This window comes from Trachurus trachurus (assembly GCF_905171665.1).
Source record: "Trachurus trachurus genome assembly, chromosome: 15".
NCBI lineage: Eukaryota > Metazoa > Chordata > Actinopteri > Carangiformes > Carangidae > Trachurus > Trachurus trachurus.
The window spans coordinates 5407014-5695371 of NC_139906.1; the positions used below are offsets into that span (position 1 = coordinate 5407014).

Below are 288358 nucleotides of genomic sequence, written 5' to 3' on the forward strand. Positions count from 1 at the left end.
AGTCTGTTTTATCCTACTGAACTCATAAATAAACAGTCAGGCAGATTTTTTTGGTGTACTCATAACTTTAGTGTTACTTTGGGAAACTACAATTTTATGTTCAGCTGTTTCCACTAAACGCTGAAACCAAATTAGCAAAGTATTTTCAACCCACTTACACAGTATGACTCACAGTTAACCTTTTTCCCTGCAGCATTCCACTACAGTTTGCAGGCAACATTACTTAACTCCCTTTTCCGTCTCTAAATACAACTCCAGCTGCCTCTTTTTTTCTTATAAATCAGCTTCATTTCGTGCAGAAGCAGTAAACCCACTGCCACTTCAGCAGAAATTGCATTGTCCACTTTTAGAGTTGTCCACGTGATGCCAAACATTATCTGTAATGATTTACAGCAGTCCGTATATATTTACAGGTGTATTTATAGTCTGGTATGTCCTTTATGTTTTCTTTCCGCTTTGATATTCCATTGACGGAGGTGAAATATTCAGGTTGTCAACAAGACAAACAGCTGTGAATTTCCCCTTTTTTTATTCAGGAAAAAATTTTACCGTGCGGGCCCAGCTGTCTTTTTGATCACATCTGGAAACTTTCCAGTAAAACCCGCTTCAGTCCAACCTGCAGATCGTTGGGCAGTTTTCCTGGAGCAGCTAGGGTGAGTGGCCTTGGTCAGTGAGTCACTGCTCCACTACAGGAAACAGTGGTCGGGGGATTCAGTTGTCACACTGAAGCCGACACCCTCCGTACTTAACCGGTGAGACGTCTCTCTCAGTCCACTGTCACATTCTTCAGATTACAAAGTACTTTAGATTACAGACCAGCATCCCAGTGTCACAGACAACTTGAAGTGTTCCCCTACTCTGTTTTTTTTTTTTTTCAAGTGGCCATATTAATTTGTTAAAGGGATAGTTCAATAATTTTGGCAAATTGGCCCATTGCCATAATCCCTATAGTTTTAGGATTGGGTTCGTTACCTTTCATTGTCGGTGCAAGCTATTTTTAGAATGGCGGAGCAGAGCCGCAAGCTGCTCAGAGCTATGCTACGGAGGCTAATGGGATTTCTTGGTTTCCCTCATCAAACTCATCAAATACACAATCCAACAACTCCAAAACGCTCTGGTGGACAAGTTGTGACCTGCACATTCACCACGCTATGAGATAATAACACAACGTTACGAGACAGAGTTGTTTTTGAGGTAAATACAGAGACTGCTTACCGAAAAACTGATCCCAACGGGAACGCGCATCAGCGGTTTTGCATGAATTTGCCTCTAAAACAACTCTGTCTGGTAACGTTCTGTTATAATCTCATAGCGTGGTGAATGTGCAGGTCACAACTTGTCCACCAGAGCGTTTTGGAGTTGTTGGATTGTGTATTTGATGAGTTTGATGAAAGAAACCAAGAAATCCCATTAGCCTCGGTAACGTAGCTCTGAGCAGCTCGCGGCTCTGCTCCGCCGATCTAAAAATAGCTTGCGCCGACAATTAAAGGTAACGAACGTACTCCTAAAACTATAGGGATTATGGCAACGGGCCAATTTGCCAAAATGTTGAACTATCCCTTTAAAACCTGGACGTCTGTTTGTTTTAGACACTGCAAAGAGAAGAGCTGCATAAACATCCAGGCCTAAAGTTAAGATAAAGGCTCAAAGGCTTCAATTGACTTCATGCGCCTTTCATGCAAATCTTCACTTCCTGTATTATCGTGTACACAGAACGATCAGTTTCAACGAATGGCAAATGTTCAGGTACATTCAACTTCATTCAAAGCAGCTTCTCTGGAGATAAGCCTCGAAACTGCAGCTATAAAATAAAAGGCTTCCCGCGAAAGAGCCATGTTACACAAAATATCTGGATGTAATCAGACGACAAACCTCTTAGACATAAACATCTTCAGCCATACTCATGGCAGACTCATACTCTCCAACTCTACATTTGACCAGGATTCACCATTAATGCCAAACTATTTCAAGACTTTTTTAAAGCGTTTTTAAAAGTTGGGATGACAACTGAGGAGGTTTTCATGGATGACGTTGACTCAGCATTTAGTACAGGTAAGATAATGGTTATTTACATAAATTATAAGTGAACAAACATGGAACATTTGAAGCCTTAAACCTGCATTAGCAAGTTGTGCTGAAATCTTATTTTGAAAGTTTTCATCTTGGCTCTATAACAAAGTCTTGCTAAAATACAGTACATCTAAATACAGATGTACTGTCAAGCCTGTAGAGCTCAGTTAGAAGCAGTGTATTTAGCTTTAAATTGGTGTATGACGTGATCGGCTACTCTTTAATTTCATGTATTTATAGATGACCATGATGTGAATTTGTGGAGGTGCATTTATTTTGGCAGGGTGAAGAAGCACCGTGTCAAAAGTGACAGGACAGTGAGGACAGTTTACAGGTGTCAGATTAAAGAGACAGACGTCACACATCAGATGTCATGGGTGACAGATAATTGAGCGCTGTGTTGTCAGGCTGTACTCAGACATGAATAATAGATGAAACCCTTGCAGTTGGGATGTGTACAGTGACTCTTTTGGTCTTTCAGTTCTGACTCTGGTCTTTTGTTTTGACTGTAACTAGGCTCACGTTGTCCTCGTAACAACCTGCTGCATCCACACCATCGGCGGAGCAGCTCGCTCTGAGGATCTGCATGGTAGTCTAAACAGCTGAACACATAAATAGCCATGGTGTGGCCTCTTATGGCCGACTGTAACGCAGTCCCCAGCAACGTCACCGGCGGCAACACCTCCATGGCTGCCACTGCGCAGGTGGCCAAGGTGATCAGCTGGGTGACCTTCAGCGTTGGGCTGCCTGTGATTGGACTGGCCCTTTACACCCTCAAGAATCTGTCCAAAGGTTTGTTCTCTGTCCAGTAACTGTAACATATACAGCAACCACCAAATCAAAATGATCCAAAAAGATCTGACAGCAATAGAATATGTAAAAAAAAAAATAATAAGACTTTATTAAGGACACAATCAGAGGTCCATAGGGACTAACAATACATAAAAGACAGACGATAAAAACATGCAACAGTTCAATGTAAAACAAACATCGATCACAAACATAGCCGTCAATAAGGGATGAGACAATGTGATTAAAACAGAACACATACCGTATCTTGTTAGACATTTGTTTCTCTTGTTTCTTGGTTTCCTGCTGGGAGCGAGTGGGGGTGGTGTTTGCTGCTTGACAACTGCTACAGTGGCATGTAAAGGTTTGGGCCCCCTGCTCGGAATTTAGATAGATAGAAAGATATATACAGTATACTTTATTGTCCCTCTGGGGGGAAATTTGGCCTTGGGCTCAATGCCGCCAGACCCTTCAACCACATACACATACATATACACATAAAAACACAATATAGAGCGCACAATAAGAATTACAAAGGACACAATAGCTTTTTAAGCTCCTGTTCAGAACAGCCACTGAAGGAGTTCTTGTATCTGTTTAGTCTGGACCGCTGGGCTCGGTTATCGCCTGCCTGATGATAAGAGCTCGTACTGTGAGTGTAAAATACGGGATGGGTCCTCCAGGATTCTCTTCACCTGTTTCAGTACACACCTTTCAAAGAGAGACTGCAGAGTCAGAGTCAGTTTATTTGCCATTTGTGGAAGGAGACCACATTGGAAAAGGGTTTGCGAGAGCTCAAAAAAACACTTAAGACAATAGAACAGTAGACAACCAATAAGCAGATAAATAAACAATCAATAAGCAGATACAATAGATAAAATAAAAATGGACAATTTGCCCCCATGGATAGGGTGACGGTCACATAGGAAAAGTACAGTACATATAAAAAATGCAGATTGTAATGAACTTGTTTGAACTAGGGGCAGTAGCTTTGATTCAGCTGAAACAGGGAGGTTCCCAAACCAAAACAGTCATACCGTATCTGATCACGCTCTCCAAAACAGCCTGGTAAAACAAAAACAGAATTTTCTGCTCAACTCCGTACAGTCACAGTCTCCTTAAAAAGTACAATCTTTGGAGAAGTCAAGAACACACACAGTTCACATGGGTGGTCCAGGTTAAAGTGCTGTCTATCTATGTGGACACCAAGGTATTTATAGGACTGGACTTGAGCAGTTGCTTGGTTGTGAATGACACCTTTGCTGTGATCACCAAATCCTTCGAGATCAGAAATAATCTCCTCTTTCTTTTTAACATTTATTGTAAGATAATTGGTATCACCACTCTACACACCACTCTATTCTGCTCTAAAAAGTACAAAGTACAACTTTTCTGTTAATGTGAACAGTTAAGCCAATGGAAGATGAAATTATATCCAAAAGACATGAAGTTACAGATGACACATTCCCTTTATATATTTTTATTTTAATCTTTTACATTTTCAAAATGACAGAAAAAGAAAAAAAAGGCCTGCAACAAAGGTTTGAGTAGCCCCGCCTTTGGCAGCTATCGCAACGTGTAAACAGTAAACAGCTTGTCTGATACTGTACCTTGAGAGCTCAAGTCTCTGGGGTTTCCCATTCTTTTGCAGGCGGCTGCTTTGTTTCCCCTTTTCACTCTAAACTGTAGAAAATGAAAATAATACACTGATATTGATTAAAATACTGCAAAAGACTGTTTTGTGTTTAACCTTTTGCCTTTTGGAGATCATTTAATCTTCCACATTAACAGACATTTTGACCAGGGGTGCTATAGTTGACCTCACAGTGACCTTAACCTAAAGTCATTTAACCTGAAATCTAATCACTTCCTCCTTAAAGCAGATATCAGTGGAATGTTTTTGTTAATATAAGTCCTAAATAGTCCTATTTTCCGTCAGCAATCACTTACATGAAGTATTTCAGCCTAAACACGAGTCTCTCCGTCACTCTGCTCTGCTGTAACCCGAGGAGAAAATTTTCCTTGTGGGATACAAGTGTTATCCAATGAGGAGAGAGAACGGCATGAAGGGCTGTGTGTGCAGCCAAGGGATGCGCGTGAATGTGGTGACGTAGCACGAGGACCAATTGATGCCTGACAAGGGCGGGGGCTGCTAACTCATGGTGCGTTCAAAGAAACTCGTACTTTGTGTTTTTCCTTCCTGTGAAGTCATACCAGTTCGATCTGGTACGAGTTCACGGGTCGGAAGTTACGAGTGGCCGTTATAGGGAACTTTCACAGACAACAGGATGGTAAAAACACGAGCTACGGGTTACCTGGAACGCTACCAAGTCGTAGTTGTGACTTGAAGCTGTAGCTTACGGTTTCAAAAGCCTGCCTTGAACGCAGCATTAGCCGAAACGGCCGTGAAGCTGATATCTGCTTTAAGTGAACATGAACCAAATTTGAAGAAGGTGTTGCTGAGACATTGTGTTCAGGACAATCATTTAGAAAACCTAATAATCATCTTAGGATAGCAATAAGAGACATGTATGTGTGCGGGAAATGAGAAATATCAGTATCAACAATTTGTCTTCCTCTGTCCTATAGGTGACGGTAAAATCCCCATGCATGTCATCTTTCTCCTGGTTTCCGACATCATCAGTTTCTTCGGTCGCCCCACCGTGGACCAGGACCAGGTCCAGGAAAGCGGATCCTTCCTCTCCACAGACGCCACCAACTTCATCTTCTATTTTGGCGTTGTCTCCAACATCACCCTCATGTTCCTCATAGCCCAGGAGCATCACGTCTTGGTGGCCTACCCGCGGTGTCTCGGCTGCTGCAGAACCGTCCGTCAGTCTGCAGCGGTTGTCTTGCTCGCCTGGGCCGCTCCGTTCGGCGTCCTGGCCCTGGCCGTGCTCAAGTACAACTTTTGGTTTGCAGTGGCGATGCTCAGCCCTTTCCCCTTCTTCCTCTTCTTCGCCATGGACTCTTGGAGAGCCTTGATGTGTTCCCGATCCAACGCCGCGACAACAGCAAGGAGGAGGACGGTGTTGGGTATCGCTGCCATCTGGGCTAACTACACCCTCCTTTATGTCCCCTTCATCCTCAGCGTCCTCCTGGAGGCTCTGTGCTTTAAGGACGCGATGCGCTACCTGGGGCTGGTGTCCCACCTGTTGCTCTACCTCAGCCCCCTTGTGGACCCCTTCCTCTATATATTCATGACCAAAGGGCCCAGAGAGGTGCTGCAGGCACTGCCCTGCTGTGGAAAGGCAAAACAGAAAGAGAGGATGAGGCCCACTGTGGAAACCGTGGCTGAAGTTGTGGAGACGAGACTTTGAGGATTGACTGATTGATTGATTCTTTTAAAGGGATAGTTCACCCAAAATTGAAATTTCACTCATTATCTACTCCCCCTCATGTGGACTAAGGGCTGGGAGAAGTTTCAGAGTCCTCCGTGGCTTCTCTGAATTACAGGGGGTCTCGGCGTAGCAGTGCATGTCCATATAACGGTTGCAAATGGATACCAACTGTCTTCATAACAAAAAGACACACCAAAAAACATCCAAATACCTCCATGCTGCTCGTATGTAATGTCTGTCCCGAAAAAAATTAAATAAGTCTATTTTTCAAGCTTGTTTGTAGCGGAAGCTCCTCTTCCCGGTTCGTCAAATTTGGACGAACCAGGGTCTGTCCTCTTCCCAGTTTGTCCAAATTTGACGAACCGGGAAGAGGAGCTTTGAGAAGCTTCCGCTACAAAACAAGCTTGAAATATAGACTTATTTGATTTTTTTCGGGACAGTTTCACATTTTGGGGCTTCAATACAAGACGGACATTACATATGAGCAGCATGGAGGTATTTGGATGTTTTTTGGTGTGTCTTTTTGTTACGAAGACAGTTGGTATCCATTTGCAACCGTTATATGGACATGCAATTTTGGGTGAACTATCCCTTTAATGACCACACAGCCAGGCTAGTGGAATTTGCTTCCAGTACTACAGCTCATTGGTACAGGTTCCAAACATATAACATATATAGACATACATGCAAACATATAATGATGCATATAGGGCAGTGTTTATTCCTCAGCGTTCAGAGTTCAAGATATTTATTGCGGTGTGAATGAAACTGTTTCTGAAGCGGGTTGTTTTGGAATAAAAGGGAGAATATGCAAAATCCCAAAATGCTCCAATTGGTCTGTTTGGGTCAACTCAGTCAGAGACCAAAGCTAATGTTGAGACAGAGACATTTGACCCTGCTGCCTTGTAGTTTCAATTATGTATAAGAAGAACTTGCTGCTGGACTTCAAGTTAAAGACTTTGAGGTTTCTTTTGGGAAGCAACATGGGTGATTCTGTATGTCAGTGCTACAGTCTTTGCTGTTGCTTCTTGTATTTACAAAGTAGACAATAAGCTTCCTGTTTACGCTCATGCACACCCAGTGTCCTTGACTGGTCATGTGACACAGGTTTCCAGGTGTGTGCTGTATCATTTCTTCTGATAATGAAGCTGCTCATCTGGACAGAGATGATTTTCGTGAACGTTGATATTTATTTTTTATAATTGCACTTTTTATGCAGACCAAGGTTGTACTGTTTTGCTTTGTCGGCCAACAACAGACAGGAAAGCATTGCTGCAACTAGTGCTTCCTACACTGATACTGTATGTGCTGCTTTTCTTCTTTTTACTCCACTACAGGCACTTTATTTAAAACATTTATCATATCCTATATTTTTCAGGGAACTTTATTGTTCAGTGTTTTTGTCTTGGCAGCAGTTTTTAAGGTGGCCCAGTTGGGACCTGCCATGAATTGACTTACATATAATCAAAGTACAGAACGTAGGGAATTCATATGGTTACATTACAGGACAGAGTCGGTGGTGTGTTTGTCATTCAGATCAAATGCTGTAGATGAAAAAGGCAAGGCAAGGCAAGGCATCTTTATTTATATAGCGCATTTCATACCAAGGCAACTCAGTGTGCTTTACATAAAGATAAAACATTTAAAAAGAACAGCATACAGTAAAACAGCATAAAAACAAACAATGTTTTAAAAATAAAAACAAATTGTGGATTAGGGTTAGCATTCTGAATGAGCTGCAGCTGTTTGATACTTTTTTGGGGGAGTCCAGTCAGAAGACCGTTACAGTAGTCGAGTCTATTGGAGATAAAAGCATGAATCATCTTCTCCTGATCAGTTTGGGACATAAAACCCTTAATTCTGGATATGTTCTTCAGTTGATTAAAGGCTGATTTGGTGATTGATTCGATATGGCTGTTGAAGGTCCAGATCTGAGTCTATCATTACACCAAGGTTTCAGACTTGGTCTTTAGTTTCTAGAGACAGTGACTCAAGGTGTTTACTGACAGCAACCCTCTTCTCTTTATTGCCAAAAACAATTACCTCAGTTTTTTCTTGATCTAACTGAAGGAAATTTTGGCTCATCCAATTATTGACTTGCTCTAAACAGTGACACAATGACTCTATTGGACTGCAGTCATCTGGAGACAGTGCAAGATATATCTGTGTGTCATCTGCATAACTATGATAGTTGACATTAGAATTCTGCATAATTTGACCCAAAGGCAACATGTGCTGAACAGAAGGGGTCCAAGGACTGACCCCTGAGGAACTCCACCTGTCATAGCCACTCAATCGGATTACCAATGGTCACAAAATAACTAGCACTGAGATCCAACAGCACCAGAACTGACACCTTGCCTGAGTCAGTGTTCAACCTTATGTCATTTAACACTCTAATAAGAGCTGTTTCTGTACTGTGGTGAGGTCGGAAGCCTGATTGAAATTTGTCGCTGAGTTGATTAAAAAAACACTTTCTCAACGATCTTGGCTATAAAGGGAAGATTTGAGATGGGTCTGTAGTTGGTTAAAGTCGAAGTATCCAGCGTTCTCTTTTTTAAGAGTGTCTTGATGGCAGCTACTTTTTAGGGGTTCAGGAAACGTGCAATAGTTTTTAAAAAGTCAGATGGCATTGTGTCAAGACAATATGTCGATGGTTTCTTCTACGGTTTTTTGGGCAACTGTATTAAATCACAGTTGATTTATTCCTAGGTGGTTTTAGGGATTGCATTATTGTATTATTTTGCTGATTTGTGTTGATATTTAGCTTTATAGATTTGATTTTTTTAATTGAAAAAGAAAGTGAATTCATCTGTGGAAGAGAGTTCTGAAACTGTCTCTTTCTGGGGAGTTGTAAGCTTATCAACTATAGCAAACAGAGCACAAGTGTTGTTGATGTTCTTATTAATCATTTCAGAAAAAGTGTTGCTGTCTAGCCTTGAGTAACACATGGTGAAAATTACAAAGACTTTGTTTATAGAGGTCATGGTGAATTGGAGGTTTTGTTTTTCTCCTTTTACTGTATACACTCTGCTTTCCTGCATTCTGTTTTCAAAGCCTTTACCATCATAGTGTTCCTCTGTGGTGTTTTCTGTCTGGTCAAGGTCTTAGTCTTAGTTTTAATAGTTGCAGTGGTATCCATGACATTTGAGATTTTCCAGTTGAAATTATCCAGGAGTTCATCAACTGCCTCTGCACTCACAGTTGGTAAAATGGCTATAGCCTCCATAAACTTAGCACTGTCTGGTATTCTCATTTATGTATTTTTATTATTATTATTTTATTATTATGTATTTAACAGACACAGAGGGTAACTGGATGTTTGGAGTTATCTGTAAGTCAAAGAACACACAGAAATGATCAGAAAAAGAGCCAAGTCCTTGACATCAATAGAAGAAATGTCAACACCTCTAGTGGCCTCGAGTGTGGGTGGGCCCTTTCACATGTTGGAAGAGGCTGTCGTGGAAAATTTGGTTCTGCCGGTGGGGAGTCAAAGAACAAGACTGGAGAGGTAGCATGCACCCACGACGTTTATTCTCTATTAGAAAAGGGAACAGAACACAGAACTACACAGCAGACAGGCCCCAGAGATTGCAGTCCCTTCTTATAATATACCCCAATCTGTGTCTCTGGTTACTTTATTACTACAAGTGATATACTGTAGCTTTCCCAGGCAATAAAACAATTCAGGATGTAATAACAGATGTCTACCCCAAAGATGGTGTTGTAGCCACCCCAGTTGTTGTTTTTCCTATAGGAATTTAGATGAGTCAGTAAACAAGGTTATATATAGTTCATCGTGTCCTTCCTCTTACCCCAGGTTTATTGTAGTCAGGACACAGTTGTTTCCTCTAATGGATTTAACAGGTTTCGGTTTTGGGAGCCTCCTGTTGGGGCTGGTGGAGACTCCTCGTGTTGTGCTGTTGGGGTTGGTGGTGATGATGTTGCAGGTTCTTTCTGAGTCTGTTGTCCTCCATGGTCAATCCTTATCTCAGCGCCCTCACCAGAGCGCCGTCTTATCTGTTGTTTGGATTGTCTTGTCTCTTGTCCTTGACAGGGACTGCTGGTGTCTGACGCAAAAAATAAAAACTATTGGAGCTTAGCAGCTGTTCTCCTGACTTGTTAAGGCAAAATCCATCTGCCTTGTGCCTTAAAGCTTACTCAAGAACTTTCAGTTTTGGTTGAGTTTGGCGGCGCCAGTGGACTAAAGCGGTAGTGTTTTGCCTGAAGGAAGACCCCATTTCCCATGAGCACCAGCGCGTAGCGTCGTAAACATCCTGATCCATGTTGATCTGCCTATTTTGTGATTTTACAATCAGTAGCCTATCTCCTCGTTCATGGTGTCAATGGGGTGAAATGATGTCTGAAAACCGTTTCTACTCTCACTGTCTAGTAGGTACTGTATGTATGTATGCATGTGTGTGTCTGTGTATGTATGTATACATGGGTATACAGTACATATTGTTTGTTTTGTTTTGGTAATTGTTTTTTTTTTTTCCTGAGCTGAGGCCTTGTATAGGCCCTTTGGGTCTCTTGTGTCGGCTTGCACCTATTATTTTTTTGTCAATGTATTTTAATGTGTCCTATTTTTGTTATTTTGTATTGGTGCGAATAAACTAAACTAAAACCGCTGACCTGTTGACTTCAGGCCGGCCTCAGCCCATTACAACATTTTCATGGTGTAGTGCGGGAAATATGATCCGCGGTAACGGTGTATTTTATTTTGAAAATTAACCGGGCGTTTTGTTTTGTATTTTGCACACGATTTCCATCTGTTTAGCATCATCAAATGGTTCAATTGTAATTTATTCAGTTTGTACTTTATTAAAAAAAAGAAAAGAAAAACATCTTTCATATTTGATTGTTTCTTGACACTTACACAGAATACAAGCACACATTTTCACCTGAGTTTTTTTTTTTTTTTTTTTGCTAACATAATTAGGCTACAGCAGCTTCATTTTCACAGTTTACAATGACAAAGGACAGTGGAGTAGTGGTAGACGTGTCGATGAGCATATTAAAAAGTCCCTGCTCTACTTGTTGGGGCACTGCTGTTGTGTGTCTGTTATGGACTTTGACCCCAGGAAAACCCCCAAAGCCTCCTCACAGTCAGAAGAGGCGGCATTGTTGCTGAAATAAAAGAAAACAATAGAGCAATTTAATTATTTTATGAGCTGAAACACTACAGACAATACAACATGGTCAGTGATGGTGTGTTCACTCAATCAAATGAATCTGAAATTAATTGTGACTTAATTTTGTTTCTAATGTATTCAATTTTCCCACTAAGAAGAAGTCAGAATGAGTTTCTATTCATGTTTCTCACTGTCATTCCCACTTCTACCACCAGGTGGCGACAAAGTTGCCAAATCTCACACACTTGTGACTTTCATGTGGTATGGGGGACTGACCTTGGCTTTTCAATGTCCTCAATAGTTTCTGGCAGCCTCGTGTTCAGTGTCTCTGGGAGCAGCAGAGCCACCAGGCCGGACACGATGGCCACAGAGCAGATGATGATCTGAGGGAGAACGGTCCACACGTCCTCCAGGAGCAGGATGAGCGGAGCCACCGACACTCCTACACGACTGACGAAGCTGGTGTAGCCCAGGCCGTTTTGTCTGGTGAGGGGAGAAAGTAAATCATTATTTCAATAAGTTCCCACAGTACATTATGTAACAATCACTATGAGACATCTAGGAAGACTTGTAAAGTGGCCCCCCATTGATTCTACCTAATAAAAGCAAAGATTCATATCAGAGTTTGATCAATGAAGTTATTACTAACTTTAATTTAAAAAATGCAAACAAACAAAATAGGAAGAAAAAAAACAGGGGAAAATGACCAAAATTAAATTCCATGATGAATACATAAGTTAAAAAAGTATTGTTTTATAGAAATTAAATTTAAATAAATATTAATAAAATAAAAGCTGGATTGAGTTTTTCCTACATCATAATTTAAAGGGAAATTGTACATTGTATTTACACAGTTTTGTCAATTTTTGTCACTTCTGAATATATACTGTAATTATTCCAAAGGGGGAAATCATTATCATTCTATGAAGTTGTTTATTTTCGTAGGATAAGCCCCTTGAGTTGTCACAACTCGTTCTATGATGCTGTAATAATATTTTAACCTCTACCATCATTGTAAACTTCAGCAGGCCAAGTAACATGAGCGGCTGGACTCTGGAGGGTTAAGTACAAACATAACTGAGGTGAGTGAGCAGCAGAACTATGACATAAGGTCGTGTCAGTGCAGCAGCACATGCACATGCAGCTGTGTGACAGCGACTGACCTGACGACTGTGGGGTAGAGCTCTGTTGTGTAGAGGTAGATAGTTGTGAAGGAAGCCTCTGAAAGGCCTTTTCCAAGAATAGCAACAACAGCACGCAGATGCCACAGACCTACAACGCAACAACACACAGTATACACAGTGCTGTGCATGAGATAAGTCCTGCAGCCTGAATGACCATATATGGTAACTTTCACAACTCAAAATGCCAAGAGCAGGTGATGACACAATGAAACAATTAATGGGAGAAGATGCTGCACCACACAAATTACCTAATACAGCAGCAAGTAATGTAATGGTATTTCATTTTTGTCATAATTATTATTAAACTTAATTTATATAATTGCACTGTTGTAGTAAATATTGCACGGCCTGGTGGATGCAAAAACAAAATATCTTGTTCTGACTCCATTAATCTTAGTGTCACAGAATCAAAAATCCTCTGTATGAGTTTGAGTCATTTCTGCTCTGAGGTGAAATCTGACCTTGAGGGATGAAGATGTTAATGGCGATGCAGATTCCTGTCAGTAACAGCGTGCCTCCTTGACATTTCCTGCGGCCGATAATGTTGATGCAGCAGTAGATCATCAGTTTGGCGGGAACTTCGATGGCTGCGTAGATGAAGTGAGTGAGGTACATGTTCAGGCCGAACCCGCTGATGTTCAGGCTGATGCCATAATACGTGGAGGCAACGCCGTACCTGCAGAGAAGAATGATAAAAAAAAAAAAATCATTTAAAGCACAAACATTAATAGAGATAATTTAAATTTCCATGACCTACACATTTTTCTGAGTTGATACCCACCATACAATCCCAGTCAGCAGACTTAAATGTCTCATCTTTGGGGTCTTGATCAGGTCGAGGTAAGTGTAATTCTTATCCTGCCTTTCCGCCATCTTTCCGGAGAGTGTCTGTACAGAGGCAGAGAAGTAATGTTTGACAATATATATAAACAAAGATCAGCCATTGGTGGAAAAGAAATGATAATAAACTAACATAATAATTTAACATATCACTTTAACAGTTATTTAACTCACCTCCAGTTTAAAGTTGGCTGACAGTTTTGTTTTTTTGTTGAACTTTGCACATTTGTCGAGATAAAATTGAGCTTTCTCCACTTTACCATTTGCTAGAAGCCATCGTGCAGACTCAGGAATCCACCTGCAGTTACATTCACATAATTAATAATGAGTGAATGCATTAAAGTGACAGGCTGATTTTGGAGCAATGCTAGTGGAGTTAGTGTTTCGAATTGGAACAATTTCATATATTGACAGATTTTGCCTCCTTATAAATATTTATGTTTATATCTGCATATAGACATACGTATGTAAATATGTATATCCATCTCAAAGACAGTCAATTCATGTTTCTATAATATGTTTAAATATAAATATAGAGGGATGTATATATATATTTAGATGTAGAATAAAATAACATACATAAACATGCAGAATTTTTATATTTTACTTAACTTATTTCACAACTTTACCTTTATATTCAATATGTTACACTATGCTCTACATTATGTTACATTACCTTACATTATGTCATTGCAGTTTTTAGTTTAAAACCATATATGTTATACATTTAGATCTTCATGTGTCCATATTATATGTACATATATATATATGATAGTAATATATTCCCTTTTTGGTGACATCGTTCTTGTTGCAGGCGCATATTTGTTATATGTTACATATTATGTGTTAGGTGCATACTCTTCACTTACCTCCAGGTCAAAATTGCAAAACCCAGAGGGGCTGTAACAGTCAGGATCAGCATCCGCCAGTCGGGCACCAGCAAGGCAAACCCAGCCAGCAGCATGTTGCCTACAGACCAGGACAGGCTGCCAATCACACCCATAGATGACCTATGATCTGTGTCGACCCACTCAATGCCTGCAAGGTGAGAAAAATGTGTCAAAATAAATTGAACTTACGTAAGAAGAATTGGATATTTAGTGATGATTAAGTTATATATGCAATTTTAATTTGTTAGCTGACTGAGAACAGTTGAAGTGATGCCGATCCCAGTCAGTCCGAAGCCAGTGAGAAATCTGAGCACTGCAAACAGGACGAAGGAGTTTGCAAAAGCACTGGAGAGGCCAAACACGGTCGCCATGACGTAGGAGACCAGGAGTGTGTTTCTCCTCCCATACCTGAGAAAAATAAAATAAAATTCATGAGTAAAGTGGAAATGTATGCATAGTACTGTATGCAAGTATGATTAATAAAATGAAAACATCATCGTGGAAAAGATACAGTTTTATATGATATATATATAAACATACTTATCGCAAAGAAATCCAAAAACTACAGCTCCAATCATCACTCCGGTGAAGAAAATGGTACCTGTGGTTTGTATCAGGCTTTTTCTATCACAGACAAGGTCCCACTGGAGAAGCAGATCACAGAGAACAAAAAGCAACTCAATATATAATGAAGGTCCCAGATTTTCTTTATGGTGGCCCAAAGATGCCAAGCACAAAATGTCATAAACAAAACAAAACAGTTTTGGCTAAAACAATCATTTATCAATTTGCATTTATTAAACGCAGTGCATCTTTATTTAGGTATATGCTTAATATTAAACATTAATTAAATATGTGCAATGTAACACTGTCAACCTGTAGAACAATCTGAGCACCTCTAAACTTAATTGGACTCTTGATTACTGAACATACCCAAAATAAGGAAATATTTTCAATTTGTCACTCAGTTTTTGAAAAAAATTTGGTAAAAGTACAAGTGAGTTTAGTTTTAAGTTGAAGTTCAGTGACACTGATTTTCTTTCATGTTCTGTCCCATTTTTTTCTGCAATCCTTCATCATCATCATCATTCTTCTTCAGTATTTTTATTCTATCTTTATAAATGCATCATACTCACTGAAATTTGAATTCATTTTCCATTTAATTCAAGAGTTACTATTATTTAACAATATACAGTATATATACATATCATTGGCTTTACTTGCCTCTGTTGCCAGGGTGGAGGTGAAGGTAGAGTTGTAATAAACCCATCCACTCTGACACTGAACCGTGGGCAGCTCCGTGCCGTTGTTGGGGCCACTGTACAAGAGATGAAACTGAGGCTCTGCAAACATCTCACAGGATCTCGGATCCCCGTCTTCACGCAGAGGAACGCTGACGGTCAGTCTCTGCTGATGGGTCAAATTTGAGAAGAGTCCTCCATCATCCAGGGTGCTGACATCGCAGCGATGAGGAGGAACGGCGGCGATGAAGTTGTTCAGCAAGAAGTGACAGGGGAGAACTATTCGAGGGCTGCAGAGCAGGACCATGATGACGATTTGGAAAGGCCCAAAACCGTTGATTTCCTCCAGGATACTCTCGAACTTCATCCTCAAAGGTAAATAAAAAATATGCTCAGAGGTGAAAAAAAAAATGTGTGTGGTGGAGGTTTTCCGTGTTCTCTTCTATTTGTTGGAGTGGTAGTGGGATCTGCGGAGGACTGACCAAAACCCTGACCTGAAAATACACATGATTGAAGTGTGTTGACAACAGGAACAACACATGACAACACTGTGAAATGTGCTGTATCTAAAATGCGTGAAAGAGCATCTGCGAAACTCGTTGTTGTCAATTGCACCATGACAACTTTATCTCCTGTATGTATCCTGTGATTTTGAGGAAATTGCAGAGGCTTCGAAGTATAAGACTGAGCTGCAGGTCAGAGAATACTAGACTGTTGTGTGGTTATGTGTTTTGTCCATCTCTATAGAGAATTCAATCTTTGTGCATTTTATCTCTTTAGTCTAGAACACATGCAATAAACACGTTCATCAATGATCAGAATCATTAAAGAGACTTTCTTACCTGTGTAGCTGCACTGTTCTCTGCAGAGGTCTACGTACCACGCTGCTTCTGTGACTGAATTTAGACTCATCTTAAACATTTATCTCTGTATCACCTTTGGACACCGTAAAAGCTGTAACATATTACAAGGGAGAAGTTAAGAAGCTTACGCATTACTACATGGTCAACAGGCTCAGCAGCAGCAGCAGCAGCTCCATCAACTCTCCTGCACCATGGGACCTGACAGAGAGCAAAATATCTTCTTATCACTTTCTTAATTTATTTGTTTGCCATGAAGACTTACAATAATCCAAAGCCATCTTGTTCATAATAACTCCAACACTCTTGATGCAAATGTATTAATTAAAGGGAACTGAGAAAATAAAATGGATCTACGAAGTAACTTTCTCCTCCCCGAGTTCACCGAGTATCGACAGAAAAAAATGTCTGCATCATGATCCCATGTTTTGCTTTGGCTTCTTAATTAAAATACATTTTTCAAAACACAGTATTTCACATCACAGAATAGCTGTCTTCTATGACTTTGCACACAGATTTGACTTGGATTTAGCCACAATTCATCAAGACATTTGTACGAAGGGATGAAGCATTTTCATTCGAACCAGTTTCCCAGATAAGCTGATAAACTCAATGGAAAGTTTCACCCCATTATAAGATAAGGAGAAAAAAAGTGTTTTAACAGCTACAGTGTATATTCCAGTCTTCTTCATTTGAGCAAACAACACCGAAAAGAAAGAATGACATTTCCATGAGAGTGCTGATGACACTGTTAATGAAACTTGTAAACCCCAACAGAGGGAAAACATTAGTGAAGATGCATCAACCATCTCAACAGCAGTTTTACTTTGACGAGAGTAGTTTGAATAGAGTTGTTGGAGTTTCAACCCTCAACAAAGGGAAACATTAACCAAAAGACAACGTTGTTCTTCCGTTAAGTGACTGGAGAGTGTCAGCTGGATGGTCCTTGACCAAACAGTGTCAGATTCATGAACAAAGAGACATAGAAGAGCATTACAGTAACTGCATGTTTTTAAGTTTCATTTTACATATTTGACCGCTATATAAATCCAGAACACACGCTTCAACCGGAAGCAGCAAAGTCTGCATCTTTACTCAAACTTTGCTTCGTTTTTGTCGTGTTTTTGTTGTATTTTGTCAACTACTGATGGATACTTCTGTGGGGAGAGGAGCTTCTTTCATTTAAAACGGTGGAAGTCGGCCTTCAGGCTGGAGGATGCCAGATGAAGATGTGTTCTCGTGGTTTGCCGTGTTGCTGTTGCTGCTGCTGCTGGTGCGAGGGTGAAGGCTTGGAAATGGAGATGTACTGTCGGTCCGTTCTGCCATCAGTCATCGTGGGAAATGTCAACTCTCTGCCCAACACGAGTGATGATCTGGAGATATTGGTGAAGACCTATAGAGAGTGAACATTCATCATATCATAACAATACTTGTCCTACATTTCACCCATGGCAATTGCTGAAGTTGTTTTCCATGAAACCGTTGCTAGTAAACAGACTTGAAACATCCCAAGGCACTTTTCATAATATCAGGAGACTTCAGTTACTGTATGTTTCCTGGAAATGGACTCACTGGGGGATGCAGCATTGGAGAGATGTGTACTGAAGATGGTAGAGGCCTTTCTGAACAACTCAGATCATCCACTTAATAACACCACGATGGACCAAAAAACAGCGGTGGTGGACGACTCCTTTCTCGCTGCAAGATGGAAAGATATAGCCTCGACTAGAGGATCCTTTGTACCTTCAGCCATCAGCTTTTTAAATTCTTCTGCAAATGGCCTAGATGAGTTGCCAGTAGGGTTGCAAAGGGGCGGAAAATTTCCAGTAAATTACCAGTAATGGAAACTTCCCATGGGAATTATGGGAATTATTGGGAATTTATGGGAATTAACTGGAAACTGGGGTAATTTAAACAAACTGTATCATATCCAAACATAAATTTAGTTTTGTCATAAGCAGACATCCATGCAAAATAATACAATTAAAAAATATGACATTTCAACAGATTTATTTGTGAGTAGAACTTTATCAGGTTTTAATTATTGTATGAATAATCAATTATTTTACTGAACAACAAAAACATGAATGTTGAGTAAAATATTACTCACCCCCCCCACTCCCAAATAAAAAAGTTAGCAGTGTGCTGTGTGCATGTGATTGAGGAATAGCATAGATATTTAAGTGTAGCCTACTTGCATTAAATCTGGTTGTTTTAGCCAAGATTATGCTACAATATATTTCCCCCTAAGTTCTCTGTTAAGGGCCAACCTTCAATTTTGTAAATTTCGGATTTATTCCTGTTTATTCCCATATATTCCTGTTAATTCCCATATATTCCCGTTAATTCCCATGGAAAGTTTCCAACTTTGAAAATTCCCAGAATTTTGCAACCCTAGTTGCCAGACACATGGATTTCGCGTTGGGGATTAATGAATTAATTCTTATCTTATAATTCTTGCATCTGACAAAATAAACTGAGGTTGCGACAGGGTGACTCTGGGTGCTCATGTTTTCATCTGAACCTGTTTTTACTTCTTCCCCGTATGAGGAAAGTTTCCACTTGTGAATATATAAACAGCTTCTGCAGTGTCTCCATCCACCTCAGTTGCACAACCCACAGCAGTGGAGTGCACCGAAGGCTCCACAGGTTGATATCTCATCCATTAGGCTACGACCCACTGAGCCACGATGACCTCTGACCTGCTCTACATTTTATTTCCATATTATTCCCTTTCTAATCTGCTGTTCGACAAGAATCAGAGTTTACTGTGTAACAAATCAAAGAGAGATTAGTTAAACTTCTGTAAAGAAAGGGTGAATTAAGTTTGTTTTATTTGTTTTTTCTGTAACTTTCCTTGGTGATAACATTTGGAGAGTGGAGAGTAAAAAGGAGGAAGACAGTTGTAGTATGGTTGTAGAAGTTTTTGTTTAAGAACAAAAATTTGAAAGTAGTGTGATGACATATTTAATGACACCACAATGGGGTATGACAATTATTTATTTATTTCATGTGCTTTTATCTATGCATCTATATTATTACATAACCAAAAAGTAAATATAGACTAATATAAAATAATATAATACGATATATTATTCACTTATCTCTAAAATAATAATAATAACATGCCAGTTAATTTATGACTCATCTGCATTGATTAGTTGTGTCTTTAGGCCTACAAAATGAAGTTAAGCTCACAAAATAAAACAATAAAAAATGTATTTATAATTTTTCTTTCATCACAGACAAAGTCAGGAAGTCACTACTGCAGTACACATTCATGTCCTCTAGATGGAGCTGTAGCTTCAACTTTAAATCGGGGAATGTAACTCCAGGTCATGGCTGGTGAAAGAGACATTAGCAGAGAAACAGTTGGGATGTTTCTCGTCCAATTTGAAACAGATTAAAGTTTTATATCAATATGTACACTACGAAGCTGTGTTTATAGAAAACAATGAAGCTTTCATGAGGAATGAAAAATCAAAATTGCAATGAATCTGTTAAAAATAGGCCTGCAGTATTTGAAAAATAAGACAATGAAAGTAAAGGTGGTAAAATGTAGGTAAAGATCCATAAATAGTGAAGTGACAGTGACGGTCATTGACTTACATTAAATGGCCTTATGCAGATGCATTTTTCCTTAATAACTTGTAACTTTTCTAAGAAAATAATTCAGATTCAGTTGACCTGTACTGTAACATGAAGCCACTTGCAATTGTTCAAAGAATTGTTTGAACAATTTAAACCATAAGAACAAAATAACTTTACCAATTTGCTTAAAGTAGCATTAAATTACATGTTACCAAATCATGGTGCAAATTACAGAACAATAAAAAACATTTGACTTATTGAACTGAGGGCGATTTTCTTCTGATTCTTAACTGTTCACATGTGTGAATACAACAACAAAGCCAGTTAGTTATCTTTACAAAGATCTGGCAGGTAGGTGGTATAGTACATGGCACCTTGAAACTATTAATTTTGGATTTGCTCGATTTCAGCTCGTGATGCTGCAGCACACCATGTTGCTTGTGTTGTGATTGGTCGGTGCTGCATTAGCTACATCTTCTCTATAAGTCTAGACAAACAAAGTTTTGAATGGGGCAGCCTAGAAAATGAAATTACTGGTGTCACTAAATTAAATTACACATACCACTGCCTTTTAGATAATATCTGTATGTCTTGTGTATGTCTACGTACCCGGAACACATGTATGCATGAACTTACATGAACACAAGTCCTTGTTTTACTACTTGTGAGGACCCGTAACTGACATGGCGCATTCCTCAGACTTTTTACCCCAGGACCAAAACCAATTTTTAGGGTTAAGGTTAAGGTCAAACAGGGTTAAGCCCTTAAGTATGGTGGGCTGCTGTTGTTCGGCCTATAGAGGAATATAGAAAAAACACACACACAAGTACAACGAGAGAGAGGGAGGGAGAGAGAGAGAGAAGCGAGAGAGAGTTAAAAACGTTCTCATGAGAAAGCTGATGTTTACCCTCCGGAAGCTATACAGCCTCCTCTGTCTGTGGCTTTCTCTTAAACACACACTGAAGGATGAAACGCCATCTCTGCCATCTGCCTGTACATATGCTTCCCCTCCACACAGGAAGTGCCCTCGAGGTCGTCGAGAGGTTAGAAAAGGCAGACAGACGTGAGGTCAAAAGGTCCCTCTGATCAGAAAGTGAAGTGGAATTAGCTACAAAGCCTGATGTGATACAACAAAATCAGATTTAAAGATTTATCTAAGGTGGAAATTCAGTCACCATTACAATTAGCTGTAACTTTTCCCTCAACTGTTCACAAAATAAAACAAGTTTATACTTCCTGTGCAGGCCGATTCCAGGTGCATTATTTAAGAGTTAAAAGACATTAAGAAAAACATGTGGTATGTTTCTACTATCAGTTATTTAACAAGTAAAGGGAAAAAAAGGTCAGTTCAGATGTTCATTGCTTATTACAACATTGCATCTGTAGAATAAATTACTACAGATTGGGAGCAGTTTTTACACTTAAATGTTAGCAAAACTCACTTTGTTTTTAACTATTTATGAAACTTGAAAGAGTCAAGACTGAAATATTTTAAGATTTTTTTTTAAAGAGAGACAAAAAAAGCTTAATTAGTGATTACATTAATGAATTCATAACAAAAAATGAACAAGAAACATGCCAGTGAAAAGAGAGGCTAAAGTGAAACAATTTGGTTACATCTTGTTATTTTCTTGAGCCAGAAATGTTGACTTTCAGACTGACTGAATGACTGAATCTTCTACCAAACTATGTAAAACCATGACCTGCTACAGTACTATTATTAATTACATAAATATGAGCATTGTGTTATTATGTGCATTAAACAAAAAACAAAAAAAAAGTCTCCTATTCATGATCATTTGTGTGAGAACATTTCGGTCCCACACTAACTCAGCACTTACGTAACTGAGGAGCAGGAACAGACAAAATAAACTTTTTGCCTCTGCACCAATAATTTCATTATTTGGGAAAGAATTTGTGTATTTGCAATCTGTGAAGGACGTCCCATCCTCTCTCTCTCTGCAGTGCTTTTCTGTTTATTGATAGTGAATAATCAACTGACCTTCTCTCCTCCTTGTCCTGTCAAAGGCTTATTTTTGGCTCTCTTCCTGATTAGCCAAACTGAGCTCTGAAGGGGTCAAACAGTGAAGAAGATTGAGTAATGATTGCATAAGCTCTTTGTCTTCACGCAGAACAATTGCTGAAAACAACAATTCTGGGCAGGGAAGGCTCGATTTGGCCAAGCACTTGTATTTCATTCTGAATGAATTCCCACAGAAAAACAAAGGACGAAAAGCAGACACGGGACAATCAGTTCGTCAATAATTATGTGATGTAAGATATCCATTGTGCTATTGTGTCGCTGCAGCAGGGCTAGTGTAGTTTGGTTACAGAGTCGCCCACATCTCAGATTCTGATAACTTGTTCATAAATGTATAAGTGGAGGAAGAACAAAACCAATCAGACGTGAAGGTGGATCACACTTCTGTCTCTATGGGTCTGTCAGTAAAAACAATGACAAAAAAACGGCATTGGGTGACCTCATGAGATAGTAGTATGGGATCATGGGAGTTGTTGTCTTTATATCACACAAGACATAGGCTATAGCTTTCCATAATTACTGACATTTATCAGACCTGCAAAAACTCAAAATCTTTCCAATAATATTTGTCAAAATGTTTCATTTCTAGTCGAATCGGATCTCTTTCCACTAAAAAAAAGACTCATCACCTAAAAATGTACTTGTTTTTAGATAATTTTACTTGTTTCAAACAAATTTTCACTTGAAATAAGTAGAAAAATCTGCCAATGAAAGCAAGTTTTTTGTGCTTGTAATAAGAAAGAAAAACTTGCTTCACTGTCAGATTTTTCTACTTATTTTAAGTGAAAATAGGCTTGAAATAAGTAAAAAGTGGTGTCTAAAAACAAGCTACCTTTTATGTGAGGAGTCTTATTTTAGGTATAATGAGATTTGTTTTGACTGGAAATGACATTTTGCCTAGAAATAGGCCAAATATTCTTGGTAAGATTTTGAGTTTTTGCAGTCTATGTGTGTCACATGACCAAGCGTCCTTGAGAAGAGAAATGGGTCCAAGGAGGGAACCCTGTGGAACCTCATTTTCCATAGTTCATCTGTTTATTCTCACTGACATATATAAGGATGGACCAAATTTGTCTCACAAAGTGGGTTTCCATCCACTCACTTGGTCTGCCACATATATAAAAGTGGGAATACAAAAGAGATGCATCCACTGAGGAGACTTACGCTCCTTAAATCAAAACATGAAATAAACACAAATGCCTCATTTACACCATGTTTTTCTCGATATTTGTTCTCTGTTTGAGGTTTGGTGCTCTTTTAACTGTGTTCTCTTGTTGCTTCCTCTTCTTTTACTGTGGTTTAATGACACCAGACTGGAGAATTAGCGCTACCAACTTCACCTTGATGTGCCAGCTCCTGCCAATTTCAGCTTCTTTAGGCTACATGATGATCTATATGCCTCAATAACCTTCATATCAGTCACATAAAAACATCATGGTATATATGATATTAAGATAAAATATCTTATATTCAATCGCTGTCATATGCTAGGATCCAAAGATTAGTCGTCTCCAATTCCAACATGGGAAACTGGATGTTTGTTTACAGCGGGATCTGTACTGCGTCAGGGGGTCAGTCCCAGTAGGTCCAGCTCGGTGTCCTGGGATTGGAACAGAATATAAACAAACTGTTCCTGGATCAGTGTATTGGACAACTGTCTTGAGACATGCTCCAGTCCCAAAGGACAGGCAGAAATACTGGAGACTTGTACTGTATGTGGACAGACAGGCAGAGGGCTGGACTGGCTTATCTCACAGTATAGGCCACAGCAGATCACTATGTGTGTGTGTGTGTGTGTGTGTGTGTGTGTGTGTGTGTGTGTGTGTGAGTGTGCGTGTGCGTGTGCGTGTGCGTGTGCGTGTGCGTGTGCGTGTGCGTGTGTGTGTGTGTGTGTGTGTGTGTGTCATCTGGCTGTGTGGTGCCTCCCAGAAGGAAATGGCAGGTGTTTTATAGTTTAGTACCATCCACAGCATTTCTCATGTTGCAACAAGAGAGGGTTTTCCGCAAATTTGGAAACATATTGTCTTAAACAATGTTGCACTGCAGAGCGTCTCCTTAACGTCAGTGATGTGAATCATCGGTTGAGAAGACAACAAACCCTAAGTCAATGTATCAAGGGGTTATCCTTCAATTAAATTTGAAAAAATAAAATAAAATACTTGCCTTAAAGAAGAATTCCGGCCATTTTTGACCCCTAAATCGTTTTCCTGATGGTTACCTAGTGTTGGGGGGAGCAAAAAACGCGACTAAAATTGATGGACCATGGCTACCCGGCGCTCGGGATAGCGACAACGCTAACCCATGGGGGCAATTCTTTCAACCACAACAAACACTCAAAAAACAATCAAATAATGGTACATGACTGGAATCCTTACGAGACACTACTGAACTCATATAGTGTACATTATAAACAGTATAAACTTTGTGTTTTTACATGTAGTCACTCACCTCAGATAGCCGAACTCTGGAACATCCTGGAAAGACATTACTATCCGATCGCAGAGCGCCTGCTCTCCCCGCCACAGAAACAAACACTTTTTCCTTGTTGGGATGATTTCTTTACTAAAATAAGCGGTCAGAGATATTATGGACATTACCACTGCACTGCTCGACCGTTTGTTTTTGTAAAGACATCATCATCAAGAATTGCCCCCATGGGTTAGTGTTGTCGCTATCCCGAGCACCGAGTAGCCATGGTGTAACTCGGTTTGCCTGCATCAATTTTAGCGTTTTTTGCTCCCCCCCAACACTAGGTGACCATCAGGAAAACGATTTAGGTATCAAAAATGGCCGGAATTCTCCTTTAATGAGTAAAGAAAGTTCACTGAGTGCAGCTGCAAGAAAAAAAAAGACACTGCCCCAGACACCAGCCAATGAATGTGCACAACTGATCAGAGACCAGCAACTTCCATGTTATAAATCTGCATAAAGGTCTAAATGAGCAGACCTACAGTAGCCTACTGTTGATGCACATGTAGAGAAAAAGAGAGAGATTCATTCAACATGTGCATCATCAGTGAGGTATGAGTTGGCACCAGAAGCTGGAAGTCTGTGACGGTCGGAGGGTTTCTTCTGTGCAGCATGACTTGCTCTGCAGCCGCCGCTGGATGAAAGCTCGTCTTGGAAACCTGACACAAGAGGAAGCAGGTTGGACCGAGACGCCGGTTCCTCCCATTCGACTCCCCACCTGAAGGAAACAGAAGGCCCCGAATCAGCTGGAACAAAGGGTTTCAAGATGTGTGTGTGTGTGTGTGTGTGTGTGGGGGGGGGGGGGGCTGCTTATACCTGCATTTCTTTCTGTGTATAAAGTTTGGGTTCTTGTCTTCCTGCAGAGGAAGGAAGACTCATACTCATGCAAAAAAAAAAAGAAAAAAGAAAAAAAAAGTTGAATGTGGATGTGTTTTTGCGATTTGGCAGAGCAACAGACAGATCAGCAGGACCTGCCAGGATTTACTGGCACAACACAACACTTTACAACAGCGTTTGCCAGCGATTTCCCATAATTACCATTGCTTTTAATGTCAAGATTATCTGAAGTGATGGAGTGTCTTTGTCTTTCAGTGGACACAGCCAAATCAATCTTTCACTGTCATGCTATCAAGTTAAAACTATGTGTATAAATGGCAACAGTGCATCATCTATAATGGTTCATAAACACATTTTTTGGAGAAAATAAATGGGCTTTTAATTGGTTGATTGATAGATTGGTTGATTGCTCAGGTGTGCCTCTCATCACTCGGCATCTTTGATCTGTTGTCTCTACAGAGGAAGTAGAGGTGAGAGCTTTATGATTTCCTGTTTATCCCCAAAAAACAGTTAATTCACCTCATAAACCTGCAAAACACAACAGTTTGCAACATCAGAACAGCATTGGAAGCTCAGACTTCTCATTTATTCTCTGTTCGTGCTGCTTATTTGAGTTCATTTTGTGTGTCCTAGGTCAAAGGCCTCAAAAAGAAAGGTGGAAATACTTCTAAAGGTTTTAAATATGAATCGTAAATCAGCCCAATTCATAATCTTGGTGCTCTGTTTGCTTGATCCTTATTACACATCATGTTTTGAGAACATCAGAATCGTCATTGACTGAGTGACAGACATAGGTAGGAGAACTGAGTGTATTTATGTGTCTCTGTGCCAGTTTTGCCCTATTTATGCCAAAATGTCTGCTCAGATCAATTTGAGGATGTGCGTCACAGGCCAAAACAAAAACATCCAAGCACAATAACAAAGGTGGAGTTGAGGCTTTGAAACGTGTTTTCCATGCAGCAGGGAAGCAGACCAGACTCTCATCAAACAGCTTTTCAGTCACTAGTGGCAAATATTTGCAGCATGAAGGAAAAATGTATTTGTTGTAATGTTTTTTTTCTTTGCTCACAACAATGGCACAATTCTTCGAGTGTTACTGAAGGCTGAACAGATTAGATCAACAATTATTGCCATGAGGACAAGGACAACAGCAGCACCGCAGATGCTTTCAGTCAATCACAGTCAACCTGTTGCAGGCATCAGGTTGAAAAGGGTCAGGGTTAGGGTTAAGGGGGGTCTTGGAACATTAGATTTATTGAATTAATTTGAAGGTTTACAAACAGCAGGCCTTTGATTTGCTAGACACAAACAATAGGAATGCTTGTGCTCATAATTACCCTTAAAGAAAAACCACATGAACTTCACATGTGATTAACATGTTTTACACATGTGCTCTACATGGTAACACATGTGATACCATGTAGAGCACATGTGTAAAATATGTTACTACATGTGAATCACATGTGAAGTTCGTGTGTTTTTTCTCATTGAGTGCCAGACCTTTTATAAAATGGTCAGTGCCAGGTGCCAGCATTTTGGGGCATTTTGAGTAATATGTCAAGACCCAGAGAGTATTTTGTACTATGACTCTGAAAACACCAAACAGCTCAAAGGAAAGAGGAGACTCTCTATTTAACTAGGGAAAAAACCATTTGTTTGTACCTTGTTCCATTCTTGATATATCTTAAGGTGAATAGAGCCTGGTTGTACCAAAAAGACCACTTTTTTTCTAGAAAGCTGAGAAAAATGCATTTTTGTGAAAGAGAGTCTCTCAAGAAAAATAGTGATTTATCCGTTTTAATTTTGGCTTCAAAAATATGTAAGACATCTGAAAATTTCATTTCACATGTTTTTTTCACCCCCCCCCCCCCCCCCCCCCCCCCCCCCCCAAAAAAAAAAAAAAAAAAAAAGACTAAACAAAAAACAAAACAACAACAACTAAAATACAACAAGTACGAGCAGTTGCTGCCTCTCCTACGCCCCCTCCCCCTCCATCCCCTCCCCTCTCCCCCCCTCCTTCTCCCCTCTTTTTTTTTTACAGTCTATGTTCTCCTCCTGCTGCATCCCCTCGTCTCTGAAGGAGGGAGGGAGACGTCATGGCGTCTTCAGCCTCTGTGCTGGACGCGGCCGCGGCAGCGACGCACCGCGCTGATCTCTCGGTTCGTCGTCACGTGGTTTAGACAGCAACTGGTGAAACTGACTCCGCGATCCGCGTCGGCATTTTGGTGCTGATCATCTATCAGTTTACTTTTCCTGCCTCCTTTGATCACTTCATGCTGGAGCTATGCTAATAGCATCCGTGGCTATTGGCTAAGCTTTCCTCCAGCTCCACGTTACACTTGTTCCAGGCTCTGCCCGTCGTTTTTCTCTAGAAATAGAAACTTTTTCCGACTTTTTTTTTTTTTATCTCTGTACCGATCGCGCTCGTCTTCTCCTTCTTCTTCACTTCTTGCTCTGATCTACAGTCTTCTTCGTTCTACACATCCCAGAAGCCCCAAAATTACTCACAGTGTGCGCGAGAGCGTCCCCATTTATACCAGCCGCAGAAAACTGCATTTGACGTCTATGGACGTCAATGGCACTCAAGCGTTGGATTTTGATTGACGTCCATAGACGTCAATGGCACTCAATGAGTTAAGGGTATGCTTTCTATATAAATAAAACTCAGGTCAGTTGGTGGTAACATGTTTTACACATGTGCTCTACATGGTATCACATGTGTTACCATGTAGACTAGAGCACATGTGTAAAACATGTTACTACATGTGGAAAATGGGTTCACATGGGAATTCACATGTGATTCACATAAAATTGGGCCAAAACCAATGCACATGTTTCCCATGTGCAAATAACATGATTCCATGTGCAAATAACATGATTCCCATCTGCAAAAGTTTTCACATGTGAATCATATGTTAAGTTCATGTGTTTTTTCTGTAAGGGTATAGCTAGATTATTAAATGAGTATCTGAGTTAACAATTACATTGTTTTTCTGCAGTGGTACGAAAGTATGAAAATGGTCAAAATGAAGATATTCAATTCAACATGTGAGTAACAAACTTGAGTAAATGTATTTTGTACAGTTGATTCGTTTTGGAATGAAATGTGGGAAACAGTAACAGAGATGTTTGTATCACTGCACCTGTGTGGATCCTCAAGTCTTGAACCTGAAACAAAACATCCTCTTTTGATGTCTAAACCTCTAAAAGTGGTGGTCCTCACAAATATAGGTGTGTGCGCGCACCCTCCCACCCACACACACACACACAAGTATTGAAAGAAATGAAATGCAGATTATAAGGGAGGAACCAAAACCACAGAACAGGCTGTTACAGAATGTTCTTCAATTAACATGTTTGAAACTGCTAAATGGTCTTGAACTGAGAAATGTACTGGCTGAAGAACAACACACAGACACACACACAGTCAAAGACAGGCTTGCATGCGAAAACATGAATCATCTTGTAAACACTTGCCTGTCAGAGGAATATTTTAAGATGGATGAAGGAAGCACAAGGTGAAAGGTGAATGAGCTGAAGAAAATGGAAAATGTGGTTCCGAGCCAGAAGTGCAAAGAAAAAAAGCAAGACATATACATATACATTTTTTTTTTTGCCAAATACATTTTTAAGATTAAGATATTTTAAGATAGAAAGATATTATTATTAAGAAATGAACTGATCCAAAGTATAACCATAAACAGTAACAACACAAATGAAAGCAATGTTTTGCAAAGGGATGCCACAGGGCTGTGTAATAGTCCCACTGTTAATTGTTACTTATCTTGGGAGAAATTAAACATTGCAAAAGTTTGTTTTTACTCTGATGATACATTTATTCATTCATGTGTTGAGAAATTTTCAGATTTATATATATGAAAGGTTTTTTTCAGATGTATAGATGAGGGAGTTTTCTCATGGAAATGTTGAAATACAAAAAGGAGTTTCACAATAAAGGCGTCACAAGACAATTTATGTAGTTCCTTGATGCTATGATAGTAATAAAAAAAATCTATGGTTTTTACAACTTATTCACAACTTCTAATGTTTCAGTCAGAACAGAAAATGTCTTGCACAATAAACTAAACTACAACAAACCACACGTGAAGCCGGTGAGGCAGGGTAAGATCAGTATGCTTTAATAATAAGATATCAGTGCAGAAACACAAACTTCTTATCGGGTTAAATCCCCCTTATAGTAATAACAATGATAACAATATATGATAATAATAAGATCAATATGATTTTTTTAAGCATAGAATGCAGAATCAGCTAATATTACTGTACTATATGACATTGACAAAAACAGAAATAGCTGAACATGGATCCCATAAGGAAAACAAAAACGCTGCTGTTACACAAGACACAACAAAATGCTGATACTGTCATTACAGAGAGAGTGTGATGAATGAACAGATTAAAACCTGAAACTTTTTGTCACTTTTGTTTTGGGGAAAACTCTTCAAGCAGCACAGTTTGATGAAGACTGGTGATGAGCCTCCTAGAGTGAAAGTAGAGGTCTGAAGCCCCGCCCATTTTTGGTTAGCATCCGTTTCACTAACATCTCACTAAATTCTCATACATTTGCATTATTCCATCTTTCTGAGTCTCTAAAATCCATTTTTGGTGTCATCTATATTCTAAGATGGACAAATATTTACTACACACTGACACAGGGCAGTAAAACTTTACAATTTCTTAATTCTGGCAACTATAAACAATGTTAGCATTTCAAACAATGCTAACAGAGGTGTACTTTTTGAACACCAACAAGAGACCTTGTTTTTTTTATCTTGGTTAAATAATTAAAGTGCATAAATTTGTACATTTCTAATACAAATTGTTAGTCTGATGCTAGTGGAGCAAAAGCTATAGCCAAAAGATGGGGAAGTGGGGCTTCTCCTCTGTCTACACTTTATATTTTTTTAAATCAACTTCCATCTAGCCAACCCTTTCCACATACAATATGCAATTTAGGATAAATCTTATCAGCGAAAAAGGCCATCTGAGGTGCTGTTCTTCTTCCATGTGCCTGTTTCAAAGCACTTAATGTAGATTTCTAAAACCCTTAAAGTTGCCATAACTTTTTAAAGTCTTGAAATACTCCTTATGATCCTACACCATCTGCAGGTGTCTCTTTACTGTCCAATTCGAGTGCCGTCTTATCTAATGCAATTGCTCATGTATCAGGAGAGAAAACAAATGAATTGATGTTGTTGAAAGAAAGTGAAGAGAGATGGAGAGTGAGAGGAGAGATGGATGAGTGATGGTGTTGAGTGGAGAGATATGCATCAGTGGGCAGGCTGAGCAGGATGTACCTCTCTTCAACTCCACATCACTCAACATGGCCTCTCAGGATATAATGTCCATCCTCATTACGACTAAAAATCACGTTTTTTTCACCCTGGGTTTAATCGTTATAGCTTTGGACTTCAATTTCATTTGTTTTTCTCTTTTTTTGCCTCTAAAAAGGTACAGTTTCAGATTTGTCTTGCATCCATTCCCAATGAGATGGTCCAAAGACTGGTAGAATACCCAAAGCTTGAAAATAAAACCCAGTTTTACTCCAGATTTTAGTTTTATCAGCATCTCTCCTGGTTTGAAGACTCTCAAATGTGTCGAACACTTTGTCAAACACTTCTGACCCCCTTTGATATAAGAGATCTCTTACTGTGCAGTCAAGTCTCATTCAACTAAACCTAAAAACCCACAAGCAGCTCCATCAACAGACAGACTGTTAGGTCGTTTTGATGAGCTGGGGAATCCATTTCCTTAAAAACCTTTAACACAAAATTTGACTCGTCATCACCAGGGGATCTACAGTGGGTTCTACTGGGGGTTTCTACTGGGATATATGAGGTTTCTACTGTATGTTCCATCACTAGGCTACAAAAGGAGCTGTGGACTACAAAACCAGAGGCTTTCATTATGAAAATCATCCCAACTGTGACGGTCGAAAGACAAAAGGTAAGCAGACTGAACAAATGCAAAGCTTCTGCTGTAATATCAGGCTTTCTTATTAGCTGGCTTTTAATTGCCAACAATCATTGGGAGATACAGTCGAATTAACGTTGCAAACAAAATGGAAATTTAAGAAATGCAACGTCAACTTACAGTAGGATCATTTTCAATAATAAAATAGCCCCTGTGCTGAAGGACGTCATCTACAGGTACAGGACTCAAACTGTGCTCTTGAAGGGTGAACTCAGATATGAGTTAAGACAACCACAAAGTCATGATAAGGCACATAATATGGATTCAAATGAACGTTAAAGAACATCTCAGCATGACATGAAGTGGAGAACGTAAAAATACAGTGTTAGTGGATCCAAGAGATGTAATAAAAGTTCTAAAAATGACATATATGTGATCTATGAAGCACCATTGCTTTTACAGTATATATAGTATATGCAACTGGAAAACTATGCAATTAATTATGTGGCAACTTCACCTTTTTTACAATATTCAAAATGCTACATATCTGAAAAGTGAAACTTAGAAAACCGATATTTATCGTTAAATCTGAACTTTTTTTTCCTGTTGTTATTCTCTTTTTTTTTTGTTTGTTTTTGTTTTATCTTCTTAAAGCAAGAACAAAAAAACAGTACTGGCCAGCCAACAGATTCAATAGATATTTTAGGATAAAACTCTGGAGGAAGAATAAAAAAAAGAAAAAAAATGCCACAACATGGAAAAACAGCACAAGAGGACACAGCACTGCGAGGGATCTACAGGGGGTAAAGGACAAAGTACCAAAACACATAAACACTAAAAACACTATCTTCAACATTAGTTTTGTCTCTTTTTTTAAAAATACGTAACGTATATGTGTACAAAGCTCTATAATTCATACTCAAAAGTGGTCACCACACAAAGACAATTACGTTGAGAAAAGAGTGAGATTAAGAAAAAATAGTTTGAAAGCACAAGAGAGGAAACTGTGAGAGAAAAATGTCGAGAACTTGTTTTCAGTGAAATAAAACTGCGGATGATGACAAAGATTCGGGTGAAAATTAAAGTATTTTTTTTACTTTGAAAATAAAAATTCAGCTCCATTCCTACTCTTTTAGTCCATCATCATTCTTTGTTTTGATATATTTCGGTGTCGAAGCTTCCTGGTATTGGCGGCCACTGTCACTGTGGAAATAGAAGGAAAAACTGGCCTTGTCCTAATCACAAAGAATAATAATAATACACATGCACTCCACCTTCAAGTCACTTCACAGGCTGCTGCTTCTGCTATGTACATGTACAGTATGTGTCATCTGAATGAGGAAGAGATTATGTAGTTGACCTCACACTGTCTGGTTTCTGCAATGGTGTGCACAGGGGTGATCTAACAGTTTACGGGGCCTAAATATAACATTAAATGGGTGATTTTTCAGGTGCAGCTCTATTTATTTATTTATTTGGCTCTGATGCCCACCTACTCATCTGGCCCTCTGATTGGCCAGATTACCTTCCTCTAGTTCAACGTTACATCATAGGTACAGTAATAGGCTGGGAATAGTCAGTCATTTGTGGACTGCTTTGAATAGCAAAGCTTGTAAAATGTAAGTTTAGCTGCTCCTGCTCTGCTCTTGCATGTGTCATATTTTGATTTATGGATAAAGTAGTAGTAATTGAACATATTTAACAATGAAAATATTTGTGTATTGTAGTCCTACAGCTTTATAATAGAAATTGTACTGTAATTCCATCTCTAATTCAAATTTATGTGAAAAGCAGACTTCATGTTTATTATTATATTTTATTTGAGAAAGGCGAGTTTCTGGTGGATTAAATTAAATTAAAAAAAAAAAAAGTGAAACTATACACTATACTTATGTAGGAAGCCTAAATAAAACCTACAGTAACTGTAGTAGAGGTCGCCCTACACCCCTTATATACTGTAACCTGTGCACACACCTGTTTTTTCCGTATTGCATGCAGAGTGTGTATGTGTATGTGTGTGTGTTTGTGTGTGTATGCCTGTGACATAAAATCGTGTGAACTCTTACAGTGTAAGTGTGCAAGCCAGATTCCTTTGTACAAGCTAGCTTTGTTGCTGACTATTAAATGAAGTAATTGCACAATAAGAACGAACCCTGTAGTCACACGAGAGTGAGAAACATGTTAAGATCGATCAAGAGAGGAGGAAAAGATAGAAAACACAAAACTTAACAATATTCAACTTAAAGTAGAGTAGCCTACATGTATTGCAATATATGTTTATTAATGTGTCTGTGAGATAGACACACAAAAAGAGAATCTGGTAGGTCGAGTAAGAACATAAAAAATAAACGAGAGCAGTATTGATACGGTAAAGTGTCCTGTCGATTTTGGATTACATAACGTGGGGAGATTTGATAAAAGTTAAAGTGTCTCAATTCAATAACAGAAGTATAGACTAATTGTAATAACTAAAATAACAATAATAATGCATAAGTAATTAAAATTGACCCAAACTGATGCACTACTCCTGTTTAACACCAGTTTAACGTTGACTTACTGCTCTACAGCTGCTGATGTTGACGAACAGTGACTGAGCTGGGACAAGAAGAGACACTTTGATTCTGCTTACTGATTATCCTGAAATTTAAATATCATTAAAGAAGACGTGAAGTGTGTAATGATGCAAAAATGCAGAAATATAGAACTTTAATGTTGTTTTTACCTCAATTTTAAATAAAACTAAACTTGTCTTAAAGACAAGAAGCAAAATAATATCATTCTGTTTTGTGCAAAATACAAGCTATATATTTTTAAGATAACTCAACTAAACACAATTTGCAAATGTTTCCATTGAGTTATGTGAATTTTGGTGGATGTTCTCAGATGCCATAATTTAAATGTGAAAAGTTAAATTTTGCAAAATATTGTTTCAAGTTCAAATTGCACTTAAAGCAGCGTCATAGAAACACACCTATTGATATATTAGAATAGAGATAAATGTGATACTTATAATAAATAAAATCTTGTTCACAAATTTCTATTAATTATTTTCCAGTCTTTGGTCTAATTTCGGCTGGTTTCATGTTATGTATTATTAATAGTTTTATCCCTTCTGGCCTCTAACGATGATTAAAATTAAATCAATCCAAGAAGAAAACAAAACAGCTACAGTACAAACTTTTACACGATTTTTAAGGAAAAAATAACAATAAAAAGTATTACCAGCGTTGTCGTGTTGCACCTTAGTTATCAGAAAGTTTGGGAATCAATGAGCAGAATCAAAGGCCGTGTTTTTGTAAAAGAATCCTCGGTTCTTAATGATTTTATTAAAAATGGCTACAAGTCAGAACCAATTCACGGTGCCCAACTCCTGCTCGACTCGAAAAGTGGTCTGGGGTCTAAACTGCTGGTCAAAATGCACTAAGTGAAAAGAACACAGTGTCTCTGTTAATGTGTAGGTAGTATAGTATCCTCTCCTCTGAGCTAAATGAGGCAGCTGGTCAGGAGAAGGTATAAGGCTGGGAACCAAGCTGCATAGAGTTCAAATCAGGGCTGTAGTTCCCCACATCCCCACATCCCCTCCCCCATCGTGGTTTCCCACTGTAGCCACGGCAGCAGGGAGCAGCTGGTAGGACGCGGTGTATGGCTGTAGGAGTTTGGGCAGAGCTTGCCGTGTCTAAAACCCCGTTTACACCAAAGACCCGGCGGCGGTGACCAGACGATTTGACAACACAGGACATCGTTTTCTACTCTCTTGGTAAATTGTCCCGTGTTAGCCTTTTTATTCCCCTCCCATCTTATCTTATACATGTTGGGGGGTTCGGGTTAGGGGTCTCTGTGTGGTCAGCTCAATCTCAATGCAGGGCAAAACTCTTGCACATCAGTGATCAACTTTGATTTGATTTAGTAGCGTAAGTGGCTTGACCCTGATGTCTCAGATTGTTTAGTTTAGATGGTACAGAACTACAGAAAGAACCAGTGTGGGGGGCCGAGTCATATCAGCTAAATAAGGCAGGATGTGGTAGTTATGAATACCATTCCCTATAGGTACTGTAGCTTAGCCTCAGGACTTTCAGAACAACTCCCAGAGGCATGAAGGTGAAGATTTAGGTTCTACAGTAAGTCTCGGGCTGCAGGTTGAGGTTGAGGTTCAGGGCCAGGGTTGAGTCCGGGTCTATGGTGGTGGGGTTTGGGGTTTGGGGTTTGGGTCTGGGGGTCTAGGAGGCTCTAGGAGACCTGGTCCAGGGCTCTCAGCAGGTCACAGCCCTGGAGGAGGTGCAGGTTTCCCTGCAGCGGGACGTTGACCTCGCAGTCGTAACGGGTCAACTCCGGCAGACAGGAGGGCTCAAAGGAAGGGCCCAGCAGACGACTAGCGATACCTGGACAACCACAAGAGGAAGAGGGTCTGTGTGAGTGATTTAACACTACAGTCTTAAGTTTGTCAAGTCATTATGGTCTGTAGAGACATAGAAATTTGATATTCCTTAAAACTAGCAAAGAGAATGTCAAATTTTGTCAATTTTTCCATTTAAAGTTAACTTCTTCAAGAAATGTAACAGTAAATATTAAAGTACACTGCAAAAACTCTCATTTCTATTCAAAACTAATCTCTTTCCACTTGAAATAAGACTCATCACCTAATTAACTTGTTTTTAGATAATTTTCACTTGTTCCAAACAAATTTTCACTAGAAAGCCAGTGAAAGCAAGTTTTTTGTGCTTGTAATAAGAAAGAAAAACTTGCTCCACTATGAGATTTTCTACTTATTTCAAGTGAAAATATGCTTGAAAGAAGTAAAAAGTGTCTAAAAACAAGCTACTTTTCAATGTGATTAGTCTTATTTTAAGTATAATGAGATTTGTTTTGACTAGAAATAACATTTTGACTAGAAATAAGACAAAGATATTTGAGTTTTTGCAGTGTATAAAGAAGAAAAACATGAAACAAGTTCAATTGTGCTGGAAAGAGGTTGAAATAATAATAATGCACTGGCACATTTGTCTCCTAAATGACCTTAACAAATCAATCACAGCATGAAATGATTCAATAAGGAGCCTGGGTAATTTAACTCTCTTGAAGTCCGTTCAGCTCACCCTCGCTCTTGTTAGAAGGCAGCATGTTGTAGTTGTTGGTGTAGTTGCAGCTCTTTTGGGGAAAGACTTTCTCGTTCAGACCGGCGATACCGTTTCCGGGATACTGAGACTTCCTGTGCTGCTGCTGCAGGGAGCTGAGACACGAGGCCATGCTGCCGGGCATCATCCTGCTCATCCCCGACTCTGAGAGAGGAGAGAGAGAAAGGTCAGGTGTGTAGCTGTGTGTGTGAAACAGAGAGAAAGAAAGAGAGAGAGATGCTGTCCTGACACTTTACTCTTACCTGTGAGTGACCCAGCGCTGAGGGAGCGATCCATGACGACACAGCCGTCGCCCCTCATCTTCTTCCATGTGTTATCTGATGGCTTATTTTCACCCTGAAAAAAGGAGGTTTTTTATACGCACATCATGCTGTCTTGAGGTGCAGGGCAATAAAAAGTATCGTAGAAAAAAGAGAGGGTTGCCCGCACACTCTTTTAGGATATCACAGTGATTTTATTTGCATTTGCACAAACGTGCTCGACCGTGTGGTCTTCTTCAGGTGCCACCTGAAGAAGACCATACGTTTGTGCAAGTGCAAATAAAATCACTGTGATATCCTAAAAGAGTGTGCTGGCAACCCTCTCTTTTTTCTACCTTATTTTCACCCTGAAACAAAGTGACACAGACACTTGACCATGAGCAGACACAGCTTTGTTTTTAAAAAAAAAAAAAAACTGAAAAACTATCCTTTCCTTTCTTCAGGGTTGAAGGAAGGAATATAGATAGATTTCAAGTCACATTACTTCCACCATTTGTATATTAATAAGCTACTTACTTTAAAAACTAAACAAATTATATATGCTTTTTTTTTTGCATCATGTTACCAGAGCATCTCACAACTCACAAAGCTATTGTGACGTCATCTACCTCATGCAATAGAAGCTGTGCAAACCTGAAGTTGCCTACTTGAATTAAAATATAATGTAATATTGTGTCAAACTTTCTCTACAACCTCTGGAGCTGTATATCTGTTTGTCTTGGTTATTGTAATGTTATTTCTCATGCACCTTATTTTGAAATTTCTTATGTTAGGGCTAATAAAAGGAACAGAAAACTTTCAGTTTCATGTAGTTTAATACTTGAATTTCTGCGTGATTGAAACTCACCACAGCCATCTGGGTGAAGGAGCGCTTGATGCTGTTGGTCATGGCCAGTCTGGCGGGACTCATGTCTCTGTAGGCCTGCACGAAGTTGTCGATGGACCTGCACATAGACACATGAGCAGAGTTAACATCTCATTTACTCTTTGAATGCTTCTGATTCTTTCTCTTTTTTTCCCCACAAGGACTTTGCTCAACGTTGCATCGTCACTAGGGAGGGAGAAAAAATCGATTCACATACGTATTGCGATATTTTTTTTGACGAATTTTAAATCGATTTTTTTTTTTTTTTTTTTAATTTGAAAGGGTTTAAGTTCACTTTATAATGGAGTAGGTTAATTTATAGGCTCCTACAGTATTTGTGTGCAGATAAATGTTAAAATGTAGCAGTTTACCTCAGTCTATATCTCATTTTGTCAGAAAGGTTTCAGAAGCCTGTTTTTCTATACTCTTTTATTTTTGCCTCTTTTATGCAGTCCAGGCTTTTGAAAAGAGAGTAAACATAGTATTTTGCTGCAGAATAAATCTTAAAAACTGATGTGATGTGTATTTTTTGGGGAAATATGGCTCCTGGAATAGTCTGTAGACAATCATAATCATTCAACTGTTCCACTGGTGTTAAAAATGCAGACTAAAAATCGAGAAAATCTGCAAAATATCGTAGAATCGCAATTTAAATCAAATCTGCATCCAAAAAATCATAGAAGAATCGAATATCGTCCAAGCCAGCCCTATAACCGTCACCTCTGTTTGTGCATGAGATGTGTCATGTTCTGTTGACAGGACGGGCGAGTCTCTCCGTGGTCCATCAGGTAGGCCTTGGCGGCTTGTGGCTGTTGCTGCTGCTGCTGCTGCTGTTGTTGGTGGTAAGTTAACAGAGGGTCCGGCGGCCACTGCAGATTCTGCCGGCCGCCCATGGAGGACAGCGGGGTGCTGGCCGGGGCCCGGTACGGGGGGTTCTGCATGTGCCCCAACATGGGGAAGGAGCCCACACGGGGGCTCATGGCTCCCGGGCCGGAGCCTCTCTTCTCCCCCGCGGCCCAGGACGCAGCCGCTTGGGTCTGGTAGAGGCCTTGGGGCTGAGGAGGAGGGGAGGACAGGGGCTGGAAGAGGCTGGTGATGTTGCTGAAGCTCTGCTGCTGGGATGCCTGGCGTGTTTTCTGCAGGATGCTGCCGTTCCCCATGGATACGCCCGGACCCGGAGGAGGACCTCCCTCCTCCAGCAGCGGCTCCGAGGACTCTGGGATGATGGGATTCAGCTGGAAGTCTTCTCCGTCCATGGGGATGTAAGGAGCCAAAGTCTCCAGGTCCAAGTCACTTAAGTCCCTCTGGGAAAGTGAAAGAAGAAGACGACATGGTTTTTGCTCAAAATGAAACAAAAAGTACTTTCGACAAGATCGGACCAAAGTTCGAAAACCCCGGGAGAGAGGAGTGATGCTCCGAGACCACCTCAGAGAAACTTTTTCTGTGGGATTATTTAGTTATTTTTTAATGTTCAGACTGGAAAGGGTAAATATGACGCTGCCAAAATACTCTTTATTACTCAGATTAAAGGGATAGTTCAACATTTTGGCAAACTGGCCCATTGCCATAATCCCTATAGTCATAACAGTAGGTTTGTTACCTTTAATTGTCGGTGCAAGCTATTTTTAGAACGCCGGAGCAGAGCCGTGAGCTGCTCAGAGCTGCGCTACGGAGGCTCATGGGATTTCTTGGTTTCCCTCATCAAATTCATCAAATACACAATCCAACAACTCCAAAACGCTCTGGTGGACAAGTTGTGACCTGCACATTCACCACGCTATGAGATAATAACACAACGTTACCAGACACAGTTGTTTTAGAGGTAAATGCAGAGACTGCTTTCTGCAAAAATGCCTCCGACGGGAACGCGCATCAGCGGTTTTGCATGAATTTACCTCTAAAACAACTCTGGTAACAAAGTCTGGTAACGTTGTGTTATTATCTCATAAAGTAGCGTGGTGAATGTGCAGGTCACAACTTGTCCATGAAAGCGTTTTGGAGTTGTTGGATTGTGTATTTGATGAGTTTGATGAGGGAAACCAAGAAATCCCATGAGCCTCTGAGCAGCTCGCGGCTCTGCTCCGCCATTCTAAAAACAGCTTGCACCGACAAATAAAGGTAACAAACCTACTGCTATGACTATAGGGATTATGGCAATGGACCAATGTGCCAAAAATGTGGAGCGATGGCACAATCAGGAAACACACCTCAGTGTTTTCAGCACTGTCGTCCTCTGTGTCCAGAGCAAACAGCTTCTCGGTCAGCTCCACCTTCAGGTCGCTCTCCACGGAGCTGTAGTAGTCACCTGGGCTGCTCGGCTGCAGAGAGGGAGGGAGGAGGGGGGGATGATGGATGGGGTTGAAGAGCAGCGGAGAGGAAGGACAAGAGAAGCACAGAGGAAATCAGAGAGAACAGAGTGCAAAGAGAAAGAAACACAGAGACAAGGAGCGAGAAGTGAGTTTTGACAAAGGCGCCATTCACTGCTAAGAGCCTGTGGCTTCCAAATATCCACCCCCGTTATTCTCACACACACTGCCCACTGTCGGTGTCCTTTACCCCCCACTCCTCCTCCTCCTCCCCCTCCCCATCCCCACTCACACTCTACTACCCCCCCCACCCCCCTCACCTCACTGAACACAGAAAGTAACAATCTATGAAACAAACACAACCGGGTCCTTCGCCCACAAAACTAATGACTCTTTTCAACATCATTGTGTCTTATATGAAAGAGTGGGTTGGTCTTCTCTCACTTCTCGTAGAGAGCAACATTGCCTCTTGTTTATTTACAAAGCACTGATCGGGAAGCTCCCAACCTACTTAATGTCTTTGTTACACTTCAGTCTACCAAGACCCACCCCGCTCAGCATCATTCATCAGACTAGACATCAGGAGGAAAGAAAGCTTTTAGCTTCTTTGCTTCTGCAAAAACTCAAAATCTTACCAAGAATATTTGTCTTATTTCTAGTCAAAATGTCATTTCTAGTCGAAACAAATCTCATTATACTTAAAATAAGACTCATCACATTAAAAAGTAGCTTGTTTTTAGACACTTTTTACTTCTTTCAAGCATATTTTCACTTGAAGTAAGTTTTTCTTTCTTATTACAAGCACAGAACACAAAATTAGTTTGAAACAAATGAAAATGATCTAAGAACAAGTTCATTTTTAGGTAATGATTCTTATTTTAAGTGAAAAGAGTTTAGTTTAGACTAGAAATTAGACATTTTGACAAGAAATAAGACAAATATTCTTGGAAAGATTTTGAGTATTTGCAGTGTGAAACAAACACAACCGGTCCTTCGCCCACAAAACGAATTACTCTTTTCAATTTACCGTGGAGCAGCTGCTGAGGCTCGGCGTGGCGCTGCTCGGCGGCGGCGGCGGCTTCTGCTGCACCGTGAATGTAGCCGCCGCCATGTTAGCCATGTCCCCTGGAGCCACGGCGGGGGCCGGGGTCTGGCCCGGTGCCGGAGGAGGAGGAGGAGCGGCGGCCTTGTGGCTCTCGCTGGCCCAGGATGGAGCTCCGGGAGGCAGCATGGCCGCGGCCGACACCTCGAACTGAGGGCGAGGAGCTGAAGGGAGACAGGGGGAAGAGTAAAAACACTGTAGAGACGCCGCAACAGCTGAGGCCAAATCTGAAGCTACGTATACAGTATATACACAGCTCTGGAAAAATTAAAGAGACCAAGTCCAAAATGTTCTTAATAAATCAGCCTTATCTCTACATATCTACATAGCAGCCATCGATTCCAGTGTCTATTGAACTCCAACACAAGCACCTCACTCTACTTAGCTGCTCACCTGAACCAACTCATATTTAATGAGGAAGAAAGATTATAAATAAATAAATAAATACAAAAACACTGCTGCGATTAAAAATTGGGATTATTCCACCAATTTTGATTTCTAAACTCTTCCTAAGTTTAAAAAGTAGTGTTGTGTTTTAAAATTAATATGAACTTGTTTTCTTTGCATTATACAAGGTATTGTTATTGTTATTTTGACCTGTTGCCATTTTCTGCAAATAAATGCTCTAAATGACAATATTTTTATTTCCAATTTTGGAGAAATTCTGACAGTAGGTTATAGAATGAAAGTCTTCATTTTACTCATCACATACCTATGAATAGTAAAACCGGAGGAACTGATCATTTTGAAGTGATCTCTTATTTTTTTTCCAGAGCTGTGTACATATATATATATATATATATATATATATATATATATATATATATATATATATATATATATATATATATATATATATATATATATATATACACATATATTTTACGTTTCCCTATATTTTACTGTCCAGGGTGTCATGGTTCACAGGGTCTCAGTGCCATACATTATCCTCCTTTCTTTGGCTTTTCACACTACGTAGGTTGTTGATTTTATGTGCACAGATATTTTATTTGGGGTGGACAGTCTGTGTATTTATTATGTTTTATTGTGTCTTTTATCTTTAGTATTTTGTCTTTTTTTGTGTTTTATGGTTTTTATTTACACTACTCACAAAAAGTTAGGGATATTTAACCGCTAACTCTCACCCTATATCCCTATATAAGGTTCATGCTACAGTGATATTCTATCATGAAAGCCTTTTAATTAGAAGGATGCAATGGTCATTTCTTTATCTCAAACAAAAGCTGCCTAACAACAGTGGTGGCTATAGCACAACAAAAATCTCAATGTCTCAATAACCTGATCAATTTGATTGATTTGTCTTGGTCTCATGATGTCAACATGTGAACATGGTGGAGAGGAGAGGGAGAGAGAAGAGGACTGTCTACAAACTGTCATTGAACCAGAACATTTAGTGGTTCAATGACAACTGAACCACTAAATCAGATGGTGCTTGTGATTTTTCTGGTTACCTTGTTAGAGAAGAGCATTTTATTTAATAAGTACTGAAACATGAACAACTGGACATGTGCATTCAAAAGTTTAGAGTTGTTAAATTAAGTTCACCTGTAAAGGTTATAGTGCATTGTAGGTGCATTCTGAAATTTAATCCAAACGCCAAACATCCCTAACTTTTTGTGAGTAGTGTACCTGTACAGCACTTTGGAAATCTTTGTGTTTGTTGGTGATGTGAGAGATCCAATCCACTCCATTTTATTTATAAAGCACAATTTTAAATAAACACGTTTACAGAAGTCGGTACAGACCGAAGTCGAGGGAGACGATGGTGTCTCCAGGCGTGGGAGCCAGCTGGGCCAAGTCCTCGGGCTCCTCTTTCAGCTTGGTGAAGAGGGTTTCTCCCGGCTCTCCGGTCACGCCTGCGCTTCCGGCGGTGAAGAAGCTGCTCATGTGACGCGGCTTGAACAGGGACTCCATCTGCTCCAAGGAGAAGATCATCGACTTGTCCTCGACGTCGCTGCAAAGTTGTGAGAAAGTGAAGTTCAGGATTGGTTGATGTGAAGATGCAGCTACTGAGTTCCTACACTGCAAAAACTCAAAATCTTTCCAAGAATATTTGCCTTATTTCTTGTCAAAATATCTAATTTCTAGTCAAAACTAATCTCTTTCCTCTTAAAATAAGACTCATTAACTAAAAATGAACTTGTTTTTAGATAATTTTTTACATGTTTCAAACGCTTTTTCACTTGAAATAAGTAGAAAAATCTGCCAGTGAAAGCAGGTTTTTTGTGCTTGTAATAAGAAAGAAAAACTTGCTCCACTATCAGATTTTTCTACTTATTTCAAGTGAAAATATACTTGAAAAGGGTAGAAAAGTGTCAAAAACAAGCTACTTTTTATGTGATGAGTGTTATTTTAAGTATAATTAGATTTGTTTTGACAAGTAATGACATTTTGACTAGAAATAAGAAAAATATTCTTTGTAAGATTTTGAGTTTTTGCAGTGTACCTCTACCTTTTTATTTCTTTCTGCTCACCTGAGGACATAGTTTATGCAGACGATGCACTGGGGCTGGGAGTTGCGGCTGTTATATATGACAGTTCCCTGCGTTTCAACCCAGATGTAGCCTCCGTTCTTCGCCAGCATTCGGTACTGACCGCTCACGGCCTGACCCTTGGTGCACACTGCAGAGAGAGAGACAGAGAGACAGAGAGAAAGGGAGAGTAGAGTGAGCTGTGAGTGCACAGTGTTTTTGGGCCACAAAAGGAGCTGTAGTATGGAACTGATCCATTTGCCCATGATCATATTCAGACTGACAGCCAGCCATAACAGGCAGTTGTGGTCTCAGCACAGAGACGGTTACTTTTATGGTTTGACGTTGCAGAAACAAATGTCGTCTTCGCTTCCTGGTCTGATCAAGTCTTTTATGATCGTAATATAATGACTGAAGTGTCTCTTTCAGGTGAACTGTCACCGGCGCCAAGCCTCAAATTAGGATGTTGTTTCCTCCTGTTCCACATAGTGAGACTCGAAGGATCTTTTTTTTTTTACTTCTCCCTCTTGGGAGAAAATCCTGAATCTGGAGTTTGGTCATTTTTAATTGGAGTTGATCAGTTAATTAAAGGCAGATCTCCATGTATTCTGATGTAAAGAAGGTCCGCAGTCCACATTCAGAGACTGATCCTTATAACGAAGAGTTAGGACTACTATTGCTCACTTGTTTTTTGTTTTTCTTTGTTTTTAATTTTTATAATGTTTCTGTTTTTTTGTATTTTTGACTGTATATTTGATACTGTTGGACCCCAGGAAGAATAGCTGTAGCTTTGCTGCAGCTAATGAGGATCCGAATAATAAACTAAACTAAACTAAACTGTGATATTTTGTGGCTAATAAAAACACTTCTTTAAGTTTTTAAGCAGTCAACGCTCCACTTAGTCTCATGAAACCCTTTAAAGGACCTTTGAAGGACGCCAAACATATTATCATTGAACTAAAACAAACTCCTTACTCACAAGTGACTCATGGGCGCTGGATTGGATTTATTGAAGTCTATCACTGTTTACTGTAATCTTGTGTAAAGTTATTAAGGCGCTTACATGTTACTGTCCAGAGCAGGAAAAGACGCTGAACAAACTCCTCAGAAGGAAACGAACTCTAAACGCTACGGACACTTTATCAGTCCGTAAATGTCGGTGACAGAGATACCGATGTTCTGTGTCTTCTTGGTTTTTCTTTGTTTGTTTCTTTGTAATAAAAATGTCTAGTCATTGGTTTATTTATTGATTAAATATCCATGTGTTTTTTGTAGCATGAGGCTCTAAAATCATCTGGAGTTTGCCGGAAAGAACAAGTGGGATGTTTGACTTAGAAGAGCTGAGAAGGAGATGTGCTGGCTCCGCTCCAAAGTTCAGCTCTGGCGTGGGAAAGGACCAGGACTGTGGTCAGTGAGTGTACATAAGGCCAGTGACTGTGTGTGTGTGTGTGTGTGTGTGTGTGTGTGTGTGTGTGTGTGTGTGTGTGTGTGTGTGTGTGTGTGTGTGTGTGTGTGTGTGTGTGTGTGTGTGCTGAGGAAGATCAGGGCAACGTTACATGATGTCGCAGAGAGAGAGAGAACACTGTTAACATGTGCTGATCGACAGGCTGGTCACGTTGGCCGTGAGACCGGGTCGTGTGTGTGTGTGCATGTGTCTGTGTGTGTGTGTGTGTGTGTCTGTGTGTGTGTCAGAAAGAGAGAGATAGATAGAGAGCTCTTTATCTCAGCATGTTTCAGCCAAGTGAAGATGCTGGACACAAACGGCTGAGACCAACAGGAAACAGAACATAACGTCCACACAGACCAGAAAAAAAGAGAAGTCCTCATTCTTGTTTTCTTTAGTTTAAAGCAGATATCAGCTTCACGGCCGTTTCGGCTAATGCTGCGTTCAAGGCAGGCTTTTGAAACCGTAAGTTACAGCTTCAAGTCACAACTACGACTTGGTAGCGTTCCAGGTAACCCGTAGCTCGTGTTTTTACCATCCTGTTGTCTGTGAAAGTTCCCTATAACGGCCACTCGTAACTTCCGACCCGTGAACTCGTACCAGATCGAACTGGTATGACTTCACAGGAAGGAAAAACACAAAGTACGAGTTTCTTTGAACGCACCATGAGTTAGCAGCCCCTGCCCTTGTCAGGCATCAATTGGTCCTCGTGCTACGTCACCACATTCACTCGCATCCCTTGGCTGCACACACAGCCCTTCATGCCGTTCTCTCTCCTCATTGGATAACACTTGTATCCCACAAGGAAAATTTTCTCCTCGGGTTACAGCAGAGCAGAGTGACGGAGAGACTCGTGTTTAGGCTGAAATACTTCATGTAAGTGATTGCTGACGGAAAATAGGACTATTTAGGACTTATATTAACAAAAACATTCCACTGATATCTGCTTTAAGTAAAATCTTTTAAATGAATCAAGTCAACATGAATCATCTTGTGCTGATTTTTTTGTCTGTTTATTGATTCTTCGATCAAAGATTTCCTGATTAAAATCAAGACTTTTGGTAAATTTCATTACTTGATTTTATTTTTCTGGGATCCTGTGTGATTATTTGTAGTAAAACAGTGTTTAAAAAATGATGTATTTGATATGTTTTTAGGAGAAACATCTCTTATTCGCAGCAAACTAAAGAAAATAAATCAAATGTGGTTTAGGTTTTCAAAGTAAGTACAGAGTACAGACGGCAGAAAAACCAGAGCGATGCAGCAGGTAAAATCTGTGTTTGTATGTTTTTTACACACACACACACAGACAAAAGCTGCTGTTACGTTGCCAAGGCTGTTGTTTTTTTTAAAGAGGTAAATTACCACTTTTGCTTTTGTTCTCTCACTGTTGTTCAGAGCCTCTAATGATGTTGTACTGTCAATGGAGAGAAAAGCCATGACACTTCAGAACACCCGCACTCGCACACACACACACACACACACACACACACACACACACACACACACACACACACACACACACACACACACACACACACACACACACAGTGTCATTAGATTGTAATAGTGGCCACCTGGTTCCCTGTCCACTATGTTTATGTTTGTGGCAGCAGATGTGCAAACCTCATCAGGCCATCAGTGGCTTCGCTTAATTTGATAAAAGACATCTTAATACCATGTCCCTGCTCTGCACACACTCACACACACTCTCACACATACATACAAAGAGAAAATCAAACACACACACACACACACACATATAGCATATAGCATATAGCACACTGTGGTGTAGAAACTTGAGACGACAAAAACACTTTGCATAAAGAATCAGACAAATATAAACTGGATTTTTGGGACTGAGCCTGTAGTGGTGTTTTGAATGTGTTTTCCTGGTTTCCTTTATCACCAGTTGACCTGTTGTTTTTTTCTGAATCTGAAAAATATATATACAGTATACCACGCTTCTTCAGTTGCTTCTACCCGACTCCTATAGCAAACACAAAATAATCCGGGCACATGGCAATACAACATGCACCTACCTACTTGCACTTTTTACATCTATTTTTATTTCTACACTTTTATTTATATACAGATTTAGATTTCTGGTCCTTTTAGAGAATTTTATGTCCTTGTCCTTCCTTTTAATCCCAGGTCCGAGTCTTTTTAAAGTGTTTTCCCACCTGACTCGGAACAACCGCAGTTTTTGACTTTGAGTAAAAATATGTGTTTTTCAGTTCTCAATGGGCGTGGCTCTGTTTTCATCCTGTTAATCGAACGACTGTGCAGTCAGTGTGTTTTCCCACTTGGATTCATGTTCATTTTAACCCCCTCAGATTGTATGGGTGTGTGTGTGCGCGTGTGCTTACAGTTGTGGTGGCTCTTGGTGACGCTGTCTGCGTCCAGGGCGTGGTAAAGGTCGTAGACTGAGCGACCCAGCAGATCCTCAGGAGTGTAACCCATCAGTTCTGTTACCCTGCAAAACACACACACACACAAACACACACTCTTAATAACACTCAGGATTTCAGGTTATTAGTTCCAACTTCTTATACACGCGATGCTCAGAAGACAGATCCTGCTCTCCATCCTGAACCTCTGCACTTCAAAAGGCTTCGCACATGATTTTTAAATCAGACCGAGGTGGACACTCGTCCAAAAATAAGAATTGTTCACATTCTCTGTCTCCACTAACTCCCTCTGCTTCTGGGAACGGATAATCTCTCTCTGTCACTCTCATCACGAGTTCACTTTGTTAATGAGGATTTTGGTGCTGGCTTTAGTTCGCTCATTTAAAAAATCCCTTTTTTTTTTCTTCCCCTTTTATTTCGCTCCAACTCCCCCTAAATACTTTAATGTGCAGGTTTAAGGAGGAAGTTACAGGATCACAGTAATCTGATCAGCAAATAAGAGACATTCAGGTGCAGCTGTGTTTAGTTGCATGGATATTTGAGCGTGGCACATTAAAAATCAACACAAAATCAAACAGGAAACGACCCTTGAACACAAGGAGTTATGGGTAATAAGGAGAGCAGCGAGGGTAATCTGGGACTAGTGACTTCTTCTGACTCCACCTGCCACCGAAATCTGTCGCTCTGGCAGGAAAAGTGTTTACCAAACTTCTCCTGAATAAATAAGCTGATTGTGAGCACTTTTTTTTAATGAAAACTACAACAACACAATACAGTAGTGCAACTTTTGTATTAAACCAAGACTGTACATGTATTTTATTCTAAACAAATTAGCAAAACAACGTGAACACTGGTGTTTTTTCAACACATTTTACATTAATAGTTGTTGAATTAAGTCTTATTATTTGGTTTATTATTAAAAGATCATTGATAGGCTATGTTTGCATTCAGTAAAAAAGTCCAGTTGCCTACGATTCAATTTGCCCAGAAAAAGAACGATGACCTGGATGAATGAGAATATCCATAGACATTCAGTAAAAAAGTACATTTTTACACCTAATTTCCAGTTCACTGCTCTGTTTATCATAGCCTACTCCAAGTCCAGTCCAGATGGAAAAAGCAACATTAGATAAGAGCAGAATCAGCACATCCATCGGCTCTGATTGACTTATTTCTAATGCTCTATGTGGTTCTGATTAAAATGATCGGGAGCAGAACTGACGACTGTTTCCACATTCCCAGAATTTTCCTGGTTAGAAATGTGAAATATGAAGATGAATAACGAGTTATCAAGTCACAGAATGATGAAGATTAATAATCTGTGGATGATGATGGAGTTGATGTGATGGAGCCAGAGAGAGAGAGAGGGAGAGAGTGAAAGAAAGAGAGAAAGAGAGAGGGGTCTGGTGGTACAGAGGCTCTTGTCCTCAGATTACATAACTCTGACAGCTGCAGACCTCAGGCTGGAGGGAGAGAGGGAGGAAGGGAGGGAGGGCAGAGAAAATGAAAGAGAGGCAAAGGGGGTGGAGAGAGGTAGATGGTGAAGTAAATTAAGGACACGGAGAAAAGAAAAATGACAGGAAGATAGAAAAGATGAGGGAGAAGAAGAAAGAAAACAAAGTTCAAATCCAAAAACGGGCGCAACTGAAATAGCATCAAATTATAATAATGATGATTGTGATGATGATGATGATGATGATGATGATGATGATGATGATGATGATGATGATGATGATTGATGCGCACACTCCTACCAACAAGCGAACCTGTGTAACCTGACCCTCGCCTTCCTTCCGTGCCGCTTTCTCCTTTTGCTAAATTTCTTTCTCGCCAGTCTCCCGCTTCCTCTTCCCTGTCGTCCATTTCCATTCCCTCGAATTTATTTTCTGATTGGTTGAATATAAATAGAGTAGATTTAAGGTAAAACACTGAGAGAAACCAAGTCCTGTCAGGTTGGAGTCACAAAGTCAGAGGAAGTCCTGACGTCTGGTTTTAAGGCTCAGTTTCTCTGTGGACTGAGGCTTTGACACTTTAAAGGGATAGTAGCAGTTTTTTTAAAGTGGGGTTGTATGATCTACAAATAGCCCCTAAGTACTTTAATTGCAGTAGCAGACTCTCTACACTCCTCCCGTTAGCAACGCCAGCCCATAGCCCTGCCCAGAGATTTAATAATTTTTTCCAGCCCCTCAAAGTGCAGGAAAAATGCAGTTTTTATTTGGACCTAACCAACTCACGTATCCCTCCGCCCAGGGTTAGCGCCCGCCGATCAGCAGTTGGTTAGCTCCAAATAAAAACTGCGTTTTTCCAGCACTTTGAGGGGCTGGAAAAAATTATATTATAGCGAACAATGGAAGTGTGTATTTTTTTACAGGTAAAACCTCTTTTAGGCCGCGAAAATAGGCCGTTTCTTTGGGTCTGTTCAGAACACTGTATGTTGTAAACCTCTGGGCAGGTGTTGCTAACGGGAGGAGTGCAGAGAGTCTTCTACTGTAATTAAAGTACTTAGGGGCTATTTGTAGATCATACAACCCCACTTTAAAAAATGATACTATCCCTTTAACAGTATTAATATAGAACCTATAGCTGATCTATAATCAAAGGGACATTTAACAGCATATTGCAAACAGACCTTTTGTCTGGTGTAAGTTGTAAGTGTACGATATTTGCAGGACTTTTCAGCAAAGTGATGAAAGGCTGCACAGATTTGGCCTCTTTCTCTCTTTCTCCACTCAATTTCCAGTTTTCCTCCTCCTCCTCCTCCTTCTCCTTCTCTCACTCTTTCTTTGTCCCTCCTTCCTTCCTTCACCCTGGTTGGACTACCACTCACTCTGCCAGACATGAGCTAAAGAAACTTTCTGTCCCCTTCCCTAATGAGTGTAAGTCTCCGCTGAGCCAGGAGGGCGAGTCGACCCACCTACAATAAACTCATTTGCGTAATTGGAGAGAAGATTTGGGCAGCTATCAAATTGCACCGAAAAGGCGAAAAAAAAAAGAAAATGGGTCCTTGTTTGTTTGTAGCACGGTCACGCACGGACGCGTGTGTGCGCGCAACACACACAAGTGCACACTCACTCTCCTCCGAAAGAAACCTTTGTCCTGCATGAGCAGCTTGATAAGATTACACAGGTTTGCGTGCATGTGATTGTGTAACTCCGAACCAGTTCTTTGGCTCCAACGTGGGTGTCCGTATCAAAGATGGAGTTGGAGCCACAAAAAGGACGAATTATTTCATATGCGATGTTGGTCGTTGTCATGGTGACACACACAATATACATACAGAATAGGCAGCTCTGAGTTGTCCCAGTGTCATGGCTGAAGTGATGTCAAATAGCAGCGTGACTGACAGCTTTGAAATACAGGAATGTGTGTGTTTTCTATGTGTGTGTGTGTGTGTGAGTCAGTTTGTCTGCTGGTGTGTGTGTGTGTGATCAGAAACACTTGGCACAGTCTAACAATGTCGTGACAGCATCGTATTAAAGTATTAATGTTTCATCTCTGGCTTACATTTCCCATGAGATCCATGCCAAGTCAAACGGAGTCAGTCAGCACACTGCAATCAGTGTGTGTGTCTGTGTGTAGGTGTGTGTTTAAGTGTGTGTAGCTTGTGTTTGTTTTATAGCTACTTTTAAGGATTGTGTTTTAACTGGCATGAGGATGCTTTCCTTTAAATGCTGGAAATGAACTTTTTATAAGATAGATCATTGACATTAGATGTGCTGTCTGTTAAAATGTAAGTGGTGTGAGTTCGGCCTTTATTGTCCCTTCAAAGTTGCTGTAGTTTGGTAAAAGTTGTCGTTGTTTTAATAGTTACTGTCAGCAATACACAGACAATGTTGCTAAAGTTGAGTTAATTCTTTAATGTGTTGTCAGTAACTGGTCGATGACTCGATGCTAACCGTTAGCATTTGAATGTATTTTTCTATAGACGTTTGCATGAAGCTAATATATCCATATATTTTTTCATTGTGTACTTGTATACCAGTGCGTAAGTGTGTTTTCTGTACACAAAAATAATGTGTATGTGCGTGTTTTCAAGTATAAAGCTCTATAACAGAAGTTTTTCATTTTTAACAAAAAAACGTCTACTTATAGCCTAGCGATAAAACTTGTCTCAATTGTTTTCCAATTTTAAAAGAAATATCCAAAAATGAACAAAAAAAAAGTTGCACTTGCACACACTGCAAAAACTCAAAATCTTTCCAAGAATATTTGTCTTATTTCTTGTCAAAATGTCTCATTTCTAGTCAAAACTAAACTCTTTTCGCTTAAAATAAGAATCATCACCTAAAAATGAACTTGTTTTTAGATCATTTTCATTTGTTTCATACAAACTTTCACTTGAAATAAGCAGAAACTTGATCCACTATCAGATTTTACTACTTATTTCAAGTGAAAATATGCTTGAAATAAGTAAAAAGTGTCTAAAAACAAGCTACTTTTTAATGTGATGAGTCATATTTTAAGTATAATGAGACTTGTTTTGACTAGAAATGACATTTTTGACTAGAAATAAGACAAATATTCCTGTTAAGATTTTGAGTTTTTGCAGTGAAAGGTTTTTGTGTTTGTGTGTATCCCACCCACCTCTCGTCGCAGTAAGTGAACTTCATGTCCATGCTGTGTCTGCTCAGGAAGGTCTTGCTGTCCAGAGGCGTGTCGATGTTGGATGGGTGCGGGATGGGCTCGCACATCAGGACCGCGCAGGTGAGCGGAGGCTCTTTGAAGCCGCACAGCACTCTGGGAGGGCAGCTGGTGTACATCTTCAAGTGTCCGGTGCAGTGCAGCACCTGAAGGGAGAAATCCCATCAAATTTGCACCCATGAATGAAATATCTACCAGCAGTATTACTGTAGCCCCTATCTCTTATCGTATGTTATTTTGTATGTAATTTTACTGTGAAACTGCTGCTAACACTTTTTCTCTTATATTTATGCAGGTAACAATGCCATTATTCTTATTTCCTATTTTTTGATGCTAATGCTGCTAGTAGTACTGCTGCTACTCCTCTTTTATATTTATGCAGTTTGCTATCTGTTCTCTTATTGTTGCAACTGCTGCTGTTACTATGTCTTCTCTTACACGTATGCAGGTAGCTTCCTATTGTTATCTCTTTGTACGGTATGTCTGTCTGTCTTTAAATGTGAGGACTACGGATGGAAATGAGCTCCTAGCTAAATCCGGTATATAGTGTATATACATGACGTGATGTGCACATCACTAATTGTTTATTAATGTGCATTGTCCTCATCAAATAAACAATAAATGAAATGAAAAAAATGAAGCTGGACCTGCACCTCTACTGACCTGATCTTAAACCTCTTACCTCTTGCAGCCTTGGACATATTTAGTTAATCCACGGCCATATTTACCAAGTTTTTTTTTAAATCTAATTTGTGCTGGTTCATTTCATTTCTTGATTCTGACGCAGATTGAAGACAAATTTCATTTCATGTGTAATCATTCACACGACAGAGGAGCAGGAAAAATTGTTAAATGATGTCCATTTTCCAAACTTTTATCAAATTTTTGCATTTTCTGGAGAATTACTGGATCACTTCCCCTCCTCATGCTTCTAAATATTATCAACATAAATCAGTTTGAGAGGAAGATATTTCTCTCTGGCTTGCTGTTCTCAATAACTGCCTCATGTCGCTTAATTGCTTCATCTCGAGCCAAAGCGCTTCAGCGGCCACAGATCTGCTCTGCAGCCACCTGGACCTGGACGCGGCGGCATCATCATCATCCGCGCAGGAATGTATCGGTGTGTTTTCTTCGTGCACAGATGTTGCAGATGTGCTGGCTCTCGCTCACCTTCCAGCTGGCCGACTTGAGGTTGACGGTGCGTCCTCTGTTGGTCACCGTGCATTTCATCCTCATGAAGAAATCTCGCTCGGTGCTCAGCTCTTTGCCTTTTTTACCAAAGCCGCTGCCTGAAAAACAAAGTCACAGGAGGGTGAATGATGATTAAACCAGTGTCACTTATGCAGAACAAAAAAAACAAACAAGGCATTTATACAGAGTCTAGCTGCTAGAAAAGCAATTACAAAGAAATGGCTCAAGCCAGACATCCCATCTATAGATGAATGGTATGATATTATTTACGATGTAATGGAAAGAATCTCTTTTTCAATGAGGCTCCAGCAATCTAAATTCAATGACATCTGGAAGCAATGGAAAGTGTACATTTCCCTGAAAAGCCCTTCTTTTGTTTCTGTTTCTTTTCTATATCAAGATGTACTTGATTGGTTAATTACTTTGCTGTAATATTGTGACAGAAAACACCCCATGTTCATTTTTTTCTATTTATTTAACCTTTATTTAACCAGGTAAAAAGACCCATTGAGATCGAGATCTCATTTTCATGGGCGACCTGGCCAAGAAGGCAGCAGCACACGTTGTCAACATACATCCATAAGATACAAATACATTACAATAAATAGGGCCACAGTACAATATAGGTTCAAACAAAGTGCAAGGAGCTAAGGGGGTTGTACATGTAGTGGCAAAAATGGTCAGCAGAGGCACCGTCCAATTGATTTTTGTTATCGGTCCTTTAGAAAACGACGGAAAACATTAAAAGATACGAGTTCATACATTTTCAGGAGATTGTTCCATGTCTTAAATTTGTTGAATTATTGTGTTCAAGTCTTAAATAATTTTAGACAGGTCTTACATTTTCTTATGCCCACCATGGGCGAGCATTTCACTCGCATTTGCCCCTAAAAAAAACAAACATGTGTGAACCGGAAAAATCACAAAAAGAAAGAGCACACGATTGGTCAAAAACTACAAATCCCACAATTATCTGGCCTCAACAATAACAGTAGTTAGTGTAAGTAAGGGAGAGTGGAGCTGTAGGTGAAAAGAGGAAACAACGCCACGTCTGGTCCTGTTCTATGTTGTTGGTTCACACCGTAACCGTTTATTCGTTACGTCCGCGGTGTAAAAGGCCGTGACGCGATTAGGCGCGAGACGCGGTAGACGCGACTTTTTTTTTTTTGCGACGCTACACCCGATTCTTTTATGGCGACGGGACCTTCGCGTCTTCGTCCTTTTCATCGTGTTTGGTGGGAAGACCCGCAAGGGGCGTCTTCGTCCTTTTCATCGTGTTTGGTGGGAAGACCCGCAAGGGGCTTCCCACCAAACACGAGGAACGCTTTTTTTTCGCTCGAGTTTATACGCGCGACCAAACGCGAGATACGCGAGAAATGCGATTTATCGCTCGTTTTGACTTTGTGTAAATTCGCGTCTTCACGAGCCCGCCCATTTTCACTACAACAACAACATTTCTGCTCTCACCAACCATGGTTGAGGTCACAACGCTGCTGTAGCTGCTCTGGAAGAGTTCCAGCTGATGAGCTACAGATACTTTAGAGTCAACGAGGAGCAGTGCGTCGCTGTGTCGGACTGTTTGGATTTAATGAAGAAGCTGCACAGAGTCAGGTGAGCAGAAGCTCAGGACAAACACTTCACTCCGGGACATAATGTAGCTACACTTCACATGTTCTTGTCTTTTACCTCAGGGAGATTAAAGTAGTGTCTGTTTCCACTTTCCCTCCGATCTCGGCAGCTTCCCTCTGCTAGTCTGTGTGTGTGAGGCTAAACTGCGTGCGTGTGGTTTGTGTACAAACTGAACACTGCCTCTGATTGGCTTAGCATGAAACCTTACTCTGCCTCAACCAATCATCATCACTTATGCGGTTGTCTCGTCCCTCCCTCCTCCCCCCTCCCCTCACCAAAGGAGAGGAGGAAAAAACAACAACAGTTTAGCAGCTTCTGTGTCTGAGATGAGATGAGCCAAGTCGGAGGACAACGGCTTCAAAGTAGTTTGTAACGCGCCTCATTTAATTGTCGGTAACGGTAACGGCGTTGTAACGGTGGAAATAGTAATTAGTTAGATTACTCGTTACTGAAAAAGATAACGCCGTTAGTAACGCCGTTTATTTTAACGCCGTTATTCCCATCACTGCCTGTAACACGCAGTGTGACCGCGGTACCTGCAGAGTGACTGACAGGCTCACTGTTACTGTGCAGAGGGACGAGATTACAGCTGTTACTGTCGTCCTGACAGTGACTCCCGACACTAAAACACGAGCTGCTTTTATTCTGAAAAACTCTGACCAGTCAAACTGTAGGATGTGTTAAGAGGACTAATTTATCTGTCTAAACATCATAACTATGACACCTGAAACTGTAAACACAGCTGATCGATCGAAAAAAATGACCGCTCCAGGGTCATTCCAGAATTGGAGGACATTTCATGTCCCACCCATTCATTTTCAATAAATCATGCATGAAATTCCAAAACTTGCATTTGTGGTGAAAATTATAATTACTCTGAGACAAAATATAAATATAGTTATACAAAAACTGGTTCCAAAATATTATTTAAAATACAAAATAACTCTAAGCACCCCCTAAAATGGCCTTTTTCTCTTGTCCCACCCTCCTAATGGCCAACATGCATGTCAAATAAAGCGGTTAAAATAAGTACAAAATTTTAATTTTTTTGTATGATTTTGTTGATTTATGTCTTTTGTAAGTGTAAAAACACTTAGTTTAATCATAAACATATTTTAAATAAAAGTAATTTTGCACTAAAGTTGTGTCCCTCAACATCCACGCAACCCTGTTACCAAAACCTTTTTAGCAGAGAAGAAGAAGAAAAAGAAGTATGAGACACATGACACAAAATAATTTGTATTATCAGTGAATAACAGTGAATTTACTTTCCGTCATTGAGAACAGGTTCTTGAATGTAACTCGGTCAAAGTGAGACGTATCCTCAAGATTTTTAGCAGCTCTGTTAGGCCCTGCATGCTTTACATGCTGGCAAAGCTAGACATGTCAGACTTGTGTGGGCTCGGAGAAAGTCGCTTCGTTACTTGCTCGTTTTTTAACTGTGGCGGCTCTGCCACTCGTCTTTTTGCCACTCAGTGGACGTTCCACAGCGACTTCCGAGTACCGTGACGTCATGTGCATACCCTCTATTCACACCATTACTCAACTTATTTCCCAAGTTTTTGGTGATAAATTCATACATTAACAAATGTGTGTGTCTTTTCTTTGCAACTTTCTCTTTTATAGTTTAATCATTTTAATTTAACTTTCCTCCAACTTGACAGCAGCTTCACGTTCCTATTAATATTCACATCCCTATAATTAAGGCAAAATGAATATATAAATAAATAAACAAGATTTGAATCCTTCTTTTATCCGTCTTTGCTCCCCTGAACAGCCACATCGATAGTCAAGGTTTAGACTCACTTGAGGCCTCTCTCCCACACACACACACACACACACACGCCTGCACCGAGGACCTGAAACGGGGCCAAGCTGTTACATCACAGGGTCAGAGTTCAGCCCCGGAGCTGCAGCCACACAGCAAAGTGGTGAAGTGTGTCTTTTGTCGAGCTGCAACACTCGCCTCCTGTGTGTCTTTATCTTAATATAGTTGCACTTAAAACAAACCGAGCGACCCACAACTTCTCTCCTCACTGAGGGAATAAAGAAAAAAAGTGTGTGCAAAAGTGTGCTGAAGAGGGAAAAAGGACTTTAAAACATAACGTATTGTTCCACTTGTGTGTGTTTTGCGGCCACTGCTGATAAGAGTCATTAACTGCAGTTTAGTAAGAGTGAGTGCGAGTGTGTGGGAATGTGTGTAAGAGAAAGAGAGGGAGAGCGAGAGAGCATGTTTTCCTATTGGTAAACCTCAGTTACACAGTTATTTCCCCGTCTTTTCTGAGTAAACTCGGCAGGAAACATGTCGTATGTGTGTCATACGTGTCTTCTTAACTCATATCTTGTGTGTGTGTGACTTTCTGCAACATACCATGTTCATTATCTCTAGCAGATAATGCCTACAGTAGTTTCTCCCCTTCTCTCTCTCTCGTTCTGTGTGTGTGTGTCTTTTCTCGTCTTCTCAGCCTTCACAGCTTCTTATCGTCTTTCCCCCTCACCAACACAGCAGCTCCCACACACACACACTCCTCTTCTATATCTTTCCTCTCTATACGATGTCCGACCCTCATGTTTGTTCTGGACACTTGTTCCATGAGATAGAATTTATTACATAACACCCAACATGCACTGTATGTTTTTTCCTGCCATGTTTTCTTTGGATTCGTTTCTGTCCCATATGCAGAAGAGTGAGCGCTGCTGCTGAGTGGTGGTGGTGGTGGTGGTGGGAAGAGCGGGGAAGGGGGGGGGTGGTCTTTAAATGAGGATGATGATTTATTTTGAGGCCCCAGGGCTTCACATCGGCCCTTGAACATGCCAAGCTTTATGGATATTTACTGCTTTAGAGAGCTGCAGACCCCTCCCTCCAGGAGGCTCAGAGGATGTGCACGAGGGCAAGAAAAGACGACCGCTGGGCCGAGTGTCATGGCGCCACGAGGATCTGGAAAGATCAGTTTCCTCCAGTGCTGCCAACGGGTCAACAGGTCTTATAATTGTAAGATTTAATAATATATAATCAAACTTAATTGATTTGTGAAGTATAAAAACAGCTGAATCTAGTCTCTTTGCCCTATTTTTATGTTTGCTCTAACTTTTCCTTATTTGTTCTGAGGATTTGTGTTCAAATTATAGTTGATTTCTAATGATAGATTTTAATAAACAGCAAGCGACCGAAGGAAATTATATGTTTTTTCTTTTTCTTTAAAGGGACAACGAGGAGTTTCTATTTGGTTATAAAAAAGTCTCACGTTAATGTGGATGAATCTCTGCTACCCACACTTGTTAATGGGCCCATTTTCGATAAATATATCGTTTTGTCTCTATCGTTATTTTGTTATTATTAGTGGTGGTGGAAATGCTGGTCGAGCCGACCAGCATTTCTTTACTTTCGGTTTCGTGGCGAGTCATTAGAATAACGCCGCCGAATCGCCGTTTATGGTCGGAACTACGACGGTATGTGATCGTCTTCAAACCTCTGACTTTAATTCTTGATGAATGAAAACATGAGTCTGTCTTGCGCCGGTCAAAGAATTTCACGGTGCGCGGAGGCTCATAAATGTAGTGTGGAAACGCTTCGCTTTTCCAAAACTCCTCGTTGTCCCTTTAATTGATTTGTGAAGCCTATGACAAGTATGAAAACAGCTGAATCTAGTCTCTTTGCCCCCCTTTGCTCTAACTTTTCCTGATTTGTTCTGAGGCTTCAAACTATAGTTGATAATATATTTTAATAAACAGCAAGAGACCAAGGGAAATTATATGTTTTTTTCTTTTTCTTTACCTTTTTTTTCTTTCTTTACATTCTATGACAAATAAACAGGAAGTGTCTTGTTTTGTCTGTGAGGCTTTCCCACTCGAGAGAGGATCTACCTGCTCTTTACCTGCAGTGTGTTTTCCTCCGACCCCATAAAACGTTGCTCATCTATGGGCAGATTTCCATGTCATTAATACTTTTTATGGTGGACACAGGCGGATTAGATTTAATCCTGTGGTTGAATTTCCAGAGTAAAATAAATAAGCTCTACGGTAGAAGAAGAAGAGTGATAATGACGTATTAACTATTTAAATGACAGTTTTTAGTTCTGTGTGGACTGACCAGCTGTCTTCAGGCTGAGGTTTTCTCTGATCTCCTCATGGTCACATGGATGAGTGAAGTCAAAGATGCTGTGACCAGTGAGCTCCACCTGAAAGATTAAAAAAAACACACAACAATAATTTAACATAAAAAAACCTTTAAAACATCCCTTTAAAACAAAAACACTATGAGTGTCAGTGTTTTCAAGTTAGACGTGCTTCGTTTTTTCACGTCTGGCAGCAACAACAGTGGACTGTTTGGGATAAACTGGAGAAAAACTGGGTTGTGAGTGTGAGGAATAACAAACAAAATCCACAACAACAACAACAATTAGAAAACAGAGTGGCCTCTGTTCTGGTATTTACTGGACATGTTCTCCTCCAAACCCACCTCTGTTGGTTTATTTTTGTAACAGTGAGTTAAAAAAAAAAAAAAAAGGGGGGCCGACCCACACATGGGTTGTTATTTCCCAGTAGGGTTTGGTTATAAAATGTGTTCTTTACCCAAAAGTGGGTAAAGCAGGTTGGAAAAATACATATATACAGTATATATCAACAACAACCCAAATTCTGCTTTATTACTGTCACTGAGATTTAAATTACTTATTCAATGTCAGTCAATTTCTACTGTTGCTGTTGATACACTGCAAAAACTCAAAATCTTTCCAAGTATATTTGTCTTATTACTTGTCAAAATGTCTCATTTGTAGTCAAAACTAATCTCTTTCCATTTAAAATAAGACTCATCACCTAAAAATGTTCACTTCAAACTAATTTTGTGCTTGTAATAAGGAAGAAAAACTTGATCCACTATCAGATTATTTTAAGTGAAAATATGCTTGAAAGAAGTAAAAACTGTCTAAAAACAAGCAACTTTTTAATGTGATGAGTCTTATTTTAAGTAGAATGAGATTTGTTTTGACTGGAAATAAGACAAATATTCTTGGTAAGATTTTGAGTTTTTGCAGTGTATTAAATCAAAGATGCACATAACCTCCCAGCCATTTTATTGCTACAACCAGAAAATGTTAAATTAGCCACGTTTAAGTTCTAATTTTCAAAATGTTCAAAATATATTTCTATTTTTTTTAACCTTAACTGCATAAAAATGAAGAATAATGAGTCGTGGTTTCTTCAACACATCGTGCTGCATGGGTCTCTTCATCATCTACCAAACCTATAATGCAGCAGCCTGGCTAATAATAAAACCGAGTGTCCGATGTCTTCATGTGCTGTATGTAAACATGTCAGCAGCCTAGTCCATCACAAACCTGAACACGCCACGGTAACTCATTAAAAAACAAATGTCTGTGTGTGTGTTCAGAGTTGAAACTGTGTGTGTGTGAGTGTGGACTGAGTGAAGACCCACTGCTGGTATGAGAGGCATTTCACACAGACTCAACAGTCTTGTCTGACTGACAGTTTACATCCCTGTCTCTGCCCGGGATCGTCCGGTGTGCAACCCTCCATCTGCTTTCCCTTCCCCTTCTCACATAAAATGCAAAATATATACAATACAGTACATACAATTACTTACATCTCATAAGACAAGGAAACAAAGAGAGAAAGAGAGAGAGAAACTCATATCTGTCACTTTTATAAATGTCTGCATGTGACTGTTGTTGTTGTTTTTTCTGTGTTTTCTTTAATGGTTGTGTACCTGTGTGAGCCCCATGAACTTGTTGATGTTCTCAGACAGGAATACAATGTCGCCGTCTGATGTTACCACGGTGACGAAGCCCTCCAGAGACTTCAGGTACAGACTGTCCATCTGTCCGTCCTCGTCGCCGTCGGTGCTGCTGCTGCTGCTGTTGCTGCTGCTGCTGTTGCTGTTGTTGTTGCAGCCTGGAGGGAAACAAAACAAGGCAGGGTTGTTTCTCTCATTCAATGCCGATTATAAAATAATATCATTGTGAATGTGTGTGAGTGTGTTTCTGTGTTTGCGTGTGTGCACAAACACACACATCAGGCTTGTTTTCCTTATTGAAGCTTTGGCTCGAGGCCAAAACAAACCAGTGCAGCTTCTTCCTGTGTCTCAGGCCACTCCTGACTGATCCCCAACCCTGACAAATTATACCCAAACTACACTACACAAGCGTTCATAATAGCTGCCCACTTTTAGAGCGCAACTTACATATTATGCAATTATGTTCAAATATGTACAGTGCAGGATCCAAACATTTACACACAGAGACTCCAGTGTGTCTCACTGCAGAGCGACCCGGCCTGGTTCAAGTGGGAATGTGTGTGTGTGTGTACTGTATGTGTGTGTGGTGGCTTCATGCTGAACAAAGCCCAGTAGTTGATCGGGGGGGTGGAGGGTGGGAAGTTTGCAATTCCTCTAGTGTGCTTCCCTCAGATAAGAGAGACTCTCAGGGCTCCCAGCGCAGCCCGGGGATGGAGTTTGGAGCGTCGACCCCCAGGGGAGCCCAGAGCTTTCTCATGCGCCCCAGGGAGCTGCGGAGACCCTCGGGGCCCCGGTCCAGAGACCAGCGGCACCTTTGGCCTAAATACTTAGCCGTGATTACCAGTCATTTGGACTGAGTTGCACTTTTCTTCTCTCTCTCTCTCTTGTTCTTTGGTTGCGTAACCGCCCTCGTTTCAAAATAATAGGGTGCAGAAAAGAGGGTTTGATAGGGACAGCACAGCTGCTGCTCTGATAATCATGTTCCTCTCTACAGTATCTTTATTTAAAGGGATAGTTCACCCAAAATTGAAATTTCACTCATTATCTACTCACCCTCATGTCGACTAAGGGCTGGGAGAAGTTTCAGAGTCATCTGTGGCTTCTCTGAGTTACAGGGGGTCTCGGCGTAGCAGTGCATGTCCATATAACGGTTGCAAATGGATACCAACTCTCTTCGTAACAAAAAGACACACCAAAAAACATCCAAATACCTCCATGCTGCTCATATGTAATGTCCGTCTTGTATTGAAGCCCGAAATGCAAAATTGTCCTGAAAAAAATTAAATAAGTCTATATTTCAAGCTTGTTTTGTAGCGGAAGCTTCCCGAAGCTCCTCTTCCCGGTTCGTCAAATTTGGACGAACTGGGAAGAGGAGCTTCGAGAAGCTTCCACTACAAACAAGCTTATTTAATTTTTTTCGAGACAATTTCACATTTCGGGGCTTCAATACAAGACGGACATTACATACGAGCAGCATGGAGGTATTTGGATGTTTTTTGGTGTGTCTTTTTTGTTATGAAGACAGTTGGTATCCATTTGCAACCGTTATATGGACATGCACTGCTACGCCGAGACCCCCTGTAACTCACAGAAGCCACGGATAACTCTGAAACTTCCCAGCCCTTAGTCGACACGAGGGCGAGTAGATAATGAGTGAAATTTCAATTTTGGGTGAACTATCCCTTTAAACTATTTTGTTCCGTTGTACTGAACAGACTGAAGAAGTGACACAGCAGCAGCAGCGTCACACACGACTCACTAACAGGTTATGACTTGGGACAGTATGTGATGTGACAGACTTCTCCTCTGGGTTTGACAGCAGCTTTTCTCTCACAACAGTTTCAAACAGAAGACTTGAAAAGACCAAATTCAGGGTGTGTAGCGCCAAACAAAACCGTCAGAGGAAACCTTGTTAACGTCATGCTGCCTCTGATCTGCGCTACAGTGACTGAGGCTCAAATGTCACGTTTTCATTCTTCAAGTTTCATAACAAAACAAAAAAAACAAGAAGAAAAAGGAAGACTTCAATGTCGCTAAATGATGTTGTGTAAAAGCCTGTCAGCTACTAATTTTTTACTAATGGGCTACAATATGGGCTGCTGAAAGCTGAATCTACTAATAATAAACATTAGTTCTCCTACAATAAGGAATCACATCAATTAAAGGAGCCATTTGTTTCTCCAATCGCTCCATAGCAAATATTAGCATTAACATAAGTATGTTTAACAGTTTAGAGGAAATGTTACAAGTTCGTGTCAAATCTCATCCTTTTATTTACCCAAAGCTGTCTCCAGTAGTGTAAAGCATCCAGCCAGCTTCAGCCCAGTAAGACTACGTTGACCTTTTCTGATACCAAGTCACTGTAGCCTAAGGAGGTGTAGATTTGGCTGTGTAGCAATAGCAAAACTTACAAACAGCTCCTTTAATATTTTAAAAACATTAAGTAGAGATGAGGTTTTAAAAAGACTTAGATCCTAAAAAAGAAAAACCAATAAAACAGTGTTTGGGAAATATATTGTTTGCCTTCTTATTCACATTAAAGCCATCTTATTTGCATATTAAATCATATTTAATATGTTTTTTAAGACTTAGCTGCACTTCCACTGTTTTAATTTTGACAGCCATGCCAGCAGTTTTAGCCTTGTTGAGACATGTAGGCTAATGAACCAGACCATGTCCGACCGTAATGCTACGATAAAGAAGATTTCTTATTCCAAACTACTTTTTAAATAACAATGTTTCTAAATTTCTACAATTGATTTTGACAAAATTGCTCAACTAAAAAGAAGCCAGATGAATTGATGAAAAGATGTGGCCGTTGTGCTAAGCTAGGCTAAAAACTGACCTAATTAGGCGGCATGTACTTTTGAATAATAAATAAAACAGCTTAAAGTGGGAAGCTTTCCTCTCTCTCTCTATGCTAAGCTATATGCTAATCACATCCTAAAATAACAAGATGCTATTTGTGCAGCTTGTGATTCATTTTTTTTTGGACTGTTGACTGTATCTAAAACATTAAAACGTTTAATTAAGCTTAACAACTTCCCTCACTTTTTTTTTTCTTTATCTTCGAGCTTATCTAGCTAAACAAACACATCACGAACTCATTGAACTCACTCATGGAGTAAATTGATATTTATCTTCAGATGTGACTCAGGATGGAAGTGTACAGTTTTTCCAAAAAAATATTTCAGAAGCCCAAACACACACACAAGTGGAGCCTAACGATATTTTTGAACTTGCTCTAATCAGGAAAGAAATACAGCCCAGTCATTTCTTGAGTGGTTCCTAATCTGTACATCAAGTGTTCTTTGGGTTTCAACCAACCAACCAACCGAGCTCATGTTATATAACGGAGGTGTTCCCTGCAGCAGCCTGCATACAGTGGGTGCATACTATACAGTGTGTGTAGTGAGTGTGTGTGTGTGTGTGTGTGTGTATGTGTGTATGTGTGTATGTGTATGTGTGTGAGTGTGCATGCCAGCATGTTTGGCGCCAAGGCAGTCGGGTGTTATGGCTAGCAGGGTTTAATGCCAGCACCAGCCGAACGATGGGCAGAGCTCTTCGCTTCCTCTCCAATCTCTCCTTCCATCACGGAGCAATCAAACCGGCCCGATAACGCTCTATCTGCTGCTGCATCTCACGGATCTCCCTGTCCTCTCCTCCTCCCTCACCCACCGCTTTCCTACCCTCATTACCTTTACTCCTCCTTCTCCTCCTCCTCCTCTTTCTCCTTTTTATGCCTCCTCTCGGCTTTCTTCTTTCCTTCTGCCTCCATCCTTCCTCATTCCTCTCCACCTCCTTCTTACTCCAAATCCCTCTTTGCTTTTGTACAAGTTTAAAATCTTGATTTTCAGGAACTTTGACCCTTTTTAATGTTGAATTTAAAGGGTCTGTTCACCCAAAATATATATTAAAAAAAACTAAAAGGGATCCCAGAAAGGTCTTTGTGATGTAATTTCTCACCACCGCCCCACAAACACACTTTAATTTACCTTCATTGTGTTGTTAGGGTGGCGTAGGTGCAGGTTTAGATATTATCTGGAAATCTTGGAACATGAAACTGAAACTATCCACATAACTACAGTAGATACCACTGGAACATTTTTTTTAACCCTTTTGCATAACACATAGTTTTTTTTATACTGTATAGTAAGAAAAAAAACTGCTGTTACACAACTGGAGCAGCAAAATATGCTTCTTTTTTAATTTAAATTAGATAATTTACAATCACAAAATATTTAGAGTAAATATTGGTGTCTATCAAGATATTCTTCAGAAACTTTCAATGTCAGTTAAATAATATCTAAATTATACATTTAATGTACAGTTTCTTCTTTGACAGTTTTGGTTTTCTAAGATTTTTAAGTATGAAAAAATAATGACATATAACGCAATATTGGTTAGATCTACTTTTTTACCATTTTAATTTTTCTGATTCTGTTGTTTAATGAAGCACTGCTTGTGGGATGTTAATTTACTTATTTGTTAAAGCAGATATCAGTGGAATGTTTTTGTTAATATAAGTCCTAAATAGTCCTATTTTCCGTCAGCAATCACTTACATGAAGTATTTCAGCCTAAACACGAGTCTCTCCGTCACTCTGCTCTGCTGTAACCCGAGGAGAAAATTTTCCTTGTGGGATACAAGTGTTATCCAATGAGGAGAGAGAACGGCATGAAGGGCTGTGTGTGCAGCCAAGGGATGCGCGTGAATGTGGTGACGTAGCACGAGGACCAATTGATGCCTGACAAGGGCGGGGGCTGCTAACTCATGGTGCGTTCAAAGAAACTCGTACTTTGTGTTTTTCCTTCCTGTGAAGTCATACCAGTTCGATCTGGTACGAGTTCACGGGTCGGAAGTTACGAGTGGCCGTTATAGGGAACTTTCACAGACAACAGGATGGTAAAAACACGAGCTACGGGTTACCTGGAACGCTACCAAGTCGTAGTTGTGACTTGAAGCTGTAACTTACGGTTTCAAAAGCCTGCCTTGAACGCAGCATTAGCCGAAACGGCCGTGAAGCTGATATCTGCTTTAAGTCAAATTTGACCTTTAAATGGAACATGACCCCGTGTTTAATGGAGTCCAGGTGTGTGAAGGCTGACGTACTTTGACTAACTGAATGTACGAACCGTTATGTAACGCTGTTAAGGAAAACTACACAGTGTTTTCCCCAGCTGCTGCGGTGTTGTTGACCACTGGCTGTTGTTGTTGCTGCTGTTGTTTAATTGTGTTGTTCTCTGATCTCGTTTCGAGACACCGAGGCCGTGGAGGAATTCAAGAACAATAGGTCCTGTCTCTTTGTGGAGCTTCCTCAGCGGCTAATTTTAAAATAAGACAAGAGGAAGGAGGAGACTCATTCACTTCAACACACGCACACTCATCTGGCCAGATATGATGTAAAGGAACTTGCACGAGGCGACCTGCCATGATTTGCATGTTTTCCTTTGATTTAAATGCACATCACTGCAGCTTGCGTGTGTGTGGTGTAGTGCGTGGTACACACCTATTGCAAGCAGCTTGCGTGTGCGCAGGAAGCTGATAGCCAGCCTCATTATGGAGGCTTTGTCCAGGTGAGAGCTGACGCTGTGGGAGAGAGGCAGCTCGTGAGCCAGCTCGTAGAAAACCTCTGTCTCTTTGCTCCGCCTGCAGCGGGCCGCATCCCGAGACTTCTCCTTACGTCGCTCTGAGCTGCTCCTGCAACAACAACAACAACAAGAGCAAAGACAGGAGGATGGTTACACCTTCAGTTTGTTCTGTCACACTGGAAAAACAGCTGCTTTGTCGACTTATAAACAGATCGTTGCGAGTTATGTTTTCAAAGTTCTTGTTGTTTTTCCTGTAAACCAGTTATTCTCACAGATAGCCCTCTCTTGGTTCACTGGCAGCAGTTTGTTGATAATCATACTTCTCAGATTTATCTGTGTCAGGCAGCCATAATTCCTGTATGAATGCACACACTGTCTGGGCTCTTTGCTACTTTGCCATTGTACAAAACCGCTGTTGGCAACTAAACAGTGCAAAGAACCCAATATCATAAATCCTCATGTGATTCGACAAGCACAAACACAGTTTGTCACAGCGAGTTTACCGAGGTTCACTCACAAGTTCAAACACAAGGCGCTCTTCACTGTTAACACAGGCAGGAGCTGTTTTTTCCCTGGAGCCTCCAAGTCACACTAATCACACAGACTGGTTAATTAAGACACAATATCACTAACAGCCTGATGGTTAACGACCTAATCCGCCCGTTTCCATGCAGGGAATTTTTTTCCAGGTACTGTCATTAATAATAATATCAATAAGAAGATATATGGCTTCATCTGTGGAGCACTTTTCAATACAAGTAACAAAACAGCCAAACGAGTCAAGGTGATATAAAAGACATCATAAAGACATCGCACAATACAAGCTCTTTTTGTAATAAAAAATGCTTCCTAAGACGAGAAGAAGATGCAAATGTATCCTGTGGTTTTTAAGTTAAACTTTAATGTTTGGATAACATATACAGTATATATAAACTTCTTTTTTTATATATATATATATATTAACCTTAATTTATTAACCCTTTTATGCACAATGATAAAAACAAGAATTATATTTAATAATACAAAGGCAAATAATTGTGCAGGAGAGGAAAAGAAGCCCAAAGAGCTTATATGAAAAATAGAAAAAGGAGGGTACAACACACAACAAACAATACATATATATATATGAAACCACTACTCCTCTGGATAATAGAGTTAAACTTGAAATGAAGATGTGCATTCAAACACAGTAACATCGTTACATGCTCACTTGTGTGTATTCCTCTCATTCAGATGTGAGGTAAGGCCACAGACGCAGCGCTCGGCGTATCACAGCACGTTGCACAAACTGCCCTGTGTTATCCAGGGAAACCAGTAATACTTGGAAATGTTCATAGGCATTTCAGAGATTTTATACTATTTTGACGTTTGTTTGGTTTGTCAGTTCATCAGTTAACCCTGATCTCACAGGTCAAAGAACCTGACAGTGACTCATCAAGTCAGGTTGGACTTCAATGAGTCACCGCGGAACAGAAAAGACAAAGTCCAAGCAGGTGAGTCAAAGGACGTCTTGTTTATCATCTGTGGGTTTCTCTGAAGGAGGGGCTCTTTCCGCCTGTGATGTAACAGGAAGTCAGTGCGATAGTGGGACTGTTTTTATAGTTTAAGTTTACTTACATCATAGAGAGAGAGAGAGAGAGAGAGAGAGAGAGAGAGAGAGAGAGAGAGAGAGAGAGAGAGAGAGAGAGGAAGAGAAGTAGAGAGAGAGAGAGATGCTTGTGAAGATGTGCCACCATTTGCTTCATTTCCTGTCTGAAGAGTTTCCGCCAACAGAGTCGAGTTAATGTCCACAAAGCTCTGACGGCTCTAAGTGTGTCTCTAAGAAACACACACACAAACACAAACACAAACATGCTTGTGTTATTGTAACTCTTGTGAGGATCCACACGTCACTAACCCTTTTACCCACAATCCTCCTGTTCTAACCTCAAAACCATCTCACAAAACTCCTAAAGAAAACCTCTAAAATCTCCTAACCTAATGAATAGAAAACAAACTTATTTATATATCAGTGTTAAAAGTAGTACATTTTTTATACATAAAAAATATATAATTTAAAGTCAAATAATCATAAAAACTGAATGAATCAAATATAAGTGACAAAAATATTGAAATCCTATAATTTACCTCTGTTAGATGTAATTTTAACAACAGGGGAAATCAAAAAAAATAATACTGAGGCGACACGTGGAGCTGAGTCGTGTGTTTGTTTGTTCATTTGGATTTGGATTGAGAAAGACCTATTGAGCAAAATGTGATGTGAACTTTGGAAACAGAGGAGGATGCTACGTGCCTGGAGCCGAGCCACCGGCGGAGGAAGGTGACCGCCGCCGCCGCCACTTCACTGCCGCCGATGAGTCGACAACATGTTTCAATGAATGACAGTTCATCTTTAAAAAGAACCTTTTATGAGTGGGTGACGGCTAAAAAAGAAGCAGAGGCCGGTGGTGATTATTATTTTCATTTCCTCAGGTTAATGCAGTTGTTGACTTGAAGATGAGACCTGATGGGTAAAAAAAAATAAAATAACCTGTGACATCTCACAGAGTTCAATCTAAAACAAAACCACTGCCCATCATCAGACCTAATCATCACACAGTGAACTGGACTCTGGGTCATTTTCCTAGAATATGGTTTTATTTTTCTGGCTTTAAGTGGCAAAAAAAATGAAACATGTCAGATTGTGAAGCTGACGGACGGACGGATGGACGGTCCAGAGGTTCAGCGTGTGATCGAACACAGCAGCACAACAAACCATATTAGGACATCACACATGGATCTGGGCTCTGTCTTACACTCATTCAGCCTCTGTGTGTGTGTGTGTGTGTGTGTGTGTGTGTGTGTGTGTGTGTGTGTGTGTGTGTGTGTGTGTGTGTGTGTGTGTGTGTGTGTGTGTGTGTGTGTGTGTGTGTGTGTGTGTGTGTGTGTGTGTGCCTGCGTGCAAAGATGTTCAGGTGGAAGCAACACACCAACACCAGAGGAGGCGTCATAAATAATAAGTCACTGGTATGATGGCAGCACTGTTATGTAACACATGCACACTGGGATGGACAATGACCAAAGTCAATATACTGCAGTGAATACTGAAGTGGTTTTAATATGTAACACAAGTCAAACAAGCATACTGATGAATAAATATTAATTCCAGCAAAAGGTTCTGTTCTGACACAATATTAATTATGTGCAAAAATATATTTTATTTCTATTTCTATTGCACTTCTATTTTTAATACAGTACACCCTTAAGTCTTGATAACGTTCTGGCAGGTGGAGTTGTGCTGTTTAAACTGATTAAAGACAATTTCTTCTTACCAATGTAAGAAAAGATAATTTACACTCATTCCAGTATATTAACCATGGGCATGCTACCAATGAAAGCTGGTTCTATACAAGGCAAAAGGGAAAATAAATGATTACTCAGCACAAGCTGCATGGGAGACACCTTTGCAACATCTGGATCTGCTCCAGGTTTCTGCCCCTTTCCACTGAGTCCAGTCTGTTGGAAAAGTGCCCTCAGATAACTGCTGCTGGGATTTAATGCCACATTATCTGACTAATAATGAATGTACAGCAAAGATAGGCAGAGCATGAGTGATTTTAATATTTTATCCGGGATATTGTCATTTCAAAGATTCATAGTATGAATATTATCTTAATATTTTTAGAAGATTTGATAAACAAATAATAATAATTCATCTTTAACTTTATGTATTGTTCATCCGTTTTGAACTCATGGGTGTGAGGAGGTGGGAGAGTGTCTGTGACTTTGCATTGAAAAGGTCGACAAGGTTTTCACTACATTATCATACGTATATGTATGACTGACACAATATCAATATCTAAATGATTATCAAAATCTCTTTATCATGACATATTTCCATGTTTCTGCCACAAGATGAACGATATGAAAGTCGAACAAAATCTTTCTCATCTTTCATCAACTTTTGATAAGTTGTAAGTAAATTGTCCTGCAGGTTGTTGCATTGAGCTCATAAAGCAGCTGTTGTAGAGTTATTTATTCCTCCCCACAGTAACAGTAACAAAAAGCTAATTATTCTGTCACCAAGTGATAAAACCAAGGACGTGTTAACAGAGTCACTTCAGGCCTCATAAAGACTCCACGAGTCTCCAGAGGAGGATTAAAGACGTTTAAACCACGGGCCCCGATGGAGCCGGAGCCACGTCAGGTCCTTCAGCCGTTCTCCGCCTCTGATCTGTCTGCAGGCCCTGTGACGACGATAACTTCAAAAAACCACAACAGACGAGGTGTGTGTCTGCCGCTGCTGAACTTTAGATACCCTCCCTCCCCTTCTGCGGTGACACAACGCGCTTTATCGCGCACAGATCGCATCTGTGCCAGACTTGCAACATGCAGGAACACACAACAAAAACAAATAAAAGAAATTCAACGGTGCAAAAGGGAGAAATGTTTGTGCAATAAAACGCAAAAAGACACAAATGAAGCAGAAATATGAACAGCCACGGCAAACACGTGAGCTCTGAGACCTAAAACCCACAAAGATAAGAAAAATAGGCTATTAAGCCAAAACTAATAATGAGCGAGCTGCACGAGTTCACAACAGATGAGTGAATCGGAGAAGAATTCAGAAAGAGCTCAGTGCTACTTCAAGTATCTTCAGGTTTAATGTTGTTATAATCTTTGTGCATGAAAAAACACAAAAAGCAAAAAAGAGAAATGTTAATTTCATTTATTAAATCACTTATGTTTAAAATCCTAAAACTATGAATCATGCCACAGATGAAATACGTTCAGTTCAGTCTGTTGCTCGATGTGTTCACACTGATTAGTGACTGTGTCAAAGTCCATTTGGACCGGAGCCAATGTACCAGCACTTTATTCACTCAATCCAACAATGCTCGGCATAACTGCCAAGAGAAACACACACACACACACACAAAGTATTATTTTGGTTCGTCTCTGGACTTTCTGGTCCCATGCAGAGCCGCGGCGGCCATGTTCTACAGGAGGACATGTTCTACCTCTTCCTCCTCCTCCTGAACAGACCTGAGCCTCCGTCTGGACCCCTCCCTTCATTTTCAGATCATTTAAGACAAACTGTCGTCCGTTAAATCATCTGCAATAAGTTTCCTGCATGTTCCTCTCAGTGCAAACCGTTCCTGTGCAGGAAACACAAACACAAACGTCTTTTAAAATCATTAAACCCAACTGAAAAACTGTTTAATCTACAGTATTACTGAGTGCAGGGTTCGGCACCTCCTTCTCACACCCTCAGGGGGCAGAAAGAAGAAGGAAAAAAAAGCTCTTATCTGTCCCAGTTTCACATCTAATCACAGCGGTAGTGTAAAAGCTGCTGGTTTATGTTTATTTAATTGACTTTATTCAATAATCTTTTGTTTTCTTTGCCTTTCTAATCACCACTGTGTCTCTTTTCCTCGTACCTTTATTGTTTGTTCCATTTTGAAAAGTCACTTGTAAAGTTACTAGTGTTTTAATTTTGTATATATATTTTAAATCCAGACATTACTCTTGCATTGCACATCTTCATCTCTTCTTCATCATAACTAAGTTTAGTAAAAACCTATTCTAAAAAAGGAGGGTGGGAGGTGGGGGTCCCTGTTAAACTGTTTCCAAATAAATGATTCACTTTGATTTGTTATATTTATTGCACAAATAAATATTATGTAATGATAAATAATTGATAAATAAAATAATAATAATAAAGATACAGCAAAGACATTTTCATATTTGCCTCTGACGTGAAATATTTTACTGCAGGCTTAATTTTTCTACCTCTTTTATTATAATAAAATTAAGCAACAAGGACTCAGTCACTGTTTAGTCAGAAACGACGGGATAAGAAAAAGACATTTTGCATCTTTTGCATCTTGTGCCACAGTTTCCAGTTCTGACATTATCACATCTTGGTGACGTGCTGAGAAAAACCTGTTTACAAGATGATTTGATGCTGAAACTTAAAATCACGCTGCAGTTAAAAAAAAAAAGTAGGTGAAACTCATTTGTTTCATCAGTGTTGGTTCAAAGTTTGGAGTCACCGCTTCCCCCTCCACACACACAGAAACACAAACTGCACAATCCAACATGCAAACGCACATTAAGGAGAGGATTGTGCACAATTAACAGGAAAGGCAGAGCACAGAAGCTCCATTATCTTATCTTATCAAGAGCTGGTCCCATCAGTGTGTCTCGCTGCTCGTCTCTCTGAGCTTTAAACTCATTAACCCGACCGACGGTGACACAAACGCTCATTACTGATGAGCCAGCGGATGGTGGAGCGGCCGGCCGCCGACCGCCTCCCCTCAAGTCAACTGGAACAGCTAACTTCTGCTATACGCTATCTGCTGGATGTGTGTGTGTGTGTGTGCGTGCATGTGTGTGTGTGTGTGTGTGTGTGTGTGTGTGTGTGTGTGTGTGTGTGTGTGTGTGTGTGTGTGTGTGTGTGTGTGTGTGTGTGTGTGTATGTGTGTGTGGGGTGCCACTCTTTGATTGTCTGGGGCCATTGTTGCTGCAGGTCCCTGCAGACTTTTTCAGGATACGAAACAATGGGAGTCGCAGCGCTTCAGCAGGGCACCGAGCCCTGTGATGTACTCAATGACCCCCCAGTCATATTCACATGTACACACACACACAGACTACAGGTCAGAGGGGAATAACACTGCAAAAACTCAAATATCTTACCAGGAGTATTTGTCTTATTTCTAGTCAAAATGTCATTTCTAGTCAAAACACATCTCATTCTACGTAAAATAAGACTCATCACATAAAAAGCAGCTTGTTTTTAGACACTTTTTACTTCTTTCAAGCAAATTTCACTTGAAATAAGTAGAAAAATCTGATAGTGGAGCAAGTTTTTCTTCCTTATTACGAGCACAAAAAACTTTCTTTCACTGGCAGATTTTTCTACTTATTTCTAGTGAAAATTTGTTTGAAACAAGTGAAAATGATCTAAAAACAAGTACATTTTAAGGTGATGAGTCTTATTTTAAGTGGAAAGAGTTTAGTTTTGATAAGAAATAAGACAAATGTTCTTGGAAAGATTTGGCAGTTTTTGCAGTGAAGTGCATTTACTCAACTACAGAGGATACAGTACGGCTGCTTCTCTTTCTCCTGCCTCCATCCTTCCCTGCATCTTTTTACGTTTTAATCCTTCTCTTCACCCCAAAATAGCAGATTTTTTTCACCCATTGCATGTTTTATCTTATGTTGAATGAAAAAGCATCCAGCATCCATTAAAATCTCCCCTCCACCAGGTCAGATCTCTAATCATTAATAGTTATTGGCTAAAAGTGATAATGATATTATCTGTAACATGAACTAATCATTCTGTTCACAGTTCATGCTGAAATTCTGGGTCAAGCAAAAAGAACAAAAAGCGCAATACGCATCACATCATGTCTTCAGCTGTCTGTGCAAAAAACAGATGACTGTGATAAGAAAAAAAAGCAGAATATAATAAATAACAGTTTCTTTGGTTTTAACCTGCTGATCTGACAAAATAAACTAAACCGTGGCCCTACAAAAGCTTTGAAGAGACCTTTTTTGACATTTTTTAAAAATAAATTGTCACTATAGGAGGAAAATAATTTATTTTAACTCTGCTGCTCCTGTCATTTAAACTAATTTCTGTATTTATTTATTTAGATCCGTTTTCAGAGCTCTGCCCGCTCGTCCCCGATCCGCTACAAGTCCGTATCACCCAGAGGTCACTGAGGTCGTCAGTGCCACCTCCAACTCGTCTTTCTGTAGAAACCCTCTGAGAAAAGACCGGTTTGGACTTGCCTTTGTTTTGCTGCGTGTGCCTGTTTTGTCTTATTGTGATGCAGTTTGTGACATGAGATTTAAAAAAAAAGGTGCTGTATAAATAAAACCTCTGCTTCTCTGGGAGTTGCCGCTCGTCGTCATCGTCGTTGCAGACACACATTCGACAAGACACAACAACAGTCTGGCTGCGGAGTTCATCGGGTTCATGCAGCCAAGCCATGTGGAAAATACTGTAACTACCCCAGTTCGGCCAATTACTGTTCCGGTCAGTCGCTCAGCTCTTCCCAATGAGAGTTGGACACTCATCAAACATCCCAACGAGGCTTCAAAAGCATCTAAGGGCCGGATTTATTTTTCTCTTATTAAAGCGTTTAAGACTTTATATTTGTGCAGAATCAGGTGATGATGGGATTTGAGGTGATGCAGCAGGGATCAGTAACGCATCTTATTATCATCACGGGAAAAATGGCTTTGATCCACTGACTGTGAGTGTTCAGGTCGCTACGGCTCCAACGAGGTGGTTTAGCTTCTTCCCGTTAACGGATCATGAAGGATAATCACATAAAAGGCACCAGAAAGAAAGTATTAGACCAGGAAACTCTTCTTTACACGAGACTAAATAGAAAAAAAAACAACTTTTCATTATTTTAGAGGAAGTTGTGTGAGAATAAAGTTTGAATATTGAGATAATTCATAATAATAATAATAAAAAACCCTAAATAATAAGGTTTTTGTCTTAATTAACTATAGAAAGTTTGAAACCTACGACAGGAAATGGGGAGGCAGAGAGAAGGGGAATGATATGGAGCAAAGGGCCTCCGGGGGATTCAAACCAGGACCGGCTGCAGCAAGGACTGTAGCCGCTGTATACGGGGCGCCTGAGCAATAAAGTATTTCTTTTAAGCTGCTGGTCACATTTCCCCAGTTTAACTTATCTAAATATCTTTTGATCTTTTCCAGTTTGTGATACGATCACAGATCATAAAAGACATTTCATTTCTTTAATTGCAAATCGGAAAATGTGTGTATGCTAAACTGTGAACATGTGCCTTTTCCTTCTGTTTCTCCAGAGTGAGATTTGAGCTCATTTCAAATCTATTGAAACTTTCTAATTTAAAGTTTCCTTCAAAACATCTGCACAACTTCTGAAGTAGAAACCCAGAAGCATGCTCCCTGACCTCTGACTTTCTGACACCTTTATCAAAATTATGAACCAAACAGGGAAAAGTCACAGCTGCCAAAAAAAAAAAGAAAAAAAAAAAAGAAAAGTCTCATGAGTCATAGCTGTGATTTGTGTGTTCTCTGCAGTAAATGATGTAAAAGCTGATATAACATTCTTTGTTCTGCTCCGATTCATTGGCACATCTCTTTTAGAGTGTGAGAATAGCAACCCAAGCCGATGCGATGCGGGCTGCCAGCTATTTTCATCACCCTGCACTCACGCAAACATCGCATGCGTAGCCCTAAAAGGATTTCTGCAGTCGACCTGCAGCACCGCCGGGACTGTTTGTGCTGCGTTTGTGCTCATAATGCTGGATTGAGTTTTGTTTTCGTAGCTTTCAAGGAGCCTGTTTCTGTGGCCAGAAGCTCAGATATGAATAATAATAGTAATAATAATAATAATAATGGGTATATGATGATGATGATGGTGGAGAGTAATTCACATTTGCTTTTTTAGGAGTGTTCACTTTTACAATGTGAGAGAGAGTGAGAAAATACATACCTGGCATTCTGAAACCTCCGTGACAGAAGTAACGCTGTCACTCTAAACCACACGAGACTCACACGAGGCAGGACACACACACACACACACACACACACACACAGTGACTCACAGTGAATGTGAAGCTGCGGTGACAGAGTTAATCTGGTCTGAAAGGTTGAAGGAGAAACTGAGAGCTGAATGGACCTTCAACCCTCTGACTGACTGACTGATGGACTGATTGATTGACAGACAGACGATCTGTGACTCGATGAGTCCACTGCCCAGCTGGCGTCTCAGGCAGTTTGTCAGTTTTCTGCTGAGTTTGTCGTAAATCGTGTCATTTTCATTCTCACAGTTTTTAAAAATGAGAAAATTAACCGAGACAGCCTCTTAAATCCGTTTTACCTTTTCCATCGCTGCCCCCTCCCTCTGGAACTCACTCCGTATCTGCACACACCTCCCAACATTCAACACCGTGCTCAAAACTCACCTTCTTAAATTAGCTTTTAATATATAATTGTGTGTGTTTTATACTGTTTTATCGCTGTTTTTAATTGTATTTCACTCTGACTTTGCTCTATTTTATAATTTTTTAAGTATAAAGTGTCTTTGAGCATCTGTAAAAGCGCTTACATACAAATAAAATCAATAAAATATGATTTATTATTATTTTATACGATAACACGCCTTGTGTGGTTGGGTTTAGGACTGATGATGACGTCACTTTGAGCTCTGGTAAATGATTGACATTTTATTGATTTAAACGTATTAATCAAGACAATAATGAGCAGATTATGAGGCTGTTATTAAAAATGACAAACATAATCTTACAGTATTTCTGTCTGTAACCCAATAAAAGCTTTAAATATATATATATATATGTTTAACTCGTGTCTCAAGAGGTATTTTCTTTCTTTCTTTCTCTCTCTGCATTTGACATTTCCACACAAGAACTGGTTGATTCTCACTGACAGCAGCTTAACACTGATCAAAAGAACGGCAAAGTAAAACCAAGTGAAATTAATTAATGAACAGCTCTCTCTTGATCTCAGCTCTTTAGTGCACATTATTCATAGGAACTAAATCTTGATGAAAGTTCATTTCTGGAGACAGGCTGAACAGATTTTGTCCCTTGGTGTCGTAAAAAGTCGTGTCAGGACTCAGACATCACTTGACAATATTTAATGTAACCTATTCACATGTTTTAAAGTAGCTGAGTGTAAATAAAGCAGCGATGCAGCCGTCAGTCAACATCATCAGTCCACCATGAGATCACAACAATGCAGCCGAGCCAACAGGTTGAAGCTCTCCTCAATTATCTTGTCATTAAAACGCATTAGTAGGTAAAGACGGCAACCTCCACACTTCTTTATTTTTTTCCTTTCTTAAGCCGCTTCTCTTTCTCTCTCTGTAATTAAACCTGTCATTCAGAGGCTGCAAAACAGCAGCCTGGGGGGTGAGATACAGAACAACACACGTGCACATTTACTCACATGCAAAAACACAGTCAGTCAGTCAGTCAGTCAGTCAGTCAGTCAGTGGGTGCCAATCTGAACGAAAACCAAGACCAAAACAATAAAGAGAGGACAGAGCTGCTGCCGCCGCTGGTTGTGTTGTGTCTGTTCCTGTCTGTGTTGGCAGTAATGAGGCCGTTAATACCAGTCTCTCTTTCTCTTTCTCCTTCTCTCTTTCCCCCCCGGCGGTCTCTGCCTGTTCGGCGCAACGTTTGTTTCACATGTTCGTGTCTGCTCTGCATGCAAGCAACGAGGAGATGAAGTGTGTGTGGTTCAGGATTAACCGAGATCGAGATCATCGGTGCTCTGCTCGTGGGGTCGACTCGCTAATGACAGGAAATTAGCCTCATGTGCAAACTGCAACATGCAAAACGACTGATATTAAAAGTAAAGTGCATTAACTTGTTGTTTCTTCTCCTGGGGTTAATGTAGTTTTAAAAAAGGACGAAACATTTACTTGAAGCATGCGATCCAACCAAACATGTTTTGACAGAGTAAATCCATTGATTCCTGAGGTTTTGGCAGCAGAGACGGTGCTGGTATAGAAATAGAGGCAGTCTGACCTCCTGCTAAAAGATGAACTAGAAGAATCAGGACAACACATTTACTGTGAAGTTATAGTTATAATAGAGGAAATATAAGAAACTAAAGTGCAAACTGCACAGAAAAACATCTAAGCGGAGATGTTTAGCACAAAATGAATCATGAAAGCACAATCTACGTCTTATTGACTCTGGAAACCTTTTTAAATAAGACTATTTAATTAGAAATTTCACTAATGCAATGAATTTTTAATCTTTTATTCTATTTTACAGTTCTGCCACCGATTTTAATATGCTTTTATCTATATTTTCATATTCTGTATTTGAGTCTATGTTTGTATATTTTTGTCAATCTGATTCAGAACAGTTTCACTATTGATTTTTTTTTAAAAGTAGGTTTAAAATGCTGTTTGAAGATTTTCTCTGCCGCCATTTGTGGTTTCTTGCTGCAGCAGGTGGTGATGATAGGAGCTTCAGCCATTGTTGTCATTAAAGGTCAAGAGGTTATGACACATCTATACTGCACCATGTCATCAGAGTTAACTGGACACTTCAGTGACCTCATTTCAGGAAAGAGTAGAAGTGATGTGAATAAAATAATCAACATATAGGCAAGAGAAAAACTCACATAAAGCACGTTCAAACAGCCATGTATTATTGATGTCAAACACTGGAATCATTTAACAGTTATTCTAATTAAACTGAGCCGTAATATTATCAGTTAACACATAAACACTGAATGAATTTTGAACGACTTCTACTGTACTTTTTTAAAATAAAGTTTTGATCATCTGATACTTGAAAAGTGCACTTATCAAGAAATCAAAGGAGGCAGCAAATCCTTCCCTGTTGCACTTTTCTCTTAATGTATGTAAACTGGATTGGGGCTATAAGGTTCACTGATGTAACAAAAACACACACACAAACACACACACACACACACACACACACACACAAACACACACACATGCACCAGATAACAGGCCCTGACATTAACTCCTGGTGTCCATGTGATTGTTGTGATAACAAGCCAAGTGGTGCTTATAGGAAACAGATCCTGTAACTGGAGCAGGTGTCAGGCTGTGTGTGTGTGTGTGTTTGTGTGTGTATGTGTGTGTGTTTTTGTGTGTGTGTATGTGTATGTGTGTGTGTTTCTGTGTGTGTGTGTGTGGGCCTGAGCGGCATCGCAGTGTGTTTTAGATTTTCCCGAATGCAGCCACTAAAAAACGCTCCAATCAGCCTCTTGTCGTTTCCATCACTCTCACCGGCGAGGACAGATTTACAGATTTCATTGAAGTTGAGTGAAGCCTGAACATCTGACCGCACCTTCACCCGATCTTAAAGGAACAGTCCGCCTGTTTGAAGATCACTATCACTTTTGTCTTAGGGAGGGACAGAGGTCTGCATGGGGCATGTTTAGCCTACCTAAGCACAAAAACTGGAAGGTGGAGCGAGGGCGAGGTGAGCTCCAACAAAAGGGAAAATACCAATTCAGAGGACAAAATTGAAAAAAAAAAAAAAAAAAACATGGGAACAAAGTGATTCAATTAAAACCAGCAGGTTCACAACATCTGAAAAATCAGGAGAACTGTTTTTGCAAATTTTCCTCTCACTCCTCTCAGGAAGTTTCTTATGACACGATCAACAACAGGATGTAGCTTATACAGAATAAGATTTAGGCAGATTTAAATGTGTGTAAACTTCTTCTTTAAGAAAAAGTCCTGCAGACTGAATTGAATCCAGAGCTGTTGGACGAATCCTTCACCTTCATGTCTGTGAATTTTCACTCTGAATAAAAAGATGTTATTTTCCACTATAAAGATGGTTGAGGGTCAAAAAAGGCTGAACAGTCTGCCCACGCCCTAAATACACACACACACACAACTGAGCAGCAGACATACATATACAGTACAGTATATGCACACACACACACACCTTTCCTTGCTTACAGTGGGTCTTCCTGTAGTTGTGGCGCCTGGCCGAACACAAACACAGAGCAACAATACAGCACAGGCTAATCTGTGATCCTGAGGAACATAGAGTTCTGGAAACACAGCCAAACACACACACACACACACACACACACACAGCCGAACAAACAGCTATCCCAGACAGGGGCCCCGACTTCAGCTCAATCAGGGGAAGAACGATGCAGGAGATTGCTGATGATTCTGATAGTCCATGAAAGAGAGGCACACACACACACACTATGCAGACACACACATTCTGGCACAAACAAACAAACCCGCCCACGCCACGCTGATGGTCGGGATAGACTGGCTGATTGAAAGAGGCACAGAGGGGATGGAGAGAGAAAGAGAGAGAAGGAGAGAGGGAAAGAGAGAGCTGCAGTCAGTGCAGAGAGAGAGAGAGAGAGAGAGACCACAGGTGGTGTGAGTCGCCCAGACCGGGACCCTCTATCAGAATACCAAACAAGACACATGGCTGAGATTTACACGGGCAGTGAGTTCAGTGTAACAGTGAAGAACTAGTATGTTAAAGCAGAAGTAAGCAGAATATTTGTGTTAATATAAGTCTTAAATAGTTATATCTTCCGACAGCAATCACTTATATAGAGTGTTTGGTCTGAAACACGGGTCTGTCAGTCACTCTGCTCTGCTGTAAGCCGAGGAGAAAACTTTCCTTGTATCCTACAACCTTTATCCAATGAGGAGAGAGAACGGCATAAAGGGGCGGTCCTCTCTGTGTGTGCAGCCAAGGGATGCGCGTGAATGTGGTGACGTAGGGACGAGGGCGGGGACTGCTAACTCCATCGGCTGACAAGAAGTTAGCCAAAACGACCGGATCGCTTACTTCTGCTTTAAAGCACTAAAGGGAGAGAAAAAAAAAAAATCTGTCGCTCTGTTCATCTGAGCTCCTGCTGAGGTTTTGAGCATTTCTGTCTCAGCTCATCATCGTGTTTCAACCACTAATAGAAAAAAAATAAAAAATCCTACAGTAACATATCTTTCCAGAACAGTTTTCATGGCGACTCCTTCCACAGAAAGAAATAGTTCCTGTGCATGTGGGTTATCAAGAATCAAATCAAATCAAATCAAATCATCATTAATATTACTTATTGAACCTGTGCAAGTAAAACTAAAAACTATCTGTATGCATTGACAATAGTGGATGTATGTGGGTGAACTGTCCCTTTAAAACAGTCACTGAACTCAGCAGTACAGTGACTGTTAGAGCAAAAAATAACAAGACCCAGCACCACTCTCATTTCTATCAGTACTGACTGCTGCATTGCTATTAATTATAAATTATAAATTACAATAAAACAATAATTAAAAAAAAAAATTTGAACCACAACAGACCTGAACTAGTTTTTTTTTAAAGAGACAAGCTGACAAAGTGTTCACAACATGTAGAGCAAAGGTGAGCAGAGCTGCAAGGTCATGGCTCAGTGGGTTTTTTAGTGGGCAGCTGTAGAAAGCACCTGATCTCATCTGACGCTGCTAAATGTCATTTGATGCAAATAAAATTATAATATGTCACAACCTTTAAAGCACTGACAAAAAAGCCTCCGACTCCTCTTTGGAAACGATATAATCTGTGGTTTTTGTTGCACCTGCACAAAGTCTCTGCAGAGGGACGTTCAGTTTCTAAGAGTGTGTTTTCTCAAAGCTCAAAGTGTTTTAGGGCGAAGCCTCAGAGACGTGATGACAGATGCGAAAGCGGAGCGGAGGAGAAAGCTGCAGCCTTTCATCAGTTCTCATGTCCTGAAATGCAAAGTGAAAACAGGAATGGTTCGGTGTAAGAAACAGGATTATAACGACTTAAAGAGGAAGGAATGCAAGTCTGTGTTTTCACTCCGTCACCACTCTCACCTCGATTACCACAGTTTACGCTCCAGTTTTCACTTTTCTGCACTGCGGCCTGTGTGTTTTTGTGAACAGCATCCTTCACTGAGGTGTCGACTCGGCTAACTGTGTGTGTTGGTGTAGAAAACAAACCCCCTCTCACAACAGCGTCACATCTGGCAGCTCTAGGTCTGGTTTCACTCGTCGTCACAGGCAACAAATTCACTTTGCGGAGAGAGAAATGATCTAAAAATGGCTGAAAATGAGGCGGCGGGAGGACGCTCTTAACACACAGGTGCCTCGGACTGAAAAACACAGATAATCATCTCTTTTATATGAGAGAGAGAGGGAGGGAGCGGGGTGGAAACTGCAGTTCAGCTCAGATTCTCCTCTCCAGACTTTATTTTCCACAACCTGAAACTACAGCATCTACATGAAAGAAACAGTCGCAGTAAATCTGAGTCTAAGTGGTTTTAAACCATTTCTGTTTTTTGTTTTGTGTTTTTTTTATGATTTCATTTGATGCAATCAGAGGTATTGAAAAAAAATCTTTGCAAAATCTTTCATGAGGAGGAAAATAAGCAACAGGTTCTGCATGGAAAACCACAAAATCCAACTTTTATCATCATTTATTCCCTGCAGAAAGACACCTGACGCCTCTGAACAACAAAACAAACAATGTTGGGAAATAAATAAATCAGTTTTATCATGTGATAAAGCTCACACATAAAAACAACGGGGTGAGATTTGAATAGAAACAATGTTTGATTATTCAATCTAAAAAAAAGAAAAACACAGATTTGAATAATTCAAATATCTATATTTGCACCAAAGAGGTTGAATAGGAGACACAACGACCTTTCGGTGCATAGAGAGGAAATCTAAGCTAATTGTATCTTACATCACTGGTATAACAACTTTATCTTGATGTTCCACCATTTTGTTGTTGTGTCTCCAAACGGGGTTGGTTTGGTTTGACCTACATTTAATTTTTTTTATGTCGGCAGACCGCCAAAGTGGTGACGCCCTCTTTTAATCACAATCAAACATTAATTTTCACATAAATTCACTTATTAAATCAAGTTCAGACTATTCAACAACACCTCTACACTGCAAAAACTCAAAATCTTTCCAAGAATATTTGTCTTATTTCTTGTCCAAATGTCTCATTTCTAGTCCAAACTAATCTCTTTCCGCTTAAAATAAGACTCATCACCTAAAAATTAACTTGTTTTTTGATAATTTTCACTTGTATCAAACAAATTTTCACTTGAAATACAGTAAGTAGAAAATCTGTGTTTTTTGTGCTTGTAATAAGGAAGAAAAACTTGCTCCACTATCAGATTTTTCTACTTATTTCAAGTGAAAATATGCTTGAAAGAAGTAAAAAAGTGTCTAAAAACAAGCTGCTTTTTATGTGATAAGTCTTATTTTAAGTATAATGAGACTTGTTTTGACTAGAAATTACATTTTGACTAGAAATGAGACAAATATACTTGGTAAGATATTTGAGTTTTTGCAGTGTGGTTTAAGGTTTATGGGCGCCTCGTGGTTTCGAAAACTGTAACCGAGCCTCAGCACTGATCCGGAGGAGCCGGACCTCCACCACCATCGGCCCTGAAGGTGAAGTGAGGGGAGAGTCTGTCTCGGACCTGGACCGGAGCCAGGTGACACACAGTGGATCCTGGAGCTCGGCCATTTTGGTAGCAGAGGAAGAGGAAGAATGGGAGCTGGCGGACGGGAAATAGGAAATGGCAAGGAGACAGAGTTCTGAAGGAGGGGAGAGAGATGGGGGAACGACGTATAGGTCCGATCAAATGACCTCAAACATGGAGCAACGGGAGAGGAGGAGGAGGAGGAGGGGGCAGCAACAACAAAGTAAGCGGTATAAACGGCTCTGGTGGGAGTGTGAGATAAATATGAGAGAATGTGATGCGAACAAAAAGATACAGAAGGAAAAAAACAAAGACGGAGAAGGAAGAGGAGGAGAAGGAGGAGGAGGAGGAGGAGGGGGGGGGGGGGGGGCTGAGAATGAATGAGATAAAAATAACAATGGAAAGATGCAGAGGTTTCCCAGTCAGACCTCCTCCTCACCCCTCCCTGCCGTTTCCCGAGCTGCTGGACCTTATAGGTATACAGTCGATCAGGGGCCTCTCGACTCAGGTTGACCCCGAGTTTGTTCAGTTGCTCTTAAAGGGATAGTTCACCCAAAATTGAAATTTCACTCATTATCTACTCACCCTCATATCGACTAAGGGCTGGGAGAAGTTTCAGAGTCCTCCGTGGCTTCTCTGAGTTACAGGGGGTCTCAGCATAGCAGTGCATGTCCATATAATGGTTGCAAATGGATACCCACTCTCTTCGTAACAAAAAGACACACCAAAAAACATCCAAATACCTCCATAGTGCTCGTATGTAATGTCCGTCTTGTATTAAAGCCCCGAAATGCGAAATTGTCCCGAAAAAAATTAAATAAGTCTATATTTCAAGCTTGTTTTGTAGCGGAAGCTTCTCGAAGCTCCTCTTCCTAGTTCGTCCAAATTTGACGAACTGGGAAGAGGAGCTTCGAGAAGCTTCCATGTACAATTTTTTATGTACATTGTAATACAATTTTGTATTTCGGGGCTTCAATACAAGACCGATATTACATACAATACGAGCAGCATGGAGGTATTTGGATGTTTTTTGGTGTGTCTTTTTGTTACGAAGACAGTTGGTATCCATTTGCAACCGTTATATGGACATGCACTGCTACGCCAAGACCCCGCTGTAACTCAGAGAAGCCACGGATAACTCTGAAACTTCTCCCAGCCCTTAGTCCACATGAGGGTGAGTAGATAATGAGTGCAATTTGAATTTTGGGTGAACTATTCTTTTAATCTTACGTGGCCTTAGAAGAACCGACTCCTGCAGATTTATATTAAAGTTTATCTTTTCTCGTTAAAATAAAAATGAGAAAATTAAATGAGGTTAAGTATCTGTTGCAAATTTTGGGATGAACAAATCGCTCCACACTCTCTTTCTCTCTTTAGTGAGTCATCAGACGCTCCTTTTGCTTTTGTCAAAGACTTGGCCTCGGTTACCGCGACTAAATGATTGAGCAATTAAGTAAACAAGCAGTGCGAGGACAGTGTGAGTGGTAATCAGCTCCCTCAGCAGGAAACCACTGATTTCTGAAGCACCATATTTTGTTCCTCTGAGAAAACACTGCTGTCGTTATCAAGCTGTGTGGAGGGAAAAGAAGAAAAAAAAACACTTCATCCTGAGTTTTGACAATGAAAAAAAAAAAAAAACTCCACAAACAATCTTCTGCCTCCTGTTGCTGGGTGTGAGACTCAACTGGAAAACCACCGCGTCAGGTTTTAAGTCTGAGCGGCTTTAAGAGCTCTCAATGTGTTAAATAGCTGATGGTCTGGATATACACAGAGCTACAGAGTAGAAAGTCCACAAGTAGCAACCGACTCAGTTAAAACTTTAAGTCGCTCTTTCACCCTGGTAACGGCCCCCGCTGCTCCTCCTCAAGAGAGCTAATCACAATAAACCGCAAAGAGTCACACAGCTGGGAAACACACTACATCTGTATCTCTATCGCTCCTCTGCTTAGTAACTCAAAGCCCGTCTCTCTCTTCACTCTCTCTCTCTCTCCATTCGCCCTACGCCGTCTAATCTCCTTTTTGTTCAGTGTCCATTGTTTGTTTGGGTCTTAGTCGGCCTCTTGGTAAAACTCTGAATAAGAGCTTTGAATCCCAAACACTCAGAGAGACTCAATCAAAACCTGACAAGTGACTTAACTACTATGACTCTAACTACATTTAAGTCTAGACTTAAGACCTTCCTTTATGACAGGGCTTTTAGTTAGGGCTGGTTCAGGTAGCTCTGAACCATTTTATAGCTACGCTGCTATAGGCTTAGACTGCTGGGGGACACATCTGGTTACTCAGAGCCCTCTCCTCTCCTCTCCTCTCCTCTCCTCTCCTCTCCTCTCCTCTCCCCTCCCCTCTCCTCAGTATATTTTTGAACTGTCATTTTCTGTTGTACTTTGTAGTTTGGCCTTGGTGTCTCGCACTCTCTCTGTGTTTCCGCAGATCCACCGGAGCTCCATCTCTCTGTACCAGCCACCGCCTGCATCGCCCCCCTCCCACCCCTTCCCCTGCTGTTAGACCGGCCTCCCCTCCCTTCCCATGGACCAGTCTGCCACCCAGTCCTCCCATCGAGCTGACCGGCTCTCCCTGCCCCCCCCTCCCCTCACTAGAGACTGCCTTCATCAACCCCTGCTAACATTTCCATATTCCGCACATTCTGTGACAAACTGTAAACTGTTTTCTTGTCTGTAACAACATCTATTGCACGTCTGTCCGTCCTGGGTGAGGGATCCCTCCTCTGTTGCTCACCCTGAGGTTTCTCCTGTTTTTCCCTGTTAAAAGGGTTTCCATGGAGTTTTTCCTCAGTCGATGTGAGGGTCTAAGGACAGAGGATGTTGTTACGATGCCATGTAAAGCCCTTTGAGACAAACTGTTTGTAAAAACGGGCTATACAAATAAAATTGCCTTGCCTTGCCTTGCCTTAACGACTTAATCAGAACATGGATATAAAGAAAGAGGTGAACACTGTTTATATATTAGAAGAATATATGTGACAAAGTTCAGTTCAGTTCAGCTCTGGGAATCAGGCTGCAACACGTTATCATCAAACACTGAGTAAAACGTCGGTGATTCGTCATGATGAAAGGAAAAGGATTTGGGAAATCCCATCATCTCCTCTACTCCTGTAACTTATATTAGTGATGATTAGGTATTATACTTGTGTTTTATTCGAAGTGCTGATCGATAAAAAATATATATATATTAGTGGGTTTTAACCATTTAAACCATCATGTACTGTAGTGTTACTGTATCTCCTCTCTCAGCAACAGCCAATCAAAAAAGAGAACCCTCTGATTGGCTGACTGTTTTCTGAGCAATCCAATAGAAATAGAAAAGATTTGAGGTTAAAGAAAAAAAATATGCAGAGAAACCAAATCCTGCAAGTGTTGGATGGTGGTAATGATTGTATACTTGTGACATCACAAAGTCACAGAAGTCCCAACAGCTCATCTGAATAAAGTACAGGTTGTGTGCATTTCTCTGAGGCTTTGATACTTTCACAGTACGAATACAGAACCTAGAGCTGATCTATAATCAAACTACACATGGACATCTACCATTAAATTATATGAGACCTTTAAATATTAGAAATACTGTATTTCATGGTGGGTATTTGAGAACCAGAACCTCAGAAAAAGACTGAAACAAAAGTTAATTCTACTTAATTGACCCACCTCCTGTCTAAATCCACTCATAGCTTCACGTTCGAGTCGTTTGGATCCCACTCTCTCTCCATCTCTCCTCACATTCCTCTGTCTTTCACAGCGCAGGTTTAGCCACTGCTATAAGTGGCGTGATGTTTGGGTAGTGCCGGGAGGGTTAGGGGGTTGGCAGAGGGTTAGCACACAAAAGAGGCATGACGGCGCCGTGCCAACCAGGCCTCGGCCTCGGCTGCAGGCTGCAGAGCGCCGCGACAGACACCATGTGAACCGCTGAGTTGACGACGGGGCCCGCGAGGTCCGACATGCCAGAGCCTGAGCGAGCCGAGCCGAGCCGCCTCTCCTCTCCTGCCCTCTACTCGTCTTTGGATTCCTCATTCCCGGTTTGTTCGTCTACATAACCTCTATGTCCGTTTGATTATCTCTCTCGTTTTGTTTTACAAACCCTCTGTCCTCCCCTTCTCCTCTCTCTGCCTCTCTCAGTCTCTCTCTGTCTCGTTTTTGGCAACTCATTTTACACCCCCTCCTCTCAAACTATGAGTTAGCACAACAACTGTTCACAATAAACAGCAGCAAAAGGAACAGAGAAGACAGAATAACAAGCTAAAGTAGGAGGAAAAAAATAAATGGTTTGGCCTGTTGTTACAGAGAAGGGATGTAAAACTACACCAAGACGGTTTCTGGTTCTTAAGAAAACCACAGATTTAACTTCTTCTGGATCAAAACTTCAGATAAAACAAAAGCAGAAGAGGGAAATATGGAGCTTCAAGGCCCTGACACTTTGTCAAAGGGTCACCGAGAAGATATTTCAAGGTGGAACTGGCTTAAAATAACTTTCTATTATATTCTTTAAAAATGAAACAGAAGATATTTGATAAGCTCCAGTAACAGGTTGATCCAGATGTGAGGTGAAGTGTTGTCATGAAGGTGACATCTGGGAGTGACAGTAGATGCAGCTGAAATTTCTGGAAATTCCAACTCAGTTCACTTTAATAATGATTTCAATGACGCTTATCACCTTCAATAACAAACACACCTCTTGTCTTGCTCAGATTAAGATCATAAAAACCAGCAGGAACAGTGTTGTTGACCGTAAATAGTTCCATATTTCTCGTAGTGACTCATTACTACAGAAGTTTGATGTGTCACATGTGAACAACGCCTACGACAGGTCCCTACACTATGTCTTTATTTGCATAAAACTTGAATAGGGAAAAAAAAAGGAGCCATGCATGCAGGTGAGGTGAGCACACAGCTATTTCAGCTCATATTGTGGGAGTATTTATAGATCCCAGAACCCCCCCACACATCCTATTGGTGGCGGCGGTGGCGGCAATAATGGTGAGATGTCTGAAGACAGAAAAAACACCCAAATGGATCCATCTCTCCACAGTCGTGTAATGTATATGTGTCTGGCTGCAGCTGCTCTGCCTGCATGGACTCTGACCTTTGGACATTGTTTCCAGTGGAACGACATGTTGAAAGAAGCGAGCCCTCGACTTGTTTCTGGCATTCGACTGACAGGAGGATGCAAGAATAAAGCTATTTAGCTGCAACAACAACAACAACAACAACAACCAGAGCTGTGGTGGTGGTGGTGCGTTCACTGACTGGCCGACGGTCGGTGGTTTCAACCCCGAGCTTTAAACAGCTGGCTTATTGCAGCTGTATATGTGAGTTTTTACTATTTGACTGTCTGATACGTGAAGACATAAAACCTGACTGGTAACTGGTGACTCAACAAATTTACTGTAAGACATAAAAGTCAAGTCTATAATTGTCCATTAGAAATTTTATTTGGTCCTATTCACATTTTTTCCGAATTTGTTATTACAGTATAACTGATAAGATAAGATGCACACATTCCTCATTTTTAGTTCAACTATAAACTAGAGCTGAAATGATTGATTAGTTATCAGCTAATAATTTGATTGGATGAGTAAAAGTTTCACAATTATTTATCACAAGCTATTTAGCTGCAACAACAAGCTGTGGTGGTGCGTTCACTGACTGGCTGATGGTCGGTGGTTTCAACCTCAAGTTTTTTTTTATCACACTCACTGCATTCAGCTTTAGACAGCTGGCTTATTGCAGCTGTATATGTGAGTTTTTACTATTTGACTGTCTGACACGTGAAGACAAATAATAAAACCTGACTGGTAACTGGTGACTCAACAAATTTACTGTAAGACATAAAAGTCAAGTCTATAATTGTCCATTAGAAATGTTATTTGGTCCTATTCACATTTTTTTTTTTTACAGAATTTGTTATTATGAAGGTTCAGATAAGACGCACACATTCCTCATTTTTAGTTCAACTATAAACTAGAGCTGATTGCATGAGTAAAAGTTTCACAATATTATCAATCACTAATCAAAAGCTATTTAGCTGCAACAACAATAACAACAGTGGTGGTGGTGCGTTCACTGACTGGCCGACGGTCGGTGGTTTCAACCTCAAGTTTTTTTTCACACTCACTGCATTCAGCTTTAAACAGCTGGCTTATTGCAGCTGTATATGTGAGTTTTTACTATTTGACTGTCTGACACGTGAAGACATAAAACCTGACTGGTTTCCCCAAGTAACAGCTGGTAACTGGTGACTCAACAAATTTACTGTAAGACATAAAAGTCAAGTCTATAATTGTCCATTAGAAATTTTATTTGATCCTATTCACATTTTTACATTTATTTTATATTATGAAGGTTCAGATAAGACGCACACATTCCTCATTTTTAGTTCAACTATAAACTAGAGCTGAAATGATTGATTACTGTAGTTATTAGCTAATAATTTGATTGCATGAGTAAAAGTTTCACAATATTATCAATCACTAATCAAATAAAATAAAGCTATTTAGCTGCAACAACAACAATAACAACAACCGGAGCTGTGGTGGTGGTGCGTTCACTGACTGGCCGACGGTCGGTGGTTTCAACCTCAAGTTTTTTTCACACTCACTGCATTCAGCTTTAAACAGCTGGCTTATTGCAGCTGTATATGTGAGTTTTTACTATTTGACTGTCTGACACGTGAAGACATAAAACCTGACTGGTTTCCCCGAGTAACAGCTGGTAACTGGTGACTCAACAAATTTACTGTAAGACATAAAATTTAGGTCTATAATTGTCCATTAGAAATTTTATTTGGTGCTATTCACATTTTTACAGAATTTGTTATTACGAAGGTTCAGATAAGACGCACACATTCCTCATTTTTAGTTCAACTATAAACTAGAGCTGAAATGATTGATTACTGTAGTTATTAGCTAATAATTTGATTGCATGAGTAAAAGTTTCACAATTATCAATCAATAATCAGTCTTCATTACATTAACTGTGATGTGATGTTATCTTTCAACAAACAAGAAAGTAAAATTGCTGCTTTTGTTTTTCAGAACCATCAATAGAAAGTAAAAACTATTCTCAGGTTTTACTTGTGGTATGAAAATTGTCAGTGGGATTGATTGAATAACAATTTACTCATTTTGGTTGTGGTCGCTATTAAAGATCCATAATTCATTGAGTTGAATGTGCCTTTAAGTAGAGAACTAGTGATAAAGCAGAGGGACTGCCACAATGACTCATCCGTGGTTTCCATTTATCAGGACGTGTCTTTGATACGGAGTCTTTGAGGTGCCAAGGTTTTTTTTGTGTGTGTGTGTTTGTTTTGTTTTTTTATTAATGTGCTTCTGGGACTTTCTTTGCTTGTGTGTTACATTTCCTCTGAGGCTAATGAGTCCTGGCAGGAAATAAAACTGAAAATAAAAAGCAAAGAAGTTGTAAATTTCTTTTTCTATAAACAGCGTGACAGGGAAGCGGACGCTCACATAAACATACCAGCGAGTTCATCCTGTCACATCAACATGAGTTAACGAGCTAACCCATTCATTCTAAATAATAAAAAGGGCATTTTTAAATAAACACAGTGTGTGTGTGTCAGTATGTGCATGTGCGTGTGTGTGTGTTTGCTGTTGTGTGTCATGAATCACACAACTTATCAGCACAATTATGACTTCCAGGCAGCAGCAGCAGCAACACTGTGCTACTGTGCAACACAAAAACAAACACACAACACAACACAACACAGGAGAGAAGAGACAAAACTAGTGAATTCTCACACACTTAAACACACACAGACACTTTTCATCTGCAGCCACACACACACACACACACCTGCAGCTCCCCTTTCCTAAAATGGCCGATGGCTCGATGAGCCGCAGGAAAACGCTTCTGGACTCGTCTCAGTTTCTCCTCCTCTTTCTTCCTAATGTCGTTTTCTCGCTCTCATCCCTGACAACAGACGACCGGCCGTGTCTGTCGTCCGTCCTAATACCTGCTCTGCTCATGATCTAATGTGTGTGTGTGTGTGTTTGTGTGTTTGTGTTTGTGAGACGAGAGCTGGGAGGGTTGAGAGGAGAGGAGAGGAGAGGAGAGGAGAGGAGAGGAGAGGAGAGGAGAGGAGAGACAAGAAGGCGTCAGACAGAAAAACCCATCTCAGCTGATTGAAATCTGTTTCTCTCCTCCTGGTGGTGTCGATGCAGAAGTTAAAAAAAAATAAAAAAGTTTCTGTGTTGCATTCAGGGTCAAAACTGAACATCTCTCTACTGTAAGATGGGATAAATTAAAAAAAAGAGCCAGTTGACTTAAGGTGAATCATGCAAGACCAGGCCCGTGACCTCACCATCACCACAACTACAACCAAAAAGACATTTGACATCTGATTCAAACATACTTCAAATATTTATAAAAATAAATGCAGTGTTGAGGCCTACAGTATGTGATTCTTTATTAATGTCCACAGGTGAATATTTTGATATTTAGAGGACAGGACACGGTGTGATACAGGACGTCAGCTGGAGAAGCAGAGGGACAATGTCCATGGCTGCTGCTGCTGCCACTGTTTGTGTGAATGTTGCCAATTAATCCACCAAATATGTGGCAGCGGTTCCTCGGAGCTGGACGAGCTCCAGGCGGTGACGGGACGGCCGTAATCAGAGGGTTTAAGGCTCCAATGATACACCTGCACTTCTGGAAACCTCTGCTGTTGCTGTAATAATAACTTTGATTGGCTATCGTCTCACACATTTGACACATAAAGGAGGTCAGAGGTCAAGATCCTGTCCTCACAGTGTCCCTTCAGTGGAAAAATCGGTATTAACTCATCACTATTTGCTTAAAACTGAACATAGACGTCTTTATTGTTATTTTTTCTATAATTTTTGTTTATTTCTAAGACTCTGCTTGTGTGCTATCTGAGTATTACACACTGTCTGCCCTGCATCCTCCTCTCTGCTGAGGTAAAATGTCTTCCGCGGCTCTGTGAACTCTTCCAGGAAACTGAAGCTTCGTGTTGAAAAAGCCACAGCTTCCACAAAGAAGAAAGACCAGATAAGTTTTGCACTTTTAGCCCCTATACTAAACCACAGTGCACATATACATATCAACTGATACCTCAAGGATGTGTATTTCCCTGTATATTAGTTTGATTTTGAATTTAGTGCATGAACATGCTGCACTTTTAAGCTCTTCTTTAAATTGCACCCTTATGCGTGTCCTGTCTATCTATCTATCTATCTATCTATCTATCTATCTATCTATCTATCTAATGCCAATTAAATAATAGATCATTCACCTGATTTTATCTTCTAATGCTGCTTCAAAGTTGCATCGCATTTTAAAAACCATACAAAAGTTGATTCATTTCTGGCTCAAACACAATCTGCCATCCAGACTAATAAGTCTAACCAATCACTTACCTTACACCAGTCTAATCACAACTACTAATCAGTGCAATGAATGCATTCAAAGGTCTGTTTAAAAGCACACACAGGGACGCACAGTGTCATTTCTATCGAGCAGCACTATCAGAGAGCATAAGAGAGATCCAGGCCGAGTCACATGCAGCGCTGCAGCAACAGGTCTCCCTCTGAGTCACAGTAGCTCCAGTGTCGAGCCGCTTCTGCCTTAAACAAACACCCGAGTTGCGCTGCCGCTTAATCAACTCACAACCGACGGGAAATTAAAGGCGGAGGAGGAACGATAAATAAATAAATCAGAGCGTCTTTCTTTCTTACCTCTTCTTCTCCTTGTCGGCCGTCATGTCTGTTTGCGGCGTAATTCCCGACAGTCTCAGTTAAGTCCAAGTTGAGTCAAAACAAGTAAAAAGTAAAAAAAAGGACAAGAAAACGAACGTGTTTGTTAGGCTACATGTGAAAGCGCAGGTCAGAGGAGCTCTGACAGCCAGGTCAGGTCATTAATGAATAAAGCTGCCAGCTGGAGGTTAGTCCATGAGCTCTGACCGTCCGGACTGGAGAGCTGCTGGTCGGTGCTGCTGCTGCTGGTTCTTCTGCTGCTGGTTCTGCTGCTGGTTCTGCTGCTGCTGGTGGTCTTAGTGGTCTTGGTGGTGCTGGTGGGGTCGCGGCCGTACAGTCTCAGAACACTGCCGAGGATTGTACAGCCTGTGGCCCGCAGGAGCAGGAGCAGGAGGAGCAGGAGGAGGAGGAGGAGAGACAGTCCAGTCCTCTCAGACGCAGGTTTCGTTCCCGACGCTCGTCACAACTTTTCTTTTCCTCACTTCGCTGATCTGAAAACTCCCAAAGCTGCTCGGTCTTTGACCTGCGGCTCAGCTGGCAGCGTGACAGCCGCTGTCCGAGTCCCCGGCAGCCCATTGGCTGGGAGCGCCGCCGGGAGCCGCCCCCCCCTCCTCCTCCTCCTCCTCCTCCCTCCTCTCTATACGCACGCGGCCCCGCCCCCTCCCGCGCGGCGCTCCGTACCTGCCTGCTGCCTGTCCGCGAGCTGCAACAGGTGGAGCGGGAATAAGCGGCGCGCGAAGGCCACAAATCTGAAGCTTATAAACATCCAGAGAGCTCATGAGAGTCTCATTATGATGATTTATCATTATGGTGATTTATGGAGGGAGTCAGACTTTTATGATTTAAAGGAATAGGCCTATTCCTCTGACCCTCGTCACGTTATTGTTTTTGGTTTGTTTTAAAGGAATAGTTTCCACATTTAGTTTAAAAGGATATAACTTTTTTTTTTTATCAACTTCTAAATTAATTGCTTTGCCTCTTGAAGTTAATAGGGAAAAGTTTTTTTTTTTATTATTATTTCCCACAAATCCGAGTTTGTTCAAAATCTAAAATGTTTCAGCTTCCAAACTCTGAACAGGAGTTATTATGAGAAACATTAAAGCAGAAGTAAGCGGAATGTTAGTGTTAATATAAGTCTTAAATAGTTATATCTTCCGACAGCAATCACTTACATAGAGTGTTTGGTCCGTCAGGTCTGTCAGTCACTCTGCTCTGCTGTAAGCTGAGGAGAAAACTTTCCTTGTATCCTACCACCTTTATCCAATGAGGAGAGAGAACGGCATGAAGGGCTATGTGTGCAGCCAAGGGATGCGCGTGAATGTGGTGACGTAGGGACGAGGACCAATAGATCCATGACAAGGGCGGGGGCTGCTAACTCCATCGGCTGACAAGGAGTTAGCCAAAACGACCGGATCGCTTACTTCTGCTTTAAAATAAAAATGATGACAGTATTTGTCTAAAAAAAGATAAATTATCATTCTTTGAGGATAATCGATCAGCTCCTCACTGCAGCTCTTTTTTAGATGATGATCACCACTTCATGGTGAATAGTCTAGTGGCTGGAGTCAGAAACTCAACAAGTGGGTCGTCGTTGAAACTGTTGCTGCTGCTGAGGGGGAGGAGGAGGAGGAGGAGAAGGAGAAGGAGGAGGAGGAGGAGGAGGAGGAGGAGGAGGAGGAGGAGGAGGAGGAGGAGAGTGGACGCACTCAGAAAACTACAGCATCTCTGCAGATGAGAGGAGTCACAGCTGTGCAGCCACAACACATGATTTCATGGCACAGAGTAAAATTTCTGTTTGACCTTGACACATTAAACTGCCAGTGTGTGTGTCATACACACACATTATGAAAACACTCTTCTTCTCTCTGCACCTCCATGTTTCTGTTTGTTTTGATTTTGGAGAAAGTGAATCTCAAACATTAGGAGCATCATCATTAGTATTTCTTATCATTAATGTTTTCATGAGGTGGATTTAAATACCTGCTCTCATCTGCTCTGACATTATGAGGTCACAGTGATGTCGACCTTCTTTATTTCATCCTATTACTCATTGCATCCTTGACCTTTGACCTGTAACCACCAATTTCTAATCAGTGCATCCTTGAGCCTGGGTGACTATAACGTGTTACTGAGATGTTGCCTTCATGAGAGTGGGATTTATGGCTATTGTACCTCGGGCTTAAAACCAGGAGTGGAGCAGCGACAGTGATGGAGCTTGAGGCGTCAGAGCTGCTGTTGATATTTGACGGTGAGGACACTGACGAGCAGGTCTCACCACATTTTTCAGTGGCTGAGAAACAGATAACAGCTCGCGGCATTCGACCGAGTCGTTCCATGTCGACCTCTCAAACATTTTAGATGAAAAGATGTGAACAGAAGAGGCCGATCAATAATAAACCTCTGTCTGCAGTCAGAGCTGCTGCCTCCACGACCTCAACTCCCCGGGTGATTTCTGTTCTTCTGCACTGTCAAAGTAACAAATAGTTTACCTCTCTTATTGATTTTAATGTTTAATCCAGATTTAACAAAAAGAAATTATAACATGAAATGAAAAAAATGTCTTACTGTTTGTTTTTACTGGAATCACAAGACTCATCTGGTATCTGAGAAATCACCAGAATGACGTACACCACACACACACACACACACACACACAACTGGCAGATTATATAATTTCCGGTTGTCCTTGAAACGTCTCACTTAGACATTATTGATAAACGGTACAATTTCCAGGTGTCCCTTAAACAACTCACATTCAGATTATTGGTGGTAATTTAAATGTTCCCTGCATGCCTAATCTATAATCTTGAGTGCACAGCATCAGGAGGATGTTGTGTTGGCTCTATGGGAGGTTTAAGGACTAAGGTATACGTGCCAATACGAGGGGCCATCAGGGGCATCAAGCATTTACCCGGTTTGTCTCCTGTGAGTTAATTAAAAGTTAATATAAGGAACTGGCTTGTTGAAAGCCAAAAATGTGAGCACTAACTATGTCGTGCATTGAGTATCTGTCATGTATTTTCCTATATGGAGTAACCAGATAATTATTACATAGTAACCAGATAGTTATAGTGATTCGTTTAATGAATCCTGTTCCTTAATGTATTGCTGATGCCCTAGGATGTGAGCACTAAGAACTGATTATATTATGAGCACTAACTACCTTGTGTCTTCGCAAATGTGTGTTATTGTTTTACAAATGTATATTTATTAATGTGTACCAAATGTGTCTTTGATATTTTACCTCATTGTTGCTCTTTTTAAAGGTTGCCCTTTACAATCAGGCAGAGGGACTGGCGATGAAAACTAGCTTCTTCTTTTTTTAGCTAACTCAGGTGCATTTACATTTGTTTTTTACAATGTTTTATTAATGTACATTGTCCCTTGTCAAATAAATTAAACTGAAACTGAACTGAAACTGAACATGTGTTTGAAATAAAGCACCAAACAAACCAAAGTTTCTTTCTGACATCATGATATTTAATTCATTTCAAAAATTAAAATACACCTTCACATCCTTTTAAAATACAGTACATTTGGCACGCAGCGCAACAGAAAAAAAAAAAAAAAGATCATAAACATGACACAAACACACATGTAAGGCATGGAAATCATTCATAAAGGAACACAACCACAGGTCAGGTGACAAAATGTACACACAAAGCTTCACAAATACAGGGACCGCAAAAACAAAACAGAAACAAAACATGTACAGTAACAATTCTGCATAATAATGACCCAAGGAAGATGAATGTTTGATACTGCAGGTGAAATCATAATACTGTCTCATGCCAGCTGCACTCATCTCCAAAACAATTACAAAAAAAAAAGCTTCCTGCATGAAGTGTATTCTCTATTTTCCAAACAGTAAACTAAAGGGATTGTCAGTGGAAAATATGGAAATAGAATTTGGCATTTAGCGTGGAGGAACTTGTGGGAGAGGACGTCCTACTCGGGCCGTGGTGGGACAAACAGTTTGACATTTTCAGATTAAGACTAAACAAGGATGAGGAGAGGAGAGATGATGGTTTCATTATAAATCTGCTCTGCTATCCATGTGTGTGTGTGTGTGTGATGAAGTGCTACTATATCAGCTGCATCTTCTGCTCCACTGCTGCTACATGTGTTGTGTTTTTCCTGCTACATGCACAGCCGTCACTCGAGTCGTTAGTCTCTGATTATAAAGACCAGTGACTCATCGTAAACGTCCTGTAGATCACATTCATACGAAATGTAAGGTTTTTGATGTGACAGCTTTGATTTTTGGATGAAAGCATCTGTTAAAAGTGACTTGAATGTAACGACGACACTGATTATTATTCCTCCAGTCTCTGTGTGACAGCTGTCTGCACATCTGTTTCCCATCAGGAGGCTTAAAAACACCTGTTGGGACATTAACAAAGCCTGTATGACTGACAGAAGGTGCCTTACTTACATTAAGACGGCATCATTGGGGGCATCTATGTGTTTTTATTGGAGGTTTAACAGGGTTTATACGTAGTTCTCAATGTAAAAACTAGTTATGTAACATAACATTCATTTCCTGTTTGGTTAAACATTATTTTATGGGACAGTAAGTTCCTGGGGTAAGATATAACCATACATTTTCACACTAATTACACTGAAATGCTGTTTTTGTTCTTGTAAAACCAAGATTTGAATTCATTATTCACAGATGTGCAGCCTGTGGACAACTTTCACTTTCTAATCAATTAAGGATTCTTTGAGTTTAGACAATTTCTGGGAATTAACTGAACTGAACTTTCCACTGAAACTTCAAGGAATTTATTTCAAATCAGCCTTGATATTTCTGTGCTGCACTTGCACTGACCGTCGCTAATAACAATAAAATAAGTAAAGGGTAAATTTAAGAATAGAAAAGAATAAATAAGCTGGAGCTTGTGTTTGCACCTGCTCCTCCGGCTCGGTGTCGATCGGCCGCTGCACAACGTGTTTAATAAAAGTCACTAAATGTTCCTGTCAACGCTGTCGTTGTTGAAACGCTGTCACTAATGCGTGACAGCTGCAAACGACTGTGTCCATGAGCGACTTGGGAAACAGGCTGATTGACTGACATGTTGCCAAATATGTGTGAATGTGTGTGTGAATGTGTATGTGTATGTGTATGTGTATGTGTGTGTGTGTGTGTGTGTGTGTGTGTGTGTTGTCCACTTTGTACCTGAACATGCTTGTGGAAGAGGCTGCAAGTGAGAAAAAGAGGAAGGAAACAAATAAAAGGAGGATGAAAATAAAGAACTCAAAAACAACAACATCATGAAACTCTTTCAGAGTATTGCACATGGACTCCTCTCCAAGATGTTTGGATTCTTTTCAGTTTCACTATGAAATCCTCAACCTTGTTTTGTTTTTTGTTTTTTTTCCTCTTTTGCTTATTTAAAGCTTATTTTCCCTCCGTGTTCAGGCTGCACGGAGGTGGTGAAGAGTCTGATCAGCTGAGTCTCGCTGCTCCAACATGAAAATACTACAGACGTCACACGTCGATGGAGAAAAAACAACCACAAAGACTTTAAATAAAAAGTAATACACAATGACGAAGAAACAGAGGGCTCTACACACATGCACACATGCACACACACATATACACACACATACACACACACGCGCACACACACTGCAGAGCCAATACATTCAGTTATATCACACATTCAGTCACATGTGCTAACACATTCACCTGTGTATGATCCACGGCTTTAATGTGGAATCATGGGAGTTTGGTTTGTCATGTCAGAGACTGTAGGTCCAGTACACCTCTACTGTACACACACACACACACACACACACACACACACACATACAAAGCATTTCAAGGATCAAGTGGTCATGAAGGGATTTAAGGAGTCGAACTGGAAACATCGGGCTCCAGAGTTTCCGTATCGACTGTCTGGTCTGTTTAAAGGGCTTCTTCCTTCACATTTCAGGCCTCAGCTCTTTATTTGGCTTTATCTCTGTGTCAAATATCCTGTTGTATGAAGAGCAGCTTGTTATCACTGTTTGCATACAACTGGCTAAAAAACAGACACACCCAGTGGTGAGCTGGTTTTGTTAACCGGCCGCTAATATGGTACCATTCGGGTTTTAATGGAGAACGGGAGCATCGAAGCTAAAACTACGGAGAGAGGAGGAAAAACGTAGCAACTGTGACTGCTGAGATAAAACAGAAGTTTTCAAAAATGTTGCTTTTGTGGTGCATCTTCTAAAAATAACATTTACTTTGCCAGTTTTTACCTCAATTTAAAACAAAGCACTGACAAAAACTGAGACTAAAACTCTAATTTCATCATGATTTCCTCTTTCTTTGATTTCTTTCATCTGCTTTTTGACATCTTTTTTTTCATAATGAGTAAAGTACTTTTCAATACATTTTTTTTTAACTTTAAATACAATCATTAGTTCAATGATTTTTTTTTTCTCCATTCACATACATGTCAAGGGAAGAAAAAACATTCTTTAAACACAGATAGACAAAGGATACAGCACACCGTGTACAGAAATGACAGTCCTACCCTTTCTGGAGGTATGCAGCTATGCATGCATGCACTCGTGTACACACATTATCTCTCTCACGCGCGTACACCAACAGCCCGTGACCTCGTCTGTGTGGCTACATCAACACACCCCGCGTCTGAAAACACAGCGTTTTGGTTGCATCGCTCCCATCAGAAACACATCCAGACCCGACTATAGGAGCATTAGGGGAGGGGGGGGGGGGGTTGGTTCTCTTACAGTGTCTGAGCTGCGCTTACATGCTGCTGGAGCGTACAGTTTGATGGCATATGCACAAATGGACAAACAACAAGAGCACAAAAACCATAATGAGAGATACAGGTGGTCTAGTATAATTCCTGGAGAGGTCAGAAGAACCGAGGGGGGAAAGTTCAGGAGGCCATGTTTCTTTAAATACTGGGTCTTTGCTTGATTTTTTTTTCTCCTTTTTTTATTTTTAGGTGTGGTGCGGTGGTGGTAGAAGTAGTAGTAGTAGTGGTGGTGGTGGTGGTGTGTCTGTATATGTAGTTAACTGCTCATGTATGTGTGTCAGTGTGTGTGTGTGTGTGTGTGTGTGTGTGTGTGTGTGTGTGTGTGTGTGTGTGTGTGTGTGTGTGTGTGTGTGTGTGTTCAGGCCACAGTCTCGTCTCCAAAGTAGGAGAATCCTTTGAACTCATCTTGATTGATCTGCTTGATGATGTTGTCCTCCACCGGCGTCAGGACCGGCTCCTCGCGGGTGAAGTCCTGGTCAAAGTTGTTCACATCCCTTTTGGTTTTCTGGGAAAAAACAAAGAGAGAGAGAGAGAGAGAGAGTTATGAACTATTTTAATATGAACCATGTCTACATATACTGTATATTTTTCATGACATTACATTACATTACATTCATTACAACTTGCAACCGCCTAATGACATCCAATCTGTGTATAACCCAATGTATAAGAGAGAGAGAGACAGCACTTCATCAGCACACACACATACACATAGGGTATATAAATGTATACAGTATATACTTTTTATTTTATTTGTATGAATTTGATTCTGTGAGTTGTATTTGTTTTATTTCATTGATTCTTTTTTTTTGTTTTGTTTTTTGGGGGGCTTTTTATTGCCTTTAATTTAATCGTATGATTGTTTTTGTTTTATCACTGCTATTTTTTTGTTGTCACTGTGTATTTTGACTGCCTGATTGTTGATTAATACTGTTTTTAATTGTTTGATGATTTGTTTAAAGCACCTTGAGATGCATTTCATGTATGAAAGGTGCTATATAAATAAAATTATTATTATTATTATTAATTGATAGCACAGTCGAGAGAGACAGGAAATGTGTGTGTGTGTGTGTGTGTGTGTGTGTGTGTGTGTGTGTGTGTGTGTGTGTGTGTGTGTGTGTGTGTGTGTGTGTGTGTGTGTGTGTGTGTGTGTGTGTGTGTGTGTGTGTGTGAACTCACAATGCGCGGTTTGAACGGTGGTCTGATCTTCCTCTGCTCCAGCAGCGTCCAGTCGATCTCTCTGAAGAACGCGTGGAGCTTGATGGCCTCCTCCAGACCCTGAGCCACCACGCAGCCCAGGCGCTTGTTGGGACTCTTAGTCATGAACTGAGCAGAGAGAGAAACAAAAGACAGGAAATACAGAATATTAAATACTTTGAAAGAGAAATTAGATTTTCTTGACCATATGCTTTTGCATTATTGCTGTCAATTTAATTTCTAATATTATTATGATAATTCAGATTTCTTTTCTATTGTGTTTGTTTTCCTTTTTTTGCTGTTTTGTTGTCTTTGTATGAAGCACTTTGGATCATCCATGCTGCATAAATAAGGTTGAGTTATGTTGAGCATCATATGCAGAGATCACAGCTGAACAAAATATATGTTTTTTTAATGAAAAATCATTGTCATTATCTTGAAATTAATTAAAGGGACAATGAGGAGTTTTGGAAAAGCGAAGCGTCTTCACACTACATTTATGAGCCTCTGCGCGCACCGTGAAATTCTTTGACCGGTGCAAGACAGACTCATGTTTTCATTCATCAAGAATTAAAGTCAGAGGTTCAAAGACGATCAGATACCGTCGTAGTTCCGACCATAAACGGCGATTCGGCGGCGTTATTCTAATGACTCGCCACGAAACCGAAAGTAAGGAAACGCTGGTCGGCTCGCCCAGCATTTCCGCCACCACTAATAATAACAAAATAACGATAGAGACAAAACGATATATTTATCGAAAATTAACAAGTGTGGGTAGCGTAGATTCATCCACATTAATATGAGACTTTTTTATTGTTGCGGAATTTTTCGTTCTGCCGATGGAGAAACTCCTCGTTGTCCCTTTAAACGTACATTTTGATACAGGTTTCCTATAGTGGACGACAGGCATTTATGTTCTTTGAAGGGGACATTGGGTTTTTCTGTCTGTTTATTTTACCTGTTTTACGACTCATACACAGAAATTTTTCACACAATCACAAGGAGACTAAAAATACATCAGATGAGGAGCGTTCACAGGCTGTTTGGAGGAAACTTCTGCTGCGTCAAAGAAAAATAAACTAAAAAAAAAATCCACTTTCAAGTTCAGAGGAGTAAATGATAACAAATAGCAGTTGAGTATGACGTAACGTTGTATGTCAAACACACATACCTACATATTTGTCTCTACTGGCTGCATCAGGATGCAGCACTGTCCCACTGTGTAATCAGTCAGTGTGTGGCACATCCTGCTGCAGACTGTCTACTCTGTACGTGTGTGTGCTGCAGGCTTCAACTGCTGCACTTCAAAGGTTCACTACAGCCCAGAGTAGAGGTTTAATACTGTTTTATCTAATGTAAATCCTCTTTAATCCCTTATCAAATGCATTTAGGCTAAAGTTCAACATGTTCAGCAAATACATTTAATGTATTAAACTGATTAGGCTTGTTAGATTTACTGTACAGTACAATCAGCTTTTGTTGTCTGATTGTGGTTTTGAGTGGAGTGGGATCACAGGGTTCCTCTGGTTGCACCGGTGCCACCAACTTTCTCAGTGGGTTGCTGCAGCACATGATTTTGTCACATGTGGGTTTTTTTTCTCCATTATCAATGATGCAGATGGAGACAATCTCACATTCTTTAGTGGAGACGTTGGTGACTCCATCCATCATAAGTGACAGGTAGCTGACGGGGGCAGTTTTTTTGTTTTTTTTTGTTCACTGGGCTATTTCTGATGTCACTGTGATAAACTGAGCAGCACAGGTTGTTTCTGCAGCCACAGTGTTCACATTCAACCTGTTCTTAATCAGTGTGATCTGGTATTTGAGTCTTGTTAATGGGAGTTCCTCTGTAGCTTTGGTATAGTTTGTGTAAAACCTCATGATCATTTTTTTTCCTCCTCTGCTTGAGCGAACACTCTGAAGAAGATGGGCGGGGGTAAATGTTTTGATTGATGTGTGATCTGTCACTGCAGGTTTTTTCTTTTTTTTTTGCTTCACACTGTGCACTTACAGAGTTCATCAGAGTTTATCAGGGTTCATCAGAGTTTATTATGTCCTGCATGACTCATTTGTTGCAGTAATTAATGGATGAAATAATGCAAAAGTACAGCTTCAGGACTCAGGTCTGCTTCGTGTCTCTGGGTTTGGTGCTCAGGTCTCAGTTTTTGGCATTCAAGCTAAAATGAGAAGCTCAACATGTTTTTGTACATGGTTATTTTCTATGAAAAAAGATTTTAATGAATTCAATTTCATATCTTTCTTTCTTTGTATTTATTTAATCACAAAGATGATATTAAAATAGAAATTCTGGGTCACAAAGTTCTTCATAATAACCCATTAACATTATATAAACAACCTCTAGAAATGTCTCCTTATAGGGAAACAATGGCGCCACTGTAGAATATCCTTTACTCTTGACTTCTATACTGAAAAAGTGTTGAATGAGCCTCTGCTCACAGAGTTCATCATGTGACTTGATGCCCTTCAGCTCCATGACACATCCAATCAGAGCCCAGGGCGCTGGTCAAGTGACCGGCTAGAGTCCAAGACATTGTCCAACATAAACACACACACACTTTCCCACAAGGCTTTGCAGTCATACCGTACCAACAGCCAAGGTAAACGCAAGGCTTGTGATGGAAAAACTGAACGGACAAATATACAAACGGACAAGTGGCATTACACACATAGACACAAACACACACAATAACACACAGGGAGAAAAAAAAGAGTCATGGAATCAAACACAGAGGGAATTATCCAATGTTCTTCCAGTGGAGGAACAGGAAACACAGATCAACATGTGACACTAAGAAAAAAAAACGCTGCATCCTCTCTCACATGTGACAGTGAGAAAAAGACAAACACAAAACTAAGAGAGAACAAGAGCGAGAGAACAGACCTCCATGACCCCCTCATGGATCCTTATTGCTACGTCAGTGATTGTATAAACTGCAGTTTTTTTTAGAAAGTACAAGTAATGAGCAGAGAAAGTAAGACTGCACATGATGTGAGGAAGACTATAGGCTCTCGAAATTTCAATAACAATGTGTGTGTTGCAATAAAAAAGAGGATTTGGCCTTCAAAAGTAAATAACTCTTGCTAACTGACCGCTTTGAGGATAGACACAGCCTCCTTGCTGAGCCAGACGGGGTAGAGGACGTCATCGTGGAGGATCGACTCAAACAGGTCGTCCTCGTTATCGGCTTCAAAAGGCGGCTGGCCGGCCATCATCTCATACATCAGCACCCCCAGAGCCCACCAGTCCACTGACGGGCCGTAATCCAGCTCCTGAAGGATCTAAACACAATACAAGCAGAAAAATAGAAAGATGAAGCGATAATGTGAAGAAAAATCTGAAGCTGCAGTCCTCAGATGGAAAGGTGTGAAGTTTGACTTGTGGTTTTAGAAAACTTAGGACATCGTGACTTGAGGGATTTGAGTAAGCTGGTTGACTGCAAGTATGTTTCATCTTAATTTAACGTCCAAATCTTCAGCAACATCCAAAACATCCCACAAACAGGCAAAAATTTAAAGCAACGTCTATTTTTGAAGCATTTAAATAAAACACAGTATCGTCCGCAAAGAGTCGAACGTGAATACAAACCAAGCTCTAAGAAAACAAAGCATTAAAAAACATACTGCTTCTGACAAACCACTCACAATCACACATCCACAAGCTTCACACTTAGTTAGTTTCAGTCCATATGTCTTAAAAAGTTATAGAGATTCAGTTCGTTTGTTTTTTTGTGGTCACCTCAGGCGCGATATAATCTGGCGTCCCACAGAAGGTGGTGGTCGTGACTCCGTTGAGGATTCCCTCCTTGCACATGCCGAAGTCCGCCAGCTTACAGTGACCCTCCGCATCCAATAATATGTTGTCCAACTTCAAGTCCCTGCAGAGAGGGAAGATTGTACAGGTAAATTATGATACAGGCAATGGAAACTTTCATTATGTGGAAATATCACAATCACATAAACACAATTCTAACATGGGAGGAAAATATTTTTATATTTACTTATTATTAAAACAACATTGGAACTCCTGTATGATACATGTTTCTCATTAAAGACCACATATTTGAGAAAAAGAACAAATTATGTATGGCAAATTGGGCCTCACATGTATCTGTACCTCAGGGGGAGGTGGGACATACAGGCAGAGGGAGAGGGAGAGGAAGGGGAACAGACCGAAAAGAGAAAAGAGAGAAAGTTGAGGGTTGAATGGGAGAAGGAGATGGAGGGGCGAGAGCGGGAGAGTCGGGGAGATAAGAGCAGCGGTGTTGAGAGATGACAGGGTTGGCCATGAATGCAGCCGCTCTGGGCTTGATGGTTGATCGCTACAAAAATGTCAACATCTTTTTGATGCAGCCACCGCAGCCATTCAGCTCGAGGAGTTTTCAAAAATACAGCCGTCCTGACAAGCCAGGGAGGGGATGGAACGTATGTGTGTGTGTGTGTGTGTGTGTGTGTGTGTGTGTGTGTGTGTGTGTGTGTGTGTGTGTGTGTGTGTGTGTGTGTGTGTGTGTGTGTGTGTTTCTAAAGTCAGGATCTTATGCAACTGTTCTGTTTTTGTAATCCCCAAAAATAAAAAACACAGGTTAACAGTCTTGTTTGAGAACTGTGCTGTGATTTGTTGATGAAAAGCTTGTTTCTTTTCTGCCCCATCATGCCAAGCTCTGGCAAGTTCTCCGCTCCACAATAGAAAGTTGTTAGAATAAAAATAAAGAGCTTGATTATGCACAAAAACCATGCATAATGCAGGTGTTTTTTGTTTTTTTGCACTCAGTGAATTTTCAATTTCCAACCATTTCAACGTACAGATCATCTAAATTGTATGCTTATTTGGAAAAAAAAATGGAGAGAAATCTAAATTTATTCATCAGCTCCACTGCAGTAAATGGCTTGGCTTCGGGCTGTGTGAGAAACTGGGATGTTTTCACATGCCCTACCCCGAATGGATTTTTTTTTTTTTTTTTCAGTGACAGTTTCCAGACTTTGGAAAATCTGACAGTTTCAGTCACACTTGCCAAAACAATTTCTACCTCTAAAATCTACTGTTAAACAAACACACATACCTCTTCTTTATATATAATATCATATCTGCTCCACTACTTATGAGTATTACTCATAATAATATCATTTACAGTCACGTTCGGTATTTTATTAAACTCCTGAACAATTTGCGGTGAAGGCAGGTTAACTGGATCGCGTGCAAAGTCAAGCCATGAATGGTATGCTAATGTGCCCTGAGTCTTGAGTAAAAATAACACGACATGTCAGATGTAGTGGGGCTTGGTATTTGGCTCTAAACCAACTTTACTAAATAGTTTGAGTGTGGTTCAGGCTCAGGTGACAAAAACCGCTGCATATTACAGTACGTCCACAACAACGATTAATGTTCCTGCATGAAATCTTTTAACTTTTAAGCTGCACTTCTCAAACTGTGCCTTACTAAAAAATAAAAAGCACATTGATGGCTTCATGTTGAGGAGGGAAAAGAGCAGCACTTGTTCTGTAATTCCCCAGATGAGGAATTAAAGCAGCGCCCCCCCGGCTGCCTGCTTGCATTTCTCACCTCCAGGCGACTCCCAGCACATCACATCTGAATTGCACGCCTGCAGCCAGGCAGGGAAATAACATAAATTTAATGCATTTGTGATTGAATTTAAATGGCCGCTGACATTAATCTTTGTATTACACATCAACCCCCCTTGCAGGAAAATTCAATATTAAGTGGCTGCAGGTGTTCAGCAGCACTAATGGAATGATATTTATTTATGTGAAGACGTTTGTTGTGGTTTTGTGGGATGAGAAGTCGAGCGAATCATCTGTGTTGCACACAAGGAAACGGGCAAAAAATAATCTTTAATCTTTCTTTCATCCTGTTATGTCCTCAATTGACTTATGGCAGAAATATTGAATCACTTTTTTTGCTCTGCGCAAAGATTTATTACCATTATATTGTGCTGTTTTAGTGTTATGAATGTTAATGAATACACAACAGTTTAAACTTAATTTATAAGGTTTCTGTGCTCTGAGCAGACGACCAGACCACAGAGATTAATAATGATCATGTTGGTTTTTCATTTCCAGGCTCAATTCTCTTTTTCTCTCTCATTTAAGATTTAAAAGAACATTTCCTATTTCATAAATTCATGATATTACCTCCTCATTATGTCCTGATGGTGTTTCAGACGGGCTTTGATATTATTCTAATCCCCTCAAAACCAAAATGAGCGTTTAACTTGGTCATAAAGATTTTAACTCAAAAGCCTCAATCTGACATTTCAGCTTTTTAGAAAAGTCAATGCTCTGTCTCTTCTCTGGGCAGACATGTGAAACCAATCAATTACATATCTTCAGCTGCTAAACCAATGCTCGTCGATATGTGGTGATACTTTGCGGACTATGAACCAGTGGTGTTTGATTCCCCCGGTGTCGTACGTGTGTGGTTGCAAGTTTAACGCTACTGGTTGGACACTGAGGGGGAGAGAAAAGCAATTTGTCGACTCGGACTGAACATGTGAGGACGGCAAACTCCAACCAACCCCCAGCACAAATGTCAGGATATTATCACGTCCGTGTGTCGGTGGGAACATGAACATCACGTACTGCTGCTCCTGCTAGTTTTACCTGAAGTCACACACTTGTTTCTACTGTTGCTTTCATCTGCAGACACCTAAAACATCAGATTTAGCTGTTTACACTTGAAGAGGCTGAAAATTGAGTGATTTAACTTGACAGTTGCTGTGACAGTTGAGAGGGACATTTTTTTTTGTTTTGTTTGATTAGGAAGCTGCAGCTGATTTGATCAGTCAGAGCGCTCCTGCAGCCGGGAAACACCTCCATGTGTTGTTTTAGAAGAAGCTTTAATATCACTGGAGAAATCCTGTCAATAAACAGGAGCTGCTCTATCAGCACTGCCAGAACACACACACACACACACACATGCATAAGGCAATCAGGCCCAATTGAGAGCATTTCCTGTGTTTCATGTTAATCTTGAGTGATTTTTCCATTACGTCGTCAGCGGCAACCCCTGTGCACTGTGACAGCTAACCTCTCTCTCTCTCTCTCAACATCCCTCCATCCTTACATCCCCCCCTCCTCTCTTCTGTGTGACTTATATGACGATCCAAACACACATCTGGTCCGAACGCACAAACATACACAAACTGCACTGCCACTGGTATATTTATCTATCCCCGATCATAATCCAGAATTAAATCACTGGATAATTAAACTAAAAACTGACTGAAACCTAATGTACAAGTGAAGTTAACTGTGTGGGATCTCCTCTGCACCGTTTACATTCTGCATCTTCTTTTAAAACAAACCATCATGTTATCCTACACTGTAAAAAAAAAAAAAAAAAAAACGGTGAAAGCACTGGCAGCAGAGTTTCCAGACGGATACCATAAAATTACAGTAAATAACTGTATAGCATAACTACAGAGAATAACTGTAAGAATACAGAGTACTGTAGATGTTACAGTCAAAATTCATTAAAATACAGTGTATTATAGTTGATAAATGCCCATTATACTATAAAATCACATACATATTTTGTCAAAAAAACATTGAAAACCAGCTACCTTTCAGGTTACGTACTTTCTGGGTTTTATTTGTTAACATTTTACTCATCAACTTAAACTTGTGAGATGTGCAGACACACAGGTAACCAAGGAAACTACAAGATAACCTTTCTGTCTTCTGTTGATAGTATTTATTCTTTAGTTTAGTTTAGTTTTTATGTTTTGTTTTTATCCTCTGTGAGGCACTTTGTGTTACTGCAACGTATGAAAAGTGCCATATAAATAAATTTGATTTGATTTGATTTGATTTGCAACTTACTTCCATTTTTAAAAAGTTCATTTTGAAAATGTTATTTCTCTTGAGGCTTGATAGATTGTGTTGATGTTCTAGTTAAGCCATGTGCACACACACAGTCATGGTGGATGCATGTGTTTATACTGTACACTACAGACATATATGTGTGGCCCTCGACCGGTCCGAACCTGTTCCTCCGCCTAAACATCACCTTATACATGATCTCACAGATATGCATTTCTGTTTTTTTGTTTTTTTCTTTTAGGGATGAGACGTTCAGAGTGTGTTAGGAGCAGAAATGAGGAGCTGATGGGGGGAAAAAAAGAAAAAAGACAAGCATCGGAGGAGTGATGGAGGAGGGAGGGGTGATGAGGGGAGGAGAGGAGAGGAAGAGGTGGGTGGGTGGGAGGGAGAGGGGGAGGAGGGGGGAAGACAGTGTAGGGACATAATGTTCCCAAAACACTTGTTGTTCATCTTCTTCTGGTCAACAAAGTGGGTCAGGGACGAGAGAAAGAGAGAGAGAGAGCGAGAGACAGTGCCTCAGTCAACTCAGCCTTCATGAATTAACACGTGAATGTGTGTGTGTGTGTGTGTGTGTGTGTGTGTGTGTGTGTGTGTGTGTGTGTGTGTGTGTGTGTGTGTGTGTGTGTGTGTGTGTGTGTGTGTGTGAGCCGTCGCTGCCAACGTCTGACACAGTAATAATGTACTATCAAAACAGCACGACTCACGAAAACAGCGCCGAAAGACGGAGGGAGCCATTAATCTTAATCTTAATGCTCCGTCCGAGTCGCTCTGCGTTTTAAACTTCAGCCGACGAGCCAACGATATCACGACACCTGTAAAATGCAACACTCCGACCGACGTTCACCCGATACGTTTCCACTCAAAAGAGACTTCCTCAACTTTAAACCCGAATCGATGCAGCTTTTATAAAACTCCCTTAGAGCTTTTTTTTTTTTTTTTTTTAATCTTCATGCTGGTTTTCTCCTCTAGAGTTCGTGGTTCTGTCAGGACGAAATATCACGACACACGTGTTCACTTTATATTCTTATAATAATAACAGTGTAGTCATAAGTGTTATAAGTCATAAGTTATGCCGAGAGGAATCGAAGGAGATTTCATTATGTAAGCATAATGACAATAAAGAATTCTTGACTCTTGACTATAGCAGGTACAGGAATCTTGAAGTTAATTTTAATACCTTTTTAAGACTTCTTCAAGACCTTCAAGAATATTTTTTAATACCTCACCGCAACTTCAAGCTGTACCCATTTACATCAGTGACACTTTTAACATACTAACAGTTTTAGTTTGTGATAAAGACTAAAGACCACTATGATACAACAGAATTCAAAATAGGCTAGGATAATAAATCAAAAACAAAACAAAAAAACATTGCTCCACTCAAAAAACAAAAACAACAATCTTCTTTTCTTTTTTATGTACCAGTTCATCTTTGGTTTTTAATAAAATGAATAAATTCACACACTTTTACAATGTTTTTTAGGACTCAAGCTCTTGGACAGCTAATTCAGAAAAAATACCTTTAAAATTTAAGACTTTATACAGTCGTGAAAATACTTTAATACTTTTTAAGGGTCTTAATTTTCCCAAAATTGATTTATCACCTTTTAATACTTTTCAAGACCCCGCGGATAAAGTCATATTTTTAAACATTTGTTTATGTTTCAGTTAGTTTTTACAACATATAATTAAAATTTCTTGTACTTTATGTGTCCGATATATAAGATGCTGTCATATTTTTCCAGTGTTTTCAAGTTCTGATATCAGACATTCATCTAAACTGTGACAATCTATCTACAGTGCCATATAAAATTAACTCAATTGCTTGATAAATATTATTCCGTATCTTATTACACAGTGATATTTCACACAGCTGAGTTTGGTTTGCATCCAGCAGCTGGATTACGGAGGATAAACAGGGCGTTGGGGTTTGACGGCGGTTGATTATAGCTAAGTTGTTATTGTTCCTCTCGGTCAGCTGATGTTGGTTATGGTGTCCGATGCCAAAACAAAGACAACACACCTGGCAATATTCAGATCAGATAAAACAAAATGAGGCTTTATTAAACCCTCAGGAGCAGATGAGTCGCTGCAGCAACAAAATAACAGGATTCACATTAAGTAAGTGTGTTTAAAGCTGTTTGAGCAACTGTTATTGTTCAGTGATTGTATTGTGTGGGTTTTTTGGAGGTTTTTGTTTGCACAGTGGGAGGAAAGTGAGTCAAACAGAGAAATCCTTGTTAGGTTTTAGGAAATAAAACTTAAACACAGAATGAACAAAAACGGCAGAATTACAATCGTGTGATTAGAGGAGTAACACACAATGCCACGAGAGGAATTTAGCATCTTCTGTCACGTTCCACTGACCTTTAATTTCTGAACACTTAACAATACACCATTCATCTCTGGTCCCTCCCCACCGCGTTTCCTCGTTCTGGTGACTGTGTGTCTGTGCGTCAGGATTTCTCAGCATTATTTTGTATAATCATGACGATTAAGGGCAGGTACATGGACAATGACTGGAGTAAACACAGACACACACACACACACACATGCACAGTTAGATGCGTCCAGCACTGGGATACACTGGGAACAAAACAACCAGCTCTCATGCCTACGTGGTATTTGTTATTGTAATGTGTCATATATGATTTCAGTTTCAAGTTCAACAAGTTTGTTTTGGTTTGGTTTTCTTCCGCAGCAACAGACACCATTCAGTAAAAGTCGAAGCAAATTAAAAGTATTTTTTGTCTGAAAAAAACCTTGTGTTAAAGGTTAATTGAACTATTAAAGGCTCATACTGTAGCTCTGGGAGACAGAATAATCTACCTGAGTACGTGCCTGTTTGTTAGCATGCATAGGTTTTACAGGTCACAGGTGTTTTTCATCTTTTGCCCTCAGGTCTGGGTCATTTTTTGGGGGAGCAAAGGTCAGCCAAGTCGAGTATTACCCGAGACGTCCGTCACGTCAAATTGTCATAATCAAGACAAACCTGACCGACCTGAACACACCGGCCACAGTCAGTCATCTGTTTTTGGTAGAGATTAAAATGTACTAATTTATCAGGAGTGTCTAAACAGAGCGACACACTCACACACACACATGTTCCTGTTTATCCGGGAACACATAAAAAGCACTGTGTCATAAATTCATGAGGTGATTATAAAGGTCAGATCTGCATGTGATTAATAATACAGAGAGGAGCAGGATCACCGCGGCGCTGAGGAGAGACGTGTCTCTGCTGTGGATGAACAGCCGAGCTGCTGCTCATCTGACACACAGTCAGACTGGCAGGGAATTAATTATTTACAGACAACAACATGCAACAAGTTGACCTGCAGTGGAGTTCGTCGTGTGAAGAATACCTGCTCAGATGGGTTGTTTATTCATTTATTTGTAACACTTTATAATAAGTACACACTCTTAAAGGTGCCATATGTAAGAATGTGGCCAAAAACAGTTACTGCTCGTTTTTTCTCCCAGTCGTAGCGGCAGCTCAGTGGACCAGACCGGAGGCTGAAATGCCAATGACGCGCCGTTACTGGGAGAGAGGGCTAGGTGGCGCAACATGCCAACACGTAAATTCAAAACATAAACATGATTTGCAGTCTGCAAAAGAAGATTTTTAATGCGAATACTCTAGTTGTGCTATTGTTGTTGGTGAGTTCATCATGTTATATGAACATTATTCCTGGGTCTCTGTGACATATTAGGAGGATTTTACGGCCAGTTGCTTTAGATTTCTTACATATTGTACCTTTAAGCATTAGTTAATACTGAATTCTTCATTTATAATGCATGAATATGTGTGTGAATTAGTATGTAGTTTATAAATAAAGTTAGTGCTTATCAATGATGAGTAAAACATTTTTAACTGTGTTTATAAACTACATACTAATGAGTATTCATGTGTTATAAATGAAGAATTCAGTATTTATTAAGGCTTAACTAATGCTTAATAGGGTGTACTTATTATAAAGTGTTACCTATTTATTATATATACAGTAATTTATCACTGAGTGCCATAAGAGAGCTTCATGCTAAACTGTAATTATTAAGAAGGGATTATTATGCAATAATGCTGCGCATGTGCAAGATGTTTTTTATTTTTCTGCACTTCTTTTGACCTAATTTACTTAGTCATTCTATGTTCGTGTCTTTTGATTCAATGAACCATTGGAGAAAATGTATTTTGCTGTACATTCTGCAATAATAAAAGATAAAGGCATTTAACTTAAATTGAATAGAATTTATTTTGGGGCATTTCAGCTTTAACATTTAACCTGAGCTGCCGTGATTAGGAAAACTGTCAAAACTGTTTAATTTATATCATTAATCTGCCAAAATTCTTATTGTCAGTGAACAGTAAACATGTCATTATGAACAACAATAGTATGTGTGGTATATTAAACAACTGTCAGTGTGCAGGAAACACATAAATAAAACCACATTACTGTAACACACAGGTTGCATGAGGAGAAAATCCAAACATGGAGTCAAACCTCAGATTGATGGAGAGAAAACACCGGAAAGAAGAAACTGACTTTTGTTCCATCCCAGTTATTTTTGGGAGCAAACAGCCTGGACCTGCACCGAGTCCACGTCCGTCACAATGGTGTTATGATTCACGCTGCGTGTTGCCTTTGTGGGACCCGCTGCGTGTTTGCCAGCGGTTGACAATGATATTATGACTGACGGGTCCACGCAGACAGATAATGGTACCTGATGATGAGGTCATCTGAAGCTGCAAGTTTAGATTTCACGACTAAAGAAAATGTCTAATCTGGAGAGAATATTCTGTTTTACGTCGTTATTGAACGCACCATAAACACCTGATGTAGGGATGTCACAATTACTTGTTTTCACAATTAATCGCGGTATTAAATGCCACAATTATTTAATCGTAAAGGTTTTAATACCGTCACTTTCAAAAAAAGATTATGTTGGAACCATGTCGGCAGATCAGCGGAACTTGCACAGAATGTAAACAAAGTTACGCAACATTATGAATGACATGAATCATCACCTGCGAAACAACCATCCTGCTTTGTACCCCAGAGTAAAGGTATATACTTAGTAACTGGGTTAAATTATGTTAATGTCAATTTACCTAACTATCACTGAACTGGTAGGAATTTAAATGTTAGTGCTTCATTTGTAAGAAAAAAAAAGATAAAAAAAAAAAAAAACTTGAAACATTTGAATACTTCAAACATTTCCTCTGAAGGATTAATAATTGGTCCTATATTAATAGATAATTTAAATAATTTGTTTATATAATTGGTAATGCAATTATATTTTGACTATATTTGATTTTACACATTCATAGTGTTGTTAATCGTAATAATCGTGATAATCGTGATTATTTCTTTGACCATTATTGTACCAAGAAAATCTATAATCGTGACATCCCTAGTCAACAAGTTTAAATTTCACGACTAAATAAAATATCTAATCTGGAAAGAATATTCTGTTTTACGTTGTTATTGAATGCACCATAAACACCTGATGGCAAACATCACCTGTCAGTTCCCTGAGCCGAAATGCAAACTTACAGATTTCACTGGTTGATGAGTTGTTTGATGAGATGTTACGTTTGTTTTACCTGTTTCTCTGGTTAGTATGTTTCATGTGGGCTGGAGGAGGATCTCAATCCACTCCCAAGTTAAGATCCTGCTTTGGTTCATTTGTTGTGGGAGAAACCAGACGGACCAGCCACAGCCACAGGATTATGGGATTAAAGCATGAATCCTAATAATCAAACCCGTTAATAAATGTTCACTAGGTCAGCAGATAATCTTCATCCCACTTTTTTCAAGTCTACTTTCTCTCAGTTCTCAATTAGGTTTAGAGGTCCACACTTTACCAATTCATTACCAATTCACCTTAGAAACTGCACAAGCATAAATTCATTTAAGAAACAAATAATTCACTTTCTATTAGCCCAGTTGAGCAATTACTGTAAATTATGTTGAATGTTTATCTTTAGGAGGACCACTTTACAAGCCCTTAGGGTTTTTTTGGTTCCTGCACATTTGCTTTATCTACTGTATATTTAGTATGTTTTTTTGTTGTTGTTGTTCCTCCACTTTTTAATATGCTGTTAGTGTTTTGTATATCTTTCATGTGCTAATAAAAAGACAAAATACAAAAATACAATACAATGTATATAATTGCAAAAACACGGTACAAATTCAAATTCAAAACTCAACGTGATCCTGAAGCTGGGTGAAAAGTTAAGGGCTTGAATATTAAATCTGCAGCCGATGGATATTTAATGAGAATCGGAAACAGAAGAAAGACCTGATTAGGAAAGAGGTGACAGGTGACCGACATCAGAAGATTAGTTTAACATAACGGAGAGACGAGGGGCCAGAGACATTTAAGGGAGTGTGGTCATGAGGTGTTCGGTGCATTAACTCACAGAGACCAGACCTGCTGTAATTACCTGAGTAAATTCATTAAACCTTTACTGGACTGTTTAAAGTGACTGTGCTGTAAGTGGATCGTTGGGGATGAACAAGTGAGTGTGACGTCTTGATGAAAGAGTGAGTTTTTGTTTTGTTATGTATTTTTATTTTTTGTTATGTATCTTTTGTATTTACTTGTTAATTTCACTCAAACCTACAAAAGTTGAAGGTTTGTCAAAGACACAAGGATTCAAGTTTGAGGAAAATTTTTGTCTGAATTAATGACAAAAAAGACCAAAGGGTAAAAATTCAAAAACTAAAAATCAATATATTCTCATTGGGGGCATGATAAGTGATATATACGCATTTTTGGTTGAAAATAAATAACCCTGATGTTGAAAAATGACAGTGTGCAAAACAAAATGCTAAGCTAATAGCATTTAACAAGTCTGTGTGTTTTCCACGGTCGCATCCAAACCAAGTGAAAAGCCGTCAGACCGGCTTCCCGCTGCAAAGATCACAAATCACACGGTCAGTTGTTCTGTGAACCCGACTCACGCACACCACAGACGCAGAAGAACCAGGACACACACATGAAAACACACACACACACACACACACACACACACACACACACACACACACACACACACACACACACACACACACACACACACACACACACACATTTAAAGTAAATGTCAGGAGAGGACAGAGGTGAGCGTCACCAACGGACTTGATGGCGGCGCGCATGAGTGCAGCGGCTCTTCGCTCTCCGAGTTGCACTTTCTGTATAGATGTTGTTGGTTATATTTATTGTTTTTTACTATTTTACTATTTATTGATTGCCCAGTGGAGTAGCAACATAATTTTGTTGTACTGATGTATAATGACAATAAAGGCTTTCAATTTCAATTTCAATTTCAATTTCAATGTTGAATGTTATGGAAGGACGAGGCCACAGCCTCCACCGCCACATTCATGCTCCACGGTTCTTCAGAGAAACAAGTTCTAATTTGCCTTTTTTTTTAATATGTTTAATATTTTTTATTTATTTTTAATATTTCTGTTCATCAATTGTGGGAATCTCAGTTGCTGGACTTTCTCTTATCCGTCCTGTAACGGAGACGCAGGCCTGTTGCCATCCTAGAGCGGAATTCGTTGCCACTTTATATTGTGTTAACAGATTCTAAAGAGAGGTATAAATTCTTGTTCAAACAGTTTCTTCTAATGTTGTAGCTGCAGTAGTTGGTACATGCTATATATAATATAGTGCCTGTTCTCTTCCTTGCCCTATGAGATTACTATTTTTGGTTTTTGTATGTTTTGCTATATTGCTTTCCCCTTGTATGTACACATATATATTTATAGATTCTTAATTGTATTGTACAAGTGGCGTATTGTGTCTTGTGTTATACGTATGTCTGCGTCTACTGGATGATTGAATCTGTGTGTTGTGACTGTATTAGTTGTTTTTGTTCTACTTTTTCCTTGATGTACCTGGAAGAATAGCCATGCTAATGTGCTGATGCTAATGGAGATCCAATAAATGAAATGAAATGAAATGCTGCTGCTCCCAGCGTCATGGTTCCTGTACCTGTAGATGACTCCGTGCCGGTGCAGGAACATCAGGGCAGATGTCACCTCGGCGGCGTAAAATCGGGAGCGCGCCTCGTCGAACTTCCTCGATCGCTGGATCTGGAACATCAGGTCTCCTCCGTTAACGTACTCCATCACGAAGAACAAACGGTCCTGGATGGAGAGAGAGAGAGAGAGAGAGAGAGATGGAGACAGGAAGTCAGCCACTCTGAGGTCTGAAACATGTTTAATACAGACTCACAGGAAAGATGTAGTAATACCACCTTAAAGGGATAGTTCACCCAAAATTCAAATTACACTCATTATCTACTCACCCTCATGTCAACTAAGGGCTGGGAGAAGTTTCAGAGTCCTCCGTGGCTTCTCTGAGTTACAGGGGGTCTCGGCGTAGCAGTGCATGTCCATATAACGGTTGCAAATGGATACCAACTGTCTTCGTAACAAAAAGACACACCAAAAAACATCCAAATACCTCCATGCTGCTCGTATGTAATGTCCGTCTTGTATTGAAGCCCCGAAATGTGAAATTGAAATAGGTGAAATAAGTCTATATTTCAAGCTTGTTTTGTAGCAGAAGCTTCTCGAAGCTCGGAAGAGGACACAATTTTTTTGTCCAAATTTGAGGAACCGGGAAAAGGAGCTTCGAGAAGCTTCCGCTGCAACAAAAGCTTGAAATATAGACTTATTTAATTTTTTTCTGGACAATTTCGCATTTCGGGGCTTCAATACAAGACGGACATTACATACGAGCAGCATGGAGGTATCTGGATGTTTTTTGGTGTGTCTTTTTGTTACGAAGACAGTTGGTATCCATTTGCAACCGTTATATGGACATGCACTGCTACGCCGAGACCCCCTGTAACTCAGAGAAGCCACGGAGGACTCTGAAACTTCTCCCAGCCCTTAGTCCACATGAGGGTGAGTAGATAATGAGTAATGAGAAATTTCAATTTTGGGTGAACTATCCCTTTAACAAGTTTCCACCATGGTGGCTCAGATATACCGAGGTGATGATGATAGTTTGTCACTTTCTAACATCTGAGCAGCTGCTGCACAGATCCTTGAATTTGGACTCGTCTTGATAAGTGGTAGGAGCGGCAAATAACCATTATTTCATTATTGATCGACCTGCTTTTCTATAGAAGGTTTAAAAAAAAATAGAGGAAGGTTTCCATCAGAGTTTCCTTCAGTCCAAGGTCTTCAAATATCTTGCTTTGTCTGGGCAACAGTTTAAGACCAAAACACAGTTCACTCCAGTTTCAGGTTGTCGACTCGTTCTAGACCTTGGCTTCAGGAAACATTTTCAATACCAACTGAGAAAAACATAATTTTCACTCATAACGATCCAACCTGGACCAAGTCTCCAGTTAGTTATTAAATATAAACTTACTCCCAGAGCTTACACACACGTGTGTGAATTAAAAAATGCTGAATTCTGTTCATGAAAATATTTTTGACATTGTTGAATTTGATTTTTCATGAAAATTAGATTTTGAATAATATAATAATAATCTGATTTGGTATAATATAATAATAATATTGCAACCTGCTGATATCAATAAAGTTTTGTACAGTTTTCATTTTGTGCCTTGAGAATAAAAAGCAACGTTTAACGACACAACATACACCGTCTCCCCTGGGTGTACGAAACACACAAATTACATGACTATGTGACAAACACTGATTGTCTGCACTCCCACTTGAACCCCTTCCTGTGACACACACACTGACAAACACACACACACACACACACACACTCCATAACGCTCCTTCCGCGCTCTATTCTCTCGGTGCTGAACGTGGGCTCTGAGGAAAAATGAACCCCTTCCTGAATTCCTGCTCTCTCTCTCTCTCTTCATATAGGAAATGAGGGTGAGAGAGAGAGAGAGAGAGAGAGAGAGAGAGAGAGAGAGAGAGAGAGAGAGAGAGAGAGAGTGTGTGTGTGTGTGTGTGTGTGTGTGTGTGTGTGTGTGTGTGTGTGTGTGTGTGTGTGTGTGTGAGGGGGAGTGTGTGTGTGTGTGTGATATAAACAGCTCCGTATATAAGAAACCAGGAGGAACTCCCTCAGAGCCATTGTTGAGCCCTCAGGGTTCACACTGCTAGAGGTAAAGGTGACAAACACTGGACCCTATATGTATCTACAGTATGTGTGTGTATATACAGCTCTGGAAAAAAAATACTATTTGTAGGTTTGTGTTTGAGTAAAATTAACATTTTTGTTTTATTCTATTCAACTACTGACAACATTTCTCCCAAAATTGAAATAAAAATATTGTCTTTTAGAGCATTTATTGGCAGAAAATGACAACTAGTCAATGATGTTTTAAGTCTTTTCAGACCTTGAGTGATAATAATAATGCAAAGAAAACATGTTCATATTCATTGCTCAGACACAACACAGATATTTTAATTTGGGAAGAGTTTATTAATCAATTTCGGTGGGAAAATGACAATGTTTAATAGTATTATCTTCTGTCTCATTAAGTCGAATGAGTTGTAAGTTTTTTTTAAATTGGAAACTTAAGAAACATTTGTGAAAGTGGTCCCTTAGTTTTTTCCAGAGCTGTATATATGTATGTATGTGTGTGTTAGATCTGAGGCCTGAGTGTGTTTACAGCAGGTTAAGGGAAGCCTCCCTGCTGTGAGCTTCACTGTGTATATATATATAACTGCACAAAGACCAGATGACACCACCTCTACTATAGATGGAAATGTAGAATTGTTGTGTTCTTTTTTATTACTCTGTATCAGTCTCTCAGTCCGATAACCAGACTGAACAATGTGTTTCTATTTATACTGTTGAACTAATCACAGAGAGATGCAGGGCTGCAGACTAACATGTTGTACTATAGGAGCACCGTGGCCCCTAAAAGTTTAGGACCACAAGCAGAAAATAAAGGGGCGTAAATCGAATTGCAAAGCAAATATTCACATTTCCTTTTCATTCATGATTCTCACACACATCGGCCTGACACCTGTAATGACAAACAACAGATTCTTCCATGTTTCACCAGTGTTAGAGGGAAAAAAGGGTTTGCATTTACTGGTTTGCACATGCGCAAGTAGATGAAAAATTGACTTGCATTGTCTCAAATTTCTTCAGCTGTTGACGTCAAATTATATCAAACATGATGGGAAATCTTTTTAAATTATAAAAGCAGATTTAAATGTAAATTTTAAATTCTGTCAGTCTGTAAAAGTTTCTGGCTGGTTTCCTAACACCTGCACGGTTCCCTCCATCTATTCCTCTGCACCTTTAAAAACAAACTTTTGTGGTGTGAACAGGTGGAGATTTTTTTTTTTTCACTTTGTTTTTCAGTCACAGATTCTGTGGAAATTTCGTGATTGTTATTGGGTCTTGACAAACAATCTCCTGCTTTTCTTGGTTTTACCATCAAAGGGGAAATAATTACCGTATTCCTGCGTTTTCTTCCTGCTATTTTCCTGGTAAAAAACAAATAAAACGGAGGTGACTAACAGTAAACAGAAACCACAGGATCTGAAAAGTCATAACCCTGGTTTCCTTCTGTCTGTTTGATGACGTTGTCACCAGATTCATCGAACAGGCAGGATTCAAAACCTCAGAGAGAAGCTGAATTCAATGTAAATTAAAATGAAAAAACAAAACAGATAAACGGATAAATTTAACAGTACAGCAAATTTCCACAGCAGATAAATAAAGTATTTCTAAATTTGAGAAATTGTGAAAAATCAATAAACGGACTATTTATGGATCCAATTAGCAGCTAGCAAACTTTTTATCAGACAAATTATTGTGCATTCTTGAATCCAAGTGAAGTTTGTTCCTAAATTGTAGAAATTCCTATTCCTATTCCTAGTAGGCTAATCTGTAATAATCAACAAATCCACTGTGAAATATTTGCATATTTTTTGATTAATGTATATTCTATTAACCCTAAAAGTGACAGCTTTCTGATTTATGTATTTATTTTAGCAACAAGATCTTAATCCACAGAATTTTTTTTCCTCTCTCCTCTTCACTCTGTTGTTCTGTGTCATAACTGCAGGTGAACTGTCAGTGTGTGATAGAGGGAGGAAGTTGTTTTTTATCCGAGGACGCTGCTTCTATTCAGACTGATCAGTTTCTTGACCTGACGGTGAATCCAGCTGTTTTCGACCGCAGCAGCTGGAGGCTCTTATAGTGTTTTTAAAGCCGACCTCGGGCTCCTTCGCTCCCCTCTGGTGTCAGTTTAAAGGGGCCTCAGGACCGACTCTTACATAAGTCGAAGGCGGTCCACCTCAGTCGCAGTTTTTTTTCTCTCTCTCTCTCCCTCTCTGCTCCTCCTGAAAGCGACTTTAAACAGGATGTCGAAATAGTTTGTTTAAATGTACCCAGAGTCCCGGCTGGTCCCACCCAATCAAACATGAATAAACATTTCCTGAGTGTAATTACAAATGTACAGATACTGGCTTCCCGCTGCACACACACACACACACACACACACACACACACACACACACACACACACACACACACACACACACACACACACACACACACACACACACACACACACACACACACACACACACACACACACACACACACACACACACACACACACACACACACACACATACATGCACCATACTGTAGACTCATTCACTCCACATTCTGTAGGCACACACCCTGATGACCCACAACCCAACACAGACAATGTCTTGATGATTATCTCACTATTGTGTACATCTAGTGTGTGTGTGTGTGTGTGTCTGTGTGTGTCTGTGTGTAATCATATGTCCTCTCCATGCCACCCTGCTGTAATGTATGTCAAACCAGTCTCAACTTGCATCTTACATAAACCCCCTAACACATTAACTCACATGTTCTGTCTTCACTGTCTAACACACACACACACACACACACACACACACACACACACACACACACACACACCCCCAAGGAAAGTGAATGTTACTGGATATATGCATTGACTTCAACATCACATAAGGAAAGAAAGAAAGAAAGAAAGAAAGAAAGAAAGAAAGAAAGAAAGAAAGAAAGAAAGAAAGAAAGAAAGAAAGAAAGAAAGAAAAGTAAATTATGACTAAATAAGGGTTAGGGATTAGGGAGGAGGTAAGGTAAGGAAGTAAAAAGGAAATAAGGACAAAGAGAAAGGAAAATGGAAGAAGTGAGGAAATTGGCAAGGACTAAAAAAAGAAAGAGGAAGCACAAAGAAAGAAAGAAAAAAGAAAGAGAGAAAGAAAGGTTAAATTATGACTAAATAAGGGTTAGGGATTAGGGAGGAGGTAAGGTAAGGAAGTAAAAAGGAAATAAGGACAAAGAGAAAGGAAAATGGAAGGAGTGAGGAAATTGGCAAGGACTAAAAAAAGAAAGAGGAAGCACAAAGAAAGAAAGAAAAAAAGAAAGAGAGAAAGAAAGAAAGAAATTATGACTAAATAAGGGTTAGGGATTAGGGAGGAGGTAAGGTACTGTAAGGTAAGGAAGTAAAATCAGTGTGGAATAAGGAAAGAGGGAAAGAGAGGAGGAAATAAGGACAAAGAGAAAGGAAAATGGGAGAAGTGAGGAAATTGGCAAAGACTAAAAAAAGAAAAAGGAAGCAGAAAGAAAGAAAGAAAGAAAGAAAGAAAGAAAGAATGAAAGAAAGAAAGAAAGAAAGAAAGAAAGAAAGAAAACCCTTCCTTTGCTATACATTTTCATGTTCTCAATTCCCTCCTTTCAAAATAAAAGCACAAGATATCTATCTATCAGTTGTGCAACCTAGAACATGTCGTTCTGCACCTCTTCACCTTTACAATATCAACTCTCTCTGTAAAAGCACTTGTCAAAACTGGGAACAAAAAAAAAAAAAACAGAAAGAAAGAAAAAGAAAAACGAAAACACACACACACACACACAACAGGAGGGGTTTGAACTTTTGTCCGTGTACAAAAACAAAAAAGTGAATTGCTGCCCTATTTTCCTCGGAACATTATGAGCCATTACCGTTTGGCTGCTAGTCATTACCACACAGAGCCGGCCCAGTAGAGATGCACTCAGTGATTTCATTCAACACAACCCGGAGAGCCTGAGTGACTCACATCTATTCTTCACACTGTCCCTTTATTGTTTTCCCCATGTGGGACCGAGGCTTCATCACATTCATGCATCGCCGACCGTCCAGAAATTAATCAATCTTTGTTTTTCCAAGTGAATTTCACCGCAGATGGACTGGACTTTGCCTTTAAGGAGGAGGGGTTTCTCTTTCTCTTCTCCATTTTTGTTTTTTTTCCTCCTCACTGGTGATGGCAGCAGGAAATGATTGTAATTGGAGGACAGAGTGTATTGTGTGTGTGGCCCTGGAATCAGATCAAGAATGTTTGTCCTTAAAAAAAAAACACACACACACAAAAAAAAAAACTTGTACCGTAACTGCCCGAAGAAACAAATCATCCAGGAACGAGATGAGGCGTCCAGAAGCTGGAGCCGATCTCAAATTAGAGGAACGCAGCAAAACGTTTATACACGGACCCAAAGTGGCTGCTCCAAAACATTCTTCCCCAAACGCAGCAGCGATGCGGGGAAATGTAATCATGCAGAAAAAACACTTTACTGCAGGGACAAAGTCACAGTCAGGCCTGCAGCCATTTAAAAGTCCAGGTTGTTTCAGGTAAACTGTGCTAAGCTAAAAGGAGTTTTCAATCGAAAGCAACTGGACTTGGTTATTTGCCTAGGAAGACGTTTTCACCTTCACCTCTCATCTCATTTCACCTCTCATCGATGAGAGGTGAAACGTCTTCCTGCAGGCTTGTGCTAAGCTAAAGCGAAAGCTAAAAGGAAAGTCAGTCTGCTCTGAAACCGCCCACATCATCACACGACAAAGCGATTTCTAAGAATGTTTCTTCTCTGATCTGCCAGGTTTACACAAGTAGTTCAGGTTCAGGGGGTAAAGAATGAAAGAATGCATCATGTCAGTGATAAAGTATAAAGTTACAAAAGTGTGAGTGAGTGTAGCTACATGCCTGAACCACATCCCAAGAACAGCAAACACATCTCCACTAATGACTGTAGTTAAAAAAAAACAAAAAAACACAGCTCTCCACTGCTCAGCACTGACACATATTTGGCTTAGCGGCCTGCATGTGCCTACAGTGTGTGTGTGTGTGTGTGTGTGTGTGTTCATTGTTCTTGCATGCAAAACTCAGCCCTCACTGTCGTTCTTCACTAAAGCTGTCAGGAGTTCGGTGCGTGAGCTGTGGGCTGCTGGCTCTTCCACAGAATATCTTCTTACTCCTGGTTCCCATGAAAACACATGAACAGAGCGCAGCTGAGTTTTTTTTTTTTTTTTTTTTTTTTACACTGGTGAAAAAAATAATAAAACAAAAATAAAACAAAAACAAAAAAGAAAGAAAGAAAAAAAAAAAACACATCTGTACAGCGAAGTGAGTAGTTTGTCTTGATTAGATTCACGAGAAGTCGACTTCCAGGAAAAAGCAGGGCCTTATAAAGACATGGTGTCTGGAGACGATGTGTGAGGCAGAACAGAGGTGAGTCGTCTATGTGTGTGTGTGTGTATGTGTGTGTGTGTACCGTCTGAACATCTTGACATGTGAGCAGGAGAGATGGATGACAGGTGGATGGAGAACAGGAGTTAAATATGAAGAGTGCACTGCAAAAACCCAAAATCTTTCCAAGAATATTTGTCTTATTTCTTGTCAAAATGTCTCATTTCTACTCAATACTAACCTCTTTCCACTTGAAATAAGACTCATCACCTAAAAATGAACTTGTTTTTAACTTGTTTTTAGATCATTTTCACTTGTTTCAAACAAATTTTCACTTAAAATAAGTCTGTAAAATAAGAAAAATCTGCGTTGTGCTTGTAATAAGAAAGAAAAACTTGCTCCACTATCAGATTTTTCTACTTATTTCAAGTGAAAATATGCTTGAAAGAAGTAAAAAGTGTCTAAAAACAAGCTACTTTTAATGTGATGAGTCTTATTTTAAGTATAATGAGATTGTTTTGACTAGAAATAAGACAAATGTGCTTGGTAAGAGTTTGAGTTTTTAATAAAGTTGTGTTTCTGAATGAGACAAAGATACACACTTTAAGTATTTACATTTGTAATCTGTGACTTTCACTTTTGTTTGAGACTCTCCAGAAAAAAAAAAAAAGTGCAGCCCTGCTTGTTTGTTCAGCTCCTTATCAACTCAATTATGTTTATGGTTTGTTTTCCTGACATGTGACCTCTTGTGGTCGAGTCAATAAAGAGCAGAACCATAAAACCACTTCAGGCTGAGGTCGGGTTGGCAACGACCCCGACATCGCTCTCTCACCGCAGTCACAGTCTGACCTGACACCTAAAACCAACACTACAAGTACACACACACACACACACACACACACACACACACACACACACACACACACACAGATACGTAACTGTGCAGTGAAGGAGGTAAACACTGAGCTCACACAGGAGTCACGAGAGCTACGTCCGAATTCAGAGCCCGTCTACGAATGTGTGGCCCTTCAAAACCTGAGTCCACATCGCTGACAACCAGAGCTTAGATTTTAAAGGGATACTTCACCCAAAATCAATAATTTGCTAATTTTCATATAATGACAGTGGATAGAGTTCACTTTTCAATCGTCCAAAACACACACTATGAAACATCCAGATACCTCCATACTGCTCATCTGTACTGACCCAAGTGTCCTGAAGCCGCCACATGAAAGATTTGTTGGGAAAAAAGGAATTTGATCTCTGTTTTTATCCTTGTTGTAGCAGTAGCTCCCAGTGGCTGAGTGAGATTTGTTGCGAGATGTTCGTTTGTCGTTGTAAACCACTGGATGTTTGATGTAAACACGGAAGAACATCTCGCATAAAATCTCACTCAGCCACTGGGAGCTACTGCTACAACAAGGATAAAAACAGAGATCAAGTTATTTTTTTCCGAACAACTTTTTCATGTGGCGGCTTCAGGACACTTGGGTCAGTACAGACAAGCAGTATGGAGGTATCTGGATGTTTCATAGTGTGTGTTTTGGACGATTCAAAAGTGAGCTCCATCCGCCGCCATTATATGAAAACCCGTTGCCAGCCGGACCCCCCCTGGAACTCCTAAAGCGTTTTGATAACTCTGAAAGTTCTCCAAACCCTTCCTTGGCATGACGGTGAGTAGATGATTGGTGAATTATCGATTTTGGGTGAAGTATCCCTTTAAGTGTCATACTCAGGATCTGTCAGGAGAAAGGAGGGGATGCATTTGAAGGAGCTTTCCAACTGGGGCGATTATGCTGGAACCGGATCTGCAGATGTGCACCAAAATAAAGGTAAATGCTCAGATACTGGTCCATTTAACTAACGTAACAATGAATTGGTAGGGATTTAAATGTTAGTGTGTCATTTGTATTAAAATAAACACACAAAATAAAACAACAAACTATTAAAATAAACGTAAACATTTGGTATAGATGACAATTTATGACCTGAATATTTCAAACACTTCCCCTGGGGGAGTAAATTGGTAATAATTGGTCATATATTATTAGATACTTGAAATATTTTGTGTAAACAATGAGTATTGTAATTATATTTTGACTGTATTTGATTTTACACATTCATAGTGTTGTGAAATTAATTAATGCATAATAATCGTGATAATCGTAACACTGATTATTTCTCTGACAATAATCGTACAAAGAAACAGAATGTAATCGTGACGTAAACGCTGCCTCCTTCCAACTGTTTTTTATCCACGTGTTAAGACTTTAAAACCTCACTGAACATCCTGAGCATCAGCAGCAGGTAACACACACACCTCAGCCTCAACACACACACACACACACAGACACACACGTGTGGCGGAGCCGGGTGCTCCAGGGTTGAAGGATAATGGCTGCCAGATGGCCCAGCAGAGAGCAGCTCTGTCAGACTAATAGAAATTAGGTATTCATGCATGTAACTTACATAATTCCTCTGCTTCTGGCCTCCAACACCTGATCCAGGACCAGCACACGGACAACACTGCTTCATACACACACATACACACACAAACGCACAAACACCAGCAAGTGATATCACACCACACAACACAACAATACAACAAACAAAAAGGGGAAGTTAAAAAACAAAACAAAACAAAACAAAACAAAACAAAACAAAACAAAACGCGCATTCACTCTTTCATTCCTGTATGAACCGTGTGTAACGCAGATGGCGTGTGTTGTGTGGATTATTTCCAGCTCATAAGGAGCAGAGCTCATTTATTTTATTTTTGAAGGTACAGTACAGACGACTTAAAGGGATAGTTCACCCAAAATTGAAATTTCACTCATTATCTACTCACTCTCATGTGGACTAAGGGCTGGGAGAAGTTTCAGAGTCCTCCGTGCCTTCTCTGAGTTACAGGGGGGTCTGCGCAGCAGTATTTGTCCATATAATGGTTGTGAATGGATACCACTTTGCTTCGTCCAAAAAGACACACCAAAAAACACCCAAATATCTGTAATGTCCCTCTTGTATTGAAGCCCTGACATGAGAAATTGTTCCGCCGGTCAGTGCAAATCACGTGAGATTTGCACTGACACAGGAAGAGCAGTGAACCGAGACACTGGGAGCTTCCGCTACAAACAAGCTTAAAATATAGACTTATTTCATTTTTTTCGGGACAATTTCTCATGTCGGGGCTTCAATACAAGACGGACATTACATACGAGCAGTATGGAGGTATTTGGATGTTTTTTGGTGTGTCTTTTTGGACAAAGAAAAGTGGTATCCATTCACAACCATTATATGGACAAATACTGCTGTGCGGACCCCCCCGTAACTCAGAGAAGGAATGGAGGACTCTGAAACTTCTCCCAGCCCTTAGTCCACATGAGGGTGAGTAAATAATGAGTGAAATTTGAATATTGGGTGAACTATCCCTTTAAGAAGATGACGATGTGTGGGAGGCCGAGAGCAGAGCAGAACGGAGCCTCCAAACTCCATCAATCTGTCAGCAAATCGTACGAATCGTTCATTTCATATATATGTAATCGGCGTCTTTTTTTTTTTTTTTTTTTTTTACTTTTGCATTTATCATCTTCTTCAGTTAACATCTGAGCCTCTCCCTGTCAGAGACACTTCTGACAGAAACATCTGGCTCTCCTCCACCTCTGCTTTCAGTCACCTGTCAGATCTGTCTCTCTCTCTGTCTCTTTGTCTCTGTCCTCGGCAGCAGAGAACAAAGCTTCATCATTAATGCACCTGTCTTGTTTCTGGCCGACTCTGTTTCCTCTGATCTTCACCAATTACAGCTCATTAAAAAAAAAAAAAAAACACAACCCTCACTGTTGGCTTTAATCTGTCCTGCTCCTTATATTACCTCACCCACAAACCCTTTCACCTTCTACTTCTTTCTTATCCTCTTTCCTTCACTCCTTCGCTCCCGGCCGCCACCTTGTTATGACAAACACAACCAGCTTTCCCTGTTCTTCTTAATTCTCATCCTCCTGCATCTCTTCTCTCTCTTTCTCTTTCTCGCTTTCCATTTCCTCGTACACCTCTCCTCCTCCCTCCTGCCTTTCACCTCTGTGCGCCGAGCAGAGCAGAGCGAGCGAGCGAAGGCCCCCGCCGCTACTGTTGTATAATGTTATTTACATTTCTCGGCGGTAATTAGGCCGATAAGGGAACACTGCTGCGATCCCACAGTCGATTAAGAAGAACGGGAGGGAGGAGGGAGGAGGGAGGAGGGGGGGAGGGAGGAGGAGGGGAGGAGGGGAGAAGGAGGGAGGAGGGGAGGAGGGGTAAGGAGGGTGTAGGTAGGACATAGGTCACACAAAGTACAAAAACTTTATTTTTGAGTATGATGATGTCACGGCCTCGGCGATAGGAAAACTAAAAAAAGAGCTCTGAGCTGATACGGTAATGACGTAAATGTGAATAATTCTAATTCTGATACACAAGAAGTTAATAAACAATGTTTATTATGTAAATAGACTAAACAACAGACACAGAGAAAAACTGTAACTATAGAATAAACTGCAGCGGCTAAAAAAATCCAGGTTAAAAACATTTCTCTTTTCATGTGCTTATAGCTGAGCTCTTTTTAAGAACTTTAAACTTGATCTATTTTCTTTTCTTTTACTTTTTTATTCTTCTTTTGCTCCTTTTAACCTTGTGTTTTTTGTTTTTATGCTGTTTTATTCTGTACTTTTTTTACTTTTTCTTTTTAAATGTTTTGTCTTTATGTAAAGCACATTGAGTTGCCTTAGTATGAAATGCGCTACAGTATATAAATAAAGATGCCTTGCCTTGCCTTAATATTACTGTATGACGTCGGTACATACAGTATAATGCATTATTTATTACTGAACAAGGATTTCTTTTTTTTTAAGAAATGTGTTTTTTAAAGTTACTTCACACACACAAGGGTTTGGCGATGAATATATGGGGGGTTATGTCAGAGTTTGTGTGTAATACAACATGTCTGGACGCAGACTTCTGCAGGTTCAGCACATGAATCATTGAGGGTTTCACATCCCGTGAAATGAAGGATCGACTGGATGACTGAGAGAAAAAAAAAAGAGACAAAGAAGCAGAGAGATGACAGATGAAAATAGACGAGATGAAAAAAAATGCAGCCGTTCAACTGCAACTAGGTGTAAAATCAGATTAGAGAGAGAAACTGATACAAAGACAAAGAGAGGAACAAACAGAAACTCAAATCTCTATCTGATTCTTATTTTCATTTCTGCACTTTTGAAAATCTCGTCTTTTACATGCAAAAGCTGAAACTGTTGTTCTGTGCAGGGGGCGAGGGTCCGGGGGGGCCGAGGGCCAATCCCAGGATTCACAGAGGTAAAAACAAGGAACATATAGGGGACACATATTTGGGAGACACACATACAGTACATTCACATACACATACAGTACGCATTCACACAATAATTTTAGAACATTGGATTTTTGAGACATCGAGGAAACGCGATCTTACCTCAATCATTTGCAATGGGGAAAACACTAGATAAAATGAAGTAAAATAGATAAAATGAGAAGAAGAGAGAAAAAAAACTAGATAAAATGAAGTAAAATAGATAAAATGAGAAAAAGAGAGAAAAAAACTAGATAAAATGAAGTAAAATAGATAAAATGAGAAGAAGAGAGAAAAAAAACTAGATAAAATGAAGTAAAATAGATAAAATGAGAAGAAGAGAGAATAAAAACTAGATAAAATGAAGTAAAATAGATAGGTGTAATAGGATAAAATAGAATAAAAAAGATAATAATAATAAATAAATTAATAAATTAATTGAATTAAATGTTTTATAACGATAAAAATAATAAGATTCAGTTAAAAGCCAGGCTAAAAAGGTAGCTCTTCAGTTTGCTTTTAAAAATGTCCAACAAACAACCTCACGCTCACGTTCACACTCACACCTGCAGCACTTCAGAGTCACCATCACCCATTAACCTCATCATGTGCATGTGTTTGGACACGGACAACACAACACGTTATAACTCCACACAGAGAGGACTCGAACCCCCTCGGGGCCGGGACTGAACCCAGAGGTGATGGAGCTATAACCACTGCTCCACCTCGCCACCGCCACTGCAACAATTAGTCAATTATTTAATCAATCAAGTGAAAGAGCAAAGAGCAGAGAGGCCGCAGCCGCTCTTTGATCAGTAATTGATTCAGAATCGGTTCAGACTTGATCCAGTTTGGCTCTGGAGGGAAGGATGGTGGTGTGTTCTCTTCCCCTCGTTAAAGGGATACGCCAACATTTTTGTTTTTTTTACGTGTCTTGCCTCACTCCCGAGTCCATGACAAGCAAATAGACACCATCCTTTTGACTGTGCGTGCAGTAACAAGGGATAAAGTCGATCTAAAAGTCAAGTCGAGCTAAAATGAAATCAGCTTCTGACTGCTGATTTTGGCTCAGGTAGGAGGCAGGCTAACACTACCCATACACTTCCAGCATTTGAGCTAAGCTAATTACGGGCGATACGGCTCTATCTCCCTTGTTACTGCACGCACAGTCGAAAGGATGGTGTCTATCTGCTGGTCAGGGACTCGGGACTGGAGTGATGCAAGATACGAAAAGAAATGTTGGCGTATCCCTTTAAAGCGAGCACTGAGCTGAATCTCAGCGACATGAAGTCTGTGATGATTCTGTATGCTATATACTGTACAGTCAGTGTGTATATGTGAGTTTGTTTACTGTGATCACATCGGTTAACTGGGCGTCTGACTGGAGCAGACTTGGAGGGAGGAGGAGGAGGAGGAGGGGGGGGGGGTGAAGGAGGGGGGAGAGGAGGGGGGGGGAGGGGGGCAGGGGATGAGGACGGGGTCACACAGCATATGGAATACACATCATGATGCTGATAAGGATCAAAGCGGTTATGTAAGGACCACAATCCCTTTGTTTTGTTCAAGAGCATGATCCCAATCACCCCTGACTGCCAGTGTGTGTGTGTGCATGTGTGTGTGTGTGCATGTACATGTGTGTGTGTATGTGCATGTTCATGTGTGTGTGTGTGTGTGTGTATGTGCATGTACATGTGTGTGTGTGTGTGTGTGTGTGTGTGTGTGTGTGTGTGTGTGTGTGTGTGTGTGTGTGTGTGTGTGTGTGCATGTACATGTGTGTGTGTGTGTGTGTGTGTGTGTGTGTGTGTGTGTGTGTGTGTGTGTGTGTGTGTGTATGTGCATGTGTGTGTGTGTATGTGTGTGCGCACTGATGGAAAGAAATGAGAATAAACGTAAGAAATCTAAATAATGAAGTTTAAAAGACGACAAAATGAAACTGTCATCAGAGAACAAAGTCTCTCTCTCTCTGTCCATCTCTCTCTCTCTCTGTCTCTCTCTCTCTCTCTCTCTCTCTCTCTCTCTCTCTCTCTCTCTCTCTCTCTCTCTCTCTCTCTCTCTCTCTCTCCATCCATCCTGCACATGTTTGTGTGTTTGCTTTGGAGGAAACTAACAGGAATAAATAAATGGAACAGGAGACGCCATCACTAGACTCGGAGCATTATGAGAAAATAAACAAAAGATGCAGCTCACAAAATGTCCTGTTCAGCCACAGTTAGCTCCTCCTCCTCCTCCTCCTCCTCCTCCTCCTCCTCCTCCTCCTCCTGTCTCTGCAGACAACATCAGCAGAACTTCGACCTTTGCATGTTTCACTAACAGCTTCCTTTAAAATCTTTGAATCCTCCTGACAGATAATCCTAAAAAACACCAACAAGACTGAAGGATGTGACTACAATTATTCAATTCTCTGCATTTCAAAATAAAACAAAATACAAAATAAAAGCTCAATCCGACTCCAACACTTTGATACTGTCGGTCGGCCTGTGGGAAGTGAAACATGACTCATGGAAACTTCTGGAAATTCTTCATCTAAAAGGGTCAAAACCTTAAACTCCACAATGTCCGTTAACGTTGGTGATCATTAAAGGGATAGTTCACCCAAAATTGAAATTTCACTCATTATCTACTCACCCTCATGTCGACTAAGAGCTGTGACAAGTTTCAGAGTCCTCCGTGGCTTCTCTGAGTTATGGGGGGGTCCGCGCAGCAGTATTTGTCCATATAATGGTTGTCAATGGATACCAACTTTCTTCGTCCAAAAAGACACACCAAAAAACATCCAAATACCTCAATACTGCTCGTCTGTAATGTCCCTCTGGTATTGAAGCCCGGACATGAGAAATTGTTCCGCCTGTCAGTGCAAATCACGCGAGATTTGCACTGACACAGGAAGAGCAGTGAACCGAGACACTGGGAGCTTCCGCTACAAACAAGCTTGAAATATAGACTTATTTAATTTTTTTCGGAACAATTTCTCATGTCGGGGCTTCAATACAAGACGGACATTACAGACGAGCAGCATGGAGGTATTTGGATGTTTTTTGGTGTGTCTTTTTGTTACGAAGAAAGTTGGTATCCATTGACAACCATTATATGGACAAATACTGCTGCACAGACCCCCCCGTAACTCAGAGAAGGGACGGAGGACTCTGAAACTTCTCACAGCTCTTAGTCCACATGAGGGTGAGTAGATAATGAGTGAAATTTCAATTTTGGGTGAACTATCCCTTTAAGAAGAAAAAAGGTCGTCAGTCACTCGGCGTCTTTAAAGACTTTAAAAGTCCTGCTGACTGACAACCTGTCTGTCGTCCAGCTCGCGCTTTGTTGTCGAGGTCGGGCTGAGGCTGATAAAAGTTCACACCTGTGCTTGTGCTGCCTTCAGGGCACCGTCAGGCTCAAGTTGCACTGAAAGGACTTGGCACAACAAGGCAACATGTGACCCGTTCCTTCAGCGAGTCGTCAAACTGGAAGAAGCGCACACACACAACCACACACACACACACACACACACACACACACATATACACGGACATAGACACACACATGTATGGTGCCTCTATACACTTCCTGGCAGGAACACTTATGCAACATAGGATAGATAGACATAACATACGGGGGTCTGGGCCCTTTGTGGGTCTGTCCGTCATCGTCCACTTACTGTATAGATGGACAAATGAGCCGAGTGGCGGCGGAGACGATGAGAGGAGAGCAGGAAGTGAAAGGCGAGCTGATGGCAGACGCTTCACTAATGACTTCAGAATAAAAAGACGTTTCACACGTTTCCTCAAAACTGTTCAGATCGTCCAGAGTTGTGTAAGATGTTTGAGGTTTGATGTGTTTATATAAATGTAAAGCATGTGTTTAACCTTTGACCTAATCACTGGTTAAAGGACGTGTTTGACCTTTTGACCTTATGTCTTTACATCTGTCGCTCTTTAAATCTAATTTCCTTATTTAATTGAATTCTTTTTGATTTAATTGTGATTTAAACCAGTGGCTTCCTGCTAGAACTGTCGACATCAAGCGTTTTTTTCCTCCACAGATTGTGTCATAAATTATTATTATTTTTTTTTTTTTAAAGTGTCCAATAAACTAAGAAAAAAGAACAAAAAGTTTATGTTTTATCTTCATCACTTGCATCCGGTGACCCGTTCGATTTATCATGTGACAACCACCGTTTTATATAACATTAAAGAAGATAACGCAAGCCTGTTTGGCGGAGCAGTAAACACCTCGTTATGTAATTTCTGAAGAATTCAGATGCACAGATGAACGCAGCTGATTTATGGATTTACAATGAAGACGATTAATGAGTAAATTTGAACTTCTCAAAATGAGTCAGGAAAGTCAGAAATGTTAGGCCTCGACAACAACTCTCCCTGACATGGACAGCTGCAGACACACAGATGTGTAGCTGTTATTTTTTCTAAGAACTTACAGGCAGATACAGGAAGTAGAAAATCAGCGTTAGAGAATAATACACAGTTTAAATTATTTGTTCTTTTCATGTTTAAATTAGAGAAAAACAAAAAAAAACAAGGACGTGACTCTGTGTCCTTAAAAACATAGAAACTCTTTACAATAGCTGAAAGGTTTATTTAATACAATAATCAAAATCTGGTTACTTTGGACTGAATTTAGTCCCTTTGATCTCTTTTTTTTGGTTTTTCTTCTCAGAACAGACTTGAACGCACCACTCAGAAGTTTTTGTTTATTTTGTTTTGTTTTTTTAAAGCTTCATGTTCAGGCCAGATGTCATTTGGTAATGTGGGTTTTAAGATTGTTGAGTGTGTGAGGTCTGTCAACTGCAGATTCAAACACAGCCTGATGCTGCCCCCTGCTGGTGCAATGTGAGCCTGCATTTGCAGAGTTCCCAAAGTCCATACATTTTCCAGACCCTAATCTCCAGACTTCTTGGTAAAAAAAATCAAAATATATGTGAAATTTAAGTAAATAGATATGCATAATATAAAAAAAAGCATGCAGTTTATCTTGTTTTCATTATTCTGAATGTGTATGCCATTATGCAACCAAATTATTTCCCGGAGATTGTAGCTAAGTGCAATAGCAGATACAAAATAGTTAACCCAAATAACTTCAGATGAGACCAAACCAAGATAAGATAAATAAAATAAATAGATTTCCATACAATAGTTTCCATTTTCCATACTTTTCCAGACCTGGAAATGTATAAAATCAAATTCTATACTTTTCCATACTTGCGTAGGAACCCTGCATTTGTATTTGTGTATTTGTATGTATGTGTGTGTGTGTGTGTTGTTCCTACTTTAGTCTGGAAGCAGCAGAAGAGCTGGGTCAGGTACGGGTGTTTTCTGGCCAGGGCCAGGATGCGTTTCTCCGTCAGGGTGCAGTCCACGTCGTCGTCCTGCAGGATCACGTCTTTCTTCAGCACCTTGACGGCGTACACCTCGTCGCTGCCCTTCAGCTCGGCCAGCATCACCTGCTCACACGACAGACGTCACAATTTTTAGAGAATTAAGAATTTACATAAAATAAAACAAAATAGAATGAATTGAAATATTCTAGTGCAAAATATATACATATACTATATACAAAAAGGAAATATGCACATACTATAAATACACATATACTATATAAAAGAATATAATAAAGATATATACAAAATACGTCCCCCTGTCCCATTCATGCGTCTTCTTTTTGACAGTTGTATTCTATTTTGCACATTTAATCAGTTTGTTTCTATGTTTATTCGTCTCTCACCCCCAGAAGTCTGATTTAAAGGTTCGAAGTCTGTGGCTCTACAGTAACTAATCTATTCTAATCTATTTTTTTCCATACCAACTTTACTCTCATCAAATATGACGACCTGTGTCCATTTTAATACTTGCGATGGTAACGAATATCTATAGACCTTGCATTGTGTTACTAAGGATTCCTTATGACCTCTTGATCTTTAATTGTCACCCACCTGTGTTTCTTTCTTATCCACTCCCATGGGTGGATCTTGGAAAACCATTTGAAGAACACCTGAAAGCAACTGCTCTAACTGACTGACCTGACGAAACGTTGTCCTTGTCCTTTTATCATGTAATCCTCTAATAAATTATTGAACATTTTGAGAGAATACAGCGTGGTGAGTTCCCTCCTTTTTGTCGCTTTACCCTCCTGGACTCAGCACCTGGCTACATTTTGGATGTGCGTGAGCTTTTTTTCTTTTTTTTTATCTAACTAATCTATGAAATATCCTCTTACATGTTTAGAAATTATGACAAATTTATCATAGAACAACGCAAACATGCGGTCCAATACTGGAAACACTCATCAACTCAAAGTCTCTAGTTTTCTCACTAGGCGCTTCTTTCAAAAAAAAAAAAAAAAAAGAAATCCTTGGTGGGGTCTGAAAAAGTCAAACAGAGCTCTGGTAGCTGATGTCACAATGTGATAAATATTTTTTTTCAGGGCAACTCAAGCTTTTCCAGGAGATTTGATGTGTTTTCCATGTCCTGGAAAATTAGTCAACCATTTTCCAGGTTTCCCAACCCTGTTTATTCCCACTCCCCCCTGAAGGTCAGGTCAGGTTTATTTATATAGCACCTTGAACCAAAGTGCTTTACAATTAAAACAATTTCAATTACAGTTTAAACATCAGATAAAAACACAATAATAAAAGTACAATAAAATAAAATAAACATCGGATAAAACATTGGATAAAAGCACAACATACAATAAAACTGTAATGATAAAACAATCGGTCAAGGGTTAAAAGCCAGGGAGAAGAGGTGGGTTTTCAATAGAGATTTAAAATGTACTAAATTTGGAGCTGTTCTGATTGAGAATGGTAGGCTATTCCAAAGTTTAGGAGCGGCGAGCGCAAAAGCTCGATCGCCTCTTGTTTGTCTGAAGGCCACTCGCTCACCTTTCCGAAGCTTCCTTTCCCCAGGACTTTGATGAACAGGAAGTTGTGCAGCTTCATCCTCTTCACCTCTGGAGCGCTGTGGACTTTGACTTCTCCGTTTGCGCGGCCGCCCTTCGCCTCTGCTTCAACGCCACCGCTACTGCCCCTGTCGCCGCCGCCTGGCCCGCCGTGGCTGTCCCCCGTTACCGCGGCAACGGAGGTGGGCGAGGACAGTGGGTGCGCGTGCGGTTTGTGCTCCTCTCCGCGGTGGTCGAAGGACATGGCCTTCCTGATGTTCTCCAGCTCCTTCACATCTAGATGAAAACACAAGGTGAGTTTTGGATTTTTCATTAAGTTTGAAAGTCTGTCTGCACTGCAAAAACACACAATCTTTCCAAGAATATTTGTCTTATTTCTTGTCAAAATGTCTCATTTCTAGTCAAAAGTAATCTCTTTCCATTCACCACCTAAAAATGTACTTGTTTTTAGATCATTTTCACTTCTTTCAAACTAATTTTCACTTGAAATAAGTAGAGAAATCTGCCAGTGAAAGCAAGTTTTTTGTGCTTATAATAAGAAAGAAAAACTTGCTCCACTATCAGATTTTTCTACTTATTTCAAGTGAAAATATGCTTGAAAGAAGTAAAAAGTGTCAAAAAACAAGCTACTTTTTATGTGATGAGTCTTATTTTAGGTATAATAAAGATTTGTTTTGACATTTTGACTAGAAATAAGACAAATATTCTTGGTAAGATTTTGAGTTTTTGCAGTGTGTGATTGGTCGGAGCGCCTCCTACCCTGGTCGCATGGGGAGGTGGGGGCCGACTTGGAGCGGTCGTCCTCTGTCTGAGGCGTCCCTGGTAACGGCTGCTGGGGGTCCGGACACGGAGGGAGCTGTTCAATCACAACAGGAATTTTAAACCATCACTGAATTTAATTCATGCTGATGTGTAGAGGATGCACAAAGTTAAAAATTATATTTGAATTTAACTTTTTAACTTTCTGTTTGCTGGACAGAGAAGAAACTTCCCGAGACACTGATCTTTTTAAAGGGGACATATTATGGAAATATCACTTTTTGAAGGCTCTTTCAAGACCCCCTCCAATGAAAATTGTGTTTTTTGTGATTTTCACATGTTCCTATGGCATTTTTCTGATGTTAGACGACATATCAGCAGAAAAGTAAGTACAAAATTGCATTTCAAGTTTTTCTGCCTTCAAATTGCTGTGAACCAATGGCAGACGCAAACTGGCAGTTTCAGACAGACTGGGGTTGATGGCGTTCTGCTGGTGCTCTGCAGAAGGAGAGCCCTGGGAAATGGCACAGGTTTTGTGATTTTGGCTAAAAACTTCATAATCACAATTTAAAGACCACAGAGAATGCTTTAAAATAACCAAAAAGGCTCATTGGAGGGGGACTTTAACATATATCTTGGTGTTTGTCTCGCCGTTTGGCCCCCAAAATGTTGGAATTGACAAAAAAATCTGTAATTTTCAGGCTCCCTAGGTTGAAATCCATTTGGCTTTACGAGCTGTTCCCTCAGATGTCTTCCAGTGATGTAACTAGTTTTCGAATTTGCATAACCCCACCCCTACCTGGTACCTGTAGAAGAGGCGGGGCAAGCAGTGGTTCATTTGCTTTTAAAGGGACAGGCACTGAAACCAACCGTTCTGAACAGGGCTGTTTTGAGACGATGAAAAGAGCTGTGATGTTTGACCTTGGGTTATTTTGACTGAAGCATGTCACAGACATGTCTTTAAGACACCTGGGAACTATTTTAATTTGTGGAAAAGGGGGCAGAATATGTCTCCTTTAAATTCTTAAACGAGGACACGTCACCTTTTTCCGTCTCTGGGCGCTGTTGGAGATCTTGTCTGGTGTGACTCCGAGGTCAGAGAGGACTTTAGCGATTCCCCTGGCGTCCACGCCGCAGTTAGGAGCTACATTACTCTCACAGCGCCTGTGTACATTCACTTTACACACTGACACACACACACACACAGAGAAGGAGTGAGACTTATGCTGCGTTCAAGACAACTCGGAAGTCGGAAAAAAACGACCTCCGAGTTGTAAAAAATGAATTGAACGGCGTCAAACTCGGAAATTACAGGTCGGAAACTCGGGTATCATATCAGAGCTCCGACTTTCCGACTTGCCTGTCACGACAACATCAAAACATGGCAGCCCTCGTCTTAAACGGTTAGAATTTAGACATTTTAAGTTCTTTGTTGAGGTTTGAATGCATATTTTGGTGTATTATTGCAGTAGCCTATATGAAATACGTTTATATTAAGCTGTGATTGTTGTATGGTGTGAAATTGTGGTCCTCGTATGTGACGGAAATAACGTTGAACTGTTATCAAGGCTGTAACATTATATGTGAACTCATCTGCGGCGTCTCCTCTCCTACAAAATAAACATAATTTACTGCTGCATTTATTTTTCGTATTCAGCTATGATCCACAATATGCCAAACTTCCTTCAGGTATCCATGTTTTTTTTTTCTTCCGAGTTCCTGCAGCGTGAACGCAATGATGTCGGAATCATTTCAGATTTCCGAGTTGGGAGTTCCGACCTCCGAGTTGTTATGAACGCAGCATTAATGCATGAGGAGGATGCGAGTTGAGCTGAACCACAGCTGAGACGGAGAGACCGTGTCCGTTCTCACCTTTACACTGCAGCCCCTGGCGCAGCAGACCCCACAGTAGAGAGCCACAGTGGTCGCAGAAGGTGAGAACTTTGAAGTTGTGGATGCTGAACTTGTGCGGCACGTTGACGCTGAACCTCTGAGACCCGACCGTCTGTAGGAGACAGAAAGGAGCAGTGAGACAAAACCTGCAGGAGACTGGACGTCCAATCTGTCCTTTAACCATCACTGTGATTCCTTTTTTGGAAACAAGTACTTCTCACGCCCATCTCCCATTTTTCCTTTTCAAGCTGTAAATATCATGTACATAGACTTTTAAAGATACATACAGCTTAAAACTTTTTTATTGTCCTCTTTCAGTCTTTGGCCAGCCTTTTTCTACCTGTATGACCTGACCTCCTGATATTTTAAATTCCCCCAAAGAGGGATGAATCTAATCTAATCATTATCCCTCTTTTTATTATGATTTTTAATGGTTCACATGTTCATTTACATAACAATTCACCATTCTCATCCATTTAGCTGTAAATTACAATTGAATCACAGAACAGTTTATTTGCGATTCAATAAATAATACAGAAATGAATGACTGGTCCTTCAACCATAATATAAGAGATGAAATCTATAAAATACAAAATACAAAATAAGATTATAAAATTCCTAAGAACAGGGATGCTGGATTGCACCTTTATGATCCTAAAAAACCTTTACAACAGGGGAAAAAGGGGGTAAAAGGGGAAAGGGACATAAAACTTAGCATTAGATATAAAAAAAAGATGGTCGTACCGGTGTGACATACATAATCCATCTTTCCCATCTTTTCAAAAACACACCTTGTTGTAGTACTATGGCAAAGGTAATTCTAAAAATGTCATAAATTATGTTGTTTTCCTTGAAATCTCTAATGACTAATATTTGTCATTAGAGACGACATTATCTAATCTTTATCTTATTCTATATGTATGACATTAAAAGGGAAAGCAATAATATGTATAAAACTAGCAGAACAGCAGACTCGATTCCAGTGCAAAAGTTATTTGTGGCTCTGCGGTTTTGTCAGATGAGCAGTTTGTGATGCAGGTGAAGCATTGAGATAAATATCTGTTAAAAATAGCCTGTGGTTGTGGGTCAGTACCTCCCCAACGGTGTCGTCCTTTTTCATCCCCGCGCACTTGGTAATGATCAGCTCATGGCAGCGCTTGTGGACCACACAGGTACACACTGCAGGAAGAGGACACACACACACACACACATTAAAAGGCAGTTTTATGTGTCTCCGCTAACAATTATTAATTATGGTAACACTTTAGATTAGGGAACACATATTCACCATTAACTAGGTGCTTATTAATATGCATATAAGTAGCTTACTAGCTCCTTATTAGTAATTATTAAGCACGTATTAACACCTTATTCTACCTCTATTACACCATGAATTAAGATTTTTCCTGATATTAACTCCTAATTATCACTTATTCATGTAAATTAATGCATTAATGCTATACTAATTCAGAGTGATAAAGGAAGAATTACTGTTCTTGTGCTACTGCCCCTGTACAAGGCCCCAAAACAACAATGCATTAATTTACAATGAATAAGCGATAATTAGGAGTTAATATCAGGAAAAATCTTAATTCATGGTGTAACAGAGGTAGAATAAGGCTATGTAGAATAAGGTGTTAATATGTGCTGCTTAATAATTACTAATAACGGGCTAGTAAGCTACTTATATGTATATTAATAAGCACCTAGTTCATGGTGAATATGTGTTCCCTATTATTTATTATTACATACTGGACTACAGGAAAGTAAAAGCAGCAAGAAGCAGTAAAAAAAAAAAGAAAACAGGCTGTCCCACCTTGACACTGGTAGCCCTGCTTTCCTAAGACGCCCCTGAGGACAGAAGATAAACAGTGGAGCGTTTCATTTATCGTCGAACACACACAAAGTTTTCCATAATAAAAAAAAAAAAATAGATTTATTTTATTTTGAAAAAAGTCACACAGTCGTCGTAGCAGTTGACCTACATAAAAGACGAACCCAAAACTGCAAACACAGTGTTTTGTGTGTGAGCTCGGGGAGCCTGAACACCAGAGGACCGACTCCATCAAACACAGTCTCCTTGTGATTCTGATTAGACATCAAACGCTGACTGGGAGCGGAGCTGAGAGCGAGCAGAGCAGAGCGTCGGGAGGCCACATGGTTTCCATGTGAGTGACGCTAACGTAGTTTGTTGGGATGGAAACAAACACAGCTGCCTTTGTTTATTACTCGGCACTTCACAGCATCCACCGTGTTTACATGTAAACAAGACGGCAGGTTTCGGGGGCAGAGCCGGAGCATCGGGCAGGAAATCAGAGAAGGCCTTTAAAAAAAAACCTGCTCACTGTAAGAAGTCTGTTTACAGCTGGGCAATAAAAAGATTATTTCCCAACCGCTATTTCTTTAATGCACCGTTTTAACAAGGCGGAGGAGGGTTTTCATGCACAGAGCAAACAGCCTTTGTTGTTCAGCCTGAACTTGCTTGAGAGTTTTAGAAACATTTCTACATCAAGAGGAAGTCAGGTTCCTTGTAGAGAAATCTAGTTGTGTGTATCTGTTAAACCAGGTTAGTTAAACCAGATTATGTTTACATTAAGTTTTATTAAATCAAGCTCCTACCCAGGGGGCAAAACCCCAGTTTTTTGGAAAACAGACACGGAGCGTTGTAAAAGGTTTGACACCAGAAATTATATCTAGGTACTTCAAGGATCACAACCTGGGTGGACAACCCGGTCAACTAGCTGCTGGAAAGCTGCAGGGGGCCAAAAAAACCCTTTTGGCGACATTTTTCTGGCGAAATTATGTATATTTAGGTACTACAATGGCATAAATAGTCATACAACTATAACATTGGGCAGAGAGTATCTTGACACATAGGGGAAGGCAGGAAAAGAAGATTATGGGGCTTGCTGTAACTCTATTTTAAGATATCACCCTCAACATCCCAAAAAAGACAAAAAAAGAAACTGTTCGCCTGACAAATTCTCATGAAGATTAATGTTTTTCAGCACTTTATGGAGAATATCTATGCCTAACATTTATATAGAAAACTTCCTTAATTCATACGCTTCCATTTGAGTCCAAGATAGCCTTTCTATCTCAAAGGCTTTACAAAGGCTGTGGCCAAAAGTCTTCTCTACATCCCAGATCGAGAATTGTACTGAAACCAGCCAGTGTTCTACCAGATAGACACTGAGAATAAAGCCCATGTGCAGGAAATAGTGTCAAAATCTCCTTAACATGAGGGATTGTGTCATTTTGTGTGTGTACTGACCAGATGAAGTCCCTGCAGTGGGAGCAGTATGTGGGCTGTCTCAGGTAGGTGGCCATGAACTTGTGTCCGTTGACCTGGTGGACTCTCCGGCGGACGGCGCCCTGACGCTTCCTGGGACGCATCCGCTGCCGAAACACACGCTCCTCATTCTCAGTGGTGGTGTCCGCGGCAACTACACACACACACACAGAAAAGAAAAAAAACAGTTATATAATATGACACACACAAATTACAACACACAATTTTTTTCAACAGCTTTATTTAAAAGGAGTTGACATGAATACAAATAATATACACAACAAGGTTATACACATTACAGAGGTCTATGGTTTTAAAAGCCTTTTCATTTGCTGATTTGGTGATTAGCTTAAAGTAAAGTTCCATTTCTTTTTGAAAAACATAAAAGCAAGGGGTTTTTCGTAGAAAATGTACTTTAATGAATATGAAATTTTGCAAGAAATAAAAACAGATTTATTCAAAAGTAACATATTCCTTCTTTCTTAGGGTAATAAATTATGGAAACCAAAAACAACATTGTCCCAAAGTAAAATAAAATCTATAGTGAGAGAGTCAATAATAAAAGTGCTAAGGTGACGGGTCTGCCCATAGTTTTTTCGTGTAAGAGCAAAGGATGTAAATTACAGAAAATATAAAGTTAATATTAATCTCCTTTTTTTTTGCATATAATGATTAGCTGGATAATATTTGTGTATCATTTTGTAAGAAACCTCCTTAACCTTATTTGTGATTAAAAACTTGTTAGGAAATTACACACAATGAATAACCATATAAAAATAAACCAAGCTCCTGCACTTCCACCCTGCAGCCACTAGATGGCGCTGACACCGTGTGACTGATAGTGAGTTGAAGAAGAAAGAGTTTGATCCTCAGTGACAAATTAAACACGTCGGTGGTGTTTCCTCTCTCACACTCGGTCGTCTCTCCTGCTCTTTTAGTGTAATTATACAGACGCTTCTCCCAGCGGAGCGGCACAGGTTTCAATTACTGTCTGACACCGTAAAGCACACACACACACACACACACACACAGACACACACACACACACAACCTGGGCTGGGAATGAAAGGATCTATTTTACAGTAACATAATGAGGGGAGGATGGATGGATGGATGAATGTAAGTTAAGACTGATCAATTGTTTAACTGTTTTGTCAATAAAACGTCGAAACATGGAGAATTAAAATGAGAAAAAATCCCAGGGTGCAAATGTGACATCTTCAAGTGTCTGTGTTTACTTTTTTTTTTTTTTTTTTAAATAAAGGAATTAATTGACTATACGTTAATTGGAAACAAAAAAAAAAACTATTTTGGGGGAGCTGGCTGAATTGATCTGTAACATTCATTTATTGTTTTTGGTGGAAAAATTAAAGAAAATTTGAAACATGAGTTTGAGTTGCAAAACTTCCAACAACGATAACTCAACAATATAACAGTGTATTGACAGATGATGGACAGATGACAGATGCACTCTGGACTTCATCGACACCTTCAAATCCCACCTCAAGACACACACCTTTTTAAGTTATCCTACTCCCTATAACACTCTGTCCCCGAACCCTTTTATCCACCTTATCTATTTTTCTAGCCACACTGTATTTTCTTTGTATGTATTTACATATTATGTGCTACTGTATTTATACCTGTTTTGTTTCTTGTTTTTGTTTTGTTTCTTACATGTAAGGTGACCTTGGGTTTTAAAAAGGCGCCAACAAATAAAATGTATTATTATTATTATTATTAGATGATGGACAGATGATAGACAGATGATGGACAGATGATGGACAGACGATGGACAGATGATGGAGAGATGATGGACAGACGATGGACAGCAGCATCGTCTCTCCATCTGCTGCTCAGGGATGAACTTGACATTTTTAGCTGCACACCTGCGGACGGACGCCTCTTGGACTTCTTGTGCATTCCTTCCTCTCCGTCCTTATAGCCTTTTGCTACGCTGTACGCCTTCACCATCACCTAGCAACTGATGACTGCTGCCTAGCAACAGTGTTAGAGACTTGGTGTGTTTTCCACAGTGAAGGGTTCAGGGGTGTGTAGGCCTACAGGGCAGGGAGGGGTTCTCCTCTGTGATCTCCTAATCACAAACTCCAAAAGTTAAAGACTTTAAACCAACAGTGAGCGATACCTAGAAGAACTAGAACCAGACTTCAAGCAGCAGCCTGTCATGTTCAGGACCCTTAAAGTATTAAAAAGGTGTAAAGTTTGCATGAACTGTGCAGTTTTTATTCTCTATGGTTTTGATTTCAATATTGCAGATTTTATAATTCATCTTATCTTAAAGCCCCAGTACGTAACTTATTTGGCTTTTATATATTAGCAAAAATCAAATAGTATGTCTTTCATAAACACGTATTTCACTGAAGTTGAATCACACCCGCATACAGATGAAAGCTTTCTCGTACCTTAGAATGAGTTGTTACAAGTCGTTACAAATATACGAGGGGCGACTCACATAACCGAGGCGGCCATGTTGCATCGCCATTTTTTACGTTGAGTGGCGGCGTGACCGTAGGTAACCACGGAAACTGAGCGGAGCTGTGGGCTCGGCCTGTTAAAACTGTCACCACTGTGTAGTGTGAGGAAGGACGGAAGCACTGGTGTTGCATTCAGGTGCAGTCGGGCAGACGGCCGTCGGCAAACCAACCGGATGTCATTTTACTCCACCAGAGAAAGACGGTAAAACGTGGGTCAGGTAAACAATACCACATCACCATGACAACATATTGTCACACCTGTATTGTTTTGCCTCGTGCTGGCGGACCACTGGTTTACATAGACGCTTGTTTATCCTGTTACATGCAGCGTCTGTTGTCTGTCTGACGTCTGCCCGATTTCAGGTGAATGCAACATCAAGAATACGTTCAGATATGCAACCGCACCGCTAGATGGGGGGAATTCCTACACATTATACCTTTAACATATTTCTTTTATGACCTTTTTTTTAGGTGAACTTGAAGGAAACTGTGCTCTGTATGGACAACAACAGTCTCTGTTACTGTCGTACACGTGTCAGATAACGACCTTGAACTTTGAACCAACCTCAGTTTGGACCAAAGTGTGAGACAGAGTGAAGTATTTTAGTTGAGGTTTAATTTATATGTTATATGACCAAGTGCAAAGTTCAGAGCAACATAAATATAAAGTGTGTATGTCGTGTTTATAGAATAAAACTCTCAGTGCTGATGACAGAGACATGTCACCTGCTTTTAGCAACGAGCAGCAGCTTATCGTCCTGTTCTGTGTGTGTGTGTGTGTGTGTGTGTGTGTGTGTGTGTGTGTGTGTGTGTGTGTGTGTGTGTGTGTGTGTGTGTTAAAGCTTAATAGGTTGATTGCAGCTCTCAGGCCCAACAGTTCATCCATGTGTTCTCTGCTATGCAAACACATTTAAGTAATGACTGCAATTTCAGTCTCTCTCTCTCACACACACAGTGATATAATGTATATCAGTGCAGCTGGAGAAAGCCGTCGAGGCACAGCGACGACGAATAATTGAATACATTTTTAAAAAAGAGAGGGAGAAAAGTGATATTTCCTGCAGAAAGTCTTGTGCTGATGATGATGACACCTCTTTGTCACTCTCTCTCTCCCTCTGTCCCCCTCTCGCTCGCTCCCTCGCTCGCTCTCTGTCGATGATGTAACTGGTCCATTAGAGAACACTCCACTTTACTAATCAATTTATCACCCCAACCCCTCCTCCCCCTCCCCTCCTCCCCCTCTCTCGACCTCCGGTTAACTCCCTCTCTGTCTTTCTCTTCTTCCATTCTGTCATGTCTCTCCAACACGTAATCTGGCGCACACACACACACACGCACACACTCAAACACACACACAGGCGCGCTCACACAAACACTAACATTTCTGGTAAATGTTGATTTTGTGTTGCGGTGGAGCCAGTGGAGTAATATCCTGAGAGGAGAGGAGGAGGTGAGAAAAGTCAGCGACATCTGGTGAAGTGCGAGGCCGATCTGTTGCTGCAGTTTGAAGTGATTCAGACTTTTGTTTCTTTTACTATCACAATCAAAAAAAAAAAAGGTAGAAAAACGCCGGCTGAGACGGAGCCGAAGGCACAAAAATGAATCCAGTTTGGGCCGAGTCTGAAACATTAGTCGCTCAGCTGCCCCTCGATTCCTTCTCATCGTATTCTTATTCAAGGTTTTGACACATTTGCTGAGCAAGAAAATTATGTACAAAGCATAATCTACATTATAACTGAGAAATTAATCCATAAATTTGTCATAAATGATGAAAAATTATGATTTGACGAATAATGAGGAGGAAAAAAGATGTAATAAAACTCCATCATTAGTGTTCATCTTTGCAGCTGATTGGACCAATGCATGAAATAGGATAAAAAAAACAAGTGTGACCATGTGTTCAGACCAGAACAGGTGGGAACATTAAAGGGATAGTTCAACATTTTGGCAAATTGGCCCATTGCCATAATCCCTATAGTCATAGCAGTAGGTTTGTTACCTTTACTTGTCGGTGCAAGCTATTTTTAGAACGGCGGAGCAGAGCCGTGAGCTGCTCAGAGCTACGCTATACGGAGGCTCATGGGATTTCTTGGTTTCCCTCATCAAACTCATCAAATACACAATCCAACAACTCCAAAACGCTCTGGTGGACAAGTTGTGACCTGCACATTCACCACACTATGAGATAATAACACAACGTTACCAGACAGAGGTGTTTTCGAGCGTTGAACTATCCCTTTAAGGTGATGAGAAGTAATTTATTTTCTATGTGAGCCGACGTCAGCAGAAAAATGTGTTGGTGTTGCATCTTGGGTTGTGTGGAACAACTTAACGGTGATGATCCAGGATGAGGAATTTCCTGCCAACTGGCTCTATAGCCTGGAAATCAGTGTTGGTGGATAAAGTGAATCATTGACGTTAATGTTTCTAATTTACATCCCAGTTGTGCAGATTGCTCCATGTTAGTAGGGTTTATGAGTGTGTTTAGTTTATTATAATGTCGATATAACACGATTCAGACATTGCAAACATGTCCTGTTATCTTAGCTTGGCCTTTGAGTTTTTTCAGTGAACATGTTCTCAAACTGATGAAGATATTTTCTGAATATGCAGCCTTTGTGTCTTTGTGTGTGTGTGTGTGTGAGCTCTCAGGGCCACCATACCTTTGACATTTTTAACATATTCTCCCTCCCTGTGTTTCAGTCTGAACGTACATTCAGCCTTTCATCTCGTTTCTTTCTTATTTTTTTTTCATTTCATCTTCACGGCCACATTTCTGAGCGAGCAGTGAAGCGACAGTGGGATTGTGTCGTGTCGTGTTGTGTTGTGTGTCTGCAGAGGCTCAGTACGACGGCAGCGCAACACAACGACAGCTACAGCAACAACGATTGATCATCATGTGCAGCGTTGTCACTCTGGAACAAATCATTACAGAGGACAGATGTGCGGCCACAGCTGTGTCGGTCCTGTCGTTCCCCCGGACCTGGAGCCGGAAAAAAACTACGTCCAACAAACTTATCTCTTTCTCAACACTACAAAGAGCCACAGAGTGTGTGTGTGTGTGTGTGTGTGTGTGTGTGTTTTTGTGTGTGTGTGCGTGTGTGTACATGCTCAGTAAGAGACAGAAACAGAGAAGGAGCCTGTTCACACGTCTGCTGCATTAACACCTCACTCTCTCTCTCTATGTTCCTTGGAAGTGTCTGACAGGTGATCTCTCTCTCTGGTTTTGTGTGTGTTAGTGTGTGTGAGTGTGTGTGTGTGTGTGTGTGCGTTTGTGTGTGCGTGAGTGCAGGCTTCCCTCACATTTCCACACCCATGCAGCTCTTCAGATCTGACTCACACGAAGCACTAGACTCACACAGACATGGCTATTGCGCATTTGTGTTCTCTCAACCTTGGTCATTGCTGTGCAGGATTCATAACTCTGGATCTTCATGCTGCTGTGAACTGACAGAACATCTGGAATTTAAAAAAAAAACTGAGGTTCACAACGTCCCATCTTAGAAATACGTAAACTATTGATCTGAAAATAAAAACCAGTAAAAAGTTGTCAAATGTTAAAGGGATAGTTCAACATTTTGGCAAATTGGCTGCCATAATCCCTATAGTTATAGCAGTAGGTTCGTTACCTTTAATTGTGCTGCTCAGAGCTACGCTTGGTTTCCCTCATCAAACGCATCAAATACACAATCCAACAACTCCACAACGCTCTGGTGGACAAGTTGTGACCTGCACATTCACCACGCTATGAGATAATAACAGAACGTGACGAGACAGAGTTGTTTTCGAGTTAAATTCATGCGAAACCTCTGATGCGCGTTGCCTTCAGGGACAGGTTTTCAGCAAGCAGCCTCTGTATTTACCTCTAAAACAACTCTGTCTGGTAACGTTCTGTTATTATCTCATAGCGTGGTGAATGTGCAGGTCACAACTTGTCCACCAGAGCGTTGTGGAGTTGTTGGATTGTGTATTTGATGAGTTTGATGAGGGAAACCAAGAAATCCCATTAGCCTCCGTAGCGTAGCTCTGAGCAGCTCGCGGCTCTGCTCCGCCGTTCAAAAAATAGCTTGCACCGACAATTAAAGGTAACAAACCTACTGCTATGACTATAGGGATTATGGCAATGGGCCAATTTGCCAAAATGTTGAACTATCCCTTTAAAGGGACTGAAGTTTCAAATATAAGATTTACATCAACTAAAGCAAAGTCGCTGTTTCCTGCAGATAGTTTATCAGGTCTGAAAACAGTGGTGAGGTTTCCATCTTTAGTCTTTGGTTGCACCAAACTACATACAGTTGCATTTTTACAATAACAGCTAATATAACAATCTCGTTACTCATTTTATTTCTTGTCAAACGCACAGTGATATGACTGTACAGTCTCAGAGCTCAACATGTGGTCAGTTGATAGATTATTATCATTATTATTATTATTAATACAGAAACAATCTAACTTATCACATCGGCTCATCACCGCTTGTGTGTTAACAGAGTGAGACTAAAGCGACTTCCTGGAGGAGACGTTCTCACAGCTTGACGCCGTCTCTCAACACAACGTCTCACATTATAAACAATGAGGTGATTCAGAGCGACGAGTCAAACACCGAAGTCTGTGCTAATGAAAAGCACCTTCCTTCTTTCTTTCTTCTCCTCTCATCCTTCATGCGTTTCATTGCGAAGCCTTCCTGTTGTTTCCAGATGATCTGATCCAAACACCGTGTTTGTTCAATTATTTGCACACTATATTTTAAACTTATTTTAATTCACCAGATTTATTTTCTTGTTTCTTCACTTTGTTGTAAAGTTTAACCTTTCATCGTTATCACTTACTGCCATCATGACATCATCACTGTATTAGATGCATATGCACTGGAAACTTTCCTGATGTAATGATGTTGATGACACACACGCCTCCAGTTACTCACACTGTGATGGAAACACACACACACACACACACACACACACACACACACACTGAGAAGCAGATATCTAAAGAAAGATGAAGACCCTTTTTTTTTTAAAACTCTGCGGCTTTTACTCAGTTTGCATTGAAGGGCAGATGGAGACAGAGCGGCTGCAGGGACGAGTTACTCTACACACAGCTTTTACTTTTACTAACCTTTTACTGCCAAACCACAAGCACTTTAGACAACACACGCACACACACACACACACACACACACACACACATACACAAAGCACATCAAAGAGAAGCCATCAGCCATCAGCCTCAGACAGAAAACAGCTGTCTATTGTAGTTAACCTATTATGTTCATTCACATATGCATTAATGCACAATACAATTTTGTTTTAATGCACAGATTTTTATGTTTTTGTGTAGTGTCATTTGTTGCACATAAAGTGTCTGCTGTGTTGTGTACGTGCTTTTTCCCCCCCAAAAAAGGAAAAAGAAAAAAAGCTTACTGATCAATCCAAATAATTTATCAGCAGTTACAGAGGTTGGTTGTCTGTGCTCACTTGTTGCTTCATGCTTCATTATTATTAATATTAATCTATATTTATTATTATTGTCCTATTCACGACACATTAACATGCTGCATGAAGCTCATACAAACTTCCTGTAGAAACCACAGAAGCTCATTAGAACTGGTTTTGACCCCCGCCTCATGTATGTTCACATTGTTTAGAGAACAAAATACATATTACCGGTATATTATTATTCATTATTGATTGTATTTATATGTCTTTTTCCCCGAACCGGATGGATGTTTAAATGCATTCATCTTTTACGACGACAACAGAAGCCTCAGGCGTCTCCTCCTCTGAAGGAAACACACACGCTTCTTTATTTCACAGTGAGTCGATGTGTGTTTTTAAAGTGTAGTGCACTTTTACCCCCCGGAGGGAAACTGAACCACTTGACAAAGACACACCATTATTATTAACCCATGCATAAAAAAAGCCACCCTTTGCCCTCAAGAATATATATTTATAAATTATAGTTCTAGATATATAATTAAAGGGTTAGGGTTAGATCATATTATACAAAGTGTGTTTTTCATCTGCAAGACATAATTATGGATCAGTCATCTAAAAAATAATCTATGATTCTTTCCTGACTTTCATTCTTTGTATTATTTGAACATATTAACAAATAATCTGCAGATTTAGTGTAAGGTTGATTTTACATAATATTCATTAATGTAAATGTGTTCTAATATATATATATATACTGTTTAATGTATTTGCTTGTTCTTGTTTTATTGCCTTAAATGTGAAGCTCTTTGATTTGTGTATGAAAAGTTATTATTATTACTATATGCTACCTTTACCTGGTCATTCACATGATGCAATTATGATCACATTTTTCATGCTTCTGCAGGATTTCTGTCGTGTTCATTGATTTAAAAATGGCAATATAATACCTTTTCATCCCCATATTTGAAATTTGAAATTCTATATATTCTGTATTTATCTATAGAGGACTTTATTCAAGTTTCTGACTTTTCAGACCTGGCACTCACCTGGTGTTAAAACAACCCGTCGAACGTACCAAAGAAAACCCACAACTTCCACATGACTTCACATGGAAGTTGTGGTTTTTATTTGTATGAATGGAGCAACATGTGGTGTAAGAAAAAAATAAGAGGAAGTCAATAGTCAGCAATTGGCTGCGATGGCCACAATGACTCAGACAAAAATACATAAAAACCTGCAGCCTCTTAATTGATAGTCCTCATCAGCAGTTAATCCACAAGTGGACCAACAAAAAAAACAAAAAAACACCAGAGATTAGACTGAAAGCTTTGGAGATGATGAGGCTGCAGCTCTGTTGTGTCATTAAGCAAAGTGTCAGCTGACCTTGACCTTATGTAAAGAAGAAAAAAAAGAAGAGTTCATACCTTCACTGGAGGATCCTAACAGGTCGATGACAACGTACACCTTCCCCTCTGGCTCCAAGTCGATCTGCACAAACACACACACACAAATCAAGAATGGACATTTTATTTAAATTGCCTTTGCACTAGGGATGTCACAATTACTTGTTTTCACAATTAATCGTGGTATTAAACGCCACAATTAATTTATCGTAAAGGTTCCTAACTACCGTCACTTTCCAAAAAAAAGATTATGTCTGAACCGTATCGGCAGATGTGGCGCCAAAGTAAAGGTAAATGCACAGATACTGATCCATTTACCTAACGTAACATTGAATTGGTAGGAGTTTAAATGCTAGAGTGTCATTTGTATTTAAAAAAAGATTAAAATAAACTCAAACATTTGGTATAGATGACGATTAATGACTTGAATATTTCAAACGCTTCCCCTGGGGGATTAATAATTGGTCATATTTTAATAGATACTTAAAATATTAATGCATTACAATCGTGATAATCGTAACACCGTGATTATTTCTCAGACAATAATCGTACCAAGAAAATCTATAATCGTGACATCCGTACTTTGCACTGATTTCATCATCCATGTGGTTTTCTATAAGATGCTCATGCTACAGTATGTATTGGTGTCAGGTCGTATATGGCGCCAGTGGCCGACCTGTGGGAACCTGCAGTGTGATTACAACATCCTGTTTGGCCAGAATTTCACACCAACGCTTGCGACACGGCAGCAATGTTGAAACGTGTAGAGGAGAGAAAGTCGGAGGGGGAAAAAAACAAAAAAAAACTATGTGGTGTGTGAATTACTGCGAACTAGAGGTTGACACATATCCTGTCACACACCCACACATCACAGATGCATATAGGCCTCACACACACACACACACGCACACATATAGTACACACACACTGAATGTGAATGTACTCTGGTCAGGGAGAAGCTCTGAGGAGTGAAGACAAATGCTGCTCTGCAATCTATTGAGTGTCTGCACATATATGAAAGTGTAAGGCAAAGAGTGTGTGTATAGTAGTGTGTGTGCATGTGTGTGTTAGGTTTTAGGTTTAGGTTTATTTATTTAGCACACATTTATATTCGATGGTGCAAGAAGGGAACGAAGCCAATTGGCTTGTACATAAGTTCCACCCCGTCACTAATTACAACAAAACTAATTTATATGGCTAACAAATAAACATAGAGAAAAAAAGGAGATCAAGTGCATAGATAATCAACGTTATATGAGCAAAATAAGTAAAAATTAGCAAAAATGAGGAGATCAAATAGAGACAATGGAAATAAGGTACAAAAAATTCATAGATTGAATCGTGTGTGTAAACCTGAGTGCTTTGGAGCTCATCTCATGAAAGCAGGTGAGCATCGGCCAGGGGCTCACTCAGCTTGTACCACCCACAGTGTCCATAATCCCCCTTTGCACACATACACACACACACACACAAATACAGACACACAAATACACAAAGACACATTTACACACACACACACACATGCAAGTGAAGACTTGGTGCAGTGAAGGCGAGCAGGCGTGGGTTCAGTATATACAAGTATACAGTCGGAGATGGAAAGCAGAGAGACGGATGAGGGGGAGGACAGAGAAAGTTTGTGAAATGTGAAAATGTAAGTGTGTGTGTGTGTGTGTGTGTGTGTGTGTGTGTGTGAAGGGGGGGAGGTAAGTGGTGGTGGGGGCTGGCGGGGGGTTGTCTTGTCATGCCTGATTTTTTTTTGGTAACACGTTGTCTTTTCATATGCAGCGCTGGCTTCTTCCAGAAAAAGCTGCTTTCTATGCTTTTGGACACAGAGGAGGAGGAGGAGGGGTTAATGGACTAAAGTTTAACAAGATAATTATCTAATTTATCTGCATCTTCTAGCAGGAACAGGAGGAAGGAAGTGATGGTGACTGATGGACATGGACAGTATTAGAGTGGCTGTGAATCTGCCGAAGGAGAGGGAGGGTGGAGGTGGTGAGGGCGGTTAATTGAACGCCACAGAAATTTGTGCTGGTAACACTTTATAATAAGTACACACTGTTAAGCATTAGTTAAGCATTAATAAATACTGAATTCTTCATTTAACGCATGAATACTAATTAGTATGTATATGTCTGGATGTAAAAAAAAATTTTTTTTTAAGTTTTTCAACGTTCATTTGTATATAATTAGTAAGTACAGTAAAGTAGATAATGAATTTGAGTACATTTTTCCCAGACAGTGCTTTAGCTAATTATCATTTCATCCATTTCCCAAATGATCTTATTTGATTATTCATTTGATTTATGAAACTGATTAATACATTAAGCATTTCAAAACCATTTAGGGAACCTGTGCACTACAGTATGAACATGTGTTTAATCTTATGGAAAATCAAATTATACATATCAGAGGAAGATAAAGTACGTTTAACCTGGTATAAGAAATCTCCAGCAGCCAAAATGTTGCAATAGTTTAAATGAATAACGGGTTTTCATTATAAACAAGTTAAGCTGGTGTTGTCATCTCCTTGGTGGGATAGAAAGAATTATATATTTAAGCATCACTCTGGGCACCATAAAGAGGCATAATTTCTAGTCAGTCAAAATTATGATTAATTTGCCAAAAAGGAAAACCAGTTTCATGCGGCCTCCCTGAGCTCTGCTGATTTACACCGGCGTTCGTTCACCCACTCTGAACCCACTTCATTAAAAGACTAATGAGATCATACATGAAGCAGGATTCATGTAATATTCATGGCAGTGGCACGGTGTCGACAATAAACCAGCTGTAATGACGATTATGACGTCGACGAGCGGAGGAAAGAAGCGAATGGGCCGTGTGGATCCCAAACATCCAAAAAACACACACACACACACACACACCACCTCCCTTCCTCTGAGGTCACAGCCCCCCATTCATCAGCTGCTTGCTGAGTGTGCTCAGACACACAGGTGCAGATGTCACTAAATATAGAGCCGGCGGAGGAAGGAAAAGGCCCCTCAGTGTGTGTGTCTGTGTGTGTGTGTGTGTGTGTGTGTGTGTGTGTGTGTCCAACCGCTGCTGTTGGCGCATGTTCGTCCTCATGCACACAGCTGATGCACGCCACCGTTTCTAAGCCCTCCTCCCTGTTTGTTGATGTGGAGCTGGTGGCCGTACGCACACGGAGGTCAAAGGCCAAAGCAGCGATCCGCTCGTTATCAGCGGAGGAAGAGGGAAGAGGTGTGTGGACGTGGTGCTGTGGATGCAGCTGTGCAGCGTGTTTTGATAACAACATCATCATTGTGCTCCGAGCTAATCACACACCGATATGTCAGAGTGTATTATAATTAATTACTACATTTTTGTTAAAGTTTTTCTTTTCTTTTTGGGGGGTTACGAAGGAGTATTAGGGCCAGCCAAAAAAAAAAGTCCGGCCAAAAAATAAATAAATAAATAAATAAATAAATAAATAAATAAATAAATAAATAAATACAGCACAAGAAAAAAACAGCCATGCAAAAAAAAAAAAAAAAAAAAGTCATACAAAAAAAAAAAAAAAATCCAGTCAATATAAAAAGAAAAAATTACAGCACAAAAAAAATCCAGGCAAAAAAATTAAAAATAAAAAAAAACGCAAAAAGAAGGAAAAATCCAGCCAAAAAAAAAAGAAATCCAGCGCAAGAAAAAAAAAAAACAGGAAAAAAAGGGGCCAAGGAATAAAAATAAGTAAATTGTGGCTATGAATGTAATCCGTGGCTGCTGTGGTTAGGACCAGGCCTACATACTGTACTACACACTCTACCAGGTGAGCCAAATGGGTGCAGCCCATAATACACTTAATTTAACCACAACACACACCTACTGGAAGTACTTGAATTGGAAGTTGCTGCCTCCACTAAGGAGATTATAGAGTCATAAGAAATACAGTATGAAGCATTGTGTGAAACTTTGTCATTATGTCATGATGTGTGAAAAGTTTCCAGACCTTAAAGAGGAACTATGCAGGATGTTTAGCTTAACTACTGTATGCTACATTTTTTTTATCCTATAGTAATTAAACAGCTTCAGAGAAATTGTGATGGTTAAATAAATGAGTTGTAACAAGTTCCAGGGAGAATGGAGGCTCTCTGCGGCACCGCCACACAAACACGCCTCGTTATCTGTAATCTCTTGTTTATGACGGATAAGACTACATAAATATATACATCGTAACATCATATATGATAAATAAACTTATCCAGCGCTCCATGGATTGTTTTCTCGTCGGATTCGTTGAAAACAAATGCACGTGGCCGGGAGGAGGGTTAGCAACACAGACAAAAAGAGACCAGACTTACATAGTTCCCCTTTAACCTTTAGTCATCCAAATCAAAACAGTTCATCCTCGAGATGAACCGTTTCAACAAATGTGAATAAATTCCCTAAAGCTGCTGCACTTTGTGAGGTCATCGTGTCCTTGACCTTTGACCTTTGACCTCCCAAATCAAATCAATTTATCCTCAGGTCCAAGTGGATATTTTATTTGTGCCAAATATGAAGCCGTTCCATTATTGATGATCATGTTCATGAGACAGTGAGATGTATATAAAACCAACATGCCTTTGGCTCTGGGAGTCAGAGGAATAAAAACTGAGGCTGCATGCAGACAAAGACACTGCAAAAGGTTAACGGCTCATCTGGATGTTAGCCAGTAGCTGACAGCGTAACAGCAGCACGAGTCGACCAGAAACCAAACAACTGGAGCAACAGAGAGAGACAGAGACAGAGAGAGAGAGAGAGAGAGAGAGGCGTCAGATTTAAAAGGCAACAGAAAACAGAAAATTCATCCATGTGGTTAGAGTGCAGCAGATCTTCACTGTGTGTGTGTGTATTAGCTGCTGCTGCTGCTGCTGCTGCTCTAACCAGGTCAGAGCGGACGGACTGAGTGATGATAATAATAACATTAATAACAAAACTAAACAAACACAGCTTTGTCCCTGCTGATTTCATTTGAAGGTGTAGCAGCTACTTCAAACATCACATGGTCCCATCATGTGACAAAATGCTAGTACAAGTGTGTGTGTGTGTGTGTGTGTGTGTGTGTGTGTGTGTGTGTGTGTGTGTGTGTGTGTGTGTGTGTGTGTGTGTGTGTGTGTGTGTGTGTGTAGTGTGTACTGTAGTAGTCTGTGTGTGTGTGTGTACATATTGTGCTGCATATTTAACATGGAATCAAATCTAATTTCTTAGATTTCTTCTTTTTTTTGAGAACATGGTCAAACTGTACACTTATTTATGGGGAACACAAACACACACACAGGGAAATTAAATTGCAGGCTTTAACTCAATTAAGCTGCACACCCCCTCGTCCCCTGGCCAGACCCACTCCCGTGAAAATCGTGTTTTTTGAGCTTTTCACATGTTCCTGTGGCATTTTTCTTGTGTTAGAGCACATAGCAGCAGAAAAGGAAGTGCAAAATTGCATTTCTGAGTTTTTCTGCCTTCAAACTGCTGTGAACCAATGGCAGACGCAAAGTGTTTCAGGGAGACTGGAGCTGATGTGTCACAGCTCCAGGGGAGGGCACTAGTGCTACAAGCTCCCGCCCCGCTCTGCATCTGGCTCAGAGGTGAACAGCTTGGCAGCTAGGTGTAGCTGTCAAGGTATAACAGGTATAGCTCACCTGGTAGAGCAGCTTGCACCGGGAGCAAGGACTATGTTCCAGTCTGGGATCGAATCCCAGTGTGGAGTTTTACGCTCAACGCGCTGAATCGGTAATTGTACAATGTCCAGCTGTCAGCGAGGGTGGGGTGCGAGGAGGTGGCTGGGCGGGTGCAGAGCAGCGCAGTCTCCGCCCACCCCCCAGAGGTGCATTGCTAATGTGCATGGCTAATGAGCTGGTTTTAAAATGGCCGAAAAGGGTCGCGGGAGTGGGACTTTAAAGGGATAGTTCAACATTTTGGCAAATTGGCCCATTGCCATAATCCCTATAGTCATAGCAGTAGGTTTGTTACCTTCATTTGTCGGTGCAAGCTGTTTTTAGAACGACGGAGCAGAGCCGTGAGCTGCTCAGAGCTACGCTACGGAGGCTCATGGGATTTCCTGGTTTCCCTCATCAAACTCATCAAATACAAAATCCAACAACTCCACAACGCTCTGGTGGACAAGTTGTGACCTGCACATTCACCACGTTATGAGATAATAACACAACGTTACCACACAGAGTTGTTTTAGAGGGAAATTCATGCAAAACCACTGATGCACGTTGCCTTCAGGGACAGTTTTTCAGCAAGCAGTCTCTGTGATTACCTCGAAAACGGCTCTGTCTCGTAGCGTTCCATTATTATCTCATAGCGTGGTGAATGTGCAGGTCACAACTTGTCCACGACAGCGTTTTGGAGTTGTTGGATTGTGTATTTGATGAGTTTGAAGAGGGAAACCAAGAAATCCCATGAGCCTCCGTAGCGTAGCTCTGAGCAGCTCATGGCTCTGCTCTGCCGTTCTAAAAATAGTTTACACCGACAAGTAAAGGTATCGAACCTACTGCTATGACTATAGGGATTATGGCAATTTGAACTATCGCTTTAATGCATCTGAACATGTCACAATCATGCAGGTAAAAGGTGACCAGTCATTCTCCATAGTGACACACTGAGATTATTTATCACCGTTATAAATGTAACTGAGGAGTAAACAACGCTCCGCTGCTCCCTGACTCTGGCTGTGTGTGTGAGTGAGTGTGTGTGTGTGTGTATGTACAAAAATAAAGGTCCTTCAACATGTGATGACTCCTGTCTACACCTGCTGGCTTGGCCCGCCACACACACACACACACACATAATAAACACACACTATGCATGCACGCACAGACACAAACAAACATACCCACAGCCTTTCAAGGTTGAAGTAAAGCACATGACATTGTTGAACTCTTGGCTCAGACTCACTCTAGACATACTGTGCAAACACACATACACACACAAGAGAAGAGAAGAAGACTACCAAAAATATAAAAAATAATGATGAGGGAGCTCGGTCTCTCCGATACTTGGAGAGAATTGAATCCGACTAAAAAAGACTTCACTTTTTATTCTCACCCACATTTGATCTATTCTAGGCTTGATTATTACCTTATGTATCAAAGGGACATGTATAGGGTTACAAATTGCAATATTGGGACTATGGATTTATCCGATCATGCACCAGTCTACTTAAAACATTAGACAGCGAAAAAAAGAGGACAGGGATTCTAGATCCATTGTGGGAACAAATAAGAACAGACATACAGTAAAGCAATATTTTGATGAAAACGACAACAGAGAAGTATCCCCACAAACTCTTTTAAAATAAAGACTACAATCTATGAAACAATATTAATCGATTTTCAGTTTTTCTCTGTCACTAAGTTAAGTTAAAGCAGAAGTAAGCGATCCGGTCGTTTTGGCTAATGCTGCGTTCCAGGCAGGCTTTTGAAACCGTAAGTTACAGCTTCAAATCACGACTTACGACTTAGTAGCGTTCCAGGCAACCCGTAACTCGTGTTTTTCCGACCTGTTGCCTGTGAAAGTCACTATAACGGCCACTCGTAACTTCCGACCCGTGAGGGACTGAGAGACCCGTGTTTCAGACCAAACACTCTATGTAAGTGATTGCTGTCTGCTGATATAACTATTTAAGGCTTATATTAACACAAAAATATCGCTTACTTCTGCTTTAAGTTCAGTTAAGTTTCCTTTATTTGTCCCACAGTGGGGAAATTTACATTTGTGCAGCAGCAAATAGCAACAGTATAAAAAAAGAGAAACAGAATAAGACAAGAAGCATATAAACATCACACAACAATAAGTTATATAAAAAAAAAAGTGTAGTATGTAATGCACTAATTTCCACATCCAAACTGGTGTCAAACATACAACAACAACAACAGACAGACACCAGCGTCCCTCTCAGACATGTTTCTGTGAAGAAATAAAAACACTGAGCTTTAAAATCTGTCGTCTGTGTTTGGATGAACTCAAACAAACAGAGAGTTTTAACCTGTTCAGATCCAGGACACTTCAGTTCAGTTCAGTCTCTGTGCCTCCGACCTCACTACTTGTTTACCAAAATAAAAGCTTGAGTCTTCTTCATGGTCTTTTATTTTGGTAAGCTACACGTGTTTGTGTCTCAGTGTTGACCAATAAAATTAAAGATGGACTGTGGTTGAGACTTAGACAGCAGTTTGGACGTGGAAAATCAAAATGCTAAAGTGAAAAATGAAAGTAAAGACTGACTGAGAGACACTGAGACAATGGGGAGAGGGAGAGAGAGAGAGAGAAAGAACAGGGAGGACATTGTGTTTTTATCTGTCCTCAGTGACAGAGCGCACACGGCCTCTGGAGTGACACAGTGCAGACCCTTCACAGACACGCTCTCACACACACACACACACACACACACACACACACACACACACACACACACACACACACACACACACACACACACACTCTCACACACTCTTGTCTGACCTGCTATGCTTGTGAGGACCCTCAGTGAAACAACTTCTCCTTAAACAACTTCTCTATCACCAGCACTGATGTCGTATCTGACGCCAAAATGATGCAAATATCAACAACTCTGAGACAACTTTTAAAACCGCACAGAGGTTTTTTTTTACACCAAGATGTAACACTGTACTGTACATCATCACACTGAGCTTGTAAAGACTCAGGGGGCCCTGTGAGAGGCAGAGGGAAAGCAGTAGGGGTGTGCCAAAAAATGCATTCACATAAGAATCACAATTTTCATTTAATACGATTCAGAATCGATATAAAATGTCCCAAAATCGATTTCAAAAAATAAAAAAAATGAAACAAATCTGCCGGCTGTCGGCCTCCGTTTCCTTAGAATTTAAAAGGCAGCGTGTTTAACTGCACTATTCTTTTAAATAAAGAGGCACTTAACAATTTTGTTACTTAAGCAATATGTGATATTGCTTTTATGCAACAGTTTCAACAATTCCATCTAAGCATAAATGGATAAATGTTTAAAACTCAATAAATGTGAAAATGACACTTTAGTCATTCTGTCTTGCAAAGCAGACTGGAGTAGATCATGAGGATCCGTTGCACACCGATAGACTGAAGCAGAAATCATTATGAATCAAATCGTTTTGAATTGAAAATCGATTTTGAATCGAATCGTATAGCCCCAAAAAATCTGAATCAAATCTAATTGTGAGATAGTAAAAGATTCCCACCCCTAGAAAGCAGTCAGGTCAAAACTGGTGCAGCAGAAGCTGAAATATTCAGATTTCAGATATAAACTGGTCAAGATCTAAAGACATTTGACCCTACACTACCCACAATGCAACTGGACAGGTCAGGTCCCTTTCCTCGGTAAACAATCCCCAACGTCCCGACACAAGTTTCTAGTTAAAAACCTGCTGTCTCCAAGTTCATAATGAGATAACCTCTGATTACATCACCATGACATCATCACAGTTACATATTCCCAGACTTGACAAAGCTGCTGCGGAGCCACAGACAGCCGACATGATGATATACATCTGCGTTCACACAGGCTGAGCGGCGCTAACGGCAGCTAATGAGTAGATGCTGCTCATGTCATGTGTCAAATCAAACCGGCGGCGCGTCGACCCTTTAACCCTTCGACCTCCGAAACCTCGTCTAAACCCTGAGACAGACTCACAAAGAGAAAAACATCCTCGCTGTCCAATCAAAGCCCCTCAGCCTGGAGGTGTAGAGGACAAACTGGTCCTCACAAATATGAAACAACAAACTGCAGCGTGAGCTCTGAAATACCCCACAGAGTCCAGCAGTAATGGCTGCAATGAAATTAATACCTTTTACAGTTGATGTGCTACAGCCTGTTTATTTAGTGTGTCCATTTGTTCATCATAAATTAATAAAAACAGGCAGGGATGCACACACAGAGACACACACACAGGCCCTGGAGTATAACTTTGTACAGCTGGACTCACTCCTGCTGCTAATGCACTAGATTTACTTCAAACAAACCAGCGCGCACACACACACTCCTGTCGGCAGCCACTCATGTCTGTCCTCCTGTTCGGTTGTGTGTCTGCTTATGCCTAATTTGTCCCTGCTGAATAAGTGATGCTGGCTGCAGCTATGGTGGGTGACACACACACATACACACACACGCACTCTTTGTTAGCCGTCATCTTTAGGATTCAACACTGGCACTGACGCTCCTCTTTGTGCGACTATAAATGAATAAAACATAAACATTCACAGACACAATATCAGAAGAAATCCCTCTTAATGATAATTACGGTTTTATCTCTTTTTAAAAATCATTCTCTTCCTCCTCCTGCTGCTGCTGCTGCCAGATGACACTCTTCAGCCATCCAATGCAAAAAAAATATGAGAAAACACAAAACATGCTTTTAATTTAATTACACTTCTGATCAGCCTCCGTTCACAAACAAACAAACAATAAATGAGGAAGTAATTATACATCTTTATATAATAACAAACAGACTCCAACTGAGAGTTCACAGGGCCGTGTGTGTGCAGACAGACAGCAGGTGGAGGCTGAGTGAAACAGATAGCGGCTGCTTCAGAGGCGTCAGGTCAGTGACGTGATGGTTGTGATACTTTAGCTGGAAGATGACGACACTGAGAAGTGTGAGGAGAGCAGGTCAGTTTACAACTACATATAAAAACCGAAGAAACAGACAAGACTGAAACTGAATGTGACCTGAACTGAGAGCAGCAACGTAAGTGAAAAATAAAAATATACTGTAGCTGTGCACAAGATTTGTAACAAGAGAGGTGAATACATGAGAGGAGGAAATCTGTTTGTTACCTGGGAACATCCAGTCAGTATCTGTGGATGGATCTATGTCACAGTGACAGAGACATCCCCAACTAAAAACTTAAAGGGATAGTTCAACATTTTGGCAAATTGGCCCATTGCCATAATCCCTATAGTCGTAGCAGTAGGTTTGTTACCTTTATTTGTCGGTGCAATATATTTTTAGAACGGTGGAGCAGAGCCGCGAGCTGCTCAGAGCTACGCTACGGAGACTCATGGGATTTCTTGGTTTCCTTCATCAAAATCATCAAATACACAATCCAACAACTCCAAAACGCTCTGGTGGACAAATTGTGACCTGCACATTCACCACGCTATGAGATAATAACACAACGTTACCAGACAGAGCTGTTTTAGAGGTAAATTCATGCAAAACCGCTGATTCGCGTTCCCGTCAGGCGCAGTTTTTCATCAAGCAGTCTCTGTATTTCCCTCTAAAACAACTCTGTCTGGTAACGTTGTGTTATTATCTCATAGTGTGGTGAATGTGCAGGTCACAACTTGTCCACCAGAGCGTTTTGGAGTTGTTGGATTGTGTATTTGATGACTTTGATGAGGGAAACCAAGAAATCCCATGAGCCTCCGTAGCGTAGCTCTGAGCAGCTCACGGCTCTGCTCCACCGTTCTAAAAATAGCTTGCACCGACAATTAAAGGTAACGAACCTACTGCTATGACTATAGGGATTATGGCAATGGGCCAATTTGCCAAAATGTTGAACTATCCCTTTAAATTTAAACTTTATTTATCTAGTATATAGCACTTTTCAAACACGACTGTTTTACATGTGCTATGTCACACATGACAGTAAAAATGATAAAAGCAACAATATTTTTTTCTGCTGTGCATTGATTTCTTTCACAGCTGCTGTCAGCTCTGCGTGCGCCCCGCTGCGCCTCACCTCCACAAAACCTGCTGGATTTAGTCGATTTAGATTTTGTAGCCGATGATCTGATTTATACTGTGCAGGATTTTTAGCTCTGTTGCACCTTGTAGTAATGGTGCCCAAACTGAGCTTTAGAGTGACCTTTCTGATGCACTGAACGACGATGGGGCAGAAATATGAGAGGTGCCTATTTTGGTAACTTAAGCCCATGACCCCACACATTCATTTAATGTCTAATCCCTAATGTATTCACCCTGTTGCACAACCTGAGATTATGTTTACCTCCGACCCAAAACCTAAACCTCTGTTTATGTGCAGTAGTCTCTGATTTTAAAAGGCAGCAGTCAATCTATTTGATTAGATCGTCCTCTGTAACCCTGAACATTAACACACACACACACACACAGCTCTGATGTCCCCCTCTGTCAATATACTATGTGTATGTACTTCAGGAGCATCTGTGCAAAATGTGACGGTTAGTGTTTCCTTGTGGTTTCACGCAGGTGGAGATAGAGATCACCGCCTGTATTAACTGAACAGTAAGAAGCAGAGATGGAGGAGGAACGTGCATTAACCTCTAACTGACTCATGGCTGATGATACATATTTGAGGGGAGGGGGAGGAAGAGGAGGAGGGGAGGTCAGAGGGAGGCTGCAGAGAAGGAGAGAGAGAGCACAGGAGAGTCAAAGACATGAACAGAGGCAGCTTTTGTGGCTGTGATGCATACTGGGGTGAGGATATAAACCCTAATAACAGCAGATTGGTGACTAAACCGTAAACATTTACCGTAAGAATTTCGTTATGTAGCGTCATCAACTCTGACTCAGATTTGTACTTTTTTTTAATGACAAATTTATCTGACATTCCTGTTCAGCTCTTTCTTGTTATTTGTTTGTCCGATGCTCAGACGCGTGATGATAAGCTAAAGGTCGGACTCTGCAGATTGAGGTCACACCGAAAAGAAAAGGGATCACAACGAAGAAGGAAATGAAAAGAAGATGAATGCCAGAGTGAAAACAGTAGAACAATGAAAAGTAGAAAAATGAGCAGACAATTAAATTAAAATACACTTTATGAATGCAGCATCAGCACAATACAGCAAAACCACATTCACACCCACTCACAATCTGCTTCCTCTAGAAACACAAACAGGGAGGTGCACACACTGTCACATGTTGTGGTGTACAGTGCAGTGCAGTGCAGTGCGCTGCTTTTGTTCACATTAAATGTCCATATTTCACACTTTTCCTGTGATTTAATCTAAGTGTTGATGCACAGGAAGACCAGAAGAGAGGAGGCCCTGGGCCTCTCCTCTGATTGGCTGACTGTTTTCCAGGGTGATCCAATGAAAACAGAGCAGATTTCAGGTAAAACACTGAGAGAAACCAAATCCTGCAGCTGATGTAGAATCAGTAAAGACATGTTGATCCTCATACAGTAACACTATATGGGATCTATAATTTAAAGTGTTTGTGGACATTAAAGGCGATAAAGTGAAAGTTGCTCATTAACCCTTTCACAGGCAGCACTGGGCTGCTCTCTATACATCTATCTCCTCCGCTCAGCTTCACTGCAGGAGAGTGGAAGAGGCCGCCCACACACCCATCTGCTTCTACTATGTGCAATCAACCACACACACACACACACACACACACACACACACACACACACACACACACACACACACACACACACACACACACACACACACACACACACACACACACACACACACAATAATATAAGATAATACAATTATACCTGATACATCCGTGTTAACATTTACACAAAAACTTGATCTCCAGTGCTATTAAACAGCAACATAAACACATAGTCCTGTGCAAGTGTACACTTACACACACACTACACGCTAACCTATATTGTGGTTTGGTCTGCTGCCAATTTCTTGTGCACTGTATCGGCTTGAACATGTTTCCATGTCTCCAAAAAATTGAGTTATCTCTCTCTCTTTCTCTCTCTCTCTCTCTCTCTCTCTCAAACACACACACACACACACACACACACACACACACACACACACACACACACACACACACACACACACACACACACACACACACACAGTGTATCATATTGTCCTCCCTTCGGCACTAACTCAAAACATACCTGAAGCATTAGTCGGCCATTAGCTCTTCTTACAGATTCAAACTGGGGCTGTTTGGCCTTCGTAAACATCAGACTGCACAGCGCAGGTGGCCTCGTACCGAGACCTTGAATGCACCACATGACCCCGGTCAGAACTGGTAAACTTAAACATCATAAAAAAACAATCTGCTCATTTAAATATCTGCATCTGATTAACCCCATATGGAGCCGACTGTACATTGTTGGATGATTAAGGCAGTTAAAGCCTTAAATGGATAGTTCAACATTTTGGTAAATTGGCCCATTGCCCCATAGTCATAGGTTTGCTACCTTTAATTGTCGGTGCAAGCTATTTTTGGAACGGCGGAGCAGAGCCGTGAGCTGCTCAGAGCTACGCTACGGAGGCTAATTTATTGGTTTTCCTCATCAAACTCATCAAATACACAATCCAACAACTCCAAAACGCTCTGGTGGACAAGTTGTGACCTGCACATTCACCACGCTATGAGATAATAACAGAACGTTACCAGACAGAGTTGTTTTAGAGGACTGGATTGTCTATTTGATGAGTTTGATGAGGGAAACCAAGAAATCCCATTAGCCTCCATAGCATAGCTCTGAGCAGCTCACGGCTCTGCTCCGCCGTTCTAAAAATAGCTTGCACCGACAATTAAAGGTAACGAACCTAAGACTATAGGGATTATGGCAATGGGCCAATTTGCCAAAATGTTTAACTAACCCTTTAAAAATCATGTCATAGAAATTACAAACCAAGGTTTTAGGCAAAATGTAAAAAAGAAAATGAAAGCAAAGACTGCAAGGAGGTTATTTTAGACAGACAGAGGAAGATAACAATCCAGAAATGTTCCACAGTGGTATAAACCCATGGATCTAATACTGGATCTTATTATATCATCTCTCCAGTACCTGAAAACACCCACCCAGCTCAGCTCAGCTCAGCCCCCCCTTGTATTTTTTTTAATGCAGCGTTTCCTTTGGGTCTGAGTCAAACTGTGCAAAGTGGGACGCCGTCCAGGTAAATTTGATTAACTGACATTTTTCAATCAGGGAGTTTGCACACACTCAAGCACAGTCTCAACCTGAGTCACTGATGAAATATCACCTCATTTTGCAAAAGGGTCTGGCTGCAAAGTTTAGCCCAAGGGTCTCTTATAAAAAAAGTAAATACAATTTAAAAAAAAGAATCCAGGCACCGAGAGTTAGAGGAGTAACCTTCAAGGAAAATCTCTGTTTGGGTTGTCACAACTTGAAGGGTGGAAATTGTTGGGTCATGGATATAAAATGGATAAAAGGGACTTTCTCCTCCGTATGCATTAAAGGGGGAAGTGTTGAGACCGTGGCCAGTCTGTTTTGACGCAGAGTTGTCTCCGCTCTTCACACGACGATGTATAGATGCTAATGACTGATGCTAAAGTCATTTAACATAATTTAGCTCTGCGGTGCGTTTAATTCAACTGCGGCGGCTGCATCGTGTGTATCAGCTGATGGGAGGGAAGGGGTTAAACAGGCGACCTGCCTCCAGTCAAGGTGCTGCAGTGAATATTCTGTTTGTTGTTTATTTTGTGCCCCAGAAAGAAAAGAAAAGAGGAGAGGAGGGTCTGTGAACATTTTGAGGCACCTTGAGGATTTTTTTTTTTTAACTCTTTTATATCTCTGACTGAGGTTAATTCAAAGATTCAATCATTAACGTCACATGTCGTCAACTGGAGCTTAATGAGTTTCATTTTAACCTAATCACACTGAGACGCATTCCTCCAGCATGCACACACACACACACACACACACACACACACACACACACACACACACACACACACACAGAGCTGTCCCAAAGCTTTTACAGTGTCACATGAGCCTTAGTCAAGCTGGAATCATGTGGCTCCATGTATCCTCACAGAGACCTACAGCTACACACACTCACTGATCCTCACACACACACACACACACTGGGGCAGAGAGGAGGATGTGAGGGCAACGTACCAGTGAGTTTGGGCAATTATCTTAGATCTTTAGCCAATAACAGAAAGAAAGATATTGTGTTCACGAGTGGTGTAGGCTACCATAAAAGTACATATCCAATATATCACTGAACCTCAACTATCATTACTACTACATTTAATATTTCACCAATGTTTTATTTCAAGTGTTGATCCATAAGAAGATGTATCTGTGGTTTTAAAGAACCAAAAACAATCTCACATCTCCTCTCACAGGCTTCTTTCTGGAGCTCTGCTAATGACAGAGTTGCTGTGACATCACAAAGTTACAGGAAGTCCTGACGGCTCATTTAGGGCTCCGTTTCTGAATACAGGCTGTGTGTGTTTCTCTGCAGACTGAGGCACTTTGACAGTATTAATAAAAGAACCTAGAGCTGGTCTATAATCAAAGAACATATGGAAAACTACCTTTATATAATGTTGACCTTTAAATGTATCAAGAAGCACAGTACTGAAGTCAGTTTTGGGATTTTTAGTCAGACAAGTCTGTTGTCATTTACTTTTTCTTTGGTCAGACGGCTCTGGATGCATTTATTTAAAATTTAAACTATTTTATTCTGATGTCTGCTCAGTATTTACATGATATTTAACTTGTTTTTTTACTTTATTGAACTAAAACACAAACTGTTAGAGTAAATAACAAATAAAAAATGTATGAGTGTGTTGTATTCAGTATTAAACCTTGTGACAGACGCCTACAGGAAAAATATGCATTGCACTCACCAGCTCACTTTATAAACCCACCATTCCTCAACATCACAGATATGTAGGTGTTTTCATTAGGGCTGCATCTAACAATCATTTTCATTATTGATCAAGCTGCTGATTATTTCCTCAACCAATCAATAAATTGCTTTGTCTTTGTCTGTTTTTGTTTTTGTGTGTAATGCATTTGTGTGTGTGTGTGCGCAGTTAGTAGAGTGACAGGGTGTTTTCTCCTCTCTCATCCTGTTTGTGAGGAAATGAAGACGGCTCCTTGCTAAGTTTAATTCTGCCGTGTGTGTGTGTGTGTGTGTGGAGCTCGCCGGTGATTTACGTGACAGACATTCCACAGATGTTTGACCTCTGCGCTTTAATTTATGCTTTATAAACTTCATTTGACTTGTTACATGAGATGTGACGCATTAATTCCCTCTGAGCTGCACGCCGGTATGTCAGTGTCAGCGCTCACTTTTTCCTTTATTCTTCTCTGGACTTTGTGCGATGCCGGCATCAAAAAAAACTTCACGCGCTCTGGTCAAAGCTGATATCACGTTAGCATCGATATTCCACGTACGTGACACTTCATCAATAACCTGTGGATGTCTCATAAGAGGGTGAAGTAACTGGTGAACAGTAACTGAATCCCATTAGGAGATGAAATAAAGCTGTGTGTCTTCTCTCATTGACCAGTTTGTCAGCTGATTAATGCAGGTTTCCCATCACTGCTGCAGATAATGAGTTCTAGGTCTGTGTGGCTAATAGATAGTATTGATTAGGAATTAATCTTATTTTTCAAGTGGATAGATTCATTGCTTTGTCCGTGAAATATCCACGGGGGAGGAAGCAGCAAATTCCCACAAGCTCGATGAATCATTTCTGTCAGTTTTTTCTTCTAAAATGATTAATCAATTACCAGAGTTGTCGAGTTTTCGATCAGGATTTTGGTCCAGAAAATTTGTTATGATCTCTTCTCAGCTTGACTCTGTGTCTGAGGTTAGTAACCAAACACCAGAGGAGTGAGAAGTCTTTATAAACTGGACAATGGTGAAGAAATCAAACATACTTCACTTTTTATTTGCTGGCAAAAATCCAAACGACAATCAAACATGACTCCTGTTGCGTAGGATAACACCGCTCACCACCTACAACAGGGGCAGAGGGTCCAATCCGGCCCTCAGGATGAATTTGTCAAGTGTGAAATTCAAAATTGCACATATTTTTATCAAGAAATTTCAGGTGGTTCATAATATGTTTTGTAAAAGGATAGTTCAGTAACTGTAAACATCTTATTAATGTATTAAAACAGAGGAAAATGTCAATATTTTAAATATATTTAAAGGTTATTATGGTATTATTTTACTGGTCCGGCCCACTTGAGATTAAATTGTGGCCCCTGAACTAAATTGAGTTTGACATCCCTGACCTACAACATCATGAATGAACCATTACTGCAGGTGACTCTTGGCTTTTGAAAATAGTTTCACTAAAACTTTTTTTTTTTTACCTCGTCTCATGAACTACAATCAAACAAACTTGATTTGATTGTGGATTGAGGCTTTTAATTTGCCAGAAAAAACAACATCTTAGGCGATTTGGACGCCTGTAATGACTACAGTACAGTACGTGGAGCTTGTGTGCTGTTTTAAATACTAAAAATGTGCCTGTTTTTAGACCACAGCCTGAAACCACTGGTCTAAATTTCCATCCATCAGTTTACAATAGAGCGCAGGCAGGGGAGACAGGAAGTAATGAGAGACAAGGCAAAAAAAACAGCAGGAGTCGTCATTAGGAAATAGACGGGGGATTCACCAAACACACGACTGTTGATGTTGATGTCCTGATGAATCACATCTCTGAATGAAATGAAACAATAACAGCTGCGGAACGACACTTTTTTCTTATCTGGTTGTTGCTGTCGCTGTGAAAAGTTGTGTTTATGCTAAAGTGCTGCTGACAGGAGCAGCAGGAAAAGCACTCGCAGCTTATTTCTCCATCTTGCATTCCTCACATAGTATCTGTGCGACCGTGCTGCTGTACTGTATTGTGCTGTAAGTTACACACTGACAGGAGGACAGTGGTGGATAAATGAATGATAACAAATGCTTCGTGGGGGGAGACATGTCTCTCTCTCTCTCTGCCTCTTCCCTTCTTTCTCTGGGAAGTAAACTTGGACAGTGAAAACAGGAAGTAGGGCCTACCGTGTGACTCAAACACACTGCCTCTATTTTTAGACTCACACACATGTACACACACACACACACACACAGCCCTGCCCCCCCACTCCCCCACTCCCACCCCGTTTCCTCCGGTCGGCAGAGTGGACACCCCTCTACTACAGCCCGTAGGGAAACAGGGTCAAGAAGAGAACAGGCCCGAGGTCTTCCTCTCCTCCTCCGCCTGTATGGGAGTTTACAGAGGCTGAAGGCAGAAAAGAGAGGAGAAGAAAATACTGAAGTGCCTTTGAGCAAGAGATTGAACGACTGACTGAGCTTTGATTATCGATACAAACAAACCGCTGCTTAGGAATACTTGATATTTGATATAAGAACAAACTTTTTAAAACATACTGTAATATGTATTACAGAGCCATTATAGGATGGAACACATTACCTAATAATATCAAAAATATTAACTCAAAACACATGTTTAAAAAGGTAGTAAAAGACTATTTAAATAAATTGAAAATTCAATGAGTAAGAAATATATAACATATAATAATTTATTATAGGAATTTGTGGGTTGAACTGTTGTGGTACTGTAATGTGATGTAATGATGTATTCTTTGTACCTAATAATATATTTTAGATTAGACTGTTTGCTGTTTGTGTATATGATGACGCGGTGTTACAGTGATCTGTAACAGCCATGAATGTGAATATGTACTATGTTCTTTTTAAAAATTGCATTGGGGACCACAGGAACAATAGCCAATGTCATGACATCGGCTAATGGGGATCCTATAAATAAACATAAACATAAATATACTTAAAGGTCCCATATTATATAAAAGGTAGATGATATCCATTTGTAGTGTGATGATTATAAAGCAGCTCTATGTCCTGTATTAATACTGTAAAAGTATCAAAACCTCAATCCACAGAGAAATACACACAGCCGGTGTTCAGAAACTGAGCCCTAAAGCGAGCTGTTGGGACTTCTGTAACTTTGTGATGTCACAACAACGTGGTGCTGCTTTCACCCAGGCCCTAAGCCCCTTTATGGATCAACACTTCACAGAAAACAAAAGCACCTATAAGGTCAAAGCACTCAAAGCAATTTGAGTCATCACATCATGCCACATTCATCCATTCACTTACACATGCGGTGTTACAAAATAACACCGCATATGACGACGGTCCTGATGGAGCGGCCATCAGGGGCGATCTCAGGTTCAGTGTCTTGTCCGAGGACACTTCACAAAACTGGGGAGAAAACGACCAACCTCTCAGCCAGTGGATAACCCCACTGCCTCCTGAGTCACGACCAGAATTTTATTTATTTATTTATTTATGTAGCAAGACGCTTTCACCACATCCAGAAAAAATGTTAAGATGTAAGTTTGTTCAGTGTCAGTCACACAACAGTGTGTAAAGCTGGGAACAGGAAATCATCAATATTTCCAAAAAGTCTTCCACTAAAATATTTCACTGATTGAGAGCATCATACAGCTTGATTGACTAATTGAAATAGTTCATATAGAATAAACAATAAAACCACTTCAGTATAAGATTGAATTTGACTGTTGATGAATTAAAGGAAACCAGATGAGAATTTTATGTTTATGGAAAATCAAATATCTGACAAATCAAGATTCACAAAAACCCAATAATAGCATAGCTGCTCTGCTCGTTGCTTTACAACAGTGACAACAGGACATCCAGATATAGTGCTATAGTAAAATCTCTCACATGGGCAAACTTATGAAAATAAGTGTGCATATCAACCATACAGTTCCTGAGTTGACTTTAATAGGCTCCCTGCTAATGGGTACCCTGAAACACTGAACAGAATAATAGAAGAAAATATTGTGCGCATACCTGGACAAATTGCACATGAAGAACCAGTCAATTAAACAGAACGATAATTTAACCCTCTCCTGCCTTACTGCATTTTAAGCAACCTTTGGCGATGCATTTATTGCGCATGTATATATTGCGATAACGATGAAAATACGATTAATCGGTCAGCCCTACTGGATACTGTATAGTAATTTCACCCATAGCAGGGGACCATTTAAGTTATTATATTAGGTTAGATGTATGTTGTTATTGGAGAGCTCCATTTACAATTTCATGTCCGTCTTTAATGATTTGTTGAAGACAGGAAACAGCACCAGTGCAAAAAATCTGCTCTTGTGCTTTGACCTTTCTGCAGCATAAGTGTCTTTGCATAAGAACAAAAGCTCAATCAGAGTCTGCAGTGCAGCAGTGGAGCGCTCCACATTCCTCAGATGACTGAACACATACAGTAACTGCTCCAGAGATGGAGAGGGGAGGGGAGAGGGGGTTGCCCCTTATTAACATGAAACTTTCAATGTGTCACAATGGTTACATCATCAGTCAACGCTGAAGTCGTGTTTTCTCTGTCTCAGCAGACTTTTTTCCTCTCCGTCTCTCCACCGACGGCTCCAGCAGCCGAACCGCCGTCGTTGACGCTTCTAACCGCAGCGCGACCACACAGCAGTCTGGCTTTGTCACAGTCACAGCATCACACTAACAACAGGGTTACAACCACAGGCGGGAACAGACTGGCACAGAGATCACTGACACTCAAAACTGCACATGCATTAAGGTCAGACGTGCACTTCAGCTGTTTGTTTAGTATATTATTGTTTTATTCTATGATATATCATCAGGGATTCACACTTACGTTGCAATAAATTGTGGCTGCAAAGTGCAAACAATAATGAATAGGCTTGAGTGGCATCCAAAATTTTATATTTTACAATAAAGTCCTGACCGGAAATCGCAATATACGATATAATCATGGAGAAGAACAGCACTTCAAAGTTTAGTTAGTCACATGATAAAGGAGAAAACGGTGAAACGAGGTCAGATTCAGCAGCAGCAGCAGCACACACGTTGCAAAGCTGCAAAACTGTAAAGAAAGAAAAAGAAAACTGCTTCTGCTTATGACTGCCTCCAGATTTGAACAAGAACAGATTTGTAATTGCAAGAACATTCTTTAAAATGACTTAAATTATGAATCAATAATAATTCGCTGTTCTCTGCCAACCTGCTACTTACAAATCAGCTTGATTAAAAATGAAAAGAAGTTTCGCTTTTTTTTAAATACAAGCATTCAAGACATTAATGTGATGTCGAAATGAAAAACCATCAGTCATAGCTCTACTTTGGAAATTAAAAATGAAACTAAATTAGACTTTAGCTACATGAGCTGAAACTGTGCCAATAAAATACTTGAGATAATAAAGGGAGGGGCTCAAACTCACAGTCATTTCCTAATGCAGCTCCACTGCCAATATCTTTTACTGTATGCAATCAAATTAAATAAAACCTTAATGAGACAAAAACAACTTCCAGGTCTCAGATCACACAACATCAAACACACAAAGAGAGATGTTCAAAACAGGTGGCGGTTCGGAAAAGTAGGGTCCTGTCCAGAGTATTATGGAACTAAGAAGTGAATCGACTGCTGATCCTGTGTAGGGATGTCATGATTACTTGTTTTCACAATTAATCGCGGTATTAAACGCCACAATTAATTAATCCTAAAGATTTCCAAATACTGTCACTTTCCAAAAAAGATTATGTTGGAAACACAGAGGCAGATGTGCACCAAAGTGAAGGTAAATGTAAGAAATACTGGTCCATTTACCTTACGTAACATACAAATGGTAGGAATTTAAATGTTAGCGAGCAATTTGTGCTAAAAAACAAACAATGATAAACTTAAAGCAGAAGTAAGTGATATATTTGTGTTAATATAAGTCTTAAATAGTTATATCTTCCGACAGCAATCACTTACATAGAGTGTTTGGACTGAAACACGGGTCTGTCAGTCACTCTGCTCTGCTCTGAGCCGAGGAGAAAACATTTATCGTATCCTACAGTTTTTATCCAATGAGGAGAGAGAACGGCATGCAGGGCTGTGTGTGCAGCCAAGGGACGCCGTGAATGTGGTGACGTAGGGACGAGGACTGTTATGGTGCGTTCAAGGAAACTCGTAGACTCGTGTTTTTCCGTCCTGTGAAGTTGTATCAGTTTGATCTGGTACGAGTTCACCGGTCGGAAGTTACGAGTGGCCGTTATAGTGACTTTCACAGGTAAAACAGGTCGGAAAAACACGAGTGGGTTGCCTGGAACGCTACAAAGTCGTAAGTTGTGACTTGAAGCTGTAATTTACGATTTCAATAGCCTGCCTGGAACGCAGCATTAGCGAAAACGACCGGATCACTCACTTCTGCTTTAAACATTTGGTATAGATGACAATTAATGACTTGAATATTTAAAACACTTCTCCTACCTGATTAATAATTGCTTAATGGTTATATATTAATAGTAGAGACTTCAAATATTTAGTGTATTGTAATTATATTTTGACTGTATTTTATTTTACACATTCATATGATGTAAATTGATTAATGCATAATAATCGTGATAATCGTAATACCGTGATTTCTCTGACAATAATCGTACAAAGAAAATCTATAATTGTGACATCCCTAGGCATGAATGATTTACACTGTCCCCTCAGAGCAAGACAGATGCACCAGTGCAGCGTCACTGATGGCATTTGTAAATGCTCCGTGACTCAGAGTCAATGTTAAGATGGTGCAACAACACTATGATTGTTTTCCCCTTTAAAAAAAACACACAATCAATCCCATGAAGGGCTGCATCTCCTCTCACCTGAGTGGGAAGTGTGTTAATGGTAAAACACTTGAGCTGAAATGATCCATGAGAAGAGAGTTGAGCAGTGACTCACAAACATCAGCAGCAGACACAACAAATGATGTCACTTCCTGTTATCTGCTCCATCTCTCCCTCCTCCGTCTACTCAGCATCTCCACTCCAACACTCGTCCACACAGCCCGAGTCCCCGGCCGCTAATTATAATCACCACCACCAGTGAGAAATGTTGACAGTTTACACACGGCGAGCAGACGGAGGAAAAACGGACACTCACACGTTTGGCTGAGTCACACAACACCACAGTTTCAGAAAAGCTGCATTTTTCTGCTCAACCAGACAACCAGGAGCAGGTTTGTTTGTTTGTTTTCTGTCTGTCTTGACTTCAGAGGTCATTCATTTCCTACAGACTTTACTCTTCTGGATTTAACCGTACACTTGCTGCACTCACAAACATGTCTCTGCCTTCAAATTTACAGAATTGGGACTTGTTTTTTGTCCCATAATGCCACCGAGTGAGCAGATCTAGGCCCACACAACATGATTTACTCCAAGGGATGCACAAACACACACACAAGACAAGATAACCATGCATATGCCATTTCCCACATAAAGAATTGGTATTTAAAATGGTATTTAAAAACACAGGATGTGTTGTTAGCATTATGCACACCTTCAAAGATTCCTACCTTAATCATATAATTTCGCAAACAATAAAATAATCAACTTCACAGAGCTCACATTCATTATCATCATCATCATAAGTTTTGGTGTTTACACAGCAATAACAATTTGTGAATTTATAAAAGGGAAATAATTGCGTTTGTGTGCCGAGTGTTTCATCATTTAACATCTGTATTGTTTCCTGTGAGTCAGTCTGTTTCATACTGTTTTAATGTTTCCTGATCACAGTTTGGAGCACTCTGGAGCTTCATTAGAAGTTGCTAGTCCTAATCAATGATATTCAGAGTGAAACAGGAGTTTACATTTGCAGTGATTGCACTAATGTGAACTGATTCTCCTCTGTGCCTGATAACCTGTGGTGGATACAGTGTCTTTTATGCAAAGTAATGGATTAAAGGAGTGTCTTCATCATCTTGTGGTTGATTGTGGAGGTGGAAATGAAGCTTGTGCATGTGCAACCAGTTTCTAAAGCAGAAACATGCGCACACACAGCTTTATAATTGTAATGAAAAGAATGCATATATATGAAGTAGCCCAGATAGCTGAATGCATCCTCATTCAAGCCTCATGGTAACAAAAAACCCTTTTGAAAAAAACTCTTTTGTAATAGTTAATGAGATTTAGATGAAGTCAGAGTCTGTGTGGCAAATCTGACAAACATCAGCGTAGACGACAGAAGTGAAGCAAGTTCAGACTGTGTCATGGAAACAGATGCAAACGTGTCTGAGCTGATGATGTAAATCTACATAAACTAGGAGTTACAGCGCGTTGCATGCAGCTACCGGCCCTTCGGCGTAAAATATGACTTATGTCTCCTTATAAAATAATTTCAAACTCATGATTCATGCTGTCATGCTGCCACAAACTACTACACACACACACCTACTGTAAGTGTAAAAAAAAGTTACAATCCCAGAATTCCTTTCACTTGTTGCTGGTGTTGCTTAGAAAACAACTTGTTTCTGAACATTCCCACGAGTACAGAAGCTTTGATCAAATTAGTGCACATTTGTAAAATCACAAACACTGCCTCCTCCTCCTCCCCTCTTTCAGCCATTCAAAACTAGACAGCTTACTTCAACACCCTCTCTGTCTTGCACTCGTCCGTCTCTCTCTCTCTCTCTCTCCCCCTTCACTCATTCGCCGCCTGTTGTGTAGTAAAATCAAACTCTTGTTTTCTCTCTCTCTCTCACTCTCTCTCTCTCTCGGTCTCTTCCCACGTCTTTCTTCAGTGACACGTTCTAACAAGGCAGCTGCCAACACTTGAAATCACTGTTCAGAGCCGGAGACACTGAGATTCCTGACAGATTTGGGGGGAATCTGATCCCAGTCTAATGGACATCAGTCACTGCGTTTTCATTTCATTCCTCTCCTCTTCTCTTCCTTCTCCTCCCCCCTTTCTCTTTCTCTCTCTCTCAATCTCAGCCTCTCAAAAAGCCCAAAAGCAGCCTGATAATTGCACTGATCTAACTGGAAATCACACAGGCTCATTAGAGCTGCTGTTTCACCTACATAGCCGACGCCAGCTGGAATGAGGCACTGTTAATCCAAAGATCAAGTCGCCCGAAAAACAAAACTAGAATTACTGCCTCGCGGTCGTCTGCCTCCACCACTCAGACTAGTTTCATTTTACATCCCTGTTTATCCAGTCATACTAAATAATATGAACGGTTTGTGCCGTGTAGGGATGTCACAATTACATGTTTTCACAATTAATCGCGGTATTAAACGCCACAATTAATTGATCGTAAAGATTCCAAAATACCGTTACTTTCCAAAAAAAAGATTATGTATGAACCGTACTGGCAGATGTGCACCAAAGTAAAGGTAAATGCACAACTACTGGCCCATATGTAACGTTGAATTGGTAGGAATTTAAATGTTAGAGTCAGTGTCATTTGTAATAATAAAAAAAAAAGATTAAAATTAACTTAAACATTTGGTATAGATGACAATTAATGACTTATATATTTCAAACACTTTAATAATTGTTCATATTTTAATAGATATTTTGTGGAAATAATTAGTAATGTAATTATATTTTGACTATATTTGATTTTACACATTAATAGTGTTTGAAATTAATTGATGCATAATAATCATGATAATCGTAATAGCGCGATTATTTCTCTGACAGTAATCGTACCTAGAAAATCTGTAATCGTGACATCCCTAGTGCCGTGTCAAGTCTATGTATGCATATGAGCATTTGTTAAAAAATGAATCACAACTTGCTGATTGAAGCACTGAAAGACCAACAACATTTCAAACCTGACCAGAGATTTCATCCTGAATGTTTCAGACACTTGATGCTACAGTTGGTATCAATAAAGGTTGAGGTTTGATACCATTGCCCTGCTAATGAATCGTCGGTACCACAGAAACAAACCGACACATGCTCCTGTGGAAAGCACTGGAGTGTTTAGGTTCAGTAGGAGTAGGAAGTGAAACTGCACTGTATTGTCAAGTGGGATAATTGCTGTGAATGTTGTAAATCTAACAAGTGTGAGCCTGTTTTAATCCTTGGGCACTGCACTGCAGTCAATGGTTAAAACAGAAGCAGCTACTTATAATATCTCATATCCTGTCAATCCACCAGTCTACTTTGAGCCTAAAAAGCATTTTCTTCAATATCGTAATATATTGTTCTTCACGCCCTCTTGAATAGTGCACGTAGTATAGTGTTTAACAAAGTGACTGACTCAGCAGGTATCACTTTTTGCTGAAGCTGATTGTTAAGAGGCCGTGTACAGACTTGCAGTGTCACTCTCACTTTTTCATTTTTTTTCTCCGTTAGCAGCAGATACTTGCCACAGCTTGGGGTTTTAAGTTTCTGTTGACACGCTGTTAACAGACATATCTGCTTCTGATCACTCCTTAGAAGAAAAAGAAAAACCAAGTGATGCTTCTGTTCCTGTTTGCTGGTGCAGAACAGATCAGTGCCACTGCCACTCGAAACCTTTTTCAGCTGCAGGACAATTTGACATCATGAGATAAGCACTTGGCAAACTGTAACGCACATTTGAAAATGTATAATAAGACTATTGTATTGTATGATCTGTTGCTTGCTGCTGGGTCGATGTGTCCAAGACTACGCAGTCTGTCTGTACTAATGGCACGGAAAAAATACATAAGAAGATTAAAGGAGTGCGGCGGACGTTATCAGATGAGAGGAGTATTAAAACAGGTGTGAAAGCACCTGTCACAGACACAAACAACACATGAGTCACTCTGGTGTGTTGGTGCTTTTACTGGGCGCCTTTTGAAATCTAAAATAATGACATTACAGCTGCAACTTATTAATTAATCCATTTACTTAAAAGATCAGCTACTTAGTCTATTAAATGCAAAAATACAAGGACAAATCCAGCGGCCAATCCAAAGCTTTCCATTTTAGGGGGTAAAAAGAAGCCTGAAGCTCTGTGTTTGTGCCTGTATCGTCCAGGTAGAGAGGAGGACAGTTAATGGATGCACACACACACACATTAGGGAAAGTATTAACAGAATTAACCGTCATGAGCGAGGTTACGTCAGTGAGAGCTTCTAAATGTTAGTTTAGATACTTTTTCAGTTAATTGCCCGGCCCCACTTAAGCCCCGTTTGTTTGAGATGGATGCACATCCAATCAATTTTAATGACATCCACCTCCTGTTCGTTTCAAATTTTAAATGCAGCACTGAAAGGCGCTTTGATAACAACTTTAATGTTATCGACTATCTCAGCACTATCTCTGTGTTTATTGGCCCTTGGTTATTCATACATTAATACATTGTCCAGAGCCTCGTTGCTGCATGACAACACAAAATGCATATGCACCATGTTGTTGTGTGACAGAGAACTTGTGCCATATTATTAATGACATATGACAAATTTAACAAAGTGAGCTGTTTTCCCTGTGGGCAGGTGTCTACAACATTTTGGAAAATTGGCCCATTGCCATAATCCCTATAGTCATAGCAGTATGATCGTTACCTTTAATTGTGCTGCTCAGAGCTACGCTACGGAGGCTAATGGGATTTCTTGGTTTACCTCATCAAACTCATCAAATACACAATCCAACAACTCCACAACGCTCTGGTGGACAAGTTGTGACCTGCACATTCACCACGCTATGAGATAATAACACAACGTTACCAGACAAAGTTGTTTTCGAGGCAAATGCAGAGACTGCTTGCTGAAAAACTGCCCCCAACGGGAACAACTCTGTCTCGTAATGTTCCATTATCTCATAGCGTGGTGAATGTGCAGGTCACAACTTTGATGAGTTTGATGAGCGAAACCAAGAAAATCCCATGAGCCTCCGTAGCGTAGCTCTGAGCAGCTCGCGGCTCTGCTCCGCCGTTCTAAAAATAGCTTGCACCAACAATTAAAGGTAACAAACCTACTGGTAAAACTATAGGGAATATGGCAATGGGCCAATTTGCCAAAAATGTTGAACTATCCCTTTAAGAATTTCCAAAAAAAAGAAAAAAAAAAAGAAAAATGTCTGTACTCAATATAATATACTCCCTCTTTTCTAAATAGTAAAACATCTGCAAACATAGCATCACTGTGTACTAAGGCATTGCCATGAAACTCTGGACCAGGCAGTGAAGGCACTCATATGATTTGCGGTCCATGTTCTTGTGACTTTATATGTAACTTGATCTTAATTCTCCTAAGCGCACAAACATATTCCTTTAAGTCTCTCAGGAGAAAAAAAAAAGAAATTCTTTTGTATGGGAACTTACCAGACACAAATCTGCAACCTAGTTTGAGCCCAAAAATAACAAATAAATCAGGCCTTGTATTCAGAAGCCCCTGTTTTACAGTCTGGTTTCAGGCCAAATGATCTTCCATCAAGCTAATGGTAAAGTTTAGTGGAAGTCTTCCTTTCATATTATCAAAGGAGCATTCCGTCAGCTCTCTTCACAACACCATCATGGACGATCTTTATTGCAGTGAGATATTCTCATATAAGAAAGCCGACATCCAAGATGGACTGAAGAGAAGAAGATAAATAATCTCTCTGTACATTTATGTGGAATATGTTTTATATTTGGAAAGAATAACTTAAAGAAAAAAAAATACATTTTTTATTTGTTGACTCTGGACTGCACATGTTGGAGATGCTTCTGAGCACATCCTACAAATCCAGAAACATTTGGCAGAGGATGAACAAACAGAGGCAAGACTCCATAGACTAGATCCATATTAAACCACGTGGTCACTTCTCTTTCTCTTTCTTACTTTCTGCTCCAACATCTCCTATTCAACCATCTGTTCAGCGAGGTAAGTGAAAGCTCACACATTATAAAAAGTTAGGCATCTTGTTGATTATAAAGCAGGTCTAGGTTCCACATACAGTAACTACAGGAAACGTATCAAAGGTGGTTGATGAACGCAGCTTGATGCGGAAACTGAGCCTCCAGGACTTCTGTGATTTTGTATTATTGCAATTTTAAACAATCACCGCCCACCATCATAAAACCATTGTTTGTTGGTTTAACTTAATTATTACCACAACTGGTAGGGGGCCTCGGGGTAGAGCCAGAACACACTGGAGAGATTATATATTTCATCCCCAGGAGGAGCTGGAAAACATGTCTGGGGAGAGGGACATCTGGACTACTTAGCTTGACCTGCTGCGACCCGAGTTCGGATAAACGGAAGAGAATGGATGGAAGGATGGAGACCGAGTGGTCGTACCACTGCTGAGCTAGCAAGCTACATAGCAGACTTCCAAGGGAGAGTAGATGATTTTAGGTTCATTTCAGAGCTGACTGACCATCTACATTTGCATAAACAAAACAAGTTCACCAAGCTACACCATTAGGCTAATGTTTCCTATCATTTTATCTTTCATTTTTGCAGGCATTTCCTCTACTGATACCTTTTTTTCTACTACTTCTAAATCTGCCTTCAACTATTTTGTATATATTCCAGCCACCAGTGCCTGAGGTCTTATAGAGTACAGGGCCTGTATTGACGTTAATGGAAGTCACTTCTCTCTGCTCAAGGCTGATATTCAAACTTTTCCAGCCCTATTCCTCACAAAAACAACTGCTTTCCACTCTGAAGTTTTGGTATTTTCCTTAAAGGGATAGTTCACCCTAGAATGATATTTCGCTCATTATCTACTCACCCTCATGTTGACTAAGGGCTGGAAGAATTATCAGAGTCTTCTTCTTCTCCTCTTCCTGGTCCGTCCAAATATCGCGTGATTCGCAGTAACCGCACTGACGCCGGCGCAAATCACGCGATATTTGGACGGACCAGGAAGAGGAGAAGAAGAAGAAGACGAGAAGCTTCCGCTACAAACAAGCTTAAAATATAGACTTATTTAATTTTTTTCGGGACAATTACGCAATTTGGGGCTTCAGCACAAGACGGACATTACATACGAGCATCATGGAGGTATTTGGATGTTTTTTTGTGTGTGTTTTTTTACGAAGAGCTCCGGTGTCCCTTTGCAACCGTTGCATTGAAATTCACTGCTACGCCGAGACCCCCTGTAACTAAGAGAAGGGACGGTGGACTCTGATAATTCTTCCAGCCCTTAGTCAACATGAGGGTGAGTAGATAATGAGCGAAATATATCATTCTAGGGTGAACTATCCCTTTAAATCTGCCAGAGTGCCAAGAGTCAGAGACATTATCTTGAAGAGCCTCAGCTACTGCTCAGGATGACAAACCCAGTGCAGAGCCGAGCTTACGTTAGCATTACTCACTGAAGAAACTTTGCAGACTGTTTGGTTCCCTCATTGTGATGTCAAGTCTCTCTTTGTCTGAGATTACGTAACGCACGATGCAGCTTCAGTCAAGACATGTTCAACCTGGAACGTCCACGGGAACGCCTTTACAACGTGCACCAACACAAGGTGCGAAGCTCGGAGGAGACTGATCAAAAAATTCCTTTCATTCCACTGAATGAATAGATATTAAATATAGTGACACCACCAGTGTAATGGTCTCTTCTTGACTTTAAAGGGATAGTTCACCCAAAATTGAAATTTCACTCATTATCTACTCACCCTCATGTCGACTAAGAGCTGGGAGAAGTTTCAGAGTTATTTGTGGCTTCTCTGAGTTACAGGGGGTCTCGGCGTAGCAGTGCATGTCCATATAACGGTTGCAAATGGATACCAACTGTCTTCGTAACAAACCACACCAAAAAACATCCAAATACCTCCATGCTGCTCGTATGTAATGTCCGTCTTGTATTGAAGCCTCGAAATGCGAAATTGTCCCGAAAAAAAAAGAGTCTATTTTTCAAGCTTGTTTGTAGTGGAAGCTCCTCTTCCCGATTCGTCAAATTTGGACGAACCGGGAAGAGGAGCTTCAAGAAGCTTCCACTACAAACAAGCTTGAAATATAGACTTATTTAATTTTTTCGGGACAATTTCGCATTTCGGGGCTTCAATACAAAACGGACATTACATACGAGCAGCATGGAGGTATTTGGATTTTGTGTCTTTTTGTTATGAAGACAGTTGGTATCCATTTGCAACCGTTATATGGACATGCACTGCTACGCTGAGACCCCCTGTAACTCAGAGAAGCCACGGAGGACTCTGAAACTTCTCCCAGCCCTTAGTCCACATGAGGGTGAGTAGATAATGAGTGTAGATAATGAAATTTCAATGAAGAAATGAAATGAAATGAAAATTTCAATTTTGGGTGAACTATCCCTTTAAACCAATTAGAAAACTCTTAAAGAAATCCAGGCGACCACCTTGTCAACCTAAAAAAAAACAACACGTTCACCTTTTCTCAGAAGAGAAGAATGAGTAGAAAGTTTCAGCAGGCTTTCTCATACTGTAGGTCGCTAGAACAGATCAGAGATATGACTTAACCTCTACTCTGGATAATTAAAGCCACCACCAGAACATCAGTGGCAACAAAGACTCACTTTCATCTTCTTCCAAAAATCTTAAGCCAAGAACTGAACCTTTACTGTCAGAGCATATGAAACATCACACAGCTCCTGCTGCAGCCCTGACCGACCGTCTCTGGCCCTGCAAGTCTTTAAAGATTTCCGCCGTGAGGAATATGCTTGGAGCTGTACTTTTCTTTCCTCCATCCTGTCCTCCTCCTGTTTCATCATCCTCCTCCTCTCTTTCATCTTGTTCTCTCTCCAGATCCCTCTCTCTTTCCCTCTTTCTCTCTTTCTCTCTGCCTCCATCTCTAATGGACCTGATGGCCTCATCAATAATACACTCAAACATTCGTCTGCTTCAGCGGCTTCAGACAACAATGAACAGATTCTTCATGCTGCTTGTGTGCGTATGTATCATGTGTGTGTGTGGCCACCCCACACACACACAGACACACACACACACACACACGCCAACTCTTGGCTCTTTTTCAGCACTGCTGTGGGTCACTGGTTCAGCTAACAAGAGCACAACAAAGGTAACAGGAGCTGTACTGTCAGTGTTTATGAGTGTGTGTGTTGTGTATCTGCAACCCTGTGTATGTGCCATATGATGTGCACGCGTCACTATAAAGTGAATGAATGTGGTAATATAAATACTATGCAACTTAACTCAGGGAGACATTAAGAATCTCAGGGAGAGTAAATGTTCAGTACTACAGCTTGAAAAATGACTCTGACCATTAATCGATTACCAAAACTGCTGATAAATCAATGGAATAATCGTTTTTTCAGATAATATATCGGGAATTGCATGGCTTTGTGTGATCTTTAACCCCAACAGACAGGACAGGAACAACAGGAACAAGAACAGTAAGAATCAAGCGATCATTTCGTCCCATTTACTGCATCTGGGAAGCATCACAAGGCCCGGACTCAGACCTGCATGGTTAGATTCATCTGCCTGCTCCCGGTGTTTGACAACTCCTGTGATGTGTTCGGTGACACTGGCCAATCGGAGCGCACAGAGGAATGATGCTGCTGCTACTGCTGTCAGGTGGAGCAAGTGAAGTCCAAGTACAAGTAAAGTGAGGCCGAGCCGGTTCGAAGAGTGAATTTACAACTTTAATCATCTAAACCTGAGACGATGAGCTAAAGTTTTCACATAGACAGTATATAATAACATTGTTTAAGACGTTTATCCATGAGACATTGGGTTCCTCCTGGATTACTAACCAGTCTGAAGGTCCTAGAGCGTGGGATTCTCCGATTTGAATTGCAATATTAAGTTAGGTGCTCTCTGCATTATTGGCTAATCTGATATTCCTGCCTAATTAGTGTAAAAAAAAACAGTTTGAAGACTTTATCTAAGGCAAGAAATTGGTGCATATACCAATTTTTCTGCCCTTTTTTCTCATCATACTCAAATGTTATGATCTTTTTTCAGGTTTACCTCAGTGCAAATATATTAATATTCATGGTTCTTAAGTGTTGGTCTCTCAGGACTGTGTTTTTTAAACATAGCCTAATTGTTCGTTGCAGCTTTAATAAAGTGGGCTACTTTTTCCACAGGCACCTTCACTGAGGTGTGTGTCTGTGTGTGTCTTACCCAGTCCTCGTAGTGCTTGGCGTTGCTGTGCAGGATGTCCTCGAACTGGATGATGCAGTTGGCCACGAAGTCGTCGTAGCCGATGGGCGCGTCGTGGAAGACGGACAGCTCGATCCTGCGGCCGTCGTGCACGTCCGTGGTGAACTCATCGTTCCACGCGGGGCTGTTGGTCTTCTGCTTGGTGCACGTCTGGCCCACGCGCGAGTCGTCCACGTTCAGCGCGATGTACGTGTCCAGGAGGAAGCTGGTCTGCGTCTTGGGGCCGACGGCGTGACGCAGGGACCAGGCGGTGGGCTTGAGGTTCAGAGCCTCGCAGATCTTGATCCTCAGCTGCCCGTTGAAGACCACCATGGCGGGGGAAACGAAACGGTTTCTCCAAAAAAAAAAAAAACACTTGATAGTTGAACTGGAACTTGTTTACACTCCCCTCCAAAAAAAAAAAAAAAAAGGAAAAACACACAGCCTACCTTTCCTCCTCCTCCTTCTCCTCCTCCACTTCACAATAACGCACCTCCTCGTGCTCTAACGGGCTGAATAACGGCTCTGTTCAACCGGTGGTCCTCGCGGGCACAGCCTGTATGTAGCAGCCTACTATCCTATATGTATCCCTTCGGTTCAGTATGACTGAGAATGAAAAAAAAACGCTAACACAGAAAACGATACACTGTGCCGCCTTTCATTTATCTTCTGTCTCTCTTGTCGAATAGCAGCCAATTTCCTTTTTTACAAAATAAAAAATAAAAAAAAATGAACCGCAGCTGCAGAGAAACGTCCTTTAACCTGGAGCAGCCTCCTTTTTAGAAGTCAGCGGAAGAAATATGAAGAGCTCCAGTAACAACAGTCAGCAGAAAAACACATGAGCAAAGAAAGGCCCCAGATGTGAGTCGGTCTGTCATGCTTTCTTTTCTTTTTTTTCTCTTTGCTTTTTTTTACCTCAGTCAGTAGCCTAAACTCCGGTGGCTGTAGCAGCAGCGGGGCACCGTGGTGGAAACACTACCGGGCTGTGTTGCAGCATTGCACCGTGTTGGGGTCGGAGGCTCCAGATGTCTGAGCTGCTGCTGCTGCTGCTGCTGCTGCTGCTGCTGCTGGGAGCCGCTGCGACCAGACAGCGGCTGGGTGGGAAGAACCGCAGCAGGAGGAGAGGAGAGGAGCAGAGAGGAGAGGAGGGGCAGATCCAGGCGGTAGGTAGGCAGACAGGCAGCTACGTAGGTAAGTAGGTAGGCGCAGGGCGGAGGGGTTAGTTAGTTAGTTAGTTAGTTCCTCCTGCTCGCTGCTGCTGCTGCTGCTGCTGCACGGCCTGGGTTGGTTCATCCACTGACTGACTGGCTGCTGTCGAGCTCAACTTCCCGTGGTGGACAACATACCTCTGGCTGGGCTGGCTGGCTGCCTCCACCGACTCTCTCTCTCTCTCTCTCTCTCTCTCTCGCTATTTCTCTCGCTCTCTGCCTCCGTCTCTTTCTCTCTTGGTGCAGGAAATGCGAAAAACACGTCAGATTTCTCGGAGCCTGGAGTGTGTGTGACAGACAGACTGGGGAGTGCGACGCAGCCCAGACTAGGGAGGTGTTTAGGGAGCTGGGGAGAGGAGAGGAGAGAGGGGGGCACGGCCGTGTGGGTGAATATACGAGTGGTGGGTGTGGATACATAAATACATTTTTTTTAAAGCATTTCATTCGGCCAAGGTGCCCTTGAGCAAGGCTCTCTGTAAACGCCCAGGTGGAGTTGAACAGCAGCACGACTGCAAACTGCTGCTGCTGTTGTTGTTGTGCATGTCCAACTGTTGAAAATGCAGTGAAACAGGTGTGCAGACCCTTTTCTCTTATGCAGAAAAATAAAGGCTGGAAATGTGGATGTGAGCCAGCTACATGCCCCCTCACCCCCCACTCCTCCTCCTCCTCCCCTTTGCTGGAAGTCCAGGTGCAGAAATATGAACATTCATCCACTCAATAAAGGCCAATTGCCAACTCCATAAAAGATGATGCCTTAGGGGGTGAATGCAGGGATATGCGAGGCATGTGTGGAATTTCAAAGAGATGATTGCATGCCATATTACTTAGCCTATTAGCCACATGACCACGCTTGGTGCAGCACTGTGCAGTTTATGCAGTAAAAACATTTACATTGCACAGAAATAACTCATTTTCTAGACAGTTTTTTTTAGTTTGTGATCTCATATGGGAAAATAATTAGATTTACAATAGATTTACACAGTTAAGCTCATAATCATCACTGGAAAAAGCATAAGCATCATTTAGAGCTGGAATTTGGATCTACTTAGGGTCAAATTCAATTGTTAGTCCTATTCAGGAAAAGGCGTTTTCTACCTCACTGCCGTGCAAGTGTGTGAGTAGAGAGTAATACTCTGCACTTGTGAGACTGTGTTGCAATTGGGGATTTTAGCAGCAGTTTCATCAATGAAAAATACTGTCAGGTCGTCATAGCTGGAATCGAAAGTGCTGCATGCAGCCTGCACCGTTTGCAAAATCATCGTTTTATTGTGTTGAATTCTCACTGGAGTAAAAACCAAATACTCCATTTGCAAGTGGCCAGGCATGTGAGCTGGCAGATACCAGAGGGATTTGATTTGCTGCTTTCTACACAAAATGCCTAGATTGCATACATGACGCTGGCTGTGTGTGTGTTTCATCAATGCCACAAGTGGAAAAATGTGATTTCCTGACTTGAAATGATATTAGATGAAGACTCTGACATCCTGTGTACAGTACCATGTGTACAGGAATGTGTCTTCGGGGCATTAAATCATTAGTGCAGGAACATACTGTATCTGGCAGATGCAGCACAAGGCCAACAGCAATTCACATTTTACACAAAGGAGCAAGTACATTTCTACTATGTGTACACAGATAGCATTTAGTCATTATCTGTGTCCAAGCAGTGTGCAACACAGGAGGATTGAGACCGGCAATTCAACAGCAAGTCACGAAGAAGACTGATCCTTTAACAAACACATTGTAAAATAAAATAAAAAAGAAAAGAGAGAAAAAAATCAGGTTGTTAAAGTCAGTGGATGTGCTCAGAAGTTATTAAAGTGAAACAGAAGGAAGTACACAAATAATTACTTATACATTAGACAAACATCCATCACCTTTGGCTCTTTATCAGTCAATAAATGACCATCTATGTGCATCTATCTCGTGATTTTGCTTTTGAACCTGAGTGGATCTTTAGAAATCTCCAGTTTTTTGTTTGAAGGGACTAGTAAAACATATTAAAGTGTGTGGACGTCTATAACCAGCTGCTCAATAGTCTTTAAAAAAACAAAAAAAACAATCTAATGTCAGCAAGTCAATTTTGGATGATGTATAAAAATAAAAAAGTGCAGAGAGCAGTCGTTGGCATGAGTGAAATGCTAAAACATAAGACAAAGATGAACAGCATGTCTCTGTCCTCATGCAGCATCCTGACCTGTAGCTGCTGTACAATCAGACACATTAAAAACCTGAATGCTGCTGACCCCTCCTGGTCAAAATTCAAAACTACATACTAAAACAAGCTAATGTTACCTGTTACCTATCCACTTTGTGTGGCACATAAGGTCTCCACAGAGCATCTCCACTTCTCCCTGTCGCCTGCCTCTGCAATGTTGCCGTCGTTATTTTGGTCCTGTCTAATACTTCTTCTGCACTAATGTGGTCTTGCCATTGGATTTTGAGGACCCTTCTTAAAACACTTGTTGTGAAACACATCGATTGTCGTGTTGTCTCCTTTGTTAATTTCCCCCCGGCACCACCAGCGTTTTGTAGCTACAGCCTCAGTTTCGTTCTTCTTGTGACGCTCTTGGAGTTCCAAATCTTTTTCAATTTGATGAATGCACCTCTTGCTTTTGAAAGTCTGCTTCACATTCCTCCTCCATCCTTACTTACTGTGGCCCCTAGGTAAGTGACCTCATCTACATCTACAATGTGCTCTCCATTGACCTCGATCATCCTGGTTTCTTGCGTATATAATGGCTTAACCATCACAAGAGCATGATGATCCTCTGTTGGGACTCTAGTGTCATTATTAATGTAGTTTGTCCAATCAGAACTCAGGTCAAAAACAAGTCAGATTACCAAACCTACTTCACTATTTGTTTTCTCAAACATTCAGTACGTCCAGATGAGAACATCAGTTCAATAATTTCATGCTCCATGTCATAACTCTCTGTTATTGCTTTCTGCCACTTTTATGCTTTTTTAATCTTTTTATGATGCTGGGACTTTTTGTAAAATAGTTTTTTTGTTTTTTTGTCTACAGACCCGATTGAAGATAATTTTCTGCAGATTCCCTCCCACATCAGCGTTGAAAACAATCGTTTAATAGGAAAATGACAAAGACCTGCTGCTGCCATTTGCTACCATCTAGTGTAAACCAGGTGCAAGTTCAGTCTCTAGTTTAAAAAAAAACAACATGTTTGTGTCTCCTGGTGCAGAACAACATAAGCTTCAAACCGTCTCTTTGTGTGATGACAGAGATAATAATCCTGTAAGTCTGCTCGGGCTAAAGGAAGGGTCATAATCTGAGAGCAACAATGCCCTTCTGTCTCATCTCTCCTACTTGTTTTCTCATTAAGCAGATCAGCCGATGTGTCTCTGAGCTCTGCAGATAGGAATCAATCACAGGCCGAGGAAATCCCCTGGACACCGGCCACGTCCTGCCCACTCCCCTCCGACTCCAGCTCACCCTAAATCAAATGAACATGGCTTGGCAGCGGCGGATGGGATCGTTCTGTAGTTGTCATCACAACTGTAACTATGGTCACACCAGGACAGTAACATCTCCGGTCTTTGCATGAAAGGAACATTTTCCCATGTTAAGTGGCTGCAGGAATGAAATGCTCTCTTTTAAAAGGGACTCCATTTTTAATGTTTGATTCCTAGAGCTGTTTTCATCGACTTTAGTTTTTAACTGTTTTGAGACTAACACTTTACAGATTTTTACTTTTAAATAAAAAATGAGGGGAATCTTCATTTTATGTCGCATTTTCTAACTAATTAAATCTATTTCCACCCAATAGTAATCTAGTCTGCATTTTCTCAAAACTCTCTCCAGTAGTGGTCAGCTTTCATTAACACAGAGGGGGGTCAAATTTTCCCAAATTTGGTCTTAATCTTTGATTCCCAACCGATGACCCAGTGCCTATACATGACCGACCATATTCACTTTCAAATGTGACACGTGTTGTCTCCTGTGACATGCATAAAATTATTAATCCTGACTGAACTTCTGACCCCGCATGGAGATCCAAATCCATCTCCAGCTTGAATTAAATCTCCCCTAAAGCTCCTCATAACATATGTAGCTTTGTTTTTTATATGTTCTATAATATAAATATACAGTGTGAACACTCATAGCTATTAATATTTAAATTACATTTCCAATTCCTATATTTTTTCTTACTCACTTCTTTCTAGATTTATTTATTCTCAAAGTCAAACCAATTATATCTTGTGACAGAAAAAATTGCACCTTGACTACTTAAGTTATCTCCTAAAGACGTCAATTAATCACATTTCCATCATTATATCCTCATAATCCTGAACAAAATCTATTCGCAAATGAAGACCAAGCGACATGACAGAAAGCTCAAACCTCGTGCTAGGATTAAAAACGGCTGTTTCCAAGGTCAAAAATGAACCTTGACATTCACAAAGTATGTTTCACTTAAACTTTATATTCCTGCATCATTTGTAGTAGCAGCTCTAAAACAGCAGGGGCCACCAAACATCAATCAAAAATGATAATCTTTTTATAATCTTTTACTAAAGCCCATTTAATTCACATTTAATTCCCCTCTTTCTGACTTCCACTGTCCATGCTCTCAGGCTCCACTGGTGTTTGTGTGTGTGTGTTTCTCTCTCTCCCTCTCTCTTTGCTTGTCTGGAAAAATGGCCGTGATGACAGGGAATATGCAGAAATAACGCACATGTTTTATGGCACATCTGCTCTGTTAAACACCACGCAGCTGGTGGTGAAAGACATGAATGCGAGCACAAAGAGGAAGACGATGAGCAGCAAAACCAATGACTTTGCATGTACTGTACCTGCTCTGCATCCTGCAATATCCTCATAATCCTCATTCATCCACTTCCCTCCGGTGCAGTTAGTTATTCCGCGGTTTAATTATAAACAAACTGTCAAAAATCAATATTAGTTTTTTTCCTTCTTCTTCTTTTTCATTTTCCTCACAGTGGGTTCTTTGTGTAAGCCAATCAATATTCCTACTTTGGCCCTTGGGAGGAGGTTAAAAACGATCTATAATAGGATTCAACTCAAGCAGCAGGAATAACAACAAGCCAAACCAATTTCCCACAGGCTAACAGCGAGGCACAGGCTAACACTGTTTACTGTCCCTTGGAGCATTAAACTAGTAGATTTGTGCAGCTCATGTTGATCAGACTGGAAACGCATTTGAAGACTGAACAGACAGGAATTTGATGACTTTTAATTGTCTGGATTAGAAAACACCAAGAAACATGACTATCCCTTAAATATGACCTCCAGAAACATCCTCCCTGCACAAACTCACAGTATATCAACACTTGTGACACCAAACTCTTACAAACAATTAATTTTCCATTTCATATCCCACCAGAAAGTTAATGAATATTGATGGGAGAAGGGTGCGTATCTCCATATCCTTGACCTTGTCATTTATTCCCCGACTTGCAAAGGAAGGCAACGTAGAACCCGGATCAGTATTCCCATCACAGGACATTTGATAAATACACTCCCTAATTTAGAGGCAAGGCAGATGGTCTCGTTGCTGGCAAAAGACCTGCAAAATTAGGACAAAGAAAAAAAAAAAGTGCACGTCAGCATTAGTAGCATCAAGGTGCACTGAGGTAGTGCTTTGTGTCCCAGGAGGAGATGTGGAAAGGAAAAGCCAGCCTGCAGTAAACCAGCTGTTTCCTCAAGAGGTGGCCGGATGCCAGATCACCGCCTGTATTCAGATAATACAGCATCTAAACAAGAGTCACCTGGAGTTACCTGAGGAGCCAAATGTGACTGTAAAGTGAGAGGAGAGCAGGGAATGACAAAGCAACCAGAGAGACTTTTGGATGGCTTCTCATGAAAAAAAAATGGGGGGGAAAAAGTGGTTAAAATATTTAAATAATATAGATTAATGTGCTGCGTATGAAGGAACAAACTCATCAAAATAAAACCTGTCTTAATCATATTTAGCAGATAAAGATGGATCTTTTACACGAACACCAGCAGTCACTGCGATACTGCCTGATTTGTTCATTTATCTTCTTCCCCAAATCATATTTTTCCCCCTTAATTAGGGATCTTACACAGAAACTTTGACTTTGACACGCAGGACGCTGCGTTTTTGGACGCAATCCACTACAGTCAGCTTTGGTTTCCATTAAAACTCGTGCCTATATATTATTTAAAACCATAATCAAATAGTTCTTGTTGTCGAAACTTAATTAATTTAACATTGATTAGATGAAAATTGGGAAATATTTATCTAATTTTTCAGTCATCTGAGTCGTGTTTAAAACTTAATTCCTGACCCTGTGTAGTTTGGAAAAAGAAAACATAAAAATGAGACAGAAATTTCTGAGAGAATCACAATGGGATTGCTGCTTCTTGGCTCAAGTCAAGCTGAACTGCTGCACAAACAGAGGTTGAAGGATGCAAACTGTGACGTAAGCAGAGAAAGGGGCTTAACATTTCTGATATTGTTTAAGGGAGTTGAAGTACACAGATAAAGATTGAGCTGCAGAGCTCTCGCAGCAAATCCAATAAAGTTTCTCACTACACTTGAAAGTTTACTGCAAAAGAACCAGCACGCAAAATGTTGTTTACATACCAAAACATAGAGCCATGCACACCAACTATGGAGACAGTGGAGACTGCGTGAGGCAACACCTGCAACATGACAACAGGCAGAACATCATCGACCCAGACAAGCAAACAACAGGACCTCTGACTGAACACCACATATTTCCAACACAATGAGGAGGTTTGATGGACAAAAGGATGTAAGGCAGTGATATGAACTCTGACACAGGAACAGGAACAACAACCGAGCCACTGGTTCAGATGTGTGGACTGGACAACAAACTACTGGGTCCAAATGAAAACACAGGAAGTGTAAAGCCTTTCACAGCAAACATCAACTCAGTGGACAAACACAGTTCACACAAGACCAAATCAACAACAGCAGCTGGCCTTTTTGGACTGTCCCATCTTGTAGCCTACACTAATCTGAAGACAGTAGCCTCCACATACTGAAAACCAGCACTACAGACCCTCATCACCCACTGGGACTCAAGATAGGAGATTTCACAACCCTGTAGTAGCACTAAGCTGCTGATATCCACAGGTACCAGGCCCAAGGTAAGGAACAGAAACACCATAGTGTGATGAAGTGGGTGAGTTGTAGGCTATCAGTAGTTGAATCCGACACTCTACCCAACATATCCTATGTAAAATCCAGGATCTTACCTTAAACATATCCACGCTTTTGCGGATGGCCCCGTCCAAAGCGGCGAGAACAAGCAGCTTTTACGCCCCATAATCCAACGTCAAATCCCGAACTATAAATCTCCATAGTCGCCGTGGTCGAGCCTGCAATCCGTGCCGTCGTCCATCTTGAAAATCTACTCGTTACACCTGCAAAGGCACCTAGTGATCTTGAGTGGTCAGATCTTTTTTTCTTCTTCTTCTTCTTTAAAAAAAAAAAAAGTAATAATAATAATAATAGTAATAATAATTTGTATTTGTTGCCAGGGATGGGTAAATTGTTTATATATATATATATATATATATATATATATATATATATATATATATATATATATATATATATATATATATATATATATATATATATATATATAGGCTATATATAGGCTATATATATAATATATAAAAAAAAAGTAACCGATCTCTGATTTTATTGTGAAAGTCACGACCGGAAGTTACAAATTGTATCCATCCGCGGTTTTGACGGTTTTTTCTTTCCTTCAATGGTTGTTAGCAGTTAGCATAATACATCTATGGCACCAATTCGTTTTGCTTTCTCAAATTTCTCATCGCCTCGGCTCTTACTGTTTGAGTATCGCTGTTATTTATGAGATGCTGCCTACAAGGAAGTGTTTCAGTCCAGTGGTGGTTGCTACAGTAACTAGCTAGCTCTGGTTAGCTCAAGACAGTTGGAGAACTGTTAGCTAGCTGCTGTTTCTTCCCGCCTTCAGTACTAGCTAATCATCACAGGTGAGCAGTTGGTGGTGTTTGCTTGTTCCCCTGTTACTTTTTCGATACCGTTGCTCATATTGAAATGACTCATATAGCAAAGTATATATATTTCAATCAGACAACTCTGGAATGAGAAGAAATCATTTATTGAGCATAAGCATAGCAAGCTGAAGCACAGCATGGATAGCATATTCTTGAGCATGGTTGCAGCAGGTTTGGCGTCAGGCTCTGACTCATATTCGTTCCCTGAATGATCTGCCTTGCCAGACATTTACAGGGAATGAAGCTGACCCCCCACAAGGGATCAAGAGACAGAGCCCACAGGTGGATGCTGGGGAGGTGGTGGGTTTGCAAAACCTCATGGGCAGCAGGGCAGCAGAAGCAGCAGCGGCGAAAGCAGAGCAGCGGCGTAGCAGCAGAAGCATAGCCAGGAGCGAGCAGGTGAGCTGGGAGATTTAAATAGCCCGCCCTATCTGGGCGAGGAGAGCATGTGACTGATCAGCTGATCAGGATGGGCGCGGCTTGAGTCGTCTGCCTGAACTAGCTTCGCAGGCTTCGCATCATATATTAAGATAGGGGTGCGCTGCAACCACTCGGATTGAATGAAGAACTCATGCCTCTCATGTTTTCTCTAATAGCCTATGTGTTTTGCATTAGGCTACTGTGTGCTTTTTGTTTTCGTTTTGTTTTGCCATGTTCGCACTTGTCCGTGTCGATTTGTAGCTAAACAAAAGTGTAAATATTGTAAATATTGATGTTTGTGTATATATATATATACCGCACCAGAACCATTTGACCCTGATGAAGACATTACACATCAAAATGTTGGTCCTTGTCTTGTTTTGAACTAAGTAAACTACTGGCATCACCAGTGACTCATGAGCTCCAGGCTCTTTTTTCCTTTCTTCAAGTTGCAGAATATATTAACTTTTCAATATAATGATAATAATACTGATACAGATACTTTATTAATCATTGGGGATCAATTCAGGTAGTAAGGCAAGGCAATTTTATTTGTATAGCCCGTTTTTACAAACAGTTTGTCTCAAAGGACTTTACATGGCATCGTAACAACATCCTCTGTCCTTAGACCCTCACATCGACTGAGGAAAAACTCCATGGAAACCCTTTCTAGTAGGCAGTTAAAGCAGATAATAAAAGCGAGAAAAGCATACAGTAGCCTAATCAGTAGAATAAAATAGTAGAATAAATAATACATATTAAAAGAACACCACAGTTGTTTACAAAAAAAAATTCCAGATTTATATTATGTTTACTTTGCCACCGTCTATAGCTGATGATATCACTGATAATAAGATGTTGAGACATAATCCTCTATGGCAGTATTACTGCTACTTGTACGCTTATCAAATAAAAGACTTGCAACATGATGACTTATTTGTAGGCTATTGTGGCCTATTATATGTGAAGTTGCCATTGTAGGATGGCAAATATGGCTCCTTTTGTTGTTGAAAGTTCATGTATTATGATAGAAAGTTGCAGCCTTGCCAGTAAATGCAGCTTGAGATGAGTTTGTTTTGTCAACTTCTGTTTTCAGGGTCAGCGATTCAGTCTTAAAAGTTTTATACCAACATGGAGGAGAAGTCAGTAAAATGGCAGCCGGGCAAAAATCCATCTGCTGCTGATGAAGACCATAAAAAATGTCCGAAAGCTCCAGATGGCTATCAAATTAACCTTCAGGTGAGCTCTTTTTTTTTGTCAGCCGTCACAAATGCCAAGCCCCAGTAGCACCTCCCAACAGTATAAGTGTAAAATAGTTGGCGTGGGATTGTTTATTTCACGATTGTGTATTTAATTAGCCTGTACAAGGAGAAACACCACATTTTTAGTTGTTGTACAGAAGTTTTGGATCATAGACCCATTTGAAGTTTCATTGTGCACAGGCTTTATGCCTAAAGTATGATGTCAACGTCAATTAGTTTATTTAAATCTGCATTAATGTATTTTTGGCCACTCGGGGGCAAAGTAACCACACAACAAGTTGACAGAGAAACAACGACACATTACAAAGCCAGCCGCAGGGATGTTGTTTCTTTTTATCTGTGTTCATTTGATCAATGAAAATGAATAGTGGTCCTGCTTCTAGCTCTGCTTTGGTCTCCACCTGCTACAGAGAGAAATTGTCCCGAGCGTTGGCTGCTGAATTTTCAACTTTCTCCACCAGCTACTTGCTAACTTCATTCCGGGAGTTGGTTTTCTCAACACAACCGCTGCTGGAAATGATTTAATTGAAAAGAAGCTCTTTTATTTTTGTTGTTGCACCCAATAGCATTTGCAATATTCATTAGAAAATTCCCCAAACTCTTCCCACCTCCCCGATCTTACTATCAGTGTTTCGTAACTGTGAACTGTAAACACAGCTGTGTAGTTTTTGAAAACAACTGTGATGTGGGAGGACATTTGGGGTGGTTTTTTTTTTTTTTTTTTTTGCAGTGTTATTGAGTAATGTAACAGTCGTAAAACTGACTTTTAAGCAACTGATTACAGATGGTTCATCGATGCAACAGTCTGTATTCACCTCTGAGTTTAACCGGGTTTATGCAGCGGATATACAGTAACTGTTGCAATCGGAAGCTCATGTTGAAAAACGCTGTGATTCTTATTTCCTTCACACTGCAGCAGTGATATCTTGCTTTAAAAGAGAGGAGTCTATCTTTCGGTTTGAGGATTATCGTCTTCTGGCTCGCTGGATGTTTTTGTGAGCCCTCGGGGAGCGCAGATGCAAATCTTGGCTTTGTTTTCCAAAAGCACCGCTTGGCTCCGAAGAATATGTCTGTGTCTTTAAAGCCTTCGGAGTGAGATAAAGTTATAAATCAGGAAGACAGTTTGGGGAATTAGGCCTCTGCTGTGTCAGTCTGGTTTTAATGTTCCTGTCATATCTGTCTCTGAATCAGCTCAAATGCATCCAGGCAAACACAGACTCCGGTCAGAGAAGAAAGAGATTAGTTTCCGATTTAAAGCATCCTTTTCCCCGTGTCAGGGAATCGTCGTCTGATGTTTAGTGATCGCTGATTGATCACTACAGCAGATGAACATGGTTGGACATCGGCGGCCAGTCCACTGCTAGGCTACAGGCAGCCACATCTTCTTCCTTCTTCTTCCAGCAGGTGATAATAACAGATAGGCGGATTGATAATAATTGAGCAGTACACCGAAGCAGACCCTGCTGTAATGGATTTGGGGGGGGGTACTGATAAGTTACTGCATGCCATCTCCACACACTCCAGTAAGAATTACCATTTTGCTGCAGCTTTATTAGCTATCATTCCCTGTGGTTAGCCTGTCTCATAACTTTATGTGTGTGTGTGTGTGAGTTAGTGTGAGTGTGGGAAAGAATTTGTGCAAACATGGAAATAATTTCTGTTGACTGGGTAACACAATCGGATTTGACGTTATTGTTGTACCTATAGTCAGCCTTGAAGAACTGACTATCTATCTATCTATCTATCTATCTATCTATCTATCTATCTATCTATCTATCTATCTATCTATCTATCTATCTAATTGAATTGAATTCCTTTATTGTCATTCATACCAAGGTATAAACAAAATTCAAATGCAAACATCCATGTGGTAAAAAACATCAGTGAAGATAAAAAGAAAGACACAATCAACAACAATAAAACAAAACTAATTATTGCACAGTTTCTAAAGTGCAGCAGTCGATTCAATTTGTAAAGTATCTATCTATCTATCTATCTATCTATCTATCTATCTATCTATCTATCTATCTATCTATCTATCTATCTATCTATCTATCTATCTATCTATCTATCTATCTATCTATCTATCTATCTATCTATCTCTTTGTGTAAAGTTTAAACCTCCACTAATAAACCATATTGACACTATGCTGTCATACTGTATGTCAGTGTCCGTGCCTGCTGCATGCGTGTCTTTGACTTTTAAAGGGGGAACTGCCCCTTTAACCGCGCACGGCCGTACTGCTCATGCTCGGGGCTTTGTGCCGGAGTTTCCCCTGTCAGAAAGCAGCGGTGGACCGGGGAGAGCGAGAGCCAGAGCAGACGGAGACGGAGCGGAGCGGAGAGAGAGAGGGGGAGAGGGATAGAAAGAGAAAGAGAGAGAGAGAGGAGAGAGAGCTGCGGCTGTGTGTCTGTCGCATCCTCCGATAACAAACCCCGGGCAGAGGGCAACGTCTTTTGTCTGGGAACGCGTCCAGCAGAGGAGAGAGAGAGAGCAGCGCACAGCACAGCACATGCAGCGATCATCTGAGCTCCTCCGGTGGTTTGGTTTGGTTTGATTTGATCTCCGGGAATCGGGATTATGTGTTGTTGTGTTTGACGTGGAGGGAGCATCATCCGGTCACGGTCGCGTGTTTACATCGGAGCTTTGACCAAGAGCAAGAAAGAAGTTATCTGGAGGAGGACTTGTAGCCACAGCAGCAGAGCGCGGAACGGAATCCTTTTTCTGTTTTCTTCTTTCTTTTTTTAATGTTTCGGATGCTCAGATCAGATGGTTGTAAATGTGTTCACCTGGCTTTTAAGGTGCGAACTGTTCCCGTTAAAGTTGCATCTCTTTGTCTCAGTCCCGCGGCTCTGACAGTGCGTAATTACTGTTTCCCTGCGCCTTTTCCAATAGGCGTCACAGGTAGGTAGGTAGGCTTATACTTGAGCTACACCGACACCGCTGCTGCTGATGACAACACATCACCTCAGAGCGTAAAGGTGACAGTTTGGCTTGGCTCTCTCTCCGTCCTGGCTGCAGACTCTCAAACAGACACTCCTCGTCCATCATCATGGATGATGCTGGGGGGATGATGATGCATCTATGCACCTGGAACAAGTCCTCCTCCGGGAAAAGCGCGCGGGACGTCTTGAAAACATACTTGGGAATATTTATCATGCTTCATCTCGTGCTCCACGCGGAATCCTCATCAGCGCCGTCCAAGTCCTGCGATAAAAACTGTTTTTCGGGGAAGTGCATGAACGGGAGCTGCGTGTGTGACCACGGATGGGTCGGGGATCAGTGCCAGCACTGTCAGGGAAGATTCAAGTAAGTTGATGATTGATGTGACGTCCTCCACGCGCCTGCATTAGTTCAAATCTTAACTGTTAGCCTATGTATAGCTATTTTGTTGAGCATTTCAGTGTCAGCAAAAGTAGCATTAGGTGTTTGAACCAGCAGTCAGTGATGGTGACCACATCTTTATCTAACATGTCTATTCACTTAACTCACCTCTATATTTTGCCTTTCATAAGTGTTTTATATGGATTTAGGAAATAAGAAAAAATTATATTCACCTGTTTCTAGTTGAAGTAAAGTTACCTGGCTCTGTATCCAGCCTGTATGAGGGGTAATTAATGCCACATCCAAACATGATTAAGCACCTTGACTTTCTGTAGTCACATTTTCTGGCAAATACATTATTTAGTAAACGCTACAGCTGCCTCTTCTTTTTTTGTCCCGGTCTAAAAGGGGATACCACATCTGTCCCTCACACACACGCACATGTGTAGATCATATCTGCGCACACATTGTAGTTAAAGTGCAAGTAACTGCCCAGCTTCGACTGTTTCAGTTCAGATATGCGTGCAAAACACTTTTCTAAATATGACAACATGTAATTTTAATGCCCAAGATTGGTCACCGCTGTCTGCTGCTGGGAGGGGAGCAGAGTGACTGGCTCTCTCACTGTCGCTTCAGAGTACTACTCACAGGCTTAAAAAGCCCGCTGCGGCTGCCTTCAAGCAGATGCTCTTTAAAAATAAATCAGGATTCGGAAATGGCATGGCTGATATCCTGCCTCTGAGATTTTCTGAGGCAAATTTTAACACATGGAACATGAGATAGTCTTTGATCAGGGAAACATGTTAAACACAGGGACAGACTCATTTGGGGCTGTCATGTTCAGAGGTGTGTGACCACTTCATTACACTGGTTGATCTTCAGCCATCCCTGCTGGGAAAGGCAGAAACCTTCCACCACTGCAGATTTTCATTTGAATTTCAGAAGTAACATGACTTTATGTTTGAGACTTGACTGTGAGTCGCTCCTTATTGTGAGATATTTTCCAGCTGCAAACAGCAACTAGTCATGATGAGCTCTGCTTGCTGTTTCCAGGGAAAAGTCACAGTGACACAGCCGCTGAGACTGTAGTTTACCACAGTGATTACTCTCTATATGGCAATGGTGCATGACACCAGACACTGTCTCCTCTCTAATTTTCAAGTTCAGTCATAAACTTGAGTGAACGGGTTTTTAAAATCCATATCATGAACTTTTTAGACACAGTATTTAAACAGTATGTAGGCTGAAGTTGGCTCTGGTTGTCTGGTGAAATTGAAATCCATTAGTGCTCTTGTGGAGACGCCGTGTAAATTTACATCATGAAATTCTATTTTTATTAAAAATATATAAAAATGTATTACTCACCAATACATCCGGACTGTTTACAATGTCAGACGCCTTTTTCTACCATCTTTGGCTGTGTCACAAACTATAAACCGTTTTCTTGTATGTAACAACATCTATTGCACGTCTGCCCGTCCTGGGTGAGGGATCCCTCCTCTGTTGCTCACCCTGAGGTTTCTCCAATTTTTCCCTGTTAAAAGGGTTTTCCATGGAGTTTTTCCTCAGTCGATGTGAGGGTCTAAGGACAGAGGATGTTGTTGTGATGCCATGTAAAGCCCTTTGAGACAAACTGTTTGTAAAAATGGGCTATACAAATAAAATTGCCTTGCCTTTTTCCCGTAAACAAACAGGGATGACCTTGACTTTATCTTTTTCTTATATGCCCACTCCGCTCCGCTGGGATGTTGTTCGTTGCCACCAAGAGACACTGGCTTCTGTTCATGTTGATATTCCCTGTGCTAAATGTACATCAAGACCTGTCAACATGGATGAGCAGTAAAGATGGAGCGTGTAAAACAGCATTTGATTTATCGGCCAGAAACAAGCTGTTTCACTTGAATGAAGTATTGCATTGGTAAAAAAAATTACGTTTTTATGTTCAGGACAGATTCTTTCTTTATGGACAAAGGCAGCAGTGTAACACCAGCTCTCACAAAGTGATGCATTGTGGGTTGTTTGGAGCTTCAGTGTTGCTGTACTACTGAGTTTCTTCATGTGCATCCCTCTGAGTTAATCCCTCGTGTAATATATGTTTTGCTGAAACCAAGGAAATAAATTCCTGATGCTTGAAAATGTGTAGAAAGGAACGACCAGGAGCAAAATTGTTCTGCAGCCAAGAATTTGGCAGCATCATTGAATGTAAAGTTTTTTTTTTCAGTTCCACTTTACAACTCACCTCTCACTCAAATCATTCAAACACCTACACACTCAAAGGCCGATACTCAAAAGCGCCCATGCAGGGTTCTGACCCCATCATTGGCAGCAATTTGTGGTTTTTAGAGTCTTGCCCAAGGATGAGTGGACATTAGGAGCTGGGAATCTAACCATCGGCCCCGCTGAGCCACAGCTGTCGAGGGTCATGATCAAAAGATCTGATAAAAGCGAGAAGCCAGAGAAAATTATTCTGACTTGCTCCATCTGCCTTACAGGAGAGTGTGTGAGTATGTGACTGCCAGACGAGGGATTAACACTCGGCTGCAGTGGGAATAGTTCATGTTTGACTGTTCACAAGAGAAATAGATTCAGAATAGGTCTTCTTATAATTGGGCAGTTCAGCACATACTGCAATTGATTTTTAGATTCCACCACCTTTCTTCTTTCTCTGGGGCATTATTCACCCCTCATACCCTCCAGGGAGGATGACTTCACCTTGTCACAATCACATACAGCCCAGTCTGCACATGTAAGGATGCAAAGATGGCAGGACTTCAGTCCGGTCTTTTCTTTCCAGAGGATTTTATTGATTACTCGGTCAATGTGATTGTTGCGAGCGCAGCAAACAGAACAGACCGACAGACAAAGAATACAACAGGGATGAGATGAGCCTTTGCTCTCAGGGCTGCTCAGTGTCGTGTTAGCCTCAATTAATACTAAATAGTCCAAATATCCACATATACTATCAGATGATATCTGATAAAGGCTGGATAGCTGACACACCTGACGTGATGTACACCTAAAATCTATATTTGGACCAGTTTTTGTTGTTGTTGTTTTGACAGGAACCGACCCACGAGATGAATCAGCTCATGTGTCAAGAAACAAACAGTTCAATACCGAGCACAGTGAGAAGGAGAAAAGGAAACATTTTGGTTTCAGACAACTCTGTTTTTAAATGTCACATTTTCTGGTGTTAGAAAATTGAAGTTGAAATTGAAAATTGAAACAGCCTGTCCACTTACCCTTATCAACAATCAGGTTTCATGCCCTCTCCAAATTTCTTCTCCTATGTTCGTTTAGCAGACAGCATCCACACTGACCTCTGATCTGTCTGACATTGGCCTTATCAAGCTGATGCTGTTACACCACTATTAACACTAATAGTGAATATGAAGATTTGACTTGAATGGGGAATAGCCGTGGGTCACGACAAGGTCAGTAGCAGCACGAATCGTTTGGGGAAAACAAAATTTGACTCAACACCAGCGGCCACAGGAAGTTCAATGTCAGTGACGAAGCCCAGCGGCGACGCTAAGCTGTGTCTTTATTTCAGGTCGTAAACATTACAGGGACAGACGATGAGCTGCAGTTTAGCTGAAGCTTGGTCACATCGCTGTTATCACCTGTCAATCAAGGGCTCTGACCGCTGCTGGGTAATCATAGATCATGGGATGTACAGTATCCAGTCTCTTCATGTTATGCAGTTTACCCCAAAACCAGGAAGGGTTTTTCTGGTCTGTAATTACCACTTTCACCACTTCATTAACAACGTTCACGTCAATATCCATTTCACTTAATCATAGGGAGGAGAAAAGGCGTACAGATGTCGACGTCTCATGTCAGGCTGTTGTTCATATGTGAACTTACTGTGCTACATTGCCTGTACAGCAGTTGTAACTCTCACATGACCTCATTTATTCGCAGGAAAGGACACAGTTGTAACCATGGGAATCTTTCCCTCGCTACCATCCATCACATAAATCACGTGGTATTTAGTTTGTCTTTCTCTGAGGTTTCACCTTAATTTGGCATCATGCTCACAAAAATAGCCTCCGACCAAGAGGACTACAGGATAGACAAGGATTGGACAATCTGTCCTTCTGATGCTATGTTGTTTTGTCAAGGGAAGACAACAATTCGTCAGGACTTTCAGAATAATGTCAGAGTGAAAACACAGTTGGGCCTTTTGAGATGAATGTCCTGGTTTTGTGTTCGGGCAACTGTACGCACAAATAGTCACGAGTTCCCCTGAATTGTGGATGAGGAATCTACCTGAAAAGATGGTGATCCGTTGGCTACATCTCCTCTTCTTGAAGGCGACTCCATCCACAGTTTGTTGCTGTTTGGTGGTGCAGTATCAGTACTGGAAAGATACCTCTGTTGGGATGTGTATGTTAGTGTCTTGTTTTCCTCCTGTGTGTTTCACGAGTCGACTATACATGGCTTTCTTTGTTTCTAAGCTCGGTTTGTTATGAATGATCCATCCAGTAATCCATCTGGAAAAACATCTACTGGAGGAGGTTGTTTTGGGGATTGCCGTTAACGCTCCATCTCGCCGTCAACAGCCAATTTTGTGGAAACACCACTGTTCAAATAATCGTCTTACCCAAAGGCTTCACTGTACTCATGGCTACATCATCGGCTGTAACCGTGGTGAGGACAGACTGGAGTGCAGTGGAGCAGTAAAACAGGCCCTGTGCTTCAATATCACTGCTGTGTCTTCAAAAAAAAATAAAAATACTGGTCATTGGATTGCAGTGGGGATGTTTAGGACACACACAAACACACACATGTGCGCACACACTGTGTTCTATATCCACAGACAGATCCAATAAAGAAGAAATAGGGACTAGATTCTGTTTGTATATTGATTTAAGGTATTGGTGCTCTGTGTAGTTTTATTAGTCCACACAGTCTCACCCTTTGTTTTCCAGTGATGCTCTCTCTCTCTCTTTCTTTCTTTCCCTCCCTCCCTCCCTTTCTCTCACTTTCCCTCTCTGGACGAGATAACATCTTTGCTTGCACTCACTTAGAAAACAAACACACACACACAAGTCGCAACAAGACACATAAAACATAACATTTGGAGATCTTGATAAGAGCAGACTTGTTGGCAGCCTTTTACACTTTAAACTATAAAATCTAATTATTATTTGCTAAACCAAAAACAAATCACTGTGTGTCTACAATCTTCTTGGCATTGATGAAGGTTTACAACATTTTGAACGCGGCCCAATGTGCTGTTCTCAGTTGGAGCCGATGTTTTAATGAAATGATGCTGTATATTTTAGTGCTTTTCTGCTGTTTTCTGCTCATTCCAGGGTATTTATGTGAGAGCTGTTTGCGCAGCTTGATGGCAAAATGTTTTTTATAGGTTTTATGTCACTGCCTCCTGAAACAGTTGACAAATATTTAACTGTTCTCTGATGTGCCCTCCCAGCAGTCGAGGTCTGGGTAAGATTAGACAGCTACAACGTTATTGAAAGGCTGTATTGATTGTTTTGTGTTATTTTTTTCAACAGGGAGCAGGAGAGCTCTCGTAATATTGACATATGCAGTTGTTAAGGCTGTGGATGTGTCATCAAAATTTGTCCTGTCACACATCCAGCAGACACACTTAGAGCAACGTTATTATTCATTTGGATTTTTTTAATTCAGCATTGTTTCAACAGTTTATTCAGGTCATTCAGCATTGCTTCAGCAATGGCGTTCAGCTTTCAGCATTCACCCGTATTTCATTAAGGAAATGCATTCTCTAGTTTTGAACTCTGGTTTGGTCGCCACCATCTCTTGAGGAGAATATCTGGCGCTGTAGCAGCTAAATGCTCCATTGTGTTCACCAGCTGGCCCCTGGTTTTATCTATCTGCTGCTTGGTGCGCTGCAGCTCGTGCATGACGACTCGATCTGAGCTTATTTGCTGAAAGCATCTGCTGGCGGCTGCAGGAAACACTGAGGAGACTGAGCTATAGAGTACACTCACTTTAAAACACTGAGAGACACTCAGATCAAAGACGGTAAAAGTGCTGGAGAGTTTTCTTTTGCAGGTCCTCCACTAAGAGCATCAAATGCTATTTCATTTAATCATATTTAAATGTATTGATTCGAGGAGCTGGAGGAAGAGACTGCGCTCATGTTTACAGGAAAGCAGAGCTGACTGATGGGATGAAGTGATATCTAAACTTTTGTGCCCATACACAGATATAACAATATATATTGAATTTCTATATATACACATGTCCAGCCCATACAAATATGTTTATGTATGAAAATATAGCAATTTCCCAGAACAGGAAGAAATACACGTTGATTCATAACAATTACAATGGTAATTGATGATAATAATGAAAATGAATAAGAAAATAAAAGGAAAAACATTTCACAGTAAATGTAAATATTGGCCATTTAAACTTATTTAAAGGGCAATAAAAGCCATTACAACTGAGCATGTTAGTTTTAATGTCGTACCTGGATCTGAATTTGTGGTAAAATGTTCTGTGGCTTCAAACACATTCACAAGTCTTTTTAAGTCAGGAGGAACAAACCATAAAAGTCAGCGCGCTGCACTGAAGTGACACTTTGAGGTAGAGGCTTTTCATCTGAGTAAATAGGTTACCTGTTTATCCTCGACTAACCTCGTGGCGGTGGCGGTGGCGGCAAGAGGAGGAGAAAACACTGGTGGACCAACAGGACGCAGGCGTCTGGCAGCGTCAAAAGCAATCAAAGTGAATCTATTTGCTTACGATTCTGCAGGAATGAACCGCTGCATTAATCTCACTTTGTCTGCGGCCACGCTAAACGCAGGCAGCCAGAAGCACTGGCGGCCACGCAACAAAACGAACTGATCAAACATTTCGAGTCATTATCGTTCAACCAAGAAGCAGTGTGGGATTCGGGAAAAGCACGTTAACGGTGATGGAGGTATTGCGTGTTGCGTACTCGCTATTGTAAGACATTGTTCGCTGTTCACCATGCAGCCACAATGGACTTTTTTTTTTTAACCTCTCAGGCAACTGGAGCCGACTGAGCTTTATTTATCACACGGGAGCCTGATAAATGGACTGAGGCGACTTCGAGTTGAGACAACGCTCTGCGAGATGGGGTTTAAAAATTTAACACCTCTTCAAGTCGGCTGGAAGAGTTACTGGCATTAAAAATAATAGTCTACCTTTCTACCCATCAAACAGGAATATATAAACACATATAATTTTTATTTTTATTTCCGAAATGGGATTAAAGTTTTAGATTAAACCTTTTCCACCTCATGTCCGATTTAATCTGTCTACTAATGCTGTGAGCGCAGTTCAGATGGTATGGTGGTACTGAAATCCTGTTACATGATGTTGGAGCCCATTAGAGTTCAACTTCAGATCTGCACATCACTTCTCTGTGTGAGAGTAGTCAGGTATTTCCCCTCTAGGTTCAATAGAAGCTTGAATGAATATTGATGAATGACTATGATTATGAAATATGAATAATATTGATTCTCTTGTGATTCTTTTTTTGATTTAAAGCATACATTTTTTAATAGGGAATACATTTTTAACCATTACTGTTTTAATGAATTAATTACATATGACTTCCTTGTAAATATTTGAGCCTTACCAAACCAGGACGTTGTCTTTTAATTGCTTTTATCATACTTTTCACCACATAGTCACACTTATTTAAAACAATGCAGCCAGGCTTTTAACTAGTACAAAAAAACGCCACATTACTCCGGTCCATTAGCCAACCTGCACTGGCTTCCTGTGACTTCAAAGTCTTCTACTCTACTCTACAAAGTCCCTCTACTTGTCTATTCACAAGTTACCGAACGTCATCTATGGTCAAAAACCGGAAGCCGGTTTTGCATTTCCGGTGGAATTTTACGTTCAGTTTCCATAGTTGTCATAGTTGCGGTTAATGCATGGATCTATTAACGCTGGCTTTTAACACGGATGTCAATTTGTGTGATATCCATTGTTAAAAGCTGGTGTGATGATCCATGTGTTTTGCAGGTTTTCATTGAAAAAAAAAAATCCATGCATTTACCGCAAAACCATGGAAACGTAAACATAAAATTCCACCGGAAGAGCAAAACCGGCACAGGTTTTTGACGTTTGGGAAAAGGTTGATAGCCTTGAATGGGACGGCACCTCTTCCATACCTAGCCAAACTTTTAACCCCTCACCAGCCACAAAGACCTCTGAGATCTGCAAGATCTGGCTGTCTACAAACAAAGTGGAGAAGCAACTTTCTCTGTCTGCACACCCAAGCTCTGGAATACCCTACCCCTCTACATCAAACAAACCAGCCGAGGTGGCTGAACATATTTTAAAAGGATCTGAAAACACTTCTTTATACCAGCCTTCTCGATTTATAATAATTGAATAATTATTGTAGCCTAGAAATCTAGACGCACCCTAGCGGCAGCAAATCTATTTGCTCCGTAGGTCAGTCTAGAGACGAGCCATAGGAACTTTTTGAGTCTCGAACACCGATTGTGTTCACCAATCATAGCGCTCTATCTGTTTAGAGAGTCGTTGGGCGGGCTTAACGCAATGACAACATACTTTTTAATTGGCTTGTCAGGCTAACGTCATCCTGCTCTTTGCTCTGATTGGTCGTAGCGCTACCCTATTGGTGCAGAGGCAGTTTGAAAGACAGCCTTCATCCCGCCCCCTGGATTGAGCCGAGGTCTACCGGTCGTTGCCAGACTATACATTTTAATGATATAGTCTGGCCTTGTCAGGCTATAATTATTGTTTATTTTATTGTCTCTAAATGTAAATGTGTTTGAATGCAGGACTTTCATATCTGCACTATGGTGTTACCATACTGTTGTTTCTGCAGAGGATGTGAATAGCTGATCCACTGGGCCACATACTGGTGCTGATAAGAAAAGGGTGCAGTTGCTGGAATGTGCTCATAAAAAGCTTCTCCGGAGCTCGGATGCTCCATCTATATTGTATCTGCTCATCACAACTACAGTATGGTAGAGTTGTTTATCTATAGGGAGAAGTGAAGTTGGGTCTCCCTTCCACCTCCTCCAGCCTCCATCTCTTCGCTCCTCTCCTCTCTATATTCTAGGAACACACCGTCCTGCACAGGCTGCAAACACCGGCTCTAACCATAAACGTGGAATCATTAAATATGAATCTAACTCCTAGAATACGAAGCATGCTGCTGTGTGTTAATCTCAACAGCACCAGAGCTGCATGTGTTCCCCATGTACTTTCATTGTATTTGCACAATTTTCATGAATTTATTGGTATTCGAGAAGTAGCACACATTCCCCTCTTAGTGTTGGCAAATCTCACCGCTCCCGTCATCTTGTAAGAATTTAATCCATCCATCAGCTACACATCGCTTCGAGGATCGCAGGGGAAGCTGGAGCCGATCCCAGCTGACTTTTTTTTTTGGGGTGGAGGGGGGTAGAGAGACGGGGTACACCGTGTGCCAGTCTATCTGACACGTAGAGACAAACAAACATCCGTGCTCAGATTCACCAGCAGTCAACCTGCACATCTCTGGACCGTGGGAGGAAGAGCGCTTGGAAAGAAACCCACGCACGTAACAGGAGAAACATGCCAACTCCACACAAGAAGGAAGAAGGTCCTGGGTGACGGAGCTAAGCAGCATCGCACCTGTGAGAATTTTAATCCAGGAAAACTTTGTTCTGGTCTTACACCGACACGCCGAAATACTGTGAAACACACTGAACCTGGAGGCTGAAGTTAGTTTCTGAGGAAAAAAAATATATAAAAAGAAGAAACTTTTTGAGCGGTGTAGAGGATGGTCTTCTATAGAGAGCCGAAGCGGAAGCAGGAAGTAACATCGCCATGGGTCCTGAATTTGGAAAAAGTCGCCATGTAAGTGAACCAGAGTCAAAGTTTTATTTCATGATCCGATTGAATTGTGCCATGAGAAAAAAAATATGACCCCTACCTGTTTAAAACATCACGTTTCATGCCAAAAAATCAGCAGTTTATCGTAAAACGGCAACGGAAGAATGTATTTTGTGTGATGACGCTCTACTGACTACAGATCTGGTGTCCCACAAAAAATACGTCAACAACTGACACGGGAAAGGGCGGTGGTGTGTGATGTCACCTACGCGACTTGTAGTCTTTCTGGTTACGGATTCTGAATAGTTTTACAACAAACTGCTGATTTCTCGGCATGAAACGTGATGTTTTAAACAGGTAGAAGTCATATTTTTTTCTCATGGCACAATTCAATCGGATCATGAAATAAAACTGGAGACTTTTTCCGAATTGAGGTCCCATGGCGACCGTTACTTCCTGCTTCCGCTTAGGCACTCTATAAACATGATATCCAAAAACACACTCATTAAGTTTACAGTAAATTACAGTCACAAATATGCACAGGCAGCCCTGAACGCTGAGGTCTAAATATAAACCCTGCTGGCTGTGTGAGGCCCGAAGCTACAGAGAAAGGAGCCATTCGAGGACAGAACAACCACATGAGTGTTTTAGTGAGAGTCGGGCTGAGTGGAGACAGAATAGAGTGCTTTTCTGACATCAGAGTCATCATCTGCTGTCACTGGCTTCAACCCATGTGTGTGTGTGTGTGTGTGTGTGTGTGAGAGAGAGAGAGAGAGAGCGAGTGTGTGTGTGTGATTATGCGTGTTTAAGCCTCAGGCAGTGTGCAGTGATGATGACACAGCTCGTGAACCGAAGTTGCCACCGTACTGTGCTGAGTCGCAGAGTGTGTGTTTGTGTTTGGTGTGTGTTTGTGTTAGGGTGTGTGTGCGTGTGGTGGGCACGTGTGTTATGTTGGGGTGTGTGTGTTGTGTTCCATGAGAAAGCATGTGAGTGTTTGGGAGGGAGGAGCATCGGACGGCCATCTGTCCAGTGTGAGTTAATCCTGCCATGATGAGAGTGAAAGCAAGGGCAACACACCCACATACACACACACACACACACACACACACATGAACACACAGTTGGATTGGTGGGTGTATTACATGAATCATAACCCCCTGTGTTTCTGCCTCAGGCTGCAACAGTTTCACAGAGATGGGGAAGGTCTGTTCTTATGACATCATCATCATGGGACTTTTGATTCCCACAGTCTCTCTGTGTCTTTTTCTGCATTAGAGTCTTAAACTCTCAAACTGATTAATTATGAGCAGATTATTTTCATTTATCACAGTAGTAGTGGTTAAATGGCACCAAAGGCAGTTAAAAATGACCATATTTACATTTAGTCCCAGTTCAAGCTTCAATGGTTAAAGAGGAACTATGCAAGTCTGGTCGCTTTTCCTCTGTGTTGCTAACCCTCATCCTGGCCATGTGCATTTCTTTACAACGAAGCCGGCGAGAAAGCAATCAATAGAGCGGTAGATAACATTATTTATCATATTCCATGTTACCATGTGTAGCCAATATTTGTGTAGTCTTATCTGTCATAGACAAGAGATTACAGGTTACGGGGCGCATTTGTGTGGCGGGGCCGCAGAGACGAGAGCTGGGACACCGGGTCAGAGGTCCTGATCTTGCAAAGTTGTTTTTCAGCCAAGAGACGCTAGGTGGAAGGCAGAGAGCCTCCATTCTCCCTGGAACAAGTAACAAGTCATTGATTTAACCATCTGTTTAATTAAGGTAAAAATGTAGCATAGTTAAGCTAAAAAATGCTGCATAGTTCCTCTTTAATTGGCACTGGAGGTAGTTTTAAAAATGACCATATTTAAATTTAGTCACAGTTCAAGCTTCACTGGTTAAATGGGACAGTTTCAAAATGAAAGTGAAATGCCTCATCACCAGTTACCAGGCAGTGTATACTATACTACACTAAATCTCTCTCAGCACTACACTACCAAACATCAGTTACACGGTTTGTTTACCCAGCCTGAGTGATGTTGACATCAGGAAAGATGGCGATGCTGTGAATATGGTCAATTCAATACGTCCTCACCATAGACTGTAAAAAGAATGGACGTAGCACCCGTGACGTCACCCATTGGTTTGGGGGAGTCTGTTTTGTGCCGCTACTACGGGGGTTTGAACCGCGCCATGTTGGATTCTACTTTCTATATTTGGAGCGGTGGGCCGTTGGCCGGCCGAGAACCCGCCCACTGGCCTCGAAGCAGCGGTCTCCGGACCTGTCACTCAACGTTTCCGCGCCCTAATTGGCCAGAATTTTAACCTAATAATAGTAAAACGGTAGAGTTTAAAAAAAAATTCACCCCCCTCAGAGTGTGTGCGGGGGTAGAACCGGTTGAGACCAAAATAATAAAATGTACCAGGCTGTAAATATGTTTTTTTAAGCTGTAAAATCGGCTATTTTAACATGGGGCTCAATTGGAGAACGTCTCTGGTTGCTCCCTTCTGGAGCCAGCCCCCAGAGGAAGCCGAGGGGATTGCAGTTTTTTGAATGCGGAAGTGAGCTTCACTTCTCAGACCGACAACTGCCCCCTTGGTCCTCACGTAAATTATCGGGTTGACCTGGGTCTGTCGTTCCCACTGCAAGCCGATCAGAGCCGAGCCGATTAAAACCCACGTCAGTTGCAGAGTGGTTTGATGCGACCCGTTCCCACTGCCGTCAGAAGCCGATTGTTTTGCTTTAAGAAGCCGATTGCTTTAGAGACATGCGGAGGAGCTGTGACATCCAGAGGGAGTTCTGCCGCTCTGAGCAGAAGCTGCTTCTGCTTCAGGTGGTTCAGGCCATCTGGTCAGGAGGCTTCCTGGGCGCCTTCCCTCCGCTGGACGTCTTCCAGATACGTCCAACTGGTATAGGAGGCCTTCAGGTAGACCCAGAACACAGCGGAGGGATTATACAGCTCATCCGGGCTGGGAACGCCCCGGGATCCCCCAGGAGGAGCTGGACAGAAAACACTGCTGGCGTGAGGGGATGTCTGCTTCCACCGAGACACGAGCTAGTCTTAAAAAATGGATGGGCAGATTTATAGATATAGATATTGGCAATTGATGTATGATATGAGCAGGTCTGCTGCTTTTATATAGCGGCCATTAAAGTTATGGTCAGAATGCGCAGTAAAACTTTGCTTTTACATGAGCTGCCAACTGTAGTATATTCATGTACATCAGGATTAATCCCTCACCTCGTCATCCTCAGGTCTGTTTGTCCAGACTGTGTCTCTATTTGACAAACATAATTCACATATATGTCGAGTTCGGGGATGTTCTCCATGGGTCAGCTCAGTGACGACCCCTCAGGCTAAACCTGCGTGCAGCTGCCAGTTAACACACACACACACACACAGACTGAGCTACAGCCGGTGTTTGTGAGGCTGCTGGACTTCCCACGGGCACCGTAAGTCAAGATGAAAGCCTTACAAATGTTTCTTTTGCTTCAAGGCTTTTATTGTGGCGAGCAACCACAGGAAGTATTGAGTGTACTGTGCATTAAGAGCTTTCTGCCATCGGTCGTGTGTTAGTGCAGGTTTGTGTTTGTCCTTGAATTTAAACTAAAACTGAAGTGAGAACACGCTCAGCAGCCGCCGCAGGAATACACGGACAGTTTTATTATCCTTGTCTTGGACGTGTATGTTGTGTGTCTGTGTGTATGTGTGGTCAGGATGGGGTTGCTGACTGTGTGTGTGTGTGTGTGTGTGTAGATGATCCTCTGGGTCTCTGCTGAGACCAGAGTTATTTTCCTGGCAGGGAGCATCACTCTGGATTCAGACCTTCCTCTCTGGCCTCCTTTCGTTTCCTTCACTCTTCCTCTTCTCATCTCTTCCATCTGTATGTGAGAGTTTCTCTGTGTGTGTATGTGTGTATATGTGTGTGTGTGTGTGTGTGTGTGTGTATCCTCTATCTGTCCCGGTGGATACACACTCACTCACACACTCACACACACAAATTCTTTTCCTTTCATCCACCCAGAAAAAGACTTATTCCCCATCTTGCTTCCAAACTGCGTTTTCACACAAATGATTTCATCACTAAAGCATGTGCGCTCTGGTTCTCTGAGTGTTTGTCTTCCTCCCTCTCTCTCTCTCTCTCTCTCTCTCTCTCTCTGTGTGTGTCTCAGTGTGTGTGTGTTTGTGTATACATCTGCACGTGGTGTGTGTGTTTACAACAAGTTCAAGGTCTGGATTGTTTGTGTTCATGTCTGCTTGTTTGCCCATGTTTCTCCCGTAACTCTCAGTCCTCCTCAATTCTGTCTTCTGTCCTCTCCCCTGACTCTGACGTGATGTTCTCGCTGCTCTCTCTCTCCGGCAGGCAGGCAGGGAGTGTGTGTGTAGGAGTGTGTGGGTGTGTGTGTGTGTATAAGCGAGCATTTTGTGATAGCGAGCCATGAACACATGTACCTGGTGAAGACACACTCCTCTGCCTGAGGGCGAGTAGCGAGCGGCGAGCGGTTATTTAGTCCTGTCACCGTGTGCCAGCTGGTCAGCGCCTCGTGTTGGTTACAGCTGCGTTCAGCGTCACCTCAGGCTGTTATTGTGCTCGGCAGCTTTTTACCACCTGTTTTTCTTTTTAGTGCCAGAAAAGAAAACATGATAACACTATTTTTTTTTTTTTCTGTTAATCCTTATTACAACTTATTGTTTAGTGTGTGTGGCTGATACCTGGGAAAGATTAAAATGCTCAGCAGCACACACACACACACCTATTGCATGTGCACTGCTCTCAGCCATATGAGACATGTGACTTGATTTATCGCAGGTTTCCAGATGTGAATGTGGCTCCGATGCTCCAAAAGCAGCGTCTTTACTAATCCAAAAGGAGAAAGGAAAAGAAAAAGGAGGAGGCAGAAAACTCCATCTTCTCATTTATGTGCTTGAAACATCACATTTCACTCATTTGACTTAAACATTTGGTGAAAGCAGCCTTTCTTGAAGAGTGGTGGCATATTTTAAATGTTTTAAATGTTTTATAAAATAACTATATAAATGTTTTAAATAATAAATCAACCCACATGTAACTTGTTGGTTGTTTTGTAGTAGGGAAGGAACGGTTTATGAAAACCTTCCAAAGCGAACGGTTCGACTGTCTCGGTTCGGTTCATAGGCATGCGCCGCTGCTTTTTCTCATTTACAAACAAGGCGAAGCAGTGTATCAGCCGGTCGGTTGTGGAAACATTTGTGAGCATGGCGAGTGAAAAAGTCGGAGCATTGTATAGGTCTGCTGTATGGGACCGGGGCGTGATGATCGCAATCGCGACCAATTAGCGATTTAGTGTTTTATTAGTGCTCCAGCCATTTTGTTAGCCTGATGCATCAGCCGCTTACTTCATTACATTTCATATAGCGTCTGAACACGAGCCATAGGGATTCGTTTGCTTCCGGGAGGCGGTTGCTTACATTTGCTTCAACTAATCGCTGCTGCTTGGTGGTCACGTGTGCTATACACCGGTTAAGCTCATAGGTTAATCTTGAGCGCTTGAGTTCAACGTCATCGCCTTCACTTACCCGTCTGTTCGCTGATTGGTCCGTCCGCTCTGGCGGACGGAGCAAACCGAAACGCATTGCTAGTGTCCTGACTACATGTTTGAGGCAAATGAAATTTGCCGGAACCAGTAGGCGGCGCTAGCCTGGCTACCATTTTGTAGCCATTTTATAAGCTATAATTTTTGTAAGAACCACAATTGATAAATGTAGGTTATATATTTCGGTGAATAAGTATTGTTCTTAGCATTTGTTAAATATAACTTTCTTTGCCCAATAAATGAAAAGCATGTTGGAACTATCAATGAGTGCCAGAATCTCACTTACTGTTAACCTCAGACTGTCACAATGATGTCAGATGTCAGACTGCCTCATTCTTTCAGTTTTAACCTACATATTTGAATTTCCCAATGATCAATGTATACCAAACTGAACCGAAAACCGTGAACTGAACCGAACCGTGGGTTTTGTGAACCGTTCCACCCCTAATTTGTAGTGATCAGATCAGAAAAAGCGACTAAAAGAGGCTTTCATTGATTGTCTGCAAAACTTTAAGAATTAAAAACTGCATCTACTGGACAGTTGTGTGTATATACAGAGGAAAGGTGGGGTGTATGACATGCAGCTTATGACTGGAGGTCCTGCAGGTTCAAACTCACTCATGTTTGATATTTGTTGTTAAGATTGTGGCGGTTTCTGAGTGAGAGAGCGACGGCTGTGACGGCTGTGACTACAGGATGTGTTGAGTGAGTGAAATTGGAAAAATGTGATGGGACAGATTTCTCTGCTTTGATATTACAGCACCTGCAAGCTGGCAGATCTAACCTGAGGTGTGTAAGCAGAGAACAAAATGGCTTCTACAAATGTAAACAACAAATACTCCTACTCATGTCCTCCACACATCCTTCTGAGTAACACCGGTGTTAATTGAAGTTCAGTCATTGAGAAGATTTCCGGGGATTTAGTCTCTGACGTTACGGAGACCTGGGCGGAAAAAATGAGGTTGCCAGGTTAGAAAATGAAGACTGTGAGTGTTTACATTCCAACGTGGTCTGTAACGTCTTAGTTAGCTGCTTTGTAAGATGAGTAATGTTTTACGTAATGCTCTTCATCATTCGCTCTGCCTCACTCAAACACACATGATGTGTGTTTGGTAGGAAAGATGGGTCAGTCTTAATCTTATTGGGGCTCAGCTCCACTTATAAAAATAAATAAATAAATAAAAGGCTTAACTTTTCTGTAAATAATTTGTGGACTCAGCATCACTATCATCATCTGGATCAGTTTTGATTTAACCATTTATTTTTTGTTTTTTTGTAAGTTTAATGTTAAATCCCCTCAGTGTTGATGTGAGGGGTTTGTTCTATCAGACACTTTGTTGGAGAGTATTCAGGGCTTAGCAAGCCTGTGTTGGGTGTGGTGTAGGGATTTTTTTGTGTGTGTGTGTGTCCATGCACGTGCGCTGAATACAGGAAACCATCCCATTATATGACTGAGAGGCTGACAACATGAAATAGTGATTGCAGTTGGCATGGCAATGGTTTGCAGCCCTGTAATGCACAATAGCTTTTTAACGCAGACCACATGTGATGGGGCTCGCCATAGGGGCAGACACACAAACACACACACACACACAGCCTACATACATGTGTGTAGCTGTGGACAAACAGTGTGGACAGAAAGAAAAAAAAAAGTTTTGATGATTAAAAGTTGCCAAGAGGAAAATGGTTTGTTTTTAAATGTGTTAAATTTGAACCTGTCAGTCCACAAGCTTAAACCCAGCATGCTCCTGATATTTCTCTGAGACCTCGGTTCCTCTGTCCTCACGTCTTTCATCTGGGTGTTGGATTTCAAAATCCACCAGGGACTGAACCCACGCCCTCCAAACTTTCCAAAACAGTCTTGTAGCATTTGGTCAGACACTTGTGCGATGTGTTTTCTCAGAGCCTTTGAGAGTTCAGTCGGTCTAATAAGTATCTAACCCACGTCCTCAAAACGTCAAAGCAGTCCTCTCTAACACCTTAAGTGAGTTGTAGAAAGAAACACACTTGATCAATATCTGTTGGTGCCTCTGAGTGTTTAGCCCAGGTGTTGGGATTCAGTACAACACCTGAGGAAGGAATCCAAGAGCTCAAACCTGACGAGTAGAGTGGTCTTCTAACACTCAGATACACCGGACTGAGATTTCTTGGAGCTTTGGCATCACAATGATTGAAGATTCATGGACTTTCCTGTCCATCCTCTGGAAGCTGTTCTCTGACCTCCAGAGAGACGGAGGCTACATCCACACAGTTTTAAGGAGCATCTCTTTTTCTATGTTCACATCTGACATTTATATTATTTCTACAACCCCTACAATAGAGACTTTTAGAAACGCTGCGGTTCTCATTTTAGTTTCCTTCCCCGATTCAGTGATTTGATGGATAACACTCCTTGCTGTATTTCCTTTGCAAAAACTCCCAATCTTTGTTTTCCACTGTGATGACTGTCTTATTTTCATGTGTTACTTTAGCCATTCTTTGTTTATGGTATATTCTCGTACGTGCATGTCCATTGTACGTGATGTGTGTTTTCAGGCCCTTTGACGGAAATTATTCTGATTGAATATCATGCGTCTATTCATCTCTTACCCCAATCAAAGGCTATTTGTTTACACAGAAACGATCTGAACAGAAAACGCAAAAGTGGCGTTGTGTTCTGCATTTAGATGAGCATTTTTTGGGGGAAATCTGCGCGCATACTGTGACGCAAAAGTTTGTGGAATTCGATGTTGTATGCATGCCATGTGGTTAGGTGGCAGTGTGACACACAATTTGATGGAGATAATTCATGTGCCTTCTCTGTTCAGTAATACTGTCTGACTCTTGCATGTTTATTAGAGCTGCTAGGGCAACTTGAAGGCCCGACGGATGGAAACAATCTGACGTGTTTGTTGTTATTTTCCTGTACTGGCGTATGCCTGTGACGTAAACGCATACGCAACGTGAGCAGATTGGAGCAGACTTTTGCGTTTTTACCCTTTAGACGGGAACGTGACGGCGGAGCATTTTTAAAGGGATAGTTCACCCAAAATTCAAATTTCATCCTCATGTCGACAAAGGGTTGGGAGAAGTTTCAGAGTCCTCTGTGCCTTTTTGGAGTTAAAGGGGGGGTCCGTGCAGCACTGCACGTCCATATGATGGAAGCGAACGGGGCTCACTTTTCTTTGTCCAAAAAGACACACCAAAAAAACATCCAAATACTTCCATACTGCTCGTCTGTAATGCCCCCCGTGAGCCCCGTGAGCCACCGTCATATGGCATTGCACTGCTGCACGGAGCCCCCCTGTAACTCCAAGAAGGCACGGATGACTCTGAAACTTCTCCCAACCCTTAGTCCACTCCACATGAGGGTGAGTTTTGGGTGAACTGTCCCTTTAAGATTTCCACTCTGGAGGGTGGTTTCACTTTTTTGCGTTTTAAGCCCCAAAATCGCCGTCGCCGTCTAAACGAAAGGCACATCCGATAATATATATTTTGTCTTTTTCACCCGCGAGGGTTGTTGTGTAAACAGGGCCAAAGTCTAGATATTCTTCTCTGACCATGTTGCATCCATCTCCATGTTTTACTGCTGTGCTCCACCTTACCTGACTCAGCACGCCGCCCACCTCCTGGTCCAGGCCACTATCGTCTCTTGCCTCTTCTCCTGTACCTTCGCACACACACACTTGTAGCTGGTCCAGAGTGTGGCAGCACATCTGGTCTTGAATCAGCCCCAGAGGGCCCATGTCCCTCCACTCACTGCTCATCAGCCTCCACCGGCCATCCGAGTCAAATCACCAGCGCTGCTTTCACCTTCAGAGGAACTTCTGGGTGGGCTTTCTGTTCTCGTCTCCTTGGACTCAATCATGCGGCCTTATCCTTGTTCTCAGCCTCTACGTTTCTTTCAGGAACGTTGTCTGGCTTTGATCCCTGCACACGAGTCAATGTCAGTCCAGAACTGTTGTGGTCTGTGGTTCCCCAACGTTGGAACAAGCCCCTGAACACATCAGAGCAGCAGCATCTCTTGTGTCTTTACAAAGCTCTTGAAGACTCCAGCAGCTCGTCTCCTGACACCTCTCCAGCACTTACTATGCACTGCTGCTTTCACCGCTCTTCTTTACCTGATCTCGCTGCGCTTATTAAATAGATGTGGTTTCCTACAGCACCGAGGCTTTAGTGATGTCCCTCACTTGAAAGTCACTTTCAATAGTGGAAGTAGTCTGGAGGTACCTGCAGTGCAAAGTGTGTATGTAAATGTAATATGAGGCTAAAAACCTTGTCTGGACAGAGATCGTTTTCCTTTTCAAACGCCGCTTTAAAATTAAAACATATTGGTGTGGATGTAGCCAGAGGCACCGAGTTATGTCAAGGAAAGTAATGAGTTGCTAACATTTTTTGCTGCAGCGTGGAGGTGGAAGAGTTTTATAAAGTGCGTAGGTCCTGGCACCGTGTCGATGCAGGCACGGGGCCCTGTGTGCTGCGTTCGGCCCTGGCTCTGTGTCACAGCAGAAAAAATTAAAGAAGTGGAAAGAAGAAAGAAGGAAAGAAAAAGGATGGGAGAGATGAAATGCAGAGGAAAGTGTGAGATGAAAGAGTCAGAGACGGGAGAGGGAAGAGAACATAACACACAGACTCACACACACACAAGCCTCCATCCTCCTCCACTATCACACACAGCGGGCTGCATATCGATGCAGACATCCATACACATGAGGTGACTTTGCTTTACCCATCTGCCTCTGCGGGATGTGAAAGTCATATTCAAATATTCTTCCCCTCATGTTTGAGCAAACGGAGCCACATGTTCCTCAGGAGGCTGAGCAGAGTCTCATCAGTCCTCAAGCTTTAACCTGAGAATACAGAGCCGTCTCCCTAATGACTCCTTACAGGAGTCAGTCTATTAACCGCTGCCCCGGGTCTATTACACCTGAAAATGTGAAAACCAAAATTCGATCATGTAACACTGCAGAGAAAAATCACATAACCACGGGTTACATTAACCCCACACCTTTCCTCTCAGGTAGGTGATACTATAGATTTGTGATTAGAATATGATCTTAATGCTGCAGCAAATGTAAAAAAAACATCAGATTTCCATTATATGAGCAGATATTGCAATGTGTGAATCCAGGTATTCATTCATTCACTACAGGATCCGTTTAGCTACAGCCTGCAGTACAGAGCACACCTTGGAGCTGGGTCAGATGGAGGTTGGGTTTCACTCCCACTACATCAAAAGCTTAAATAACACAAAGAAGTCTAATTTCTTCGCTGGTTATGAGCCTGAGAATCAAAGTCGAATGTAGATTCCCAAAGATGATGAAACATACAGTCTTAAAGGGACAACGAGGAGTTTCTCCAGCAGCAGAACGAAAAATTCCGTGACAATAAAAAAGACTTATATTAATGTGGATGAATCTACGTTACCCACACTTGTTAATGGGCCCATTTTCGATAAATATATCGTTTTGTCTCTATCGTTATTTTGTTATTATTAGTGTTGGCGGAAACGCTGGGCGAGCCGACCAGCGTTTCTTTACTTTCGTTTTTGTGGCGAGTCATGAGAATAACGGCGCCGAATCGTCTTTTATGGTTGGAACTACGACGGTATGTGATCGTCTTCGAACCTCTGAATTTAATTCTTGATGAATGAAAACATGAGTCTGTCTTGCGCCGGTCAAAGAATTTCACGGTGCGCGCTGAGGCTCATAAATGTAGTGTGAAAACCCTTCGCTTTTCCAAAACTCCTCGTTGTCCCTTTAATAACACAAAGAAGTCTAATTTCTTCGCTGGTTATGAGCCTGAGAATCAAAGTCGAATGTACTGTAGATTCCCAAAGATGATGAAACATACAGTCTTCAGTAATGCAACACAGTCTTCAGTAATGCAAATACATAAAAAGTCTCCAGGTAAATGTGAAGTTCAAATATCTTCATTCAAAACCAACATCCAATCACTGGAGAGCTCTGGTGTCAGTTTACTGTATGTGAACCCTGACATACCGAGCACTGACAGGCTGGTAAAGAGGAAACAGCCTGTAGCTTCATATCAGGCCACAGCCAAACGATGTCTTTTACCTCAGCACAGCACTTTTTTTTTTTTTTACTCAGGGAGGATTTAAATGCAGAACTTTTAGTTGTAATTGTCTGGGAGCACAGAAACTGTTCTGAAGGCTCATTACATTTACATTTTTACATTTACTCATCTGCCAGAGGCTTTTTATCCAAAGAGACTTACAAGTGAGGGACATGAGTGCAGCAGGAAGCCTTGGTGTAGATACAAAGAAGCAGTTCATCTGCGGCTCATGGCCGAACAACACCTGTTTTTGCTTTGTTTTCTTCATTTGTCAGTTGATAATGAACCGGAAATTTGTTGTCTTTTTTGTTTCCATCTTTATTTCATTCATGTTTCTTCTCTACTCACCTCTTCTTTCATTTCCTTTTAAGTCTCCTATTCTTTCCTCCTCCACTTCTCTTTCTGTTTTCCATTTTCCTTTCCTATTTTACACATTTATTTCTATCCTTTTTTTTTCTCTCCCCTAACCTCAGTCTATTTTTTCTCTCTCCTAATTTCCTCCCCCCTTTACTACAGTATTTCCTTCCTCCTCCACTTCTCTTTCTCTCCATCTTCACTTTCCTCTTCTCTTGCTTTACTTACCGTCTGGTTTTCCATTGAAATCTGCCATGTTCCCATTAGCTTTGCTTTGACCTTATTTGAGCTACGGGATCCTTATGATGTGTACGTGTGTGTGTGAGAAAGAGTGAGAGAGAGTGTGTGTGTGTGTGTGTGTGTGTGTGTGTGTGTGTGTGTGTGTGTGTGTGCGTGTGTGTGTGTATGAGAGAGAGAGAGAGAGAGGGAGAGAGATATTCGGGGGGCTGGCGATGAATGATGCGCTGGTGTGAAAGCCATTGGACCGTGACTATACCGTAGGTGATAGAGACCCAGTAACATCAATCATACACACTCACACACATACACACACACTGACACACACACTCACACTGACACACACACACACACACACACACACACACACACACACTGACACACAAACTCTCGCTCCCTGCCCTCGTTATTCCCAGTCGTAGGGGCTTTTCTTGATTTTTAATAAAGGATATCTGCAGAGAAGGTCAAGGTTATTCAATTGTTGGTCATTCATCTCCTCTTTTTGCTCTCCCCTGACGCACACACACACATGGATGAACACACACACACATACACACACATACACACCGCACGGATCTCTCAATCTTCACTAGAGGCCCCGGCTCTGGGACCCCTGCGACTTGTGCGAGTGCGTGTGTTGAGTGTGCATGCTCGTTGGTGTGAACAATGCAGCCGTCATTTTAGGGTTGTCTGGTTATCCATCACCGGCTTTATATAGTTCCTAGCCGCTGCGTTGTGTGTATTTTATCCACTGTGAGAGTTTTGCACAGCGTTTAGGAGGTGTCACCGATAATTCCTACTTCCTGTTTTTATCAGACGACAGTTTGAACTTAACACAAACGTAAAAAAACAACGTGGAAATTGGAAGCTGGATGCGCTGCGAGCAGGGAGATAATACCGCTGCCCTACATGTGAAGTAACGTATGGATCCTTGTAGCAGATAAGCTGCAGTCAGTACATGAAGCTCTGAGGTTATATTGTGAAGAGCATTTTTTTAATCTGTTTCCTCCTGGGATGAGATGCTCCAGGTTTTTGACGAATGAAATCACCGGAGCAAATATTATTTCTGATTTCTGCCTTTTGCCTTTTGTGAATCGGCCCTGAGGCGACGCCCGCTCAGACCCTCCGGTGTGATCGTACAGCGGAGGAAATATATTGATGTCACTTTTATGTGACCACCACCCCTCTCATCCCAGCTGAGTGACTTACTTAGCTCACTAGGTGCCGTGATGAATGGTCTGTATGGAACCTGAATGTCTAATGTTGAGCCCCAGAGGGAAGAAAAATTCATTAAAAATCACACTGACATAATAACACGTATTACTCTCAGACAGAGTAGCTGTTTGTAATGAAGAAAAGATACTAAAAAAAAACATCCCTGCAACATAACCTGCATAATTTAGTGTAAAAGTCAGGTAGAAGTAATCAAAAAAGCAATGTGATATTCTTGTTTATTACCAGTCTTTTACAAACACCATTTTTAACATGTTCACAACTGTGGCAGGTTACATGTCACTGGATTCATTGGCAGTGACCCCAAAGCACATACGTATGTAATGAAGGTCAGTTTAACATGGAAACAATTAATGACTGTGTTTGGATAGCTGTGTAAATGCTAACACACAAATTGTTAATTAAAATCCAGGCAGGTTCAAATTCTTATAGTACAGTAAGAGGCTGCAGTCGCTCCTCATTCATCTTACAGATATATATCGATCGTTATTCGGAGAAACTTTTTCCACGTCTTCAGAGGGATGAACAAAATGAAACTCATAAAACTCTCAGTGAGATGTTGTGCTGAGTTATTGAAGCTTGTGTTGCAGCAGAGGTGACCTCAGGACCCTGTTTGAATAGGTAGATCTGTCACAACAAACGGATAATAAAAGAATACAGACCATCAGACTCCTCATTAATCCATATGACCTTGGATGTTGAAATATTTACAGAGACTTTATTTATTTATTTATGTTTGAATAACCTGTGTGTGTGTTCAGCTGACACTATAGACTGCAATTTGTTACATGGCTATGTATTTCAAAATAAAAGGATATACTTTATTCATGGAAAAATTAGGTTTAAAGGTCCAGTGTGTAATAATTGGCAAGGTTTATTGGCAAAATCTGAATATCCTCATGAATATTTGTATAGAAGTGTATAATCGCTGTAAAAAAAAAAAAAAGAAAAGTTTTTCGTAGCCTTATAATTATTCTTTTATATATACATATAGAAAAGGTTTTGCTTTAGAGAGTGCGCCATCTTGCGCCGCCATGTTTGTATGGAAGGCCGAACGGAAAATCCAGCCATCGAGAGAGCGCGTTTCCCGAGTTTCGCGTTCATGAATAAACCAGTGAGTGCGAGTGAGCGCTGCAATCTATAATCTGAACACTAGATATCACAGTTTTACACACTGGACCTTTAATATTGTTATTTATATGCAGTATATTGTAGCTACCACCTAAAACAGCACCATGCACATCTCAAGAGGGGTTTTTACAGCACTGGTTTATCTCTATCACCATTGCCAGCCTCTTGCACCTGCAGTCGGTTCAGGTGGAATAGGTGATTTTTTTAAATGTATAATATGAACAACAACATTTCACGTTTGGCGTCTGTTCTCTGACCTTGTTGTTCTCCGCACTAGGAAAGATCAATTCAGCGGGGAGAGAGCGAGAGTGATGATATTAACCTCCACCCTGCTGTAGGAGGAGGATAGACTCAGAGTCTACAGGTAGATGCTCGGGTGGAGGAAAAGGAGTTTGATAGAAAAAGTGATGGTAGATTTTAGCTTTTAAAGGGATAGTTCAACATTTTGACAAATCCCTATAGTTTTAGCAGTAGGTTCGTTACCTTTAATTGTCGGTGCAAGCTATTCTTAGAACGGCGGAGCAGAGCCGCGAGCTGCTCAGAGCTACGCTACGGAGGCTCATGGGATTTCTTGGTTTTCCTCATCAAACTCATCAAATACACAATCCAACAACTCCAAAACGCTCTGGTGGACAAGTTGTGACCTGCACATTCACCACGCTATGAGATAATAATGGAACGTTACGAGACAGAGTTGCTTTAGAGGGAAATGCAGAGACTACTTGCCGAAAAACTGCGCCCAACGGGAATGCACATCAGCAGTTTTGCATGAATTTACCTGGAAAACAACTCCAGTTCTGTTATTATTTCATAGTGTGGTGAATTTGCAGGTCACAACTTGTCCACAAGAGCATTTTGGAGTTGTTGGATTGTTTATTTGATGAGTTTGATCCTAAAATTATAAGGATTATGGCAATGGGCCAATTTGCCGAAATGTTGAACTATCCCTTTAAAACAGACAAGCAGGAAAATAATCAGCGAAGCACTGACGGCTGTGTTGTGTTATGCTGTGTTTAAGAAAAAGCAGCAGATTGAGTTTCATGAGTGGCCACCAGGATGTAAAGTTATGTGAAATCTGCATTGCAGCTTTGTTTACATCCCATAATTTGTTTATGGCACTGCGGTCTGGTTTTATACTGTACTTGGGACAGAAAACAGGATAAACGACTAAACGAGGGAAATGAATGAGCTCTTGGGGAGGAAAGCACATATTTTAGATATGTTAGTCCTGTGAGATAGCAGTGGAGCCGCTGCTCTGCACTGGATCAAACTTTTCACTCGGCTAATTGTGATGTTACCACAGAAAAATGAACTGCAGTTCAAATCCCACTGTGGCAGGGTGTTAACTTTCTTCCACTCCGATATCTAGAGCCCCTCAAGCAAAGTTAATACACGGACAGAATTCAAATAATTCAAGCCTATTTATTAATTCACAATTTAACAGGAGAGGCCTGTCTCTCAGCCGAGCAGAGCGAAACCTTTGATCAGCCACTTCCTTTGTGCATATTTCCTCCTGTCTTCATTGAATAGATGCAAAGAGTCCGAGAAGATGAGACGTGCACAGTTTGTACTTTGTTCAAGCTGAGTCGCACCTGTTTTTATATATATATATATATATATATTGAATGTGATGGCAGATTGATTTTTAGTACAACCTTTCATTTAGCGTATTGAAGTTCATCAGGGGATATGTTCAAAAGAGAAGCAAAGTCCATACCCAGTTGCATTAGCAAGTTGGAGTGGTGCTCAAACCTTAAAAAAAAAATCGACTTTCCGATTCATATCGACCTTCATTTGAAAGATCTGATATCGATTCATAAAATCCTAAGATCCTTCTTTTAATGTACGCCATTGCACTGTGGCACTGTTTCCTTCTGGAGTTAAATAAATGTGCATTAATGTAACTGCTTTTCGGTCAATTTAATGTTAACATGAATATTGTTTTATAATGCACCAGGTTAGAGAGTTCCATCTTTGTATAATTTGCAACATTAGTTTTGTGAAAATCTCTTTCATGACCAAGCAAATTGGTATCAAAACTAAAATATCTCTAAATTAATCAATATCGAATCGAACCTTGTGAAACAGAATCAAATCAATCCAGTAAAACCAAGGTGTTCTCCTTTGAACGTTACAGTAAATGAGCTGTTTCCTCCAGTTTAAAAACATTGCAAAAGTCAAATCTCTACTATCATTCCAAGATGTAGACCAAACAGTTGGTTCAAAAAGCACCTTCCAGCCTGTTAACCAATACACAATGTAGGTCACATGTTAGACCGGCGCTGATGCAGATCTACTCTGACTGTATAGAGCGGTGAATCGATTTAAAATTCTCTAAATCACTTACAAAGCACCGACTCCAGCTCGGCTCACAGTCCTGCATGTGATTTACTGTCTCCTCTGAGTACATGGAGATCAGCGAGGTCCACTGACCCGCACGTCCTTCTTGTCAAGGTCGAGGTTAAAGACAAAAGCCTTTGTAGTCGCGCCCCCCCCCCCCCCCCCCCCTTTCCTCTGGGATCACCTTCTTCCAGCAATGAGAAATGCTGACTCAGTGTGTTAACCTTTTATCGTCGGTATGACTTTTGCTTTTATTTCTATATGTTTTTTTTTATGCTTTATGATTCAACACCCTGTAACCTCGGTTTCAGAAGGTTCTCTAGAGATAAAGCTTCACTTTCACTTACTTACTGTAGAATAAAACCCATTGAGGGTTTTGAGTCGCCGGCGGAGAGTGTGTGTTTGTGTATTGTTGTGAATTATATGGCTCCGTCGAATGAGTCACGGTCATGAGCTGCATGCGTTTCTAAATATGGTCATCTAAGACCATATAGTCAAGGAGTGGTATTATTCTTGGACCACATTCAAGGCTGTGAATTTTTATGATTATTTCTTTTCTCTTTTTTTTCAAATGTGTGTCTGTGTGTGTGTGTGTGTGTGTGTTTTTCACAAGGGAGGTTGATTCCTGCAGAGTGAAGTCATTTCTGGACGCCTCTCCTCTCCTCTCTCTCTCTCCTCTCTCCTTCTCTCTCCCAGGCTGTTTGGTTTATGGTAACGTTTAGAGGAGCCGGCCTGTAGTGGGGAAGAGTTAAAAGCTCCAGTTACTGGGTCAGGGAATGAAAACAGTGAGTGGAGGTTCCTCAAGAGTCGAGTTTAACACAAACATGTTACTCACAGATGGTGACGTCACTCTCAGCTGACTGGACGCTGTCACTGAAAGCCTTTGTGTGTGTGTGTCTCTCTGTGCGTGTGTGTGTGTGAGGCTGTGGTTGTTGTTGATGATGTGTTTCTCTGTGGTACGAGTGTGTCACCACGCCGTTGTGCAGCCCGGCGGCGGTCAGAGAGCCGGAGACAGAAGACAACCACGCCGTTCTCATGCTTCCTGACTGTGAAACGCCACTTCAGTCTGTGACGTCATTTTCCCTCTGTTGTTGTTTTTTTTTCTTTTTAAAGGAAGTGGAGAGACCGCTGCTTAACTTACGGTCTGTAATTCACTCAGAGAGAGAGAGACGGAGAAAGTGGGGGTGTCGCGCTACACCTTGTCTAAACACATCACCGCCGTTCCGCCTTAAAAGCCAAGACCAGTGTAATTTGATTTTCTTACTGGTGCCATTAAAGGGATAGTTCAACATTTTGGCAAATTGGCCCATTGCCATAATTGCTATAGTCATAGCAGTAGGTTCGTTACCTTTAATTGTAGGTGTAAGCTATTTTTAGTACAGCGGAGCGCAGCAGCAGGCTGCTCAGAGCTACGCTATGGAGGCTAAGGGAATTTCTTGGTTTCCCTCATCAAACTCATCAAATACAAAATCCCAAAACTCCACAGCGCTTTTGTAGACAAGTTGTGAGCTGCACAACCACCACGCTATGAGATAATGACGGAACGATACGAAACGGAGCCGTTTTCGAGGTAAATTCATACAAAACCGCTGATGCGCGTTGCGTTCAGGGACAGTTTTTCAGCAAGCAGTCTCCGTATTTACCCTGTATTTACCTCGAAAACGGCTCCGTTTCGTATCGTTCCGTCATTATCTCATAGCGTGGTGGTTGTGCAGGTCACAACTTGTCTACAAAAGCGCTGTGGAGTTTTGGGATGTTGAATTTGATGAGTTTAATGAGGGAAACCAAGAAATTCCATTAGCCTCCATAGCGTAGCTCTGAGCAGCCAGCTGCTGCGCTCCGCCGTACTGAAAATAGCTTACACCTACAATTAAAGGTAATGAACCTACTGCTATGACTATAGCGATTATGGCAATGGGCCAATTTGCCAAAATGTTGAACTATCCCTTTAAAGTCCATTCAATCTTCAATCTGCTGATGCATTAGCTGTGGCAAAGCCCTTCAGTGTGACAGTATAGAAAGTAGAAGTCGGGGCGTTTCTCAGCTAACTTCAAGCCTCATGGGAGCTGCAGCTTTTGAAGTCTTAGTATGATATTTTTGAATATAAGATAAAACGACACGGCTGAGAAACAGTAGAAAGACAAATGAAAAGAGTTAAAAGTTGCGGTTAAAGTGAAGCTGTAACTCAGCACAGAAAGCTTCCTGATTATTTACAGCAGCAGCGGAAGGTGAAGATAAAAAACCTGGAACCATAGTTGTGGGAAAATGAACAGGAATCTGGATACGCGTAAAGTTTTTACTGTCTTCTTCCCTCTACCTGCTGCTTCATCCTCCACTTAACACAGCTTAAACAGCCAGTGTTGTTTATTTATAGAGTCATGATGGTACGCAACACAAGTGAATGTCAGTCATGATCCAGAAAAAAAGACAAAGCAAGTAAAAGTTGAAATGTAAATGATGCTGAATGTTTGATGAAGTTTGCTAACGTAAAACTTCTGAGCTAATTAATGCAGTTAATAAGTAATCACAGTGTTTTTTTTAATTCTAGATAGAGCTGTATTATAGTGCACTGCTGTTATTATACACACAATCAACCATCCAACTAATGAAGTTGCTCCTGCAGGTGAAAGAGGTTGAATTATTTTGCGAACATTAAATTACGTTTTTTTTTTTTGTAAATTAAAAGGTTGTTCAGTAAAATATTAACGTTTTAATTGTTATCTAGGGAAGTGGGGGGTTTAACAGGGGTCTGTGCCTCCCTGAAGGTCTGATCCTGAAACAGCCCCTGGTAAAGATCAATGAATTCAATCTAACTCCAGGGAATATATATTAATGGATTTAATATAGGGAGAGAATGAACGTGTTGGTTTTTCAGCATGATATTCTGTCTGTTATTCTTGTACCATTAATCTTTTACAACCTAAAATTAGAATGAGGATCTTATTGTTTTTATAGTTTTTTATGATGTATGATGGTGTTTGCTGTAGCCGGCGCTGACACCGAGACGGAGCCAGACAGAGAAATAATAGCCGGGCTGAGTGCGGAGGGAGTGACAGAGGAACTGAAACAGGAGATTTGTACCCACACTACCTGAAGACGTGGGGCTCTATGTCTCTCTCCTCTCCCTGTGTGTCTCTATCCACCCATCGTGCACTCTTTCCATCCATTTGTCTGTCTATCCTTCATGCATCTGTCTTCTGTACCACATCAATTATTCACCCGGAGCAGATGAATATTTCACAGGGTGCCGGACTCTCTTCCTCCATACCTCATCCCCTCAGCCCTGTCTCTGTTTTATCTCTCTGCTCTCTCCTCTGTCTCCTCCTCTCTCTCATCTCTCTCTGCCTTTGTGCCGCCTCTGCCTTGGCCACCTTCACCTTCTCAGGCTTTTCCCCCATTGTGTATATATATATATATGTGTTTGTGTGTGTGTGTATTATCCCTGAATAGCCTTGTGGAATCTGTGACTTTGGCCTCAAACTCCTCAACAGTCTGTTGTCTGTGCACATATTTATTATAACCTTTGTTGGCTTTGTGTGCGTGCATGTGTGCGTGCGCTCACCTCATCCTTGCACACGTGCACCCGAGGTATGCGTGTGTTTCTTTCTGCGTCTCCTTCTCTGCCTCTCTGGCTCCTTAGTGGGGATTAATGGGCGAGGCGTTTGGACTGATGGTTTGTTGGGGCTGCAGGAGGCCACTCCAGTCAGCTCCTCATTAACTATGAATGGGATCCACCTTCCACATGTTTTCATAGACGGGCTCAGCCGCTCTGCATATTCTCCCGGCTCTCACAGAGTTCTCCACTTAACTAGGAAATCTGGGAGGAGAGCAACACCGAGGCTACGTCCCAGTTTTTTCTCCTTAACTTCAACTGTGAGGATCAAAGTGTTGGAGAAAGAATGAATAATAATCAAGTATTATTCTGACTGTTAAATAGTTATTGAATTAAAATAGCTTTAAGTATTTTTTGGATAGTAATGAGTCAAGATTTACTTTTGTTCAACAAAAAGCAAGTACCATCCTATACAGGCTCAGTGGTTTGCTCTGTTGCTTCCCTGTAGGAGGGTTTGGGGTTTAAATGATCCGCCTGGGGCCTTTCTACATGTTCTACCAGTGTCTGCAAGTTTGCAGAAGACTTAAAGGGGACATATTATGGAAATAACACTTTTTGAAGGCTCTTTAACATATATTTGGGTGTTTGTCTTGCCTTCCGGCCCCCAAATTGTGAGAATTGACTGAAAAATCTGTAATTTTCAGGCTCCCTAGATTGAAATCCATGTTGTTCTATGAGCTGTGACAGTGATGTAACTAGGTTTCGAATTTGCATAATACCACCCCTACCTGGTACCAGTAGAAGGGGCGGGGCAAGCAGTGGTTCATTGGCATTTAAAGGGACAGGCACTGAAACCAGCCGTTCTGAACAGGGCTGTTTTTAACGGATGAAAAAAGAGCTGTGATGTTTGATCCTTGGGGTATTTTGACCAAACCATGGAGGAGCTCTGTTTTTGGCTGTACTTTGTATGAAAACAGTTCAACATAGGAAGATCTAGCTGTTTGGTAATGCTGCTCAGCTGTAGCACCGTGTGTGTGCTTTATAATGGCAAAAAAACCTACTGTTGATCGTCCTCCAATCGGCACAAGCCTCTAGTCACAGACACTCAATAGAGCGTTTGAACCAAGTTTGTCCGCTTTCGCCTACCGTATTCAAAGATGGCGATGCAACATGGCAGCCCTAAGCTACGAGACAGCTTTCATTTGTATGCGATTGAGATTAGACTTAGGTAAATACGTATTTACTAAAGAAATATTAGGTTTTTGTTAATAAAAAAATCCTAATAAGTTACATACTGTCCCTTTAAGACACCTGGGAACTATTTTAATTTGTGGATAAGGGCCATAAAATGTCTCCTTTAAATTTGCTATTTTGTATGAACCTGAGAATGAAGCATGAATGTGTCAGATCTGTAATGGACTGAGGATCTGTGCTGTGTGAGGTCGTCTCTTGTTCACCTTTTAAAAGATCTTTGCAAAAGTTTTCAGACATCTTCATAATGACCTTCTCAAAATAACATGAAATATGGTCTCAAATGTCAGCATTAATAACACCACTGCTGTAATAAGACAAGACAAAAGACAATAGATCTTACGAATATCGCCCCAGAAATCTATAGTAATCAGGTTTCATCGTCAAGGAGAGAGGAAAAAAAACATTTTTCATCGTCTCATCAATATCATCATTTGAAATCAGGCATTACAGCAGCATGAGATGAATATTTTTCTTCTAATCTGGGATTAGAGCCAGAGGATCAAACTGCGATAAGCATGGAGTGATAGGAGAGACGGATAGAAGGAGGGTGAGGGAAGAAGTGAGAGATGGCTCAACGAGGAGACGCAACCACAGGGAGTCTCACGTGTCTGTGACCATATGCATTAAAAAGTGTACGTGTTGCATGTTGCTGGTGTTTTATTGGCAGGATTTTAGCATTTACTGTGCGGCCTGTGTCCGGCTGTGCTGCAATCTGTCTGCTCTGTCATTACAGAGAGGCAGCACATTTGGCTCGACACACCCTTAATCTCATGTCCTGACTGATGGCGATGACGCCGGCGGGGTGTGTTGTCCTGGGATACAGCTCTCACGGCTTCGGAAACACTCCCATTATTTTGCAATCTGGACATTTCACTGCCGATTCTAAATACACCAAATTTTCTTCTTCGACGGTCGAAAACAAGAACAGATGCACTGAAGTAGGGATGTCATGATGACTTGTTTTCACAATTAATCGCGGTATAAAACGCCAACACAATTAATTTATCGCAAAGATTCCTAAATACCATCACTTTCCAAAAAAGATTATGTCGGAACAGACGTGCGCCAAAGTGAAGGTAAATGCACAGATACTGGTCCATTTACCTAATGTAACATTGAATCGGTAGGAATTTAAACTATAAACTTAAACAATTGGAATCAATCAATCAATCAATCAATCAATCAATCAATCAATCAATCAATCAATCAGTCAATCAGTCAATCAGTCAATCAATCAATCAATGTATTATTTAAAGTGCAAAATCACAATTGTACATGGTCTCAATACACTTTCCAATAAAAACAAGTACAATAATAACAACAGATAAAAAAAAAAACATTCGAAAAAACACCAGAGGAAAAGGATAAAACAGTTAAAAGTTTGTTTACAATAATGACAGTCAATAAAACAATAGTAAAACACCAGAGGAAAATGCTAAAATAAGTTAGTTTAATCAAAGTATTGGGTAAAAAGGTACGTTTTAAGACGGGATTTAAAAATGAATGACAATTAATGACTTGAATAATTCAAACACTTCCCCTAGGGAATATAATTGGTCTTTTATTAATTTTTGTGTAAATAATTAGCATTGCAATTATTTAGACTACAGTATATTTGATTTTACACATACACATTGTTGTGAAATTAATGAATGCATAATAATCGTGATAATCGTCATACCGTGATTATTTCTCTGACAATAATTGTACCAAGGAAATCTACAATGGTGACATCCCTACACTGAAGACATTGGTTATTGTAATTACATAGAAAGGAGTGAGATCCAGTTGCTGCCGCCACCTCCACTGTTTCCAATGTAAACACAATGGGAGCGGTGCCGCGGCAACCTCGTCCTCTACAGATGACGATGCCTATGTAAACAACTAATCTGCAAAGCAAACATGTTTTTGCAGCATACTGTATAATTGTGACTGGATTAGATTTTCTGTTAATCAGGAAATCTAATGAGGAAATGTATATTTGGCAAGTCACAAATATGTTGACACAGAGTAGATCAGTAAAACAATCACAGATGATTTACTAAAGTATCTGATTGTGCAATACAATGTTCACTTGAAGCATTATCAACCATTTTTACACCGAGGTCTAGGGAAAGATCCTGGTTTTAGGTTTATGACAGAAACTGTGTTGATTTTTCTTTAAACCAAACCCAAAATTTCCCAAAAGCTGTCGTTACCTCAACCACAGACAGGACTGTGGACGCAGCCTCTGGTCTGTGCTGCGACAGTCGTGGTTACAGCGCCACCTCGATGAAACTTGGGAAAACAGTTTTACTGACCACTAATGGCAGTTTACTGGTGTATGATCAGAGTTTCTAATGAACAGGTTTAAACCACTGAGGCGGGAAGGAGAGGGGAGCTGCTTCTCTTGGGAATCTTCATGTGTAGGCTACGTGCAGTTGATGATGGCTAAACCTTTTTTTCAGTTAAATAAATAAATAAAAACTCCTGCACCATTTGGATTATCATTTTTATCTCAGTTCTGTGAAATATACCGCGTACACCTCCTCATCGGCAGAAAACAAACATATCAATGTTTCATGACTCTGATATCAGGTCTGCTCTGATGATTATGTTAGTTGGCAAAACTGGGAGTTTTACAGTAATTGTTAAAAGGCTTTTCCTCTGGAAACTGTTGTATTTGGGTAAATGATGATTTTGTTAGAGCAGATTGACTGCAGCAGAATTCAGAAATCGTGAGGATCAAAAAGAAAATATCTTGTGGTCTCTGCTATTAAAGAAAGAAAAAAAAACAGAGATTGAAATAACTTGATCAGAAACAGATCATCATGAGTAGAGTATTGCAGACCAGGCAGTGCTGCGTACTTACGGTAATTACCTCTGATGAAGTTGATTATTTTCATTGTTTTGTTCATAACCTCCAGTTGAAACCAGTGATGAGCACAACACACACAAGTATCGAGTCAAAATATCTACAGTATATCGCTTCTGGTGGTTGATACAGGTGAGAGGAGCCTGACTGACAAAGACTAAAAATGCCTTCAGTTTTGTAAGAAAACTTAAAATATCAAAACAATAATTACCAAAAACTAAAGTATTAGGCCAGAAAAAATGTGAATTTCATTTCATTTTATTTGAATGTCTGGCCCAGAGGTCTCTGTGGAGAAACGATCTGGCCCTTCAACAGATATACAGTAGTTGGTGACCTGCGTTTCATATGATGGTGAATTTCACCTGCCTCCGCCCATTCAAAACACACACTCCACCAGTGTTGTAGGTCCAGCACACACACACACACACACACACCAGTTACTCCTTTGTTGTGTGAAAGCACCTTGAGGTTGCTGATGTGCTTAGCGACATGAAGAGCTCTGTGGAGGTTACGGTGCAGAAACTCAGCTGAAATAAATGCGTATTTATTAGTTTTGGAATATGCTTTTTGTTGAAAGTCTGTTTCAATCGAAGCCACAGTGGATCAAGGAGAAGCCTTTGACAATAAGTGCAGCAACACTTAAAGTCTCAGGCGCGAGGCTGCAGGTGCATTAAGTAAGAGAAAGTGCCGAGCAGGAGACGTTCTTTTTCCTTCTTGAGAGAGAGAGAGAGACAGATAAAAAAGACGGAGTGCTGGAGACGGTGTGTATAAGTACTCTCAGAAGAGGTGGGACTCCATGTGAGTTTGAGGACAGAGGAAGGATCCTGTCGACTGAACTGAGTTACTGTAGGAAGCTCAGTCAGTTCTCAACCACCGAGGGAGAAGAGAATCAGGGCCGATGTTGCTCTGCCTCGCAGCCACTGTTGCACTAGTTGTCATTCACCCACTGATGGCTGCCAACAACACAAGGCTCCTCTCTGGTGGCTGCTGCCATGTTCACCCAGTGGACGTACAGTATGGTACGGTGGCCCGGAGGTTCAAATCACAACGGCAAATCAGAAAACACAACAACAAAAGAGAAAACACAACGGCAAATCAGAAAACACAACACAAAAGGAGAAAACACAACAGCAAAAGAGAAAACACAACGGCAAATCAGAAAACACAACAGCAAAAGACAAATTTCCACATTGTGGACAATAAAGGAAAGATTAAAAACACAACGGCAAAAGAGAAAACACAACAGCAAAAGAGAAAACACAACGACAAATTTAGGTAATTTGTTGTTGTGTTTTCTCTTTTTGTCATTGTGTTTTCTCTTTTGCCGTTGTTTTCTCTTTTGCCGTTGTGTTTTTACTCTTTCCTTTATTGTCCACAATGTGGAAATTTGTCTTTTGCCGTTGTGTTTTCTTCTCTTTTTGTCATTGTGTTTTCTCTTTTTGCCGTTGTGTTTTCTCTTTTTGCCGTTTTGTTTTCTCCTTTTTTTTTCTCTTTTCGTGTTGTGTTTTCTCTTTTGCTGTTGTGTTTTCTACTTTAGCTGTTGTGTTTTCTCTTTTGCCGTTGTGTTTTCTCTTTTGCCATTATGGACGCCATATAGGCAAACACATGGGACTAGCTGGTTGTTGTATACTGTAGGCTACGTCGCAGCCGAGTATGTCAAGTGTAAAGGAAACGTCACGCTCAGGTTGTTTACCTTGCTCATGGGCTCTGCTGCATTTTATGACTGAGTTTAATCACATTTCATCCATCAGTGTTGCTGCTCTAGTTGATCTTGTTTTATGGTTGTGCAGCATGCCAGGGCGACCACGGAGCCGACAGACACACACACAGAGTCACACTGTGTAGTCCGAGGCAGGCTGCGACGTCTTCAGTTTCCCCCTGATGTTGATGTGCTCTACTTGGTGCAACATTGTGTGCGTTCGTGTGTGTGTGTGTGCGTTTGTTTTCATTTTCTCCCATCCTCCCTCCCAGCAACAATGGATTACTTTGATTGACAGGTGTGACCGCTGTTTACCACGCACGTACAACTACGACAACAACATAGGGGTTATTACAATTGCCACATGAATATGTTATGTCGGGATCGCTATGGCAACGGTTACATTGCACCAGCGTCTTACAGTACCTTGAAATGAGTGGGATGTCATGTTTTATCTCCTCACGGGAATATTGTCACTGCCACCAGTGTTTCCTTCACACAAGGCTCAGACTGAGACACATGTTCCCCCTGCTGCCCGACAACACACAGGATTTATCAATGAGCATTTTTATAACTTTGATTTACTTATTTCTCTATCTAGAGTTGCTTTGAGTTGGTGTCATACATCAGTTTTAACTTTAAGGGCTTTATATCTGTCTGACTAGAGGAGGAAATAACCTGCATTAACCCAAAGTTAGGTAATGTAGCGATGGCTGTTTGTTACGTCAGTGGTGTGTCTGTGATGCATGAATGAGCTGCGATGTAATGCAGCAGCAGGAGCAGCAGGGAAATCCACTTAAATGTTTGAAGAGTGTATGAGTGTTTGTAAGGGTGCTCGATGTAAAGCTGCTGTGAGTCAGCTGGTAATCAGACGGTCGTGGGCAGCATGGCTGAGGCTGACGCTATGCTCACACTTCTTACTCAGGAGGAGTTGAAATGAGGTGAAGTAGAAGCAGCAGAATATCAGATATTCTGACATAATACCCGTGTATTATGATCTAATTGCTTTTATGGGACGAACATTTATCTGCTTTCTAGTGGAGACTTCGAGGAAGAAAACAGGTTTAAAGCAGAAGTGAGTGATATATTTGTGTTAATATAAGTCTTAAATAGTTATATCTTCCGACAGCAATCACTTACATAGAGTGTTTGGACTGAAACACGGGTCTCTCAGTCCCTCTGCTCTGCTCTGAGCCGAGGAGAAAACATTTATCGTATCCTACAGTTTTTATCCAATGAGGAGAGAGAACGGCATGCAGGGCTGTGTGTGCAGCCAAGGAACGCCGTGAATGTGGTGACGTAGGGACGAGGACTGTTATGGTGCGTTCAAGGAAACTCGTAACTCGTGTTTTTCCGACCTGTGTCGTATCAGTTCGATCTGGTACGAGTTCACGGGTCGGAAGTTACGAGTGGCCGTTATAGTGACTTTCACAGGTAAAACAGGTCGGAAAAACACGAGTGGGTTGCCTGGAACGCTACAAAATCGTAAGTTGTGACTTGAAGCTGTAATTTACGGTTTCAAAAGCCTGCCTGGAACGCAGCATTAGCCAAAACGACCGGATCGCTTACTTCTGCTTTAAGTGTGGCCTGTAAATCCATGTTTACCTTGCGTTGTTAAATACATACCGGTCAACTTTACAAATATGATTGATTGTCAGAATCACTTCTGAAATTTTTCTTGCGTCCAAGACACTTGTTCCTTGTGACAAAGAAACATTACAAATATAAAGACAATATAACACCAAACAACCATCAAACAAGGTATCACATCAAACAATGCACACACACACACACAAAAAAAAAGTTACGAGGTGCGTCCGTACGTGTTTGACCCAGAGTCTGACCTAGGGTTTTTATCTTCTTTGAGGAAGAAAAACATCTGCGATTTTCTGGCATCGTGGACATGTTTTGGGCAGATCCCTCGCAGTTTGGGCATCCGTCCTAATTGGATGGTAAAACCTGACGTCAGGTTTTGTGGAAATCTTGTGGAGATCTCGTTACCGAGCGTTCAGAGAGACTGGAAACCTTGTGACACCTTGTTGGTGGGTTACGGCAGGACCCCTATAGCTCATGTTGTGCAACGTTACAGAGGTTCAGCATGGACACATATGACATTATAACATTGTAAGGATGTTCTGAGATGTGGATCAGCTTTATATGTCTCCTTTAATTAACAAGCAAGGTATAAGCCATGGAGAGAAGCAGACAGGCTGTACAGAAAGATCATATGACCATCTCTTTTTGGGTAGAAATGCAAATTCACAAACTCATTTGCATTTTTTATATACTCAGATTTTATTGTGAAAATCCTGACTGGAAGTTCATATCTCTTTCTGTGGCTTTGACACTTTTCCCAGACATTTATCTGCAGGCTGCCAAATGTATCAGTCATGTGACTCATGTCACAACCAATCACACTTTTCACTTAATAATTTGGAGCTAATTGCTGGGATAGCGTTATTATTTATTCATGTGGTGTTTCATGTAAGTATTTTAATTAAAAACTATAGCTGCCCAGGGTAGTAAAGCCTCCAGGCAGGACTCAGGCCGATGTGCCATGTGTGCCATCATTAGCTGTGGTTAGCGGGCTAGCTGCCTGGTAGGCAACGAGTGAATTGAACTGTAACTTGAACTTAAAATAAAGATCTAAAAATTGTACTTTTTAATGAGGTGATATGCATGATTAATGTTAGAGTAGATCAAATGTCCAAGTAAGATCATCTGTGATATAAAATATCCCACATCTAGCCCTAGGCTGCTACGCTAGGCTAACCTAAGCTGAACAAATGAAGTAAAACGAGTGGTATTGATCCTCTAATTTTCCTCCTTGGAAAGAAATACATTTGCATATTTCACTAAAAGTCTGATTTGTCAATTTGAAGAGAAATAATGATTTAGAATCAACACTAATCATGTAAACGATACCGATATAAAACACAAAGACAAGTTGACAGCCAGGAGGAAAAAAAAGGCTGAGTGATAACAATCTTAGAGAGTGAAACCAGGTGAGCTCCCTCTGATGACCTTTTGTGTGGATGTTGGGTAGAAGTCTAATCAGCATAATCTATCATCTTTAAAGGGAATCTGGCAATCAGCATTTGATACGGCGTGTGAGCTTTCAAAGTTATTGAATATGCCTAAGGGAGCAGAAAATCACCTCAAACTGCCCCAATATGAATTACATGTATGGTTCAGCTGCTGCACCTGTGCTGCAGGAGTGGTGAGGTGGTTAATTCAAAGCCATTTTTCATTCAAATTATTTAAGTTTGAAAATGTTTTATTATACAACTCAAACTATTGTATTGAATTTCCAGTCAAGAGGAACAACAATCTTCTGCTTTTTTTCATTTTTTTTTTCAAATGAAGTCTGAGCAAACCCGCTGCGTTTTGTTGGTGTCTTACAGATGAAATAGTTTGAAATAAAAAATAAAGAGTAAAATAAAGCACAGCGCTGACTGCTGCAGACATCAGCTGCTGTGCATCTCAACTCTGTCAGAAATCTGTCACCCCTGATCCAGTGGTAGTAAATCCAACACGCCAGTAACAACAGCTACTAGATGTCTGACGATCTGAATGACACACAGCCTCCCTGATGGAAGAACTAATCTCTTTGTCTCGAAGGCTCACACAAAAGAAAAGTTTGACGAGCAGCAAAGTTTAGTTGTTTTTGGATGTTGTTGTGTTTTCTTTTGGGTTTTTTTTTTCCCACATGCAGAGCAGAACAACCTCTCAGTTTGATGCTGAGTCTTCTCATCATCACTAAACTTGTGTCTTTCCTCCCCTCTGTCCCACAGATTAACAGACCTGACGGGCTCGCTCACCGACGGACCAGTAAACTATAAATACAAGACCAAATGCACTTGGCTAATAGAAGGATAGTAAGTATCAATGTTTTCATCCTCTTCCTCTCATCGTTAATCTTACTTACTTCCACTTGGTTAAAAACAGTGAGTTTTTTTTTTTTTTGCTCTGTATGTGTGTGTGTGTGGCCTAAGGGCTGCAGATAAAGAGAGCTTTATTACTGTGCAAATAGAGGGAGTTTGTCTTTCAGTGTGGTTACTGTGCTCCAGAGTTGCTTCGCGCACATTAACTGCTCAGAAAACCGTGCCACACCGTCTGAATGCACACAGTGATGGCTCTGTAATGATATGTAAAGTGCTCTATGTGGTTTATTCCACTGTTGCCTGCTTGCACTGAACGTTAGGTAAATACAGCGGCTCTGGAACAATCACAAACAGAAAGACAATTGTAATATAAAAAAAACAAAAAAAACAAACATTATTTGCTAACACATCTGGAAACAATAAATGGCTTGTTTAGGATTATCCTTTTAATGGGCTGTGTTTCCTCTGGGATGTTAGATTGGCTTTGGGCAAAGGACTGAAGATGTTCATTATCTCCGAGGGAACCATTAAAGGACAGCTTGGGTTCAGCAACATATTAGAAAAGACCATTAAGAGTATTTTTAGCGGTACGGTACCGGTGGCATTTTCTTGATGGCAGTAAATGGTCTCACAACGTGAAGTGAAGTGAAGTTAATTTCATATACAAGGCACAAGCCACACATTTTGCCCCAGAGGGTTTTAACGGTTGGGATGGATTGCCGTGAAATGTGCTGCAGATATCCATGACTCCCACCAGCAGGTCAACATTACATCTGGTTGTTTTGTGTCAGTGGCAGTGTAAATAAGTACATTTACTCCATATCTGAGGAAAAACTGTGTATTTATACTTGTACAACTAACTAACACAACAACTAATTTGTCTCCCCCTGGTTACTTTGCCTTTCTGCTCTGAGTTGTTCACATCTTTCAGAGGAAACAAGTCTTAATGCTGCAGCAGAGATTTATAGGCTTCATAAATCTGAAATCACTTTATTGTTTTAATCAAAAGACGACGCAGTCTGCTTTCACTTTAACAAAGCGACAACGCACATTAAAGGCGTGTTTACAGCTGACTGTGATGCTCTGCTGTGTTTTGGATCTCTTACACGTTGCTAATGAGTTTTGTGTGGATGTTCATGTCTTCCAGAACATGACTTTTATTTTAGTAACATTGAGACAAAAATTTCACCAACGACAAAGTTTCATAGGTGCAAGAGAAATCAAGTCGAGATGAAATGGGCCGACTGCCATGAGATTTACGGAGAGTGTTTAATGTGCTCTGCATTTCCTCCGGTGCAGTTTCTCTGCTGCTGTTTTGATCTCAGGAAAGCTCAGAGTCATGCTCGAAAAAAAAAAACCTCTAAAAAGAAAGAAACACACAGTTATTGTTAGGTTGCTTTATGCTTTGGAGTATTATGAGCATTGTTTGCATTCACAAACACACAGATTTTGCGTCTGGTTCAGGCTCTATCAGCATTTACATCAATTAGCATCACAGTTTTTATTTTACCAGGCTTCATTACCAGGATATTCTCTCATAAAAACCTGATAAGAACTGTGAAGGTAGTGTGTGTGCGCAGGGTAAACACATCGATTGCAGCGTTGTATTAAGCGAATGTCACACTTCACATTGATTTCACTTTAGCAAAAAGCTTTTTGAGGAAAATGTGAAAAAGCAGAAAGTGTCAATTTATGACCATAATCACAGACTTCACAAATAGTGGCGACGTTTTTCAACAGAAAGAACCATAGAGGACAGACATAACTATATATTCATACAGGCCATATAGCTTTATATACCGGCCCATATATAAAGCTATATATTCATTAGTTTTGTTTTGGTCATATTCATCTTTTCTCTCCTCCTCTCTCTATCTCTCAGTCCTAATGCAGTGCTCAGGCTGCGCTTCAATCACTTTGCCACCGAGTGCAGCTGGGACCACATGTACGTCTATGATGGAGACTCCATCTACGCCCCTTTGATTGCAGTCTTCAGGTAGGCACCTGCTATTCTGAATAGGAGAGCTGTGAGGGAGTCAGGGAGGGGGGCGGGGTATGGAAATGAGTCAGGTAGCCTTTGGCACAGCTTCAAAAGCACCAACAAATTTGCACTTATGCAGTCAAATGACTCCATGTGCAGGCAAACAATGGGCCTCATAATTACCATAGTGCTACAATACAGCAATAATAGACAGAAAATATTGCAATTACTCACATTAGCCCTGGATACCAGTTATTATTTTTGCACAGGACAATCTATAAACATGAACTATTTCATTTGACACAAATTCATAAAAAAAAAAACAATACTGGAATAATCTACCACCAACCTCCCACTTTCTACTCTGCTCCATTGAGGCTTATCTCTTCTTGCTCCCGTGATATGAAGAGGCTAATTTGGCCCTGGCATTTGAATATGCAGTCTAGACTTGCGTAGCGTTATTATCATAAAATAAGCTTACATTATAGATGGGTACATGCTGCTGTTGGAGAAAAAAAAAACAGCTGTAATTGTAGCAGGGAGGGGGCTTTGACTGAGATTCATGAAGGGTGAGGGTAGCTACATTTGCAGCTTATTGAATTTATTAAAGGAGACGGGGCTGACCAAATAAGAAAGTGGCAACCCCCGCTGCAAAACCTCATCAAACAAATAAAAACACGCTGCTCTGCAATGTTGTTCTGCTTTAAAGCTAATCACTGTCATATTTTTAGTGGGGGTCTGCAATTCCTGAAATGAAAGTCTTTTCATCTTACAGCTCTCTAGTGGCGCTTTCACACCATAAAATAAAATACAGCCGCATTTCAAAGGCTTTTTTATTATTACTAGTTGAGAGGGGACTGTCTGTCTGTCTGTTCCTCTCTCTCTCTTTATCCCTCTGTCTCTTTTCTCTCTTTCTCTCTCTGTCAACCTGCTCTTCAGCGGTCTAGTGGTGCCAGAGTCCAGGGGTAATGAGACGGTCCCCGAGGTAGTGACGACATCCGGCTACGCTCTGCTTCACTTCTTCAGCGATGCGGCCTACAACCTGACCGGCTTCACCATCACCTACTCGTATGTGTACAGTACAGTCGATGTCAGCCCCCCTTTTTTCACTCTCTTCCTCTCCTCATTTGTCTGCCTTTCTGTCCCAGTGTGTCCGGTTTATTTAAATACAGACCTGTTGACAAATATCTTCAACAACGTCTACATTTATTTCATTTTCTGTAGTAACCATGGATCAAATTACTGTGCAATGTCAAAGGCCGCGATGACCCACTGAAAACAATCACTAACTCCACTCAACAGATCCTTTCTTGTCTCTTTTAGCCTGTGTCAACTCTGTCAGATAACCTCACTGTACACCACCTGCTAATGATAAGGGGAGCGTGTAGTGTGGTGTGGTCCGATATCTATCAGAAATTGGGTAGATAGATAGATAGATAGATAGATAGATAGATAGATAGATAGATAGATAATTAATCCCAGTAGGGAAATGCAGGTGTCTCTCGCTCATCCAGACAATTAGAACAATTAAAACGCAGACCAGTACATACAATAACGGGACAATAACATAAAATAAAAATAAATAAATAAACACAAATGAGGCAGTACAGTACACTGCACTACAAAGCCAGCCTAGTGTGCAGTGTAAGAGCGCGGACGAATGTGGAAGTGGAGCTATAGAATAAAATCACAGTATAAGTGCATGATAAGAACTATATAAAAGATAAAAGACTGGATGAAGACTGGATAAAAGACTGGTGTGGAATAAATTCCCCAGGTGATACACAAATCTAAATGGTGACACTGTTACTACAGTATGTGTGTGTGCTGGATGTGAATGTGTGTTAACAACACTACAACAACAATCAAAGTAAATTAGATTTACCATGGACTTGTGTCTAAATAGTTCCTGGGAGACAGAGAGACCATTATAACAGTCCATTTGTTTTTGTACTGGTTAATACAAAAAATATGTTTTACCAATTTTTCCAGCAGTGTGGAGATAAACAACAGACTCATATTGTAAAGTTAATGTTCCCTTTGTTCCAGACTCTTCATTAGTAGGCTAGTATGAACAGTAGTAGATCTCTTTCCTAAACGTAATACTTTAGGTAGCTCTTTTAGTTTCAGGGAAATGTTGTCTAGGTTAAATTTATGTAAGAAAAAAATAATAAAACAGTCAAATTAATGTTTAAAATTTGAGCTGCTTCGGTATTAAACATATTCGGTATCAACTTGGGAGACTCAGCTGTTTCCATGTCAACCCGTACGTACTGTACGTAGCAGGTACGTACGTTAACGTCCGTGCGCGTGGACAAAACAGCAAACGACGGAGCGGAAGAGTCACCATGACCACAGCGCTGGATTCGTTTCCATAGAGATAAATAGTACCGTCCACCTGGCCGGCGGGAATGATTGATTAACATGTAGATGTCATGTCGAGTCACAGTGGGAACGATTCACAGGTCAACAGCGACAAATTTGACTTTGACTTGAATATCTGTCGTCCCCTTGAACTCCGTCATGAAGGTAAACAAACCGGGATTGCGAGGGAAGTTAACGTTAGCCCAACGTTTCGTAGGTTGTGTTTGTAAGCTAGCTTTGGTTGTTTAACGTTAGCCATAATTTGAGTTGCCAGTTTAAAGTTTTATTGTTTGTAATGGTTAAAAAAAAGATGCAATTAGTTACTTTTAACATTCAGTGTCAGTGGGTATAGCTAAACCCAACTAAAGGCACTCTTTTCAGGACAGTAATTCTATATTTATTTTATTTTATTTTATTTTATGTTTTTTTTTTTTTTTTTGCTAGTTAGCGAACTGCTAACTTACAGCTAACATTCAGACTGCTGTAACGTTAGCTTAGTGTAAATGACTAGTGAACATTTGTTTAATGTCCAGTGTGTTAATACAAACTAAAACTGTCTGCTAACGTGCACATTATCCTGTTTTAATTATTTTCTAGATGAAACAGTTATCAAGTCATGTATGTAACATCATTTTATTAACGAAGACAAAAATACGTTTCGGTTTTTTCAGATTTTTTTTTCACACTAGACCATATAGGCTAAATATGTTTTTTGAGATATTTTTTTATTTGAGAGATTAAAAGCATGGACTGTTAATTATATATATAATGTAGTATATTTCATGCCTTTACTGTCTTACCTTTACACACAGGCCATTGTAACTGCTCATAGGTGTTTGTATTTGTTTTTCAGCCAGGGAGGTTCACTTGCTACAGTATAGAAACTAAAAGCTCATCCATCAGCATTTCTCCAGCCAGTTAGTCAGCTCCTCTGGCCTCCGAGGTTGCAAATTTGGCCAGGAACACTACATGCTCGTAAATGACAGCATAGAGGTAGAGGCAGCTGAGGTAACTTTATGAGTTCCCCACACCAGACAACCTCTCACCGAGCAGCGACTCCAATACACCTTCTGTCCACCGTGCCGTTGAGAGCACATTGCCTGAGCTAGCTTTGTCATGCTCCAGCTCTGCTTTAAAATGCTCTGATTCATGGATGGCACTAAAACTCGTTCCTCATCATCAGTAGCCTCGGGTACAACCTTGGGCCGCTAGTGACCCTTTGCACAGAGCTTTAGAGACCATTGAAAAAGATAAACAGTCTGAGGATTTAATGAGGGTTTGATCGAATGAAAGAAGACGGGGTGGTGTAATATGGGCATTTGTACCCACGGTATGCATATAATGCTTAAAAATAACCACTTTTTGTTATAGTTTTTCTTCTTTTTTTGCTTCACTTAAGACTTGCAGTGCAGCACAGCACACCATAATACTGTCTGCACCACCACAGACACACACCAGGCTTCATAGTGATGATGGAAAATTGAATGATATGTGCCATGTTGAACACATGGGAGGAGTGAGGACAGTTAGTGTACAGTCACATAGCCTCAAGGCTATCTCACACACACACACACACACACACACACACACACACACACACACACACACACACACACACACACACACACACACACACTGAAGGTAGGTAAGGTTGTCATGACGACCCCCTTGTAACAGCAGCAATCCAGCTTTTTTTTCATGAACAAAAACATGATTTTCTGCCTCTTGTCCTTGATTCATTTTTTCCATCTGTTTGTCTCTTTCTGCCTTTTCATATGTCTGATAGTACAAAGAAAAGCTGTAATGTAATTCAGTAATTTAGGTAAGGCTCCTAGTCCTTTGTATCTAATCGTCTCTCATTGAAAGACTCCTCTTTTTTTTTTTTTAATGCTTTGTGTCCCTCTTGCAGAATCTGTGTCTCTTAAACTGCATTTGTCCCGCTTCATCTCCCTTATGTGCTGCATGGTTCCTTGTTACTTTAGATTGCATTAGTTGCCAGCTGCTTTCATCCAAAGCCACTTACAGTGTGTGTTTATAAACTGGATGAGAACAAGAGGTGAAATCTTTCCAAAACTGGAAGTGAATCTCTCTCAGACAAACAACTACAAACACACTCTGTTCTTAAGCACAAGCCTTTTTTGGGGGGGTTTTCTCCCTGAGGTTTATTGAAGGTTACTGAAGCATAAGGAAGAATTCACAATGGACCATGGAGTTGTTGAAATTATTAGGCTACATTACATGTGATGCAGAGGCAGATTTTCCTTAGAGAGTACATTACTTCTCATAACCATATTGTTGTGAGGTATTGGATAAATCCAACCTTCTTAAATGTGCTGTTTAGCATAATATTAACTTGTTAGTAAAGCAAACCGACCTGGCAGACCACAAAGCTAAGGGAAAGCAACTTTATTTATGTAGCACATTAAAACACAGAGACTTTTCAAAGTGATTTATGTAATAAAAGCTATAAAGTTGAATGACATTTCAAAAGAAATAAGCAACAAAAAACAGAATCAAATCAATTATTGCCTTGTTTTGAATGATATGTTTGCTGTTGACATATTCAACAGACACAGAACAACTTTGTCATTTATATTCAGTGGTGGTTTGATTATGTTGTTTTCATTTTTACTTCTGGTTGGTTTCCACATAACCCTGACAAAGAGGTCTGTAGCTTTAGCTGCTCGAAATGAGGCTGATTAGAGCTCAGAGTCACTGAACCAGAGCTGCAGAGGGTCCAGCTCGATGACCTCTTCACTTAACCTGTAGTCATCTGATCCATCGTTAAAATGAAAACGTTGATGAGTTAAGCTTTAAATAATGTTTATACGTGCATATTTTTTAATGACTACTTAATGTTGCCATTGTTTTTTTCCGACCTGTCAACCTTGCAATAAATTTTTACCATAAGCAAACAGTTTTAATTGCCTCAATTAGTTTTAATTTAATGAGGCATCCACAGTTTCTGACACTATGGTGTCACATACTCTCTGCACCTGTGGTACTTCATAACCTTGACAAACTTCCTGGACTTTGTGTCTAATTGTGTCTCCCTCAGGATAAACTCTTGTCCCAACAACTGCTCGGGACACGGCAGATGCAGCACGGCGAACTCGGTCTCCGGTCGCGTGTACTGCGAGTGTGAGGACTACTGGAAAGGAGAGGCCTGCGACATCCCATACTGCAGAGACAACTGTGGCAGCCCCGATCACGGCTACTGTGACCTGACCGGAGAGAAGCTCTGTGTCTGCAACGACAGCTGGCAAGGTAAAGGAGCAGGACAAACAGGACGGGGAGAGGAGGACTGAATTTTATCAGGCGAATTAAAACAGAGATATGGATGAACTGAGGGAGTCTGTAGCCACAGTGGGGAGATATGGCTCTTGGTCTGGAGTTAAGGGACGTAGAAGATGATTGAGAGGTCTTAGGGTTAGAGAGTTTAAACCAACTCACTCACTATATCTAAATATGTTAACCAGTTCAGTATACTGATTTGATCATAATGAATCTCTAGGTTAAAGTTAATCTATATTTCGTTAAAAAATGAAATACTTTCAGCTTTAATCACATCAAATATAGGTTAAAAGCTTTTAAAGCAACTGACCTAAATTATTATTATTATAACCTTTATTTATTCTCGAGAGACATTGAGGTTGCCCTCATTTTCAATGTCGTCGAGTTACGTCGAGAAATGCTGTCCAGTTTTGTCTATTGACCAACAAACACAGAAGTCCATATGTCATTGATATATTTTCATATTAACATTGTTGAAATGAGGCCAATGCCAGTTTTATGTACCCTCAAAACAGGGACTAAACTTTCCAGGATGCTTCTCACAAAGAGCATCTTTTTGATGATTCTGTTTTGTTCAGTGTGAATGTGAAAAGGGAATCAAAAGGGAAACAGACAAAGGGAGGAGACACGAAAACACAACAGTAGCTGTCTGCCTGTTTATGTCAAACATAACGTCGCTTGGTTCAATATTATTTGGTGTCATAAAACAACAGATGCAGTATCCTGGGGAATCTTGCTTTGTCGTGCAAAATATATGTGGCTTCATTATTTTTCTGTTTTATGTTTCATTTGTGAAAACTTTCCTCCTGCAGCAGCTCCTCTCAACAACTTTATGACACAGTGCGTTGTGGTTTCTGACTGATAGTAACTTTACATGGGTGTTGTCCTTGTTTAAAAAAAGAAGCATATTTAATGATGCAAATTTGTGAAATCTGAAAGGGATGTTATAAATATTAAAACAAGAAAAGTAAAAACTACTGCTGTTCTGATTTACAAGTTGTACTCAATAACCATCAGCTAAATTCTTAATGCAGATAAATAAAAAAATAAAAGACATTCAGGGTCTACAAATATCTTAGAATATCAAAATATCACTGCTGAACAAATGAAGGAAAAACACTTTTCCACAACCTGTCCTCCTCTGTTCTGAAAGAGGACACCTTTTAAGACAACTTTTCTATGAGCCTTGGATTGTGCTGGTATTTTATACATGCATGCTTTGGCTGCAACTCTGAAGCCCCTTGGATGCTGCTTGTAACTGTGCACGGAGATTTATCACTGCTGGTAATTATAACACTCATCATAGTGAGCTGTCTGCTAAGGTTGGGTGGCCCTCTCCCTCCGTGAGGCCTGATAGACACTGGGTTTATTTATTGATAAGGCCGTGACAGGTTTCTCTCCCCCTCACCGACGCTACTTCACTGCTGTTTTAATGCAGATCCAGTTCAAACACACTCTGATGATTGGGTTATGTTGCAGGTGTTGCGGCTGCTTTCACCCATTTTTCTCACTGTGTGTGCACCTATAACCTGAGATAACACACAGAACAACCTAAAGCTTACCTCATTTTTACCCCTGGGGGCATTTTAGATTTTTATTCCACAGCTGTTCTTGTTTACCTTGACTCATTTGCTTTAGGGTTTTATAGCTTTATTTACTCCTAAGGTTTTATTGTTTCACTAATTTGACTTTTTATTATGTTTACTTTTTATATCAGTTTCTTCTTTGTGTTTCTTGGCGCCTCGACGGATCTTTTGTTTATTCTTTGACTTGGGTTTTATTGTGAAGGTGTTTTTTTCTACCTCAGAGTTCAAGCACAGGTTGTTTAGATGAATTGGAAGAGGCAGTGAATGGCGTGTTGCCGGTTTCCTTTGTGATTGTCTCATTTGTTGAAGGCAATTACTCTGATGTCCCAGTATTAATATGGTAATTGCACATGTAGAATCTTCACATATTATTCAAATTGCATTTGTCTAAAGCATCAATCTGAGACACGCACGTAATTAATATCAGTGCTAAGACGTTTAATTGTCCTCTACCTTGTGTAATTTGCCAACTGTGTCTGTATCCCTTAGAACAATTCAGATTTCAGTATTGTTTTACATAACAATGATATTTTTTTTAGTCAAACCCCACCAGACGTTTTAGTCTTGGAGTTGGATCAGAAGGTGAAGCACTGCCCCCTCCTGGATTAACGCTGTAAGCACAAAGAGAACCAGTGTGAAAGGAGTGAAGCCACACTCCACCTTTTTAAATGTTGATGTACAGTAAATCTATGAGGGTGGACGAGCTGTAAATCACATCATTTCCTCTGTGGCAGTAACATAAACAACTATATTAATGAAAACCCCCCTTTTTTTTATGAATGTGACATTTCTCTCGATCCAGTGATTTTCCACATTAAATTAAAATGCTGTTGAGTCTTAATTTGCTCTCTGAAGACGTGAACATAATTTGAACTGTACATAGAAACATAGAAACATAGAAACAGAATCTTGAAGAGTTAAACACAGTGTAATATACATGAGTATAATCTGTTTAATATACATGAGTATAATCTGTTTAACATCTCACAAATTAAGGTCATAAATTCATAATATTAGTGTCGTGAGTTTTGATCTAAAGAATTGAAACCTGTTTTAAAGCCTTTGGTATGTCCAAACATAGAGATATTTTCCCACGTCTACCTGCTGTTTTAATGCTCGTAATGATGATAAATGCTTTTTTTTTCTCTTTTCCGTCTGTTGTAAAATTGAAGGAAACATTAATTTTCCTCAAAGAAATGGAGAGGCAGGGACTTAATATTATTCCTGACGTGAAAAATCTGCACTTATGACTGGACTTATTTCATTCATAAAGAAAAAAGCTGGAGGTCAAGATGTTAGGGAGGCAGAAAGAGGCGTGTGTGTGTGTGTGTGGTAATGAATCAGGAGGGTGCAGCCGTACAGCCCGAGCGCAGCCATCTGAGACACAAACAGCGCGGGTAATAAAAGGCCCCAGGTCGCCATAGCAACCGCCGTTTCGCAGCAAAATATATGTTTTTGTGTTAATGAAAAGAGGACGTGGCGCCATTTGTCCTCCTCTCCTCTCATCACTCCACAGAGATTTGTGTCATGTAAATACAGTCTGCACCAATGAGTCGGCGCCTTTCAACTGTTTGTCCTCCTCATGTTTGCGCTCGTCTCTCATTTGTTACCTGCTGAATACTGAACACTAATCAGGCCCGCCGGCCGGTCGGCCTCCTTTGAAAACAGCTGATGATTGTTGCCTGGGGCCGCTTTCTCACAGATACTCTAGACTGGTGTGTGTGTGGTGTGGTGTGGTGTGTTGTGTCGGCCAAGTCTTGGCTTTCCTCACAAATTATTCAAATGCAAAGACTCATTTCAAGACGAAAGAGTGAGACACCTTATTACCCTGAGGCTAACCCAGACCTAAGACCAATGTTACCATGGTAGCAATTGGTGACACCTGTGCTAGGACCAGTTGCACCCAACACACACAAAAAATCTGAAAAAACATGGCTCAAATATGTAGAGGGATATAAGGCATGGATGGATGGATGGATGGATGGAGCTAAGTGGTTGGATGCTGTTTACTTTATTTTGAAAAAGCCTTTTTTGAACAATAATTTGTTCAAACTTCTCAGAAACATCTGTTTTTTTTCTGCATAGAGCCATTAAGTTTAATATTTTAAACTGCATTGTAATGTGTTACAATAAATTCTGGGTAAATCTAGACTTTTTTTTTCAAAATAGAAAAAAAATAATGGTGAACTGAGCAAACACATCTAACAGCAGCTTGACTCGGTCGGTTCACCACTGCAGAAAATGTTTGTGTTTTGGAAGAATTCAACAGTTACAGGTTGTATTTCACTGAGGAGTTGGACAAAAAAAAAAAAAAACTTTTCTAAAGCAAAGAAGCAAAGATAAGGGTCGTTCTCTTCAGACACTGTGAAACACTTTCCTCCATAAGCAGGCTAGACTTTATTTTGCTTGTAAGGCAGATGTTGTTGAAGTTTAAATAAATGCATCATCTTCTTTTTCTTCTTCTTCCTCCTCTTCCCCAGGTCCAGACTGCTCTCTGTCCGTTCCCTCCACTGAGGCCTTCTGGGTGCTGCCCAGCATCAAACCATCAGCGCAGTCTTTGGGTCGGGCGTCCCATCAGGCCTTGGTGCACTCGGGGCTGATGTGGGTGGTGGGGGGCTACTCCTTCAACTACACCAACTACCACATGGTCCTAAAGTAAGTATCTGACCCTCCTGTGAGACTGTGGAGTGAAAGGGAGGACATAATGATGGTCAGTGAACACCTCGCTGACACAGAACAGTTTGTTTTGGCAGCGAAAACCAACAGACCTTTTGAAATATCTTTAACTTGTCACAGAGGTATTTACAGACTTTTTTAACTGCTGCCTTCCATTTAGTTTTTCCACTTGCATGTCCCAAGTTTTAGATCTTGGCGGACTGTTTTGAGCAGTCTCAAAGGAGTGGAGCCATCATTAATCTTGTTTGTGCCATCTGTGCATGGAGGGAGAGACGAGTTGTAGTTTGTGTCTGAATTTGTCCTCAGAATCATGACTCATGTCCGACAGTTTAGATTCAACATGACCAGCACCATCACAGATTTCATCCAACCACCGTAGATAAATGCCCCCAACTTCATAATCTGCTTGAATAGTTGAAGCTGTACTTCATTATTAAAACACTCCAGTGATAATAGTCTGTGCATGCATGGATACGTTGCATGCATGATTTGCTAAAAGCTAATTTTGAATACTTTAAATGGTACCAGTGTTGCTAAATGTATGCTAATCTAAAGTCTGCGGCCCCACAGGGACACACTGTAGAGAGTTTAATTCCACCTCATATCTCTGTAGCACTTTAATATAACACCACTTATAGCGTCTTTAACTCTGCTAAACTTTGTTGTCAGCAAGAAAAAGTGAACTGAAAATGTAGCCTAACTTTCAGATCATCAGCGTTTAAGTCTTTTCCTTTGATTTCTTCCTCCTCTCTCCCTGCAGCTACAACCTGGAGACCGGCACATGGGATGCGGTGCCTGTCAGCAGCGGCCCTCTCTACAGATACGGACACTCACTGGCTCTGTACCAGGTAACACAGCTGTGGCTGCTGCACTGACATGACAGAGACAGGTTGTCCTGTGCAGTAAAATATGAAAATACAACACAGTGTGAATGATGCAGGTTTAATAAAATACATTTAAGTGTGTAACTGGTGATCTACAGTACAACACAGACGAATGTAAACATAACACACTTGAGACACTCAGAGAATAAGCTGTAAGTGTTAGTGTTGGTTCATTTGGATGTAGTGTACTTGAGCTTTAGTGCGTCGTCTCCTTCAAACACCTGAGGGTCAAACACCTGGACACAGTGAACACAACAGTGTGTGCTCAACACCTGTGGACAATTAAAACAATCGACACCTTCCACAGCTCTCAGCTCTTTCATGGGCTTAGATGGAGATTGCTCTCTCTCTCTCACACTTACACACACACAAACACACACTGTTAAACACATTTTGCTGTTCCAGCTGTAAGGACATCAGTCTTCCTGCCAAGTTTCCATCAGCAAGACATAAAAATTCTTGTAGCTTCGTTTTGACACACGCACTAGCATTGTTGCAAATGGAGACGGCTAAGTGTAAATTTAAATTCTGACAGATTTATTCTACTAAGAATAAAGTGATGTTAAAGCTCATTAGCGGTGAATAATAAATTATCCTTTTTTACCTCAGCATCAGTTTTGGATCTCTGATCTAATTATAGATCAGAACACAATGTCACAAATTAACCAAACTTTGTATTAGATTACATTTCCCACCAGTTTAAGACTTGAAATATCAAGTTGTTGTAAATGGGATATCTTAAACGAACAACGATTTTAAAACATAATTGTTTGCCTTCAGATGATACGTCATGATAAGGCTCTCTGTCATTATTTTTGACATTTTATTGCCTGATAATTGCTTTAAAATTAAACCCACAAATGACAAATTCAGTTTTTTTAAACATTTTTATGCTGGAGTCATTTCACAAGACGACACTCTGACACAAACACACGCAGGCCCATTAGTCACCTTCCCTGCGCTGAAATGAGAACGTCAGAATCGTCCACGTGTCGCCTGTAGATCACTCACGTCACAGTCGGGAGCATCAAATGATGTGTCACTGTCCAAATACTGGGACGTGTGCTCATTGTGTGTGGAAGGAGTCATTTAATGGCGGAGGAGAGGAAATAGAGCGAAGACAAATCTCTGCTCTGCTGTGATGATGAAGGTGAGATTTGATGCAGAGGAGGTCAGAGAGAAGATTTGTAGGCAGCAGCAACAACTTCAAAATGTTCCTGTCTGTCACACTGAAGGAGTCTCTTCACTTTATCACTGAAGTTTGTCGCCTTCCCAGGAAACATCTTAGAGAACAGCACAGAGCAGAGGTGCATGTTTTATTTTTATACAGACTGTACAAGCCAGTTTTAATTGATGATTTCATAATGAATCCATTAGAGCAGATTAGTGTATTACTAGAAAAGTATTAAGTTGCTTTTCATATTAGTTAATCTGTGTCATATAGACGGTTGCTCTTAACTCTTTCGCGACCACACTAATTCCTCAGCACATCCGCTCAGGACCACATGTTTTTGGCTATTTGTTTACCTTTTATCTCACGTCGAACCGAACTCTGTACGTCACCTAGAAACAAACGGTCTTCACGTGATTGAAGAGTGACTTTACAACGTGCTCCACGAAAAAACGGCGAGTTTTTCCGCCGTTTCGTTCGTGAGGACGAAGTAGAAGAAGAGAGCTGGGTTTCTCCAAAAACGGAGCTCCCACTCTAGTTTCAGAGAAAAACGCACTTTTGTGTCAAGTGGCAATCTGCTCATTTTACCGGTACTCTGCAGTGTGGCATGTCTCCCAAATCATTTCTACGGCTAAATAAATATATTTGTAGGCATATCTGGGGGGTGTGGCAGCCTGGAGAGCAGCGGTGCAGCGGTGTGGGTCTCTGGCCGCAGCGCAGCAGCTCCGGGACACTGCTGTGTGACTGGCCGGCGATGAGTGCTCTGGGGCGGGGGGCGGCCGGTCACAGCCCCCGCTGCAGAGCGCCCGCTCTGCTGCACAGCGCCGTGAAAACAGCCGTGATAACGGGCTTTCAGATCCGAGTCTCCAAACCAGAAACGTTTGTAACAGCACCGGTAAAAGTCGCCACATTTGTCGTCGGTCGCTTTTGTCAAAAGAGGGTTTGGAAAGTCGCCAGATTCAGCGAGAAAGTCGCAACATTGTAGCCGACAGCCGCACAGCGCTGCACGCTGTCCCCACAGCAGCATTCAAAGAGAACGATTACTCAAACAAAACCAAGATCACACAGTTTATAAAAAATATTATGTTTTGATTTTAGTTTAAAACAGTTTTACATATCAGAGGACTACCATATTCACACACAGGGTACCTCAGAGTGTCTATTATCTAAATCTGTTTGCTCCTCAATGGTCGTGAACGTTCGGCAGGCTGTGACGAGTTTACTCGTCAATGGTCGCGAAAGAGTTAAGATAAAATGTGTCGATAACTGAGTTTGAGAGGTAAATAGGTGGCAATAGCTGTTTTTTTTTTATTTCTATTTGACATCTAAACTAACAGGCTGTTGTAAGTGAGTAGTATTGACCTATTTTTTTCCAGCATTTATATTTCAAAATACCAAGATGTTCATTCAAGGCAGCGGAGGAAGACCAGCAACCACATCCACAGGGGCTGAGGTTACAAAGGTGTGCTTCAGTGTAGTGTGTTTACAGGTTATTACAGTACACTGCCCCCAAGTGGCCAAAAGTTGTGTTTGCCTTCAGAGACCTGACCCATAACATTCAGATGTGCAGTGAAATTCCCTGTGTAGTAAACAAAAGAAACCACACACACAAGACCTCACGGTTTTCATGGCATCACTGAAAGACTCGTCAGTACAAAGCAGATATTAGCTGTGGCTAAACTTTACAGAGATCTAATGGACAAATACATATTTTCCTAAACGCCTTCACCACATAAACAACCAGCTGAGAGAGGATCGTCCTTAAAGGGATAGTTCACCCAAAATTGGAATTTCACTCATTATCTACTCACCCTCATGTCGACTAAGGGCTGGAAGAAGTTTCAGAGTTGTCCGTGGCTTCTCTGAGTTACAGGGGGTCTCGGCGTAGCAGTGCATGTCCATATAATGGTGTGAATGGATACCAACTGTCTTCGTAACAAAAAGACACCAAAAAACATCCAAATACCTCCATGCTACTCGTATACGGACGTTATATACGAGCAGCATGGAGGTATTTGGATGTTTTTTGGTGTGTCTTTTTGTTACGAAGACAGTTGGTATCCATTCACACCATTATATGGACATGCACTGCTACGCCGAGACCCCCTGTAACTCAGAGAAGCCACGGGCAACTCTGAAACTTCTTCCAGCCCTTAGTCGACATGAGGGTGAGTAGATAATAAGTGAAATTTAAATTTTGGGTGAACTATCCCTTTAATGTGGAGCTCTGACACACACCTGATGTATAACACACACGTATCTGTATCTTTGTCCGCACAACAGGACGACATCTACATGTTTGGCGGGAAGCTGGAGTCGGGATCGGCCAACGTGACGGACGAGATGTGGGTGTTCAACATCCCCAGGCGCACCTGGTCGCCGCGGAAACCCGCCCCACCTCCTCCCTACGCCCTGGAGGGACACACGGCTCACGTGGTGGAGCTGGCCGACGGCGAGCCGGTGATGCTGATCTTCTTCGGCTACTCTCCCATCTACAGCTACGTCAACAAAGTCCAGGAGTACAACATCAGTGAGTGCACCTGCTGACTCCGCTCTCATTGATTCTTTGTGGCCATTTGTGTTTTAATTGTTTTTTATTGATGGAAGTCAAACATCTGCACTCTCCAAGTTGTTGTTGACATTTTCCAGAAGCTGTTGTCACACAGGGGGATACAGTATGTTTTGTTTGGATGCTGCTGCACTGAAGAAACCGTTACTTTTTCGATTAAATATAGCAGCGACACTTGGCAGCTAAGAAGCAAAAAGCACAGTTTTATTGCACAAAGCTGTGAACTTTACATGATCTACTTTTTGTATTTATCATTTGTCTTGTCATGTTTGTTGTTGGTACTTGGCAGCAAAGTCGTAAACCTCTGGGGCGTTTGGGGGCTTCCCAGCTGCACATGACTTCACGCTACATTACCGCACATACATATCTGAATAGTGAACACAACAGGAATCAACACACACAGTCAACAGAGATCATTACTCCTGTATCGGATTGTGTTGTATTTGCATTTGGAAACAGCCGCGGGAGTTGTTTGAATGAAGCACACGACACAGCTCGGTGACACTTTCCATTCTTATCAGCATTTAATTATCAGCGAATTTATTCATATATATAATCACATACAATTTTTATCATGCCTTAATGTGTTGAGCAGCGTCCACGGCCTTAAGGTGGGAGACAGAAGCATCTAATTAACCAACTCTAAAAACTGACAGCCAGGCGTTTTCTCCCAGCTCCCGAGGTCTCGGCTTCTCGGTTTCTTCTTTCTTCTTCTTCTTAAAGTTACGACACAGGTGAATCTCAGGATTACGCCTCAAACAATTCTCTCCACATTAAAGGAAGTAAAGTCTTCATGTCTGCGAGTCATACTGTGTGCAGCTTCAAAGTTTTAAAGGCAGCTGAGGAGACTTTTCAGTACCTAAGTCAACTTTTCTGATTTGGCGCTGCAGTTTTTCTGGTGGAGCAAGAAGAAGTCCTGCTGTGAGGCAAATCTTTAATTGGCAACCAAATTCTGTGTGTGTGTATGTGTGTCCAATACTATCTTTTACTGTAATATTCACTTTTATGCATTACAAGTATTATTGTTTCTAACTTTGCAGTTTTTCAGACTTAGACTACTTTTATCCATTGAAAATTGTCTTTAGCTCTGTAATAGGTTACAAAACATTCACAAATCATACAAACAGTAGACAAACACATTACATTACATAAAGTAAATCAGTGCATCATGTCATCATAAAAAATATATATAAAAGTGCTCTAAAATGAGCAGAAAGTGCTATAAGCAGAGCAAGGTGTATAGTGGGTTCTAGCTTCAGTCTTGAAGGCATAGTTAAACATTTTGGCAAATTCGCCTATTGCCATAATCCCTATAATCATAGCAGTAGGTTCATTACCTTTAACAGTCTGTGCATGTTGTTTTGAGATCGGCGGGGCAGAGACGTGAGCTGCTCAGTGAACACAATGGAGGAGAATGGTACAGGTCCCCTGTCCCTCATCAAACTCAAGTTGTGACCTGCACTTTCACCATGCTATGAGATAATAACGTATAACTATGTAACATTATGACACACAAAGTAAATACTGCAGCCGTGTCTGGAATGTAGTTCCGGCTACCTATTTGCCTCTAAAACAACTCGTAATGTTATTATTTCATAGCCTGGTGAGTGTGCGGGTCACAACTTGTCAACCAGAGCGTTTTCGAGTTGTTGGATTATTTATTTGATGAGTTTGATGAGGGACAGGGGACCTGTACCGTTCACCTCCGTTGTGTTCACTGAGCAGCTCACGTCTCTGCCCCGCGGATCTCAGAACAACATGCACCGATAATTAAAGGTAATGAACCTACTGCTATGACTATAGGGATTATGGTGATAGGAGAATTTGTCAAAATGTTGAACTATCCCTTTAAGAAAAGTTAAAACATTTCAGGTGTGTGTCTGTGTGTGTGCTGGGTGGTAGATCTTGCAGGACCTATTTAACAATCATTAAATTATTTATATAGTTGTATGACACCTTGACCCCAGAGAGCAATGAACAGCTTTCACCTGACGTACTGTATGGGTCAGACAATTAACATTTTCTTATAATTTATACTCAGAATTGTGCAACATGTAGTTATATTGGAGACTCGCTTGTGGTTTTGTGAGAGTAGTTGAGTGTTTGGTCTTTTCCTGCTGCAGCCTCAGGTTGCTCCCGGTGCACAAAGCCAGGTTGAGACCCGAGCCCTGACCTTACCTCCATCCAAGACCTTTAGGATGAACTGGAACGCCACATCACCACGCTCACAGTGATGTTGCCAGAGCTGCTGTGCTGCGTCTGCATAGTTTTTCTTTTATGGGGGGGGCATTTAGTTTGCTTTTGCATTTATTTTTTATTTGTTTTTCCATCTTTAGCCAGCAGATGGCGGTGTCATCCAGCTTTGTACAAAAAAATACAGAGCTGTAATTTGAGGCAGAAAAGACACACACATCCATGCTGGTGTGTGCACCATCCATTAGAGACAGGACGCACTGAAAGGCAAACCTGTGTGCATTCTCTCACATACACAGACACACACACACACATACACACATACACACTCAGAACGCGGTCATTAAGAAGAGGTGGCACCCGGGCCGGAGTGTCTGGTAGAAGACAATGATTAATGAATCCGCTGCATTCCCTCACTGTCTTGCCTCCCTGCCTTTCTGTTTTTCCTCCTTTTCTCTCTCTTTCTCATCCCTCCTTCTTTTTGCTCTTCTTTAAAACCTCAAACACACACACACACACACCCCTGCCTTGCTCACATCCACTTCTTTATCTCCCTCTGTCTTTTTCCTTTCATTCGGCTGCCCTCCCTCTCTGACCCCCTCTGTCATCACTCCTCCTCAGTCCCCGTCATCTCCCAGCTCCTCTCCACTCACCTTTTTCCCCTTCCCTCTCACCCCTCATCTGTCTATCACTTTCATCTCCCCCCCGCCTCCATCTCTTCCTCCCTCCCTCCCTCGTCCTCTGGCAGCGTCTGCACCGAGCATCATTAAGCTTCAGAGGGAGCGACTGAGAGAAAGTGTAACCAGGAAATGAACAGAGGGGAGTGGAAGCGGTGTGTAAAATATGAGATAAAAGTTTTTAATGACCACTTGGAGAGGCAGGTTTGCAGCAATTAGCTGCCAGAGATGAGATAAGAGTTGACCTTATACTTTCTTGTTGCCTCCTCATTGCAGCCCCACTTCCTATCACTGTTTCTCTTGTTCTTTCCTGTCCTTCTTTTTTTCTCCCGGCCCATGTTCTGCCGTCTGCTGCCGACTTTCCCTCCTTTATCTCTGTAACTTCTCTACTGAAGCTTTATTGGGTCTGTTTTGATCAGATAACCTGTTGCCAAACCAGCAGAGACTATGATCACTATCAGATCTCTGAGGCTGATTTTGATATTTGCTCTTCAGAAATACACTGGTAACAAAGCAGATGATATTTGTTCCCTGCGCTGATGATTGGTAATAATGTCAGTGCTCTCTGGCAGTTATTGGTGTTCCTGCGATTTATTTCACCATCACTGAGATCAGGTTTAGGTTCAGCAGTCTTTGACTCTTTCCCTGGGTTCTTAACCAACCCTTCAAACTAAACTTTGACCAAAAAGTTAAGTTGTATTTTATTTTTTATGCCAATAGATCCATTGTGGTAATTCATAGCAGCCCCGTGTTTTAGTGAATGAACCTATCCCTTTCTCTTCTGGCCTCCTTATCTCAAGACAAATCACCACCACAGGGCACACTCACTGAATATCTTCTGTTTGAGATGTTAATCAATTAAAGAGGAACTAAGATTTTTACCTAAATTAAACAGCTTCAGAGTAATTGTGATGGTTAAATAAATGACTTGTAACTAGTTCCAGGGAGAATGGAGGCTCTCTGCCTTCCACCTAGACAGATAAAACTACACAAATATACACATCGTAACATTGTATATGATAAATAACGTTATCTACCGCTCCATGAATTGTTTTCTCGCCGGCTTTAAATGCACATGGCCGAGAGGAGGGTTAGCAACACAGAAGAAAAGCCACTGGATTTGCATAGTTTCACTTTAAAACACTTTTTTCCCCACATGTAGAGATACATAATACAGTCTTCATCTGATATGTGGCACATAAAATATTTAGATACACTCAAAGTTTTGTTTTCTCTCTTAAACGTATCAGTTCGCAGCATGTCAGTGTCATTTTTTTTTTTTTAGATTTGGGCATGATTCAAGCTGAGACATGTTATCAGAAATGTATCTCTGTTGTTTAGAGAGGAGTGTGTGGAGATCTCCATCTCTGGGTGCTTTCTAGTTCTTTCTGTATCTTGGCTTCTCAGTTTTTCCTCTCTCTTCTCTCAGCACCACTCGTGGTCTCGGGGGTTTACAGTTCCAGATGATGGCACGTTTTCTCAGGCTTTTGAAGTTCCCCCCTCCTGCTAAGGCTTTGTTTGTTGTGTTGTGTTGTGTTGTGTCTCTTCTTTATCAGGGGGTGGGAGGTTGGGGGGGTTTTGCTCAGATGATGTAATCCCTGCCTGTTTTTAATAAGATTTTCTATGCACCTAAATTAATCTGTGTGCGTTGTACTGGTCTAATAAAAGAGCGCTTTTAAATTCAATAAACTCTAATTTCCTCTGGTCTAGCACACACTGTTTGGCTCGCTGTCTCTGTCTTCCCTCGCTTCATCTCACCTCCAGAATTAAATCTGCTTCTCCTTTTGGCATCACAGTGAAAAGCCAAACTTGACCAAAGCATCAAAAACTTTTTAAGTGATCAACTCTCATTGTTTTTCAGCGTGAGCAATGCCGCATTAATCAGAAACGTCTCTCTCCTCTCGTTTTTGTCTCAGAGTCCGACTCGTGGCAGGTTGTGTCTGCCGGAGGCGCGGTGGTCCAGGGAGGCTACGGCCACAGCAGCGTGTACGACGTGGCCAGCGGATGTGTGTTCCTGCACGGAGGGTACAAGGCGCTCAACAACAACAAGTACGGTCTGGTGGACCACATGTACCGCTACCACGTCCACACCAGGACATGGTGAGAGCACAGAACAACACGACACACCTGCTGTAATACAGATTGGTGTCCTGCAGGAACACTGCAAACTGCCAAAATGAACATCCACAGCGACCGGAGTGAGGATCTGAATCAGTTGCCAGCTTCATTTTGTAAAAACCCCATTAATCCATTCTGTAAAGCATTTGTCTTGTCCGAGGCCGCGGGGAACTGGAGCCAATCCCATCATGCTCCGGGTCATAGACAGGGTGCACTCTGTCACACCAGTCTGTCACACATGGCTCACACACATTTAGTCAGATGAACACATTTACATCTTTTAATTCACTGTTCTGACACAGCTGTGACTGAAATATTAAGCTGCTTCCTCAGTTTTTTTTTTTTTTTTCAATATTTAATAGAAATCCAAATTTATTTAAATTTTAAAGAGACGTGCTGAACATTTTGTTAATCACTGGGTCTGTTTATAAAAGAGGAATCAGTGTTAATGTGAGTTTTTACATTTATTCTCTGCTGCTGTGTCTGAACACAGAGACTTCAATGTGTTCTGTCAAAGGTCATATCTTGTTTTTGTTTTGTTCTGTTTTGTTTCATGTCTTGTTAAATGTGTCAGTGACATCTTTAGAGGCGGCTTTCCTGTTTATTCACCTCAGATAAGAGACAAAGGTGATTTTACTTCTACAAATAGAATAACACTTAAACAAAACACGTGACATTCTGAGTGTTAATTTTTCATACACGTAAGAGAAGAAATCAGTGTGTTGGAGCCGGAAAGAGGAGAGGAGGGTGAGAATAGAAGGATCTGACAGGAGGTTTGACCTCAGATGACTCCAGACAGATGGATGAGTGAAAGAGGATGCTCTGCTCGTCTCTGCTCTATCAGGTTTTTCCTATTCACTTAGCGTACATGCACATGTGTGCGCACACACACAAATGCAAAACATCCACAGCGCACACACACACACACATGCAGCCTCCTGTCTCCCTCCGTGGCTCTCACTTTCCAGCTGGAATTTGTTGTCGGAGTCAGGTGTCACTTGGCTTTTGAGATTCCCAGACGGAAACATTTTTTGGGTATCACAGCTCCTAACCACCGTGACCATCGTCTCTGCTCCCGTCAGCAAAAAGCCACTGACAAGCCCACCATGGTACGATGGAGACCTGAACATGGCATCTGTATGTTAGTGGTTTCCAACTGGTCCAGACTCAGATTCCACATTTCTCTTCAATAAGTCAATAAGTTGCCGTCCGTCCACACAATAAACAACTCCAATTCAGTCCTACATGTTGTTTATGTGTCACTGCCAATAACTCCTAATAAGTTAATTGTCAAATTAAAGTCAAAGTTATTTTATCCTGATTCATTTTTGGAACAATGAGACTTACATCGATATCTTTTGTGTTTAATACAATTCTTCTATCATACACTGAACTTTACAGGTTTAGATCCAGAGCAGTTCTATGGATTACATTAAATTGCATTCAAGTCAATAAAAACACTCAAACTAGGTTTTTTTTTTCTGATCTAGACCCCTTTTCTCAGCTAGCTTCATCATTCCTAATGAACTAATGTGTCACTAATGTTGTGACTTTTTGGAAAGACAGAAACAAATCCCAGTAACTGACACAGAGAGTTTCCTCCGGTCACATCTCCCTCAGTCAGTTTGTTCCTTTAACAACTGTCACAGAGTCTCTGCAGTTAATGAAGAGGCCACAGATAGCTGCCACATTTGGTCTCTGCTATGTGACCTTTGACCTCGGGGAGGGCACACACAGCAGACAGAGACCTCCTACAATGTCTGTGTTGAGTGTGTGTGTGTGTGTGCCTGTGCCTGCCGCTCCCATGAAAGAACAGTTGGTATGAAGGGCAGTCACCACGGGCCAGGTCACACACTCAGACAGACTCCATCAATAACATGGCACCATGGAAATAATGACACACACACACGCAGAGCTGACAAATTAAACCTTCCCTAATATCTCTAACGCCACTGACTTACACCCTTTTCTCTGTGCCTTTGTCACCTCACTGTATGTGTGTGTGTGTGTGTGTGTGTGTGTTTGCAGGTTAATCCTCAGAGAGAGCGGCTTGGCGCGGTACCTCCACTCTGCGGTGCTGCTGAGCGGTACCATTCTGGTCTTTGGAGGAAACACTCACAATGACACGTCGCTAAGCAACGGAGCCAAGTGCTTCTCCGCCGACTTCCTGGCCTATGACATAGGTAAGAACGAAAGTCTCAAATAATCACACACATGCACACACACACCACACACTCTTGAGGATGGGTTTTGCTGGAAACTGTCCTTCACTTATATTTCCCATTCAGGATGGTTTTCATTCAGGTTGATTCAAAGAAGTCTTGGCTCATTATTTTACTTCTGATTCATTACTCATTCTGGTGTCAGCTATAACAGCACATTGCACATTTTCTTCTGAATTTGGAACAGCTAGTTTGTTTCTGTCTGCAGTCTCTAGGTTATAGGAGAGCTGTGCGTCTTCTCTGTTGCACATGGAGCTGATGAACTGCTTCCTTACACCTCCACAGTTGGTGACAGCTTAGTCAAAAGCTGATATGAATACAGTATTCAAAGTTTTTTTTCTAACAAAAAGCCAATGTTACAGTTGCTATTTTCTTACAGATGAACCATTTTTCTGTTCCTAGTAGTTATTTAATGTCTTTCCTTTCACACAGAGACACACATACAGTACATAAGTACATGTGTTGTATTTTTTCCTTTCTATTTTCCCATTTACTACCCGGTGTGATTCAGCATTGTGCAGCAGTAGCTGTGTTTGGTGTATTCTGTAGAAAGGGAAAAAGAAGAACAGAAACTTACAATAGCACAGTTGAAAGATAGAAGAGGAAATCTTAAAGGCAGAAGAGGGTGTTAGCAAGTGGAGCCTGTGGTATAGGTAGAGAGAATGGATGATTAAAGATCCCATTACAGGCTACCCAGTTGCACCATAGACCAGATGGCATGAGGCTGTTTCCACCCCACGACAGGGACAGAACAAAAAGAAGGATGATGGGAGCGCTGGGAGAGGAAAAGAGGGATTACAACAACTCTTCACAGGAGAGAAACAACAGGGAGCAGAAAGATTAGCAGACAGAAAGACAGATGGATGTATAGGCATGTAGACAGACGCTGTGTGGTGCAGAGTGGGGAGAAAAAAAAAAGATGGCTGACTTCTTTAAGGGGGGACAAAGAGAGAGGAGGCGGAGACGTGCTGGTGACTCAGCAGGTGAAGCTGCAGCCATGTCCTCATAACGCTGTGGTGAGGTTGGACAGTTACGTGTATTATCAGGGTTTTCCCTGCCTATCTAAGGCAAATGCGGGCGGCCTAAGGTGATTTTCCGTATGACACACTTGTTTTTTGTGCACGTCTGCATGAAATCTATATGGAAAAAAGCTCTGCACAGCTCCATAGACCTGCTTTTCCCTCCGGTGTTGTGTCAGATCCTGGTTCCCCCTCTACTCTGTTTTCCACGGAGCTATGCCCCAGTTGAAGGCCGAAGGAAGCCCGTATGTAGAAAGACGTTGCGTCCAAGATGTAGACTGTGCATTATAGAAGAGAAACACACATTGCGGTACCGCTGACCCCTCTATTAAATATGAAAGCTATGAAAGGAGGCTCCCACCTTCACACTTCTTACTTGTATCACCAGAACAGACATGTTCTTTCATATTTAATAGGGGGGGACAATACCTAACAGTAATATTCTCAGCTGTCAGAAGGTGTAAAGGCTAATATATAATCATAGCAAGCTGAAAATCACAGAACATGTCTGTTCTGATGATACAAGTCAGCAGTGTCAAGTGTATGTTGAACACATTTTGAAGTGGTCTCCTACAGATTGGATTTTTGATCTGTTTTTTTGTTAGAAATAACCCTCAGGTTCTTGTGGTGTTTTTTCATCATTGTTGTTAAAATCTTAGTTACAGCTGCAGCATCCCTCAACCACAAATAATGCAGCACACTGAAATGGGCTGAGGTGACACAGCAGGTTGTCCTCCAAATGTCAATGCATTGCACTTGAAAGGCACTTCTCTTGAGGTGCTCTTCAAGTGATGCCACATTCACCCATTCACACACACAGTCAAACATCACACCGATACCTTGATGAAACTAAGATGAGGGGCAGTCTGGGGGATCGAACCACTCACCCTTAACCTCCTGGGCCACAGCACATGGGGTGGTCCTGATCAAAGTTGCATCCGTGCAGTCATGGAGATTGTTGAATAGATGAGTCAGTGTTCAGAAGAAGGCAGAGAAAAAGAGATGCAGCTTAAAGCTGTAGGAAAGCAGAACCTTGAGTTATATGTTTTTGCATTTAAAGTATTTTTTTTTATTATATGTTCTTTATTCCTGGCATTATCTCCTCTTCCCTCTTTTTTTTCTTTCATCTTTTGTGTCACACTCTGCTGTAAATTACACAATAAAGGGGAAAATACCAGGGAGGATACTGGTGAGATAAAGCAGTGGATGCGAGGAAGCAGTGCGGAAGGAGAGAGGGGGATCTGCTCAGAGCGGGAGAGAAATAAAGAGTAAATGAAGGAGGGATTTAGGGAGAGAAAAGGAAGCACTGAGGACAGAGAAAAAGAATTACCTAAAGACAATAAAGGTATGCCAGGATAATGCAGATAATAAGCTTGTGAATAAAAGGCAAATTCAAAGGTAATAAACAATAAAGCATTTGTTTACACAGCATCCCAGGCCTAATGAAGTTGGAAACAACATAGTGTTGAATGGTGCTCTTTTTTTTCTCTCTTTTTTTTTTTTGGCCCATCAGCACTGGCAATAAATGTGTGTATTTACATGTCCCTCAACTCCGTGCTAGCACACCCCTGTCTTTATAAATATCATAATTTATTCATTACTGCTCGTATCTGCAGATCTGCAACTTTATCGTCCACCAGCTTTCTCACTTACTGTAGTAGAGATGCAGCAAAGGAGGAGGGGGGAGATGGAAAAAAAACAAAGGGAAACTGAAACTGGATGAAGGGAGAGAAACAAAGGTGCTGCAGTGAGACATTAGAGGATAAAATTATTTTGACCTTGAAAAGACAGAGATCAGTACTCCTACATAATTGGATAATCATTTGTTTACATTTGATATTTGATATATCTTATCGTGGTAATGGTAAATATAAAAATGAACCTTTCAAGAAGAGGAGGCAAGTTTTAGATACAACTGCCTTCCTATTTCTTGACGGGTAAAACAACAAAGCCACAATAAAATCTATACAAAGGACTCTAGAAAAAGACTCTTGTGGCAACAGTTTTGCCACATCTGTGTCTACAACCCATCATAAAATGTCCAGTAGTAAGTTTTTGTACAGATTAAACAACTTAAAGTATGAGGTAAATTCATGCAAAACTGTTGATGCGTGTTCCCTTTGTGGGCAGTTTTTCGGCAAGCAGTCTCTGCATTTGCCTCGAAAACTCTCGCAACGTTCTGTTATTATCTCATAGCGTGGTGAATGTGCAGGCCACAACTTGTCCACCAGAGCGTTTTGGAGTTGTTGGATTGTGTATTTGATGAGTTTGATGAGGGAAACCAAGAAATCACATGAGCCTCCGTAGCGTAGCTCTGAGCAGCTCACGGCTCTGCTCCGCCGTTCTAAAAATAGCTTGCACCGACAAATAAAGGTAACGAACCTACTCCTAAAACTATAGGGATTATGGCTATCCCTTTAAAGGATGTTGTCTATGCAGTTATGGCTCTTAATAGCTGTCATAGACTAGAGAAGCTGAACTGTAAAATGAGATGTCTACAGTAGCCTATAGTGGATGTTTGCGTTGTCTTGCTTTGTATTTCCATTGGTCCATTGGAAACTTTGATTGTGAAGGAGCCTTTGAAATGGGACACAGCCACAGTTGTGAGATGTCTTGACTTGCGCAGTAACAACAATAAGACACAGTATTCCTCATAGGATCACATGTTGCACGTCTCTGCCCCCGGTGCTGCTGATGTGTGGTGACCTGTTGGTTGTCAGTGTTGTGGAGGACACCGTGTTGACAGGGTTCAGCGTCGTGTCAGCAGCTTTATAAGCAGAGCGGTCCGCAGCGTGTCAGGGGTTCAGCTCAGAAATGACTCGGTGCTGCTACTCAACAGTCTCCTGTAACCCAGAAAGGGATTATGTGGAATTAAACTCATCGGCTGGGCCCGTGTGGTGACTGTGTAACACACCGAGGGTTATGACGATCTTAAGAAAGGGTTTAAACCTGAGTCAAGTCGAGAAATGTCTCTCAGCTTTTTCCTTTTTTCAGTTTTCCTCTCTTTGGTTTCTTGCTGTAGAGTTTCCCACATGGCCTCAGTGGAAAAAAGGGGCAATTTAAGAAATTCACTATCTGATTCAGTGCTAATGATAGTTTTTTTCATTCAGTATAAATACTTGCCTTAGAATAGAAAATTGTTTAAGGTCAATGTCATTCAGTTTAATAGTTTAATTCACTTTCAGATATCCGTACTAATGTTTGGGTTGGAAACAAGTATGAACAGAGACGCACAGTGAAACTAGATGATGAAATGAATAATACATTTGAGAAAAAAAAAATTAACAAGTGATAATAAAATATGAAATATAGTGCTATTGAACAGTCTCTTTTGCCCACCTAGCATTTTCCATTACCATGTAACTTAAAACTGTACGTATGTGTGTAATAATGGACTAATTAAAGGGGACACTAAGAAATTGTTCTCTTGCAGTTGCAGCCATAAAGCTTTTTTATAATATCTGGTTTGTTGGACGGAAGAAAGAACAGCTTTGTTTGTTGGACTTGCTTGTATAAGCAGCCGTTAATATCTGAACAGCATAATCTCTAAAAGAAACTCTCAAGTAAATGTTGATTCTGAAACTGACACATCTCCTCAATCACCTGAGTAAACATTCAGCTGTAGCAGAATCTGTTGAATGTCAGATCTACCTCTAGTCGACTTCCATGGAAATATTTAAGTAGTCAGCAATAATATCTCTAATCAACACTTATAAATTATTTAGTTTCTGTAGTGTAGTGTAGTGTGTGTATATTGTAATAGAATAGTTTTATCAGGAAGTGTTGGAAGTGGAAATTATGGAGGAAATCAATGGAAATCAACTTTAATGAAGTGTAAAGTTTACATTAGTTCAAATTCCGGCTTGTTTATTGAATGAGATTTTTCTTTTTCATGCTCTCTCCTCTCCTCTCCTCTCCTCTCCTCTCCTCTCCTCTCCTCTCCTCTCCTCTCCTCTCCTCTTTCCTCTCCTCTTTCCTCTCCTCCTCTCCCCTCTCTCATCTCTCCAGGACATAATTAATTAGTTCCACCTGTGGAAGTCACTTCTCGCCATTCCTCCTCCTTTTTTTTTGTCTTCATTTGCTCCTCCGCTCCTCGCTGCCTCCTCGCTGCCTCCTAGCAGAAGGGTTTCGAGTGCTAATTTGTTTTTGTTTTGCCGCGCTAACCTTGGAGGGGCGACGCGGTGTTATTAGCTTCTCCTGCTCTTCTGCTGCCACACATTAGATTCAGGTCGACACGGAAGGCACTTTTCATTTGGATTTAATTCTCCCTCTCCCCCCTTCAGCCCCCCCACCCTCACATTTCTAATTAGATTTGGGGGGAAAATGAACTCTGATTAAAATCGTGGTCCTTTCCAACTTGACACACCACAGGCACACACCCACACACACACACACACACACTGACTGCTGCACACAGACACACACCTGACACACACTCACACATGGTCACATGGCACGACCCACTGAAAAGCCCAGGGCATGCTGGGAGCTTGTTTGGAAGATGCTGGAGCTGTGATATATTGGAGGAGCCGACAGTGGCTGCCGTTCAAACCTCCTCCTCCTCCTCCTCCTCCTCCCTTCTTCATCAAGACCTCCATTAGTGCAGATCAGATCAAACTGTCAATCAGCCCGTCCTTCCTGCCCGCTTCGATCTAGACTCATGATTTCTCTCTCTGTCCCACCATGCATTATTAACACAGATTTTCTCATATCCTGAGAGGAAATTAAAAATCTGTGTTGACGTGTGTGTGTCCCTGCGCATGTGTGAGTGTGTGTTGTGTGGCTTATAAGTATCTGTTGAGGCTGCAGTTGTGTGTGTGCGTGTGTGGGTTGGCAGCTTCAGTCTCAGGGTGTGTGGTTAAAGTGTGTGTGTTTGTGTGGTGGTGTGGGATCAGAAGTCACTCAAGTGGTTTTATATGTATTCTTATTTAGAGGCAGCAGGTTTTAGCTGTGGATGCAGAAACCTCTCTGTCACAGCAGCTGTTGCATGTGTCTTGAGGCCTTTTTTATTTTTAGCAAAAAAAAGCATGATATGTTGTAGAAATACAGTATATTTTCAAAATAATAATAATAATAAAAAAGCTTTAAAATAGAGGATAAACAGTTTAGGTGCCAAACTTTCAGCTCAAACGACTGGGGCTGTTTTGAAGTGCAGGAACTGAGTTGTGTGACTTTCCCAGCAGCACCTGGGCTTATTTTAGAGCTCAGAGTGTCAAGTGCCAGAAAACATTTTAACTGTTAGCAGCAGCACCACATATGGATTTTAGCTGATAGCGGCGCACACCTGGAGCGGCTGCTGACTGAGGAGTACCTGAGCAGAGGTGTCAATGCGATGCAGGGCCTTACACGTACAGCTGACAGAACATCTGCGTCTGTGCAAAGAGCTGCAAATAGATTCTGCAGAGAGATTTAAACATTCAGATCCTCAGACTGAACTTGTCAACACGACGTCTGATGCTAGTTTATACAACTTTGTAAGATGTTGGACGCTGCACAACCTGAGATTAAACTTGGACAGTGAGTCAGTGATAATGTTTTCTAGAAACAATGATATTCATGCACAGCAGCTGCACAGTGTGGTGGAGTATGATAAGATGTGAAATGAGCTCCTCTCCCCTGCAGCAGAGAGTAAAAGTCACTCTCAGGTGTTTTGTAGCTTTTGATAAGTCGTTTTTATTCTTAGGTTTGTGTACAGGAGTAAAACATTATGTATTTCTCTTTGTATTTTTGTTTAGTTTTAACACTGCACACAGACTTGACTCTTTTACCCATGGACATGGCACTTTTTGAATGGACTTTGCTCCTTTTTTCACTCTGACCTGGCACTTTAATACTTTTTTCAGAAGTTGGTTATGCCTCTCATGTGCTGTCCTTGCATTTATTTATTTATTAACGTTATTAGCTAATTAGCTTTCTTGAGAAAATTATCTTTTTTTTAAAAAAAATGACTGTCTTCTGCCTCTCCTTTTTTAAAGGGATAGTTCAACATTTTGGCAAATTGGCCCATTGCCATAATCCCTATAGTTTTGGGAACTCAAACTCATCGAATACACAATCCAACATCTCCAAAACGCTCTTGTGAACAGGTTGTGACCTGCACATTCACCACGCATTGAGATAATAATGGATTATTATTATAATCCATTATTATTAGTAGGTTCGTTACAATTAAAGGTAACGAACCTACTCCTAAAACTATAGGGATTATGGCAAAGTTGAACTGTCCCTTTAACTGTTCCTTTGTTTCGGACACCTAGTCTCCCTACAAGGAAAAATAAAGGTTTCAATCAACCAACCAATCAATCAATCAGTCTGGTTGTTAGTGATGGTCAGGACAGACCACCGTTAACAGTTTATCTACCTGTCCAACTGCTGCAGCATCACTAGGCTTCAGTCTAGTATTAGTCTCTGTGATATGTTAATACGCCTGACCTTTGACCCCGTGCTGGTGACAAACTCGTTGTCCTTGGTGATGATTAGGACGACCCCTGTCTCACTCCTCTGTCCTCTGTCGCATCCCTCGCTCTTAAACAAGCGCTGCCAATTAGCACACGGCTTAACGAGGTCGTTAGCAACCTGGCGTCCGCAAGTCTCCGACTCAACCGGGCCGATCTCAGGGAAGGCTCATCTGGCTAAATGGGACATTTACACTAACACAGCACACACACACACACACACATTTTGATATTAATGTAATGGGAGCACGTAGGAGTCATTAAAACATTAAAGAGTTGTAAAATCTAAACAGTAAAATACACAGAGCTGAGGGCTCCAGTGACAGAGAGAGAGAGAGAGAAATAGACTTCATGATGGTATTTTATGAAGTTATCTCCTGGATTATCTTCTCTATCTTTGCCTTATCACCGTCATTTTATGTGAAAAGGTAAAGATAATGAGCTCCTATTCCTTGTGATGACATTATGGGAGCGGGTTGAACTGCGCCTCACCCTCCAGCTCATTTTTCTCTCCTCACTTGCAATAACTTAGACGCTCTTTACTCCCAGAATGAAATAGAAGAAAAGGAAACTCATGGAAATTAGTCTGATAAAAGATGAAAATATTATCAAACCTGTTTTTCATAGTTGATGGTTGGCGTATGCTGCTGCTGCTGCTGAAGTCTCCACAAAGACTTCAGCCTGATCCAACAGCTTTGCATTTGAACTGCAACTCCAAATGTGACTAATCTACTAATGTTCATTGATTATTTAGATTACTGTTATAGTCACAGTTTGTTTTGTCTTTTTTTTTTACTATTTTATTTTCAGTTTTATTATGCTGTTACATCCATTGTCACCTTTACTGTGCACCATATTCATCCAGCTACTATTAAACTTCTCCCCCTTTGCAGAAGATCAGAACAAAAACAGCTTTATCACCTTTTAAATGAATTCTAAATTTCAGCACAGATTTTTTTTTCATCTGTAATTTTTATTAAATCATAATTGTTTCACAAAAGACTCTGGCAGACTGCAAATAACTTTCCCTGGAAACAAGCCTCCTCTAAAATGAAACCCTAGGATGTAATGTTTTGATTTGTGTTTATGTTTCTGTGCTCAGCTGCCCACGTGAAGGCACAAAGGATTTAAATATAATAAAATAATAAAACTACAGTCATGGACTCACCTCTGCTTTGCCTCTGTTATTTTCTCAGGTTAGAAAACCTTGAAGTTGTCTGTCCTTTACTGAATAAACTGATGTTTGATGAAAACATTGTGCAGTGGACAGAGAAGCTGAACAACAGTTGTCTTTATCATTCTTTCTTTTTTTAATTTCTCAAACACATACATCTTAAACTTGTCTATACAGAGACTTATATGTGTGTGTTTGTCTGTCCTCAGCGTGTGACGAGTGGACGGTCCTCCCCAGACCAGGGCTGCACCGGGACGTCAACCGCTTCGGACACTCTGCGGTGGTGAGCAACGGGTGAGTTCCTCCCTTCGTCGTCAGACAATTACTTTTCTGTCATCACCTCTGTCCTCTGGAGGACGTCGGAGGACAACACCTTCTCTGAATTGTTTTACTTCAGACTGAATGTGTTGCTTAACGACACTTCAGCAGTGTGTCGTTGGTGTTCACATCTTCCTAAATCACTCACTTGTATTTATGCAAATCAAACCCATACATCTACTCACACAGTGCATTATTCCTCGGTACATTTTTACATTTCCTTGATGTCTTGCTTGCTGCAGTGTCCTCTAAGTTTGGGAAGCAGCTGAGAGTCTCGGTCGACTTTCGTCTTCCGTCCTTCTGTTTCTCAGTTGTAGTCAGTTTGTGGATTGATGTCTTTATCTCACTGTTATATTTAGTTTTAGTTTACACTTCTGTCGTCACGTCTCCCTCTGCCGGCTTCTCTGAAACTCTCTGTTCACATACCAACTCAGCTCTTGTCTGTATGTGGATGTTTTTTTCTGCTTCACACTCCCAGTACTTTCTCCTAACATATCTTAGTATGGATGCAGTGTATAAATATATACATATACACGTATATATTATGCACCATGTCTTTCTCTTTATTATCTTGAGAGCTCTGTTTATACGACTCCAGTTTCTCAATCTGTGTCTCTAGATTTTGCTTCATTCACAGGAAATTTTGTCAAACCCAGCCTTGTGTTGTGGTTTTCTAAAATAACGTGGTCTTTGAATGGCTGCATTGTCTCCTGGCAAAACCATTCAGACTGGCATTTCCAAAAGAGAAAAACCTGCGTAGAAAAATAGAGGGAAAAAAAAAAAGTGGCATAAGGAAACAGCTGTTGTTGATGCACCTTGAATTCCTCAGCCGATGTTCTCTTGTGTATTTTTCTTTCTCTGCCTCGTAAAAACTGAAGATAACTTGACATCCTGTAGAGGTTTTCCACAGACTCTGAATCATAGTCTGATAAAATGTTTTTTTCTTACAACAGTCAGAGTACAGGGCTTTTTATAGGTCGGTAAAATACAGCGAAAACATGACTAACATGAAATATAAAGGTGCTCTTATTTATTGTTTTGGGGATTTGGATGGAGGTTACCAATACCAATGTTTTTTGTCATATTTTATGAGGCCCCGTTGTCTGACATCATTTTGATATAAGTGAGTTTAAAATGTATAAATGCAATTCATTTTACAAAGCACAAAACAAATATATACCTTTTCTCCACATTCTGAAATTGCAATTCTACAAGTTGTTCAAAGCTGTTTTGTAAGAGCCAAATGCTTCATGTCAAGATATAGTGCTTCAAAGCCCCATAAGATATTCAGTTTGTTAAATTAATTGTGCTTAACTCTTAACAAACTAGTTAACTGGCTCATATTTATAAACATCTTTGGTTCATTTTGCTTCCTGGGTGTAGCATGTCTCACTGCAGGATCTCTGGACTGCTTCTACACATACGATGGACAAAAGGCCTATTTGTTGGGAAAGGTGATGAGAGAGAGAAAAAAAAAAAAAAAACGACAACAAATACTCAGAGTTGAAAAGCCTGGAAGAGTTCGATCACGATGCAGAGCCACTCAGTCCTGACCCTTTAACACCATTTACCCACCAAAAAGTCAGCTTTGAACACAGAAATGTCAGCTTTGAACTTCAGAGGAGCAGCTTTGAACAACGTTTTGCCCTGTTTTTTTTTTTTTTTTTCCTCCAAAACCAAAGTTCAGGTTTATTTTTGAAAGGTTTTCCGGTTTTCTTATCATCCCCTTCACTGTCTTCATCTCTGCAGACATTTCTTTGTCTCCTCTAGAAAACAAACTCCTGCTGCAGAATGTCACTTCCCCTCCACGGTCGTATACGTACGCTCACGTTTCTGTCTAATCCTCCTCTCTGTATCTCCCTCAGCACCATGTTCATCTTTGGAGGATTTTCGGGCCTCCTTCTGAACGACGTCCTGGCCTACACCCCTCCATCCTGCCGGGCCTTTCCCAACTCGGTTCTGTGTGCCGCGGCTGGGCCCGGTCTTCGCTGTCACTGGGGCAAAAACAGATGTGTCCCCTGGGAGCCCAGACCACCTGAACAGATGCTGCCTCCTCCTTTCTGCCCCGTGCGACCCGGTGCGTCACACTGGTTCTCCTGTCTGCCCAGCTGATTCTTTGTCATTCATCCATGTCTGCAACTTTTTCTCTCTCACTCTCTCTCTCTTTCATTTTCATGTCAACGCTTTGTGTAAATGCACATCACAATCACAGTGGACTGCTTGCTCCCAAAAGACCCATTTTTTTTCACGAGAATTTTAATTATTCTCAAGTATTTGGCTTCTGAGGTTAGTTTGCATAACATAATTATGGGAACAGAAGGTCAATGCTGCAACAATTACCTCATTTTAAAGTAATTAGGATTGGTCTAAACCCTCCCCCATCACCACCTCCTCCTCTCCCTCCCCCTCCCCCTCCTCCTCCTCCTCATCTGTTTCTGCCAGATGTAGATGCCGTGGCTTTTTCCAGGTATTCAGCTGCAGGCGGCTCACTGCAGCGCCTTTAAATTGAAAGCAATTATGAGAGTGGTTGTTCTGTCGCTTTTAAATAGAACAATACCACATGCAGATTGGCTCCAATAAAGGAAAAACACCAAGGGTTTTGCATGTGTAACCCTAAGTACAGATCGTATATACTAAAGAACATTGAAGACAATAAAAAAAAAGAATAAAATGAAGGAAATGTACATCTATAAATACGCAGGATAAGCATCATGTATCATGCTATAGGGCTGGATATATTATATATATTACATTTATATATAGAATATACTTACATTACATTCCAATCATGCTTTTCTAAAATAAGCACAGCCATCTCTCTGATAACACCAGATCACATGTATTTCTATTAAAACGTCACATATCAAACTTTTCATGAACTATTGCAGACATCCACTGGTTTACATTCGTGACCATTTAATCTTGAACCCTGTTAGTGTGTATTTGCAGACGCTATCACAGTGATCATCGAGGTTATTTTCAGTTCAAGGGTTAGGGTTGGAGCTGCTTGATCTACAGCGTTTTGTGTCTCAAGCTTTAGGAGCTGACGCTTGTATCAGATTGACATGTTCCACATCAGTGCTCAGCCTCCACTCTGAATCTACATGTGTTTGTTTCTTCTACAAATAACCAGACTGAAATATGTCCATGTGTAAATACCTGTTAATCACATCCAAGACATAGAAATCACATGTTAGTTTACACTTGCTACAATAACAAAGTATAGCTGCTTGCACATGGACACCACATGAGTCTGTGCTTCAGCTTCCTGACCTAAACCAAAGATCTTCCAGTTTTCTTTATGATGTTCAGAATATTTTCAGGCTCATTTACAGATTAGTCAGAACAGCAGCACACATGTTTTCATTTAACACAGTCGGAAAGAAGAGCAGGTATAGGAATAAAACTGTTAATTCTGTGCAAGTGCAACACAAAAACAGAAAATACAGCAAAAATAAAACCTTCACTGTGTGTTTTTATGGTTGTGTTTGTTGCACTTGTCTCCTGCAGACAGTACAGACGAGCAGTGTTTCCGCTTCTCGGACTGTGCGAGCTGCACCGCCAACACGTGGGGCTGTCAGTGGTGTGAGGACAGGAAGTGCATCTCTGAAGCCAGCAACTGCACCGTGGTGAGTACTTTAACACGAGGCGTCGGTACGTGTTTGACAGTGTTGCTACAGTAACTAACACCTCACAACCACAGGTCGGATTCTGATGGTGATACTGTATTAGACCAAATTAGGTCTTTCAAATCACACACATTCATTCTTCTCAGGGAGGCATGATTGTGCTGTGGAAATTACACTGTAATCAGCCAAGTATGTTATAAAAGGTGACATTTTGGTGCATTAGTTGCAGTAGATGAGAGGTAGCAGAGGCCAGAAAGGGATGCATTGTGGGTACTAGGGCTGGGTATTGTGGCCAATTTCCTGAATCGATTCGATTTCGATTCCTAAGGTTCTAAATCGATTAATCACGATTCGATTCGATTCGATTCGATTTCATTAGAATCGATTCAATCTCCTCTTGAAAAATGAAAATGGCTCAACTCTGTGTTACAAAATACACTGTTCTTTATTTTTTTCTTTTCACCATAAACAACAGCTTTTAAGTGCAAACTTGTAAATGTGACAGTTTAAACTTGAACTGTAAATAAAACTGTTCCAATTCTCAAAAGGGCAATTTTGAAATTAGAAAGGAATTGCAAGTGAAAGTGAACTTGAACTGCAACATTCCATCACTGCAAATTGCATTATTTAATTAATTTATAATTAAGGCATTGTTTCTTTAAGTGTAAAAATAATATTAATGGTAAAAAAAAAAAAAAAAAAAACCTCAAACTGTCTCAAGTCAAGTCTGCAGCAGCTAAAGCTCCCTCCCTCCCTCTTGAGGGAGGAAATGTGTAGAAACGGAGCCCATGGTAAATAAAGTGACGGTGAATGTGTGGAGCGGTTCCTGTGACGAGTCCGGCCCGGTCACGTCGCCTCCCTCCGGAGTTCGGGCGTCATGTGTTATGATCCGACGGTCATAAAGTGGAAGAGAAAAGTCTCGAGCTGCTCGTGTCCTTTATTCTGCGGTAACACGTATCATACAGTATGTAGGCTCACCTACGGCGTGAGGAACATGCGGTTCCTGTAGATGTCTGTGTGTGTGTCAGCGCACCGCTGCCACACGCACACACAGCGTCGGAGCGCTCAAGTGAAACAATAACCTGTCCTGAGCTGATGTGAACTCCGCTCGTAGTTTGGTTTGGTTTTTATTCATATCAAACACAGCGATAGCTACATTGCACAGCTACAAAGAGGAAGAAAGAAACTCCGCTGGTAGTTACTGTGAGTCAGAGCGTCAGACGTAACCGCACCGCTGCTTCATCACGCACGAGACTACCGGGGGAAAAATCGATCTCACGCGCTGTGAATCGATATTACAAAATTTAAATGAAATCGATCCAGAATCGATTAAATCGATTTTTTTACCCAGCCCTAGTGGGTACAGGTTGAAATTTTGAGCTGAGTGTTGCAACACAAAGGTTTGGAAAAGCTAAAAGGAGTTAAAAAAAAAAAAACTATCTTACACTTGTTTTTTTTCTGTGATGATCATATTATAATCTTTCAAGCACATTTAAAAGATAAAATTTAAGAGATGACATATTAGATAATTCAATAACATCATCTGAGTTTTTATGTTTTTGTTCATTTTGTTTTCTCTCTGTCTCTTTCTCTGTTTTGACTTTCGTCCCTACTCTCTCTGTCTTTCTCTGTATGTGTGTCTGCATGTTGCTTTTGTGTGTTTTTCTCTGTGTGTGTGTGTGCTTACCTGAATGGAATATGAATGTGTGTGTGTGTGTGTGTGTGTGTGTGTGTGTGTGTGTAGTTGACTCTGGAGCTGGCCCAGCAGCATGGCGGCGCTCTGTCTCTGTCTCCACCTCCATCCATGTTGTCTGAGCATCAGCTGAGCTTGTGGAAGCACGGAGCCCGGAGGAGGGGACATGTGTGTATTGACACTGTTGACACTTGACACCTCTTGTTAGGCTGCGGCTCAGGTTGAGTTTGAGGTCGAGAGGTCAGAGCAGACCCTGAGGTGATATGCAGATCAGGGTGAATCTGAGGCCTAATTCACATTTAATGCTCCTTCATGCCCTGGTGACAACCTTCACTTGACCTCCATTAAAGGGATAGTTGAACATTTTGGCAAATTGGCCCATTGCCATAATCCCTATAGTCATAGGAGTAGGTTTGCTACCTTTAATTGTTGGTGCAAGCTGTTTTTAGATCAGCGGGGCAGAGACTCGAGCTGCTCAGCTAACGCAACCCAGACGCACAGTACCTGTCCCTCATCAAACTCATCAAATACACAATCCAACAACTCCAAAACACTCTGGTGGACAAGTTGTGACCTGTACATTCACCACACTATGAGATAATAACAGAATGTTACCAGACAGACTTGATTTCGAGGCAAATGCTTAACCGAAACTATAGTCCAGACATGGGTGCCGGGTGAAGTAGTGCTTCATATATACGTTATTATCTCATAATGTGGTGAATGTGTAGGTCATAACTTCTTCACAAGAGCATTTTGCCGTTGGATTGTGTATTTGATGAGTTTTGAAAGTATCATTTCATGAGCAGCTCACGTCTCTGCCCCACTGATCTCAAAACAGTTTGCACCGATAATTGAAGGTAATGAACCTACTCCTAAAACATCATTAAATGATGTTGCAATCTTAATAGTAGAAAAAGCACAAATAATTGCACCAGGGAAATGGCTAAAATGTTAAATCCTGAAATAATATTTAATGATATAATAACGATAATGATTCGAAATGCTAAAAAAAAAAAAGAAGTTATGTGGACCACATCTCAGTTGGTTTGTTCGCTTCCTGCCTCTTTCAAACGCATGTGGTTACAGGAAGTGTCCTGATTGACTCATTACACATTATTCACTCTGTCAGGATGAAGCAGCATGAAGCTGTGTATGGATCCCTATGATGTTGTAAAGTTAGACGTTTGTATTTCTGAGGTGTAAGTAAGATGCACAGGGCGAATACAGCAATCACACGTTTCTATAAAAAGTCAGTCTCAATATAATGTGTCCCTCGTATTGATTTCTCTTTTCACTCTGCATGTTGTGTTTGGTTCGATCATCACACTTTATTCATCTTCAGCCTTTTGTTGCACATTGTATTGATCTCTGCAAGTTTATTGCATCAGCAGTAGAGGAGGACACTGATAATGGAGTTGAACTGGACTGATATTATCTCCTCTGTCTGTATGTATCTATGTGTGTGTGTCTGTATGTGTGTGTTTGTGTTTGAAGTCGGTGAGAGACCCGTCCAGGTGTAAGCGCAGGGAGGAGCAGGAGTGTTTCAGATTGGCCAACTGCAGGAGCTGCTCCATCAACGTCCACTGTCAGTGGGAGCCACAGCAGCAGGAGTGTCAAGCACTGCCGGGTGAGGACACACACACACACACACACACACACACACACACTGACACACACACTCTGAGGCCAAGCACACCACAAATACACACATAGACCATTATGAATACAAACAAAACAGTTACATGAAACCTAAAAGATTAAGTTTAGATTAAACAGCGGCCGTGTACTAATAATTTACTGTGTCATTGCAGAAGAAAACAGTTTTTTTTTTTTTTTTCTTTCCTCAATCTCCGGATGTTTCTGAAGGACACGGCTCAAATTAAATTCATGAAACTCATTTCATTCAGAGAGAAATCTTTGGGAAGAGAGAAACTTAGTTTATAAGCTGCTTCCTGAGGCTGCGGCATTATGCAGCAAAAATTAAAACACCTTGAGGATCTGCACACAGATACTTGCATCAACACTTTCACAAACGCACACACGCGCATAAATTGTACTTTCATAAAAAGCCACGTGGATCCTTTTTTGATTACATGCAACACCGGAGTGAATGCTGTTGATTGATTCATTATTAAGAGTCTGGCAGAGTCGCCTTCGCAGCCGCCGTCTCTCAAGTAATTATACTTATTTTTCAAAGCCGATAGAGGAGTGCTGTCCTCTGTTGCACACACATGACACACTTGCTGTAGCTTCAGAGCAGTTGCATGTTCCCACACTAAACAGCCGCATATTTTTAGTGGTCCTCCTCACAAATAAACACCCTCATACATCCGTGCAGGCATGTGCAGTGCACGTCCCAGGATTAGCATACATTCATGAACACACACTTCAGAGATGCGCTCTCCACCCAGCTGCAAGGAGAACTAGGCCAATTAGAAGTGTTTACTGGATGTTCTGGATTCAGATCCTTGGCTGACTAACTAACAAACCCGAGTCCACAAAGTCTTCTGTACTCTGGAGCGGCTCTGGAGCTCAGCGTAGCTCAGCTTTGGTGCTACCATGACTTAGGGCAAAGGAAATGTACCGGTGCCATTTGAATCCACAAATGATCCGCTTTCACAGCGCGTCGCCGAGGGAGAGCCGAGCTGAGCCGAGCCGGTTCTGCTCCGAACTGGGAGTTTGCGGTAGCTCTAAGCAGAGGATGGTACTGTGTTTGCTCCCTTTTCTTCTGTCCACATCAGAGCCCTGCAGCCTGGTACACATGTCCTCCCCCTCGCTTTGTTGTGAGCTACTGCTGAGTTAAGGAGGGACTGGATCATTAAGGTTTTGTTCATTTGCAGCTCTAAAACTAGCAAAATTTGCTTACATACATTTATTTTATTTATTTATTAAGTTGTTAGTAACCTAGATCTTCCCAAACAATTTGACCCAAATCTGAGCTGTGTCTTTCGTGGTGTAGTCACCGTATTCTGTGGTCGTCAGATTAAACCTCAGACCTGTTTCCTGACTCATCATCTGCGTCACAGCTGCAAAATAAATCTACATGATTTTTGAAATTATAATTCTGTGCTCCCACAATCCTGTCAGACTTCACACCGGTTGAATCATCCAGACGTTATGGACGTTCATATGTGTCACAACGAACAGTGGAACAGCTTAAAGTTATACGTCGTCTTTGATATTTCTGTTGAGCTTTAATATTATCGACAATATAAAGTCCTCTTTTGTCAGATTATCCTTCACACATCACTTCATTTCCTGCTGTTTATGAGTTCGTACAGTGTGGCTGTGGCGTGGATGTATATCTTGTTTATTCTCCTCAGCAGGGAAGCTAGAGATGACAATGATCAATTTATCCAATTTCTTTAGTTTTTAAACCTCACTGCTGAATTGAAGAGGAATATCAGGCCAGTTATACTATACAGTACTATAAAATATCACAATATTATCCACAATTGAACTGCTGTTGGCTATATGTATAATACATATTGGGATATTTGGGCTGAACTGTATTTGAATGTTAAATTTGCCTTCTATAAATGATAAAGATATTACAGTGGAGTCACAGTTGAGTCTTTGACACACTCAGAAATCACTGTGGCTGCACAGATGAATTGAAAATCTCTTTGTCTGTGTCCATTAGTGTGATAAGAGACAAGGCCTCGGTATTTTCTGTGATGTTCTGTGGACATAGTACATGTGCAGGAGCAGTGTGGCTAAAATGAACCCAGTTAAGTGGAAAGCAGCTCCACCACCATGGCGGCTGTGGCCTTTTCTTTAGACACCGTGTTATGACTAATTATTCTAAATGGCCTGACATGTTTATCTCTGCTTTTACACAAAGACCGTAACCTAATCTGTCTATTTATTTTTCTACTCCTCTCAGTTTTTCCCCCCTCATCCGTCTTTCTCCTCTCATTTCGGTCGATTATTGCTCATTTCTATCGCGCTGGGGGGACGAAAAAATAAAGAAAGAAAGCAGGTATTTTCTTTTATGTGGCATTAAAAGGTCGGTGATGGAAGCCATTATGGGCCTGTGAATGTAATCAGTCCAGCAGTCCTAAATAAACACCAGTGCTCAGTGGAGGCAGAATGACTTTTTCTTCCCTTTCATCCCGGCAAATTGAACGGCCTCCCAACTATTACAGCGTCTCACAAGACGCCACCAAGTGACCCTGATAAGAACAGGGAGTGCGTGTATAAGTTTTTATGGGTGAGTTGTCGGTTGTCCAGTCTTAACTCGGCCTTTTGTTAATCGAATCCTCCATCATTACAGTTAATCTCTTCTCTCTATCCCGTGATCAGGTCGCTACAAAGCAGGAATGTGGTTTCTGGTCAAGAACAACAGTTTGATCGGCCTACTAAATACAGACTGATGAGATCATGTATAAATCACATTAAAGGGATAGTTCACCCTAGAATGATATTTCGCTCATTATCTACTCACCCTCATGTTGACTCATGTTGAGTCCACCGTCCCTTCTCTTAGTTACAGGGGGTCTCGGCGTATCAGTGAATTTCAATGCAAAGTAGGGCTGGGTAAAAATATCGATTCAGCAATGCATTGCAATTCTTTTCTCTGCAATTCAATATCGATTCAGCAATCTTCTGAATCGATTCAAGCCCCTGGCCAGTGGGGGCGCTGCGAGCAACACCCTCGTGTGATTCGCGCTGTACGGACGGGGGCCGCACTAGACCAAACCATAACAATATGGGAGTGAGTAGCAGCAGCAGCGTTAAGCCAGCGCCTTCAAACCTGAAAGCAGATGTGGGGATTCATTTTGTATTTATAGGCGCCGATTCCGTGGGTGCTCCGGTGCTCAAGCACCCACTGACCAGGTTGAGCCACCAGATGCGCATTTCTCCGTGCCGCGAAAAAGCTAAAGTCAGACCGACAACTGTCCCCTTGTGTTAAGCACACGTTGTTATTGATATTGTAGCGTCAGACCCGACGACAAGTCAACAACATAACACAAACTTATCTGACAGCTGCTCTCACTTCTTCCTCTGCTCCTCCTCACTCACTCACCTACACACAGACAGGACTCTGTCTTCCTCACACTCACCCCAGCCCCTCAGTTTCTCATCCCACCTGCCCGTACCATACACATTGACAGTCAGTCAGAAATCACAGAACTTAAACATCATAACAAGAACATTACTGCGGGGTCGCTACAATATTTTCAGTTGTGCAGTAGGCTATTATTAATAATATTGTTTTGTATTGTTTTATTACTCAAAATGTTATGAGTTATTTTCCAAGAGGAAAGTAACACATAGCCTAATTTAAATTTAGCTGCACTGTAGTTCAGTGTTAAAGCAGTGTCATATTTTGTTATGCTATGAGTTATACTATGGCTGTTCATAAGGCATGAAACTAAACAAATAATTATTAAAAAAAAAAAAAATCTGGTACTCTTATTTGTGTATTTCTGCTTGATACTGAATCGATATCGAAGCATTTCAATCAATATCGAATCGAATCGATATCGAATCGAATCGTGACCTAATGAATCGAAATCGAATCGAATCGTGAGATTCTCAACAATACCCAGCCCTAATGCAAAGGTTGCAAAGGGACACCGGAGCTCTTCGTAAAAAAACACACACAAAAAAACATCCAAATACCTCCATGATGCTCGTATGTAATGTCCGTCTTGTGCTGAAGCCCCAAATTGCGTAATTGTCCCGAAAAAAATTAAATAAGTCTATATTTTAAGCTTGTTTGTAGCGGAAGCTTCTCGTCTTCTTCTTCTTCTCCTCTTCCTGGTCCGTCCAAATATCGCGTGATTCGCAGTAACCGCACTGACGCCGGCGCAAATCACGCGATATTTGGACGGACCAGGAAGAGGAGAAGAAGAAGAAGACGAGAAGCTTCCGCTACAAACAAGCTTAAAATATAGACTTATTTAATTTTTTTCGGGACAATTACGCAATTTGGGGCTTCAGCACAAGACGGACATTACATACGAGCATCATGGAGGTATTTGGATGTTTTTTTGTGTGTGTTTTTTTACGAAGAGCTCCGGTGTCCCTTTGCAACCGTTGCATTGAAATTCACTGCTACGCCAAGACCCCCTGTAACTAAGAGAAGGGACGGTGGACTCTGATAATTCTTCCAGCCCTTAGTCAACATGAGGGTGAGTAGATAATGAGCGAAATATCATTCTAGGGTGAACTATCCCTTTAAGTAGAGATATTTATTTCTAGCTGCACAGTTCACAGTGTCGTTCCCACTCGAGTCCACCAGTTGTCCTCAGAGATTTTTCCAGCTCAGCTTGTCACCTGACTCTCCACCCACCTGCACACCTGCTCCTCACTGTACGAGCCCTCGACACCTAACTGTTATGATGTCGAAACACTTCAGGACCCAAGTGCAGACGAAACAAAACAGGAACAAACACTGGATTAGAAGAGTTAGACGATCTTTTTTTTGAACGAGGATGAACACAAAAAGGTCTAAACTGAGGTGTAAAGTCGCTGGGAATCTAAAGTCCATGAAAAAAATCCCAAACTTCAGAATTTAAAAGAATAATAATGAGAGAAAAAACCCGAGGAGCAGCAGAATAAAATGCATCAAAGGGAAGAGGAGACAGCGGGGAAGCTGAGTGGAGACGCAGGTGCAACACATAGGGCAAGGCGGACAATCATTATGGTGGGAAATTGGATCAATAGATAAAAAATAAAAGAATCATGAGCTACACAAGGTCAGACATTTCAAAGTAAAACAGGAAATAAATTAAAATCCGAACATTAAGTCTGTCATGACGATACCTGCCTCCCTAGATTTACTTTTGTAGATATTATTGGTTCTGTTTCCATTTCCCTGTCGCTTTGTGGAATTTCACCTCAACAACATGAAGATTGTTTTCTCCCCATTCTGCACATAGCTTGTCACCTGTAGGAAAACATGAACATAAATTGCAATGAAATGCAGTAAAACCATCAGTGTCAGTTAACATGATAATATTAGCATTGCAGTATTCTGGTGGTAGCTGCATTGCTTTGAGTTTAATGCTACTCAGCTAATCAGTTGCCCCAAAATGTTGCTGCTACTGTACCACACTTTCACTGTAGTCTTTTCTTGTCTGTTTGATGTGATTTGAATTCATCCTGATACAGATGCAGTGATGGTGTGTTTGTGTGTGTGTGTGTCTGTCTGTGTGCGCAGGCCAGCTGTGTGGAGAGGGCTGGCACCACGTGGAGGAGTTCTGTCTGAGGATCAACTCCAGCAGAGAGAGCTACGACAACGCCCAGCACTACTGTAAAAACCTGGGAGGAAACATTGCGTCTCTGCTCACAGACAAACAAGTCAATTTTGTTCTGGAAGAGCTGCAGAAATACCAGCTGCAGGACAAGGTAGGTGGTGTACAAAAGGAACAATAGGGGGAAATACATTCACAAATAAAGGAGATGTGAGTGCTCCTGCATGCTAACAATGATCAAATCATTTTAGATATGACAACCACAATTCAAACATGTTTCATAAGATCGTCAAAGTAGTTTTACATGCTAACTTTTCCTTTTTTGGATATTATAAACCTTAGAAACCTCAGAAACGTCTCCTGCTGAGCTCATATTTCCAAGTCACTTTTAGCAGAGAGTTAGTGACTCAGTGACTGCTGAAACCATTCATCCTGTTCAAACTGGCCATTAAGCTCAACTCCAGTGAAAGAAAAGATACCGCCCCCACAGTTCTGTCCATCAATGAAAATTTAAGCTGAACTTAATGATGCTTCAGGAGTTTGACTCCATGTTTGAAGTCCTCTCCTTGTGTTACTGCCTCTCGACTGCAGCCCGTCAATACAGAAATCAGCATCACATCAACCTGCAAAGAATTCAGTTTGAAACTGTCTTAACTTGACCTTGAAGGCAGCTTTTAAGACACATCTTAACAATTTACTTTTTTTTTTTTTTTGCATATTACTGTAACCTAAAAGAAATAATGCAGCAGTAAAACAGTACTGATTCTGTTTCTGTGATGCAACTTGTAAAAAAATCACGATTATAATACTCATAACGTTAATACTTAACTTACATTGCTAAAGCTAAAATTGTATATGCACTGTCAGATTTAATATGGACTTTTCCTTCAATAAGGAAAATACATGAAGCTGGTGTGTAATAAAAATAAGGAAATATACAACATACATTTGTGGCAACATGTCACATATGTAGATGTGATCCAATCAAATCAGTGCATCTGAGAGTAATCAAAGCTTTCAGCTTCCTTTAGCTTTCCAGTAGAGAATGAAACGACGTGTGGCTGATTAATGTGGACAAGTAGATTGAAATGCAGCTCCCCAGAGTTCATTATATGACATAATGTACGTAACACTGCTCCGGTGACGGTGTGATTTATTCTGAGATGCCAGACAACGTGTTACCTCTGCGTCATAAATCCAGAGTTACTTATGATTAGATGTCAGGGAATGTGTGGTCTCGGGATCATAAACGCTGAGTTATTTAACATGAATGTATCACAACAACTAATCAGTGATGTGAAAACTCACAGCTGAGAAATGTTAAAGCACCTACCTCATCTGGCAATACAGGCAAATTATTATTCAGACTCATATTAAAGCTCAAGACGTGTCAAAAAAAAAGCACCACAGAGTTTTGATATCAGCAGGTGCAGAGGAGTGAAATTTCTTACCTGGATTTTTTTTTTCTTCCTCCTGTCACGGAGCCACGGCATAAAAAAATACAGCGTTAATCATTCGCTCTCCATGAAGCACAAAAATCTGCTTCATCCGTTTGGTCTTCACGAACCCGGACGTCGTAGAAAACAGCTGGCAGCCGGGACGTGAGTGGCAGCTTTTCACTGAAATGTCTGTCAAACATCAGTCGAACAGATCAATCACCGCTCCACTCGTTATGTTTATGGTGAAAACGTTCTTTGAGAACCTGACGCGTTTGACCGCACACAGAGTCGGTGATGAATGTGTGGGCGGCAGGAGAAATGTGAGAAAATATTTGGAAACTGTTTGAAAGAACGTTGGCTCATTTTCTTCATCTCTTCTTTGTTTTTAATCCATTTTCTTATGTTTATAGTTGATGATGGTAAATCTTCTCTGTTGTTGCTTCACTCTTGAGAACCCTGCGGTTCTCAGCATTCATTTACTTTCTCAGCAAAAGTGATTGCAAAGGATTTTCAAACAGAGATGCTGACTTAGACTTAGTGCGTTTCGATGCACGTGCAGGCGCTGATACCCACAGATCCAGACATGCACTTTCACAAGCTCTTTGTGATGCAGCTACAGATCCGAGCAGGAACAATGATTTGTCAATTATTATTAATATATATGATTAATAAGAACATAAAATATAAGAAAGTAATTCTTATTCAAATCATATAATATCATACAACTGCAGAACAAAAGAAAACGCTATAATCGGTTATTTTTGCAGAAGTCTCAGCACTTAAAAGTGCGTAAGTATACTCCTGACTGTTCGTAGATTTTGTTCTTAGTTAAGAACAAATTCTGGATAAGAAAACATTCATGAATGCCACAATCTTCGTAAAAACTTCGTAAGTAGGACTTAAGAACAAATTTGTTCTTAAGAACGGTTCGTGAATGAGGCCCATTGTCCTGTCCTTTTTTTTTTTAAATGCCACTATTTGTTCAGTGATCAGGCAGTTGATTACAAACTATTTTCTTTAAAGGTTAAAACCAAGGAAAGGTAGAGGAGTAGTAGGTCTGTAGTTTAGTGATGCGTAATGTACAGTAGATTGGTTAGATGGCTTAAAAGCTGTAGGGATGATTTTCTTAAAGGGTTTGAAGGCAGAATGCAAAAGTTTGTGAGGGTTGCAACAGGAAGAAAAAAAATCCTTCTTCACTCATGTTTTGTTTTGTTTTTATTATGGATCCCCATTAGTCCTCACCTTGGTAAGGACTATTCTTCCTGGGGTCCAGACACTCATATAAGACAATCAAAACATAATACAATAACTTACAGAATTAGATAAATGACAAACAACAGAATAAAACAAAATAATAAGAATAAAAATATTTTACAAATACAAACCAACTATGACTTTTCAAAACCTTAAAAAAAATTAAGTTCTTTACTAATAATGGCCTCTTTTATTTTCTTTTTGAATCTCCATTTATTTCCAATGTTGGTCATGTTTGGTGGGAGCCTATTCCAGTATGTCACTGCTCTGTACATTACAGTTCTCCTAAGTGCCTCAGTTCTTGGTAGAGGCAGGGTGAAATGAGCACTCAATGCATGCCTTGTTGCATAGCCATGCCTTTCCTTAGTAGATTGTAGCTGCAACACCAAATTAATAGGTTTTCCCACATGATAAATATTAAACAAAAATGTGACCAAACTATAAGCAAATCTTTGTTCTACTGTCATCCAAGACAGCGTTTGATGCATCCCCTCTACCCTACTCCTCCCCGAGCAACGGAGAGCGAGTCGTGCTGCTCTATTCTGTGTGATTTGGAGTTTTTGTAAGTCTTGTTTTGAGGCGCTAGACCATATTATTGGGCAGTAGTCAAGACATGACAATACTAAAGATTGCAATACCAGTTTAACTGCTGAACCTGACAAAAGATGAGCAGCCCTCCTTATCATTGAAATGGTTTTGCTCATTTTAGATACAACTCCATTAATATGTGTCGACCAAGAAAATGTTTCATCAATTATCACACCCAATAATTTGGCCTCTCTAACCTGTTCAATACTATTACCCTGTATAAATAGATGGAGTTCCGGATTAGATCTTAACATATATCTTGACCCAAACATTATACTCTTAGTTTTAGTAACATTCAGTTTAAGTCTATTCTCACTGACCCAATTAGATACTAGTAGTACCTCCTCTTGCAGTAGTTTGTTCACAGACACAACATTTTCTCCTGGGACATACAATGTAGTGTCATCGGCATAGATTTCCATGGCTGCTGTTGTAAGTACATG

The 288358-nt window shown here is 40.8% G+C and overlaps 4 protein-coding genes across 4 annotated transcripts in view; 1 reads left to right on the forward strand and 3 right to left on the reverse strand.

Annotated features, from left to right (window-relative positions):
• Positions 1–11233: 11233 nt before the first annotated feature.
• On the reverse strand, positions 11234–15857 carry LOC310998647 (solute carrier family 22 member 7-like; the record flags this gene model as incomplete). Its single annotated transcript, XM_083988806.1, has 10 exons — positions 11234–11330; positions 11612–11818; positions 12499–12607; positions 12981–13195; positions 13301–13407; positions 13534–13657; positions 14229–14397; positions 14503–14657; positions 14790–14893; positions 15474–15857. The coding sequence occupies 10 exons, from the start codon at positions 15855–15857 to the stop codon at positions 11234–11236; spliced, it is 1671 nt and encodes a 556-aa protein (XP_083844932.1).
• Positions 15858–29406: 13549 nt separating this feature from the next.
• On the reverse strand, positions 29407–93370 carry epas1b (endothelial PAS domain protein 1b). The gene is made up of 16 exons (XM_083988344.1): positions 92752–93370; positions 65960–66150; positions 60424–60608; positions 58786–58873; positions 53046–53164; positions 51819–52021; positions 47193–47299; positions 43383–43530; positions 42654–42862; positions 40813–41051; positions 39687–39797; positions 38200–38783; positions 37462–37558; positions 36597–36690; positions 36316–36498; positions 29407–35601 (listed from the first exon to the last, which is right to left on the reverse strand). Exons 1-16 carry the CDS (start codon positions 92775–92777, stop codon positions 35450–35452), a joined length of 2736 nt encoding a protein of 911 aa, XP_083844470.1. The 5' UTR covers positions 92778–93370; the 3' UTR covers positions 29407–35449.
• A 6030-nt stretch (positions 93371–99400) lies between these two features.
• Positions 99401–185506, reverse strand: LOC310998344 (protein kinase C epsilon type-like). Its single transcript, XM_083988332.1, has 15 exons — positions 185152–185506; positions 151642–151705; positions 142267–142438; positions 140809–140843; positions 140086–140171; positions 138972–139104; positions 138143–138285; positions 137100–137196; positions 136324–136616; positions 134713–134886; positions 116607–116761; positions 104500–104638; positions 103854–104042; positions 100725–100871; positions 99401–100050 (listed from the first exon to the last, which is right to left on the reverse strand). Exons 1-15 carry the CDS (start codon positions 185500–185502, stop codon positions 99904–99906), a joined length of 2325 nt encoding a protein of 774 aa, XP_083844458.1. The 5' UTR covers positions 185503–185506; the 3' UTR covers positions 99401–99903.
• A 13632-nt stretch (positions 185507–199138) lies between these two features.
• The window catches only part of atrnl1a (attractin-like 1a), a gene marked incomplete at its 5' end in the record, with an annotated part of 302603 nt that continues 213383 nt past the window's right edge, over positions 199139–288358 (forward strand). Inside the window, 16 exons of the mRNA XM_083988807.1 lie at positions 199139–199395; positions 239314–239397; positions 241286–241399; positions 242324–242452; positions 246807–247015; positions 251109–251283; positions 252065–252152; positions 255643–255889; positions 260715–260898; positions 262945–263099; positions 271996–272080; positions 273970–274181; positions 275615–275733; positions 277478–277594; positions 278924–279056; positions 284601–284788. Of these exons, the coding sequence (XP_083844933.1) occupies positions 199139–199395; positions 239314–239397; positions 241286–241399; positions 242324–242452; positions 246807–247015; positions 251109–251283; positions 252065–252152; positions 255643–255889; positions 260715–260898; positions 262945–263099; positions 271996–272080; positions 273970–274181; positions 275615–275733; positions 277478–277594; positions 278924–279056; positions 284601–284788 (2496 nt within the window). The remainder of the gene's footprint in view (positions 199396–239313; positions 239398–241285; positions 241400–242323; positions 242453–246806; positions 247016–251108; positions 251284–252064; positions 252153–255642; positions 255890–260714; positions 260899–262944; positions 263100–271995; positions 272081–273969; positions 274182–275614; positions 275734–277477; positions 277595–278923; positions 279057–284600; positions 284789–288358) is intronic.

Coding starts and splice junctions, on each gene's coding strand:
- epas1b (XM_083988344.1), bottom strand. CDS start 92,777: ATGACGGCCGACAAGGAGAAGAAGAG. Junction 53,165..58,785: donor CCTCAGCCTGAAGACAGCTG/GTCAGTCCACAC, acceptor TTTGTTTTTCAG/GCAGCGGCTTTGGTAAAAAA. Junction 36,691..37,461: donor CCTTCACCCAGATGGCTGTG/GTGAGTTTCAAT, acceptor TCCTTTTTTCAG/GGTGAAAATAAGCCATCAGA.
- LOC310998344 (XM_083988332.1), bottom strand. CDS start 185,502: ATGGTGGTCTTCAACGGGCAGCTGAGGATCAAGATCTGCGAGGCTCTG. Junction 136,617..137,099: donor CACCTCCCCATGCGACCAGG/GTAGGAGGCGCT, acceptor GTTTTCATCTAG/ATGTGAAGGAGCTGGAGAAC. Junction 104,043..104,499: donor CAGATTATATCGCGCCTGAG/GTGACCACAAAA, acceptor TATTGTGTTTAG/ATCCTTCAGGAGCTGGATTA.